The following is a 227388-nucleotide window of genomic DNA, read 5'->3' as shown; positions in this document are numbered from 1 at the left end:
GATTTAGAAGGGGGAAATAATATACTTTAGGTATTTGTGTTTCTCTGTATTTCATTGTTGTATCCTTATGATAAACTTGATCTGTGCAGTTACTTCATTGGTGTGAAATGAGTTCAGGCTCCTCACCTGCACCATACAACTGCAGGAACATTTTGATTTAAGCAGTTTCCCAAGGCTTGAGCAATAAAACTAGCATGGAGCTAGGGGATTAGAGGAGCTATATAGAGAGTAATTTCTTAGGCATTATGATCTTAGAAAAAAAAAATCTTGTTGCTGTAACCTAGAACCTTACAGATATATATCCCTGTAGAAATTCTGATACCACAAGAAAACTCCCAATCCTTAGTTTGTGACAAATCCAGGGATCTGATGTATCTGTGGATTATTGCAAAGATATCACATTGCAAATCTAACCCTGAAACATGGGTTCTAGATTCTGAGATACAAAGCAGAGATGATGTTAGTCACAGGAGGAGGTATGAAAGGAACCCAACATATGGAGCCCTTTTTAGTTATTGTTATCTTTCAGAATTAGTCTTGACAGAATAAAGATTTAAAGTAAACAGTCTATCTGAAGAGAAGTTCTAAAGAAGAAGATCAAAGAAGACTTTCTCAGTTATTACTTGCCCCTCCTCACTATTGGAAGAAGTAGCAGACTTACAAGGTTTTCTCAGTGCAATCCCTATGCCCACTCTCCCTTTAATAATAATGATACTTTTTTAGTTTGGAGTCAGTTACAAGAAACTCAGAACACCAGGCCATCCATCCATCCACTAGGGTTACCTGGGATTTAGTCAGCTCTTACTGCAAACTAAAGATGTTTCCGTACTGTGACTGCAGGATAAACAAAATTTATTTTACATTGCATTACAGCAGTAATCTAAGTCACAACACTGCAATGCTCTGCACAGGCTGCAAAAAACTACCCCCAGGTAAGACAAATTGCTCATATGACCATTTCAGGCATAACTACACTACACAAGCATGTCTAAAATGAGTTAAGATGGAGTACTATAATAATTTTGAATGGCGCTGCAAGACAACTACAGTGATCTCATCTAGTTTAAGCAAAAGTTATTTTTTGTCAAGAACAGAACAAATTAAGTACCTCTGATTGAAAGAAATGTTCTCGTCTGCAATGCCCTCAATCTTCTAGTGGAAATATTATCCACATTAAATAATACTTAAATATTTACAGTGCAGTTGACCCTACATGTAAGACAGTGGAGTGTAGCTGAAGATACACAAGCACAAAGCCTGCAACAAGCACAGTTTGAAACCCATGACTCAGATTTTCCTAAAGGATATGGAGATGAGAACCCTTTTTTAGCCAGTGTGATGGAGTTTTTCCACCCACATCTAAGACTCTTCATTTAGTATCCAGGCCCTAAAACTGCCATAAATGGTATCTCTGCAGTGATAGCCTCCTATAAATTCCCGTAGTGAATGCTCAGAGAAGTTACTCACCTGCAGGAAAATCCAGTGCATTCTAGATATTCTGGAACCCATTGCAGGAAGCCATCTGAATGTGATCTGAGAGCCTAGGGATGGAGGGGTGGGTGGGTGGGGTACTTCCAGGGTGAGGGTTCTCAGCTAGGCACTGCAGTCCTGCCGCAGGGGCCTGTTAATCTGCAGCTGCAGTGTAGTGGGGAAAACTTTAAAAAAAAATAGTGGCAGACTGGACATTTTTTAGAGCATAGGCAGTAAGAAATAGAGAAAATAATTCCTCTTAGGCATTATTCCTCTCAGGCACTGATATACTGGGACATGGGAAATGGGTTTTCAGTTATTTCAGCTTGAGAAATGATTTAGGACAGTGCTGTACCTCTGTATGCTGGAACTGAGGCAAAGTAAGCTGGATTTTTTGGTGAGAGGCAATGCTGATCTTAATGCTATGGAAACTGAAGCTGCAAAGCAATCTCTGCACAACTATTACAATTCTAGTTGCCCTCCTTTGCAATCTTCTCAGGCACTACTCTTAAGGTAACAGAGTACTGAAATAAAAAGGCAGAATTTATTATTTTCAGCCCATGAATTTCAGACTGAATGTGCACTGATTACAGAATCTTCAAGTACAAAATGTAACTTCTCCAACTGTACCAACACATCAGAATTACTGAGCTGAGTTTTCAAACACCAATCTGAGAACTGCTCTTTATGGAGCTGCACATACATTGCTGTCAAGGAAACACACAGCTGTATTTTAACTCAAATATTAGAACAGCCAGGGCAGCCTAGTTTTCTTCGCCTGTATCAAAATATCTCTCAAGCTTCCTAGAAAAATGCCTTAGTCACTGACTAGTTTTAGCATAACCTGAATATTTTAAGCTGTTTCATGTCAGTCACACAGCAATGTTCCTGAGGGCCACAGGTCTGAACTCTCCTGTCTTCCCACCTACAGAGACATTAATCTTGCAGGTTTTAAAAGTACAAAACCAGAATTTTTACTTTTTTTTTTAAGAAATGCAACAGATACTGAATTTTTACCATGTGTTCTGCTATTCAGACTACTGCACAAATCCTTCTGAGTCCCTAACTGCATGGATTAGTACTTTAGCTAATATTTACATGAGTTACTGTAACCTTCTAACATCATAGGTATCTTGAGAAAATTAGCAATTGAAGAAAATACTGGATATCTAGCTAATATTACTCAGTGTTGAAGTGAAGAAAGGAGTAATGGTTTGCTGGATCCAGAGGCACTTTGTCAAAAAAGGCTGCAATTGAGCCTACAGATCATTTCCTCTGCTTGGTGTAAGACTCCCTTCTGCTTCTTGTATCTCACCTCTTTCCTTGATAACAGAGAGTTAGGTCAAACTTCTGCATCACTCCAAGAACATTTTTCCACTTCTGGCTGCAGCTGGGATGAAGTGTTCCTGGAAACATGGAGCAGTGCTGGATACTTGTTTACCCTCCTTGGGATTCAGTAATTTTATCTTGCTGTGACAAGCTGACTTCAGTTGTACAGCACATCACTAAATCTCCATCAGTGTTGTCAGAATCAGTAAATAAGGGACCAGTTACACAAGGTTCTCAGTAAAAATGCTTTTCAATAATGGTTTTACTTTATTTTTCTTAATTTTCCCTGGCTCAGCTCAATGTTGAAAAGAAAATCAATCTCCAGGAAACACATGCTGCATTTCCACATGAGAGTAAAAAGGAGTATGCATAGGGGAACCAATTTCTTCTGCTACCAGAAACAGGACTACTGGGTTACAGCTGGAATTTATTCTAATCAGTGCTCATTATACTCATTAGCTTTCTCCTGAGTTTGCTGCACCTAAATCCCAGACAGCTGCAGTGAGGGGTCTATGAATCTTAACACTTCTACATCTTTTTGTGTGTCTAGAAATATCTCTTTACTGTCTTCCCAGTAAAAGAGACCAATTAAATTAGCATGAAAAATGGGAAATGGCACACAATGATGAGCATGGGGAAATACCCAGTATCGTACTTTTGGCTGTGGCTAAAGAACTGCATTGCATCTATATTTGATACATAAACTGAATAGCATTTTAGTGGGAGCAAAAGAAGTTATTTACATTTAACATACACAGTGATCTGAGGGGTCAGGGGAGCAGTTCGGTTCTTTTCACAACAAACATACTGTTGCATGCTTATCTACAGCCAAATGATTTTTGAGCTCTGCTGTTCCAACTTACAGGTGAACCTAAGAATTTTACTGGCCCGAATTTGATATATTCACTTTATTTTGCAAGGCCTCTTTCCTGTGCCTTCTCCTCCCCAGGTTTGTTTTTCCATCTACTCAGTCTTTCTCCCACACTTCAGGTATCTGCACCCTTTGTCAGTTTTGACAAAACTGACACTCAAGTTTTGCTTCCCTGGAATTGTTCAATACCTCCTATTTTCTACAGATATCCTCTGCAATCTTACTGCTGTTCAACTGGATCTACTCTTTATAAGTAATCTTCAGATGTGAGTTATAAGCACTGCCACACAATTTACTGCCAGGCGAGATCATAGCACATGCAGCCCACAGCCGTGGATGCACTGCTGACTGATGCTATTCCATATGTTAGCCTATGCATTCATGATCCAGAAATGCTGAAAAAACCAAAAAGCAACACCCAGGCCTTTTAACACGGACATATGTTTAGATCTGCTACATTCATCTACTTACTCAGTACATCTGTAACTGAGATAACAGTATTTTTCAACAGAACTGCATCAGAAAATTCATTATTGCAGGGCTTTATGCTAATTATACCAGTCTCTTCTCCAACGAAGAGATAAGTTAAAGTGTGAAAGAATCAAACTTCATTCAAAACAATTTTTAATATTAAACTTATAGTATTTCTCAGTAGGCTTTCATTACAGAAGACTTAATAGGTTCCCATCTGCTAAGTTGGTCCAGAGGAATTATGACTGATCCTAGACTGGGAACTGGAATTTTTAATAAACTGATAACTGAACATGAGCCTGCTGTGACTATGTCAGATTCTGTAGTCATTTGATTCCCCAAGGCCAAACGGTATTAACTTCATTTTTCAGTGGTGCTGACTCTCCAGTCCATGAGAACTGATTATGCAGAGCCCAGAAGCAGAGTGCAGAGTGACTGCCAGCTCCTCTAAAAGCAGGTGGAACTGGGATGCTGACTCTCACGGGAGCCCTAATCCAGCAGTGTCAGTGACAGCAGACTGAGAATGTGACACGGGACTTTGGAAGGAGCACAGTCTCTAACAAAGGTGAGGGAGGAGGGGACGCAGCACAAGAGGAAGGGGCATGCTGGTCCCCCTTGCACACAGTGAGCCTGGGTAACACTTAAACCTTGGTGATGACCTTCTAGTACTGGGGATGGAAAGACTCTCCAACAATGAGGACTACCACAACGTAATTAAATTAGGGTCAGGTTGTGACACTCCAAGTGCCATCTCAATGTTCTGAAGTTCTCTCACTCAGGCTGACACAGCCTGACAGAGGATTTATTAACAAGGCCTGTTAAAAATGTCTATTCCTTTTTTCTTAGGCTTTTGAATTCAAAACAAAAACATTCTATGAAACACCAAAGCACTGATTCAGGGAGGGGAAAGCCCTAAGACAGAAACTTCTGTTACTAGGACATAATTAAACTGGTCCTTTTATGTCCAGGATATTAGATCTCCATGGCAGTAAATACCTACAAACACAGTTATACGCATGCATATCTCTTCCTCAATGCAACTTCAGCAGGTCCAGCATAGCCCAAAACACATGTTTCTTTGGGATTTTTGTGGCCATATATGATTCAGTGGTGCTGCTTGAACCTGCATGTCTCAGAGATGGCAAATTTCCTCAGTTCCCTCTGAAAAACCTCTAGGGAGCGGGAGGAAGACATTGGCAAGGACACCTGAGAAATCTAGACAATGGTAGTGCTTAAACTCGTCTTGGTGATTTAATACCTCACTTGGAGATGGTTTTGTATTTATAAAATTATAAAATGACTTTATTAACCTATTTATGAAAATATACCATAAAGAAAATTTTGAAGTAAGTGCCTGCATAGAAAAAACACTATTTTTTAGCAGCTGAGATCTGATTCATTTTACTGTGAAACGTGAGACTGAAAACTGGGCTGAGGTCCAGATTTTCTTTGTGTATAGAACTCCAGTATGAGTACAGACAGCAGTGGAATTGCTCTTGGGAATGCCACTTCTGCTTTTTACAGTGTATGTGAGTTATTTTTGCTCAGAAAACTTCCTCCATGCTTTACTAAAACCTTCGTGAACACAACAAGTATTTAGGTATGCCACACTAAGGAAGCTTTGCATATATTTGACACTCTAAAAAAAAAAAACAAACAGGCAAACTCAAAGAGAATTAGAGAGGACACTGAATTTATGGGGAGTATGTTCTTTTCTATGAGTTTTTGTGCATAAACAATATATTTGATGAAGAATTTTTAAACTGCTAAGCTTAATTTTTGCAGGAAGTGACTGAAAATAGTCAGAAGCTTTGGCAAACAGATATTATGTATGAAATAAACCTCAAGTGTTTTGTCCATGTTGTGGACAACTCAAGACATTTACAGGAAGTTTAAAGGTTAACTTTAGGAACTTCAGTTTCTATTGGCTCTCACAAAATTATTCTAAATAATCCTTTGATTTCTTCTTTCATCCAAGAGAGTTTTCTTCTCAACCCACACCAAGAATTAAAGGGCTGAGAGAAGATAAGTCTTAAATGAGCTCTCTTGTTCTTTATTTTAAGGTATTTCTACTCTCACAGGCTTGATCTCTTCTAGACAGTTTTAAAAATAAGAGTAGAAAACATAAAATGTGGATAGATTTAACAGCAACTTGCTATCTAGGATTTTCATATTTATCCTTCATTTTCCTTCACATTTCCTTCATTCAAATCCAACAAAACACAAGTAAAGAAATACATTTTTAAACATTGTTATCTTTTTGTCCTGTGAAATTCCATTCAAAATTAGCCTGTTTTAACCTGACTTTCTCTTTTCCATGAGTGCCTTTAGAAAATGATGACAATTTGTCAAAAAACTTTATAAAATCGACACTGTAGTTAGATGTCTTTCAATATTTCTTTATTTTCTTAGTCTCTTCTGTCAAGACCCAGTTTCCCATCTCCCTGCTGGGCTGTTGTCAGGCTGGGGCTGCCTCAGGTCCAAAAGAAAACAAAGCACTTTCCACACTCTGTATAGACAAACCAGAAACCACCAAACACACCTTCTGTGATTTGAGGAGGGAAGAAAGAGATGGTTTGTGTTCCCCCAGTGCCTCTGGCTCACACAGTAGGTGCTGTGAGTTTTGTAGATCACCTGCAGAGTCTGACAGCAGCTGGGGTTCATTTAATGCTGACCCTGTGTCTGGTAGAATACAGTCCCTTGTTTTCAGAAAGGGCAAAAATAAAGCCAGAAGTTACAAATTAAAAATATCAACAAAAGTTATTTAGATCTGTTAATTATAGCAACAACATGGTAAAGTCTAGATTCAAGATCTTCCTTTTAACCTAAACTCCCCATCCTCACAAAGTGTACGTCTGTGTTATAATTTTATGATTACACATTATTTTTTACCACCTGTCTCTGATTTTTTAAAAGCACAGTTGGGATAGGACAGGAGGAAAAACAGCTAAAGACAACTCTAGATGTGGTGCTACTCGGTGTTTCAGAGCTTCAATTAATTATCTAAATATTATTTTAATATGCTTAACATAATTGAAATAGAAACTTAGAAAACAGCAAGAGATTTGCATGGGAAGCAGAGCAAGAATGATTCTTAAAGAAGTGAGGGAAATGTGTGGGGGAAGTGAAAATGAGCAACATCTAAAAATAGATGGCATTAAAATACATGACTTGCCAGTTATCTCAAGAGTAACCACTAGGGTCTTCCTGTGCAGCTAAGACAAGAAAAAAATCTCTTATCATTCTCTGCTTCCTGTAATGTGTCTACTGTGAATCTGAGGTAGTCACAAAAAAAATCACTGAATAGGCAAACAAAGAAAATATTACGTCCATTATTAATCATCATAATGGTTATTTTATTAGTTTAACAACTGACAGCAGACTGAGAAATTAAAGTTGCAAGATAACAAGCGCTCATTTCTGTATGCCAAGATTGTTTCATTTGCAGTTTTGCAGAAATTCTGCCTAAAGCTACAATGGCTGCAGTGTATTAGACACAACAAATACACATCCCTCTATACACAGGCAATGATCTTAAAATGGAGCAGCCTGTCCTGAGTTACTACTGAACTATAACAAAATATTGTCAGTGTGCAGGTTGCATTCTCAGTAGAATATGAACTGTTGCACTGAAGATGTGAACAGCATCTATTGATTAGCCTTACCTAATGCACCTCTCCTCACCCTGAACCCACCAACAAACAAGAGACTATGTGCAATGGAATGTCTGCCAAACCACATCAACATGAACAAGTACATCTGAGATGTTTGATTACCTCATCTGAGAGTGAAATCTTTAAAATTACTTTTCTATCGGTTTGAAAATCTTCCTTTTTGTGCTATTCACCAGGTGATATCAAGGGGGTTTTGAGATTATTTAACTATTTTTCTAATTTTTGAAAGATAGTATTTGTTCTGTTTGGTTTAATCTAATAAGCTTTTAAAATTTAATAATTACCTTGTAAAAGCCATTCTAAAAATGCTTTATAACTGGCACCCACCAATAGAAATTAAAAGTAGAACAGACAAACAAATGCTAAAGACAGTGTAAAATTCAATGGCATTGCAGAGATGGCATTCTTAAGCATATATCCCAGCTGAGTGGAGCTTTTGTAGTTAAAAAGATTAGCAATTTCCTGCAGCAGCAATAAAAATGTGTAATCACGTATTTAATTAGCATGTATTTTTGATATGGCTTAATCATTCTTCAGGGTTTAATTTCCCAGCTCAAAGAGTGATACTAAACCTGTGGTGTTGCATCCATACAGTTGTGAGAGTTAGGACAAATACCAGTTTTGCAGTGTTAAGCCTGCTATAGAGAAAAACCCACCTTATTTAAGGCCCCTTAAACAGGGGGAAGCACAGAAGCAGAATATTTGCATTCAACAGGATAAGATGAGACTCCAATATTAACTCAATGAGATTTTATGGCTTATTCTTGTGACTGCTCTGCTCCAAGAGATCAGTTTGAAATAATGAAAAAGTACCCCTCAAGCACACCAAGTTCCAGTGATAGCTATGCAGAGGCATCAACTTTGAATTTTATTCCACAATAAATACAAATTTTAGTATCTTCTTATGATTACTGTATCTCCCAATTTACTGAGAATAAGGGAAAAGTATAGGAACAAGGGAAGGAGGCAGTGGAGTAAGGGAAAAGTATATTATATTTTAATGTTATCATGCATAAAGAATATATGCCATTCAATTAAAACACATTCAGCCACTCTGAGACAACCTGCAATCCATCCAGAGCTCTGGTAGAATTTTCAGTCTGTCTTAGAATGGATTATATGAAGTTTTCCAATGCTTTGCACAGTAAGTTTCTGCTGACTATGGCGATCTTTCTATCTCTTGCTAATTTGTGTGCTTCTTGTCATCTGCAGTTTTCTGGGTAATGCTTTTATCTCAATAACAAGGTTGGTTTCTATACTGACTTGTAGTAAATGATAATAGATCCCTCTAAGCATAATATGAGGCAGTGCTGGTGTAACAACAGGGAGCCATGTGGCTGGAATCCAACAATGGAACAGACACTGAAGCTGGAGGCAGCTGTGTGAAACTTCCTGAGGTCACAACTGTACACATCCATATTTGCAGAACCTGGCCTTGCATGACTGACACGCAAAACCATTGCCCACTGCAGCTTCTCCAAGTCTAACACAGCACTTTTGTGGTCAAAGTGTTCATAAAAACCAGCCAACTGAAATAAATTTCCTTCTTATCTCTATTTACAGGTATACTTTGTGTTATAGATGGGTAATCTGATGACTGGCTCTTACAATTAAGGGGTGAATATTGTGTGTATGTTAAGAGAAGCTTTGTTGATGGAGAGTTATATTACTGTAGTTTCTTTGGACACCCTCTGCTCTCGCCATAACTCCCTTTCTCCTCCTTGTATTGTTGCCACCAGACAGCTTTGGCTGTCAGGGTGGTCAGGGACTTGTGGAGGGAGGGTGTTCATAACACCTGACCTCCAACCAAGGAGCAAGAAGGTCTCCACCAATGGAGGGCAAAGAAGAGTTAAGTGACAGACTTTGTTAGGGGCCAGGGATGGCTGATGCAACACCAGGGGAATTAAAGGGGACCCATTTTGTGGATGAGCCTCTGGCAGTCAGCCACATTCGCAGTGCTGTTCCTTTTTCCTTATTCAGTACTTTGTTATGTTTGCTGAGTTTTAATAAACCTTTAACATTTTAAAGTGAGTGGCAGTTTCTCACACTTTGGAAAAGATTATTCACTGGAAAACCACTAAATAAAAATCTATGCATTTGGCCCTTAAAGTTAATTTAAGTAGTACTTTACTTTAGGAATAAAACTGATTCCACCTAAAATGTCAATATATGGATTTATTCATTCTTGTCTACAATAATTCAGTGCTTTGAAATTGATTGAACAATGACTGTAAAGTGTATTGTGCAGTCAGAAATGTTTATAAGGATCAGACAAAATCTACTTTGTCTAGAATATGGAAAAAATATTAGTCTGTCATGGCAAATTCCTAGAAAGAGGCTTTTAAGCCACCAGATCTACACAGTGATGGGTGATTTGGGGCTATAGATAGATGAAAGGTGAGGCAGGATTTGGGAACTTCCTCCAAGGTGAGGGTGACAAGAGGTGTAAATTCCAGATTTCAATGATACTAGAGAAAAAAAAATGAAACTGCAATAAAAAGGTCTTCACAGTAAGAAGAAATATAGCATCTTTTGGTTCCTTGAGATTCACTTCCACAAGAATACAAGTCTAAGCTGTAAATGTGACCATTTTCCTTCAGCAGAAGACTCCACTGCTGTGGTTCACACTGGCTGTGATCTGGCACAGCCACGGCACCCAGGTCCAGCCTCCTGAACACACTCAGCTGGACCTGAAATTATTCCTGGCTACAACAAAACCAGGTTCTATTGAACTTGACATGCAGCTGGAAGGAAAAGGAAATTAAATTTAAGCTGTTTAAGCAAGCTTTGCACTCTGTTGCTATCACACAGCTAAAAAAGAACCCAATGGGTGTTGGCTAACTAGGTTTACACACACGCAAGAATAATTTTAGCTCCTCACGAATTCAAAACCTTTAATTTTTAGAACTGTGTGTCAGACACACAAACTCCCACTTGCTGCAGATGGAAGTAAAGCTTCTCTAGCAGGTCATGCATGTTATACAACAAATACACAAGCAAGTATATATATTATAGACATTTATATAAGTATATTATTAATATCTACATAGGTATAAGTAGTAAATCTATAACTTCATCACCTTAAGTTCTCCCTGTCACTAGAAAAAGACTAGAAAACTCTCAAGAAAATTTTGGGGCTATTCTAATATCAAAATAATTTGGAAAGATGAGTTAGCTTATCAAAGAATATTTGAGGAATGCCAAGACAATTATATGGGTTGGGACAATACTTCAAAAAATATAACCTTGCCATTTAAACATCATAATTTAAGTACTTTGAGGATTTATATAATGGAATAAATTTATCCATTAACAATATCAGGTAACTATAAGGCAGAGTTATTTAATTCAACATCACCATTAAATAGACATAATGAAAATGCTGCATTTTGGTCACATCCAGCTCTACCTGAAATACAGCAACCACATATATTCCTGTTAGTTGTGTCTTTGAAATCAGTTTTATCTTGACAGTTTTCAGAAAGCTATGGCTGTTTAAGAATTAGCTCTTCGGGGTGGATGCAAATATACCAGAAGCATTTGTGGCAACCGTTCTTATGATCTTTTTATCTTTCAAAAGATAGGCACAAGGCTTTAAGATCTGTCACTTGTTGCAGATGTATTTCCACACACACAAGGAAACCACACAGACTTGGTGCACCTGAAGTCCACAAAAGATTACTCTCATCAGTACAGCTGTATTCCACTCCCTGTATTCTTTGTTGTGTTCAGAAATGCTGCCAACTCTCATCCTGGCTCAATTTAATATACAAAGAGGCTGCTTTATTATTTTAATACTATAGAATTATGCCTTTTATAAGTTTTTAACTGTTTTGCTTTTACTGCCATCAGCTTTCTTCATTGAAATAAATGTCCTCAGCAAAGTCTGTATTTTAGAGTAACCCTTCGTGCAGAAAGGTGATGTCATATCAAAGTAAAACACAATAGCACTGGAAAAAAGGGGCATTTTAGAATTCCATTATTTTAAAAATTTGTCATTTTTCCATTCAAAAAGAGGAAAAATTCTTAAACTTGATATTTACTTAAAAATACATGGTATACAAGCAATTAATGTTTCAAAAGTTGCTTATTAGTATTTTATACTTTTGTTTGCTGTTTACAAAAAAATGATTCTTTGATTTTTTTTTTCTTTGTGCATCCATTCAGATTTTTAACACAATAAAATTGGAAATGCTTACCACAGGCAATTAATTAATCATTGTGAAATGATCTCATATATGTGCTTCTCCAGCCTTGTGAGTTAAAAAAGAAAAAAAAGAAAAAAAAAGATGGCTTTCCTTCAATAAATACTAATTTCAGGTTAGGTAGAGGTAAATTATGTATACCATTTGAATAATAATGCAGAAGGGAATTATGAAGAATATGTCACCTTAAATAAAACCTGGAGATTCAACAAAACATTTCAAACTGTGCCATTTAAGGCAAACATTTTCAACCCTACTCCAAGAGCAGCCATTCAGTGAATGGCAAGAGGGCTGGAGGAGGGTGGTTGGAATATTGAGACTGGCAATTTAGAAGAGCTGTGGAGGGAGGTCACTGGAAAGGCCTCATTTGTAGAAGAAAATGGAGATGCTTAACTTTCCCATTATTGAGGGTTTAAGTGCTGGGTTAGAGGTTCACACCCAACCATTTGCACTGAAATTTTACAGCTTCTTGATTCTGAGTGCATAATAACTCCTCAAAAAGGTTTCCCTTTATCACTATTGACCTTGAAGTCCTGTGAATGGTTTCAGGGACCCACTTAACCATGGGGGAAAAATGAATTTTTCTTTAAAATGTTACAGGAAAAGACTGACAACATCATTTTAATGAGTCGAACCTCACCCAGAATTAGACTTTTCAGGCATTGACAATTGACATGTTCCTCATTAACACTCTTCCCATTTAATTAGTATAAGAGGATTAAGTTGTATTTTTCTCCTTAATAGAACACTGTGATTTTTAAACTCACAAAAATACTTGCATGCTGGCAGATTTAGTAAATAAGTAAAAAAAAATCTTTTGGAAGAATAAAACAAGGATAAAGACTATTGTGTTAGTTCTTTTCAAGATAAAATAGTCTACCTTTGTTCAGCAGAATTACCAAATTGCAGGGAGACCTTTTTCAAAAATAAGGATTTAAGACAAGTAGTAGATAATGAAGATGATCAGAGATTTTAACTGTGAATTGTATTGTGGGATTTTGCATTTTCCACCTTTGAAAAAATATCTGTAGCTTGCAGCTGGTTGTGTTTCAGGCACACTGCTCCTTAGTAGATGATCAGCTCATTTGAAAAGCGAGATTAGAAAGATTTTTCCTCTCAGTTTCCAAGGCGCAAATTGCACATCAGTAAAATCCTCTCCAACTTATAAAAACTGGGTAGAAGATAAAGACTCTGTCAATCACTGTAGCAGATCCTCAGGATGGCTTGAAACCTTACACCCACCAGCTTTTATTTGTATATATACACCTCATGAAAATGAGACCTTTCCTTCTAAAGAAGTATTTTGAATGCAAAGTTATTTAACTGTGCTCTGAATGACACAGTTACAGCTTAGCAGGTTTACATGTAAATAGTCACTGGAAACAAAGCACTAAGTAAGCCTTAAACTCTTATTTGGTATTAGAGACACAAGAGTGACCTGGCAGGAGAATGCTGTGCTCTGCGCCGTGTGAGCAGTGAAGGATGTGCTCTGAACCAAGTCTGCAATTTAAATGGGTATTGACAAATGGATTATTAGTCCTTCCTGTTGTCTGCTGTTCTCTAAGGCGACTAGGACATGCTGCATAAAGGGAAAACAAATGATGCTTTGGCATCTGCACTTGAATTGATTTTCACTAAGTCACTACAGGTCCAGCAGGGCCACCTATAAGGCCAGTATTAAATCAAATCCCACACTCATTGCTTTCAAACCTGCCCAAGAAGCAGCATGCACAGGCACACTGGTGGATCTGGCAGAACTAAGCCTTGCATCTGTAGGGCACAGCTGACCTGAAAGGCTGTTTCAAATGCTGGACAGCAAAAAAGGTGCAGAATCATTTAACTTTGAGCATGGGAGCAGCTCATTAGTGTGTAGAACCCATATCCCTGTAATATGGAGCCATTGTCTGATTTCATAAATGTGTATTTACCACCCACTGAGGACCCAGACTGAAGTACCTGAACTATGTGAACTGTTCTTTATTTCCTGGTTCCCAAATCAGCACTTTAGCCACAAACACCTTCTTTCTATTAGGTTAGTAAATAACATATAAAAATGCAGATCAGACTTGACCCTGAGGGAGGCAGAGCGTACTTGGTGAGCAACATCTGGCTTCAAATTTCTCTTGGCTAAACCAGGATAAACTTGCATCTTTCTTCCGTACAAGAAGTCTCATTTACTTCTGAGGCTAAGTTAAAGTCTTAAAAATGAAGAATCTGATAGCAGTGTCTCTTTCCTCAGGGAAAAAATAAGTTCTAGGAAAAAACTCTTATATTCAAAAAGACTCCTGACCTCATAGAAATAGGTAGACAGTTTGGGGAAGTCTCATTAGCTATTACTCTGTTCTTGTCTTCCCAAAACATCAGCCTGTGGCCACGTTGGAAGATGGGATACTGGGTCTGATGACTGTTTCTCCTCTAAGCCAGCACAGCATGTCACCTAACTCAAATTCTGCCAGAGAATAGCTACGAGATACTTCCTACCCAAGAAATTAAATGCTTCTCAGGGAGAAGTCCTGCATGTACTACCATAGTTACAGCTAAACCATCTTTTCCTTTTAACTAGGATTGACTACATAACCAGAAAAATGAGCAGTTAATATTTTTTAAAAAGCCAAACTTACTTTTCAAGAGTTTCCCAGAAGTAAAATTTTCCATCTTACAGACCTAATTTCATGCCTGCAGTAATTTCACTGGTATGTAGGAGTGATTAGAAAACTCTGAAAAAAGTTTCTGAAGAAAACCTAGAGACTGTTAGAATGCCACACAATGACCATACAGTTGTCTTGCACCTTAAAACAATTATCTCTGTGCATGAAGACAGCTGTTTAAAAGACAAAGGCTTATTTCGAGTCCTTGTACTAGATCTGCTGTGATTATCTGAGTCTTTCAGACTCCAGGTACTGCCCCAGGAGCCTTCCAAAAGCTCTGCAATTCCATTCCATCAGTAGATGAAACCCGAATCTAAACAAGCTCAGTGCAAATCCTTTCTCATATCCACGATTTCTACTCCGAATTAGTGACTGGAAAAGGGAGTATTTTGATTTCACATTGTAAAGATAAAAAATCAGTGCCACATCTATGCTGGTTTGTTTGTTTGTTTGACTAGAGTATTTGAATCTTCTCCCATCCTTCATTCCATTCCTCTCAATGTCAAATTCATTGTCATGCTATGTAAGTGGGTCTTACTGCAAAATAATTGTACTCTGAATGTTTGGATTGTGAATGTTTGCATTATGAATATTTTATCACACTTTTCTTGCATAAGAGCACCTGCTGATAATCTGTGTTAAGGACTAGATATTTTTCACTTTCAGATTTTAGATTTTCACCTCTTATTCTATCATGTTTTCCTTTTCTCTACTTCTGTTTTTATTATTTCAAAAGTTGTTTAAAGTTATGTCTCTGTCTCTAAACTTATTTCTCCAAAGTAAGGACCTTCTTTTTCTTTTCCTTTTCACACGATTAAGCTATTCAAAACAAGCCTCAAGGCAATGATTTAACATTTGGTAACACAAAGATAATGAGATTTTTCCGGCTCAAAGTAAATCATAGCTGTTGCATATCTTGACAGTTTTGTGCCTGGAAAATTAACTTAGAGATCAAAACCATTGATCTAGAATACATCTATAAATTTATAGAATGTTGTACCAATGGATAAAACTTCCTGACTCACTTAAAAAAATGTGTTTGATTCATGTATATTAAGTAGCAAAGCACCAAATGTATTCAGGGTATGCTGTCTGCTGCTGAGAGAAAGGGATGTGTGAAAGAGATGTTACAATTCACCTTTTACCAAAGAGATGTCTTTATTTTTATCATGTTATTTAGGAGGGTTTCAGTTAAATAAAACCCCCCAGATCTGTGGCTATTACAAGTGCCACCCTGTAAGAATATTGTAACCAAAAAGGATTGACAAAAACTATTCCTCCAGTGTGTTTGGTTTATTTTTGTAGCCTTGGGTCTATTCAATTTCATTATGTTCAAAGCATATGCAATTTCTGCTTGGCCTTTCCTAGAGCTGCTAAGGGGAGTGTCACTAGAGGTGGTGGGGAGGCAGCTAGGTGTTCAAAACTATGTGGTTGACAGAGGAAAGCAGCTCTCAACTTGGTAGTTTTCGGGTTATTTTATTTTTTTAAATTAGCTATCAAGCTTTTCCCTTTTATTGTTTTTTTAAAATATTTTTCGAACATGTATCCAAAATTTTCTAAATATACTTTCAGCAGTGACCTTGTTCAGAATGCCAGTCCTGCTCAGTCAAAACACTACTCTAAACATCTGCTGAGGAAATATTAAAATTTCACTAGCTAAACACAACACATGGAAATACTCCCAAAACAGGGAATCAATGAAATGAAATTAAATGCTGAATGAAATTCACATATGCATCTTAAAAAAGTGGACTAAAAAGAAATTAGAAATACATATAAAATCGGAAATATTTAGTTATGATTCAACCAAATTTCCAGTTTAAAATTTTTGCCACAGAAACAAATCTCCATGTTTTTGGATATATAAGATATCCATAAGCACAGACTACTACTGTGATCCTCCTTGAATTATCACTGAAAAGGCTGGTGAAAAGGAAAATGGACTTGCAATGTAATGTTGTTTTTCAATGTGCATGATGTAAATCCTGCTTGTCCCAGTTTCCCAGTGGTGGTCTCCATGTACAGCAGGTTGGAGACACTCAGGGTGAGTTTTTAGGAGCAGCTCAAGCAGAAGGGCTGTGCTGTGGCAGCACCACAGGGCACAGGGTGTGCCAGCTGTGTCAGGAGCTAATAATGTTAATTTTAAATGGGCAGTCTGCATTTATCTTTTATTTCCTCTAATTTATCCATATCCATATGTACAGACATTTTATTTTTTTAAATATCATGCATAAGATCTTTGAAAGCTCTGGTAGTAGTTGCAGTTAGTAAGTGGTTCAATTGAGGCTTAATTCTGCAATGCCAACCAAGAGACAACACTGACAAGTAGGAAGGAGGCACTTTATTAATCCACGTGTGTTCTAATAGAAGATTCTGACATTGCTCCTGGCCAGTTTTAACCACCTGTAGTCATGACCCTTGGTCTTGCACAAGTTGACTGGCAGCCACAATTATTTCTGAGAGTAGCAGTTGTTTTCATTCTTTAAATTGTGATTATTTGCAAGGGCTTCTTGAAAAGAACATGTGCAAGAAGAATTGGAGATGCATGTTCCCACCATAGGAGGTAGGAGAAAGGACTCATTCTCATCCAGCTCATGAAGTTGCATCTGTGAGATGGCTAATACAAACTACAGAAGTGCGTGCTGACAATCAAGAACTTGTTAAAAGAGAACCTTTGTGCCAAAAAAACCCCTGAAGTTGTTCTTTCCTGTTGTTCTTTTCTATTCTATTTAATGCAGTAGTCCATAAATGTTGGATAGTCCTACTGAGGAAATATTCTTTGGAGGAGAAAAGAGAAAAATATTTTCTGTATTTGTGGGCTGGCATGGTATCACTTCAGTGTTGCAGTCACAAATGGAGCTAAGCACACACTGAATTCTATTTCTATTTCTCCATATCAAAAGAATTTTTTCCTGCTGACACAGAAAACTGACAACATGCTACATTAATCAATGCTGTGTCTTAGACAAACCCAAACAATGTGGGCTTTGAATGCCTGTAGATATGCTGTCAGTAACAAGCTGTCCTGAATAACCTGAGGAATAGCAAACAGAGCATCTCCACATCACCAGCTGCCTGAAAACCTCTGCCATGTCTTTAGGAGGCACGACAGAATGTACTATCATTGACTTCAGACAAGCATCATAAAAACATGCCAAGGAAAAACCTGTCTTTATTGGTTATTCCACGATAATGAAAGCACAAAAGGCCTCCTTATAACATTTTTATCTTCACTAACAATCTGCATGACACAACTTCAGCACTTTGAGCTGAGGTAGGGACACGAGCACATAAGGTGGATCAGGTTATGTGTGAACAACCCCCAGTTTAGTTTCAGGTGCTCACCAGGCTGTCCTGCTAACACAGAACACTGCCAGTGCTTTACTTCTGCTGGCTGCTGTAATTAAAGGAGTCTGTACAAGAAAGGATACTGCACAGGGACTCCCAGAGCATTAAGGAGCCCCAGAACACTGAGGGAAATTAAAAACTGGAAATTAAAGATTCTCCAAGTATTGTCTCATATTAGAAGGGATTTTGCTTCATAGTTGTACTGGATATACTTAAATGTGTATTTTCTCCAAGCTTTTATATGACAGGTCTCATGCAGTTTTGTAACTGCCAGTGTAAATTGCAAGATCCTTTAGAAAAGTGAATACAGTTTCTTTTCTCGGCATTCCTATAACTTCCTATCAATGGGTCAAGGACATATATCCAGACATACTCACATAAATGAACAAACATAGTCTCCATTTAAAAACTTAAGTCCATGCACAGAATTCAACCTTTAAATTTCTTACTCAACTTTTTGTCTACCAATCTCTTTTCCGCTTTTTAAAATAAGAGATTGATAGAATTAATGCAAATAATACCTAGTGGCTCTAAGGAAAAAAATAAAACTTTTTGTTTTGATGCCAGGATATTTTAAATAGTGCTGTAAGAAAATGCCTTCAATTGACACTGGATTCCTTTGCCATCATACTTTTTACTGTCAGATGTCCTCACATACATAGGACCCTTTTTGGATAGTTTCCTGTACGTCCACAGAGGCAAAGTCCCATACACATATATCCAAGCATAATCATAAATAAAAGTGAAAAATGAATGCATGCATTATCCTTTCTTTTTAGATAGTGAGCATATGTTCATTGTTGACAGCTACAGGACATGAAGTTTCAACTTCTGAATAGTTCAGGATTCAACAAAAAGATTAAAAATTTGCTTTCAACCAGCTCAAAGACCACAATTTAAAAAACTTGAGTCTGCAAAATGGAATTCTAGAATGAAAGTCCCTCTTAACTTCAACCTCTTAGGATGTCGTGTTAGATTGTAGCAGAACTAAATTCTGGCCATTTGCAGAGACAAATTGGTTACATTTATTTCAAATCAGAATTATTTTTAAGAACACTTCCTGACATTTTCTGTCAAGCTGATGTTTCTACAGGATATTGGGGCATTTTATTTTTATGCCTGTCCAGATAAAGGAATGATTCTCCCCTGGGTTAGAATAACAAAGGACTTCTGTTTCTTTTCTGATTCCATAAAAAAAGAATCTACTTTGTGGCATCTCCTGCCTCCTTTCATTTAGAAAATTCTCTAGAATGCTGGCAATCCCTTTGATTTCCCCTGTCTCTAGACAGCACTTCATAATCTACATATCTTGATTAGCTTATCCTATATATTTTATACTGTTACAAAAAATTAGTTACTGGCTAGCACAGAGTCAATATCTACACAGTTGTATTTAAAAAAAGCTGCATCCAGTTGACTTGTTGCAAAAGAACCAAGTGAAAATGGTGATCCCTTCCACCCTTTACAGGAACACAAACTGTATTCCAGCAGAAAATTCAGATCCTTCTTCATAAAACTCCAGTACTCTGCCCAGTTTTTTTCTTGTTAAAGCCTCAGCAAACCATATAATATCAATTATATTTTTTCCACTCCATTTTACTGTTTTCTGTACTCTATTGCTAAAGATACCCTGTACTTTCCAGACTACTTGGATGATAGCTGTGCTCCTTGGGCACAAGTCTAACTTTGATGATTCCCCTCTTCTGCACTAAGATTCTTCTGCATCACACAACTACTACACTTAACACTTTCAAGGCCAAGCAAAATATTAAGGGCTAAATTGCTAAACCAAAATAAGACATGGTATGAAGACTAGAAGAGAGTATTTATCTGTATTATTTTCCTTAAGTGCAGGATAAAGGATGGTACAGACTGCATCATTAAATGTCAGGTGGTACCATAACAGTTAATGCTAACACTCATCTCGTGCTGGACACAGCTCCAGCTGGCACAGCCTTGCAGCTGACCAAGGAGGGGACAGAGATGTCTCATGCAGGGAGAAGAACTCAGGGTTTTTATTCTACTGTACACTCAAGACATCCTTTGCTTCTCCCACATAAACACTAGTAAGTGTCACTTGCAGCATTTTTTGTTGTTCTAGGTGATCTTTCACTTGAGCATTATAAATTACTCAATTTTTCTTTCTTAAAAATAGCTGCTCCCTTTTACATTCTCCAGTGAGAATGCATTGATTGGAACAACAGCTGCAGCAGGCACTGGACACACAGACAGCATGTACAGCATCTAGACAGACAAGGGGAATAGAATGCAAGAAAGCCAAGAAAAACATACATGTCTGCAGCCCAATTGCTAGATTTTTAGCAAGTTGTTACCAAAACAAAAGCTTTTCATTCTCCCAATTATTCTTTAAAAATATGTTTTGCATTAAGTACTCTCCCACTGAAACAGTTACTGAAAAATACTTTTTACCAAGAAGTTCAATTTCAGATGTGAGCAGCTTGCTCTGAATTGCGTAGGCAGCACAAGAACACTGCAGAAGTGTTAGTGTAGAAGTAACATATAAGTGCATGAATAACATCTTACTGATTTAACTGTGAAATATGTTCTTTTGGCATTCATAATTAGGGGCAGAACAGATGGTGAAAGCTTAATATGTCCATTAAAATAAATTATGTTGCCAGCGTTTCCTTAAACTTTGATTGGGATGGCTATTTCAGGTTCGTATTTTTTGTTCTCTTTGGAATGGTTCTTCTGCACCTGCTGTAGAATATTTTGTATTGTAACTGCAGCAGAAAGGAAAAAAAAAGAGAAATTTGATGGGGAATTCTGTCTAAGACTAACAACACTTTTAAATGGGAGAATTCTGAATTCATTTTCTCCTCCTTCCTTTACAATCCCATTCTTCCCTAAAAGAAGGCCTAGTTGTATTCTCCTTACTCTCTCACTTTCAGCATGTCAGAAGCTTGGAAACAATGTATGCTTCTTTGTTTCCTCCTTTAAATGATCAGTAAAACCCAAGGTCTCTTTTATGTATTGCTGAGTTGCATTTCTGAAGTACAGCACATGTATTGTCTAGGCTAGTATTTGCAAGATCAGAAATATATTTACTTATTCATTAAGAACCAACAAGGGGTTATATAAAATAAGGATATTCTGTATTATTTAGAGTATTTTTAGATAATATTCTGAAATAAAATGAGAGCAATATCAGAATATGAGGTTGAAACTAGCTCCTTTCTGTATCTGGAAATAACTTTTAAGAGTTTAGAGCACTTTTAGGATATGCAATAAAATATTTTGCGAGTAAGAAACCAGTAGGGAGTGAAAATGGCTTTGAAACCTGAGCCAGTTGGTGCCTGGCAGCTGGAAAGCCACTTAATTGGCAAGCTCAGGGCTCCCCTGAGCAGTGGGATCTAGGGACAGCCGAGTTGCAGTACCTCCTGTTCTGCTGCCCCTGCACCAAACAAGAGAAGGAGAGGTGTTGGAGGAAAGAGACACTGCTACTGCATTTGATTTTATTCTTGATTTTCAAAAGAACCTTTCAGGGAAGAAACGTGGGCAGTCACAGATTAGGACAAACTTCTAAAAGTAAAGTAAAAGTGTGAAAGTCACAAATCAGCATGGCTTCAGCACAGGATCATTAAGACCATTCTTCAGACTGACCCCCATATCTCTGAATAAAATATGTAATTTTATTTTTGGTGGGTTTCAGTTACATGGAATATAAACCGCATTCATGTCTGCGATTTAGAGAAGATGGGGTTCACTTTAAATGCAGAAATGATGTTGGATGTGTCAACTGCCATTCCTACCTTTAAAAACCTTCCTTCAGTCTTTGCCATCTGTACCTCCTTTCCATTGCCTGGAGACCTGCTGCTCCTCTTATCTGTTTGCAGGCCTGTGTTGTGCCTCATAAAAGATTCTGCTTTGTGAAGTGCAGATTAGCTCACTGCTCGCATTAATGGAAGCCATCACTGATAACTACATTCTAAAGTAACCTTTCCCAGAAAAATCAACTAGGGAAAATACTTCTATAGACATCATATAAATATTATACTATAAGATATATTTTAAAAAATGAAATAAATCTCACTGGACTATATTACATATTCAACATTGAAATACCATAGCTAGATATGTAATAAAAAAGAGTAAATAAATAATTTGAAATAAAAACAAATACAAAAAAAGTGGTTGCATTAAGAAAGCAGCAGAAGCATTGGAATAAAATCCTCAAAAGCAGCTATTTGATTGCTGTGAGCAACAACCCTTTTTTGTACTTGTATCTCCATAGAATTTCCCTCATAGTTCCATCACAGCAAAATGAACTCTAGAGAGATTTCTCTGATAGTGGGCAAAAAAGTGACTAACTAGAAACTGTAACATCTTCCAAAACTCTTTATCAAACCTCGTAGTTAAGCCTAATTAAAATTTTCATTCCAAGCTAATTCTTCAATAAGGGGACAACAGGTAGACAGTGTAGACAGGCAGACTTTTACTAGGAGGTTGGAATTTCAAAATTTAAACTAAACTGTTGATTCTGGGAGATAAAGTGACAGTAATGGGGAAATGGGAAAATGAGAGCACATTATTCCTAAGAGTGAGAAGGGGGCATTCAATCCATTAGCACTGCACATGATGAGAGCCTGTGCATCTTCTGGTGTTACTTGAAAGAGTAAGAACATTTTAGTAATTAAGGGCTCTATCTTAGACACCAAGCTGAAAGGGACTCAGTTTTCATCTCCACCTTAGACATCCTTTGCACACTTGACCAAGTCTTGTTTCTATTAATAATCTTCATATATACAGAGGTAGAGCTTCTAAAAAAAATAAAATATAAAAAAATATTACAAATAGCAGCATGCAATTTTATACAAATGTATGTGAAAAAGCATAGGAAGATGGATCTTGATAAAGTTTTTACTATCTCATTGATAAGCCCATTTATTTTTATACTACTGCTAACTGGAGAACTGTAACAGAGAAACCAAGGCAGAAGTTCCACAAACTGAACTCTTTTCACAGAGGCTGAAGGAAAAATGAGCAGTGGGAAGCCAGAGCTATATTTGTATTATACATTATCCCCCAGTTATAAACAACTTCAGCTGAGGTCCTTCAGTAGGATCACTCAGAGGTAAAGACACTTATTCCAAGTGTTACTTTGTAAAAATGTCTGCACAATTAAATTTGAATGAATCTCATAGCTGCAGATCAAAGTATTCAGGCTGCTTTAGCTTTGGTTCTAGGCCGCATTATTATTCTGTGGAAACAAATTTTTGTCAGTATTACAATGTTGCACTGCAAAGACAGTGTAATTCACATCAGTTTGGTAACCCCAAGCAGCCACTACAGCTGAGAAAGCATTACTTAATTAGAGAAAAACATGAGTGCACAAAGCAAGCCAATTAGTGTCGGCAAATTTTAATCTCAGCATATTTCATAAAGGAGCGTTTATTAAGAAGAATACCCCTCCCCTTCTCCATCAACCTCTTAACAAAAGAGTATCTCTAACTGCTTCCATCCTACGGTCATTACGTTTCAGAAAAAGGCAACAGGATATGTGCTTTGGGAAGATGCACTGCAGACAAGCACAAAATGAGACAAGAAAATGTTCTCAGATCCTTCTTTTTGTGTCTGCCTAAGCAGGACCCGAACCATGCAGAAGAGTTATAGATATGCATGATATGGTTTTCCACATCTTTTAATTTCAACAGAAGTGAAATGTTAGCCATAAGTCCTTTAAGGTGAAATGCTTACTTCTCTCTTAAAAAATACCAAAACAAAATAACCAACCAACCAACCACAAAAATCCACAGTTTTAATGTGAATACAACCAATACATGAAAACCAATCAGTCATTTTGAATCAAGTTCAGCTTTTTAGTCCTATGCCTCAAAAATAGTCAGTTCAGTGCTTAAGCTGCTATTGCTTTGTCTGGGGCAGTGAAATCTAATCAGAAAACATGACACCTTCTGTATTGCAGGCCTCTAAGAATCTACAGTATCTGAAAAATGAAAAATTGATGTATTTCAGAAATGTGCTTTGTCACCTGCATGTCCTGTGCATCAGCTTCGGTCCATTGCCTTATCCTAAAGAAAAGGGGTGTATTGGAATAAGCTGGTATAGGGCAAGAGAGTGCAAGAGGATATCAGCATCCTGCTTTTTCACAGGGTTTGTACACTTAGTAGTGGCTCTCTTGTCTATGTATTTGCCTCAGGGCACCTCTTACCGTACGCTTATCAAATCCCTACCTGTAAGATTTTCAAGGCTTTAGTATTATTTTACAGTCATTCTTCAACAGCATTTTCTCATTCTTCAACTTTGTTTTCACAACTCAGCTGAAATTTGTCCAAACAGCTGAGCACAAAATGTACCCAAGAACAAGAAAACACCAAGTACACAGTATTTTCCTTCAAACGTCTCCAAAACTTTACAGGAACCTCAAAAATCACAGAAAAATATAAACTAGGAATACATAATTTGAAATTACAATATACATAGGAAGGGGCCTTAAGTAATTTCTGTTACACTGTTTTTCTACAGCATAGCTCCATTTTAATGTATTGAATCATGGCTGGAAATCTTCTAAGATAATTCTCCATAGTATTATTTCACAAGTGAAAGAAATGTGTATTCATCCATTGGTTCTGAGGCCTTAAGTCCTCCCAGGAGCATCACAAAAAGAACATAATGTTCCAAGAGTTGGATCACTGTTTGAGCTGATGGATGTGAAAATTCTTGTAGTTAGATAGTAAGCTATTGGCTGCAGTTGTAAGAGTGAATAAATTATTTTAAGCTTGGTAGTAATTCATGCTCACAAAATGAGTAAGGGTACCATCTGTTCAACTACAGACAATATAAAATTCTTTTAATTTGATAATAAATTGCTCACTTTTGACATAGCTGTGTCACTGGTGTATAATCCTTACATTGAAGTCCTATAGAAGCAGCAACCTTTCTGAACAATGGCAAGAAATCACTTAGGCCTATAGGCAAGGTAGATGGAAATTTAATAAATAATTTTTGGAGTAATATATGGGGGGAAATTTGAACCCTTAAAAGGGAGAAAAATGAACAAGGAGGAAAGAAACTACTTGGGACTAGTTCCTACTGCTTAAAACTGCTTGGGAGTTTGAATAGTTTCACGTTATCTCGCTGTTCTCCAGTGGTGTTAAACTTTGAATAAGGAGGGTATCCTGCACCAGGAAACACAGGTACTCTCTATGCCCAACTTACTTCCTTTCCATGTGTCTAATAAAAGCCTTAACTAACTCCTGAAGTTCTAATTCATCTCCCTACAGAACTTACAGTCATACCTTCACAGTAATTTAAATAGTTTAAGGCAATGGACATGATGTGCATATAGAAGCTGAAAATTTTAGTAGAAACTAGCTTTAATATTTTTATTTTATAGCCCATTCATGGTATTACCTGAAAGTAATTAATTTGTGCTGCTTCTAGAGAAAGTGGGATCATTTCCTACACTCCATAAATATTTTCACTAATTTCTGTTGGAGAAAGATAAAAATTTAGTTTTAATGATATTATTGCATTGGACAAAAGAAATTATTAGTATAATAAGAACTGAGAAGAATGACCTGAAGTAGATTTGAAAAGCTATATCATACTTCTTCCTCTTATCTCTCATGAGAAGGATGGGGAATCTATGCATTCCTCCTCCCTGTGCTGGTAGTTGGACAAGTCAGAGGAAGTTAGTTGAGTCTACTTCAGTTTACTGTTCATATTACATAGTACAAGACAGAATTGCTGCAGTCAATGGTCAAACACAGAACAGTCAGGTTTTTCAGGGCCAAGCAAGTTCCTGGTTCAGCTCCAAAATAAAAGCCAACAGCCTCTCCTGCAAAGGAGAACATAAAGACACTGATACAAGGTCAGTCACAATGAGCACCAGTATTAGCACTTTAGTTGCCTTTTCCTTTTTCTTTTGGGGGGTGGGCAGGGGGTGGGCAGGTAGTAGGGGAAAATAAAATTTTCTTTATTTATATACAGGGTATAGATAAATCTTTTTCAAGTGTTTCCTAACAACTTCTCCTACATGCAAGAGCCAGCATGGGTAGAGGCCTAACCTGCCTAACTGGATACAATAATAAATGCATGATCAAAGTCCTCTGTCTCTAGTTGGTTGCTGGATAATAAATAAATTAGGAGACTAAGAACTTTTAAGGTTTTCATTTTCAAAATCAGATTTTTAAAATTATTATTATTATTATTATTATTATTATTATTATTATTATTACTACTACTACTGTTAATGGAAGAGGATGCAGTGCTTTGATGGTGTGGTCACACCAGAGGTGTAAGAATATGATCTTTGTAGTGGTAGCCTGAGTGGCTCTAAGAAAAGAGAAACTGCATTCACTAAGATCAGTGAAAACATTACAGAATTTAGATACAACTTAATTAGAACTGTAAAAGAAACCTGGGGTTGTGGGATCCAACAGATTACTTCCTTGGATATGATAAAGTATGTTACATTTAAGAACATATGAAAAGATGCATGCTAACTGCAGGCCTGAAGGACAGGCAAAAAAGTGTTCTTTTCTACAGTGGCTGTAAAAGGAAGTAATAAGTTATAAAGAGGGTATAAAGACTCCCGGTTTAGAGGTGTATTGGTTAGATATTTCTGTTTAGGAGCACTGAGAGAACATCTAAAATCCTGAACAAAGGATGGAATGACTGGAATTGAGGTACAAGTATAAATCATCCATCAACTAAATATGAGATTACTAAATATGAGACAAAGGGTATGGAGGGAAAAAAAGAGCAATGGACACTGTTGCAATGACTTCTACAGGAAAAGAAAGACTCTTTGGGAAGGCATCTTGAAAAAATATTCAGGGCCATAGAAATAAAGTCATGAAAGACTGACAGCAGAGAGCACAATTTCAAGAAGAAAATCACGCTGGCAGTGTCAAAGACCCTTGAGAACAGAACAATGGTTTTGATATTTGACCACCAGAATGAAAAGTCTCAAATCAGAAAGCAGCTCTAAAGCAGTGTCATCTGAAGACTGCATTTTGGTCTCAGAGCTCAAAGAAGAGAGAAATATACCTGGGTTGGAAGAGACCTTAAAGATCATCTTGTTCCAACCCCACTGCCATTGACAAGGTCAACTTGCACTAGAATAGGCTGCTCAAAGCCCTACGATACAAAAATTAAACTAATGTGATAAAGCGTTTTGGCAGATTAAAATAGGTACTTTTATTTGCAATGCTACTTTTAATCTAAGTTTTCCATGTGTGATTCCCATTCTGGTTAGCAGCTTAATATCTTATATCAGGAACTATGTCACAATTTGGATATTTGCCCCCTTCTTTTTTAGAATTTAGTCCAGACTCTTAAAATATCTCTGCTGAAGGGTAGTGGAAGCACTGCAGTTCTGGGGAACACATATAATATTTCTGCACAAGCTGGATAAGATCATGGAGAAATGTCATCTACAGTAAGTGACATCATTCATATTCTAAGTGATTTGTGAATAATCATGCAACTACTACCACGCCTTTGTTTAATAACCTCCCAGTGTAGAGCTCTCCACCGTGACACAAGTGGGTTGTCAGAATCCCAGTTTGACCAGGCCTCCTGCACCACTGTGCTGCTCCAGTACTGCAGGTACAGCAGTGCACAGAGGCATGGGGACCTGAGTGCTTCCAGAGCTTCCTGCTGGGATTCCTCTCAGCCCTGAGGGATGCTGAGCTGAACTGTGTTGAGCTGAACTGAGCTGAACAGTGTTTGGGTGCTGCCTTGCCTGTAGAAGGGACTGAGCACCCTGACTGACAGGGTGGAGCCACAGCCACTTTTCAGGACCTGCAGGTGTGTTTGAACATGTTTGAGATGGCTTGCTGCAAGCTTACGTGGTTGAGATCAAAATTCTCACTAAGGACCAGAAAATTTTACGACTTATTCTGCAGCTCTGTTGACCCTTATTCTCTGCAGGGAAAAAAAAAAAGCCAACAACTTTTTTTTCTTTTTCTTCCCTTGTTAGTCTTGTAAAGAGATAGAACTCAAAAAATGGTGAAATTGGGCTACAAAGGTGTTACATAAGACCAGCAATGTACAATGTTACATGTACAGCAAAATACTTCTCTCTCTTACCACACACTACAAGAAACTTGATGTTAACTGTGAACTTTCTGTAACAAAAATAGCTGAAAATATTGCAGCAGGAAGCAAGGAAAGGAAAGTTATTTGGTTTTCAGTAAGTCTGTTTTTTCTATCTGCAAGTTTTGTAATATTGCTCTCCGTCCTATACTTCTACAATTGCTGCTGCAGTCATGCAAGTAAAGAGTTCTTAAGCAACTAAAATAAGAAAGTAAGGTCTTCTAAAAATTTAAGAAGAGGTGGCTTGGGTTAGACATGAAAGAATTTCTAGTGCTGTGTTAAAAATGGATTTTTTTCAACAGTTAATATTCTATTTAATTATTTTGCTTTAAGATATGCAGTCTTTTATAACATACTCAGCAAATTATCTCCTCAGTTATTAGAAGTCTGTGAAAGAAAGTTACAGCTAATACAGCACATTTCCTAGAAGCTGTACTCAAGATATTAATGACTCCTACTACAGTAATTTAAATAGGCCTCTGAATTCAATCACCTCTAATTGATCTTGTTGTGATAACTTGGTTCTATAACATTCCAGACACATTCTCTCTGCTTATTGAGATGCATTTCTTGTACAAAAATATGTTACAAGCTGCCATTTATACTTCACTGTACATTTTAATATTACTACATTATTTTATTATAATGTCCTTGAGATCTACAGTTAGAGATCAGTTAATTTTCCCAAGTCCTGTACACAGTAGGGCTTAAAAGTACTACAAAACTTGGCTGTGATAAGATTCAACCCTTGGGATTAATGCCAAGAGGTGGCAGTGAGCTGTTGTACCACTGCACCACACTGCAGCAATTTTCCTAGGCTAACCCACAAACCCATGTATGCACTCTGAATGAATAAGCAGCATTCCAACACAAGCATTTACAGAAATACTTCAGGTTTCCCAGCAAGGCTGTTCTGAGGAACAACCCCACAAATTTCAGTCAAGTCAAGCTTTAGCAAGTAAGTATTTTAAAGGTCAAGGAGGGAGTAACTTCCTTTTTGGAATAAGAATGGCCCGTGCCGTACTGTGTTTTGGCAGAACTGTTCATCCTCATGTTGAGGCATGAAGTTACAAAGCAGCCAAAAAACAGAGGACTAATGCTCCAACAAACAGGAGATTAATAGTGGGCAAACAGATGCTGCCATGCTGAGATGATGCACAAAGAACATACTCCTCAAAAAGATTCAAAGAACCTGTGCCTACTGGATGTTAATGCTAATGGGGATGTGGTACTTGTTCTTTAAATAGCATCCAACGCCTTCAGAGGTTGTACAGCAGTCCTGGGTAGCCTGGAACTCATACATGTGCAAATATATCTCAAGTTGATTATGGGTAATAAATTATGAGTTTATTATCCTGATTAATTTGGGGAGCAGAGGGCTTCAGGAAGAGATAACTCATTGCTTAGTTATTCTATAGAAAGAGCAGACATTTCTTTTCTGATCAGTTACTCCACTGAAATTGAAAAATGGCACCCAAAACAAAGTTAAAAGTGACATAGTTGGAACATACAATATTCTTCTAACTCTTTAGGCACCACATTTAGCTAGCAAGTCACACTGCCAGCTTTATTCTACTTTACCTGAGTATTTTTATTTCAAAATCATGGACTCCACCTCCCTAGAGTTAGTGCAGCAGTCTGGTGGACAAAACCTTGTCTGTAACAGAGATCTCCTGATTCATTTTTCCTAGGGCAATTCATCCATCTATTCCTTTATCAACACTTTTAGAACAGAATTGCTGAAAACACACACAAAGTTATACAGAGAAGGATACTTAAAGACACCATATAATTGAGCTTAAATTAAATTTTAAGATAAATTAATTAGTCTTCTTAATATTTTCCAGAAATCAATTATATCATCAGTGATGCTGGGGGTACGGATTCAAAGTGTAGTTCAAGAGAAAGGGATGAGTATGAACACAGAGGGATCTTAGAAATAAACTGAAATAAGAAATAAACGTCCCTATATATCATGCAAGTATCAGTAAGTAAATTATGTCTGTGTACACTAGGTGGAAGAACAGATATTATATTGGAGACTCTCAAATATCTGTAATTGTCATATATCATAAGTTCTTTTTTAGCCTATTAGGATTATGATGAGATGTCTTTCAAAATCCCTTCCAAAGTGTTCTGATTTGCCTCTGATACATATTACTGTGTTCACTGCAAATTTTAAAAAGCTAGAGAAAGATAGTTCAGTTTCATCAGTTCAATTTCAAACCATAGTGACAAACCATCTCTTCTTTTTTTTTTCATTTTCCTATTCAGCTCCAGCTGCAGCCCAAATACATCACCATAAACTGTGAAGCAGAAGTCTCAACAACAAATAGTTCATAGGTCTACACAAAAGGACTAGAGCACCTTATTAAAAATAAATGCTAGTGCTTCAGTAATAAAAAGCCCTTAATTGTATCAATAGTGTCACCTTTACTACATGAGCAATGAAACTTGAAGGCTCTAAAATCGCTCAAAGGGCTGATGATTAGCACCTAGCTAGGTCTTGAACTATCAAACGCAGTGTTTTCTGTTCTTGAATTATTAGTTACCATCATGAGAAAGATTTTCTTTGCATCCAGAAACACAGGTATGGCAAGAAGTTAGAAAAAAATAAACCAGCTGCTGTTCTGCATAGAAAATCGCTGCACATCACAAGTTACAGATAATAAAGGAAACACTGGCAAAAATTTACTGCATGATACCCCAAACCACTACTGTTTACACTCTATGCAGTGTAAAAATAACCAATGACATCAAATCATTGTTGTCCAGGTCTGCAAATCTGCATCCAATTTGATTATAGTACCTGAAAAATAAGAATGCTATTTCCAACTTCAGCCAGCCTGATAGTCTATAACTGCACTCCTGCAACCCCAAGGCAGCATTTTGTTTGTTCAAGACAATCCTGATCTGAGATTTTTTTTTCCTGTACTTTTTCACTTTCATTTAAGCTCAGGTGAGCTTAAGCCTTTTCCTCAAAATAGCAACTGAAATGATAACATGATGGAGAGGAATTCGTTAAATAACCTGGTAAAGGCACTTCTCAACGTGACTGCTGTATTTTACATCTGTCAGAAGTGCTGAAGTCTGGATGAAGTTAAGGAAGGAGACTTAGTGCAATTGAGTAAGGAGAGGCAGAAATGGAGCATATGTATAAAGCAGTGTATCAGGAACAAGCAACAGAGGCAGCTATGTCTTTAAAACAGTTTTGAAACAGATCAATTAAGGAATGAATTATTTTCTTTGTTGTGCAATTAGGAAGCTAATATAGGAGGATGACTGACTAGAAAATTATAGGACACAAAAAGGCAGCAGTACAAAGTACCAAAGTGCAAACCAAATGAAAAAAAAAAAGTTTCAAAGCAGGAGCACATACTACAGGTACCTAGCTCCTATTCTTAGTATAAAATCAAAGTGTACATTAAGGAAATCCATGATTAATAGTGTCTTCTATGAAACTACAGTAAATGAAAGTTATCCAGAAGAGCAGGAAGTGACATACGGTCACATCTCCAAGGATAACATTCCTCTTCCAAAGATATATTAGCTGATTTATTTAAAGGGAGATGCAAAGTCACACAGGAGAATCTAGTCTCCTCTTGTCTCTCTCAGAAGACTTAAAAGTCTCTTTCCATTTAAGTGTAAAGGTGCTTCTGCAGTAACAATACTAAATGCTGCAGAATTACCTTGTCTGAATCCACTGATCAGCACAGTAAATCCTAACTGGTGGAACAATGACAAAACACAACACAACAACTGTGGCATTTTATCCCTTCTGAGATTACAAGGGGCATGCTCAAAGCTGTCTCCTTTCATAAGCACTGATTGTTTCAATAGAGTTACAGTTTAGTACGCCTAAATTGCTGAATCCCTAAATCATTTGACACACTGTTTTTATCACTATTCTTCATCATATTTCTCCCACAGATCGAACTACAAGAATAGTCTTGGCTAAAGATGGTGGCAGTGAAACTGGATTAAAGGACTGTCAGTTTTTTCTGCTATCATCTCCATTAGATCCACGATGTCTGGCAGAGGTTTACAGAATTAACTACTGGCCATGTCCATGCCTCATCCCAAAGCTAAGAGCCAATCCTAAGCCACTGTCTTTCACACAACTGTATGTCTGCTGCAGACATCAATTAAGGATGACACATTTACATCAGGCTATATATAGCCCTGTGACACTGCACAAGAATTCATTAGGAAGGAAAGTCTTATATTTTTAAAATTATGATTGGTTTAAAATCAAATCTAAAACCTAAAATGAGTTTTAAGGCAGAGCGCCAAAGTTTTCATAAACATAACTGGAGATATTCCTGGGGGAGAGATGTTTGAAGCCCAGGTGAAAAGGCTCCAGATCATCCCTTTCTGTGGAGCATATACACACACTCTCGAATAGATTTGCTCATTTGCTTATTTCTTGTCTGTGTGCTGAAAAGGGCACATTCTTGTGTTTATCTAGCCTTCATTTGATAACTACATATCAGGTAATTATTGAAATCCATGAATATTTCCTTATGGTATTTTTTGAAGAAAATTTTTTCTTCCTAGGAGACACAATTATTCTTAAGATGATCACTGAATGCAACTGCTCCTACCAGTCATTCACAGCTATCACAGTATTATTTCAGATGTACTTCCTGGCTGCAGTTACTGGATCTCTTACCTCTTCTTTTTAGTGGAGAATAAATTATAAGTCTGTTTTGTTTTAAATCAGAGTTGGAAACAGCATAATAAGATATGACAGATTATAGCAGAAATCAACTCCTGAGAATTCTCTTATTTCCCCATGCCAAATCTGAAAATGCCATAAACTCAAATCCTCTAAGCCAGTCATAAAATTTTAATTAGCTAAACTAAAAATACTGGTACTACTTACCACTGTTCTTATTTATTTCTTACACTGCTAGACTTAACACTGCTAAAACAGGTTGCCTATTGTAAAGGCTGTCACTAGTGCAATAATAGTCTGTTTCAGCATACACATGAGCATCCTGTTCAGCTTCATTGCAATTAATCAGCCATCTAGTCTCTTGTTTCTCACTGTCAAATGATAAATTAACTACTAACTACATTCATGGATGGAATATTAATTTATACAATGCCCTGGGGTACTTCTGTGTGTACTACAAGATGCCTCATAAATAGATTTCGTTGAAAGCTTTAGTAAAACTATGAAACAAAACAAGAGTAAATCTAGTCAGGATCAGCTGCAACAGTAGAGATCTGTATCAGCAATTGTAATAAACACCACTGAGATATAAAAAATTAAACATGGACATTGCATGGAATAATGAATTATTCTTTTAAATGCAAAAAAGTACATTTCTGTGCAAAGAATACTTTCTGGAGGTTTGTGAAGAACACTGACTTTTGCAAGGTCAAATCGTGTTGTCAGAGTACAGCACTGTATGTGTGTTGTGTACTGGGGAAAATTGCCAGTTCTGGAAAAGAAGTGATTTTTTTCCCCAATTGCTCTGCATTATCTGCTCAAACTTCCAATTACATGCATGAGGACAGCAGATGGATCCAGAGGTTCTGCCTCTGGCCTTGCCTGTTTCAACATTCCTTACATGCTGCAGGCTTTATTTTGCAGGGTTTTTCAGCTTTCTAGTACATGAAAATGACCTTTACACAGCTGCAGAACTGATACACAACTGTTTGCCACTTCCATAGCCTTCTTTCTGGTTTATTTGCACTTCTTCTACTCTTTGAATATCAGAAAAGAAAAAGTATTAATTTTTAAATTATGGAAGGAAGTTCCATAAAATACTTATAATCTGGTGGTAATCTTGGTGGTACCAAAACACACTTAAAATGCATTATATTACAAAATCACAGTATAACAGGATATGCATTTTTTATTTAGTAGCTCTGAAAACATAATAAAACTTCAATGGGGAAATTCTGTCCTCTGTTGGTTTTTCACAGTTCAAAGAAAACTGAATACAGGATGAGCTCTTGGTAAGACTATAGTAGGGCCTTCAGCCCCCTGTAAAATGCTAGACTGCATTTTGAAAGCTCACAGCATCCCAGCTCAGAATTATCAAATCAAGGCATTTGGTCATTTGAGCACAAACTGCTTGAGTTTTGAGCATATCAGCAATTCAGAATGATTCTCTTAGCACAAGAAACACAGCACAGGAAAATGCTTGCCAAGAACAGGATGAAAACCACTGAGAAAGAGGCAGGATTATTTTCAAATTTCTAGCATAGTAATATTAATTATTATGAGCTTTCTCTCATAGGTATTTTTTAAATTCCTCATTCTGAAGTCAATCACTGCACCACATATAAAATAATTTCAAGTTTTAATTATAAAAGAACAGGCAACATATTTGAAAGCAGCATAGAGATTTAGCTAACTCAGGCATTTCACACAAGGCTCACATTCTGATGTCACCTTCTGTTCTCACATTTCAGTGATATGAGCATCCTGCTTTATGAGCAGGTTATCATTTATTGCACAGCAAATGCCCGACAGCTCCTGCTCTCCCTGGACTCGGCAGCTCTGTCCCAGGTACAATGGGATTGGAAACTGGTATAACCTCAAGATCTAGACTTCTACAGGGAATAAAGGATTTATTTATCAAGCAAAGTGCATGGAGCTGCTCCTGCAGGAATATTAATAGCTGGTCTGCATGGAGTGTAAGACTGTATGAGCCACAGCAGACATATTTACAAGCATTTGTCTGAGGTATCATGAGACAAACTTGACACGAGACTCAGCCACATCTTTGTTTACCACCCTTGCAAAGACTTAGGGTCTTATTAGGCACATAGAACACTAGTTTGATGACTTCAGATGCAAAGTTTTTGGAATGAAAAAGCCTTGGATATGGGCTTTTGAGCTTCTGCTGTTGTCCTTTTGGAAAGTTAATCACCAAATTTACCAGTAAAGGACACAGGAAAACAGCATTCTTCATCAAACATGCATCAAAGGGCTCCTAAGGTGATTCCTCAACAACCTACCAGGTTAGCATTACCTATTCTATTTAAATTTAAAAACAAAACCCCAGACCTATCTATATCATGTTGGTTGGATAAACACTTAGCTCATCTGAGATAAAATTCATTAAATTAATAACTTTCAAACATCCAGCAATCTGAAAACCAAAGTCTGAAGATGAGGATTTATAAATTGCAAATGAAAGAACTAGTCCCTCGTGATATCAGGCAAATGAACAGCATGTTGGTAAATGTTAAATCCTAAAGCATAATCTCCTTAAACCTACATCTGTGAAACCCAACAGTGAACTTACAAAAATATCTGTCCTTTATGCTCAACAGAAAATAATTTAAGCAAAGAAAAAAGTGGAAAACAGGGTAGCCGAAATGCTCTTCACTATTGCATTGTTGGATATAGAGGACCTGGGTGGAAATTACCTGATTTGGTTGAAAAAAAAATAGCCTACCATCCTACAACTCGCAATGCAAATTTCAGCACATTATTTAATGCCATTAAAAAGAAGCAATCAGCTATGGATGGATCATCAAGAGTAACCAGTATAATTTAAGTAATGATATCATCATTTATCCTCATTTGGGGTAGGTGAAGTTTTCCATTTAGGATGTTGCAGTTCCTTTGACGTCTGGTTCACTGCAGCTAAGGTTTTTGGTTGTACATACAGACCTTTTGCTTTCCAAAAAAGTACCAAGCACTTACACAGATGTTCAAATCTTCTAGCTGTAACATGCTCTGTATACTGAAAGACTAGGAACTTATAACTCTATCAGAAAGAGTTAATTAGTAAGGTGAATGTTCAGATAAAGACTATTTTCTGTTCTTTCAAGGATCTATTTCCAGATGTTACGGTAGTGTCATGCTAGGAAAGATGCAACTTGGGTTGATCCAGACTGAGTTTTCTGAGATGTAAACCATCTCTTCTATTGTATTATCAATGCAAAGAATAACATTTGCAGAAAGTCTTCTCTCCACCAAGTCAGTGAAAAACAGTTAACATAAAATGTGTAACCTAATTTGCCCATTTCATGTAACAACCTGTATTTGGTTTGTTGTGATTTACGCACTCACATCTTTCTCCCAAATCAATTTCTGTCATTCCATTTTAAAGGAACCAAAGAGGTTATCTGCTTCATATTTACACCAGCATCCACAGATTATGGCATTAAGGGTGGGGGTTTTCTGGTATCAAGTTGAAGAGCAAGAACACCTTCAGGTCCATATTTATGTTCACATAGATCCAGGACTGTAGCTCCATTTATATGCAAAGCAACAAACCCTATCCTTGGTTACTGAGACACTCCAGCAATGACTGCCTATAATTTATGGACAGAAGATGACAAAGTGCCAGTTATGTAAAGAGCTTTCATCAGATAAACAGACTAGTCTAAGCAGATTTCTATCAGTGAAATTGCAATACCAAAGACTTTGGATTTATATATACCAAAGATTTCTTTTATTTTGGAGAACCAAGCTAATTTTTTCCTTCTTTTTCCCCTCAATATCTTCACTGCCTAAGTTTCATTTTTTTTCTGATGCTACATAAACATTCATCTTGGATTAAATAAAACGTGCAATTAGCCCACAGTTAAAGGATTCTTTGAAAAAAAATGCGACTTTAGCTATCTCAACTGTCTACTCTCTAGTTTGAAAAGGTTTTTCAGTAAAGGTAGAAAAACCCTTTTCAAGAAATCCGCAGACAAAGTTCAAGTGAAATCCTTGATTTAAGAGACTTTTCTGTGCTGAAACTGTAGGTATTAACTGTGTTGTTTAAATTGCTCCACTTACAGCTAGGAAGTGAGGCAACACTAGCTGTCTAGGCTCTGATGCATGAGTCTTATCCCATTAGATCCTAATGGCTTGTAAAAGAGAAAAGAGGCATGTGGATATTGTCTAATTGGAGAAGTTGTTGAAAACTGAAGAACAGAGCTTCATCAGACAAAGTGGGAGAACAAAGCAATCCCGTGGTTTACCCCTTAAGTTTATTCCCTGTCTTGAGTGGTCCTGGTAAAAAAAATCAAGGGACTGAGCAGTTCTTAAAGTCTCTGACCATCTTTGGAAAAAAGCATCTTGATTTTAGGTGATTTCTGTAACAATGCAACAGAATCTGTAGGATTCAAGCCTGATGCTGGGAGATGATACTCCATAAATTAATCACTTCTGAGTATAGTTCCTGTTACACATCAACCTACTGAAGGTCTTAGGAAGCATTCATTTGCCTTGGGACCTTCATGATGATAACTGAATGTTCATCTCACTTTTGCCAAGTCATTATAGGGAAGAGCAACTGTTCTAAATGAGATGGTAGAGCCTACTCTCTACAGGTGTCTCTAAAGCTGAAATACTGTCCTTATGAAAATAGGAGAAAAATTATTTTTTTTTAAAAAAGAAATATTCCAGCAGAAATACTAGAACAGATTGACATGAGCCTTTGGCAGCTCATACTATGCTATTTTGAATAATTTGGACTGCGTGCATGTCACTCCTCCATGCTCATTAGCCTCATGAAGGCACAGGAGATGATAGCTGGCTATCTCTTCTTTGTCTTCTCTGCAATCCTGTGCTCTGCCAGAGACAGGAACATTGGCAGTTCTAGTGGTCTGTCTAAATCCTATGTGGAGAGTTTAGCCTGCATTTGGGGCTGATCTTTTTTTCATTTTCTTCACACAAAGGTACATTGACTTAACCTATCAGTAACTGACAGGCTAAGCAGGCAACAGTGCAGCACAGAACAGGAAGAACAGTGAAAACTTACTGTTAGACAGTATTCTAAAAAGTATTAATACAGCTTCAGCCATTCTGCTGGAGGAAGTACGCTCTGTGATTGAATAAGATGCCATGTCAGCAGGGTTAATTAGATCTACAGTTGGCCTAAACAAGAGATTAGGTTTTGACTGCAGCTGGCTTAACTGCAGCATGTAAAATAATGACATTAAACAGAATAACTCTAAGGAGCAGATATGTTGCAGAAAAGGCACTAATCCTGCAGTGCAAGGTTGCTGTACCCCAGGGTTATAGCTGGGCAGCAGTATGGAAGACACTTACGCACAAGAAGCCTCATGCTCCATACCTGACACATTGACTAGCAAAGGACTAGGGGAATATTAATTAAATAATATTAATATTCTAATATCTTAAGAAACAGATATATTAAAAAGCTAATGTGGAACCAAGAATTTCCCCAGCATTATATTTGTTGTAAGATAAAGTTTTGCATAATGTATTTAAATAAGCATGCATTTCCTAGGTTCTCAGTAAATGTATCTACGCACTTGGCTAACACTTTCAAGAATTAGCATTTTTCCTTTAAAGATGAAATTATTGAAAAATCACCGAAGCATCACATTGGTACATTGTGGGTCAGTCTATTTTGCAGTTATCTATGAATTTTCCAATTCAGAACTCTGCATCTCTCATCACTAAACATGCACTAAGTAGTTACTGAGGCAAGAATGTAAATGGCAATATGAGTCTTGCTGATTTATTCAGTAATTTTATTATTTTTTCATAAATAGACTGGTTTGTCTTCAGCTGATGCTCAAGGCAATAGGTATATAAATTTTGATATCTGCTTTAAAGTAAGTAATGCCTACAGTTGCGTAAATATCTAGATATGTGACACAAAGTAATATGGCCGGCAGAATATGATCCTTAGAGACTACTAATTATATAACTGTTGTGCTCATTGGGAAAGTCAAATGTCAACTAATTCCTCTAACAATTAGAACAATTTATATTTTTCTATCAGTAGGTCAACTCTGCTTCACCTTTCGAAGCTTAGTTATTATCAACAACTGAATTAACTGAACAACTACCCTATGGCAGTCTCCTGTTGGTAACCAGAAATTCCTGTGTTGTGGCAACAGGCAGCCATGGTCCTGCTGGGGCTGTGGGACATTCCCAGGGACAGGAGCACTGCAGGGAAGGCTGTAGCTCATAGAAAAAACAGAAGCCTTGAAAGATGCTTGAGCTGCACCCAGTTCAAATCAAAGGTCAGCTTCCAGCCACTTAAAGATATGTCACAGTCCCTTAATAATAGAAATTGCCCACATTGTAAAACAACTACATAAACACCGTGTGCACCTCTCTTGGGCTCTCCCAATGGATTGACAGGCTCCTAGAAGGCTTCCCTGTAGGATCCAACTGTGTACCATCCTATGTAGCCTAGCATTGCAAGGGTATAATCAACTTCTGTGCCTCCAGATATCAGCCCCTTTACCAGATGCACACCCTGAACAGTCACATTATATATTCCTTTTTATTTAATTCTTCACCTCATATTTGCTATAATAACAACTTTCAACTGGGGGCAAATAAATGCTAAATTATGCGTGTTGTGGAAAAGTCCATTAACCAAGATTTCATCATGTTAAATATTCTGCAGACATTCCTACCACAAAGAGCTTAAAAATCTATATGTCTACAGCTTAAAAGTGAATAAAGCAGACTTTGGGGAATTTGTTTAAAAATCAAACATGCCTCCACTCCCACCCCTAGTGGCACAGTACTAATAAAGAAAACAACCATGAAAATTGTATAACTGCAAAACCATCCTTTTATAGTCTCCAGACCAGAGAACTTTTTATCCACATGCTATTCATATTTACTTTGGCAAAATATTTAAATTATTATCTATAAAGGTAATTACTTTTATCTTTATAGTTTTACCCAGTAAGAAATTTAACAGAAAAAGTCAACAAAATAGCAAGACCAAATCAAGAGTTTCCAGTTAGATACATTTAAATTATATTCTCCAATAATTACAGATATACCTATAATTCAGGTTTTCAGTAAATTTTTGGTCCATGTGTTACTGATTAAATCCAGTGTTTCACAATCTTTTGCTACCATAATATGAGGCTATATTGGCCTGGTACTACTTTTTTTACACTATTCTTTTCCTCTGTCATTAATTTAAACAGACACAGATTAATTTAAACAGAAGATACCAAACTGTGAAGTCTATTTAGACAGGTCAGTCTTTTGAGCAAAGACAGTCTACTGCTGTCTTCTAAATGCCTTCCATCAAAGGGTCCTAGACACGTGGTTGGCTCATAGGCTCCACTACAATAGATTTTTATCCTTTTTTTCCATCATCTCCATTTCATTCAGGATGCTACTATGTTGTTTAGTTAAGTTCCATATGTATGGTAAACTTCAAACTGCACTATTTAGGAATTTCTGATTGAATTTCCTGCATTTCTTGTCCTTACGATGCGTGAGGGTCCCTCAGGATGATCCTGTGACAGGGAGCCTGGCATGCAGCTCGGGCACAGGAACCATCCTGCTGAGCCTCCGAGGCTGAAGGAAGGAGGGGAAGGACTGCCACAGGGCCAGCCTGAGGAGCTGACAGTCAGTGTGTCAGTGTGACCCACAGGTGTGACCAGTGTGACCAGCACTGTCAACCAGTCAGTGAGGGTCAGCCTCAGAGGGCAGCCACGGTTAGTCAAAAGTTTATCTGATGAGGACAGAGATAACATCTTGAAGACAATATGGATTTCATCCTGTCAAGAAACAAGGCTTGGGGAGGGTGGGAAACTTGGGGCAGTAATAAACAGCTTTTGTTTCCTAACCTTCCAGTGGGATTCACCATTACTGTAGAAGGTTACTACATTACTTAATTACTACTTTAAATAGGAATATCATTAAATAGAGGAAAGTATGTAACACCATGGACTGTTCACTGATAAAGAGCTGGTTCAGAAACTCTGGATGACATTTGGCTTGTTTATATTTATCATGAGCAGTTATAACAATGTTAAGTACCATCAGAAAGAAAACTGGTAACTCAAGCTTAGTTCATTCAAACAGATGCTGGTTAATATTAAGGAACTTGTTTCTAATAAAATTGCTGTAGCACTGCAAATCACAAGAACTCCAGAATTAAAGGTATCATATTGCCCACAAATGTTTGAAGTACACACTCATAGTTTTTTCATTCCTGGAGCCTAAGCTCAAAGCTGTGATTCTCACACACCAATAGCTGGAGCCTAAACTAAACAATGAAATATCATAAGAGTCCCAACACTAAAACATGTTAACAGATCTAAGTTAAATCAATGTTGGCTCAAGAATAAGACAGGTATTTTACTGAATTGTGACTAAAAACTTTTAAAACAAATACAGATATATGCACAAGAAGGAAAATAATACTGTTGCATAGGTATAGTAGTGCTGTAATATATAATTCCCCTCCATTTTTTCCCCAAATCATTATCTGATAGTTGGTGTATCAGTTACAATGCATGCAAACTGAATAATAAATGGAGGATAAATACCAAATTAAACACATGCTGTACAGATCATTTATTATCACTGCAGATAGATGTGGAATAGATGTGGAAAAACTTTAAGGTTGTCTCTTTCCAGGTACTGAAAACAACCAGTATCACAACAGATACCTTTTACTTGGTGAAAACTGAGACTTCCACCTGCCACTGAAAATATAATGAAAACCCCTTATTTATTAAAAAAAAAAACAAAAACAAAAAACCCCACCAAACAACACACTAAAGCAAATCAACCAAACCAAAAACAAAGCAAACAAAAAAAATCACACCTACACAGGTATTTTCATGGCAGCTGTTCCACCAATAAAAAAGTAGTCAACCAGAAATGAAGAATTCTGCCACCAACAACCTTCATAATCCTGGAATCAGCAATACTAGGAAGCATTCCCTTCCAGTGCTCATTTTATGCCTCTCATGCAGCACTGAGTGTGGAATTTCTAGTCACCAACAGAATTCCTTCCCTTTCATTCATCGAGTTTGCAACAGCTCTTATCTCCTGGGCCATAACATGTCAAATACTTCTACATAATTAAAGCCACACTGATTGACTGGCTAAGAATATCACAGGGATAAATTTCTTTTTAAAGCTGCCTTGTCTCTAATCAGAAGTTGTCTTCCAGTAACACAAGATTTTATGCCTAAAGGATATTTCGTATATATCTACACACACACACACATATATAGAAATAATATTCCTTTCTCCTCCATAATATATCAATAACAAGAATATATCATACTCTGATTTCTCTTTGTTGTGTTAGATTGGAGGGGACAAAAGATGGCAAGAGGCACTTAGTAAGGTGAGCCAAATGCATATTGTTATAAGTATGGAAACTATAATCAATATTCCTCTTTTGATATAAACCTTTATTGCACTCCCAAACAGAACCTTTCCACAATTCATTGGTTCATGCTTATCTTAGATGTGTTGTGATAGTGGAGTCTATTTTAGGAAAGAAAATAAAAAGAAACAGATGCCAAAAAAACATGAACAAATTGGTGATGAGGCTTATGTCTTGTCAGGTTATTTTATATTTTAATGTACTGTTAACAGTTCATTCTTTTTAAATACAAATCTAAGGGCAAATTTAAATATCAAGGCAAACAATCTGGTAGCATGGCAACAACATGCTGCATAGTAAGAATTTGGAACCATGCAAGTCTGCTTCTTTCCTATACTGGATCGTTTTACAAGAGCAGAAATATTTCTGTTCTTTGTATAGCTGCCTTTATGATTATTTATCTATTAGTAGCTGTGGCAGTCTTCAAAACTCAAGAAAGCACAGCAAACCTGGAACCTGATACCAGTCAGAGTGGCCATCTTTACCAGATGCAAAAGCTGCAGGTTAGAACAAAAAAAAAAAAAAAAGGTATATGTTTAGTAACAGTGTTTAATACAAGATTTCATTCCCAGGAGTGAGATTTGGTATGGGTTTGAGGAGCATAGCAGCTCTGAAGCAATCTTGCTTCTGCATGAGAAACAGGCAATTCCGTCTCCGTACTCTCCCCCTGATGTGTTGAAAAGGCACCTCTCAGCTTTCACAGTATGAGTTTTGAGTCCTATTTTAAGATTTTACTAAACAAAAAGGGTGCACTTACCCTTGCACTGAAATAATTTTTTGTGGTAGCTTGTATTAGAGATTCCTAAGAGTAACATCAATTTATTGATACCATTCACTCTTGGTGATTGGGGAAAAAATTAAAATCCTATGTCATTCTAGAATAGAGTCTCATCTGTGCAACCCTCATGCTCTTCAGTTAATCCAGTAACTCAGGCATTTTGCCACGTTGTTGGAGCAGGAAAAGGCAAAGTTAACTAGCACTTCTGATCTTGAAGGCACACTGGGTGACAGAGTCCACCCAAGCACCTTTGTGTCTCAGTAGTGGACGAAAGCAGTAAAGTTGTGGACAGCATTATGGGAATATCATTTTCTTTATTATTCTTCACATAAAGATCAGCTGTGTTTGGCATTCATTGTTCAGGTTCAGGGAAGCACTTTCTGGGAAGTTCTTGCAATACTGCTTCAGTTAGTGCTGTCGCTATTGGAACTTGTGCTTCTCACCACACATTCCCACGTTACACAACAGCCCTTGGCATTTTTGACTCCAGTGGTCAAATCTAGGCCTGCATCCTCACCACACTACTCATGGTCTGTGTTACACAACTATTCTTTGGGTTGTGAGCTGTTTGTTCCTGGTTTTGTACATTTAAGATAGAAAGAAGTAAGTCTGCCTGCTATGAACACATTATGAATTCTTAGATAAATCTAACCTCTGTACTCAGGTGAAAGACTTCTAAATCTGTCTTACACTTAATCTTCATTAAATTAATAAATAAAATAAATCTTACGCTAAATCTTCACGGGTCAGATCCTATGAACTTTTAACACAAAGGTAGAATGCATACACAAGAAAAACTTGCAAGGTCAGGTCTCTCTTGGAGAATATTTCAGAAATAAAAAGGATTTCACTCCTAAAAAATGATCAGGGTTACTGTACAACTGATTTGGGAAGAGGAACTTATGCAAAGGTTGTAGCTGAGAAGTGCATCTGTGAAGAGGATCTCTCAGAAAGTAAAGGGAATGACAGCAACCCGAAAGTAATGCAAAGTGGTGATATGCTCACAAATATTCCCAGTATCAATACACAAAACAAAGTTCAAAAACTCCAATTAATAGAATGGAAATATTCAATCTGCCTTGTAAGTAATAAAGCAATAACAAATTTCTATGTGGCTGAATCGTCATTATTAAGCCTGTAAATAGGAGGGCTATTTTTCTGAAAGAAACTTCGTCTTAACAATTCAAACCAGACAACTATCCCAAGATAATCCTCGTGCAGCTCCCACTGGAAGCCTGTGTTGGTGTCAGTGGATGTCTGCATTGCAGAAGTACTACTATTTGAAAATCCTTATCTAGACTGCGAACCTCAGATTGGTTACAACTGACATATTTTGTACATCTGTTTGCAAACTCTCCTCTTCATTTCCTTCTATTTCAAAAGAAAATTATCCCTTCATGCATGAGTACACTTCAGAATATGTATCTCCAGCAGTATTTCATGTAACCTCCTTATCCAAGAACAATGACATTTTTTTCTTGTCATCCCCACCTACAGGGCTTCTAGTTCTTCCTCTTTAGCTTAGGTAGAAGCACCTATTTAACCCCAGAGTTTTTCATACCAGTCTTTGCTCAGCTCTAACTTACTCCTCTTGAAGTGCAAATCACCTTCCTCTGCTGCAGCATGTGATTGAAGACAGTAAGTACTGCAACAAAAAAGGAAAGGAATGTCATGTACTCAAGTGACAGTGCATTTACCTACCAGTATCAGAAACAAACAGTTCAATCCATACATTTTTTACCATCTGTGCAAGGCCTTCCTTCCAAAAAATAGTACTGTTAGTTAAGATAAGACCTAAGTTCAGACGAAACTGAGAATTCAAATGGAAGTCCTTCTCAGGGATGGCATGACAAAGCTTAAGTGGTGCACGCTCAGCTCCTGCAGGCAGCAAAGGCCCAAAGCAATTCACCAGTCACATGGTGCTGTCTTGAGCTGCTTTTCATGCAGCTCTCAAGGGTCCTCAGGAAAAAAAAAAATCATACATATAATATTCTTCCCAGTAGACTAAAAGCATTTGCAAATACTTATAATGAGCATTTGACTCAGCAACCATAATTTTTTTTGAGCATCTAAAAACCAGTGAATTCTGATTTTGCTTTCAGTTCTTCCCCTTGTGAAGTGCATGTAACTGCATCTTTATTTTTTCTAGAAGTAATGGCTACCATTACATTTCTTGCACAAATGTTGCAGGCCTTTAATTGCTTCATAGTAGTGCCAAAAGATACCTCCTAGTAAAAGCTCTTGCTTGCAAGCAGCATGTATTTCTTTATGTTTATTTCAAGCAAATACCTCTTCCTTGGGAGGCTTATAGTAAGGTACTAGCTTGTATTAATGTAATGTACTGTTTAGCAGGTAATAGAAGTTAATGTATCATACTGATACTGTTCCATCTTTGCTGAGATGAAGAGATTAGTCCTAGAATGGAAACTCCAAATCTTTCTTTTAAAATCTGACTCCTGGAAACATGTCTGCTTTTTGTATCATGTACAGATAGGCACGAACAGGATCATAACACTTCAGGTTGTTAAGTATATCAGAGATCTCTTGTCCAGCATTCTGCTAAACCAAGGTTATCAGTGAGCCCTGACCAGTTTGCTGAGGGAATTATCCAGTCTGGTCTTTAAAACGGTCAAGAACAAAGACCATACAGCCTCTGTGGGCTACCTGTCTCCAGGTATGATTGTCCTTGTAGGACAAGGTATTTTGCTTGTATCCAGTCTGAACCTTTGTTTCACATATGCCTTTTGTCTCTCTCATTCTTTGGTACATGTGTAGAGTCTGGCTCCAGTTCCCTGAGGAACTCTTTATAAGGACTGGAAGGCTGCTGCTAGGTCCCCCCATAGCCTCCATTTCTGCAAGCTGAGCAAGTCCCACTGCCTCACCCTCTGCTCAGCCTCCAGCCACCTCCGGCCAACCACTTCAGTGGCCTCTGCAGAACCCCAGGTCTTTAATAATTTCCTTGAATTGGGGGGACTGAAACTGGACTCAGGGTTATAAACGTGACCTACTGAGTGCTGAGCAGAAGGGAATAATCACTTCCCTTGATGTCCTGGCTGCACTGTTGTTCATACAGACCAGGATGCTCCTGGCTGTCTTTGTTGCCAGGGAATGTGGCTGGTTCCTGTCCAGTTTGCTGTTCACCAGGACCTCTGGGCCTTTTTGGCAGGGCTGTTCCCTCGGCCTCTATCACTGCAATGCTTAAAGCATGAAATAATTGCTTTGTTTATTTCAACACAGATTACAAGGGAAATGGACATAAAAAGCCTGCAGAAGCACCTAAACCCTTGATGTGTTCAAAGGCTACAACCAAGATTTGTTCTGAACAAAACCGGCATCTTCCATATGTCTCTCTGGGAGCTGGTAGCTTAGAACAGGTCACTTCCTCTAATTTCTCCACCCTCAGCACAGGAATATTAACTGAAAGCTGTTTAAACCACATTATTTTCACAAATTACTTCTTAGCAAATATTCTTATCATAACAGCCGGAGAGAGGGTAAAATTATGCTTCTTGAAGTGGTTTTTCATGTTCACAGCCTTAAGCAAAGGTCACTTTTTAAACACCTAGCTTGTTTAAATTCATGTCCAGTCCCCAACCTGAACTGCATTAATCAAGTAATTGCACAAAACATGTTTTTTGAGATTTCGCCTTAGAAGTGTAATATTTTGACCAAAAGATCTGAGCACCTATGGCCTTTGCAAGAGGCCATACTATCACAGGATGAAGAGGGAGCAGTAATGTAGCTGCTGATGCATTTTTAAAAATAGCTTCAGATATTTCCAAGTGCAGATAAGGGCTAAGCTATCAGAGAATTTAGAAACTCTGACAATCAGGGTTTATAAGGACAGTTCTGCAGTATGAAAGCCTATGAGCCCAAAGTGGACTAAGGATACTGGCTTCGACTTTAGCAGTTTAGCACTCGCAAAACATACCAAAAAAAAAAAGCTCTTTCATCTTGTCTGTCCCACACAGAGAAGAACCAATACAATACAGTGATAAATTACCATCTTTAACACAAATGTCAATCTTCTGCTTCTCAAACACATAACCTGCACATACTGTGTTTTTTCTTAAGTGGCAATAAGGACTTAAACTAGAATTCCTCCCCTTTTAAAACTATGCTACATTGGAAACACTGTGGCTTACACAGAACCACAAAAAACTATGACAGTAGCTGTTTCTCTTTTTCAGTTCTACTCATTAACTAATGAAGAATCCTTGGGTAACAAGCATACTACAAAAATACCTCTTCTGCAAACAGATTTCCCAGCCCCTCCTGGGAGATTATAGGGTGGCCTTGGCCAGGTAATGCAACTGAAAACACTACTTGCATTTTTCAAACTGGTCACAGTAATTTCAGACTTTTCTTAAACATCACTGCAACGCACAGTATCTCTGTACTATGCACATTGTATGATCCTTGTCTTTATTTAAATTTCTTTTCTTGTACATCCTCACTAACAGACAACAACCACCAAAACGACACTGAGGATGCAAGTACATAAATCTGAAAGCACGGAATGTCAGTTGAGACAAAATAAGGCAGTCTTTGACTTTCCAAGATGCAGCTCTAAATGCAGTATTCCCTTCCTTTCCCCCACCCCCATCCCTTTTGTTATGGCAATACAAGGCACCACACACACACACACACACACATATTCAAAAAGCTGTTCAATAAGAGGCAAACAGACCATGCTATAATATCTCATGCTATTTAATCCAACAAAAATCTGGTATTCTTAATTGAGCATCCTTTTCCCTCCAGATCTCATGATGAAGGAAAAGGGAAAAGACAGGATCAAAGGCTCCGATCCCTTTGCTACAGTGGAGGCATGAAATAAGAACCAAATATGAACTCCGAACGGTGCTGCAGTACAGAAGGGCTCCTCTCGCATTTCTTCTCACTCTTATTAAGACAAACGGACTTAAGCCTCCCGCCCTCCCACAAAACGCTGACATGATGCGGATGCCGCACGGCCGGTGCCCGCGTTACCCGGAGCCGCCGTCCCGGCACGGCGGGGGCTGAGGCGGCCGGGCCGGGCTCGGAGCTCGCAGCGTCCCGGAGGAGCCGAGCGGAGCCGCAGCCCAGCCCCGGGGGAGCCGAGCGGAGCCGCAGCCTGGCCCGGGGGTCGCCGCCGGTTCTCCCTCGCCCGGCGGGGGCGGTGGCGGCGCCTCCCCGGGCACGGTGGGGACAAGCGGGCGTGCGGCAGCCCCCGGCGCCGGAGCCCCCCGTGCCGGAGCCCCGCACAGCCGATCGCGACAGCGCCGGCCACTCCGCCATGCCGCAGGGGTTCCCCTTCACCTCGGCTCCCCGTCCGCTCGCGGGCAGCTCGGTTGCCAGGGAATGGGGATGGGGATGAGGATGAGGATGAGGCGGAGGCAGCCGCTCGCGGGGAGAGCAGCCCCCAGCCCCGATTCGAGGGGAGCGCCGTCCGTGCTGGCGCGGGGCGGGGGCGCGCCCGGGAGCTCCCCGCTCTCCTGAGGAGACCCGCGGGATGCTGCCGCCCCACCCCCGACGGGCATCGGTCAGTCCCCCGCCCTGCGCCCCCGGTCCTTACCGCGGTGCAGCGGCGGGGCCGGTCCCGGGCAGAGGGAGAGCCGCAGCCGCTCTTTTGTGTGGCTGCCGAGCGCCGCACTCCGCGGCGGGCCCGCCCGGGAACCTGCCTGCGCCAGCGCCCAGGAACCTGCATGGCGCATAGCGCCCGCCCGCCTCACGGCCCCGGGGGGAGCGGGGGGGAGCGCGGGGCGGCCCCGGGCCCCGCACAGCCCGGGGGGCTCGGCGGGACGCGCTCACCTGCCCGCGATTCGCCTCCAGACCGGGAGGCCGGGCGCTGTGCCAGCTCCGCGCGTGCCACGCTCGTCAGTGGTGCCCAGCGACGGGACGAGGTGCAACGGCCATAAACTGAAACACAAGAAGTTGAATCTCAGCGTGAGGGGGAACTTCACACTGAGGGCGGCAGAGCACTGGAAGAGCTGCGCAGGGAGGGTGTGGCGTCTCCCTCTCCGAAGACATTCCGAACCCACCCAGACGTGTTCCCGCGCCACCTGCTCCAGGTGACCGCGCCTCCCAGCCCGAGCAGTTCTGTGGCTCGGTGCTCGTGTCCGGACGCGGGCACTGAGGAGAGCAGGCCTCAGCCCCCGGCCCCAGCTCCCCTCTCGAGCCCCTGGAGCAGCAGCTGCCGACACCGATGTTTGCTGGACGCCCGCATCCCGCTGTGACACTCGGCAAGGCCACTCTGTATCCTCAGGGACCGGCTTTGGCGCCGGGCAGAAGCTGAGGATGTTTTCAGTGAGTCTCCACAGTAGCTCTCTGCGAATTACGTTCCTGAATGCCATGTAATCCTGTTATGTAATGACCTCACCTTTCCCTGTTGCTTGAGGTGCTCCAGTGCAACAAAAACGCAAACACCGCATCCCATCATACGGTCAGATTTATGAGAACAAATCATGATTATTGTGCCTTTCTGCAAATAATACAGAGATCCATCCCTAAAGTTTAAAAATGTATGATTCAATGTGTACTATTTCAAAGCTCACTGAGGAGGGTTCCTCCAATAGTATTTCTTATGGTGAATAAACACATTTTTTATGGTGATAAACACAGTTGGTTCCTCAGGCCTCTTATTAGAAACCTCTTGCTACTTCTAGGGCAGCTAGGTGATAGTGACTACTTTATATATAAAGAATCACATAGGGCAATTATGACAGGCTTTGCTCGTAAATATGCAAATTTGAGATAGTAGCTAATCTTTCTCTCTACAGCAAAAATTAAAAGCTGTCCTAATGTAATTATACTACATCGCAATCAGCTAGGTATCAGTGTTTACTGTAATAGCTCAGTGTTCAGTGTGGTGTGTGCTTATTTTCCCTGAGTTAGCTATACCCCAGGTGTTAGCATCAAGGCACATTCCATGTACATGCAAAGGCCCTTTGTGGAAACACCATTTTGCTGGGGGGGGGGGTGAATGGGTTAGTTTTTAGTTCAGTTGTTAAGATTCTCCATTTGCACTAAGAGGCTATTTTCTGTCATGGTTTTCTATGGTGACTTTTCCCATCAGTCCCTTTCTACATCCCAATTACTTGACTGATTTTGGTTTTCTTTTGAAGATACTAAAAACTCAAAACATTACCCAAACTGTAATGTATGCATGTTTTACACAGAACTGCAACGTATCTGCAGATATACCCTGCAAACAGGTTGTTTAAACACTTGGCAAATGATCTTTTAATTACTATTATTAATTCTCAAAATTGTTACCTCAATGAAACAGTCTCATATACGTAGTTAAGTCTCACTTTATCAACATATGTGTTGCAGTTGTTGAGGTGGGCACAACTGACACCATCACCAGTTCCTTATTAAAAACTTTTCATGCCTTCTTTCAGGCAAGCAGTACTGACTCCTTTCCTCACAGGCAGCTTCACACAGGACTGACTCCTTCCTGAAAGTTTCCTTCTTCATGACTGGCTAACCCCAACCTGGCCCTTACCCGGCCACCTAACCCTGTCTGTCCCTTGCACAACCACATGTCCCTTCCTCCTCACAGCCCAGCCCAGCAGTCTCCATCTCAAACTGCAGCAGACCCTGGTTCTCCAACCCCACCTAACCCTCAGTCAGCTAACCCACCTTTTATAACACCCATCCTCACTGGACAGGCAAGGCTGTCTCCACTCCTCAGCAACCAGTACAGCTGTAATTCATTGAGGAAAACTGCCTTCTGCACTATCCTTACCAACCATCTTCCCACACATACCAAAAAGCAGTATTTCCAGTCCAATAGGTCAGGTATTTTCTTTTTAAAGGTACTGCAGCTGCAAGTATTGTACCATAATTGACCTCTCAAAGATTTCAGAAGTCCCAAAGGGAGTAGAATATTTTTAAAAAACTTTTAAAAATTTAAGTTTCTAACAATCATTCTCCTTCCATGTCATTTTTGGAGATAGTGACTCAGACAGATGGTTATTATGGAAAATTACATACCAAAATGGAAGGTAAAAGTAGGGTGCATGATACCAGTCCATGAATACACCTCTCTTACTCTTCAATTTCTGGAAATAATTATTTCCATAAAAGCCAGCCATGGGTGCAGAGTTGGATATTCCCCTTTTTTAATGCAAATTGTGCATCATCACATATGCCTTCAGGGTACCTGCAACTACAAATCACTTCAGATCTTAAAATAATGTTTGAACCTGTCTTTATTACTGAAAAAAATGTTAAAAATAAGTTAAAATCTTCATTACAGGTCTGAGTCATAGAAGATTTTAGTACCTTCTTGCTATTTTTGTGTTAACAGTTGAAAGGCCACTTTAGACTAGAAAAGTTCATTAAATGCTGCAAAATGTATCATGACTCTAAAATGTATCAGAGAACTCTTCCTCACTTGTGAATGTGTGTCTTAGGTTGCAATGCAAGATGTAACCAGCAGTATGTACTCTATCACCATTGGTTGAAACCAGGTGGAGCAGTGTTCTTTATCTCTTCCATGACCCATCCCTCATCACTCCCGGGGGGATATCCTCTGCTAATGGGCCTGCTGTTAAAACCAGGTGGGGCAATTTTCTTTAGCTCTTCCGTGACCCATTCTTCCTCCAGGGAGATATCTTCTGTTAATGGGCCATTGAGTCTCACCCTATGACTGATAAAATTCCATCATCCCACTGAGATGCTCCAGCCAGGGGGAGGAGCCAAGCATTTCCTACTTAGATAAAATCTAAGATTTGGAATATCAGAGCAGCCTGTTTCCAGTAGTTTCCCAGAGGAAGACCTGGCTCATCTACATTGTCACTGGATCCTTAGAGGAAAACTGCAGCCTTCTACAGAACCGCTGCTTCAAGAACCACATGTGTCACTGCAGGACTACAGCTACCATTTAATTGGACTGTTAACAACACCCTGACTGACTGACGGGGTGTTAGGTTCTGACTCTGACAGTGTTTTTGTCTTTTTTAATTACTGTATTTTTATTTTAATTTAATAACTGTTATTCCTATTCTCATATCTTTGCCTGAGAGCCCTTTAATTTCAAAATTACAATAATGTGGAGGGAGGGGATTGCATTTTCCATTTCAAGAGAGGCTCCTGCCTTCCTTAGCAGACACCTGTCTTTTCAAACCAAGACACTATGCTATGAACTCTGTAGTTAGCAATGCTTTTTAACAATATACAAGACAGTGCAAATGAACATTAAAATTGACAGTTGACATAATTTTATAGATATTTAGGAATTATACAGGATGAAAACATCCCTCCTTTACAATAAGATATTTATTTTATAATTTGTTCAGAGTGCTTTGAAAATGCTTATCAATGGTGACAGATTTTGCATACCTAAGTGGTTGAGGTCTTCCACTGAAAAATGTCAGCCCTAGGTTGATTAATTTATACACTGTTGTTAACTGGTGTTTGCATATAAATTAATTATTTGAATTTGATGATCTTATTCTGTTTGACAGCCTCATAATTTGGCCAACATAGCAACTGCTTTGGTAAAAGAACTGAGTATTGTAATAATTCTGAGATTTTATCTTAATTAAGGGGTTTTATGTCCAACAAATACATGTCATATCACTACAGGAAGAATTTGTTGTAAGGACAGAATCAAATGAAGTGGCAAGGATATCATTCAAAGCTCCTACTGTAAGTACCTCAACCAGAGAATGTAAACATCTCCATGTTTTACAGTCTTTCTATGAGACTTCAGCTTGATATGGTAATAATGAAAGCAACAGAATTCAGAATGAAATTTGGGTACATTAATTGCAGAATAAGCATGACACGAACGGAGTTTTTGCAGAACTGCAAAACTGTAAGGTTAGCTTTTAAAAAAGCATGCAGTTAGTTATTTTCTCAGCTTTTAAAATTTGCTTCTAGGTTTGTCTCATCATAAGGAATGGGATTCATTCTGCAGCCTGTTCACCTCCTCCCACCTAGGAGTGACTTGAGGGCTGCAGAGAGGAAGTAGAAAAAGATATTTTGCATCATTTAATTACAAGCTCTTTAGCTGCTTGAGTAATGTTGATGGAGCCCTGAAAAATGTGTCTTGTCTGCCTTAGGCAGTATAAAATGGGAACACACTTCAGCTCTGAGGGGAAAAAAGGCACATGGAGAGATTGGAACAGGGAACTCGCACTTGACAAATGGTATAAGCATGAGAAAATTTACTGGCAAAATATTAACACTCTGTCTTCTGAGAAGCTTGACATTACCAGAGAAGAAGGTTTTGCTGTTTAAAAAAAAATCTAACAGACAAAAACCAAAAAAGAAGAAACACTATCAAAGCCTCATTCCCTTCCAAGATATTCAGGCTTCAATTATCTGAATCATTGTTATTCTACCCAGAAGCTGTATAATGGTGCAAGAGAGGTGTATTGTTAAATGTCCCTCCACTGAAAGGAGCAAATGACAGTTCTCTCTTTCCCCAGTTTCCATCCCTGAGTTTCCACTGACTTGATATTACTTCCCTCTTATAATCATGTCAGTGACAACCAGTAAGGCCCATGTATGTAAGCCCTGTCCCAACCCCTCGGTAAGTCAGAACGACGACTTGTGAAGGCTGCCTGCCTTAAGGTAAAGGACTACATAGTTTATAGGGGTTGAGTTTGTTCCCACTGAAGTCTAAGGGAGTTAAGCTTACAGGAAACTTCTCGGTTGTAGCTGTCTTCAGATGCTGCAGCTGTCTGGCTCCCTTGGCTGTTCTCCAAGTTTGTAGCTCCAGAAGGAAATTCTCCTGTCCTGTAGTGCATACCCAGACAAGTAAGGGAGTCTGATCCCATCAAATTGTAAGAGCTCGTAAGAACATGATCCTGTTTTGGGTACTGACTAATTTGCAGACCTAAACTCTCTTTTGCAGGGCTGCGGTTGTGTGTGTGTTGGCATTTTCTTGACTTCCACCTTAGTAGTAGTCAGAAGAAAGGTATAAACTGTGAGTGAGATAGAAGCATGACTTAGATATGAGGAAAAAAATACACCAGCTGACTTAGAGCTGGGCAACCCACATCAGTCAGTCAGGAAAAGGGCTAGTTACTAGCTAAAAAATATTACAAGCCTCTTTCTCTCAATAAGACAGGGAGCACAATCAGCCGGTGGAGCAAATGTTGTTTACTTTAAAATCTCTGTTCTCTAGCACTACCTCAAGCTACTCTGAGTGTATTCATAGATGTAATACACAAAAGTCCATCTCCTTCAGACAGGACAATGAAATGGAGAATGAACCATGGGAGGACTGTTTCTGTTGCACCAAACTAAGGGTATTTGGTTTAAAGACTACTGTTTAATTCTCTTAACAAGTAAGGCTTTTAGTATTGGCATTCCTATGCTGGTTTTGCAGAAAAGGTTATCTCCTTGTCTTTGACAGAAAGAAAAAACAAAAGCAGCTTTGCTGACAGAATCACTCCTAGAATGGCTGAGTCATATTTCAGGAATATCAAATCATTCTGCATTTCCATCGTAAGTCTTAGGATTTCTACATTTAAACAGGTTAGAATTTCGATCACAAAATACTCTCTAAACAATGATTTGATGAAATGTAGGAGCCCTGTGGAAGGCTGTGTTTTTCTTAAAATACAACAGAAGGAGTATGTATTTTGAGTACAAAACTCTCTTGCTAAAAAAAAATAATTATGGCTTTGTAGAGATATTTTCAGAAGTAAAATTCATGAGGAAGTGTCAATGTCTTTAAAAACATGTTTAAATCTCAGGTCAACACAATTTGTGTTTTGTTGCTGTCAACATGACACACATTGCCAATAATTCCCTTAAGTAAAAAGTTGCCTAGACTAAAATGATCTTCACATCAAGCTGAAGGTTCCTACTGTATATGCAGAGATGTAGGAAAACTTAAAATTCAGACTGTAGTTAAGCTAGGAAAGTATGACTTTTTAAAGCTTGAGAAAATTCTAGAAATAGCAAGTCTTCTATTTCTACAGCTGAAATGTCAAAACAAACCTATAAACGAAAGTATCAGAGAAAGACTTGGGTAATATACACCAATAAAGTGAACAAATCTGTGCCTGCAGGCCTGTGACATCAGCATGCTGGTGTGGTCTTTGATGTTAAAACCGTGTACAGAAGCAAGACATACATGGTGTGTGTTTGCCACTGATTTTGTAAGTGCTTCTGCAAAGGAAAATTGTATTTGTAAAGTGAATGAAAAGGTTAACCACTGCTTGTTCATCTCTTCAAGATGTCCTTCTATGGAGAAAGCTTGGGAAAAAAAATTTCAAAAACCCTAAAAATGAAAAAAACTAAAATGTCACAAGTGCATTACAGCCTGAAATATATGTTAGGTCAGGCAAATAATTTCCAGGTTCTCTTCTTGCATGGTCTGCATATCCACAAAGTTCATAAAAAAACTAAATTATGATTTATGCATTGTAACTTGCTTGGCAGTAATGGTTATGCCAAGAAAAATTTATTTACTGATTGCAGACACTCATACAACAATATATGGATTTTTTATTGCATGAACCAATCACTGTGAAGCACAGATGATGAATGGCAAAAAGAGAAAGCACAATGTTTATTTCCCTTTATTCTAAAGAAAATGTATAAGCTATATTGTTGTCACTGAGAAGTGGGTCTCTGCTCTGAAATGTAGAGCAAAATAATGCAGCTTGACCTAGAAACTGTACAGTTTCTGTGGCTACAGAGGTAAAATCATACTGCAAACAGGCAACAAAAGTTAAATTACTATGGTACGTATGTAACTTAGCTGATGTATTTGTGTTTAGAGAATTCAAGAAATGTCAGCATATTAATTCTGAAAATCAGATCAGCAACAACAGCAAAGAAAGACCCTAAATCTGCAGCACTATTTCAGCATTTAAAAGCTGTACTTCATCCATGGTAACTACAATGAACTTGTAAAGACTGAATACCACATCAATATTCCCAGCACCAGCTCAGGAACTTCACAATTCTTCTACTCTTTTATTTATGAATATTTCAGCTCAAGCTTGCTCAAGTTCCACAAGGACTCCATGGCAATCTTTAGGGTGAAGAAAAATCACAGGTTTGCCATGTGCACCTATTTTTGGCTCTTCACTCAATATTCGTATCTTTTTTTTCTTCAGTTCTGTCATAGCCACTTTTATGTCATCAACCTAATAAAAAAGATACAGTTCACACAAATTAATATATTGCACTATATTATGCAGAATTTACATTTAGAAATATTTAAAGCATCTAATATTAAAAATAAAAAATACAACAGAAGTTTGCATTTGTTATTTGACGATTATATAAAATATAATTTAAACAGATTGCACTATATTTAAGAAATTAATAAACCAAAAATCACTCATGCATAAAGCCCATTGATTATTTTTGGTCTTACTTTATAAGGACTCTATAGATCATCTAAATTCTGCATTACTTTTACTAGGAAGATTATATTGCTTTCCAGCTCTCAATAACTAAAGAAAAATACCTCCCTTTATAAGTGATGACAGAGCACTGACTCATTAAATGCTGGTGAAAAGCAAGGGCAGTGGGCAGCAGGTAAAAGTCCCTTTTAGATTTATGTATTCTCCTTCTGATTAGGTTATGGTTCATAAAGTTTCCTAAGGAAAAAGCTTGGAATAATCAAAAATATATCCAGACATGGTCTTCCTATTGAACTTAACTACAATAATAACCACTGATAGGGTATTTCAGTACAGTTTCCTACAGAAATATATAATTAGCAAAAACATGCCTATACTATATGCTGTGATCTGAAGTTCTGATGTCATGTCATCCAATTAAATTTGAATTTTCTTAAAACTTAAATGCATTCATTTTTGGAAATAATATTAATACTCTTTTTAGAAAATTCAATAGTCAATAATCAATAAAGACGTAGAATGAAAATAATATCATCACTGTTTTTCAAGACTGAGGTGTCTGGACATAATTTGGTGAATAAACTCTCCCAATGCCATTGTAGGGAAGAAGGAAATTCCTAGCTTTAATCCAGAGGAACAGACATCATCTAATTCCTACTCATTTGCAGCAATTTTGTTCATGAATATTCCAAACTCACTACAGTTCTTCCTACACACAACTAACAGTCTGCAAAACAAAAATGAATGAATGACTGTCAAATTATCTAAACTAGAAAGGCCACACATGCCATGGCCCCCTCCAGATTCTTTCCCTGAGCAGAAAAGCCATAGCAGCTGCTGCTCCTGTCCTGCAGAGATGGCCTGAAGGGGAACTGAGTCTGGGCTCAGCTGGAATGACCTCCTGCATCCCCAAGGCTGAGTGATAGTGAACAGTGGAAAGCCTTTGGGTGTATCCATATTAGGAGAGTACCAGGCTTGGATTGCTCTCTTACTCTACTGTGTCCAGCGTGGTTTTCACTGCGGGTATTCAACTGTAACTGGTCAGGAATAATTCAATTTCTTCTTTAAATACTTAACTTTTTTGAAACAAGTTGCCTATCAAAACATCTGTCTAAATTTTCCTTTGTATAAGAGAGAAGAAATATGTAAGCCTTTTGTGTTAGTTCTTGACACAGGTCAAACCTATTAAAATATGCATACTTGAATGTATCTATCTTATTACATGAAATATTATATTAAAATACCTCAATGCAGATATGATGCATTCCTCCAGTCTTGTTTTTTTGCAGGAAGCTTGCAATGGGACTTTTCTCTCCTAAAGGATGTAGAAGTTCCAGCTTGGTATTTCCCAGCTCCACAAAAATAGTGTAGACACCATGTTCAGGAAGAGCAACAGTCTCACTCACCTGGGCTCCTAACACATCTTTATACAAGGACTGAGCTTTCTCCAAATCAGGCACTGCAATTGCCACATGATTAAGTCGGCCCAGTTTCCACAAACAGCTTGGAATGTTTTGTGAAAAGGACTTTGATGATGATAGAGTTCTTACTGTGGGAGCTAAAGTCTGCAATCTGCTAAGATGCCCTGAAAAAAAAAAAAATGAATAGCACTGACACTGCTTTTGAGAAAGTCTCAGTGCCTGCTCTTTCCCCTATAAAGGCCTGCAGAGCTGCCAAGTCACTGGTACACCCTTGGGCAATGCTCAGGGTAGACTGAGAGCAAGGAAACAGTCTGTTTTCAGATTAAGTAAATATTCAAAAGTATTAAAAAATTAAAAACCCAAAGCAAACTCAAATTTGGTGTAAATCCTTACATATGCCTGTTGAAAAGAGTAAAACAACCAATTGTAAAGGTCAACTGTATAATGCGTTTAAAAGTGACTTGAAATTTTCAGAGTGTCTTACAAAATAGAGAAATAAATAAGGATATGCCTATACATCTCAAAATTATAGCAAACAAACAAAAAGATCACAATGAAAAAGAAAGATATAAAATGGGGGTACTGAAAAATGAATTACATTTTAAATTAATTTGTCAGTACTAGAATCTAGAGGCATTGGGGGTGGGGAGAAATTGTGATAGTATCAGTTGCTTCTGGAACCAAAATTAGAATTAGATTAAAGGATATATTAATAAAAGCCACATTTTAATGCCATGCCAGTTTGCTTTTGGCCAAGTCAGAGCTCCCATTGCCTCAAGGCCAAGCTAGAGGTTCTTTAGCATTTTGGGACTCTTTGAGGCATTCTTTGCTTTAAAGTCACAAATATGTTATTTTGCTAAGAGATTGTGCCAATGATGCACTGAGATTCTGGATGCTTTGCAACACACTGAGGACAGACAGCCTGGCTGGGCTCTTGGTACTCTGAAAGGTCAGTAATAGCTGTAATTAATTAAATCAGCTTTGCTTCACTGTACGTAACTGAGAACTACCATTCCACAGGAATTCAGGATTCTACAGCTACCAGTTAATTTTTCTTCAAAAAGTAACTGATAAATCCTTAAACATAAGCCTTTCTGAGCATGGTGCTGTGATGGAGGAAGAAATGTTTGCACGTATTTGACACTTAAAATTACAACATGCAATGTGCATGTTAGCAAGGACTTAGTATCACATAAGTAAGTCTATTCACAATCTTTTGATGATACTAAATCAACATCCTACATTAAGTATTTCCAGAAGCTTGTCCAGCACTGCAAATAACTGCCCTGCAGTATTTCTTGCCAGGCTTTCACATAGTCCATCCTGTAATCTCCAGCCAGAAGTTCTGGACAATTCTTTCACTTGTTACCTTTAGGCTATCATACTGGTAAAGGACAACAACAGTTTTTCAACTTTTTACTTGTTACTAAAAGCCCCTAGAAACTTTCACACAAAAGAAAAATTCTTGTTTTTCAAATGCAGAAACTATTTTGTAGAAATAAATAAATTCTGTGCAGAAACCATTTTGTAGAAACACTTGCCATGTCAGTGCAGCTGAATCAGGGTGAATCAAGTGAAGTAGCAGTACTGTGCAATGCCTAAAATGTACGAGGCACACACGTGCAGGAACTAGGTGGTGTGATTAAAGGCATGGATAATTAACTAGTGTAAGGTTTTACACTTAACCAGAGTAAATAAATGTGTTGCAAAAAGTAACAACCCTCCCAACATCTCCTATACAGTCTTTCCTGCCCACTTAAGCTTCTACTGAAGTAGCTCCATTTTTTATTGCAATTTCTTAAGACATTATTCAATTATTGCTGAAGCAAGAGATGTTTTTCCACTTGGAGGAAGGAAGTATTCTCTAAATAAAAAAATCCTTTAAAAGAGAAGGATCCCTTACTATGTAATTTATTATGTTTTCCAGAGCCTTTTACTGTTTTATTCATTCTTACAAATATTAACAAACTGTGGTTCAATAGAAATACTAGTAATGTAGACTTTTTTTCAAGCAGTCTTTACTAATGAAAAGGCAAGGATTTTCCCATTCTTTTACTCTGACATCTATAATTCTTGCTGCACTTCACACAGGGCATATAGAATAGTTATTGTAATTTAATTAGTATTTTTTCTATTTCAAGTAAATTTACAAAGACACAGGCTATTTGTTACTCAGCTATTTGTGAAACACAAGAAAAAATAATAGAAAATGCTCTTTCTTCTGGGTTTTGCCCCAGAAATGTCTGATTTCTTGTGGTGTTTCCTGATAAGGGAAAAGATTGAAAAAGTGAAGTCTACTCCTAGGATTCTTGTAAAGTCAAAGATACTTAAATGCTCACTCATATAAGCATCTATTCTATGAAGTATTGTGAATTTATCCTAGCTCTATTCAGATGCATACAGAGTATTAATTTTAAATCCATTATTGAATTGACTGAGATTAAACAAAAAGCATTTGTATTTCTCTTGTCTTACCTAGATTAGTAACTATATAGATTACTTAAAATTCTAATCTTCTTCTAACTCAGTAATCAAAAAATGGCCCTGCAGTGAAAAACAAAGGTTTTCTGCAAACTTCAGATTGAAAACCCATCACTTCCATATTTCCAGGAAAGAAACACTTGTATTTATTTATACATCACAAAACTAGTCTATGGTATATAATCTTCTTCAGCTTCATTTGAAGAATATTTTTAAATGTATCTATTTGGGGATCATTCTATTGATGGTTGACTGCTCTACTAGTAGTATGCACATCAGTTTAAACATGCAGTTGCACCAAGTAACAGGTCTGAAGTACCCCATAAACTGAGATCCTCATCCTTCTAATGTTTATTCATAGGCTTGTTTGTTGCTTCTGATGTGGAGCAGTGTTCATTGACTTAACCAACGAAACTAAGGAATCAAAGACAAATCCAACTGACACAGTCATGTTCTCTATGGGAAAGTTTTACAACAGTAGGTTGCACTAAGAACCTTGCAGTGCTCTATTGTCACTCATTTCAGGTGGAGATGAACTCCCAAATCATGGAGAAGATGCTGTCACCATAGGCAATCTGGCACACAGAGGCTGTGTGTTGTCTCTCTGGACCAAATGGGGAAAGGGCTTAGCGTGGTCATTCTTAAATTCCAGAAATTCCAAGGCGGTGTGAGCATCTTGGGAACTCTGGAAGCCAGCTGGGCTCACAGTGCTTGCTCTGCTCTGTGCTTTTGGGAATCAGATGGGCTCCACAGCTCATTAATCTCCGTGTGCTGCAGCTCTGGTTCCCTCCATCAGAGTACTGTCATACAAAGGTGTTTTCATTCCCAGTATCCTATGATCGATCAGCATTGAGCCTTTTTTCACTTTTCTCTTGGTCTGCGGCTACCAAATAAAATGGTTTGGTTTGCGTATTGTGAGTTTAACCTACCCGACCAGAGTGATCAGTACAGGTTGCTATCATGAACGGGAAATTATTTTGAATTTGACCTCCAAACCACACATCAAAAAAGACAAGCTTTCTCCTTGCACCTTCAGTTTGAAGTTCGCTCTGTAAGTTTACCCTACACCAGGTAACGTCAGTTGTTGACGTGCCCGTCAGTTGGATCGGAGAGCTTGTTTTTATTTACAGAAGCGACAGTTTCGTTCGGCCTGCGAGTCTCTCACGGGGAGATCCGCCAGGCACCGCGCCCCGCGGTCGCCCCGTGCCGGCCCCGCCGCTGCCGCCGCCCGCGTTCCCGCCGCCGTTCCCGCCCCGCGTTCCCGGCCCGCGTTCCCGGCCCGCGTTACCGGCCGCTCCTCGCCACAGCACCGCCGCCATCTCGCCGCCCGCTGGGCCGCGGGGCAGCACCGCCCTCCCGGCCCCGCTCCGTGCGGGCCCGGCGCCGGGGGTGTGTCGCGGCGAGGGGCCGTGCCCGGCAGCACAGCGCGCCATTGGAGCTGCAGCCCGCGCCTGGCTGAGGGGAGGCGGCCGTGCCCGCCCGGGGCCGCGCCGGGCGCTGCGCCGTTCTGCCGGGGAAGGAGCGAATGGGGCCTGCGGTGGAAAGGAGCGTTTATCCCGGACTTTTCTCAGCAAATCCCACAGAATCAGTTAGGTTGGAAAAGACCTCCGAGATCATCGAGTCCAGACTATAAATGAACACAGCCTTGTCAACTAAACCAGAGCTATGAGTGCCACATCCGGACTTCCCTTAACACCTCCTGGAACAGTACCTGCACCAGCTCCCTCGGCAGCCCATTCAAGTATCTAATCACCCTTTCTGTGCAGAAATTTCTTCTGATGTCCAACCTGAATGTCCCCTGCTGTAGCTTGGGGCCATGTCCTCTTGTCCTGTCGCTGTTGCCTGGGAGAAGAGACCAACCCTCACCTGGCTACACCCCCCTGGTGTAGGGAGTTCTAGAGGGCAATAAGGTCACCCCAAGCCTCCTTTACTCCAGGCTGAGGCCACCCAGCTCCCTCAGCCGCTCCTCATCTGACTCGTGCTCCAGTTACTTTTCCAGTTGTGTTGCCATTCTCTGGACTTGCTCTAGCACCTCAATGTCCTTCCTGAATCAAGGGGCTCAGAACTGGGCACAGAACTCAAGGTGTGGCTTTACCAGTGTGCAACACAGGGGAAGAATCACTTCCCTGGTCCTGCTGGCCGTACTGTTCCTGACAGAGGCCAGGATGCCATGAAGCACTGCACCAGACTCAGGACGGCTAGCAGGCTGTCTGCTGATACTGCACTCTTGTTGTTTCAGGCATAGCAATCTGCAAGTTGCTGAGATATAGCCTAAATAGATAAATAACTTGTGCCACTTCAAATATGATTATATGTGATTAGTTAAAAGTGCAGATAAAAATCAGTGGTCAAAATGGGTATTTGAAAGTCCCAATAGATGACACTTTAAATTTTCAGCCCAGGATGTGTATTAGGTGTCTTTCTGATGTTCAGAAAATTGCAGGTACAGATGACAGTTACAGCTCTGCTGGCTGGGCCCTGCTCCACACCATGGTTTTTGGAGTGTGCAAAGGGACAGTGAGGGGACACAGAAGTGGCATTCTTTCCTCTGCACTGAAAAGACCTCATTTGTTGTTAGGAAGGAAACATGAAAGCAGCAGAGGCAGAAGCAGTATTGAAGTTAAGAGATTAGTCACCGTTTTGGATCAAGTTGCAGAAGGGCTGTGTGGGTGGCTGGAAAGGCAAGAGTCTGTGGGTGTAGGGCTAAGTTTGACTTTAAAAATAAAAGGAAACTACATGATGTAAAAGAGGAGCTGAAGAGCACTGGGCAGTGCTGTGCTGATGTAGAAGGGGTGTGCCTGAACTTGTAGACACCAGGTAAGATTATGTGTTTTGCCCACAGAATCAGCTGGAAATGTGTGGTTCCAAAACAGCTTTTGTATCTAGGTCAGAGACTCAAAACCGTGCAGTAAGATGACTGTAGCTTCACTATATTTAGAGCAGGTTTCCCAGTGCTGGTGCAACAGCCTACAGCAACACTGCGCCCCTCCCAGGGTAGGGAGCAACACCAATGCTTGCATGACTGCCATACCCTGCTTGGGGTCCTGGGAGAACGAGGCACTTATAACAGAGGGCTGGGCCAGGAGGAGGGGAGGGAATGCTTCGGTGCAGGAGGCGTGCGGGGCGGGGCAGAGCTGCGCAGGCGGAACCACTGTGTGCGGAACCTCGGCGGCGGCCGTGGGAGCCGCCCGGGCCGGATGCTGGGTCGCGCGGCGGAGGCGGTGCCGGGTACCCACGTGTGCGCTGGGCGATGGCGGCGATGCCGGCGGTGCCGGGAGTCCTGGGGATCCAGACGTGCCTCAGGGTGGCGGGAGCGGCGGCGGCGCGCCCCGAGTGCTTCCTCAGGTACCGCGGGACGGCGGGGGGAGGCGTTGGTAGCACTAAAGAAAAACCTGAAGGAGACTACCCAGGTGTAAAAGTTGAGGAGTGAGGTGGTGGAGAAGGGCAGTTACTTCTTTGAAACCTGGAGTATGGCTCTTGGACGATTGGGGTGTTTAGTGCTGTACTGTTTGCTTCCCCAAAATGTCTGGAGTGCTTAAAGAAGATCAACATATTGTAAGATGCAGCTGTAGAAAGTTGGAATTTTCTGCCCCGCTGCTTCGTCCATACACTAAGTGTAATAAAGCTGAAAACATTAAGAATTTTCTTTTTTTCTGTGAGTGTGTAGCAATACTCCAAGAGATGTGTGGAAAGTTAAGCCACAATAATCGCAGTAATAGCAGTAACTATTGAGAAGTGCTGTTCTGCAGCACCAGAGTACCAAGCAGAAACAAGAGCAGCGGTGTGACTGTGTGATTGACTTGATGGAAAGTGTTAAGCTCTTTTATTTTTCTGCTCTTAGTGTACAGGATGGACTGGCTGCCGACTTTAGAGCAATGACAAAGACTCTCTTCGATTTGAATAAAGGAAGTAACATAGTTCGTGGGGGCCCTCTAAAAGAGCTGGTGATAGAAAATTTTGATGAAGAACAGATTTGGCAGCAACTGGAGCTCCAGAACAATGCAGTTCTTGATTTCTTCAAGAAATCCATTGCAGCGGATGCCGACGATGAAGATCTTTGCCTTCTCTCAGACCAGGAAGAGGATGGTTCTGATGCAGAGACCAGCAGTGACAAGGAATTTGAAGACAACATAATGGAAGCAGAAACTGAACAGATGAATGTTTATACAAAAGATAAAGATAAAACTAAAGCTAAAGAAAAGCAAAGCAAGCTCAAAAGCAAAAGTTTAATGCAGAAATACAGTGATGAGGATTCTGATATTGACTTTGATATTGAAGCACTGGAGCAACAAGCTAAAACAGCCAAGGAAACCACATTGAGAAAAAAGGGAAGAAAATCTGTAGTGGATGACAAGTTTTTCAAGCTGGCTGAGATGGAAACTTTTCTAGAACATGCAGAGAAGGAAGACAAGGAAGAAGAAGAAGAAGATGATATTAATTATTTTGAAGATATTATCTCAGATGATGAGGAAGACTCTGAAGAAGCTAAAGTAATATCAGTAAAATAATTTCATGATATCTCTTTTCCTTTAAATCATAATCTTTTATCTGTTAGGATGACCATAAAGTGTTTAACTCTTTGTAGGAACTGCCAAGTTACATTTGTTTAGGTGACTAATGATTACTTCTGAAGCTTTACTTTAACAATGAATATCTGGTAAGAAAATTTCCTGGTGTAGAAGGACATAGCTTCCTGCTATTCCACTCTCTCCTTACATGGACCTTGGGTTTTTACACAAAGAAAGGGAGAGACAGTGCCTACAGGAAATCAGGGACCTTGAAAAATTGCAGCATAGTTGACCCAGCAGGTGAAAAAGATTCGTCATTCAGCATCTGGCAATTAGAGACTGCTAAGGTGGCTGATGCAAAGCAAAGGGCTTTTTTCCAGGGATATAGCTTTGTAACTCTGGCACAACCTAAATTGATGAGTAATTGATTAAAAAATAAGTATTGTATTATTTAATATTTCCAGACATTCTCACTAGCAAGTAAGAAATATACTAAGGGAATTAGTGTGCATTCCAACAAGTATTTGGAATGAAATACTATTTGGAATTGTATTTTGGATTTTATTTGGCATAAAATCTACAGCTCCTTGACTTCTGTATGTGTAAGTGGTATGGAATTGTCAATACCAGGAAAGAAATCAGTTTTACTATGCTGCCCTACCACAGGTTAATGCATCACTAACCTGAATTACACAAGTAGTGCTGATCCTCAGGCACTAAAGACTTTAAAAGACAGGATACCCTTTGATTCAGTCTTAACAGCTGTGGTTTGTTGTTTGTTTTTTCTCTCCCTGTCACCTTTTTAGCCAATTAAAAGTTCTAGAGATATGACATACAAAGATTTCTATGATTCAGTTGATGATGATGATGGTGATGATGATTTAGTAGCCAATGATGCTGAAGGGGATCAGGAAGAGGAAGCAGACAGTGCCATTGAAGAGCAAAATGAAGAAAGTATGTCTGAGTAAGTAAAATGCAGGTAAAATGCCCTCATAATTTTACACTAAAGGCAAAGCAGAAAACACTGAGCATGCCATGCTCACTTTGGTCATAGATTGCCATTCTTAGTTAACTGTTGTATGTTCATGGTTTGTGTTATCACCTTATGTAAAATCTGCTTATTTAATTTTTAAAAATATTGGTTCTTGATCTTTATTTGAATGAAGCATTTAAGAGTTGTTCAAAGTTATTTCTATTATCCAGAAGTTTCCCTAGTGTCCTCTAGCTTTAGGGGAGGTCTTTGAGACCTGTTGTAAACTGAAAGTTAGGTGTAACACGTAAACATCCAAGGGCTGAAATGCTGTCATGTGAAAAACTGTAAAGGCTTCTCAACTTCTATTTTATATTAAATGTTATTGTTACAGGTTTGAGGATATGGATGAAATGGTGGAGCACATGAGAAGTAAAGAAGCTTCTAAAAAAGTAACTTTTAGTTTGCCAGATGACAGTGAAACAGAACATGTAACTAAAGTGCCATTAGAGAAGGGAATTAATCCCAGTGAAATAAAGTCATCATTTGAGAAGAGACAGGAAAAGGTAATTGTGGTTTGGTTTTCTTTGGGTTTTGTTCATATTTTATTTGGCTCATACTTTGAAACAGTGGCAATTTTTATTTTTTTTACTGGTTGTGTCATTTGTTCAGAGTCCAGCAAATACAAAGAGGCTATTTCAAATTTAAGGAAAATATGTAATTTATCTACATAAATACATCTGCAATCATATATTCCCTCGCATACCTGAAATAAGTATTAATTTCTTGCTGTGAGTTTGAGTGATCTCTGTTTTAAACTTCCTAGGAAATTGTATTTTTCAGATGAGCAAAAAAATAAAAAGCTTGGAAGAAGCATTGTTAGAGGAGAAACCTTGGCAGCTTAAAGGAGAAGTGACTGGACAGAAACGCCCTGAGAACAGCCTTTTGGAAGAAACAGTGCTTTTTGACCATGCAGTCCGAATGGGTAAGGAGGGGGACAGGGCTGTGCTTTACAGCATGTTGCAGACCATGTTGGGTGTTCTGCCCTTTGACATTGCTGAAAACAAACACCTCTGACTCAAGAGCAGGGTAGCAAGGACAACAGGTTAAACAACTTGATGTGGTTTTGAGGCTGTGCATTTTCACAGTGGAAGCTACAGGAAATTATAATTTTTAAATTTTTTTTGTTAGTTTTTGATTTACCTGAAAGGTCATAATGTTGGTGACAGACCTGGTAATTTATCAGCCTTACATAATATGACTTATATTTACTTATATTTATTTACTTCACCTTCAGCTGCTGTATTTCTGTGAAATTTTGCATTCTTTTCCTGTAGTTTATTCTTTACAGAACAAGAACTATTTTTTGCTGGAGAAACATTAGTCTTAAAATTCTCTGCTTTTTCCTTTCAGCACCTGTGATCACAGAAGAAACTACTTTTCAGCTTGAAGATATAATTAAACAGAGAATATTGGATGAGGTCAATATTATCTTATATTATTATCAATATTATCTCTGTTCCTCCTTATATTGTTCATAGACTTGATTCACAGGGAAAATTCCAAGGATGAGTTTGAAGCATTTCCAATGTTAGGTGTAGAATTGTCTTCATTTCTGCAACTGGTTATTTTATTCTTTTGTCTTGATGAATGTGTCTTTAGATTTCTAAGGAGTCCTGTTTTTATATCCCTGTTATACACCAAGTTTTGGTGCACTTCAGAACATGAGTGTATGCAGATAAAACTGTAAGGAGTTTATTTGGAATATAAAGCCAGCCTCTAAGTATTGGCTGTTACCATAACTAGTGCTCTGAGCATTCTGAACACTGACCAAAACTCAGTTGTTTGCTTCATTTTGCTTCAAAGTCACTGATAGAAAATTTGTGTCTCACAAGTTGTTGAGCCTTACTGTTCATTGAATTTAAAAAAGGTGGAGAAGAGTTTGTAACTTGTTAGTTTTTGCCTTCATTCAGTAAAACCAAGGACACAAGTGCAGCTATAACTTTGATTACTTTTTTTTTTTTTAATGAAAGTGTGAAACTTGATGAGTCCTGGGAAGCTACATGCATAAACTAGTTAATGTGCCAGATAAATAATGAAAAAATGTTCTAAATAAGATGTAGCTTGTACTTGACTGTAGTTGCATTTGGTCATTACTTTATTACTTTCTCAGGCATGGGATGACGTAGTACCAAAAGAAAAACCCAAAGAGGAAGCTTTTGAGTACAAGAAACGGATCAGTTTGGATCATGAAAAGAGTAAGCTGAGTCTGGCTGAAATCTATGAGCAAGAATACATGAAACTTCACCAGGTAACATCAACAGTGCCTTTCCTTTGGGTTTGAAGTTCACACCATGTACTCTTGTGTGTTCATTTATACACTTTCAAAGTGGAAGTAATTTAGTCTTTCTCTGAGTGTTCACCAGTGAAAGGGCTCTGAACTGTAAGTTGTGTTGTTACCAGTCTTGCTAAAGTAAAATAGCCTTATGAATGGTGTTTCAGTTACATTGCATTTTTAATGCAGCAAAAGACTGAAGAGGAAGAAAATCCTGAACACAAAGAAATTCAGGAAATGATGGATTCACTCTTCCAGAAGCTGGATGCACTTTGTAATTTCCACTTCACACCCAAACCAGTGAGTGCCTAAGTTTCATAAAGTTGAGGACTTTCTCCCTTTTTTTTTTTCAACTGGATACTTTAAAATATATAACAGAAATGGAAAGCAAAGTAAACATGGGTATTTACTGAGCTCATTCTTATTTCATATTACATGCACTGTGATTGCCTCTAAAACAAACCTAAATACTTGTGACCTTCAGTTGTCTGTCAGCTGCTGAGATGCTGTGCTCAGTCCTGTATGTCTCCTTATTTCTAGCCGGTGCCAGAAGTTAAAATTGTTTCGAACCTTCCAGCTATAAGTATGGAAGAAGTAGCACCAGTTGCTGTTAGTGATGCTGCTCTCTTAGCACCAGAGGAGATCATGGTAAATATAAAATGGCATAAAGATCGGGAATGGATCTCTGTGGTTTATAGAAGGATGTGTCTGTCAGATCAGTGGGAATTCTGCCCTTTCCATCCTGGTGGGTGGTTCCTCACCTTAGGCTTTTTTTTGCCTAGAATTTTAGCATTGGTCGTTGTTGGGAGGTTTTGGGGGCTGAGGTGTTATTTTCGGTCTGGGTTTTGTTTTTGGTAACTGGGGAAACAGTAAATTTTATTTGGCTCCAGTAGGTCATAATGTTATGCTTTGTTTTTGATCTTGACTGTTACATGATGGTCATTGTTGTCCCAACATTTATATGGGTAGTGAGAGGGGGAAAGCTAAATGACAGTGGAGCAGAGCAATTGGCATGTCCTGGATCAGTTGTATAAATCTCATTTCCCAGCTTTTGTCAGTTTTTGGCCTTTGCCTTATCCTGAGCTGGCACTTGAAATAATGGGAACACTGAGACGGATTTGAGTTCTGTGAAGTGAGTCTTGTCTTTTGCACTGTTATGGATCTATTTAGAAAAAGAACAAAGCCGGTGATGTAAAAACAGATGCAGAAAAGACTCCCACAGACAAAAAACGAGAACTAAGAAGGAAAAAGCTCCGTAAACGTATGAGGCAAAGGGAAAAGGAGAAACGTCAAAAGCTTCTTGAAAAGATGAAACCTGAGCAAGGCTCGAAGCTTAGCAAAAAAGCTGCTGCAGCAAAGTTAAAAAGGCTTACCAAAGAAGGCAAAGCATCTCTGCTCAAGGTAAGACTAAAATCCCAAGAATAGGTAATTTTTTGCTGGAGGAACGGAAACTTTATCCCAAAGAATTACAAGTATAAGGTTGGAAAAATATAAAATGCTGTATGATACAATTACTTTATATAAAAGTATGTTCATCAGGCAGAAATATTTTGTGAGGTGCTACTTTTCTGTTTATTTCCAAGTTTACAAGGTGATGTGCCTGCAAATACTAAGACATGTTCTTTATTTCCTGCATTTAAGCCGTTCCACTTAATCAAGTAGGACTAGTTGAATGCACATTGAGGTTTCTGTGTTCTGTATAAACTTTGGGTAACTTATTCCTATTTAATTTTGTTCTTATTGGGGAGCCTTCCCTGTAATCTCATCAGACTGATGGTTTTGAATACTACAAAAACTTGTGAACTTGTGCACCACTTATGACTCCTTTTATTTAAAACTCTCAAAATCTCTGAAATTTTTAAATATTAGAAACTAATAGGAAAAATAACTTAATTACTTCCAGATGTTTGTACTCACCTTTAAAGAAGGCAAGTAGAACCACAAAATGCTACAACTGCGCAGTTGTAGTTTATGATGTGCAAGGATCTGTTCTTGATGCCTGCTCTTACCTATCATGCTAATTCCTACTTAGGAAGAGAATGTAATCTTTATTTCTTTAGATAGCAGGAGTGGAATAAAAATGTGAACAATATCTTTTGAAAATCAGTTACCAGATCTTTTTGAAGTCAAATACCATCATGCTTGAGTAACTAGTAAGTAATATAATGGTACTGTTTGTATGTTTCTTGGTTATAATAAATGTTTTGTCCAATGACAGGATGAAGGCAAAGATAAGGCCTTGAAATCATCCCAGGCCTTCTTTTCTCAGCTACAAGATCAAGTGAGAATGCAAATCAAAGATGCCAGCAAATTAAAGAAGAAACAGAAGAAGGAGAAAGCAATCTCTGTTCATAAACTGAAGTTGTAATTTACCTTTTTTATATGTTGCCTCTTGTATATATTAGGGTTTTTTTCTAAATTTGAGTGGGTTTTATTCTCTGATGATCTTTAAAATACTATGTGAACTTCTGAGGTTCAGACAGTTTTTTTGTAGATTTTACTCTTATTTTCTACCACCGAACTCTGATTTATTCCAAAAAGAAAGATTCGTGGTGTGGGCAGATACATAACAGTAAAAAATACTTGACACGTAGTGTGACTGTAGAGTCTCTTTATAGCCCAGTCTGTATCTGCTGTTGTAATAGCTCTGGATGTACAGGCATTTGAATTTTATTTTGAAATTGTGATTGGCAAAGAGGGAGGACACAAAAAATTTTAAGCCTCTAGTAACCTAGAGCCAGGAACTGGCATCTTTTGACTTAGACTAAGACTGGTGTGGTCTGGAAGGGACCTCAGTCAGGTCCTCTGCTGCAACCTCCCTGCTCAAGCAGGGTCAGCACAGAGCCTATAGCACAGGAATGTTGTGGGATAGGTCCAGGGAGAGACACTCCACACCCTCCACCGTCTCTGGGCAGCCTGAGCGAGCGCTCAGTGCCGTGTTCAGTGAAGTTCTTCCTCCTGCTCAGCTGGAACTTGTCTTGTTTCCTGCCCTTTGCCTCCATGGTGTCCCATTGCTGGGCGGCACGGAGCCGAGCCTGGTTCCCCCTCTGGCCCTCCCTGCGCACGCTGACAGGCACGGAAGAGGTCCCTTCTCTTCATGCTTATTTTTATCAGCCAGAGCTATTTTCAGAGTCCATACAAACAATAATTCTCAGAGTGAAATATTTTCAACATTTGCTCTTTCCTTGGCTGAACGACGGTTAAAAAAACCAACCTTGCCACCAACAGAAGAAACCTCAGCTCGCTGCTTCTGTGCCCCTCAACTGTTTCCCACGCGTTGTTGCGAAAGGAGATTTTAAATCTGCGGAGGGCGCGGTGTTTGCATCAGCCGCCGCAGTGCCTGAGGGAGGCGGTAGGGCGCGGTGCCCGCCATCGGCGCTGCATTGCTCAGGCCTGGCGGCGGGCGGGAGCGGCTCTGGCCCCGGCCCGGCCCGGCCCGGCCCTCGCGGCGCGGCCTGGCCCCGCACGGCCCCGGAACGAGGCGCGGCTGCGGTGCCGGTGCGTGGGGAAGGGCCGGAGGCCGGGCGGGTTGCGGGGGGCTCCGGCCGGGCCGCTTTTCTCGGGGGCACGGGCGGCCGAGGGGGCTCCCAGCGCCGAGAGGGGCTGCGGCTGCAGCGGGGCGGGTGAGTCAGGATGGCAGCGCCGGGAGTCGCTCGGCATTCTGGGCCCCGCCATCCAGAGCACCCGGACAGCGATCCGGAGCCCCCGCTGGGCTCAGCCCCGGCCCTGGCAGAGCTCGGGCCGGGCGCACCGCGGGCAGGCACGGCAGCCGTGAGGGTGAGGGCTGCAGGGCAGCCCGGTGGGTGCTCTGGAAACGGGTGCTTGGCACCGAAAATAGTCTGTCAGTAGCAAAACGGGGAAAATGTTACTAGCGACAGGACGAGGAGCAGTGGCCATAAACTAAAACACGAGAAGTTTCACCTCAGCATGAGGGGGAACTTCTTCGCATTGAGGGTAGCAGAGCACTGGAAGAGCTGCCCGGGGGTGGTCATGGAGTCTCCTCTCTAGAGACATTCCAAACGCACCTGGGCGTGTTCCTGTGTCACCTGCTCCTGGTGACCCTGCCTGGGCCAGGGGGTTGGGCTGGATGATCTCCAGAGGTGCCTCTCAACTCTGACTATTCTGTGAAAATTGGAGGATTTGCCTGTTTGAATTTCAGGTTTACTTGCTAATGTAAATGCAAACTTGAGATTAATTTCCCATTTATTAAGGCATTTAAAGGTAGCTGCAGTGCTCAGCTTGCCTGTGGAGTGGTTCCCTGCCTGCTGAGGCAAGCTAAAGGACAGCAGCATTGTAAGTTAAGGATTGCTTGACTTCTCTGCTTGTCTTCTGTTCATCTTGATTGCACCTGGTACCTTAGACGACCACTCATTCAATGTATTTTATTTTTTTCAAAGCATGCCAGAGGATTACAAATGGAAAAGGAAAAGCCAAGAAAAGTTGTTTTAAATACTGCAATAAAGAAATATGGCCTGAATGGAGTTGTCTGTGCCATGTAATCTCTGTGAAGTTTAGTAATGGCAGAAGCTAGGTCTTCAGGAATCAAAAGATCCCAAATAAGTTTGTCACTCAGTAAAAATAAGAAGAAAAAAGAAACAACAAAAAAAGTGGAAGTTAAAGGAACACCATCTCCACCTTCACCATCATCCTCTATTACTTCCTTTTTTAACAATGTACCCCCTGCCAAAATTAACTGTCCCATGTGTGGGCAATTGGTCCCAAGATATGGAATAAATAAGCACATTGATGAAACATGTCAGAGAAACCATAGTGAGATTGGTGCCACTGATGCTACACTGAATTATTTTAGGAATAAGGGCCCCCCAGCTGCAAATCTGAGCAATAATTCCAGCTCATATTTTTCAAAAAACCTCTTAAATCTAGAAACAAGTCCTTCCAAAAGTAATTTATTGAGAGCAGGAGTGAATGCAGCACAACAGACTAGTCCTTACTTTAGCAGTAATAGTTCAGTCTTTAGTGTTAACAATGAATCCCAGGCTCGAATAGTTAGAACAGTCTCTTTGGGAAGCTTGTCTTCAAAACTGTCCAGAAGACGCTGTCTGCAGAGAGAAAAACAGGTCTTGTATGAAGAGATCAACTCTTCACCTCCAGCTGTTCACAGTGCTTGTGGAAGTGCTGCAGCGCCAGATGATGATGATGGTGATGAGATTGATGCTGGGCAGAGTTCTCAGAAAGAAAATCAGCCTTCTCAGAGAGAGCACCAGGAACAAAATTTTTCAAAGAGGGAACCTGAATTTCAAAATGAAATAAACAAATGTAATCGAGAAGACCTTGTAGATACTGTTCAAGTACCCTTACTGGCTGATAACAGTAATGACAAAATGTTCCCACTTGGTACAAGGAGCACCAAAGCAGAAAGCAGGTCTGAAGGTGGGATACTTAGTCCTGATAAATTTGAAATATCTCTAGCCATCTGTACTGCAGCAGAGCTGACCAGTAATTTGGAAGTTGAGACTCGGCGTCACACTGAGGTTACTCCTTCTTCAAAGACAGAAGTGAACTGTGGGACAGAAAATTGCTTTATCAGGGATGAGGCAGAGGTACTTCCTGTGGAAGTTCTTGAAGACTTTAAGAATGACATGGACCATGCTTCATTAGAAAGTGTGGAAAAGGCAGAGTCTCAGGATTCCACTGCGGACATTCTAGGCAAAATAGATGAGGTCCTCTCTGTGCCCAGCTCTCCTGGCCACCCATACTACCTCCAGAATTTTTTAGTAGTGCTGCGAGCAGTGTTGGAGAATGAAGATGATGTCAGACTATTTAATGAACAAGATTTGAACATTATAACCAAGTTCTACAAATTATCAGGTATCTTCGTTTAAAATATTTATTTCCATATTCCCCCTTAGAACATTGTTACATAGTTTTATGTGAGAAGTGCTATATCAATTGACAATTTAACTTGATGAGTTTTTTTAAGGGAAGAAGCTCCTTTTTCTGAGGAGATGTACCCCTCAGTGGCTTTTTGTAAATAAACTCTTCTAATGTTGTTAGGTGCAGCTCCTGAGAGAATGGGGGGGCAGGGACGACAGCCTCACACAGCCATCCCAGCAGCCTGGCTTGCATCCTAATGGATCTGAGCTGGCCATGGACACAAGCAGCCAAAGCTGGGGGGGAGGGGGCAGGGTGTGCAGAGCCCATTGGTGCACTCCAGACCATAAGAATATTACAGTACTAACATCTTGGAGCTTGGTAATGCCTTCTTTATCCTGAGATAGTTGAAGGGGAATATAGAAAGAAAGAAAGCAACAAAACTCTTGTTAGTGGCCTTCTGAGGCAAGCAGTAGATGCACATCAATCGCATCCAAAGATCCAGGAATAAACTCACAGTTAGGCCAGTAGTATATGCAGGCATTGGCTACTTTGACATACACTAAAAGAGAAGTTCAGGAAACACCTTCCCCATTTCCACACTGTTCCCTGGATGTGAAGAACACTGATCAGTAACAGGAGCTTGTTCTGTTATATAAAATGTTTCTCCTCTCACGTGAGTTGGGAATACAGAAAGAATTACTGCAAAGTGGTGCTGATAAATCCATGTCTGCACTGGATGTGAGGGTCATGGATGAAACAATCTCTCTTTACAGGGTAGGAAAGATGCAGCAGTTGAGGTGTGAGAAGTGAAGGATAGCGCTAAGTCAATAGATAACAAATCCTGGACAGCTGACAGATGGATGTCGTTGCCTTCAAGAAATACCAGGCAGGATACTCTTTTACTATCTGTCCCACATAAGACGTTTCAACCCAAGTGTCATTTTTCAGTTATCATAACACAAAAAAGCCCACACACCTCCTTAGTACTATGAAGTTGCTTGAATATAGGTATTTTCCAGTATTTAATTATTTTCTGCTGAAATGTCTACCATTCTTCAGGAGTTTTCTCTGACTTAATGTAAATTTATGAAACTTACTGTGAATTTATTCTTGCAGCACTAGTTTGTTCTATTCCATGGTGTGGAGAAAAAATGTCCATGTGTTAACCTTTTTCCTTTCTCCAGAATGATAAAAACTGGGGACAGACTTTAAAGGAGTTATAACCCCACAGAGAAAATGACAACCTTTTATGTCTGAATGTAGTTGTCCCAGTGAACTGATCCTGGAAAGATTCTATTAAGAAATAGGCTGAAAAAGTCTTATAAGAATAGGAGAATTATTAAATAAATATTTAGTGTTTATCTGCCATTTCTTAAGTATGTCTAGGTCTGCTAGTGTTTCAGTGTTCTTTTGTTAATGATCAATTCCAGTTAGGCAGCAGCAGAAAGGGGTAAAAAATTTACAAGTTAATGGGGGTTGAATTAAATATTCAAAAGGTTGTTGAATGTAGTAATAATAGCTAGACTATTTTCAGCTAAAATTTAATAAGCTATTTTGTTGAATTTCAGCATTGTATTTAAAAAGTCTTTTTAAAAGATACTTTAAAGGAATACTTCCCTGATAAAAATCAAATTAATAGGAGTTTCTTTTCCTTGTTGTCTTCAGTAGATATGTTAGTATAATTTGGCTTATCTTTGGAAAAATAAGAATCTGAAGAATGCTGCACAGAGAGGTATTGTGTGATTATGAAATTATTCTGTCAGACTGCAGCTTCTTTTGTTCCCTAGCATGAAATATTTGGTTATTGAATGACTGTGTATGAAAGCAAAAATACCTATTTAACAACACAGAATGCAGGGTTGAAAAATGAAGTTCATTTTCTATAAAACTAAATATTTCTTGAAGGGTAAGCATGTCAAAATGCATTTTGGTAATGTACATTGCTTACAAAATATGTTGTAATACTTTTCCACCTACAAAAACTTAAAGATTCTAATAAACATTAATTACTTGGAAAGGTAAGACTGGTATTTTACCAAGTCTGCTTGTAGAACACAGGGATATTTAAAATGTGTTTTAGAGAATACTTACATCAAAGTAATTTTTCTTACATCAAAGTACAGTGTTTAGAATTTACTCTTCTTTTTGTCCTTCCCCGCTTTAAATAAAATTTGCAGTTGGTGGGCAGAAGTTGTACGTGAGACTTTTTCAACGCAAGCTGAACTGGTTAAAGGTGAACAAAATAGAGTATGGGGAGATAAGCATGGATTTGTCACCAATAATTGAAGAACTGGCTGAGGCCAGATTTCTACAAACAGGTAAGGCCAGCATTAATAAACCTTTAAAATACTACAAATAGAATCTGAAGTTGTGGCATGGTAGAGTTCAATGCACTACATGTTTGTCTGTGCCTAGGAAAGAGAATAGAGGAACAGAGCAAAAGCTTCAGGTAGATGAGTGGTCTTGTGAAAATATAAATAAATTAGGTAATAGAGAAGAACAGTTTTTCTGGACAGCATATTTTTTATAAGTCAACAGAATTTTTCCATCTTTGCCGTTGTTTTGAAGTTGTAAAGGGTGTCCTTTTTCTCGTTATTCCATTCCTTCAAAGCAGACATGTGAATCCAGAAGAAGGTCCAGAAGAATTTCAGGGTGAACCAGATTGTATTTGTTGATACATTTTTTAAGAACCTGATGCCTATATAACTTAAAGTTACAAGGTGCTTATATAACTTGAATTATAAGATATCAATGTAATCTGATATAGCTATATAACCTGATATCAGTATAACCTAAATCACAACCTTTTTTATATCTATATAACCTGATACCAATATAACCTAAATCCTAACTTTTATACCTATACAAACTAATATAAATAACTTTCTATATAATGTAATGGAGTGTTTGGTTACCTAGCTGCTTAATGCTGAATAGACAAAAAAAGAAGAAAAAAACTCAGCAGGTGGATAGTTTCAGAGATAGGTAAGTACAGTACTAATGAGGAATTGGCAAATGTAAAACCAGTTAGCCACAAAATAAAGAATTTAGACTGGTTATGACGAAGGAGCACCATAGCTGTGCATGCTCCATAAACAAAGTTGAAAAGTTCAGATGAGAAGAAGACTTTGGAAGCCTTCATCAAAGACCCCTGATGCTCCCCAGATTGGGGAGGTGCAAGCACAGTGCAAAAGAACTATTTAATAATCATCAGGTCATACCATGTAAATTAGTTCTGGTGTATATATGATAATGCTATAATGACAGAGTGCCACTAAACAATACTTACTGTATGAATATACCACAGCACTTAACAAAGGTGGGTGAGTTAGGAGGAGCAATCCCCATCACCTGCAGTGCTGCAATCAACAAATACCTGCTCTGTAGACACCAGTCTATGGGGGTTTTATTTCCAGCCTGTCTTTCAGGCATCAAACCAGAATCATTAGATTAGTACTAGGTTGTATGAATGTAGTCTGAGCTGTTGCTTGAATGTGTGTGTATAACACAATGGATATGTGTGGATAATTTTACTTTTAGAATCTGAATTGGAAGACCTGTGTGAAGGGTTGGATTTGCTTTCAGCCCCTGAGCTAAGAACACTGGCAAAAGTCTTTCACTTGCCAAACCCAAATGGTCAGAAACAGCAACTTGTGGATGATTTTCTGAAGTTGTCAAAACAGCGTTCGATCTTCAGCAGGAGTCAGGCTGGTATTGGGACAGTGATTTTAAAAAGGTAAATATTCACAGCTAAATTTTTCAGGTGAATGGAAGTTATGCTTCCAGTGACTGAAATCTAGATGCCATGTCAAGAGAGGAATGCATTAAGTAAATTTCTTAATAAAAAAGGTGGCACGACATTTCAATTCACAGTCAGTCAAAGGAAAGGGTAAATACTAAACTGCGTAGTCTCCCCGCTTCTTTCAAGGAAGATCAAGTTTATGCATTAATTGGCTTGAAAAAAAATTGTTCTCAAACTTCATTCAGTATATTTTAGTTTTTACAAGTCATGGTAAAAACCATGTTATAATATTTTTATTTATCCTTCCAGGGTGAAGAACCTGGCTGGAAAATGTGTCAGGGTCTGCAAAGGTGCTCGGGCTGTCTTTTCTCGAATCCTGCTGCTGTTTTCACTGCCTGAGTCGCTAGAGGAGGAAGAATCCAGCAGTGCTGGGCAAGGCCTGCTCTCCACAGTCCTTAGGGCAAACATGGGGCTTATGGTGTTCCCCAGTTACACAGTGAACAGGAAAACACAGGTCTTTCAGGACAGAGAGGATCTCATCAGGTGGGGAGAGTTTTGGCAACTTGGAACTCTGTCCATTTCTAGAAAAGCTTTACTGCAAGATTTGTGCAGGCAAATAAGAATTCAAGTGTAGAATTCCAGATGTAAATGTGTAGGACTGCTAATTTTGCAATTAATTTAAAGTATATTTTTGTATCGAGGTAGGACTTGTAATTCATGATGGTTTACACTTTGAAACAAAATACCTTATTTATTTGCTTCATGATCATGTGACGGAAGTTGTTTCTTCATTTGTTGTGCTGATTCTGAGCTAAACAAAAATTGTATTCTCTAAATTTAAACATAATGTGCCCTGCTAGTTTAAACTCTGCTAATTCTACAAGCTTAGGAATAAAGATGGCTGCTTGTCTTTGGATGGTTCAACGCCTTTGGAGACTGGAAGGGAAAGAATTTCTTTCTTTCAGTTATAGATGCTTTTTAAGCATAATAAAGTTGTAGTTTTTTTTACCACAGATATGCAACTGCTGTTCATCTGTCAAATGATATAGCCAGCTCTATGGTAAATGGGAACTGGGAAGAAGCTAGTCATCTCTATTTGTGTGCTAAAGAAACCTGGAGTGAACTGAAGAATCACCCCTCTTTGAGGTAGAGGACTGGATACTTAAGTGTATTGTCTTACCTTGGGTACTTTTCCTTTGGAGAGAGGCTTATCAGCTGGGGATGTTATTTAACCCTGATAAAGCAAGAGACTTCAATGTTCCTGAAAGCTTGGAACTTGCTGATTGTTTAGCATTTAAGTTACAATATGAAAAGATCTTTTTTTATAAAATCATGGGAAAGAGTTGCTAGGCATGGATATAGCACTAAAACAGTTCTGTTCGATGTGCCAGTGCAGGAGAACAAGAGCCTTATTTTTCCCTTGTCATAGTTTTTTTTTTTTTTTTAATGGCTTTCAAACAAATGGCAATAAGCAGAAATTAAATTTGACTGTGAACAAAAGTATGTTGCAAATGTTATGGGAAAACATGCTGGGTTATTCATGTCTTTAGATTTCCAAGTGGGTGTTGTTCAGGAAATGTTACGGGATATCTGAGAACTGAAATAACATGTATTGGGTTTGAAGTGTCCTTCATCACTTTTTCTTGTATTTTGATTTCTGGCTTAATGATACACCACAAGTTAAAGCCTTATGTTTGGCATTATATTCAATTCCATGGCAACTGATTTAAAATAGTATTCATAGAGGTTAATCTGGAGGTCTGTTCCATTTTACACTGTAGACAGTAGAAAAATCTATTTTGATTTTAATAAAACATTCAGGACAAAAGACTTTGTCCTGAAACACAGAGGTGCCTACTGAAAAGGTGTTAGTCTTCTTTTATGGCAGGAAATTCCTGTTTGAGACTTTCTCTTTTGTTCAGCTTTCTTTTCTGAAGTTAAATTCCTGATTTATGAGAATGAGTTGGTAACAAAATACGATGTAGTAAGTTACTGCTTTGCATCTGTTGTAAAACTGATTAACTGATACTTTGACTGGTGTTGAAATTAAAATATGCTCTGCAAGTGCAGCTTGTACCTGCTCCCTAAGCCAAACTATTGCCTTACCTTTGGGTTCTTGACTTTGCAGTTGGGATAGTAATTTCTGATCAGTTTGGATATATAAGGCATTTAATTTGGTAAATGCTTTAGGTATAAGTATTCTTACTAAAACTGACAAAAGGAAATTGATCTGAACTGCTCTTACTTTTCAGCTATCACAAACTTTTACCTGATTACCTGCGACGTTTCACAGTTGGCTGGGTGTACACAAGAATTCTTTCTCAAGGAGTTGAAATTCTGCAGAGACTTCACAAGTATAAGGTAAAATGGTGAGGTGAATAGAAATATGTGCTTAATTTTTGTACATCAATATACATTTCTGATGTGGCTGGACAGTGGTGGTGATGTTTGCCAGGGCTTGCTACAGTTCTAGTTACTTTTAAGGGAAAAGAGGCCTTTTTTGTGCTGCTTTAGAAAGCTTTAAATTGTTTTGATTTCTGCTTATGCTTTGAAGATCAGCCATACGTAATACCTCGTAAAACTATGGCTGAGATGTGCTTGTTTCATTATTTAAAGATACCTGTGTTTCACTAGATTTGGCTATTGCTTTTAAATAAGAAAAATCTTGGAAGAGAAGTCTTCTAGAAATCCTTGCCTCTTCCTTAGGGAATTCACATCTCCAAAAGACTCTGACTTACATGTTATCAGATTATTTTGAAAAAGACTTCACCTCTGCAAAAAAGCAACAAGTAATACTTAAAGATACTTTTCATATACAATAAGGGACACAGAAAGGATAAAAATACTGTATATTTGGTAGCTAACCTTTAAATTTACATAAAAATATCTCTATTCTAGAGTTTTTAAGATACACATATGGATCTGAAATGGGTATATTTGGTAGTGGAGTAAAAAGGAGGTTTGGATTGTCCAGAGACAAAGTTTCTGTAGTATTCATTAGTTAGAAGGGAAAGTGACAAGCTAAGTGAACTTGGTTTTCTAATCGAACTAATAAAGGTACATTCCCATTGCTACAGGAAGCAGTGCAGCAGCTGCAGAGCCTCCTGGCCCAGGATGTGTATTGTGCTGACAGCAGAGGGAGATGGTGGGATCGGCTGGCTCTGAATTTACATCAGCACTTGAAAAACACTAAGAAGGTATCTTCACAGCTGCTGCTGGAAAGCTGGAAACACTGCAGGCATTGTCTGAAAACATTTTTTAAAGTCTTCTTATGGAAAGAACAGTGGAGTAGAGTCTCCTAAAAATGCATTTTTAGATTTTGTTAGGGATCCTAAGGTCAGACAACCAGTTTCAACTGAGAAAATGAATCCACTTTCTTAATCTTATACCGATCAGTACAAATTGAGAGGAATTTTTTTACTCTACTGGTATAAATTTGAATCCAGAAGCCTCCCTGTGCAAAAAATTACTCGTTGGTTAGAACTTCACCGCATCAGTTAGCAAGGTGGCCCTGTCCTGTACGCTCACATGTTTGTGCTTAAATCAATTGCTCTTGTACAGAGGGGTGTGCAGAGGTGTCGGTGAGTTGTTGTTTGTCCCCTTGCTGTTTGCCAGGCCATTGGCTGCATCCGGAGAGGGCTGGCAGACCCAGCTGTGCGCACCGGGCACCGCCTGTCCCTGTGCCAGCGCGCCCTTCGCATCAGGGACTCCCCCAGCTGCAAGCAGTTCCAGGGCCTGCTGCAGGACCTGCCCATCCTTACCGTGCAGGATGTGACACATGTAAGCAAGGGAGCAGCAACTCGTGAGCTCTTTTCACTTCTGACAAGGAAAAGTGATCTGGGAGACTTGCTACGTGCTGTCAGCCTCTGACTGACATGGTGCAGCAAAAGGAATGCAAATGTGTTTCTAAAACAAAAGCTTCTTGTAATCAAATACTTCTAGTCTGTCAGCTTATCTGAAGTTAGTCAGCTGTACTGATTAGATCATTACTGATCTAATTTGCATTGCTTTATATTTGTTATGGGTGTGATCAGCCATAAACTCCACTAATTTATCAGTAATGCCCTCAGAGCCTTTCTGGCTGAAGAGTCTGATCAGATCAGTGCATTACCTCTGGTGGCTACAGGCCAAGCATTCTGTGTGCTAGAAAAAGTAATAGCAACCTTAACATGTTGTCAGCATTAGATTAAGGGCCTAAAATAATGCCACTGTCCTTTAGGAACCTTTGAAAGTTATGCATTCTAAATTTGTGTTATGCAAATATTCAGCGTGGGGCACTTGCATCATGTTAGAATGGATTTTTAAAAAAAATCTATCTTTTCCATACCATTGTAAGGATAATTCTGTCTGGGAAAAATCAGAGCAGAGCCTCACTTTCTCTCTCAGCCTCCTCATGACATGTCTCCCTGCAGCCCTTCTTTGTCTCAGCCTGGAGTCTGTCTCCTCAGTCTTCTGCATTTTTGCTCCTAGTCCTGCATATACAAAGTCTACTTTCCCATCTGCTCAGAATTTTTGCAAGACATTTGTTTTCTTAAAAATGTGAGGGTTTATAAAAGATAAACATGATGATTACACGGGAATAACGGGTTAAATTTTATTCAATTGATTTTTGGAAACAAATCTAGTTCTGATTTTAAGAAAACTGAAAGGGGGATTTTGGGCTAAAGCTTTTTAAATGTGATGCTGGAAAGTAACCAAATGTTTTAATATTTCAGGTTACAATCAGTGGAAAGATGTGTCCTCAGACGGGAATGGGAAAATCAGTGTTTCTCATGGAGGATATTGGTGATGGAGGAGGTGAAGACTGCAGGGTGTCCACAGTCATGTGCTCAGTTGAGGAGCTGGCATTAACCCATTACAGGAGGAATGGTTTCGATCAGGGTAACAGTTCTATTGGTTTGGGGATATTTTGCTGTAAAATAACTGTGGGAGTAAGTAAAGAAACTATATACTAATCAGTTTAGTTAATAGACCAGTTTTAGCTGATTTCATTGGACCAGATTTTAGGCTGTTTCCTTCCCAAACACCTCTAATACATCACTTCCTTACCAAAGTGCTCTAATATGTATTTTCAAGCTGACCTGCTTCCTGGCCTTTAATAATTTGCTGCCTTCAGTTACTAGAGATGGTTTTGAAATGCATTAGGAAAAACCTCAGTGTTTTTTCTTCATCTCCAAAGAAAATTGCTTACTTTGCCTTCCTTACCATTGAATAGCTAAGGGTAAAACAGCATAATCAGTTAAGGGAGTGTCACTAAGGAAATTTAAACCTGCACTGATTTTTGGTACTAGACGGCCATGAAAACAGTATATACCAATAGCACAACACTGCAGGATTTTTCAAAAGGCTCTTTTAGTAGTTTTTCATGTATTTTTACAATTTAGGATCTACGAAAAGCCATCAGCTACTAAGAATATATAGGTGTGTTTTACAGGAAAAAAGCAAAATTCAGAAAGTTAGGCAGATTATTTTTAAAGATAAAATTTTTATGTTTTTACAAAATATATATATTAATAGAGTTTTATTTTATTGATAATACTGTTGTAGCAAAAGTGGCCATATCAGAAAAAGGTAAATAGGAAGGGAACAATATTTAGAATTTGGGAGAATTGTGCAGAAATCCCCACTCAGTTCCTCACTCCCACCCACTCATCACTGGTCTTCTTGGCTCAGTACAGTTTTTAGCACACAGTGGCCATGTGTGATTTAGTGATGATCCAGAATGCCTGTGCCAGCTCCATGCACACACCCCAGCACACACACACACACTCTCTCACATGTATCATGCATGTGTAATGTACATATTGTGGGAACCATATGTGTGACATGTAACATTATGTATACTCCTGTAGATAATATATTGTACTAACAGACTAATAACAAGCACACATCACAGAGTGACTGAGGTTGACAGGGAGCTCTGGGGGTCACCTTGTCCAGCCCTCAGCTCAAGAGCCAACTCTCCCAGACCACATCCAGCTTTAGAGTATCCCCAAGGAGTGTGAGTCCACAGCCTCTCTGGGCAGCCTGTGCCAGTGCTTCATCACCTTCACAGAGAAAAAGTGTTTCCTTGTGTTTGTATATATATATATATATGTACATAAATCTATTCATGCATATATATGTCTCCCTATGTTCATACATATATCTAGAAATGTTCACAGAATCACAGAACCACTGAATGGTTTGCTTTGGAAGGGCTTACTGTCAGGTCATCTGGTCCAACCTCCCTGCTCAAGCAGAGTCATTCTGGAGCACATGGTACAGCATTGTTGGGGAATAGCTCCACTGAGGGAGACTCCACAGCATCTCTGGCAGCCTGTCCATGTGCACAGCACTTCACTGTAGAAGGCAGTCAGGTTCATCAGGCATTATTTAGCTGTAGTGAATCCATGCTGACCACTCATGATCACTTTGTTGTCATCCTTGTGGACAGAGATGGCCCCCAAAGTGAGGCACTCCATCACCTTTCCAGGGATTGAAGTGAGGCTGACTGACCAGGACTTCCCTGGGTCCTCTTTTCCCTTTCTGCAGAGTGGGTGACATTTGCTTTCTTCTGGCACCTCTCCTGATGGCCACCACCATCTAAAGATGATGTGAGTGGGCTCGCCGTGATGTCTGCCCACTCTCAGCACATCTGGGTGAATCCCCTCAGGGCCATGGACTCGTGGATGTCAAGTTTGCCTTGGTGTTGTCTAAGCCTCCTGAACCAAGGGAAGGTTTTCCAACATTCCTTTCCCCACATCTCCTGGGTCAGAGGTCCCTGAGAGCTGGTCTTGGCAGTGAAGACCAATGTAAGGAAGGTGGTGCAGAGCCCTGCTCTCTGTGTCCCCAGGGCCCCCTTCCATTTAGCAGCAGGCCCCCATTAGCCTGAGTTTTCCTTTTGGTGTTGAGGTATTCAAAGAAGCCCTCCATGGTGTCCTTGACGTGTTGTTTTCACATGCTCATATGTGTACATGAACGTATAAACATGCATAGGAGCACATGTATGCATGCATGAACACATAAAACACACTATACATAAAGAATATGTATACATATAAAATGCATGATATATAATATTTACAATAAAACAGAACAGGTATATAGAATTATATTTTATACCAGATCTAATTATATACTATAAATATTTGTCATGTTTTTAATATATTATTATTATCATCATCATCATCATCTATATTCTATCTTTTTTATTGTTATAAAGGTTGTGTATTTAAAAATTGTCAGAGTTAGCCCAATAAACTTTGTGGGGGCCAGGCAGGGATGGAAGCTGTGCTGCAGCTGAAGTCCCTTGGCCTGGGAGCAGCAGGCTTGGGGAATAGGGCAGAATGAACTGCATTTGCAGCTGCAGTGGGAATGTGTGCTGACATGAACCTGAACGTGGCATATTTCTACTTTGGGTCGTGATGGCTCAGTACCTCTTCATGTGACATGGCTGTAGAAATTAATGTTTCCATTTTTATTAAATTCTGCCATTTAGGTATTCATGGGGAAGGCTCAACATTTATTACACTGTATGGGATTCTAATGTGGGATATCGTTTTCATGGATGGCATACCTGACGTGTTCAGAACTTCCTATCAGGTAATTTTGAAAGGCTTTCTTTAATTAATTTATTTGCCCGTTGCTGTAGACTCAGTAACCATATTAAAATCTTATTTGGGATTAGATTAACATTTTATTCTGAGGGATTTTCTAGACAGATCTTGGTGTTTCCTTCATTTAATTATTTGTTATATTTGGCTTATTGCCAAGGACCTCCTCAGTGACCAGTTGCTGTGTCAGACTGGTTTCACAGTCAGGGAGGGTGGGATTGGTCTGGTTAAATGCTTGTGTCCTGTAGCTGAGCTCACAGGGCAAGGTGCTCTTGAGAGCCAGTGGAGAAACTCTGCTAAGCCCCAGCCTAGTTCCTCTCGTTAGAAGATGACACATTCCATTGTGAAAAATAAGTCTGTTTCTTTTCAATAGCCTTATTTTTGAACTCAGGTTTGTTAACATCCCCACCCGCCCCACCATTTTTTGGGATCATCCCTCCTTTTTGACAAATACAGAAGCAAGCAAACAACATTACACAGCCCCCTCCAACAGCTCCCTGTAACACCCTAAGGTGAATGATTCCAGGTGAACTCGTGGGTTTCTTTTTCTTCACCATCTGAAGCAGAAGTCCCTGTGGCTGAGCTGAATACCACCAGGCTCACAAGTAGGACAGGAAGGGGACAGCTGTAACTCCAAAGACCATACAAAACTGTGAAATGGAATTCATACAAATAGCTCCTCTTATCCTTATTAATGCAGAGCAAGGCTATCATGATCCTCAGGCATCAACAGTGATGAGTTGACAGCTCACACCTGATTCTCTCTGTCCCTCCTAGGCTGTGTTTTGTGTTTGTGTAAGGCCGTTTCCTAAGCACTCCGTATATGCTTTTGAAAAGCTGGTGGCTCTGGGCCCTGCCTGTTCAGCAGTGTCAAAGCTGAATTGCTGCAGGGGCTTTTTACAAGCTCAGCGTTTAGCGCTGTCCCGGGACTCTTCCTGTGGGCGCTGGAGGATCCGCCCCAGCTTCATCACGGCTTTGTTCTTTCGCCTCAAACTGCTCACCGTGCCTGAGCAGTTTTGATCCCGATTCCAGATCCCGCCTGGAAAGCTACTGCTCCGAGTGCTGGGAATGCACAGAATTCTTTGTCTGCGTTCTAAACAGCAGAGCAGAGGCCGAGATGTGGCCGGTGCTTGTTGCACTGGCGCTGGGTGTTAAAACGTGCAAATTTTCCACCATTTAATAAATATTTATGTGGTGGGCACGTTCAAGATAAATCAGCCCAATGTTTGAGTGACTTTGTAGTTAACAAAAATATGAAGTAGAACATTGTCATTCTGGGAATAGCTGCTGCGGTGGCAGCTCCTGAGATCTGTATTTACCTTTTCATCCAGACATCCCCCCTGGATTTATACACTGACAGCTTCTATGAGAACAGGAGGGCTGTCATCGAGGCCAGACTCCAGCAGCTTCACACAGCTTCCTCAGAGACACTGGCACAGCTGATTGCTGATGTCTGGACCACTCAGGAGGGAAAAGCAACAGCCCTGGTTAACTGGGGACTTTTTATTTCCCTCCAGCAAGTCCAGGTAAGCAACTGTTGCCCAGCATGGACACTCCAATTAGGCTCGACATTCAATTACACATGGCCCTTATGTGCTCACGGGTTCTATTGAGGCACTGAACCATGGCAGATGGAGAATGGTGGGAGGGAGGAATTGGCATTCGGCATTATTGCTGCTGAAGTCCCTGCACCTGAAAGGTAGTGTTACAATTTTTGCATATGGCCAATTTTCCTGCAACAGTAGCTGGGAACACAGCAGGGAAATCGATGTAAAAAACATCTATTTAAGTGTCTTGTTACACCGGACTAAACAAAGAGCTGAGCCGGGCCCTCCAGTATTCTTGTGAGGGAGGGGAAATGGTTCTGTAGGAAATTAAAACCAACCAGCAAACCTTCTCTTGCAGAGCCTGGTCTCTTGCCTTGGAGGGATGTTCCTGAGCGGTGTTTTCCGGCGGCTCTCTAGGGACCTGCGGCACTGCCGGGCGGGGCTGCCCGACCTGCTGGTGTGGCGCTCGCACAGCCAGCACTTCAAGGTGTGCGGGAAGCATGGGAATACTCAGTGCTCGGCTGCCTTCCCTCGTGTAAAGCCTTGCACTTGTCAGCCCGCACAAATTGCAATTTCCTGTGGTGGTGGAGTCAGATCGGCAGCTCGGCTGCCCTGCCCCCACGGAGCAGTGGGTGATTATCGGTTCCTCCAGCGGCTGTGCTGGAGCTTCCATGGGCCTAGGGAGCAGCAACGATCCACACTGGCTAAGGCTGGTGAAGAAAAGGTCTTTGATCAATCGTAATGTAAAGCACCTGCCACCAATCAGCCCCACACTGACTGTTGTTAGGATGTTCTATGGCACCACTTAGAAAATGTCTGGACTACTTGAGTCTACAGCAGCTGTGTCTGCTACAGAAACTGAGTAAACAGTCATGGATGGTGCCTTGCATAGTGGTGGAATAGCTACTCGAAGACATCTCAGCTCATCTGTTGGAGCAGCTTGTTATGTGTTTGTGATACAGAGCTGAAATTAGTTCTCTAGAAGACCTGAATAAGTTGCTCTCAGTATCAGATGGAATAGTTGAGGGTGCAGACAATTGATTTTTCAGTATGAGAGATCTTAATTCAACAGGACTTCTGTCTGTGTTTTGGTGGATATTTACTATATAAAATTTCATTCTCTTACCGTTAAATTTTGAAATATGGGGTAATAATTCGGCACCCACTGGACCTTCCATTGTGCTAAAATCTCTGTTATTTTTGTTGCAACTAACACTTGTAAAAAAAATACTTCTTGTGTGGGAGCTAATGATCTTCCAGTTTCTCCAGGAGCACACTTCTAACCATCCCCCTTTCCTTGCAGCTGGTGGAGGTGAAGGGCCCGCACGACCGCCTGTCTCCGAAGCAGATGCTGTGGCTGAGTGAGCTGCATAAGCTGGGGGCTGCTGTGGAGGTTTGTCATGTGCAGGACGTTGGAGGCAAGAGCAAACACCTCAGCTGACAGAGGTTGGAGCATGTGGAGAACTCGGGTGTTCTTGGAGGAATGGGCAACACACACCAATGGCTGCTGTTGCTTATTAAAAATAATTTGTTCTAAAATCCTGGTTTCTTGGAACATTACTGTAGTCCTTTTTAACACAAAACATTCTAAAATGTAATTTGAGAAAACGGTCAGTATGACCTACTGCATGTCACTTTGTGTTTAGAGGAGCAGAGCCCTTTCCTTCTCTCCACAATTCCAAACTTATTCTCTGAGGTAATCTGGTGTTTGCCCACTGAAGAGGAAGAGCTTCCTTCAGACTGGTATGCCCTGAGAACATCTCTACAGAAACTGGGCCATCAGGTTCCTGCTCATTTCCATGGTGCCCTTGTGGCCTGAATTCATTATGGGCAAGTCTCCTTGCAAGGTAAGTTCAGCCCCTTGCCAGGATTGTCAGGTCCAGTGTGGTTCTCTGCCTGTCCCCACTTACCATTAGGTATTTGAATTTTGCACTTGTACATAAACAGATACAGGTGTTCAAGAATGGCAGAGAGTAGGGTATAAAGCATTAATGATGTTCTAATGTGCTGCTGTGTATGAAAGGCTAATTTATTTAACAGCCCCTTCTGTTGTATCTGGATTACCTGTATAAAGAGAAATATTTCTGGTAGCAGACAGGAGTTGGTCAGTGCCAAAATGACCACACTCAGTACAGTCAGTTCTGCCCCAGTAAAATTGATGTGTTTGCTCATTCAGAAGTATGTCAGTCAATTGGAACTAAAAGGATTAATTCCCTTCTAAGACACCAAAATCCCATGGGTTTCTCTTAATTTTTACACACAGCCAACATACTTTCTCTGGAGTCTTCATTCTCATACTGAGTAAGTTCCCTACTATCAGAAATTCTGATTACCATGCAAACTGCAGACACTATAGCAAGAGAATATAGCAAGAGACAAGATAATTTGCACATCATTTTTATTAATCATCTTTCTGTAGCACAGAGTCCACGCTATTCTTGGAAAAAAACACGCACACACACACGATTTATTTTTTGTTAGGGGAAGGGAAAGAAAACCACCTGAAAGTGTGGAAAGGTACAAACTTTTATGGACTCTAATTTACTTCACATTCACAACTCAGCATCAGGCTCTTATAATCTTTCTGCCACTGCTGCTTTACTCAGTAAATAATTATCAGGCACAAAGGTTTTAGTTTCAATTGAAATGGTGAACTCTAAACCATCACAGCAACAGCATTAGAAACCTACTGGCTAGAGCAATTTGAGGTACAGATTTCTGTCTCTTGGTTAGAGGCAAATTTAAGATTTTGTCCTTTACTTAAATACATGTTAGAAGTTTTTTGGTTTTAATATCTTTCCATCTGAGAATAAGCTGAAAGGTTTGCCCAGCTTGCTACATTTTCATTAAAACACAAGGCAATTAATTGATCAGAGTGGTATTGCAGGCAAGTGCACATGAAGCACGGGTGCAGGCCTGGGCAGACACACACAAACACAGTTCTCAGTGCATTTCTGGAGGCAGGACACGTGTGACACAGGGCAGTGCCCCGAGGCTGAGGTGCCACTGCAGCCCCAGCCCTGCACTCAGCCCAGCTGCTGCACTGGGGCTCAGCAACCACAGCAGCAGCCAGAGAGCTCCCCCTGTGTGGTACACACTCACGACTCAGGAACAGCTGCAGTAATGCACATTTTCTACAGACACAAAAGGATGAGCTGCTTGGTAGCTTTTCTACTCTTCCAACACAACAATGGCATTTAACAGTATCTTGTTGTAAATGGCAAACAGAAATGAAAATTTGAAAATACGTGTACATATATATACACAGACATATATATATACAGCTTGCATGTCAGTATTCTGTACACAGAAGTTAGATACATACTCACACCCCAAAATTGCTTTTGAAAGTTATTAGAGATACTCAGAACAGTCCCTACTGACTTGATAAGGCAACTATGCAGAGTGGAGAATATTTCAAAATCAACACTTGGTACCTGTCTTTCCAAAGTGAATCAGAAAGTATTGAGCTGTTTAACTCCAAGGAAGCAGCAGCATCCACAGGCACACGCTCACTCCCAGACACAGCAGCTGCTCAGACTCCTCAGTAAGGCCAGGTGACACAAGCAAGAGCTTTGCCTTCAAGTCCAGGGAAAGGCAGATCCCTTCCTCTCTGCAGGAGGTGCCCCCTCTCAGCCTCTGCTTACCTAACTCCCTTTCTGGAATGGTATAAAGTTTCTTTTTAAGTCCAACTGGCAAATAGATATTTCGACAGGTTTTGTTTCTTTTAAAGGCATATTATTTTTAACCCTCTCCTATACTATATATATAAAATACAAAGACCCTGTGCAGCATCTGTACACATCTTAGAAATGAAATGCAAAAATGTCTGAAATCTTATAAAAGACAATTCTGTTTAAATATAGTACCCATTTTTTTTCCTCAAGGGGTGCTAGCCTAAACATTTTTTAATTTCATCAGCTGCTTTTGTGGACTAATTTATTTACACATTTTTGGTACCTTTAAACCAAAGAAGTTATACTTTTAAGGAAACAAACAAACAAACAAAAAAAAGAGACGCTATAGTTTTAACTGTCATTCTGAAAGAAAAAAAAAATTGGTACCAAAGACACTAAGCACACAGGTTGAGGTCTTTATGTCAAGTATCAGGCCAGGGAAAGCAGTAAGCTAACAGAAAAAGAGGAATGGCAAAAGCAAGCTAATACAAACATGTGAGATGACTGCTCCAGCAAGCTTGAAAATAAACACAACTGGTTTGTGGCCCATTTAACATGCTCAGCTCATCTTACAGCATAATTAGGCAATTGAGGTGAATACACGGTTTTTCCTCACAAACAGTTGCCCAGAAGCACCTGGCATTGTGTCGCAACAGCCTGTGCCTGCTTCTTTGCATAGAACAGGGTTTGGAAGTTTGATAAGGTAGAAAAGGAAAGGCCCTCCCCTGACATTGTTCACCTTTGCATTTGGCCCTGCCTTACTTCCCTCTCCAACCCCAGCAGTGCAAGCTCAGCACTGCCTTGGAGGTCAGGGAACAGCCAAACCCCACTTTGTGATTTAGGCTGTGCTGAAGATCACTTGGAGTTTACAAACAAACCAACATCTCCAATTCCTGTCCCCTCCCCTTTTTTTAAACTCGAATACACTGGGTGTTCCCATCCTGCAGTGTCTTTTCTCCCCACTGAGAAAACTGAGAATACTCTGAGTCCATCGTGTAAGGCCTTTGGTGCCTTAACTGGTGAGGCAACACCTGGATAGAGGCTCAGTGTATAAACAGTGTTGCTGTTTATACAGAAATCATTTAATACAGCCTTGCTGTTCAGAGAAGGCAGCTGAAAATGACACGGCACTATTTCTCCAACCTCCTGGAATTCTTCACACTCCTGCCTTTCTCCATGTGAGTCCTTTTCTGGCACAGCATCCAGGGAGATGCATAATTTTAAAAAGTTTCAGAACAGCAAGGAGGCTGCTGCATTAAGCAGAGGGAGGCTGTTGGATGGAATTCCTTCAGGCAGGGCAAAAAGAAGGCAGCACTCACTGCTCTTCTTGCAGCACCTGCCTACCAGTGACTGCAGCAACTGCACCCCTTGTGGAACTGCAAATGAGGAGCCAGTGCTCCTTTCTGGAATCCAGCAGGGCTCGGGTATGGGTTCTGCTGAAAGCCACTTCATCCTACAAAAAAACGAGGGTTGGCAGGGATTGGGATCTGTGCGGGGATATAATGCTGCGTAGTTGAGGTGCTCTTATAAAAAGGTGAGGATCTTGTGGGACTTACAAACAAGCTAAACCTTAAAGAGGGAACACCCACTGTTTCTTCTGGATGCCTGCTGTTTCCAGAAATGGAGAGGGGGAAGCAGGGGATAGAACAAGAACTTGCCACAACAATCTATTTTAAAAAGTTGGGGGGGGGGGGGTGTCAGCTGCATTAGAGTAATCCTGCTACTGTTTCCTCCCAATTAAAGGCACTTCTAAAGCTACTGCAATACCATATCTACAGTAAATGTTTTAAGGTTAACAGTGCATTGTCCTGATGTGGATTTCTACAGTCTGAAGTCAAGCTCATGACAACGAGCACAAATCTGACTAATTGTTAATGAATGCATTTTGGGGAGAGAAAGAAAAGGGAGCAACCCCTTCCATGGATACACTGCATTAGCACAATGTAGGGTGATCAGTCATGGAACATAAATATGTTTGATTCTATGCAAGTAAGTATTACTCCTGATGAGACAGTCTGATAAAGTAGTGTATTCCCAGATTTCAGCTGTCAGTTCATCTTTGCCTTTCCAAGCTATTTTATCAAAGGGTCACTTTCAGTCACTACCTGGGAGAACAAAGGTATTTCAAGCAGAACCCTCACCAACAACCACACCAAACCTTTCAGTTTGCTAATGAAACTCTATAACTTGTAATGAGCCAAGCTCCCAAAAACATGAGGAACGGGGGAGCAGAAGCCCCAGCAGATGAGAACTACTGAAGACAAAATTGTGCGATTTGAAGCATGACTTGCCTTGCTTTTAAATATTTGTGCAAATCTTACATAATGTTCGTATATAAAAATTATTACAGCTTTCAATGCCGCATTTAGCAGTGTTAAGTTAGAAAAGACAAAATGATACGCTGTATTCTCCCCAAGCCTTTAAACCTCCACATCACCTCAGTCTTCATTTGCAAGCGTCTCGGTGGATAGCCAGATTTTGGCACCACTTAAAAATTTGCTTAAAGGTGTTCCCAAAATGCTCCGTCTGCATAGGTTCCCTACAGGAGAAAATGGGAATGAGGAGGAGAGAAAGTCTGGGGTTCCTGAGGTGTCATTTAAACCATTTGCTCTGAAGTACATCCTGCTTTGATCCAGTTCTGAGCAGTGGCCTTGCCAGGAGGAATTGCTCTTGCACTGCCGCAGGCTGCGGTTTAACATGTCCACCTCGTCCGCCAGCAAGGAAACTCGGTGGAAAGCGGTGATGGAGCCCCCGTGGTTGATCTGGGCCTCAGGAACCCAGCGGAAGTAGCAGAGTTTCCACAGTTTTATTTGTGTTCCAGAGAGATGGGGCAGAATGATGCCGTGCAAATCAACGGGCTTTGCAAACCAGTCTCTGAAGTACTGCTCCATACTGTGGCTCTGCCCCTCCGCTGGCTGGAAGAAGTCCGGCTTCAGTTTTAGTATCAGAGAGTTTCTCCTTGGAAGGAACTCCTGCTCACTGATGATTCCGTTTTTTAGTGCTAGGGGCGCACCTCGCAATGTGGAGCTGTAGTTTTTCTGCAGAAAATAAATACTTGTAGTTCTACGTTCATTGGAATAGCAAATTTCTCTGAACTGCCAGGGTGCACCATCCAGAGAAATTCTGTGACCTTTAAAGTTCTGAGCTCGTGAGTCACTACTGCAGGGCTCACAGGGCAAACTGTGGCCTTTAAAAAGAAATTAATATTTTTTTTTTGCATCAATAAATGATTGACTTATAACAGTATTTACTGAAAATACTGACTGAAATATATTATTTCAGTAATACCGAAAATACCCTGGGAGAAAACGTGGCCTGTCATTACTTTTCCAAAGGTGAAATAACGCAAATGTTGGCAGTGACTCAGCCACATCAGAAAATGTCCTAAAACACAAGGCTCGACAATTTGCATCTTCCATGGGAAATAATTTCTTTAGGCTGGGAAGCCAAGACAGTGAAGGCTCCTACTGCTAATCCGAGGGCACCTGCAGCCTCGCCAGCACGACCCCCGAGTGTGAGCACAGCCTCTCAGAGCCCCCCGTTACCTTGGAGCGCTTGAAGGTCCAGAGGGCCCCGTTGTGCACGCTGGGCGCGCTCTTCCCGATGTACAGCGGGTTGTGGAACAGCAGCCGCTCCCGGCTCGCAAACTGAAGAGACCAGTCCCAAACACACGGAAACCTGAGGCCCTTCTCATCACCCAGCTGAATATTTTTGCTTATAGCAAATTCCTGCAAGAAGTTAACATTCATGCAGATTAAAATCAAAGAAAACGGGCTTCTTCATGAATCTTAAAACCAGCATGTAACTATTAGGCAAAGAGGAGCAGGGGAACACAACAGAGCAGCAAGACAGCTGAAGAAAGCAGCTGCTCTGCATTTGTGCAGCTACTTTTCAATTCTATTAAGTCGTTTGTTGGCTTACTCTTAACCCCCAAACTGGCCTTTTGAGAATTCACCAACAGTCCCTCAATATTCTACTTCTTTGTAAAGTTGCTATCTACAACTTTAAAGGGAGAATATTTAATTAAATAATTAAGTTTCACTTTTATTAGCCATCAAATGTTTTCTACACACAGTTCTGATAAGCTCCAGTTTACAAAAACAAATTTAAGTGTTCAGTTTTCTAAATGCTTCCATTGTGCATAACTATTGGAACTTTACGCAGCATCTCCAACTTTTTCGACTATTTAAACAATTATGTCAAGAGATTTCAAAGTTTGCCTGAAGCATGAAATTTTATTTATTGCCTACATTCTACTTTCTGAGTTCCAGATACAGATTTGCTTCCCAGAGGAGTACAAATAACAATGTAGAGCAGCAACATTTTCCTAGGAAAAAAACAACAAAATTCAAGACTTTCTTCTTGAATAGTTAGTCACTGTCTCTGCACAGATCACCTGAAAGTCATTATGATTGTATTCACTGGGGAGCTAGTGTTTTGCCCCAAACAGAGCATGACAATTTGAAGGACACACAGAAGCTTTAGCTGGGCTGCAGCTGGGCTGCAGTCTCCTGCTGGACAAGCAGGTGCAGCCCCTCCTACTCACAGTGCTTTCCTTGACTCGCTGGTGAGGGCAGTTGAAGAGGAAGGTGCCGAACAAGGAGATGCGGGCGCTGTCATGCAGGATGGTCAGGTACACTTCAGAGAACTCAAAGGCTGCTGGGTATTGTTCCAGCAGCTGCCAAATGCAGTCAAGGAACATCAAGAACAAAGGAGACTGGGAAAAGAAACAAGGAATGATCAGATTCAACGTAAGCTTTTCCTAAATCGTACCAATTCCACTGCAGTTATGGTATTTGGCTGTACATTACTCAACCATAGGGTAAACTATTTGGAGTCTTGCATTTTTCATGATTCTGTGCAACTGTTACACTCTGATTCCTGTTTAGCCACTTCTTTCTCAGCACTACCTTTGCACAGCTTTCCCTTCTGTGTAAAAACACAGTCACTTCTTTCCTGGGAACCCCTCATACTCAAGCAGCTGCAAAAATCCTTTCTTCCATCTATATGTTCCTCATAATTCCCAAATTAGTGCTTGTATGAGCCTTCCTTGGCATTTGGGCTTGTTTTTACAATGTATTTCCTTCCTTGTTTGAAATTACTGGAAAGCTTATGCTTCAGCCATGTTAATTTCTCACCACATTTTCTAGCTCTTTTCTACAGCAGCCCACGAATGGCAAAATTATAAACATCGTTTATGTAAAGCTTCAGAAATATTTTCCCCTTCCCATTTTTGCTCTTCAGTATATCCTTTCCTAGGGCCAAAATAGCTGTTCATTATTTCCTTCTTGGCATCTAATTTCTTTACTCCTTCATGCATTTTCTCCACTTGGTGCTCAGTGCCCTTGGTTTATCTGTGGGTTCCATGCTCTGGGGATGTTCCTGTTCTGTGACTCTGGGCACTATCCCTGAAAAAGGTTCCTAACCTGGATCCTTTATGCTTCCACCTGCAGTTAGCAGCCCCTCTTTTGCCATGAAGAGGCCAAACAAGATGAGCTGGCAGTGCTGGAAGCTGAGCCCTGTGCTCATCTCCTTCCATCCCCTGGCAGCCATGTCAGCTCATGCAGCTGCAGGGCTTCTCCAGCAGCTCCCTGCTCTGAAAGCACTGCAGAGTGATAACACCACAGGGATGGAAACAAGGATTGGTAAAACTCACAGCAAAACTACCCCCTCCAACCCCACTCCTCACCTCCTTTGGTTTCAATTTGAAACGTGAGCTGTGCTAGTGTTTGTAGCAGTGAGATGCTTTCTCACTGTGTAACCCTGAAGCAACATAAAATCCCATTGGACTGCACCTGGGATTTCAATGATTCTCACCTGGCTACAGAAGGCAAAGAAAAGATATCTCTACCCTGGAAAAAGACTTACTTCCTCTGATACTACTGTAATGAGATTTGAAAATATTAAACCATTTTTACTTTTAGATTTCTGTATGAATAAATGTTCAGGATGATATTAAGCAGATACTGTGACCACATGCAAATATAATTAATTTTTACCTCTTTGTCAGATCTCTTTAAGTGGTTACACCTATCTAAAAATTGATATCCTGCCATGACCCATTCCTTCTGTATTAAGCTTTGAAATCCAACAATTGTTCGAAAGTAAGGATCCAGCATGACTTGAATGAGAGAAGCAGCAAGACAACTCAGGTCCCGTCCCTCTTCCTCTGCAAATAACATACAGAACGTACAGAATATACAAGGTAAAGGCACATGTACAGAATTAGATTTCAAAGAGCAAAAAGGGGCAACTACGTCCCATGTTTTCCTTGGAATTTCCTTTAAAATATACTTTCAGTTGTTTTAATTGTTCTCATAATTAAAAAAAAAAAAACAACAAACTAGAAGAAAATCACACTTCTTTTCTTCTTAAACTGAGACTCCTATTATAGAAAAGGGTTCCTGCAGTATCCAGCATCCAGCACAGCATTGCATTCAGCAAGAACAAAATACCCACCCAACTGCTTAGTACTTAAACCAAAATGTGCTGAGAAGGAAGGCTGGATATTTTGGATATTCATGCTGCTGGATATTTTTGACATTTTTCCACCCTGAAGCAATTTTTGGAAGGCCATTACATGGGGACATTGGGATGTATCAGTTAAACAGGTCTCATAATAATTACAGAAATTACAGAATTACAGGTATGAGCAAGTTTTTCAGCGTCTTTTCCTCTGAAATACCTGTTTGCACAGACACAGGGAGTGGGCACTAAGTGAACACTTTTCTATACAGAACCTCTGAATTAAACTGATATTGCTTATGCAGGGGCTATTAGCCAAATTAACACAGTACAAAGGTTCACCCTAAGGTTTTGATTCTATCACCATTATCAGAACAAAACCCACAAAGACTGAGAGCAGAATATTCCTCTGATGCTAAGGACTGTACTATAGTTCAGATACATAACAAAATTATTTTCCCTTCTGGTTCCCCAAATGCCTTAGATATTCAGAAGCCACGGGGTTTATGTATGAAGATTACAGTTGATTTTATCTGAATCTCTTTATCAATATTATCACAGTAATGCAAATAATTACAGCATGCTCTGTGTTTTATTACCTTGTAGAACTACAGAAACGTGCTTACACTCCATCATATAGACAAGCTCAGCAGAATGCTTAAGAAAGGCTCTAGACAGGAAAAGAAGATGATTTAACAGTTAACAGAAATTCACACTCTACAAGAAAAATATTTGAGTTATCTGTATTTACATAACTTATATATTAAGGAATCCTTCAACTGATGCACTGCTCATTTACAGTGCTGAAAGCTTTGCATATTCCACTGAACATCATTTTATTAATGGTACCAACCTAATGTACTCTAACCAGCGAGTGTTTTCCAGTGAGGACAGCCACTTCTCTTCAGTTTCATCAAAAGGGTCTGCAACAGGGACAGTAATTACATCGCAGAACAACTTCCAGTAATAGTCCCTGTCAGTCAGGTTGACTGGAATTCACTGCATGTCAGGAAAGCAACCCCCATAAAAGAAGGAAAGCCCAGCCTACCATTGACACAGAGCTGTTTGAGTTTGTTGTGTGCAGCCTGGATTTCCTGGATGTTGGGGAGACACTTGTCCAGGTCAGATTTGTAGACATCACTTCTCAGGGGATGGCTTCGAGTTATGGCATTACAAATCCTGCAGAAGAATCAGCAGATTTATTGCTGGAGAGGAAAGAAACAGTCTAGCACGAAACATGCCACTGTTTAACTGGGAACAATTAAACCCACATAAAACATGCACCTCATTCTAAAAAAAATATTCTACTGGTTCATATTCAGGAGATACATTGCTCCTGCCATAAAGCTGCTGACCCTCACATTTTTGGTGTCTGCTAATTACAAAAGAGAAAAACGGAAATGCTGGATCATTAAAACATCACGTTTGAGAAATGAAATCTGAGGCTGACTGGCAGTTAAATAACCCTATTCAGTTTTTAGCTAATGAAGAAAACATATATAAAGTTTAAGAAGTCAGGAAATCTGAGGGTTTCAATCAAAACTCAGCTCCAGCCTAACACACAATGCAGGTATTTGCACTACTACAATAAGTCACACTACAAATTACACCAAAAAAAACTATTAAACCTGCAAACCACCTACACAAGGCACTAAATGCCTTCAGTGTTTCATTAAGGATGGCGCATGACAGGCATTTCACAGAAACACCATGTGCACTGTGACACTAAAACTATTGAATTGTCATAAATGAAGGAGTTTTTTTTACTGTCTTGCTGAAGGAGGTAAGCAAATCTCCACCAATGTAAGCTGTATTACAGTAAATCTGATCCTTTTATCAATACATTCTGTCATTTGAGTAATTAGTCCCCTAAAAAATAAGCATACCTTAAAACCTGAAAATTTATTCAGTATTTGAAACTGGAACAGCCTCGAATAAAAATTGTGCCAGAACAAGATCCAGAGGACAGTCTCTCCAAAGTTCCGTGCTACAACACTGCTGTGTACACAGGGCCACCTCCACTGGCACCCACAGCTGTGTCACACAGTCCCCACTGGTGTTATCCTAACCCTCTGGCTGAAGAGTGACACAACAAACCATTTACCTTTGATCAATTCTTCGCTGCTGCAATACATCTTTAATGTTGGCCATTCTCACAAGGGCACTCCCGTTAGGGTGATTCCAGGACCATAACTAACATGGGGAAAAAACACAAGGAACAACAAAATCAGGCAGGTTAGAGCTATGCTGTACAAGTTTTTTCCTTAATGCTATGCACAGAACTCTGTTAATAGGCACACACAGCCCCAAGCTGAATACTGTGCAATGACCAGGAGCAGTACCAGAACAACGAGGACACTTACGGGCATTCGCCTCCCAATGAAGGAGTAGGAATACAGCTTCAGGTCTTGATCTGCTAAGGAAGACGGAACCACAAAATATTCTGGAAGGCTTGTGGAAAAAACACGATAAAACCCGGTTACTTTTCTCTGTGTTTTTTACCATCTTCCTCCTTGCTGCAGTGCGGTGGCACCAGCTCAGGGAGGCTGTCCCAGAGCAGCCCCTGGGCGTGGCTGCCGCTGTCGCTGTCCTGTGTGAGGGCTCAGCCACAGCACCAACACAGCCCCGAGGACCCTGGTGAGAAACTGCACGTCCCACGTGGAAGTACAGGCGCGCCAAAGCAACGGATGCCAAACCATGACATCTCCTTTAGGGACATGACATTTCCTTTAGGGACAAGACTTGCAGCATCTTTCAACTGCAGGCCTCTCCAGAGAGCAGCACAATTAAGAGGTGCAGAGCACAGCTGGGTGCAACAGAGGCTGTGGGGCACACAGGACAAGACAGCCCAATTCCCTCCTGCTGGTGTCCCAAGAGACTTACCAAGTGGAGATCATATAACCTTCATTGACTGAGCACACTCTCCACTCAGATGCACCTGTCCTTTTGATTTCTCTATCCCAATCTGAGTAAGTTTCAAACAAAGGAGTCTGCTGACCGCTGGCATTGCCGATGCCACCGCCACCACCTCCTGGGTCTATGCCATTCACCTTCTTGGCTAGGAAAAGGAAAGTCATCGATGCCCATTAAAAAATAAATGAAAATCAAACTCTTCACCTTCCTAATTACAAAAATAAGCCATTAGCATCAGGACTAGTATTATCTGTATTACCTACTCTTGTATGACAAGAAAGTGGTGATTTGATGGCAGCTTGATGATACATTAAGATGTCACTGTATTCCTTCCCTTGCAATTTCATTAGAAAGGCAGCATAAAATTGGCCTGCTGTGCTGCTTGACGGAAGCCAAGGCATACTAACATCCAGGAACAAACGTTATCTCCAGTCACAGGCCTTCTTTCTTCAATATGCCAAAGTTTGCAATGCTTTAAAAACATGAACCCTTTATAGGCTACCCATTAAGAGCTACCATGTCAAGAAAGCAAAAAAAGCCCCTTACATAATTTCAGCAACTTTAATGACTGCTGTATTAAGAGCAAATAAAAGAAATGGAAGGCCACGTTAAAATATTTGGGTTTCCATATAGATTTATATCCACACAAAAATATGTGTTTAGGGACCAGGAGCTTAGAGAGGCTGTTACTATACAGAAGGATCTTCTTTGCTGGTCATTCTTTAGATACCAAGGGGACAGTCAGCTGTGTCAAAAACAAATTACATTTTGTTTCTTGACACTTGGAAGTACATTTTTAGATGGAAGTGGAATAAACTGAAATTCAGCCCTGTTACCTCCCCCGTGTAAGCTCTGAGCCTTAGCAAGAGCCTGCCCAGAGGGAGCAGAACTGCATCACAGCTCTGCTGATATCCCATAACCTCTGTGGTTTCTGCTTTCAACTATCATTGAAGTATCTATCAACTTCATTCTTGCACTGGCACTCTGACTACTTAGGATTTTCAGAAGAAAACAGGACTAAAATCAGACTGAAGTAGTCCTTCAAAGATGGTAAAAAGAGAAATACAATAATTACAAAAGGAGTCAATTTTCCTGTTTAATGGCAAGATATATAACTATCAAATATAACCTGGGAAAAAAAACAGTGTATACATACACCAGAGCAGTGCAGGCTTTTTATGCTCCCCAAGAAGCACAAAGACAGCATTTCACCTTTTACTTTACTGGGAGCAGCAGGGATAGAGAATCATTAAACAGCACTGGAATTGCAAGAGCTAAGTCAGAGATCTATAGGACAAACACTAGGGTTCACAACAATAAGAACACCCCAACTCAACCCAAATTAATTTCAAATTCTCTTAGGAACTGCAGTATTGCAGAACAACTCTCCTTTGCCATTGGTTTGCTGCTCCAGAGGAACATTTTTACCCACCTTATGTAATTCTTCCACTAGGTATTTTTCCATATAGCAAGTGGTATTTTAAGGGTAAAGGCAACTTTGTGACAGCCTAACATTTTATTGCAATTTTATCTGCAAATTGCCTTCCTCCCTAGTACTTTATAACATGAAAATACATGGACCTTAATAATTGCCCAAGCTTTATGAGGTAAGAAATTCCACGTGTAATTACATGTGCAACATAATCACATGCACACTTACTCTTGTGCATGCAGAGGGCAGTCATAGAGGCACCTGGATGAAAACCATGCACTGTTTTACAAATTTGAAGGCCTGATCTCATAATTCCACGAGGTTCATGTTTTGTAACAGATAGATCAGTGGCTTCTAGTGCCAGCTGCTGAGTTCAGCTCTCAGTACCACAGCTCTGCTGCAGCAGCAGCAGGCTCTGTGGGGAGGCTTGTGACCCTACAACTGATGGCTCTCAGCTGTGACTTGGCTGGGGAACACTCAGCAGTGACCGCACAGCATTACACTAGAAATCAAGTTCCAAAGGCATCTTTGCAGGCTTACCTAACTGACAAGGTTCAGTTGGAGATTGGCCTTGAGCAGAGAGGGTGTGCTCCAACTCAGCAGGGGTGGTGGAGGTTTTGAGTGGTAAGAACTGCCTAGTAAGCCTCTAGGAAAGAAGGTATGGAGTCCCAAGTTGCACAAATCCTCCTGCAATACCACCAGAAGAGAAACTTATTCCCAAAAGAAGGGCAGGTGAGCAAGCCTGCCTGATGGGACATTCACTGGGTACCCAGAGTACCAACAGAGACATACAACAGGAGGATGGAAGCCTGAACTGAGAAATAGAAGTATTCATGCTGGCACAGTTTGGCTTTGTTTTAGACAGGAAAGACATTTCTTTGGATTTTGCTAATTAATGTCTATCCCAAGGAATAACTTATAACCATAAGTACGAGGTTGGGTGCAGAACAGCCGATTTTGTTACCCTTGGAGAAAGCCTCAAATGCTTTTTGCCACTGCTTCTGGACAGAAGTCTTACTAAAAATACCTATTACAAAACAGGAAAAAAAGCACAATCCAAGTACTTTCATCCTTACCTGGATTATGATATATTTCCCCAACATACTCAAATGCAAAGAGAAGCTGAAGATCTGTTGGCTGAGAATAATGAGCTATTGCAAGGCACACCTAGGAAAGAGACATTTATTATTGTTATTTATATATCTATATAGACAAAAGAATTATTGCCCTTAATCGTAACAGTGTCAAATATGCAGAGTTGTGAAAAAGCTAAAAGTGAGTCTTTTGATATTTTCTTTAATGAAAAGAGTACTCATCAATCCAGCAGAAGAACCTACGAGCATGCAGGGTCAGTTCAAGAGGTCCAACCTAGCACTGTTCTGAGAGCAGCCAGCAATCAGTGCTGAGAGGAGGGGAGAAACACAGAAATAACATAATGGAATTTTTCCAGGACAATTTTTAACAATTAACAGTTCAGGCATGTCCTGAAGTAAAATCTGGTATCAGTATTTAACAGAATTTGACAGGTACTTTAGCTACAAAGTTGTCAGTTGGGCCAGGAGGTTTTTCATGTGTGACTTCCTTTTAAGAAAACCTTATTGGTTCTTTCCCTAAGATTGTTAAAATTGAGTGCAGCACATAATTTAGGATTAGATCCTAGACTTAAAATTTTATCAACCGTTTCTAGTCTCTCTCTCTCTTTGAATGTAGATATTCACTAATAAATACAAAAGATTTGACAAAAACCCTAATGCCTAGAAGAATCAAATTCAGGAAGCAAAAAAAAAAAAAAAAAAGTCACATAGAGATTGGGCCTGTTATTCTTCAAATTTCAGGACATGAATGGAGGCTTTAGCTTTGTTCTGTTCCCTTAGTATTTGCTTCTGCATTTTACTAAATTGTACCTTTTAACCAGGGACAAAGACATAGAGTAAGCCCACATTCTTACCAACCAATTTTTTTTCTTTTTATTTTCTTTCTTCCCTTCAACTTTTCCTGACTTTTTATATTTAGAAACACATTTCCAAAAATTTATTCAGAGTTTAGCAGTTTTGAATATTATTTTTGAAAAAAATCCTATGCATCCAAGAAATTGTCTTCTGTTAGTGAAGGAAAGTGTCCTTATTGTGATAAACATAACAGAAAGATTTGCATCACAGAACTGAAAGAGTAACAGTGCTGGCAGCAATGGGCAATGAGAACAAAGCTCGAGAGCTCAGTTATGCTGATATCTGCATGGAGAAAACACTGTATTTTTATTGTTTGTATGCAACATACATGGTGCTATGGAACCTTTACTGTATTTTTATATTTTATAATTTGGCTTTTGATGGGGACAATCCTAATTATTTATAAAATCATTAATGACAGTAGACTAACTTGAGCTGAAAATGTTATTTCACAAACACTTGACAAAAAAATGCCAGTGGAGTCTTTAACTGTTCTCCCCACACTTTCAGTTCTACAATGAAACTGAAAAGGAAAACAGAGGACAGAACTTTCCAGAGTGACAAACCCCCAAAAAACTAACAGTACAAGCATCCCTGGAGAACAGTATAGCAGGACTTCCCTGATGAACATTTACAAGCTAATTTCTAGGATTTGATAACATTTTTAATGACACAACTGGAAGCCATGCACATTTTACTAAATGTTGTGATTTCAGTGTACAAATCAAAGCAGAAGAAGCCAGCTATTTAACAACATTTGACCACTTCTAACAGATTACTTTTGGCTATCATTCACAATGAAGCAAAATGGAAGTATGTGCACATGCACATTTTGACTTCCATTTTTCTACATAACTTTTCACTACAGTAACTGATTCTAGCAGAGCTGCTCCTCATCTTCATTTATGGAATGAGAGTTGACAGCCTTTTATTATGCTCATTTACTCTCAAGGCTTCAAGACAAACTGCAGGAAAAAAAAATCCTATGTGCTGCCAAATAACACAACAAACACAGTAAAACCTATTTTTAAATAGGCAGTAGCTGAAATCTGTCATTTGCTTGCCATATTTGAAAAAGGGAGTATGTGTGCACTGTGTGAAGAGGGATAAAATGGTGGGGGGGGAGACAGTAACCACCCAGATCTAGTTCCCCACAAAAAATATGAGACCATAATTGGGCTTTTAAATAAAACAGAAAGTGGAAAATGTTCTGGGTGTTCCACAGAATAGATCTAACTCACACCATGTATTGCATGGGTGAAACAGTTCACCCACAGGTTCAGTACCTCTATTTATCTTATTTTAAAAAGTAATAGACTCATCCTGCTACTGTCTCTATTTCTACATTTTAGAAGAATTCCACTCACAGATACACCAAGCAAGTACTAATGACATACTAATTTTCTGTTTATTCCTCACTAAATCCCTATAATAGCTTTATTGTCTCAAGGATTCAGAAGACAAGCACATTCCACAGATTTCAGCAGATTATGGCCATAAGTAGAACGCTCTAAATTGGAAGCCAACCATGTTTTACAGGAAGCGTTCTCATATCAAACTCAAAAATGTTTGGTATTCTTGCCAATTTACAATTGTGTAAAGCTGAAGATATTTAGGCTCAGACAAATAACAAGAGAATAGGCTGCTTGTTGGAAAGTTCATTTATTAAAAGCAGTAAACACAATGGCTGTAGTTATTTCATAGTACAAAAGCCATTTCCTTATGTCAGTGTCCCCTGTTCAACCCGAATCTGAGAAAAATAAATGGTGGTACTTTCAGGACACATTCTCTTCTTCAATAGGAATTTTACCAAGGGCAAGAGCTTCAAAGTATTGCTAATGCTCTTGCAGAAGAGTTGTGAACAGCAGCATTTCAGATGTGCTAAGTTAGCATAGCCCTGCATTTTCCCTCCTTCCTTAAGCCAGCTTACCTGGCTTATGAACTCTCTGGAAAAATACTGTTTTCCATTGCTACTGCAATTCCTTTCCCAGGCAAACACCTGGTAGAAAGTCACACAAGCAGGACTAGATTATCAAGTCCCACAAACAGGTTTTGTTCATATTCCTAGGCTGGAAAACCTATTGGGAAAATAAGCATTCAGCGTTCAGAAAATTATTAAAATTCATCTGTATTTTTAAAAATACCTTTTACCTTTTCCCAGGGAAGTTGTGGCTGTACCATCCCTGCAGTGTTCAAGACCAGGACAGGGCTTTATAAAACCTGGTGTAGTGGAAGGTGTCCCTACCTATGGCAGGGGGTTGGAATGAGATAAGCTTTAAGGGCCCTTCCAACCCAAACCATTCTGATTCTGTACATTTACTTCTAAAAAAAGTTTTCTTCACCCCTCCAAAGACAGGATCTTATGCATTCCCAGTACCTTGAAACAGTACCAATTTTGTGATCTGTATAAACAATTAGAACAAGGTAAAACCATTGGGGAGGCAGGAGGAATACATTAAAAGGGGTCAGGACTGTTTGTCCAAAACTCTTAAGAGTTTCATATTATTGTTCATAACAATTAGGGAAAAAAGTGCTCCCCTTCATTCCAAGTGTTATGACGTAGGAAAGGCTACTTTTGATTGCACAGGAAACAAGATTTGAGATTAAAAAAATTTCCTTCTGTTTTGATTGAGCATGTGATTCTGAAACAGCTCTCATTCAAAAAAGCTTCCTGAAGGAAAAGAACTGAGGGAATTGCAGAAGAGAAAGGGATGAGAAAATGGAGATATACTCCTGGAGCACAGGGTGTGTGCCATTCTGGGGCACTGCCAAGATCCACGTGCACGGTGAGGCAACACAGTGGCCATCACCTAACAGTCAGAAGATCTGCAGCATCACCTTTTCATACATTTTATTTTTTCAGTCTAACTGAAAAAATACCGCAGTGCCTTAAAAATAGCAGGAGTTTTCAACTGGACTGTTTGCTGTCATTTTTGGAACAAAATAATTCCTCTAAGGAATATGAAATGCTTCTTTTTTTTGCACCACCTAATTTAAGATTTCCCCAACTTGCTTACCCTTGCTTCCCCATCCTCCACTTCCTCCCACACCCATCTGGCTTTCCTTCCTTTGGAGTCTCTATCTCTATTTATTTTAGAGACAAAACAAAATGAAACTGCTAAACAGTGGTGAATCCAAATTTCCATTCCTTCCATTTTTCCTTAACGCTTGTTTCCCAAACATCCACTATTAAAAATAAGGGAGAAAACATTTACCTGGCTGACTAATGCTGAGACAGTATTTTAGGAGCATGTATTGGCTGCAACAAGTACTGAGGGCATTTTTCTAACAGAACTGATTTTTAAGCTTCTCCATAATAATTTACCTGAAAATAAATGAATGTGTTCTCACAGTGTTTCTGCTCAAAGGCAAAGAAAAACATCTCTGAAAGTTCTGCCAACATTACCCATATACCTATGTGTACTCAAGTCTTGTCAGACTGTCTTCATCAGAAGCCTGCTTTCAAACTTGGATCCTTCTTTTCACAGCATCCAAAGAGATACTTAGAAAGAGGATCTTTCCAAGATGCTCAGAGAGAGACTTGGAATAATCTCTTTTCTAGTAAGGCAACTTAATTAGTTATTCTCCCTTATACCTTGTTCAGCAAATAGAGACACTTCCTTAGGAACAGATTACACTCTCTTTGCCAACACCAATTTATGTCACTGGATGCTGCTGAGTATTTCCAGTATGTGCAAAGAACTCTGCTTGAAACAAATTACTTAACTGCACAAAGTTAGCATCTGTTGTCCTTCTAACTCTTCCATATATTTAAAGCTCATTTTTAAACATTAATTGCCATGGGCATTGTTTTTATGTAACTATTGCTCTAAACAGAACATTTGCAATCATCTGGCAACAAGCAGAGACATTTATACTCCTGTATTTTGAAATGCATATTTTAGTAGGTAGATATTTTGTTTTGACATACCAGGGCTTATTTATAGAGTGCTACTCCTGTGTATTATTAAGATGACATTTAATTACAGCCTGATCTAATCTTGGCAAGTCTGAAAAGAAAGGTGGACCAGGTGATGATGTCCACAGGCCCCTCCATCCAGAGCCCCAGTGCCATGGTCAGTCCTCTCCTACAGCATTCCCCCAGTCAGATGGCAATGCACCTCACATCAGAACTCAGTTACACTTTAAGTCCTGGTCCTCCCTACAAAAGTTATGAACACACAGTTATTTCCAAGTAGACAGCTACCAAATTTTTCCTGTACAAACAGCTGGATGCAAATATAGGTTAAAGAGGCCCTTCAGAACTTTAAAGAAGCCTGATCACTGTCTTCCGTTTTTAAGCATCAGGACAACCTTGCTAACATGTACTACCTGAAGGGCAGGAACAGAAACCAGATAAAATCTTTCCATACTGTGGTGTCAGCATGGTATCTAAATGTCAGAAAGAACAAAACAACTCCATTCAGTATACTGTGTAAGACCACTCTAGATGTATTCACCAGCATCCCAAAATAATTTAAGCAAAATCCTGATGATACAGGAAAATTGATCTAAGGATGTCATGGCTCTCTATGTTTATATTTTAACGTTAACAGAATAATGCTATTAAGGAAACATTAGATCAGATTAGATTAGCTGAAGCTGATCTCCCTTAAGTATAAATGCTTCTGTGCTACACCCACACAAAGCTGCAGTAACCTACCTGCATCGAAACTGCAACAGTAACCACACAGCTGACACTTGCACAACTTTTCTTCAGCACATACTGGTATTTGAAAAAGGCAGTTGTTACACTTTTGGTCACCACCCTCACAAGCTCTATAACCAAACAGGCTGCGGTTCTCTAGACCTAGCTGTTCTTCCTATCAAAAGAAACCACCTAAGACCATGTAATTATAAATGCCCAATGTAAAAGCCTCCGTAAAAGGGTTTCAGTGTCTGCTCCTGCACAGGAAAATTCAGCACAAAGAAGGAGATGCTGAATTTACTCTCTTCTCCTCCAGGCTAATCACTCTCTTTTGCTGTGATAGCCAATTAAAAACAGTTGCTGTAAAGATATTGCAGGAGACAGCAGCTCCGGGGGATTTTGGAGAAGCTGCGCAAGGGAATGACCGCTGCAAGACTGCCAGCGTGGAAGGTTCCACGGAGCGCAGGCAGCAGGCAGGGGGGCAGCCAGAACAGGGGCAGGGCCGGGGCAGGGGGGTTCATGACGGGCTCTCTCGGGGAGGTAAAGGGGCAGAGCCGCTCCAGCAGCTCCCGGTCAGTAACTGCGCACACACTTATGCCTGGCCAGATGGTCCTTGGGACTTAGAGGGCTAAACTCAAACCCGATCCTACTGAGAAGGGGAACTGTTAAGCCGCGAGAGCAAAGTGGGTCACTCCTTAGGAAACGCCGGCTGTGCGGGGAGCCGGAGCCGCGGGACAGCGCCGGGACCTGCGGCGAGGAGCGGCGCTCTGGGAGTGACCAGACACAAGCAATTCCTCCTGTCACGAGCTGTACAGGCCTCTGCTAACCAAATATTGATAGACAGCCCAGCTTCATGTGAATTGCCCAGATTGGTGATTCCAAGAGCTTGCTGGAGACCTCGCTGTGTGATGCCATTAAGGGCATCTTTAAGGCGGTACGCTCAACCCTGGGTAAATCGAGCTTATGACTTTCAGAAAATGTATCAAAGCTTGAAACATTTTCCATAAAAATCCAAACATCTGTTGTACAGCTGCAATGCAACATTCTGATTCCAGTCCTTGAAAAGATTTATTTAACAAATTAATAACTTTTAAAAGTACAACAGATACGACAAGAAATACTGGTTTGTTTTATACTAAACAGTTAGTACATTACATTAAATATTTTCCCTGACAGATTTGACTCTAAATGTCTAGATATTCTCCCGTAACGGAATGTGAATAATTTGCAATTCTTCCCCCCATTTCTCTATCAAAACATAATATTACGAACTGTTTCTTATCAGCACAGCTGTTGCTACATGTAATGACTACAAGGCAGGAAATCATAACAAGATAATAATACCTTTTTTGCACTTTCAGGACCTGCTTCATCAAAACGAAATCTGACAATACGGAAGTCTTTGCAATAAATTATTAATTCAGTTGGATTAAATTTAAGTTTTTGGTTGGGACCAAGGACCTTCTGTTTCCTCTTGGTGTCATTCACTGGAAAGAAGAGACAAAGTTATTTGACTGTGTTCTGTAAGGAAACACAGGATTGGCTCAAACAGATACAGATACAAACAGATACAGTAGTGTTGCTACCAGAAGTTTTTTATTTATTGGCACATTTTGATTCACTAGAAGTTTATGTTTCACTAAACTTAGGGTAAACCTCATGTTTTATCAAAGGGGTAACAAATGTGGGCCAATGCAAGACAATATAACAAGTCAATAGCACCTCTCTGTTGTAAAAAAAAAAAATAGCATTTCTTCATCATGTTTTTCCTCAGAAACACATTAACCTTTTCACAGTGATCACAACCAAGTTTGGGCATTGAAAACTTAAAAACAATAATTTAGACTACCTGAAGTCAGAAAACCAAGTATTTAACAGCCCATGCCATAAACAAAATTTTAAAAATTATAACTTGTATTAAATTTTACAGTTACAAGATGAAAAACATTCTTAACAAATAGGTTAGTCTACAGAATCCAAAAGATCAAAACCTGGTTCTTCACAAGAAGTATTTTGTTTCTTCACATTTTGATGCCGATTACCATTTGCAGATTTTTGGAGATCACCAGCTATTAACTTGCTAAGAATTAGAGAGGATTGAAAACTACAGCATTTCTCTTGTCAGAAATCCCAACTATGTCTAACTGTAGAAGCTATGTGCTTTTTGCAATCTAGTGTATTTCAATAGCAGAAATTCAGATGATTCAATGTAAAAATGCTGCTAACAAAATTTTCTACTGCTATAACGTGTCTCTCCTACAACACCTGTTGATTCAGTATGGTAGTTATAAAGTCTGTAATATAAAGACCCAGTTAAGTCTCCTGTATGGCACCTCAAGATTTATTCAGCATTTGAGGCTTCTATCCTACTTTTAAACAAACCAAATACTTAAATCAGGGAAGATTAATGACATAAAATCTCAAGTGTCAACAATTCTGCAGAATTTAACAGGCAGGTAACAGTTCTGTACTGAGTAAGAATAAAGCCTGTCATTATACTTAACTATTTTTGACATACCTGTGACAATCTGCTCAATGCATGTGAGTGGAACATCATGTTCACCAAGGAGGAGGTTTTTATAATGGAATTTCTGAAACACATGAACTCACAGCCATTAATTGCAGTTCTGCAGTTTGCAACCAGATATACAGCACAACTTTGAAGAAACTATGATAAAAATCAGGCATTTTCTGACAGATATCACCCTTGCTTATTCCCAGGTAATTAGAGGCTGCTGAACTGCAATGCAGCAATTTAGAAACCCCAGTGGAATATGCAGAATAACCTCCCTATTTGCACTGAATTTACTGAATTACTTTCCAAATTACTGCTAGAAATTCAATACAATTTGAAGTATAAAACGTGTGTGTGTGTATATATCTAGCTATATGGAATATAAGAAATCTCCAATTATTATTACTTTTGTAAGCATAGAAAGAAAAGAAATATTAATTCAACTTTTAGGGACATGTTTTGATAACTACTTCATGCCAAAAATCAACTTTCTGAAGTAGCTTTGGTCAATCTTCCTAACCATTACGGAATAAGCATCTATCTACTTTCAGAGCTTTACATACATTTAGTTAAAAACATTTAAAACATTTTCCTTCCCAAATGGAAGTGCAAACTCTACTGAAAATAACATGCAGCTCACTACTTGGATTTACAGTGTTGTGTGCTGTGCTGTTCAAACACTGATCATGGTTTTGAATGTCATGAGTTCTGCTTTGACAAAGCAGAAGAATTCTTCCCTGTTCTTGTTGCTTCATCTACAATGAAAACTTATTTCATGGTTACTTTGCCCTCCATCAGTAACACCAGTAAAACTCCATCATATGCAGAGCTGTGGTGATCTGACACTTGTCTAGTCTAAGAGACATTTGCAAACAGCTCCTTTGGGGAGGAACACATCTGTGTATAATTCCTGCTTTGCCTTGGTAAAACCACTTCCCAGGGAAGCCTCCACACACGGAGGTGAATGGAGCTGGATGTGCCCCTATACAAATTTTCTCTTCTTCTGCTACGAATGGATGGAATAGCAACATATCCAGAACAGGACAGTGGAACCTCATCCTGTAGCCTGCTTAGAAGATACCCCTTTTTATCAGGTGTGAGACAGACTGACTGTATGAATCACTTCACTTATCACATTCATGATACACCCATGTGAGCAATAACCAACCTGCAGTGGCATCGGGTCATCCGTAATAAAGGAAATCTTGAAGTTAGTGCAAACCAACTTGCCCCACAGATCATACTGGCTTGTGTCTGTTGCAATGCACTTTCTTACAAAATTTACTTCGTTCACCACAATTTCACCTAAAACAGAAGAAAGGGGGGGGGAAAGGAGAAGCCTATATAAATCCTGTAGGTACAACATTTCTAAGTCTGTAGTACCAAGGAACCCCTAACTCTTTATTGGTTTCAAGTTAACCACCTCTTCTGGGTAAACATGGAGTTTAACTAACACAACTCCAGGGAAAAGAGAAAACCAACGTTCCAAAACGGACAATATTGTGCAGTAGTTAAAATAAAACAAAACCCAAAACCAACAAAAACAACCAACCAACTTAAAACAAAAAACAAAACAAACCTCAAACAACAAAACCCAAAAGAAGCCCCACAAGAAACTCAACCCACAGTCAAACCCAACAAAACCGCAACACACCACTGAGATCAAGATGTGCAATTCTCCACTATTAAAAATTAATTGGTTTGAACAACATTTTCCTTTAAGCAAGCATATATTCCTGTACTTCAGCTAGTATTTATTTTAAAAACTGAAATTAGCTGGCTATTGTTAAGTACTTCAGAGTGTTTTATAAACTTTCTGAATTCACATTTTGCCACATCACATTTTGCATTTATAAAGACATTTTCAGGTGATTTCAATAAAACAGAAGACAAAAACATTTCCAACTTTTTCCTGTGACTGTCTAATGAAGGAGACATTTTCTTGGTTTCCTTCATAAAAGAGAAGATCCAAATGAAGAAAAAAAATTATGCTAATTGGTCTGGCATAAGCTATAAAATAAAAAAAGCATATATGCAAATGAGACTGTGGACCATTAAAAAGCAAATCACTACACAAAATGACACTTTTCAGTCCCACAGCCAACATTTCCAAAAGCTAAATAGTAACTCTTCCTTCAGTAATCTAATTTGGTAATTCCTTTTACTCCTGTACAGGGCTTTCACTTCTGTCATCAGATCAACCACCTCCCTGCTGCTGCTGTCTACCATAAATAGCGTGGGAGTACAAGCGTGTTCCAAGAAAAGTGTAATTTCATATTGTCTCTGAGAATTTGCTGAGAAGAAACTAAGAACTAAAGATTGCTGAAGCCTAATTTGCTTGTAATAGGTTTGGCATGTTCAGTCCCAGTTGCCCAAAAAGCCATCTCAGCCATGTTTGGCATGGAAACAGCTCTTCAGGTAACTGTGCTGGCAGGAGTGAGTTACTGTATGTCCAAGGAGTATAACCATGGCCTGGAATAAAGTCCCCAGTTATATCCTGCTGTAGAGCAGGTCTTTTCCTCAGCTGGTTAGCATTGCAGCCAAGTAACCACACCCTGAAAGGACTGCCTTTAGTGCCCCAGACACTTGAGAGAAATGCACCTTTTGCTGTCTCAAGGCCCAGTCCCTGCACATGCTCCTCACCCTAAGCTACTTCACTCAGCTGTGCTGCTGGAGCTCTTGCCCCTGATATAATGAGGGATCTGCCTGAAAGTCACCAAGAGCAGCAGCAGCATCTCTGCTTTTGGCTCAGCTGTAAAAATATCTTGGTCTAAGTCTGTAGCCTTGAGCTGCCAAAATTATGATCTGTGTTCTGGGACAGTTTGAAGATGTCAGGAGACAAGTTTCATTGACCTGTGTTATCATACACATGAATATTCCCTGTCAGAAGTGGCAGGAACTGTGAAAATGTCTATAAACAGATCTCCTGGAGCTTTAAAGTTTTTCCTCAAACAGTGCTAAAATGTGCTTAAATAAGCTTTTGAATATGAAAATAAAAAAATCTGATTCTGACAGCTTCAGTACAAATAAAAGTTCACCCATGTCCACAGCAGCTGAAAACAATGTCTTATAATGGGGCACATGAGAACAACAAGCCCTATTTCTGTTAAATATTGTAATGAAAATGTTTCAATATTTAGCATGGTCTGGCCTGAAACTTCTTAATACCCAGCATTTCTTCAAAGAATCTATTTACTTAAATAACTGCAGAAGCCCAAATCACTTATTGAAGCAATTTCTCCTCAGTGTTGGTATTATGTCTTCAACCATTCAACGTGAAGTTCCAAGTCCTCCTGTGTATGAAGAAAAACAACCTCCTCACAAACGGAGTTCTAAGTAATTTTTATTCTTCTCTCTCCATATTGCCAGTGTATCACTGTATTTTTAATAAAAAAATCTGGAGCGCTAAATACACCATGAAATGAAATGCAACTTCCATAGCTTTTTTTTTTGGTCACATTCACTTACTGTTACCAAGTATAATATTTTTTACTGTCACAGAGGAGACACTTCTAAAAGCAAATTACTATTATCAAACTATTTCAGTACTTCATTACTTTGATGTAACCAAACAATAATGAAATAGATTCACACATCTTCAGTTTGAATTTACTACAGTTTAAAACATGCCTGCTACATAATTCATTTTCCAAAGCCAGTCCTTTTTACTTTCTTCCTCTGTTCCTCATAATTATTTGGCTGCACTGCAACATGTTAATTCGAATCCTATTTTAGTGCCACTGCATTTAGTTTCATTTCATCCAACTGAAATACATTCTGGACTTTCTGGCCTAGCTTATCTTCTGCTCTCAGGTTTACAGCCCTAACACAGAACTGCCCATTTTGAACCTAAGGATTAAGGTATGACAGGACAGAGAATGTGTGCACACCAACTTCAGCACGAGAAAGCCTGCAAATTTAATAGATGTGGTTTTCAAACACCTCTAGAAATTGATTTTTTTTTTCCCCCAAGATGCAGGTGTGGAATTTTACATGACCCGCCTTTTATCCCTCATTTGAACATCTATAATGAGCAACATAAGAAGGAGAAAACCATTCAAATTAAAATGCAGGAAAGTAGATAAACAACACGAGTAGTAAGTACAGGACCTGCACAATGAACCCTTCTTGTGTTTGTAGTTGAGTAGGTGATTTCTCCTATACAAGACAACAACAGAGCTATTCAGAGATATTACACTGCACATTTCTACAATGTAGCTGCTGCTTTTTTCCAGTAAACAGTCACAAGCTGTTCCAGACAGGGAACAGTGGTCAACACTTCCATGTGACTCCAAGAGTCAAAGAATGATCTCAGGAGACAAGAGCAGTTTGTTTAAACTTTGACAGGAAACCAGCAGAGAAATTACAGGTTGCCACCATTACATAGAAAGCCTAATCATGTTTAATAAAAATATTTCTACACTGAATACATAAATTGCAAGAGTAACAGGAGATACTGAAGGATCTATCTAGCTAGTACACCCAACACCCAGCCTCAAAAACAGGTGAACTTCAGAAAAATTCTGCTAAATCTTCCAAAAGCACATGCAATCTGACTGGTTCATACTGCGGATGTTAAGAATTCACGGTATGTATCTAATCCACCATAACTCATTACCCAGTGCAACCAAACCAGAAAGCAGAGAGCAGAGCCTGGGAACACGTGGGAGCTGGGAGAGGCAGGACTAACCCTGCTGAGCACAGGGATCAGCAGGAGGGAGCACTGGAAGCACAGCTGTGCTCTCCCCCAGCCTGCAGCCACACCACTCTGCACCAGCTTCTGCGGCAATTTGGTTCCTCAGAATTTGAAACACAATCCTTAATCTCTGACCTCCTAAAATAAAGAATGTTCTACACCATTTTCAGGGCAATATTTTTAGAACTTTCGGTGCCCTGCCTCACAGGATCAAGTTTAATTTTTTTTGTCTATCTTATAAAGGTAGCAATTTGTAACTTTTCAGGGAGGAAGGCTGATATGAGTAACATCAAGGACCTTATTAATGCAGGAGGTGACACAGACTGAGCAGTTTTCAACAATTCTAACAATACTGACTGAACACAACAATGCTGTACAATTAAAGGAACTGAGCAGTATTTTATACATAGAGACACATATAAAACCTGATACTTGTTAGAGTCAATGAAAGGCTGAAATCATTCCCCATAAATTAATAATGCAAATCTTACAAGCTCAATAAGTTTGCAGGTACCCGACCTGCTGCTAAGGGAAATTTTCCAATGCTGTACTAGAAGAATGAGAATAGATTTATCAGTATAAACTTTCTTTAATGAGCACTGAAGTTCTAGGGATATGTTTAATGTGTAATAGATATAAGCATAACAGAGGTTATTAAGTACTTTATGCAGTCATGTAATTTCTACCTAAATCCATAAAAAAATCCCTCTTGAATGCACTTAGGAAACTGAACTGTTTCCCATTTACAATGCTGATAGTGATTATACCCAAGTAAGACAACAGAAAACCAGCCTGTTTATGTGAAAGATAGTCTTACAAGTTCACAATAGAAAAGCTCAAGTTAATTCAAGTAGCCATTTAACCATTAAGAATGCACAATAATGAGTTCACTTGTAAAATCTTTGGCAAATAATTAACTTTCAGAAATTCACAAGTAAGAATTTCCAATAAAAACTTCATTAATAAGTAACTGAAACCTACAACATTTTTGTTCCTTTATCAGCACTCCTGTGGAGACAATACCCAGATTGTATGAGTTTGTTAGTAGGCACCAAGCATTTAGATGTAAATGTCTCTAATCCACTTCTAAATGAATCTTCTGTTCAGTGTGGTCAGGCACTTCCAAACTTAAGAAAAAAAAGTTTTTACTAGCTCATTAAATAATTGCATTTCATCTACTTTCTGATTTTCATGAGCTCTTACAAGGTTATTTCAAAAGGACAGCTCAATTCTGTGATTACTGGGGAATGAAAAACAATTTGCATTAATTTTTAATAGGAGAACCTGACATTTCTACCAAAGAACAGTTCTGACCACTGCTTGGAGAGTGGTGTGTTATAAATGCACAGTACAGAGCTTGCTTTTCCAGTCTTACTAGCAAATTGTTATTAAAATATCACATATTTTAGTTTCTCTAGTGTGCTAGGAGAAAAGTGCTTAGATAAATTTTTATATGCTCAGCAAAGGAAAAAGTAGCAAAAAAATAAAGGCTTCCTGGTAAGCCTTCAAAGATCATCTCTGTGTTTCCCATGCACAATAACAAGACTAAAATCAGTATTTGCCCAGTAATGGCTAATCTTTATGAACATTGGAAAAAACCCACCCCACCCCCCAAAAAAAACCAAGAAAACCAAACACAAAAACCCAAAACAAACAAACCCACATCTGGGACCTGAGAAGATAATTGCTTTTCTGAACTAGGATGGGATGCTCCACAAAAGCTTTCCCCAGATCTCAGAACTGCAGTGAAGGACACAAGAATGTAGAGTATGTAACAAACAACAGAAGTTCAAATGGCAAGAAGGGAAAATCCATCAGGAGTAAAGCTCTCATTATCAAACAGATCTAAAACAAAGTATTGCAGCAAACTAAACAACTGCTTACAGAGTTAATCCAGGAACTTGTATTACTGCTAAAATAGAAACAATTCCATATTTAACATCCACTTCTACCTCAAGCCCTGTGCTGGCACTGTCATTTATGACAGACCTTGTTAGTCACATCAGAGAACTGATCCAGTTAAAAATGGATTTTTTTCTTCTTTTTTTTGTCTGTTCAAATTTCACCTGAATTAGCTCTAATCTGTCTTGTTCTTTGGCTGTACAAAAAAGCAGTAGTTAATAAGAATGCACCTGTGTGTGAGAAAAATAGAATAATAAACAGCTCCTGTTGGCATCTGTGTGTACAATTGGGCCAAATTAAAACAAACTCTTATCACCAAAACCCCTCCACAGGAGTTTTTAGCGAAGGTCATTGTTCTGTAATGTGAACAACTGACAAGCCAGTGAGAAGGGAGTGTGGTTGGTGTTTGCATATTTTTAAGTCTGGCTACATAAACTACAGATTCCCAAACCTTGACTTTGCCTAAACAATATAATCAGCAACAATTTCAGAAGACTGAGGTTTTCAGCTTGTTATTTTATAACTAGGTTACCAATACAAGTTACAGATGCTGAACTTCTAATGCACTACTGAGTCTTTGTTAAATTACACAGGTTTAGCTTAATAAATTAATACGGAAACATTTGTTCAGAAATTAGTTTGGAATAAGTTCACTGTAGACTTGCTTCATTGGAAGAAAATATAATTGCCAAGAGATAAAACCCCCAGTAACTTGGACAGATGATAATTCAGGATCTACTGGATTTTAAAGGCCTGTAGCATTAAACACACATGGGGCAGAGTGGGCAGAAACCAATTACTTTGCAACTTCTTTGCAAAATGCACACCTAAAAACATTAAAATACTTAACTTTAAAGTAGGCTCATCCTTCTAGCCTCAAGGAATTATTCCTATATTGGCTGATGGGTAATTTGTTGCATATAGGAGATTATTTTTGCAGATACTTAAAAATACTAAAATATATTACTAGTCAGAAGCTTTAAGAAATGCCTTTTATAACAAAAGGCAGGACAAAATTTCTCCATCCAGTAAAATCTACTTCTAAGATTCTATCTGGTACTTAGATTCTACATGCAGACTGCCTTTGTTGTACTTATGTCCTGCCAATCCTTAAAAAAATTCAAACCCAAACACAGAACAAGCAGTTAAGTGAACTCAGACCACGCCTGAAAATTTATTTTGAGCCAAACAAACAAAAAAGCTGTAACAGAAAAGAGCACTTAGCATACACTTACTGTGACATCTCATTTTAAATCCAAGTCAAATGTTTGGTTCATTTTTAAACTTCTTGCAGTATGAAAAACTAGTTTGCAGAAACCTGTTGCTTCAAATTTCAAGTTCTGAATTTGAAACTCTCATAACTCATATAAAACTTCTGGCAGTCTCTGTATAGACAACAACAAAAAAATTGGAACATCTACTTTAAAAAAGCTTTAGGGAACTGCATTATTATCCAAATTGCCATTCTGATCTTCTAATCTGACTATTCTTAAAATGTTGAAAATAATTTCATGCTCTTGTATAACAATGATTCCTGAAAACATGCTGCAGCTCACAAAGCTTTTGTGCTTCCTTTTTTATATCACATATTAATTTTAAAAACAAACAGATGAATTTTCACAGTAACATTTCAGTTTCAAATAAAAAAACTTGATGCAGGGGAAAAAACCCAACCCTGCAATGATGTCTTCTTAGTCAGCTGCACACAAGGAGGCAGCGAGCCTTGGCGAGCACTCCACAACGCTGGAAATGAGAATCAACAGCTCCGAGGGTTCGGAACAGCGAGGAGCAGCCTTCGGGCAAGTTCTGCTCGGGTGCTAGCAGCACTGAGCTGAGCGCCTCTGGTGCTCACCAGCAGCACCCGCACATCCTTAACGATGCCTTCCTGAACAGCAACACCTCGCTCCAGAAACACCCACAGGAAAAGGCTCCGACAGTGACAGCACGGCGCTTGAACCAACTCAACAAGCCCAGTTTTCCCTTGGAGGAATTAAGGCAAAATGATTCCTAACAGGCAAGCAGGGCAGACCCGACAGATCTCGGGGGTTACTCATTAACCCCATTAACCCCATTAAGCTGGGCCCCGGCTCACACAATCCCCACCCTGCCCCCGGCCCGAGCACTCACTGCACTCTCGGCCTCTGCTCTCCAGCTCTGGGACACCACAGCCCGAGCGAAAATGCCGAGCAAGAGGTGCAGGGGTCCAAAGCGGTGAGAAAAGAACGTACCTGGGGCACTAATGCACAAGGGTGCCTCAAAGAACAGTGGATTTCCCTCTCCTATCACATGATGTGTTGCAGCTGCTCTGGAACACATGACTCAATGTAATAAGGAATTGCAGAAAGCAGAAAAAAACAAAAAGCTGGGAGCTAACTTGCAAGAGAAACAGACTCTTCTCAAAGACTAAATCTTTCCATAATAAGTCTTAAAAGCCTCACAACATTAAATTTCTACAGTCACTTGCCTTTCTAAAGGCACATATATATATATATATATAAGCCAACAAAAATCATAAAAGTAGGTAGCAAAGTCAATCAGCATTATTAAATAAAAGCCAAATATATCCACTGGCAAAAATCTTGAACATGATACATAATTCCACCTCAGCAAAAAACAGGGACTCAACACAACGAAAAAAATGTTCATAAATAATCAAAAAGGTGATTACAGGTATGGGAAACTTAATTTTTAGGACCAACTAAGACAATTAAGCTAAAGCAAAGCAAAACAAAGTGCATATGTAACACAGGTCTGATAACCACAACTTGCATGAGATGGAGGAACATGACTTCGTGTTTTCTGTGTCTTACAAGAACTAGGATTTATCCAAAGGAATTGGATGGTGGCAGTTTCAGTAAAAAACAATCAAAAGGAGTTGCAACAGCATAAAATTAAACCGTGGAACTTGAAGCTGTGGGTGATAAACGTTTACACAGCTACAGAGAGGAACTACATAAATTCGAGTAAGACAAATCCAGCAAAAGGAATCGAACATGACAGCATTGTTTCTATGATATTCTGTGACTCCTCACCTGGGTGTCCCCATCAGGCTCGAGAGGGAAGTGCCCACGCCGCACTCTGCAGGGCGGCGGGAGCAGCCGGCAGTGCCGCCCTCTGCCCGGGCACGGGAGCCGAGCTCGGCCCCCTGTACCGTCCTTGTGCCCGGCTGCTACCCACCGCGGCTGTCACACACCGGGGCTGGCTCTAAGGCTCACTTCTGCCATCTGACCACGAAACGGGGCACACACGGCAGCCTGTGCATAACTGCTTCAAACAGCTTCACCACCGCTGCCTCTTGAACTTACCTTAGCGCGAGCAACCCTTAAAGACAAAAACTACTATTCTAATTCAGTTTAGTCTGTAATCTTAGAACCATTCCTAGCCTACTTGTAAAAACTTACAAGTAGCAACTCCTATCTTAATCTATTAGCAAATTAGGATACTGAGCAACAATTCAACCAATTCAAGTGGGCATTAAGATTCGGGAGGCACAATCCTTTCCTCAAACTCAATCAGATGTTCCACGGTTACATAATGTGCTGCAGAATGCCCGGTGGGAGCAACAGGGAGGATCTCATTGCCTGGTCGTGCCTAAACCACACTGTGGCACTGGTTCCAGTACAGACACCGGACTGGTCCATCGTCCACCCCTGTATTGCACTCCTGCACTCTTCTTTGCCATTCACATTATGGAGACACGCTCTGCATTCGCAGTCCACTTGTGCTGGACAGATTTTTTGAATGTTCAGGCTAATGACTTGAAAACGCCACAGACACAGTTATGGAAAATAGGCTGCAGCTGATCCCCAGAACAAAACACCCCTTGAGGTTTAACAACTTGAACTCTGCACTCCCCTAAGGTACACAGACTACTTTCCTACCAGCCAGGCAAGGTGCTTTAACAGCCTGACTGGTAGACTACCTGCTGGTTTTGTAATTTTCCACGTTGACATGCTTATAAAATCAGCAACGCACACAAACAAAGGGGAAAAAAGTGAAACTGTTACAGAGGCCAACTCAACTAATTCTGCACAAACTCTCATTAACAGATCTAACACTAGGAAAACAGAGGTGCAGAAAGAAAAAGAAAATATTTTTATAACTCCATCTCAAACCTATATCATGTTTTGCAATGAAATTACACCAAATCCTATAAAATTATTTGCTTTTCCCTACTGTAGTATCAATGTTGTCCCTTACAACCAAGGTTTTTACTTGTTTTAAATGATACTTGTTCTTTTTCCCAATAAACACCTTCCTCAGGGCATACAGTTCCACAAGAATACAGGCTTTTGCTCCAAATTTTGATGAGATGCAGGCTCTGGGCTCCAGAGGAAACTTTCAAAACAAACTCTACAGGTTGAGAGTTGATTCCAATGAATTTATTTTTTTTTTAGGTAAAAACCCCTTCATTTTCTAACCAGATGTATTATTTCCTAGCCTGTAACTCCTTGTCCTAACCTGCACTGCACAGAAATACAAGTTAGACAGCAGGGTATTTAGCTACTTTGGAATTAGTAAGCAAGCCACTCCCTCAGAGTCACTACATTTAGGAGCCAAAAGCTTAATACAGCCATTTGCAGGTTTTGAAGATTACTAGAGCCAGTACCAGCTTGTGCTAATGTAACTTAATTCCAAAAGAACTCCTTAAAAAACTCCTCTACTTAAAAAGGCATAACAAACATTCTGCCATTCAGGTTTATCTCTGTTCCTGAGACCAAAAGCAATTTCACACAACTGTTAAGGATAGGATGTTATGAATGCCATACTGAAACTGTATTTACAAGGAAGTGCAAGTCAGTCTTAATATAATTAAATGAGTTGGAATTTGGCCAGTAACTTGGGCTATGACAAATCCAAAAGCCAGTCTATCCAACAGTACAATGTGTACTTGTTTATGCACTTTTCTACAGCACGGCTGACGACAGAACAAAAAAAAAAAAAAAGTGTTTAGGCTGGTGCTGAACTTCAAACAGGAAGAGCTGCATTTAAGTAATTTTAAAAAAGTCACTCCTAACACCCTCCCAGTTTTCACACAGACTCATGAACAGATTTTGTCAGAGCTATTCTGTGGCTATGTAGAGAAGTGAATTTTGTCATGAAATAATTCAAAATAATACCTTAGAATGATATGGAGGTGGAAATTTTAAATTTGTGGTACATCATACTGTAGCTTCTATGTAACTTGGGGCAACTTACTACAAATGTCATAAAAGCCATCAAATGCTGACCTCAAAGAGAGTGCAGACAAGGAAAACAATGCAAGAGGGAATAAATACAAACCAGTTGAAAAAAACAAACCCAGTCAGCACCATTTTAAGAGTACTTGGTAGTTTCACAAATAGAGAATGAACCACATTGCAAAGAGTGGCAGCACAGAAGTTAATTCTTGTAACTGCTCATGACCAGGCCCCAGACCAAAGGCAAGATGTGCTGCATTTTGAGCAAAGCACTCTTGTACTGCCTTGCATTTGCTGTGGAATGTCTCAGAGAAGAACAAGCAGTCACTTCCTTGTGAGTCAAAGGCCTTGGATGAATATCAACTGCAACATAATCAGTGAGATGCCAAGTGGTAAGCAGAAGTTTTGCAAGCATAAAAGCATAACTATTTCAAATATCAAGCAATCTCAGCAATGCATTTGAAGACATTTATGCCTCAAGCAAACTCTACATTCTTTTGTTTCATGAAGAATGTCAGGCAGTTTTATTTACTCCTTCAGTTGAACCTCTTCCACAGTATTTCAGTCTCCTAGGTAGCTCACTGGTCCATATCACATAGCAATTGCTACTGCTTAATTAGCAGCAGGCCCATGAAAAGCAGTGACAGAAATAACTCTTAGGAGTTGTTTATAGCTACATCAGTGTGTGTGTAAATTCGTATTTTTCAATATGCATTCTGAATGCTAAGAAAAAACTGTAGTATGGCACTGGTTTAAGCTCAAAATTATCCTTAGAAGCTGCAAGCCAAATTTATTACTGCAATGTACAGTTTGCAATGGAAATATTCTTGAGAACAGTAGATTGTTCCTTCCATATCTGAAAAAAGGCTTTTTGAAATCCTCATAGATCAGTCATTTACCAGAGATTATTTCTTATTTAAAATATGGATGTCCTACATACATCCATCCTACATTTTTATAAATACATAATGATGAACAGTAATAAAAGCATCACTTTAGTTCACCCACACCCCAAAAAGATTATTCTGTAGAGGTCGAAGACACAAATTCCAAACTTACCTAACAGCACCACATTCAATAAGAGTAAATGAATAAAGATGGCATTAGAAGTTTTCCAATACAGAAGTCAATCATTCCCACATACTGGAAATTCTATGATTATTTTCCTTTAAAATAAAGGAAGACCCTGACACAGGCTTTGGTATGGAGTTCTGCACACAGGTAAATATCTGACTATGTAATGGAAGTATAATTACCAGTAGTCTTCCAAAAGGTGTCAGGAATGTAAAAACACCTAACAGTGGTTTAATTTCCAATACTCACAATAAAACCAAGACATTATTCTATATGTAGTAAAGCATCACACAGGCAAAGTTCCCTAAGCACTTACTTAGCATTTCAGGTGGGTTAGAATAACTTTCTACAGACATGAATATCATTACCTTTTCCTGCTCAAAAGCTATATTCCCTTCATGAGCAATGCTAAGATTAAAATGTACCAAAATCACTATCAACAGAAGTATTTGTCAAATTCCTGATTCATGCCTACCTGGTAAAAGTACTGGTTCCAGTTTTTTAATCCTTGGTTCTGACGCGATATTGTCATCAGCCTGAAGAAAAAAAAAATTACTTAAGGCTCAGAACTCTACTGTCAGAAACAAGCCTGATTTGCTTGCACAGAAGAGAAAGTTGTTTTAACTTTAAGAGTTCATCTTAAGTAGCTAGAATCCAATAATAGCAAGAGTTTTAAACAATTTTGAGGGCATTTAGATTTGTACCAAAAGAACAATAAAATGTATTGAATAGTCATATTTAACAAACTGGGTAACCCAACTATCACACGACACAGGGTGAACAAAAACCAACTTGACTTGACATTTCATAATGGCTCGAGATCTTCAATAAGTTTTACAGATACAGACACTCAAGCTCAAAAAAACTCTCTACTAACTTATAACACGCACAACTTTCCAACACAGGAAAGATTTCAAAAAAACCCAAGGCCTAGAACACACATATGCTTACTTGCACTTCAGTTTCAAACCTTAAAAATTAAAATCTTCTACAAAAAGACTGGAACCTTTGGTGAAATAACCCACGGTTCCTACAACGACAGCAACATAACCATTTCCCAGGACAAGGAATATCCAGAGCTGTGTTACTTCGACAGCTCACTTTTACTAAGAAATGGTGAGAAAACAAAAATCAGTCAACATGTCAAACATATTGCTAGAAGAGGTAGGTCCTGTCTTATCTACAGTAAATATCACTTTCTGTCAAGTGCATATCCAGATGACACAAAACACCCTGGTGGTTCTCAACATACTCAGTACTATACGTGCTATATATAATTGACAGATATACTTAGTTGTCTTATTTATGCCATCAGGCGCGTTCTAAACGTGAAACGATGGCTACAAGTGAGTTTCATTATCTGCCCAGCAGAGTAGTGCCCGCTGCTTTCTCCTCGTCCCCCTTAATCCTGCGAGCAAAGCGAGCCCGAACACCTGAAGCATACATCAAAACTTTCCAAAATAATTTCGCACGGGCCGATTTTAATGAACGCAAGACTTCGTTTTGATACAAGTCCTGCCTCCCCACCACAGCGCGGGCTCTGTCCGTGTGCGAGGCGGAGACCGGAGGCCGAGGGGCTGCAGCCCGAACCGGCCGCTCAGCTTTTGTTTCCCGGCGCCACGGAGGGCTCGGGGCTCCGGCAGCCCCTTCACAGGTGCTGTTCGCCACTCCTCGGGCCAGCAGGCACAGCCCCGGGGCGGCACCTCGGCCACGGACAGGGACGGCTCGGGGCAGGTAGGGTAGGGCAGGTCAGTAATGGCAGTAAAAGGCGGTTACCTGAGGCAGAAGGTACGACTTGAAGGTGGGTTTGAGCTGCTTGAGGGAGAACATTGTGGCCGCCGACGGGCCGGGCGGGGCGCGCCGGGCCGGGGCGGGCCGGGCCCCGGAGGTGGTGCCGACACCCGCCGGCTCAGGCCCGGCGCCCGCGGCCGCTCGGGCTGCGCTCCCCGTCACACCGCGGGGGCGGCCCCGGCGCACCCTCCTTCCCCAGGGGAGGAGCCAGCGGCCTGGGCAGGCCCGGGCTGGGGCCGCCGCCGCCCCTCATGGAGCCCCCGCGGCTCCGTCCGCCTCCCTGGGCCGGCTCCTTGGACGGGCGGTGGCCCCAGCGGGCCGGGCCGTGAGGGGCGGGAGCGGCCGCGTACGGCGGCGCGGAGGGAACAAGCGGCCTGGCGGTGGCGGCCGGCCCGCGGCACCGCGCAGCCCCGGCTCGGCCGCACTACCGGGGGCGGGTCAGCGGCCGCCGGCCCCATCCTGCCCGCCCGGGCCTGCCCCAGGGACCGGCCGAAAGCGGGGCCTGCGCGCAGCATTGTCAGAGCCCTGTGGGGGCTGAAACTCCCGTTCGGGTGCCTGCATGACTCACTGCTAACCGGGGCTGTCTCGTAAGGTAGCGGTAAAATCTAGCTCTAGCATGGTAGGGAGAGCGGGCGGTGAGACACTGGCACAGGCTGCCCAAGGAGGTAGTGGCCGCTCCATCGCTGGTAGTGTTCACAGGTTCTGTGAGGCCTTGAGCCATGTTCTAATGCAAGGTGCTCCTGCCCGTGGCAAGGTTTTGGACTGGAAGATCTAACTCCATCCCAACCCCTTGACGTTCTGTGATTCTGTGAATCACTTGAAGTTCTTCCGGTTTCACCTTTACACAAGGTGTGCATGTTACAGCTGTGGGGTGTATGCATCTGTCTCCTCTCTCACGTGCGTGAGGGATGGTTCTGTGCAGTGCCTAAAGCTGGGCTCCATGATCCTTGTGGGTCCCTTCCAACCCAGCATATTCTCTGTGATTCTGTGGTGGCTGGATGATGCCCAGGCAGGTGCTGCCCTCACCCTCCCACTCTGCAGCCCTGCTGATTGTGGGAGCTGGATGTTGATCCAACATCTGTGTAACTCCCTTTAAACTTTCCAGGCATTCATGTGTTGCTCACCTGAGCTTCTCCAGGACATGAAAATAACACAGGTACCTACCTAAACTGCCAAAATCCATCACTGTTATCTCTTTTAAGTAGGAAACTCTAACTGCTCATGTTTGCTTAGTGGCCTATGGCACCCATAAATGTCCATACTGCAGGTGATTATATGACTGCTCTGAACTTGGCCTCCACAGTGGATATACCTTCTACACGAAGCAACAGTTTGGGTGGAAATGTGGTTTAATGGAGAACCCTAGATCAGGAATGCATGGTCAGAAAGCTATGAGATCTAAAGGAGGAGGAGAGTCTGGTTCTTCTGCTGATGATCCAGTCACAAGGAACCAGGTCAAACCGCCAGGTCTGATGTAAGGTAGGGTAAGAAGTGCTGGCCCCTGGCTACTGGTGCACCACAGTCATGGTTCCAGCTATGAGCCAAGCAGAGTTCACAGCAAGGACCATGCTTTAGGGGTGGGAGTTGAAGGACCTGACAAACTGCTGGTGTTTTGCAGCCTCACCATATTGAAAAGCATTTAATATGATTTTGGTCAGCATACTGTCATGAAACTGGAACAGCTCACATACAATATAGCATTAGTAGAAGCCTGCTGCTGCATAGTGGTGAACACTCCAGAAAAATGGACGCATATTTAGACACAAAATGACGCATGCAGCACTCAACATCAGCTGCAAGGTCAAGATCTTCCCTCACGTGAAGTCTGAGGGCGTGTGTTCAATGAAAGAACAGACTTTAGGGCACAATTTGGATTTCGCAATTCAGATTATGTGCCCCACTGATTGCAGCAGAAAGGTTTGATTGAACAGGGAGGGGGGAAACAATTCACTTGGCACCTGCCTAGACTGAGGAAATCTCAGGTGCATACATTTAATGCTATTCAGCAGCCCAGGAGGGAGCACCCTGCTCTTGGACTTCTAGATAGAGAAGATAAAACCAATCCCAGTGTACTTTTCAAAACAAGTGCATATCCTTGCATAAAGGTCCCATCTTTTTGATATTGGCAGACAATGCCCTTGACTTTATTATCTATTTTCACATATACCACTTTTATTTTATGCTGCAAATATCATTGTCTAAGTGGGATTATTCAGCCTGGCATGATCTCATGCCCCAGTCCATTTTAGAGAATGCATTGTGCCACTGATGGTGTAAAGCTGAGTGCTGTGAGAGGAAACCACAGCTCCTCTCATCCTCCTTCATAAAATAAATCCTTTGGATATTTGGTGAGGAATACAGTGGGACTAGCCCTTATGTTTATCCTCCTTTAAAGTGTTTGTTCCTATTCAGAACACTGGTGGAAGGGAATTCAACTTAAAAAGGGGATAAGAGAAAGTGAGGGACTGAGGAAGGCAGAAATTGCCCAGACTTGAAGTTGCACATAATGAATTTGCCAGTGATATTAAAAATTATGATTATTTACACCACATCAAAATTACAAGAGTGTTTCTGCATCAGCCCAGAGACTTTTTAGGAGTAGCTGCAAAAGCAATCTTATTCATGAGAGGATGACCACAGGACAGCAAGATTTTCCATTAAGGACCACACTAACACATTGACATTGCAGTGCTGTTCTGAAAAGGAGCAAACAAAATCAAAACTAAGCTCTCACAAAATTTGTGAGGATTGTTACTGGAACTGGTTATAAGTTTCCACTGAAAGAGTTCTATGCCAGTAGGAGAAGAAGGCTGATTTGGCAGAATTGAGTGTTTTGGAGAAGCAAGTTAATTGTCACAACTTGCAGTGAGATGCAGACAGGCAGAGCAGGACAGGCAAGCAGAGCAGGGTAGGCAGGCAGGGCAGGGCAGACAAGGTGAAAGGGCAGGCAGGACAAGCAGGGAAATCCTCTGGCTCCTTTTTGGCAATGAACTCAACTGCCTGCCCATCTCTGGCCATCCCAGCTCTGCCTCACTCGTTCACTTTCTTCAAACAGTTCCGCTAAGCCAGAGATTTTTGAGAATTCCTTTGTTCTATGAAAGCAGTCTTGAAATAATGGTGGGAAGACAGCTGTGCAACAAAGCCAGCTGAACTGAAAAGACTGCAGATGTCTGGTGTTATTATTTCTTTTTTTTTTTAACTCGTCACAGTTATTCTTGCCTCTACCTTGTTATTCAGTGCACTAGCCTGACCAGGACCCTTTCACTTGGCCACTCTGTCTGAGAAGCAGCCTGGCCTGCTCTCCCAGTGGTGCCACCCCCAACACTGGTTGTCCCCGGGAATCTTTTTACATACAGTGCCACTGTTTGTGACAGATAATTGTCTGTTAGTGCAGATAATTGTCTGTTAGCTATGGCTGGGTGCATAACCTGCTGTGTTCAGTGCACAGTCAGATAAGACACCTTCCTTAAAATTCTGGTACAACCTCCCAAGGCAGCTCAGTGGCTGGGAAAGTGCCTTGGCTTGTGCAATGCATTAGGGCTGGGGTTAAATCAGAACAGATTTTCACAATGGTCCCTTTTGATCTCTCAGCAGATTAGAGAATGGCTTTCATCAGACATGTTCAAGAACAGGTTAGACTACCATCTGCCACTGATGCTATTGACATAGCTGAACTTACCTAGTGAAGATGATCTCTTCCAGGCCTGTATTTCTGTGGCAACTTACATGTTTTCATAGCTCTCTGAAAACTTATTATTCGTTTGAACTCCAAGACAAAAAGACACAAGTGTTGTCTGATTTCACAGCTGAGCTATGTGCCCAGAGTTATAGCAAGTGTGCAGCAAGTCTGCAAACTGACATTCACTGATGCAAGTCAGTTCTATTTTTCACTGAAAGTGGTACACTTTATTACTTTACCTGAACACCTCTCTACTTGTGCACTCAACAGTTTGTGCACCCAAGTTGCCTCAGCCTGCACTCAGAAGTGTGGGACTCTGACTGGGGACTTGTGAGGGAGCTAGCCCTACAGATCTGTATTGCCTCTTACAGAACAGAAATATAATGCCTTAAATTTATTAAGCAGTTGGTAAAAAACCCAGTCATTCCTGAATGTCCTTGATGAAGATCTAGGAGAAGAATATTTAAAATCTGTTTACTTACATAAAACAGCAACTGACAGTCTTGGCCAAATATATACAAAGGACATAAAAACTATGCAGAGGTTTTAGTTTCTTGAGGTATTTGAGGGAAGAAGCCTGCTTTGCAGGGCACATTGTGAAGTGGAGGCTGTCTTCTCTGTTTGGAGGTTGAACCATATGGAACTTTGCTATGTCACATAAGGGTACTTTCCTTGTTAATCACTGTGTAGGTATTACTTGCCTAGAGTTATTGGGTGCTATTCATGACACAGTGTTCTACCTTGGCCTGGACTATTTCACACTGGTATTGTGATAGTGACTATTGGATTGCTGGTGCTTCTGAACTAGAATCTAGTCTTTTCCATGGCCCTTTTTGAAGACTGTTGGTTTGCTCATGTTATAACTTGCTGAGCACAGCAGTCCAGTTAGGGCAAGCAGAGAGAGATGCTTGCACCTAGAGTCATGAAGGATGAAGCACTGTGGTTTTATTGAGGGTTTCATGTTGCAGAGACAGAAGAGGAGCAGGCACATGACATTATGCACCCTCTTTTTCATTAGTCCAACACCAAGCACTAGGTGGATACCAGCATTTAAATATTTCAGCTGAACATCTGCGAAGGATAATTTAAAGCCTGTTATGAAGACATACCTTACATCCGTTATAAAGATTGGGGGCATCAACCACAAAGCACCACTTTGCATATCAAATCCTGCAGGTAAGGTTGAAAGTTGAAAAATACAAAATAAAATTACAGTTTTAAGAAAATCTGTAGTCTTTGTCTCACTTCTCCCAAGGCTTGTGGTTTGTCAGCCTACAGTGCAAAGTACTGCTGGGTACTGTTTTATGACTACTCTAAACCACTGTGCCTGGAACCATTTATTAAATGGCCAGATCAACCAGGTCCTTACCTCACTTTTGCCTTCCTGTCCAATGCTGGATCACAACAAGGGACCAAAATCCACAATTAGGCTGAATTTTCAGCTTAGGTGACTGCTGCAAGTGGTAGAATATTTATCTGCAATGGTTGCAGTGAGAAGAAAACACCCCTAGGGCTAATGTAGCCTCATAACCCAGCAAACAGAGGCTAATTGTCACTGCTAGTAACAGGCCACAGGTTTTATGTTGACTTTGTAATGCCTCAGGATTGAGGCCTGTCAGGACTGCTTTGTCTGAACTTGCCTTAACCTGCCTTGAGCTGTCCCTCGTTTGTGTAGCTGTGAAAGCAGTTTTTCTAATGATGAGAAAATTCATGTTTATCTGTAGGATTTAAAGGCCAGTGATGAAAAACAAGATATAACTTTGTAGCTCAAGTAAAAATGCCCCTAAAGTAGCAAAAAAATAAGGACAAAGAAACAACATGAACACCATGCTCACCTTACAAAGGACCTGGGATGCTGACAGCATGTCCTTACTATCCTCACTGTTAGCCACTGACCATTAGACCCAGAGGATCAGAGCAGATGTCAATAAACAAAATCAAAATAAGGGGTAGACAGTAGGAAGTGTGCATCGAATAACTTTAGCTTTTTTGTTTTTCCATTAGTAACATAGTAATATTCTTTTCTGTTCTCTCTTCTTGTCTCTAATTAGATAGATCTAAACTAATTATTACACTAAAAATAAATTCTCAGTTTTACATCCAAGGCTCCCAACAGCTTTTGAGTGCAACGCTAATTCAGGCAGAAGTGACCTGCTGGATAGGACAGTGCTGCAGAAGCATCTGTGGGACCCCAGCACCATGTTCAAGGGCTGCTGTCATTTGGAAAAACTCACCTGCTTCATATGAAGGGCTCCAGCAGCACACTTGGCTTTGTGTCAGCCCAGAACACCTGTAACAGGGCACAGTCCTCTTACTCATCTTGCAGAGCTAATGAAATGATCCTATTAACATCCTTGGTCATGCACCTTCCTCATGTTCCTGTTTCCTGACATGGCATTGCAGATGTGTTTCTTTTTTCTTTTTATTTAGAAGAACAGAGAAATATTTTGCTGAGGATGGGATTCAAGCACAGAACCTTGGAAAGCATCCAAATAAGCAGCACGGAGAAACCAGAGTTGGAAGGTTTCAATGGCTGCTTTAATGAATTAGTAAATTGGAAAATGGACTTCCTTGATTCTCAGGTATTGAACTCCAGCTTCTAAAACGGACAGAGTGACTGCAACAGGAGAGGCTTGTGAGGGCACAGTTAAGCTAGTCCCTGAATGATGCTATGTAAAAAGGGATAATTCATGGAATCAGGTGGTAGGGTCATGAACCTGCCTTTGCAAATATGACAATTAGTCACTGTGTTGAAAACATTTGCCTTGAGGGAAAGGGAAATGTCTGTATTGCGAGATACTATAAGATGAACAAATTTAAATTACCTCAGAGTAGTATCTCTGAACAGACATAGCCCTAGAATACACACCCGTTCAGCTTGACCTGCTTCACTATAGGTCAAGTACATAATAAATCATGGCAATGGAATTCAAAGTGACATTGCTGTGAAGTCACCACGTACTTAGCAGTGAAGGGGGACACATCGTCCTGAGAAACAGTATTAAACATGCCTCTTCAGAAATGCAAATTCTCTGCCTGCATCCTTTCAGCCAGTATTCAAGCAAGCATGGAAGCAGGCATGCAAATGTGTTGGTCATTATTCTGCTTAGTGAGCTCCAAATCCATTACTGGTCTTCTATGCACATACAAAACCATATTTAAATCTTATTTAAATGGCTGTATGTCTAAAATGACTCTGCCAAAGCCAGTGTGGTTACTTCGCATGTAATGGCAGTGAGGTTGTCATTCAGTTCGTGCTGTGCACAGCTGAGCACAGACAATATCCAAACCTCTTAAAATGATCCCTGTACAGAAAATTTTACTGGCAAGTGTTAAGAAAGAAACTTTACTTGCAAAATGTTTGGCCCATGCACTGCATAAGAAGAAACAGATTAGTGAAGTGTTTTGACGTTATAGAGAAAATATTGGTATATTGAAGTAATTTGCCATATTTTTCATGTGTTTCTTTATAAATATTTTTGCACAAAGGAAGTATATAAATACAAAGGTAAAATATTTTCGTTTGAAATCTACATGCTATCAGATAAATCTTCAATGCAAATGCTAAAAAATTAAGTGGTCAAAAGCATGATTAGCACACATTTTATAAAGACAATGTAACAAGAGGTATGCAACACACAGTATTCCATTCCACAGTGCATACTGCTTGTGTAGCACAGTGCTGAAAAGCTGCATCCCTTTGTGTTTGTTAATGAATCCATTTCTGGTGAATGTGCAGGCAAACAATAAAAAGGCATTGGCAAACTGGAGGCTATTTTAACCACATATACACAATGGCTATGTAGTTGCACAGAATGGTAACACAAGTAAACATGGAAGTGAAACAATTTCAAGTGTCATTCTGTTTTTACAAAATATCAAGTTCCCTAAAGTTGAAGAAAATAGAAGCCCACATAAAAAGCAAAATGTCAACACTGTTCAAACAGCAGTGGAATCAGTAAACATGCTGGTAAGAACCAAGACAGCAAAAATCCAACAGAAATTATGACTAAACTTTGTGAAATGTCTATGCACTTTCCCTGATCATTCAGTTTGGTAACTTCAGTTCACTACTTCAGGGTATAAGTACAGATGGAGCATGAAAATATAATGCAAACAATACAAATCAGATACCATTACTGCATTTGTAGAGTCTTCCATCAATCTCTGCATTTGAAAAAACTGTAAGTATCATTGCCAAGAAGGACACTGAGACCTGCACTGTGGGGCTGATGATGAGTGAAAAAAAAGAAATTACGTCTTTTCAAAATAGCATATGAATGAGTCCTCATAGGTCATGAGTTAAGCATAAACCTTTGACCAGTATTCTGTGAACAAGTAACATGCTTTTAACTCATTTTCAAAACTGGCTGCTCAGTGGTAAGCATCCCCAGCAAAAATAGTTGCTGAATATTTGGGAAATCGAAGTTCCTAAATCTTAACAGGGAGGAATGATGCATATAACAGCTATTATGAAGAAAATTATCAAAACCTATTACTTAGAATGCCACGGCAGAGACAAGTACTCTGGATACATCTAACTACAAGTGTTGATTTCCACTCTTATTCCTTAAAACACTTTGGCTGTAGAGACTCTTTTCTCCTTTGACATTTGTTTTTGAAATTTACTCAAAAAAACGTACAGAATTTCTATTCTCATCTGGAGAAAAATATATTTTTTTCGACAGACTCCTAGAAACTGTTCCTTGTTCTTCATGTGTCATAATGAAACTGCAAAACGGAAGATGCATTTGTCACAGTAGATTTGCTTCAAGCAAAGATCAGCTGTATTTTGATCTCACTTCATCAGAACACCTTTCCTGTTCTGTTTTGATTTATTTTCCCTTGCAGGCATCTAAGAAAAGCCAAAATCTTATTCTAAGTCTACATGGACTTCTGTTGTAATCCTCATTTATACAAAACACTAATGCAGATCTTGGATTTTTGTTATTAAAATCTCCATGTACTTGATATTCTTAGAATATTCCTAAACATTTTGAAACAATTATCACTGTTTTTCAACAGTTTAAGGCTGTCAGCATGCTTGGGTTGGGGACAGATGTGATCCTGAAAGCAAGATTATGCCACTGAAGTTCAAGGTCAGATTAAGGATATGTCTACACGTGGTTTTCCAGGTCAGATTTCTCTAAACACAACTGTATTTTGCCACTGACCTATTTTAGTGGATGAAAACTGCTATGTCGTGCCATTCTGAAAGAGCAGCTAAACAGCATGAATGAAATCAGAAGTGAAAGAGGCGACTGCATAATTTTTCTTTGCCTCCAACAATTTTGTTTTGATCTGAAAAAGCACCACATGGCCACAAAGAAACCAGCTGCATAAGTAAGGATAGAACTAAGGCTGGTTAAAAAATTGTTCAGTTCAAGAAATCTTCTGATAAAATTATTGCATTATAATATTACTCTTCCTCTAAGAGCTTTTATAAAGAGCTTGTCAGTAAATGAGCTTATGTGGGAGGCTGAAATGGAACAAAGGAAGATCTATATAGTTGGCATCTGTGGACTGTACCTACTTTTTATCTGCCCCTGAGGGAACATCTCCCTTTAGTCCAACCCAGCAAGCATTTATTTAAGAACAGAACATGTATCTGTTAAGTTTAAAAGAGAAGAAATACATATACTAAAAATTCTTATTTAGAATTTAATTTTAAAATTGCTGATTTGTTCAATTAGTCATGCTGCTTTCTTGACTGTTGGTAAAACAGGGGGCATAAGCCACTTCAACATTCAGTTTCTGTGGATGCATTTTCTTGCCTGGTTTTCTGTTCCGCTGCACTGCCAAATGCTACCACCAAATTAGTTACACTGCTGGCATGTCCTGGTCTATTTAATTTGTCCTTTACAGACTTGGCTTTCCGGGAATGGCTGTGCAAACTCTTGGAACGCACTGATGGGAACCCAGAAGTCCTTTCTGGCTTTACTGAGAGTAAATTCTCCTTCTCAGCCTTGACAGTAGCAGGCATAGAGGTGTAAGAGGCACTCATACCTGCTTCACCAACATTACTATCATCATCTGTGTCCATCTGCTTCTCCTCTGCTTGCCTTTCTGCTTCAGAGATCAACCCAGGGTACTCTGGAGGACGCTCTTGAGAAAGCTGCTGCTCAACTTCATATTTCCACTCCGTGGCCCACTGTTCAATTGTAGAAGGGCACACCTGATCCATAATGGTACTATACTCTGAGGTCCAGTTGTTAACTCCTCCAACTAGCTTTCCACCTTGTGCAAATATAAAGCTCCTTGACTTCATCATAGTGGTTTGACAAGCACTGAAAGTTTCATGAGGAAAATAGCGCATTGCTTTGGATTTGTCCAAGGGATAAGAGACAGTCGCTTCTAACTTGGTACGTTCTACTTTTAGCTGAGTGTTCTGAAAATCCAGTCCTGCAACTGACTGACTGTTCGTAACAGCATTCATCTGGTTTACACTTTTAGGAATCATTCCATCGGTACTGAAAACCCCCCACTTTTCACTCCCCAAACCACCTGAACCAGAATGGGGTCTGGAAACATTCTGTGCAATTTCTAGTGTAGATTTACCGTGATCTCCTGTAGTGATTGCATTAGCACTAGAGCTATGGAGTCCAGTTTGGTGTTCTGGAACCAGCGTCCTTGGATCCGCTCCATCTTCTTTGGTACCAATAGAGTGGGCTTTTTTACGCATGGCTGGTGACATAGGTGTGGTGCTGTCATCATAGGTCAGCTCATCACCACTGATGTGGTATCTGTACATGCTGTAGCCATCCGAGCTGTTCACACTGCTCTGCCTCAGGAGATAAGCAGCATCACACTCCGACGAAGCCCGCGAGCGCGTGTACGTCAGCTCGGATTTGTCGATGCCCGCCAGCTTCTCCAGAGCATTCACCATCCGACCAGAGAGCTCTTCCAGCTGAGAGAGCCGCAGGTCGACTGTCTGGAGAGAAGCTTTCATAAAATGCTCTCTCTCATTCACTTCTTCCAGCCTCATAGACATATTTTCAACTCTGTGGAGTATAAAAAAGGAAGCAGAGAACAGAACCTGTAGAATGGTGCAGTAACCCATTATAAACACTCAGCTCCTGATTTCTTCCTAAGGCAGAATTTTGTGGTATGTATCCTGCCTTGTTCTTTTTTCCTATGGGTAGCAACACAAGCATGAGCATTTTCTTGTTATCTATGCTTTCTGTACACTATATTAGAGGGGTATTTGAACTTTTCCCTTATATTCATGGCAGGAGAGCCCCTAGGGACAGAGTACTATTAACATTTCTGCGTGTGCCACCCACTGTGTGCTCAGTTGTTCTCTTTCACTGTGAAGCATCAAATTAATTATGTGAAAAGTACTTTCTAACGATATGCTCAGAGGGTGACTTAAAATAGAGTCAAAGCATGTTGTACAGTAGGTTCTCCAGCTGTATGAGAGAGAAACATATACTGGTGTTGATGGGATTGCTTTAGCTCTTGAAATACCTTTCTATTTTATATTAGTTGAAGGGAGTGGAACTATTGTCTAGTTCAATTAAAATAATACTTTTCCACATTTTCTTCTTATCATTTATATCATAATGGATATGATGGTACTAGAAAAATGCTTATAAAAGTAATTAATTGGAATGTGGCTTAGAGATCATATACTAGTACATCTACTTTGGAAATTAAATTAATGTTTTCTTGCTCCCATACACAAAAGATGATGAAGCATCTGGAGCAAGGAGCCACGAGAAATAAGAAAATCTGCTTTGTGGCCATAGACCATAGTGAATCAGTGAGGCTTTTCAGCCCTGCTTTATTCACTGCCACAATACCTAGGATTCTGACAAAGTGCCATGGATAACCAGTATGATAGAAACTACTCAAATTATGTAGCAGATTTAATTTACTTCTCTATTCTCAAATTTCAAATATAATAATGCAAGATGTTCAGGGCCTCTCTCAAGAGAAAAGTTTATCTATTAAAGAATTGTATGTCTCACACAACTAATTAATAACAAATGTAAAAATGACAGTACATACAGACAGATAAATATGTATTTGGTGTACTTTCTCAACAGAATACTGTGAGGTAGATTAAGGTGAAAGAGTGTTTAAAATGCATATAATTTTCATTACAGGGGGAATTTTTCTTCATTTCAAGGAGGTGACAAAAGATGTCTTGACTTACTTAGATCTACTGACAGAATAAGCAGAACCTTGGGGAACAGTCCTGCCAAGTGACCTGGTAAAAAAGGCTGCTGCCTTTAGCACTGTGTGCTTACACAGCAAATGCAAACATTACCTAGTCCTCAGAACAAGCATAATGATTTACATGTGAATATTCTCCATCTTTTAAGTGGGGAAGTTCATACTGAAAAGCTAAATACCTTATTCAAAGCCTGCAAGAGAATCTATGGCAGAAATTAAAATTCAGCAGTTGTGAGTGCCAGACCCTAACGTAAACCACAGGTCCAAGGGAAGAACCCTCGGTGCTTTTGTCATTAAACTCCCATGTTTCTCATGGTTGGGTGCATGGAGGAAATTCAACAAGCAGCAATTTTCTCAAATTGACAAAAAAGCTTAACTGTGATCCTCAGATGTATAAAAGGTATAAAATTCATCATAAGCAAAGATGTTCTCATAACAAAACTACCCAAACCAGCAGATTTAGTGACACAACAGAAGGAATAACAAGAAGTTTGCTCTTCTGAGAGATGCATCTGCTCAGATAGTTATTTGGGATTCAGATCAGCTTTTGAGTTGGTGGTGGTTTTCTTCAAGATCAAAATCTTTTGTATTTTTACTCAACCAGGGTATAAAGAAGATATTAAAAAGACAGATCCCGACAAATGGTGTGGATTTTTTTGTTACAATAGGTACCTTTCAGAGGTAACTCTGATGCGTTCATCATTAGATGACTGCTGCTCATCCTCCTTCTCCTGGAAGTATTCTTCTACACACTGCTCTTCAAATTCATACAGCTTTTTTAGCTCTTCATCACTCAGAAATAACTCTGTGAAAAACAGAAGAATGAAAGAGGAGTTTCCCATTTCCAAACTTCTGGCAGACAATTTAAATCCAAATTAGCAGCTTATTTTGGACATGGACATACCGCAGATTCTATTTCCGCACTAAATGAACAGATGATTTTTTAAAATAGGCTGTGGGGACTTATCTAAGGATGGGCAGAGCTGTGAAGGCAATGGAATGCATTATAACCATCATCTGCTTCCATGGCCATCCACAGGGGCCTCGGTGTTCTGAATTACTTTGGCACTGTTTAACAGCTGTGCATTGAACAAACTGACCAGATTTTGCAAGATAAAGACTTGGGCAATCTCTGCCAGTTAGACTGTTCCTTCATTCAAGTGTTATTCTTAACAGGATGCCAGTTACAGGCAACAGATAAACTTCATAGATTGTTCACAGATATTCTTTGGATGAGATGTTAAGAAATTTCTAATCACATAAGAAAACTCCAAGAGGAATATAAGCTTTTGGGAACAGTTCATCCTTTATCTGGATTTATCTCTTTGCATTTGGAATGAGCATTACATTTTCCTTTTCCTTTTTCCTATTGTACAAAAATGTTTCCTGTGAAATGTAGAAATGGAGGGATGTTGTGAGCCTCTGATTATTTCCACGAGGATGTAATGAAAATATTAATTAACAGAGTATGCTAGGAGAAGAATCCTCAGTTTCCCTGTGAAATGACAGATAAATCTCTAAATGATGGTGGGGATACTCACAATCACAGATTGCTCACAACCACAGAGCTGACAATATAGCTGACATTTGAAACTGTGATCCCTTCTTCTGAAATTCCTATTTGCCCTTCTCAACAGACAGGCTTCGCCAGAATTTGGTAAACCCCTGGATTGAGTAGATACCATCTCACTGTTTTAAGAAAGCACGTTAAAGGAGGACTTTATTAGCATCAGAGAGATGCAAATTCTCAGGTACCCACAGAGCCCAAGAACTGTTAACTGGATACAAATATTGGCCCATACTGTATCCTGTGAATACACTTGATGGTCAAGGTGAACAAAACAGTTCAGTGTTCTAAAAGCTGCTGCTTTCTGCTAATATGGTGCAAAGAGCTCAATTTAGAGATTTCTTGCATACTCAGTCCCCTGTCACGCTCGTCCTGGTCTCCATCACCCTTCTTGCAGCGGCAGCAGATCCGCTTGATGATTATGTAGATGTGGCTGAAGATAATCATCGGTGGTGGCAGGACAGGTCTGTCATGGAATGTCATGATCAGCTGGTACCGCTGGAACTTCCAGACTTGGTTGGATATTGATTTTACCTCAAAGAAGGTATTGCTGAAAGGAAACATAGGTACAGTTTCTATGAGGTCCCTAATTTTACTTATCATTGAGCAAGTACTATGTTGAAAAAAGCAGCAGCTAAATAACCTCATGGAGCCACACGATTTGCTGGGTTCAGCTCTTTGTTGGTGCTACTGAAATAAGGAGAAAATTGAATTCATGATTTCACTACTCCTTTTGAAGGTAGCAAACAGAAGGTGCACTGCATCCCTCAGGCACCACTCAGAACAGTCCTCTCAGACCATTTGCTCCTCCTGTACAAATCCCTTAGGTGCCAGTGAAAAGAAACTCACACAATTTATGCATCACATAATTGGTGTTTTGGGGCTTGGTTATAAACTATTTCTTTTAACACAAGCCAGTATTTGATGCTACACAAAGTATTAAATCCATGAGAAGTATTTTGTATGCTAAACTCAAAAGCTTCACATAGTCTGCCTTTAATATGCTAATCAGCTTGACCTACATAGAAGACTTTACAAGTTTTCATAGAATTTCCTAAATTCAAACTTTACTCCCTCAAACTTCTGATTTGAAAACATGGTGCATATTCTTGTAAAGGAATTTATTCTTGGAAGCTGCATCATTTTTACAGCAAAGTAAAGATGTGTTTTAAAGATGTTTAATTTTGAAATTCAGTTGATATGAAGTGACAGTAGTCAATCCAGAGGTAACAATAGTCACAGTTATGAAATACAACTAAGAGAAAATAGACTTGATATTCTGTCTTAGAAAAGGCTTTTCAAGCTATTTTAAAGTATCTTCAGACAGCTCACTCCACTTCTATGATGGTGATGATACTGGTACTTCCTTTTTGTTTTCTGTACACGTATTTCCTAACTTTATGGGCTTTAGAATATCTACATTCATAAAAACAGTTAAAACATCTCTTCTAAACCAAAGAATTCCTGTGTAGACATAGCTTTTGCTTTCTTTGGGTTAAGTATGCATGAGACTATGATCAATGACAAATAAAAATCTGCCTTTGTTCCATGTCTCCTTTATAACAGGAATTCCCCAGCTAGATCCCAACCCTGTGCAAGCAGGCTGGGATGGCAGGAGTTAACAGCATGACCTACTTCCAAAACTGCTGATTCTTCGGTCGCTCAGCCAATAATAGCTACCATTGTAAGATTCTTCCCCTTCTGCCCAGCTATGTGACTGGCATTTGAGTACTTTAAATTCATGACCTTTTAAGCTACGTGGATCAAACGAAAGACAGGCTTTGTGAACTGCAGATTTCGGGGCACAAAGCACTCTTTTTGTGTTTGTGACACAAGTGACCTAAGCCAACAAGCCCTCCAACACTACGTGTTAGAAGGCGACAAAAATGGATCACCTGCTCTTCTCAGGTGCCTCTGTTCAGAAAGTATTGCCAGCCAGTAATGAGTCTTTTTTTGTTAATCCCTACATAATGAGAGGAAAAGCATGCAACCTAAGTGCAGGTAGGAAGAACAAGCATCAGAAATTTATTTTGTTTTACTCCAGATAAGTCCAAATCAAGATATGTGCATACTGCACGCTGCTTGGATTGGCCACAGACCTTGGCAACACACAGCCATCCTTCCTGTTTGTTCAAGGCAATACAGATGACTTTTTTTTTTTTTTTGGTCATGGAAGGACTCTGCAAGGCCCTAATTTCTTTTCCTAAATGGAAAACAAAACAAGACAAAAAAAATCCAGATGGTGTAGTGGAAATGCCTTGAGCTTTTGATGTTCAGAGTTTTGTTCTGCTATTCTCCCACAGAGCTGTGACTGCCAGTGACTACATGGGTTTCTGTCAGGTGTGTGCCAGGTTTCATGGATCCTATTTGTCATCTTTCCAGAGCAACCTTGAGGCCTGTCACTATCCATTAGAAGAGGCAGTGAAGTACTTCCATTGGAAGTAGCTAGGTTCTCTCACATGCATCACTGCAATCACTGGCAAATTCAAAGCCACCTTTCCTCACTCTTCTCCAGGGTACTACACCCTGTTGCCAGTATTTGCCAGTCACATGCATGGACTAGTGAGATTCTGAGAATGAATGCAAACCCTTGCAGAATCAATTGATGGGCTCAAACAGAAACTTTATCTAGACAATAAGACTAAGATGTATGATTATTTACGTACTTGAAGACAGCAATCAGCAGGTTTACCAACAGGATATTTGCTACCAAAAGGTAACAGGCCATAATAGCAGGAGTGAGCCAGGCCCCTGGGATGCAGGGAGGGAGGCGTTTACCATCATCATCATAAAGATTGTCCCCACAAGGAGCTGAAGGAAAAACAGGAAAATTATCTTTCACAAATTGCCTGATACTTAAAATTACTATTCACATTTATTTAATGATGCTGCATGCATAAACACTGCCAAATTTTGTCAGTGTATTTCCAGGAGCAAGTATATAAAATTTCTACTTCGTATTCTGCTTCTAACATTTCCCATATTAGTGAACAGAGAGCCAACTCCTTACTGTACAGTGTGACTTTCTATTCACATTCCCATGGATTTTCTTTTTCCCACAGTAATAGAGACCAGATCTTAATGTGTATACATATATATATATTAGTAGTGTAATTACAAACAGATCATTAAACCTAGCTTGTGAGCATACCTTGCCAAAGAGATAAAAGCATTGCCTTAGTGGTATCAGATTACTGAGCATAAATTCAACATTTATGGGCACCCAGTGTATTGAAAAGGCCTTTAATGGGCCTGACCAGCTTCACTGGATATTTACAGCTATGCCCCCTCTGCACACCTGTCCTTGCCTGAGCTATGTCTCACCCCTGCCTCCAGGATGGACCTTGGACCAGTGTTAGTCCCCTGGATGGACCATTCTGTCTCTGGCCCTGTCTCTTTTTGCCCCTTACTGGATTCCCTAGATGGATCCCAGACTACTACTTGTCTTGTCTGGGGCTGTTAATGTTACCAGCTGGTTAATGCTACCAAAAAGATCAAATTTGAAAATGAAAATTATATAGTAATAGCAAAATAAGATTACTAAGAATGGTACAAAAATGGAGAATATTGATCAAACCAATATAAAATAATTGCCTGAAGTAATTCTAAGATTCCATAGGTTATCTTGGGTACGAGCTGTATTAGAGTTGGGTAAATTCAACAAGTTTATTCTGTCTGTAAGTGCAATGCCAACATATCTGATTTCAAACACAAGGCTAACTTTTGGAACTATTTAGTAGCAGGGAAAGTTTTTGTCAGCCACAGGTTCTTTAGCTGTAATCTAAGCAAATGAGAAGTCTGACAGTTCATAACAGAGTTAGTTTATGTGAATAGAAAACCCAGTATTTTAAAACATTTTGCAAAAAACCCCAGTGCTTCAATCGCACTTGAAAAATACTTCAAAATATTTGAAAACAAACTAAGCTTATTTACTGAGATCTCAAAGAGCTATTTGAACTGTAATTAATAACACTTATTTACTTGCTTTTCAAACATCAGACCTACATTTTTTCCTCGTTTTCCTAAGAAAAATATAGCAGGAAAATTAAAGCGAATCCTAATTTTATTCAAACGGACCAATGGAAATGCTGCCAAAACCACAGTAATATTGTATCTGGGTAACCAAAGGGAGCTAATTATACAATAACACTTATGCATCATAATTTAAAAAAACCCGATTATTTTAGTGTTGGTGTACTAGAAACAAGTCTTAGCAACAACTTCAGTTAAAACTTCTGATCTGCATTTTGTTTTAGAATATTTTTCCTCTGTTTATTTTCAAATGAAACTATTACAGTAGAAAAACAACATTCACACCTGAATATTGGATGAGTGCTGCAATTAAAATGAGTAACTAATCAAGAAAAATATTAATGAACATATTCAGCTAAATGAGCTAATCATCTCTCCACAGAGACTTACGATTGATTTCCATGGCATAGACTGAACACAATTCCAAAGGAATGCAATAGAAAAGGAGGCAGGGAGAGAAAAAAAAACCAGTAGAACAATAAAGAAACAGAAGCCAAAAAATATGGTTGGAAATACAGTTCTGCTGCCAAGAAAAGATAAGCAACTCAAATGTCAAAACAGTAGAGACATACGCTGAGAAAAAATGTCTTTGTTAAAAATGCATTGCATTCTGCAATTTCCTTTTCATGCTGTTTTCCCCAAATGTTACATATGGCAGCAAATTAATGATAATAATATATCACAAAATGCTTCTGGCAGATGATCATTTAAATATACATGATATTTCTGGCAAGTAAACAAAACTGGCCGTCAACATGAAGCAACTCAAAATTATCACACAAAAATCATTCTTTTAGCTCTTATAGAAACATTTTCTCCTTTTTTTTATTATTTCTTTTTTTTTTTTTTAACCACCGTGGCTTTTGAATAGCTATATTTATATTATTAGGCATGCTGTTGTACACTGTGATAACATCAGTATCATTAATGCCCATTTTGACTACCAGTATGGATACTTGCTTGCCAATTCCTAAATGCTGGTAAGAAAAGTCACACTTTATTGAAAGAAACTCAACCAGGCTTCTCTGTTATTTAAGAATATGATGCTGTTGAGCACAACATGCAGATAACTTCTTGCTTGGGCACTGTTACGTTAGGTCACTGGTTGGAGGCAGACACACAATTCAATTACACACAGGGATCTTGCAACAAACAGCCTGGTTTATTGTTCCTCACCTTGTTTTATAGGGGGTTCTAAACTCCTGTGCCTGAGTGCATGACTGGTTAAGATTTCTGTACTGCCCAGCTCCCTGGCCAATGGTATGTCTGCATTCAGGATGGAATTGGATTGGCAAAAGGTCTCCTGTTTGAGTTTGAATCCAGCCTATCATTGCTTTACCTGGGGACTTATTTGCTTCTGTAACGAACGAGGCCAGCCAAATTAGGTTTTCTGTTATGGCCACATTTATTTGTCCAGATACAGTCCAGCTGTCCTGTGACAGTGCAACATCATCTAAAGAGAGTGAACCACACAACAGCTTCCTGAGGTGCATTAGGAAACGTGTCACCAGCAAATTAAGAGAGGTAGCTATTCTCTACTCAGCTTTGGTGAAACCATATCTGTACTTGGGTGTCTGGTTCTGGGCTCCCTCAGAGAAATCAGAGAATTCTATATCGGAATAGACCATACCAGAATAGTCAGGTCATGGGCCACAGAGATTGTTAAGGTGATTGGAATATCTGACAAATGAGGCAAGACTGAGAAAGCTGGGATAATTTAGTCTGGAAAAGGTCAAGATCTTACCAATGTTATAAATACCTGATGATGTGTGGGAGAAAAGAACACAGGACCAGACTCTTCTGAGTGAAAGGAGAAGTAGCAGTGGGCAAGGTTAGAAAGATGGGCAATTCAATTTAAATTCCATGATCCAGGGAGGCTGCACAGTCTTCATCCTTCAAGATACTGTAAACAATACTGGATAGTCCTTAAAAACTCTGGGATAAATCTAATTTACCCCATTTGAACAGGAAAATTTAACTGGATGACCTCCAAAGGTGCCTTCCAAGTCCAGCAAATTCTGTGACTTGTGATCTCCAGGTGACACCCTGTCCTCAGAGAAGCTACTGACAAGCTACAACTCCCTTCTTTCAGAGGGAAAATTTGATGCAATACTTCTTCGATAAATTGTTTACACTCCTGGGCCTTGCCAAAACCAGTGATTAGCACTTGAGTCAGAGTCATATTAGACTGTCCATAGCCATTACTCCCCAATGACTTCTGAGGCTGCTTTTGTGGTGTGTTTACAGTGAACCACAGATTAGAATGAAAATTTCTTATTGAAAGCAAGAAGTCAGTCCACAGGAGTCAGTCCACAGGAGAAACTGTAGAGAGCAATTATAAGGCATTGTAGAAGACCAGAATTATTTTAATATTAAAACAACACAAACCCACAGATTTCCAAGTTAGTTTATGCTTAGGCTACTGGCACAGCAAAGCTTTTGACCTGGGAAGGACCAAGTAGCTGAACTTGTACAACCAGAAAGCCCAAACCTTTTGTCCTCTAAATCTTATGCACTGCTGAAGAAAGATTTCCAATTGATTCGAAGCATGAGTGAAGCCTGGGACACCTCTTACATTAAAGAGGTGGCTGGCAAGGTGTGAGTTTTGATTTATAAGGAAATCAAACTGTCTACACTGGCAAACTGAGATAAGGGATAGCCCACTACAGTCACTTCCTCTCCATGGCAGAACTGTCCCACTTGTGAACCAGGATAAGGTCAGGATCTCTCATGTGCACCAAAACCAGTATCAGACAGCAGATGACTGGCTTGACCTTTCACTTGTCAGGAGTAATTTACTGTACCGTAAGTTACATTAATGAAACAAGCATTCATTAAGACAACAAAGTTGATCTGATTGTACACTGTTCAGAAACAGACTAATGACACTTTATTCCTTTCTAAACAGTTAGAGTACACTTTTATGACATTTAGAATAAAAGCTTCTCATGATGATGAATCTTAATGGTTTTTGAACCTAGACCTTCAAGTTCTTCAGCCTTCCACTTCCCTACCTGTCAGTATATGCAGGTGACTGAGGGAACATATACACAAAGCTGAAACAACAGTTTATATTATTTCAGATAAAATGCAAACTACATGATACACACTAGAGGAGGCCAGCTGTACATTGGACTGTCATAAAAATTTCAAATATTAACACAAAATTAGCAGTAACAGGACAGCTTACATCTCCTTTAAAATACTGGCGCCTATTTTTTTAAAGTGTGCAGGTTTCCTGTAAGAAAGGCTATTTCCACATCCCAAGCTAATCAAGTGGAATTTACTTTTTTTGTTTTGTTTTCCCACAGGTGTAGAGAAGAACAACATGAGTGATTCATTACATGGAAACGTTTCTGAAAGTAGACAGATGTGTGACTGGTAGTAAAAATGTATGAGCTCATTGCATGTGAGTTGGAGATGAAAGGATATGTGTATTTTAACCTCCTGCACAAGGGATTTATTTATTTTCTTCTTCTGTTGGAACTGACTCTTAGTAAACCTTTGAATGAAAAGAACATTTCAGAATGATCTCTGTTAATCCCTGCAAGTAAACAGAACACTTAACACTACCACACTCTTGGACAGGAGAATATTCTGGACTAGATCACTTTCTGTGTTAACTGAATTTGCATATAAACCAAGAGAGCAGACATGCAAATGGGGAACAGAAACCTATTCGGTCTCAGGTCTGCCACAAGAAAACAACAACAATATCATCATAAAGCAAAGACACTCTTTCCAAATTAAAAGCAGTCTTTAATTTGGATCTGATCATCTGCCTCAGAAACAGGAAACAGACTCTTACTATGAATTCTACTCTTACGGTCTATCTGGTCAGCGAACACCTCTCCATAGATCATCCAGTAGGGCATGTAGAAGATGTTGCGGGCCAGTCTCCAGGAGGGCTCCTCATCTGGGTGCAGGATAGCCTGACGAGCTACTCCAAAGCTCATCAGAACCACAAGCATGATGACCACAAAGTACAGCATGTCAATCATCTGTGTGGAGAGACCACAGAGAGGCTCTCAGCACCACCAGGGAGCACAGTGGCAGCAGCAGGTTCTGTCTGCCAGCATGTATTACAGCAAACAAGGAAATAGCATGAGAATCTTCTTGAAATCATTCTTTAAGTGCTACTCAGGTATTAAGCACACAAACAAATGCAGAGAAAGCAGTTACTCAAAGGAATACCAGATTATATTTTAAAATACTTAAAATGCTAAAATCTTTGCTATCCCTGTCCTCCTTTGCATCAAATGTACTATGCTGTGCTTGCTGCACAGACCTCCTGGGTGGCTGCAGAGAGATGATATAATCATTGCTGTACCATCTCCTGTGCACAGCTGATGGTTTTCTGGATGATCCTAGTGTACCTGCAGTCTGTTATGGCATGAGTATAACATCTTGTGTGTGTGCATGTGAAATTCATATGGCAACTTTTCATAGGCTGTATTCAGTCCTACTCAATAGAAAACCTCCTTTTAAAGCAGAATGGAATTTAGTTTGGCACGGAGTTCTTAAAGACATAATTTACAGCAATTAAGGCACTAACCATCTTTCCAATCATCATGACGTAAGGTCCCAGGTATTTGTTCACACCAAAGATATCTAGTACTCTAATGTACCAGAAGATGATATCTACACAGTAAATCACTCTTCCATAACCCATGTAAGGCTGGTTTTGCAGGCGAAGAATTGCTCCTATGATGAATACTGAAATAGCCACCAGGTCAGTAATATTCCAGTATTCTTGGAGCCAAACTTTGATTTTTTGGCTCAGCTTGCCAGGCTCTGACATCAGAATCTGAAATACAAACAATTACAAAAAACTACAAGTTACATTTTTTTAAGTAATGGTCATGAAAAAGACTAATCTTTTCATATTCAACAGGTGTCTGAGGCCCCCTCCATTGTCAGCAAAATTTGTTTCAAGCAAGAATATTTTTAGTTATTAGTATATTTTAGAATATGAGACTCTTTTCTCTCCTGTATGACCTCTCAACCCATCCTGTGCACAAGTCCATGCCGTTATAATCTCTAAAAGTGAGCTTCATTCTAAGGATTATGAGATGTTGGTATGGCCAGACTTTACCTCTCTGACTTTCTCCAAAGCCAATGTCACAATGTAGGAGATGACAATCCATTCCTGGACTGATGGCCACCGTTCCATCCGCACCAAGATGATGTAATTAAATAACATCAAGTAACCAAGGTATGATATCTGCCAAAAAAGAGAAAATCCTTTATGGACTCTAGATGATGTATCCTAGGATCCTTCCAAATTAGGCAGTATTCAATTACTCAAGATGACTTACACACACACACACAAACCCACAGTCTCTACTGATTTCCATTACAAAGTCCTGGATTATTAGTGTAAACCAGAAGAGCTAACACTCAGTTTTCTACAACCACTCATGTAAATGTCAAACTGGTGGTGCTGGTGTTTCCAAGCTGCACACCAGCCTTCGGTGACCAGACAAACCAAAAAATTCTGAGACCTTGGAAATCCAGAGTTAAGAAATCAAAAAACATTCAATGAGTTTACAGGGAAAAAAAAATATGGAAACAAAATATTTACAAACCGAAAGATATATCAGGGAGAAAATAGAGTTTTCTAAAGAATGGAATTTTCAGTGTGAAATGTTTACCCACCACCTCAAGGCAGATATCAGGCAGAACAGAGAGTAAAGCTGTGAGCAGCAGCTGCCTGGAGGGGTAGGGAAAAATAAAGAGCCATACAGCCTACTTGCTTCCTCCACTTTGTAATGATGTGGTTATGCCCATCTGGGCAGAATACACTCTTCAGCTGAAGCCAGAGGCATACAAACTTTGTTTATCAGTCCTTCTTCCTACCCTTGTTACTTAAACCCATCTACATGGTAGGTTTGCAGGTGTTTTGGGTACTTTAGGTAGCTCCCAGTCTCAGTGGCAAGTTTCTTGCGGAAGCCTAATTCAGTAAGAGCAGAGAAAGCTGCATCAGCAAAGAAACACAAGACTGCAGGCAGTCAAATCCTCTTAGCTGAGGGGTCTGACATTGCAAGAAAGCAAAGCCCCGTTTTCTCAGCACCCCAATGTGCTGGTTATGCATTGAAGGCACCTGGGGGGGAGGGCATACTCTGAAGTTTTTCTCCCTGAGAACTTCCTCTGTGAATTGATGGGACCAGTTGGAGGCTGGTTTAGTTGTTGACAGCCTTAGGAGCCAACTGGAGGAGTTAGCGCCCGTCTGTGAATCCACATTTTTGAAGCAAATAAACGCGGGGAAAAGCTCTCTTTCACTTCTGGCCCTTCACAAGGTAACACCGACCCGGCCCAGCCCCTCCCCATGCGGCCCGGGCCAGGCAGGGGTGGGCTCGGGAGGCTGCTGGGCCCCGTTCCCAAGCAGGAGCCCCAACAGCCAAAAGAAGAAAAGGCCATGGCTAAGATCCTGGCCCTCCAGGTGTGGGCAGCGTGCCCTCACCTCGCCCCAGGGCGGCCCGAGTGTCCTGAGAGCCCAATACAGCTCCCTGCATCTTCTGTGTAAGATTTTAACCCTTCCAGTGCTCAGCTAAGACTTGCAAACCTTCAATGCTCCCTTGAATGAGAGGAAAAAGGAACAGAGAGAATACACCAAAGTCAGTGAAGCAGAAGCCAAATTCTAGATGGAATGAGAATGAGGAGATGCTGTGAAGGTTGGCTGAAAAATCCTTTTTGTAAGCTGCAGAGGTGGACTGTACTACACTAAAAGTTCCTATAAACCGTGGAAAAAGACATGGGGGGCGTGGAAGTGTTTGGAAGATCCTTTGCCCTGAGAGAAAAAGGGCATCTCTGTTCCTGGGAATGAAGTATGAACAGAGAAAAGAGAGAGAAGAGAACTCTCGCTTTTGAACAGTTCATTCTTAAAAGTAAACACCCCATGAGTTTAACATGACCCATAAACACAGTTTGGGAAAACTGTGAAGATGGGAGGAGTGGAAAATAAAGCCACGAGATAACTGGTTTTTTTCTTCCTGTGGAAAAAAATCCCTATAGCTGAACAAGAGAGACTCCTCTCCCTAAAGTGAACTGAAAAACATTAAGTTAGGAACTGACTGAAGTGTTTCTCTATGTTGTTGTTAAAAAGGTCTAGGAAGGGGGAGGAGGGAGTGCTCTGAAGATCTTACTCTGAATTTATTATTTTCTTTGTGCTGTTAATAAAGTTTGTCTTTATACCCCTTTTAAGTTTTAATCCTGCCTTGTTTTTGCTCCTAATTCTATCTCACAGCAAAAAATAAGTATATATTAAAATTGGCAAACCTAAACTATAACACCTAATAACTTTGCTAATAAGGACATTCATATGAACCTGTGTGTTGAGGCCAAGTGTGAAATATTCAGCTGCTGAAGACCCTTACTTGCACAAGAAAAAATATTTCCCCTGCAGGAAGCAGGCCTTCTGCTAAGCCTTCCACACTGGCACAGCTATGAGCCTCCAGCAGCTAAAGGAATCACGGAGGCTGTGGAATACATGATCCAGATAGCTGAATTACCTAATTTGTTGAAAGAAGAAAAACAGCAATTCTAAAGCACTCTAAACCAGGTCCTTTATGCCTGGGGCTTTTTTAGTCTACTAAAGTGTGATTTTTTTTCACTGTAAAACCCTGTTGAATACTTTGACATTAAATAGGAATTTGGCTTTTACATTATTAACACAGGCAGCAGAAAGGATCAGTGTAGTGTTTTGTGACTAAAATGTGCTAAAACTAAAAACCTGCATAATACTATGATCTGTCAGATATCAGGCATCCTAATCTTGCATACGTAAGAGATCAGTATCCCTTTTACTGGGCACACACAAAATTTATGAGCGGTAGCAGGAATAGATATTCTAACAGTTTAACACCAGATTAATTCTTGATGCAATAAATAGAAAATTAGATGCTTGTCAAAAAAAAGTATTTTAATTTAGATTAGTTTTAATTGTTTTAATAAAAATACCTATGAAGTCTTAACAGCCTGGGATCTGTGCTCCCATCCAGGCTGCACCCATCTGAGCAACTGGGCAATTGGCAACGATACTATGGGGTGACATTTTGGGTCCTAAAGGACATTTCAATGCAGAACAGGAACCAGGTCCTTTAAAAAGCAAGAGAATCCAGCCTAGTTTGGATTTAGTAACTGGATTGTGGAGCTTGCACTTAGTTTGGTGTATTCTACACAGAGCTTCCTTCACAACATGTAGGAGCTTTAGAGGCTGACAACATAAGCTTCAGTCATTCATTCTGTTTCACTCTGTGCATTTTCCTCTGAATAAAGGGAGTGCTTTACTCATCAGATTTCACACAAGTCAGTAAAATATTTATTACATGATTATTGCTTTTTCATGGGAATCCTTTCAGTTTCACAGGCATGAGAAAAATGAACACTATCAGTTTAATCATCATGACTTACTGTGTAGAACCAAAATTTGACAATAGGTGCATTATAGAATTCATAGATCTTTGTTCCAATTGGAAGGCTCTGTTGTTTTTTCTTTCCATTCTCTTCATCCCCTTTTCGAGAGCCTGTATCTGCATTTGCATCCTGGAAGACCAAAGTTGTCAGATTTCATCAGTAGACATGAGTAAAAATAGTAGTTTTTCTCAACCACAGCCCCAGCCAGCTGTTTACTATGCAGGGATTCCCTTGAGCAACAGATATTTTTTTTTAAGTATATAAATAGAATTCTGTAAATCTGTGGAACTACACAGACACTTCCTGCGCCCTGAGAATTCGGTCTGTACACTCCCATAACTCTTCACTGGTTTTATCCCCAAGAGGCAGCTGAGATTTTAACCTGAGAGAGCTACAGCATAATCAGAAAAGCCAGAAAAATGAGCACTCCTGAGATATTAGAACTTTCTAAAAATCTCCATTACTGACCGCATTTTCCTCCTCTTTTTCTTTGCCTTCCTCATTTTCTTTTGATGTCTGGTAGGAATAGTCATCGTAACTCCGATACTCTAGGAAAAGGATGGTGGGAGGGAAGAGAATTCCCATTATAACCTGTAAACAATAAAGAATTCAACTCAATATTTGTTTATATTATGGATTTTGTAACAAGGTAGGTCCCAACCCAAAATTTTTCTTTATATAGTATTCAAGATATTCTGCCATCCTCAAGCCTGTAGAAACGAGTAAGAACTTAAGAAGAATTGGCAATAAGGTATTGCATGAAATGTGGCACTCTGGAAAGCCTACCATCTCCACAAATACCCTGCAATTCTTAATTGTGCTCCAAAATTAGTGTGCAGAGAAATATCACAGAATGGACACAGGGGTGGTTAGAAGAGGCCTTCAGGTTTGTTACTGGAGTTTATAGTTACTTCAGTCACCTACTATAATTAGTTTTAATAATTAAAAAAAAGGTAAAAGAAAGGTATGAAAGGTAAAAGAATGTTCACAGATAACCCTGGGAAAATTCTCTTACTGTATGAGATTGCTTAGATACAGAAACACAATCCAAAGTACAGAAAAGGAGCAGAGAAAAGAAGGCAGGTAATGAAACTAGAACAAACATCAGGAGGTTGTTTAGTTCTTTGGAGAAAAGAAAGGAAAATAATACACAGGTTTGGGAAGTACCATGATGCAATGTGAAAGGCAGGACAGCGGCCTGAAGATTTTAAACAGATTTAAGAGGAAGATATGGGAAAGTGGAAATAAACTGAGAATGGCAAGAGACAGTGCAATGTGTATGTCAGCAAACTTGGGAATCTGACCTGGGAAGACATATTTTATCAGCAGGGGGGTTTAAGGAAATAAGGAGGTGAGCAGGATGGGCCTCCATATGGGTGACAGCAACTGTATAACTCAACAAAGAAAGAATTACATTCACATGAAAACACACAAGCAAACACTGCTCTGCTTCCTTAGCGTTGATTCAGTCATGTTCCTCTTCTGTGAGAGCCCACTCACATTACTTAGTTGATTTTTTTTGTAAATCAAACAATTAGGAAATATTAACATCAGTAAGAGAGACTGCACCATCAAATCACAGAAGCAGGAAATAAAAATCACACGGTTTCACACAATGCAATTGCACAGATTTCACTCTTTTCAACACTGAGTCTCAACTGGTATGATGTTAAGCAACATAAGAAACATGTGTCCACATATGGTTTATTTTATCTCTATTCCCATTACATGGACCCCTAGTGGAGATACTTTGGCTGGTTTCCAACTAATTTTTAATAGAAGGAATATGTTCTCAATCAACAAATCTCATGCTTTATTGGAAGCCACAATTTCTCTCTCAGATTCCAATCATGTTAAGTGTTTTATGGAGTTATATTTTCCTTTGTCATGGCATAATATTCCTTAGATATCCTGAAATTGGAAACAAAAGAAATTAGCTTTAAAACAGATACATTCCTAAATTTCTGAGTAAGCCATTTTTGCTAGGCAAACATTATGTATAACAAAGTGCTCCACCCACCAAACTCTCTTTGGAATGAAGAACAGAAATACCTTAAGGCCGGGGTTTTTCCGCATGCGCAGTCGCCCCATCCACATATCTGTTAGCAGCATCTGGCTGCAGGTATGAGCAATGAAGTCCCTGTGTTTAGCTGCCACGGCCAACTTCAGGCAGGTAGAATTACTCCAGTTTTTCAGTTCATATGTCAGCAGTTTCATGGCAATCTGCTCATCATGTTTATAGGACTGATCCAAGAGTTCAACAGCCAACTGGCCAAAATCTCTGGAACATACAAGATAAAATCAGTAAAGTTTGACTTAAAAATAAATGTGCTTTGGGGTTTTAGCTCTGTTCACTGGGCATCATATTTATCAACACACATGTATAGTGACAAGAACAACTAATCTCAAGCTTGATTTGGAGCAGTCTACCAAAATTCCAAACAAACTGTTAGTGAACAGAGCGAATTTGCTTAGATCAATAACTTAGATCTAATGCTTAGATCTTAAAGGCAGTTTAGATATATCATCAGATACTTCTTAATTTATGGGAGTAAATTCTGAAAATAACTTTGTGAAATAATATTGGCTAGTTTTACAGAGAGGAGCTGAAGAAGGAACCCATTCTGTCAGAAAAGAATGCAAGTCTTCTCCTTGCTAGTGTTGCCTTGAGATACTGAGACCACGTCTTGCCTTTGCTTTGCCTTGTTGATAAACTGGCTCCAAATGGTATTCTGTGAAACTACATTTAGAAATTAATTGTACTGAACTACAAGTAAAGCTTCTCAGCCAGCTTATAGCAAGCGGATATAAAATCTGCTCTGCATCTACTAACTTTGAGTTGTTGTCCAGATCCTGAGAGATGTCATCCACCAGCTCACTCTCTGAAGACTCATGGGCCATAGACTTGTACAGTTTACAAGCCACAAGTGCCTTGGCCATGGATTCCTCTCCTCGTTGCCAAAGGAACAAGGCCATCTTCTGCCGTTTCATGAGCACAGCCCACACCATCAGCTCATGAAAGGGGTACTGAAAGCGGCTGACTTCTGGGTCATCCACATCAATATCAATCTCCTCCTCCTTTTTTTTCTTTTTTTTCTTCCCTTTGGTGGGAGGCTCATCATCCTGGGAAGAAAAACTGTTCCCATCAGCTTTTAACAGCTCACCTGACAACATCACCATGCATGGAACAAGTACTGAGAGAACACGTTAATACTCAAAGTTCTAATTTGGTTTTGCTGTTTGCTACCATGAATGCAATAGGACAGAGCATGCACTGGGCAAGCACACACACAGATTTGATTCAGGGTGCTGTTTCTTGTACACATAATTACAAGTCGCCCATCCTGGAAAAGTGCAGTAGAACCCTTTGGTACTGAAGGCATACCTTCACGCTGCATTGTACAGAGATCTCTATTTCATGTGGAACTGCACAGGCTGGTCTGCAACAAATTAATATTTAATGAATTCCTCTGCAGTGTCACTGGGACTTTAACAAAGCTGAATTCCCTACAGACGGGGTCCAATTCCGTGTGTCTGTGTCTGTCCCTGCAGAGCTGTGCTGTACATCTTCCAGGTACCAGAGCACTTTTCTGACTGATGTGCAGGCCATGGCAACATGCAAAAGGCAGACAGGCACAGAGCACCCTTAAGAACAGCAAGATACCAAAGGAAGTCTTCACCTTGGAATAAGCAATCTCCTCTTATGTATGCAGTGCACATGGAAGGTATTAAGTATCCCATTTCTTAAAGGGATGGGGAGGATAGGCCATTACTACAGGAACCAACATGGAAGTAACTGAAGGGAAGTAGTGACAATGAAGCAGGATCCTGAAGGGAGAAAAGCCATGATTGGGAAAATTAGGGTTTAAAAAATATAGGAAGAACATTGCATATATAAGCGTAGGCAGATCTCATCATCACTGTATATCTGGAGTCCAATCTCAGAAGTGGATTGCAAATAAAAGAAATTACTATTCTACAAAATCAGTTCTCGTTCAAGCAAGCTCAGCATAATGCACTATTTTTCAACAAAATGTGAATTTTAATCCAAATTCAGAATTCAGCCTCTCACACCATTTCCAAAGATGACTCTTTAGCTCAGCAACTGAGCACGTACTTCTCCTTCAGCAGGTTTAAGAACTGCAAGGGGTGACCTTTGTCTTCTGTGGAAAATTCAGGGGTTATCAATTGCACAAAGTATTTACCATCTCTAAAGCACAGGACATAAAATCTCAAATGGAGGACATAAAATTAGGTCCTCTATACCCTAGGAAAATCAAATAAAAACAAAAAACCATGCAAGATAGAAAGTGTTGATGAGTCTAAACTTCCTGTGTTAGAGCTGCTAACACTGGAAATTAATAAAAACAAAACCAACCACACGGAGTCACAGCAATTTACTTATCACTTCAGCAAAAGAAATGTAATTGTTATTTTAACTTTTTCTTTTTCTTGGAAGAAGGAGAGGGCTCTATCTGCTGTGAAGTGGAAAGAACACTTCAGTTTGTGCCACATAAAATATTTCTCACTGAAAGAAATATGAAGATCAAAATGTGTTTTTTGAGAAGCGCTGTGATCAATGCTGATAAAAAAAGGGCTGCACCTCTAAGGAGCTGAGCTCTTGGCCTTGATCCAGTAGAAAATAGGAAGCTGATCAGAGGGATTAAACACAACCTCTTTCAGAGGCTCTCTACAAATTTTCTCTGTTGAGAAAAGGGCTACTTATCTGCCTGGAGAAATAGGGGCATTTGTGTGAGGGTATGGTTCACATCAAGTGTAACACAAGCTGAATAAATACCTACTGTGCTTGAGCACTATCACAGCATTATTAAAATCCTACTTCCTAGAGAAATGCACCTGTCTCTCGATGTCAATGCTTTCCTGGTCTATACTGGTATTTTTATTTTTATTTTCAGAAACAAAAGCAACTACCTCCAAAACAGAGTGAGGTTTTAGGTATCATCCCAAACTAAGTTTCTGCTCAACTACACATTTCTGCAGACACACAAGCAATTGATGTAGGGGCTGGACCCAAAATTCTGGATCAGCATCACTGAGTAGCAAGGAGGTTTTATAGTGGAGGGCAGCATCTGACCACCTTGGTTTTCAGTCAAGTTAAATGCTTTCTCTATGGTAAAACATCATGAATCACAGAAACTGTTATTTCATGATTAAAGGAGATTTTCCCATAAGCAGCACTGCTCGATTGTATTATCTTTTCAATGTCATTAATGTATACACATGAATAATTAAATCCACAGTATGTTCCACCATGAAGCATGTTATTACATAATAGTGCTTAAACTGCCTGAAGACCATTAAGCAGAGCTTTAGGCAGCTCGAAAAATGCAACCCTTAAAAAAATCTGATCAGAAGTATTTAATACAATGTTAGCAAAATTGAATATCCTGTCTAGTTGAATTTTTCTGTAAATCACTGTAAAAATGAAAAAATTAAGAGCAAGAACAGAACTGTACCAAGAAATGCTTCGATAAAGCCAGTATTTAAAAAAAAATCCAACTTACCTCCATCCCCAGTAGTTTAAGAGCTTTTGGCTGAATATTTAAAAAAGAGAAAACAAAATCAGTTAGATGGGAGGAAAATTTGAAAGACCAAACAATACCAAGCAAACCTATTTTTATTGACAAATGCACAGCATTTATTATGAAACTTACTGTTATAAATGATTGTACAAATAATGCTGCAATTAATTACTCTTCATTTCAATTGTATTTGCAGGAATGAAACAGGTTAGGAAATATTTATCCTGCACTCAAAGGAAAGATTTTAATTCAAACTGAAGAATTAAATGAATAATTTGATAAATAATGCTTTGAGAATTAAAATCACCAAAGGGGCACAAAAGCTAATTAAAAAAAAAAAAAAGTGCTTCTAACCATACCACAGTTAGGAATACTTGGATTGTAAACTACTGGACTAGGAGGAAATTCACCTCCAGATCAATGTATTCACCACCACTCATGTCTTTACATCCTTTAACAGAGATGTCTTACATCTTTCTTATATAACTTCACTCTTGGGGTTTCAACATCTACCTTGCAGCCTCATTTTAGAATTTAATATGCGGTGCTTCACAAAAACCAAGGAACAGAGTAATACTTATTTTTTACCATCAGCACAATGACCACATCAAGAGTGAACTCATTCTTACCCTCTTTGGTCCAAATAAATTATTATAAAGAGTCCGAAAACTTTTCCGAGTATAGTTGCAGCGATAGGCTCCACCCATGAGATATTCCAGGACAAGACCAATATCTATTAGGCTGATATGATAATCTGGTGGAAGATTTCCCTACAAAAAATGCCCCCAAAACTTAATGAGGATTTAGGATAAGAAAACATGACATACATTGAGTTGCCTGGCTAGGCATACATCACAATTAAATTGGCACACAGGTATTATTTACAGCCACTGGGTTCAGTCTTTGAACATTTGTATGAAATTAGCTGATTTACATAATGAAAATTTTTGGGGTCATAGCTTTTTGGTTTTGTTGTTAACAGAATTCACATGTCTGAACAAATTTTCGTTTGATTTACCCATACATCAGCGTCCATATAAGTTTATGTTGTTTACAAGGGTTATATTCATGAATTTGAGAAACTCTGTACTGATTATCATTAATCCAATGTAAAAGCGTGACAATTTCATGGTGAAGACCTCTGATAATCATACTTTACATACTTTTAAAATGGAAACTTACGTTCCATATTATCTACAGTTGAGACAACAATGCAGACCATGTTTAATGTGCAGCCCAGAATCAAAAAGCAAAAGGCAAACTCTAATTTCGGCAGTTACAGCTAAAACTAGATAACTATGCTGACTTCACTGGAAAAAAATTGGTGCTTCTTTGTCCAAGATACATCCTACAGCAATGACTGATTCTACATCACCACTGAGCAGCTGCTATGATGAAACAACTACAGCCTAAGGAAGCACATCACCTCCAGGTTAACCCAACTGAATCCCCGGGATTGCCGCTGAGGGAGGGAGCATGGAAATGCAATGGAAAACAGGAGAGACAGACAGACACACAGCAGAATGCAGAGAACATTAGTGACCCTCATAGTGACAACACTGAATGAGAAAAGTGTTGTCAGATGAAGCAGATGAATATTAATTATACATTAACACAGTACTGCATAATCCCCACATCTGAACCTCCTGGGATAACTGGGAGCTTTCCTTGCAGAAATGAATAAAGGCAATTTCATGTAGTTGAATTTTACTGAATAAAAGTTTCAATACCTCTAAGAGAGAAAATACATCAAACCTCACAATGACCCTCCCTATTCACATATAATGAACAAATTTTCATGAAATGAAAACAAATAAAAAACAAATTTAGGACAGAAGAGATTTTCTCTCAGGTAAAAGTTTAAATAGTGGGAGAAAAGTAACTGGAAAACACACAAGCAAACAAACAAAAGGGGACAATTATGCAGTCAGGAGTGGGGCTTCCAGTTAACCTAGCAGGCCTTTCTTTCCACTCCCTTGTAATGCTGCTTTGAGAGCTTCTTGTAGAGAACAAACAGTATCAATCTAAATTTCAAATGCCATATTACACTTTAGGAGCTTAATTTAGTCAAGTCCTTAGTTTTTAAATTACCAGCAATGCTGTATCTGGTTTAGACTGACGTCATTGTTTGCCACAGGGAGACATTTAACTTCTTAACAGCTGCCATCTAATTTCAAATGCCTGCTTGGCCCCATGCTATGCTTGCTTTTACTGTTGATTCACATGGCTAATGCAATCACATAAATGTAACACTGCTTACCTTTTTCACATCTCTGACTAGCAAATGCAGCGTATTTGGTGGACCCAGTCTCTGAAACAAAAATAATTCATGGTCCATTAGAGCTTCAGTTCTTCTGATGTTTTGCAAACACAAACACAATTAATGATCTGGCACTTTAAGCAGAACTTTAGCTAACAACCATGTGCCATCACATCCCAGAGGGGTGAAAAGAAGGAACTGGGCTACAGTGACAAACACTCTTCTATCAAGACCTGTGTAATATCCCTTTTTTATAAACCTTTCTGTGGGGATTTGAGTCACATACAATACAGTGGCAAAATATCACAGGGCTTTTTAGTATTTTTGCTCACTCACAGTATTATAAAGCTCCTCCAGGCGAGGAATAGTCAGGAAGTGCTGCATGTTCACTCCATTCTCAATCAGCAGTTTCACAAAGTCCACTCGATCCAGGACCAGTGCATCCAGCATAGCCTGCTCCAGGGAGTTCACCTGAATTGCAGGATGGAGAATGTGAGACCACAGGAGTACAAATTGGTTGGGTAGCAACCACAGCCATTTTTACTACTTAGGCTATGGACTGAGTCCCTGCATATGTTGATTAGTCTGTAAGTAAAAAGGAATTTAGAAAGTAACATTTTAACAAGATGAACAGAATAGAGATAGCTGAGCTTTCCAAACTTTTAGCAGTACAACAGTAGCTACAGTCTTTCAGCATGTAGCTTTCAATCATCTTGTTCAGTATTTTTAACTAAACCAGGCATACTATGCTTGACACATTATGTGAAAAAGGGATTTACTTGCTCTGCATGATAGGAGCAAGTTAAACTAACACATTCACAGAAGGAAGATGTTCAGTGGTGGTCTTACTTTCTTCTGACAAGTGCAGAGAAGAAGATGCTGCAGCTCAGTACTGACTTGTACTGTTGAGTTATGACTGCATGTGGTGCACATGGAATGAGAGAGGGATTCCTGGCTCAAATACTACAGAGCATTCCTGCAAAATCTACAACTGATCTTGTGGGAATGTGAAAAAGAGCATTCTACAGAATCAAAGTGTGTATCTTCCTTCTGTCCTTGTACCTCAAAATGAAAAAAAACAAAAAAACAAAACCTTCAGGTTTTTTATACAAATACTTTCATCTCACCCAGTTCAGGAGTTCAAGTTTTCTTGGGTCTGTTTCTTCTTCTGGTTCTTCTTTTGCTTTTCCTCCCTTTTTCTTCCCTTTTCCTTTCCCTCTGCCTGCTTTAGTCTGAGGTGCTGGAGATTTCTTTTCCTTCTCAGGAGCTGTACCATCAGGAGCTGTAAGGCTTCCTAAAGGCTGTATTTATAATGCACTAAATATTAGAAATCAAATTCACCTTACAGTAACTATTTAATTGACTTCTACCAATCTCATCCCCCATTCACTACTTCTCACATTGAGTCAACTAAAAATGATAATTTCTCTAAGTTTAAGGACCTTTCTGCATAGTCACAGTTTTACCCTTTTTAAAAAGCTGTTATGTGTAACTTAGTAACATTGAAAGTAAAAGCAGTGAAGGAGATTGACTGGAGAGGATTTCTCTCAAAAAATAAAATCCACGTCAGAGGACTGGGACACTTCAGTTCCTTTGCTCTTTCAGAAAGCAATATTGGCAAAATAAATGGCAACAAGTGCTGGACAGAAAGAGCTTAACAAGAATGCTGCATGATGCCAAACAGCATCCATACAGCAAAGCAGAGAGGAGAGGAGATAGAGCCACTCACTGGTTCATTTCTGTTCTGCAGACTGTATTTCTGTTTATACATCTCAAGACACATGTATTCTTCAAGCTAAAGTCCTTCCCCTTTTCAACCTATCTTCCCAGGGCAGAGGCATACATGCACCACACTATCTGCCCATGATTTGGAGGCTTAACTTGCTCCAGATAATGCTTAGGTTACATAAACTCCATAGAGAAGAAAACTGGATTATAATTACCTGTGCTCTGCACTGACAACTACAGGACCAAGCCTGCAACAAGACTTCTTTCCTGGGGTTTTATTAGTCCTAAAAAACTCTTCTCTGCCCAGACAGAACAAATCCATTCAAAAGCCTGGACAAAACTGCAACTGCCAAGTGGCAGAACAGGCCAGTCTGAAAGCAATTTCTATGAACCTGAATTGACAGTGAATACCAGCTGGCTGGCACTGCTTTCACAAACTGCACTGCAGGGGAAGTATGAACCAGGCCAAAGCAGTAACAGGCTTCAGTTCTTGGTGGGATCTCTAAATCTAACCACAATAACATGAAGATTGGGACATTCCATCCAATTAAGTATTTAAAAGTAGTCATACTACATAATCTTTAGTATTATTGAATCCTCTCTGAATAAGCATTTTAATGAACCTTGAATATTGAAATCATCACATTACTAGAAGTGAAGGAATAAAACTGCATGTGCAGCAACACGTGTTTAAATTTAATGATTTGGGCTTCCAAATGAAATAAGTCTCTCCATTATGCACAGCATGCACATGAGTGCATTCTTTTGAGTGTAATTTTATTGCATAGTTACAAGAAAGACAACTAAGCAAAAAAATGACCAAAATTATTTCCCTTCATTCTTATAGCCTCTTTCAGGCTGCTCTCTGCATGACACCTTGGAGTAATTCAGCATCAGATGGTTCACACAGTAAAGCAAAAAGCATCAATACAGTGAGATGTGAAAATAGCTTAAATAAAGGACTTTAGTTACACAGGTGAACTGCAGTGTTTCACCATTGCTGCTAGTGCAGCATCAAAATCCAAGGTGCAAATATTACACAACTTTAAAATTTAAACTACTGACAGACAAAATGACAAAGGAAACTTTGTCTTACTGGCCAGTGGTGTCCAAAGACAAAGATTTGGCTGCGTGCAATATCTACACGATTCCAGGCCAAAGCCAGGCTGAGCTGGTCTGGAGCAGATGCATTGGTACCTAAAGGGAAACACACAGATGTTTCATATTTCACGAATGATGAAACAAGACTGGACAACCTTCTGTAACAGCTAGAAAACTGCAAGCCTGGGTCCATATCATATTGCTATTAGAATTAATTCTGACACAAAGCAGTGGATTCATCCAATCAATCTTCCATTTAACCTCATAATCCTAATTTCCAAAGGATTAATGAGACTGTCTCCCTTCTATTTTTAAACTTCCATGTTGACTTTGATGCTGGACAGACATTTAACTCTTCTTAAAGATCACTCTCAGCTCCTCTGGCTGATGCTGTACATAAAAGTGTAAAAATTCCCCTCTTTATTCCTCAGCTTTGGGGACTCCAGAGATCCCATATAGAGCCTGTATCAGACCCTGTATATAACTACTGTATACCCACAGACAGAAAACAGACGTTTCAGCAAACATAACAAACCCCAATTAGATATGGAACTGATCCTATTGCTCAAAGGTTTAAATGGCACAATCTGAGATCTGGAAAAATCCAGACAGCCTTTCATCTTCCCACTTTTTTTTTTCTAACATTATTAATGTATGCTAGAACTGCAATAAAATGACCTGCAATATCAGCAGTACAGTTGTTGCAGCACTCCCATCCCATGCTTTCAGAGGAGGAAAGCCATACAAAACTTTCAATCTAGATTTTATGCTTCATGCTAATCTGAACATTAACCAAAGATGTTCAGGTACTTGTTAGAATCCAAGTAAAGAATTCAAAGACATAAACACAAAGAGTGAAAGTCAGAGTGCACAGGAATGTCCTCTTGGGATTCTGCTGTGCAGCCTTCCTAAGTGCCTGGAAAACTTACCTTTGAGGAGAGCAGTTAGGATGGACATCTCAATGTCATGCTGTCCTTCTGAGCCCATGCGGAACACGGTGATCTAAAGGGCAGCACAAAACCAAACACACAAAATTACAACACAGGGAACAGAGACACTAAACATGTGGATAGGAAATAGAGCAGAATGGTGCAGCTTTATAATTTCCTACAACTTAAGATTTTTCAAAAAGTATAGTTCCACTAAATTTTTGTTTGAAATTTAATTTTCATAGAAGTGTTTGATTAAATTCTTTCAGTGAAGTTATCCTAAAATACCCCTGCATTGGTGAACATTACAAACTTGAATGAAAAATCTTCACCTAATCCATGAATTCTGGAAAGTGGCGACAAAACTCCCATGCAAAACTGATTGTTTTCTGATGGTTCTATTACTTCCCAGTGGTAATAGAAATGGGAATGCTAGTTACCCAAGATAATCGCATCCATTTTATTGATGATAACACTCAAATACTTTTTAGCAGCAGGATGTGTTACATATGACAATCACAAAGGAAGAACCAAGTGAAAAAAGCAATTATTTCTAGTCACATTTGCTTAGTTCCGTCCACTGTAATTCAATGAATTTAAAAATAGTAATTAATGTAAAGCTTAGCCATTTAACAAAATATTAGAAGACTAATAATTAAAAAGCAAAATAACCAAATATTCTATGTTAACAAACTTAATACCAAATGCAGACCAAAAAAAACCAAAATTCTTCATTTTCCAAAAGCAACTATTCACCTTAAGTACTGAGAATAGCAATTTTCTCAACAGTTAGAATATATTTTGCAGGAATGCAGAGGCATGACATTAGAAAAAGAAGAACCACAGAAAAAATATTACTAATTTCTTCAATCATCTTTCCTCTACTTTCAGCCTTGGATCCTGGGTTTAATGCATTTCTCTTGGTGTCTTACTCTGCCTTGCTGAAGTCTGTGGAAAAAGATTCCTATCCATTTACACAGGAGAAGAATCTTTGTTTTTGGGGCTTTCCTGAAGATGTAATCTCTTCTCAGCCTATGCTTAGGAATGAATGTGTACATTTAATGCAGCTATATGGGGGAAAAAAATGTTTAAACTACAACCCTGGGAAAATGCCACTTGGAAGTACTCTATAAAGTCTGGTCACAGAAATTACCTTTGTGAACTACTTTTAGGATACTTACAAGTTCTTTTTTTTTCATGCACTCCATAAGAATGACGAATAGCTGATGAGCTTGATTTCTGTTGTAGTTAAAGGTTTTCTGGATGGTAACTAGAAGTTGGTCCCTAAGGGATTCATTTATTATCCTGAATGGCCAATGAGACATAAAAGAAGACATTGCCAGAATTAATATATATTCAGAAGGCCTGCTGTTTAAGAAACTATAATATCCAGGTATTCCTCTTATATATATCATAGATACAACTTCTGTTAACAAGTTCAGTGTTCAGGATTTTATTGCTAGGCCTTACAGGACCCCTACCTTTGCCTCTAAATGTTCCAAGTCCCTTTGCATATAGCTAAAAACCCCAAAATACTTCACATTTCTGATATGTTACCTTGGTTATGGTCTTAAACAGAGGAATGAACTTGCTAATGGATCTGAAACCTCATAATACCCAACTGAGAAACAAATGAATAATTGAAAAGATAATTAAAGAAATTAGATTGAAAACATTCTAGAAAGGTCAGAAATGTTTGATCTCCCAAAGCAATACAAAACAGCCCTCAATCTTCATCCATTTCCCAATAAAACACATGTATTTTCAGATTATGGTAAACATTACCAGCAGGTACCTGAGAGACGAAGCAAAATTCAAAGTTCACTGTGAGAAAATGATTGGACTGGCAAAAAATTCTCATTATAGATCTGTCTTACTAGATGAACACATTTATCATAATCATTGGAGAAGAAAATTGGACACTGCATCATATACATTGTCACTGGGAGGGAAAGTCATGCAGTGAGCACATCTCAGAGAGACTGATCCCGATAAGCTCTTTCAAATACCTATGAGCTGATAGGAAGAATGAGTAAGTAAGAAAAAAAAAAAAAGGCAAGCCAAATTTCATCTAAACTAAGGAAGCTTGTTAGACAGAAAGGAAAGTTGCTGAATCATAAATACTGTTGGTGCAATTAAATATGTGCTATGTCTAAGCACCAACAAAATCGAGCATAAAAGCTGCTCTTCTAATTCAGCAAATAATATCCATTCTGCTTGCAACACTAGCTGTCTGCTTAATATTTAATCCAAGCTAAGCTTCAACTTCAGTCAAGAAAACAGGTTCTATCTTCAGCACAAGACAGTTAATTAAGACAATATACAAGGTGTTTGGCTGGAAGGCAAAGGCAAGAGAATGAAGGAAGCCCAAAATTTCCACAGCTGGTCTGGCACTCTTGAGCAGTAAAGTTCATTCAAGCAACACAGCAGTATCAGGCAGTACAAATTTTGCAAATCCATGCATTAACATCAGCCCTGGTCTGAAGAAAAGAGTTACTCCTGGGAATTTATCCTTGCTTCTACCATGCCCAACCCAACACCAAGTATAGTGCAGCAAACCTTGATGGAGCTTGTAAAACAGTGTGCTGTACTGAAAGCAAGCTCATTTCAAAGGACCATAACATGCATTCAACTTCTGCTCATTAACTTCAGGGCTAAGACCAAACAGGCAACAAAAGCTGACTGACAGCAGAATGCCTCTGTCAGCAGCATTTTGTCCTTGAGGTTTTTTTTGTGGCTGGTTGTTTTTTTTTTTTAAATGAAGCTCTATGAAAGCAAAGTGTATAGTCCTACACAGCTTTGTTAAAGATCTTGAAACCTTACCCTCCTTCTTCTGAATACTTGTGTGCAAATGACAGAATGTCAGACGCTCGCCCGCTGCCATCACAGATTACAACTGGGAGAGGAGGGTCTTCCCGCAGACACTCCAAGACAATGGATATCACATTGGGACCTCCTTCCACTATAAGCCCAACTACAGGAACACCTTGCCCCAGTCCTGCAAAAACCATAAGAACAGAAAAAGGAAAAAAAGGAGTGTAATTGAAACTTAGTTTAAGAAATTGAGATAAGTGGATGTGATTTCTGTGTTAGAGTACCGCTTCCAACCACAGCCCTTAGGAAAAATGATGGCCATTTCACCGCCAATGCGAGCAAAAATGTCCATATGCTCTTCCCCAAGCCAAAAGGAAAAGAGTAAAATATCTCTCTGCCCTTGCTTTTGCATCAGCTCCATATTGATAACTTATCCACTCGGTGTTGGTGGATGTTTGTAACCTCATTTGACAGACACCAGGCACAGATAAAAGCAGCTAACATGACTGTCCTATTGCTTCATCAGCTTCACTGTTACTTGGATGGCTCTCAGCCTTTGATGCTTTACCTCTTCATTGGTTACCTATGGGAAGTCTTCAGTAAGGTGACATACCTATGCTTATTCCTAAGATAATAACATGAAATCAGTGTTTTTATCATGAGGCTGAAATGGCTGGCCGATGGAAGAGACGACAGCTGAGCATCCCTTTGCTGTCCCTGCCTCACTGTGATCTCCAGGCATAGGATGACAAAGGGAAGCCCACAGGTCACATGGTCTCAGTAGCCTTGGTCACAAAAAACTTAGGGAAATGAAGGACAGAACATTACCTGAATGCTGACTAATTCCACTCTCATAAGCATTTGAATGCAGTTCTTAATCTGTGAAATGACCAGCGCTTTATAAAGATGCACTTTTTTTGTTTGGCTGAGAACACATGAAAGAGTTAATATTTTCAACCTTGATTCCTCTCTGAAGAACAGGAACACCATGCACAGTAACAGTAGAAGCTTCCTGACATCCTCCTGTCAGTACACCCCAGCTCTGATAAGGAGGAGTCAGAGTATGGGCTGGCCTGTGTGTCCATGAAATCTTTAATGATTCCTCCTGAGGTTTCCAGCAGAGGTGCCTGTGCTTGGAGTGATTAAGAAGAAACAAAACAACTCCCTGTATGTTGTAACTAGCAGGTGTACTGCAGCCCTTCACAGAACAAGCTTCTATGTACGTTCCCAACTTTTATCAAATACTACCTCGATTAGAGTTGATATCCCCAAGCCCCAGTGGTATTAAAAATTACAAGGAATCACACAGAACATCTTGTCTCTGGGCCCTGAATTCCTGATCTTCCAAGCCAATGCTCCCTTTTACAACCTTACAACTCTGCCAGCCGTTCTGCAGAAGACAAAAATGACAAAAGCAGGCTGAGCTGCTCCCATCTGCAGGCAGCAGTACCTGGCACTGCCTCCATGCTCAAAGGCAAGGGACAGCATTTTCCTGAGCTGTGTTTTAGGCTCACCATAGGCACAGGGCAGTACTTAGAGACTTCCCAGAACATCTGGATACCTCACAGCTGACCTCTAATTGTGCCTTTTGGCTTTACCTGGCACTCTACTTGATTTTTCTGATCTACCTGCAGGAGCGCTTAGATCCTACAACAAACTTCTGTGGAGTTCAATGCAATTGCCATTCTGGATGTTTCCTTTTCTTTTATTTTTACAGGCCTACACAGTTTATAGGGGCACCACTAAGAGGCAAGAAAAGCAACTGGTAGAACTGATGTAGATTCTCCAGTAGATCTTACCTGATGTGTGAATTCAAACAATAGTAACTTTTTTTTGACAATTTTTAATTAGGGTTGTGGGGTTATTTTTAAATAGTTTATATAGTTTTTACTTCACCTTTTAAAATGTTTTACATGTTAATGAAAATATGTCTTTTAAAATAATTTTTTTCTAAATAATGATGACAAAAGTTCTAGAAAATTATTTTAGTGAGGCCATAATAACTGGAAGAAATTTTAAAACTGCACAAAACTAAATATAAAAGCATTGAGGTGAAATGTCTTAATTGTTATTAAAAATCAAAACGCTTGCTAAATTTACCACTAAGATCAATGAATTTTGAGTGTGATATTTCAAATTGAACACATCTATATGTAAAAGAGCAAATAAAACGCTCGTGTGAACATTCGGAATCAGAAATCACTAAGTTTCACAGGATTCCTGTAAACACATTCTGGGTGTTTACTGATGCCTATGAATTCTAGCCTAGAAGTGCACAAATTCATTGCATTTCCTTTTCTTTAGATTCTCACTGTTTTGAAGCTTCTCCTCACTATTATCTGTCAATTTTTCTTCATCCCTTTATGCAATCCTTACTCCATGTTTTTTCTGCCTGGTGCTATGTGGGCTCTTTCACAACTTACCAGACAGCACATGTTCTAGTCCAGTCACACAGTCCTGACCACATTTCCACTGGAAAGAGCTGGAAGAAGCCTTTAATTTCCATACTTTCAAGTACTTCAAGCCCTCCTTGCCCCCCCTTCAAGATGTTATAGTTACAGTTTTCCCCACTCATACTCACGTGTGTTAATTTTCTGAAGGGAAATGTGTTTTTCCAACTGACGCCGTAATTTTACTTCAGCTCCATATTTACCTAATGTGCCATTGTCTGCCAGAATGAAGTGGGTGTGGGAACTGTTGAGCACAGAGAGCTTACTTAGAGGGTTTGACATTGTTTGATAAACTCGTGTTACCTGTGTGTCAAGAGGAGAGATGCACATAGATTAGAACTAAGACTCAAATGGGAAAATGTCCCACACCTCCCAACAGAGGCACACTCAGGAGGATTCTGAGGAAACAAACCAAGTAAACCTTGATAACCAAAACCAGAGGAAAATTAGAAATGAAGCTTGCTTTTACATTTCAAATCTGTACTCCTGACAGCCCTGTTTTCTTTGGAGGATGACAGTCAGATTGTGCACTCCTCTGCATGTTCCCCTAAGCTTATTACCATGCTCTCCTTGTTCACACACTGTGTTGTTACATAATCCTCTTAGTCCATTAGAAAATACATTCTCATTTGGAGCTTCTAGCAATTCATATGCCATTCCAGAGTACCCACCTATAATAAATGCCAGTCTTGCACACATGAAATGCCATCACATGATTTATAGAAGGTTCAGTGTGCCACACTGAGGTCAGGACATAAAACTGTCACGACGGAGAGGTCTTTACTAATGACAGCAATGGAAACCTCACTAATTCCATATTTACTTTGAGGTCATATACGACAACCTGAGAAATATACTTAAAAATGGGGTTTTTTCAAGAAATTAAATTAAAGTTAAATTTCATCTCCTAAGCATGCTTTAGAAATGGAAAAAAGTAATGCTTCAGAAATACTAACAATCTGTTTTTTACACAGCTGTTTCCTTAAACACTTACATCTCTTCCTATTAGATCTTCCTTGTTTTCTACAATGCCCCATGGTGCAATTCCTACAGCACATATTCGTCCTCTGGATTTGGAAGAATGATCTTTCAAGGCATCTCCCACATGACGAATGACACCTATAGGTACAATTAATTTAATTCATTTGTGGCACTTTAGATTGATCACTTAACAACAGAATTTTCTTCTTGCCTCTCATGGACCTACTGCGTTGATTTCACTACTAAACTAGTACTGGAACTTTATAGTAGAACATGCAATGTAACCATGGTTTTATTTTGTAATTGTTGTGTGCAAGTCCCACTGTCTTCTCACATTATTGTCCTGAATTCACTGAAGTCTGAGCAAGACTTTCCCCATTACTAACTTGCCACAGTATCATCTGTACCCTTGTCCATCTCAATGTATGTTATTCATTGGACACAAACCATGACAGCAGGAAATACACTCTAAGTAATAAAAAAGATCTTGGTACAAAGAAAACACGCCAAAGCTAAAGCTTGGCAAATTTGGAGTAGGAAACAAGGATAACCACACACTAAAAGAAGTGTATTAGAACTAGAGGTAGATTCCTTGCTACTGAAACCAAGGCTGAAATTTGTTTTCAGGGGAAACACTGAGTAATCCAAATCAGTACTGACCCAGGAAAATCTTATGGTCTGGGTAGGAGATTAACATAAATGATTACAGTGCTTCCTTTTTGGTCTAGTGGGTAATGACTCATTCACGTAGACTTAAATCTTCTGCCTGTGGGAAAGATTAGTGAATGAACATCACTGAATTCTTAAGTAAACTAAAAGAGATGGCAATTGCTTACCTGTACTAACACCACCAGTGAAAATCCAAGCTCCTGTGGTCATGGCAGCCTTTATCAGACCTTTTCCAAACACTTGCTTTAATTTTGGTTGCATTTCAAAGTTCTGGAGGCCTCCATGGACAGAGATTAAGAGTTTGGGCAGTTCCAGTTGCCAGTCTTTCACCATGAGATGCAGCAGAGAATCTGGTTTAGTGTCATACGACACACGGATGTACTGCAAAGAGCAATGTGTAATGTTATCACTCAACCTGCCCTGTAAATTGTCTGAGCAAAGAATGGTTACTGTTTGCCTTTCATCCTGAAGAAAGAGTTTTACAATTTTCAATCAAAGAAACAAATCTAAGTTTGGATTTCTTCAAAAGAGAGGAAAAACAAATAGAATTTTTGCAGAAGTTTGAATTGCTATTACTTTTACTGCTAAGAAAGCTCAAGAGTCTGTTGAGCACCAGACGAAAAAATACCTTGGAGTACCCTATGCCCCTTACCATAGCCTTATTTGAATGTCCTCCTCCCTGGAATTCCAGGTTTCCATAGGCATCAGTTGGGTATGCTTGGGTGTGTTTATTGACAGACCATTTCTCTGGCTGAGCTTCCACTTGCTTTGTTTCTTCTTCATTTTTATTAGCTGTTATACTTGGAGGAGGTGGAATATGTTGGTTAATGAGCTGGCCACAGCAGCACCTGGAAGTTAAAATTTGAAGGGACTTTGATTACAGTATCTTCAAAATAATAGTAAGAAAACAATCAGAAATTAGATTTTCAACTGTCCAAGTCTTGCTGTACATTTATCACAGAAACACCTCTCACATACACATCTAGACCTGAATTAGCAGGCTTAGGTGTTTCTTAACATGCAAAGATAAAAAAGTTCATTTCATTTGTGATATGCACTGGAAAGCTACTCTAGGTAAAAGTCCAGGCAAGGAGGAAGAATGTAGAACAGGAGCACTGACTACCTGTTCCTTATTTAAGAGGTGACAGCTGCATATGACATCAACTGTTCTGTTATCCACACAAGCTGGACCACAAAATACAGCTAGCCCATGCAGTAATATTAATATTAATATTTATACTAAGAAATCAAATCCCTCCATCTGCTATTGTCATTGGTAATATCATACCAGCTGTGAAGGATGGCACCGCATTACTGCACCCTTGCTTTCAGAATTCAGTATTCATGGTTTGCAAAGGTAGGAGCTAACAACTCAAAGTCTCTTCTGCTCCCAGCCTTCTCATCTCTGTGTAACACGTCCCATGGCTCTGTGCAGACTGGAGTGCAAGCATGACTTGTGCTTTTGTTCCCCTGTCATCTCCCTTTAGGGGCAGTGACTAAACTGGGTTTCACACATCTAAACCCAAATCGAGTTTCTCTGGTATTACGCTTTTCTGTTGAAACAAACATTTCAAATGTTACCTGGTAGCGTCTTTGTTGTTGGGAATTACATAGATGCATTCTCTTTTAGAAAAGGTCTTCTCTATCCAAGCCTTCTGACCCTTAAAAGAGAGAATAGGAAAAAAAAAAAAAGAAATGTACTGATATATTTCTGTCTGGTGTGTGGCAGATACAGTAATATTCACATTCTATTTTCAGCTACTAAATGCATTACATCACTTTTAAACACCAGATATACCTACTCATGAAGTGATATGTATTTTCATGACTTTGATAAAATTCAAGCCTCAAAAGTGTGTAAAAGCCAATATGTAGAAAGATGACGGTCTTGAAGTTTCAAGCTCTACCAAAAAATGCACCTGCTCCTTCCTACTGCAGTAAACAGTAAATGGACTCAATGTAGTGCAGAAAATCAGCATAAATTGTGAAATAAAATGATAATAATATTTACTCCAAATAATGCTTTAATATCATTCTCTGTAGGCAGAAAGTGCTCCTCAGTAACTTCCCCTTCATAATTGACTATCTTCTCAAATAATTTTTTCCTACTGTAAATCAAGTTCCAGTCTTTCCTAAGGCATCTTACTCTGGACAAGACGTGTCTCAGAAGGAGCCGTTTTAGAATTGAAAGACCATGTGACAGTAAAAGCACAAACTCTTCAGGTGTCTGTGAAACACGAGGAAGGAAATGACCTTCAAATTGTGTTGGCCTGTCATACTGCTTGCCAACTAATTTTAAAAAGTGAATTCAAAGGAACCTTTTAATTTTAAAGAAACAAAAAATGTTTAAAAACACTCACAATTTGACGACACTGATACCTTTGCCTTGCTAATAGAAGTTGCCTCTTCTGAGTTTGAATTATGAAACTTATGAAATTATACAAGCGAATGTTGTACGTTTTGCTTTAGTTTCTGCTGCGGAAGTGAAATTAAATTTTTTTCAGACACAGAAGCTAGAAACTTTCAGGCACAGGAACTTTCAGGCTGACTTTTAAAAAAGGAAGAGGACTTTTCCTAGAGAAAGAACTAAAAACCATGCTGATTTTGACTTAAGAAAGCCAGCTGCAGATTCCTGTCAGCCTACCTGTCAGCAGCTTCGAGACCAGCCAAGCTCCCTGAGCGCTGTGCAGGCTGCAGTGTTGATGAACAGAGGGTTCATAGTTCATCTTTCTTTCTGCTGCAAGGCAAGAGCTGTCTCTGAAGCTCCTTTGTCTGTTGACTTATTACTTGCCATCTGGCTTCTTCATTTACTCCATTATGTCTAAAATTATAGGGGATTACTTGAAGTTCCCTCATTGCAAGTAAGTTGCAAGGAAGCTGCCAAACCAAGCTTTTACTTCATTAAAAAGGTCTCCATAATCACTCAGGTACACAAACATTCACATCTCTCAGGTGCCTCTGAGCCAGTTTGGGCAGTCAGTGGCCTGGGACTTCCTGCTCTCCACTCCCATATTGGTGATTTACCAAGGCAGAACCATCTTGTGTCATTTTAGGAGTTGTTTGGGACCTCACAGCACTACAGTGAGGAAGAGCTAACAATTCATAGACAAAACTGTAGCTTACAACTTTACTTGCTTTCTGAATGACAGGGTGTGTCTCAGGCATTTAGCATAAAAAGCTTGGTCATGTAGCAAAATAAAAAGGAAAAGAATATTAAATTTAATATTGAAAGGCTTTGAGACTTCATCAGCTTTTATGTCTTGACTCCACAGATTCCTTCTTCAAAGGAAACTAAAGAGCCTTTCTTCCAAAATTATTGAAAAGATTCTTTCTATGCACCTTCTGGCAAGGCTTTTAAAACACAACAAATTTTAGCAATAGTGTTATTTGAAGTGGAGCTTAGAAAATGCTTTTTTTCTATAACATCAGGGTCCAGTTACAGAAAAATCCAGAGAAAACACCCCTGACAGTGACATCCATGAGTCTCTGCGGTACGTGGAGATGGGTGATTAAATCAAAGAAATGCTGTTTACCTGCTCAGAATGAGATTTTGCTACTTCAGAGGTATTCAAGTAGTTCAGAATATTCAGAGATCCAAAATTAGTCCATTTGATCTGAATCACAGTACTTTTTCAAAATTAATCCAAAACCACACAAATGTACAAAATGTACAAATTCACTGCTGTTTAATAACTATGTCCAGTGTTGTTACTTCTCATATATACCATATTAGTTAATAAACTATAACATTATAAAATGAGCTTAACAGGAAGCTGTTACATAGCTTACATAATTTCTGTACTTCTGAAATTTTATATATTTAATTTTTAAATTAAATTGGTTTTATTGTTTTATATATTCTAATCACATTCACTTTCTCCCCCTGATTTAAATGTCCAGCTTCCATGCAGTCTCTGATAACTCCTTCACAAAAGCCCAAATCAATCCAACAGTGCAGGAAACTCTCTTTGAAATAAAAACCATCAACAGATGCTGCACACTTAACTGTTAACATAGAGAATACTAGAAAATGCAACCTAGAAATATCAAATCAGTTTGGATTGTTACACCATGCCAGTGAATACTGCTTTACCTTATTCCTTGCAGTTTACCAAAGCACATAGGTTTTTTTTTTGCTGTTTTGAGCATGTAAAAATAGTTAATTAACCACTGGATTAAGTCACACACTTAACATCTGTGTTTGGAAGGAAGCTTTTGCATATTGGTATCTAAAAGGAGCTCTACAAACAGCTGAACTCTCAGCTGTGCAGTTGCTCTTAAAACCCCTCTATTAGGAGGTCTATTATCTACTGCTACACTGGAAAAAGCCTTCAATACTCACCCCTAGAACCCCGTTAGGAATCACTTGCTGCAGGCACTACAGAGGGACAACACATTATGCTCTACTGGCTTATTTTTCTGTGTTAATGAGAGGAAGGCAAAAGCAGGCATTACAGACTGAGGAAATAAAAACCTCAGCACATTTGGTCAGCCTTTGAAGTTTCACTGCTTTTGTCTGTGTAATCTGCTTAACCAAAGCTTCATTATAATCCAGTGCAAATACTTGAGCAGAAACATTTACTGTCAGAAAATGGGCACTTTCTCCACTTACTTTGTACAGATTCTGTACATTTCTCTCTCTGGATTGAAAAGCTCTTGGTCTTTCAAGGAAAAATATAAGTACATACACTGTCTCTTGTGAGTTTGAAAACAAATAAGCACCTTTTAACAGTCTCGGAATGGATGAATTGTTAAAGGACTATTATAGATCAGCTACAGTTTTCAGACCAACAGCCTGTGGGGGTTTTCCATACACTTCTGAAGAAAACAAAAAAAACAACCAGATCCCAACTTGTAAACAGTAGTGAAGTTCAAACCTGCTTGTTATTGCAAATCTTGAATGTATTAATTAGAACCTAGTTTTGAAAAAAACATATTTCAGATGTTCAGTGTGTATTTGTTCTCCTTTACATAAGCTGGCAACAGGTCTTCTAAACTATGATAAAAACAAAAGCAAACCACTGCTAATTCTTGTACTTTAGACTAGAAACCAATATGTTGCTGAGAAACAGCATGAATCAGTAGTGGATTTATATTATTCCACTATAGGGTTTTACTATTTGTCTTTAGCATTGAAAAGGTATCCTCCTGCAGAAACGAAAGGAAATCAGTATAACTGGTTTGTAAATCACAGAGTAACAAAATCAAGACCCTAAACAACTAGTCACCTTGCTAATATAGGACCTAATAAACACAAGAACTAGCTCTACAAAGACCAGTTATCCTTTGACTACTGCAAATGAATGACACTATTTGCTGAGACAAAAGCAGGTCTATGGCTGCAGCAACTGAAGAGAATTTTCTCTCACTCCAACACATAGATAATTTCAGTTTTCTACTAAATCAACCTTAAATTTTATGCATTTCACTTCATCTATAACCAAGCATTCAATGAACAAATACTGTGCCTGAATTTCAGGCCGTACCAAAACAAACCTGCAGCCCTGTTTCACTGCAGCTTCATGCAAGAGCAACAGGTGGGCTATGGACCAATAAATATGTCCTTGGTGAATCTCCAAGGTGGGAATCCAGACAGGAGAAGAAAGCCACTGGAAATGTCATGATAAAAACCCTTACACAACACTGTGTCACCAGAAGCTGTGAATTTCAGTAAAGATACACCCCTGTAGGATGGCACAGTATTTAGTGATTGTGATGAATGAAATGACCAGCAAAGGAAGTGAAAGAATCTGGGGAGTGAAAGGGGGGCAGGGATGAGAGTCAGTTCTGTCACTGGAGCACATCCAAAACCCACACTTAAGCAGATCTAAAAGCAGGAGTGAGCTCTCTGAACTCCAATGACCCCCAGAGTGCTGCTCCTTGGAACAGGGACTTGTGTCCTTGCTTGATGGCTTGACTCGCTTGTCTTGGGGACCGGACGGGACAAAGCTTTGGTCTCAGCCTGTAGCTGCAGAGCATTCACTGTCACACAGCTCGCAGGCACCTGGGGCCCCAGGAAGGGGCACGTAGTCCACAGCTGCTGCACTCCAGAGATGCTTTGCCTGGACCAGGCACAGCTGGTCAGTAGGCAAGCAGGCATGTGAACAGCAGGGCTTGGTGCACGATGCAGCAACGGGGACTGCACACAGCAGACAGTGCCTGGTGCACAAATGGACTGAGGGAGGAGGCAGGGAACTAAACAAATGCATGTCATGAATAATACAGGGTTTGACTGAGCTGCTCAGGCTAAATCAAGCACAGAATAATACAAAAATGGATCCGGCTGGGCAGCAGAGCTTACATCTGTGGACTAATACAAACTACTTTGACCAACATCTTGTTAAAATGTGGACTGATTGTTGTAATTTTTTGAAACATTCATCTGTAGCCCAGTTAACACCATCTGACTAACTTTTCAGGTAGTTCTGCTATGGCTTGCAGTATGCTGCAGAAAAGGTGGCATTACCAGGGAAATCAAATCTCAACCTAATTATAAAATTAGAATGCTCTGCAGAATTAAACTGGGATATTTATGCTAGATTTGAGCACAGGAGTAGGAGTGCAAGAAAGAAGTAATCTGAATGTGAAATTATATTTATATCAAGAGCATGTGCACTCTTTCTTAAAAGGAAGTAGATACAAACAATACACAGTTGGGAGAAAAAAGAAATCATTATATTAGCAGAATCTCTGTTACCTGGAACTTAAATCCTGGCATGAGAACAACTTCTATTTTGCACTGCCTTCAAATGCAACATCCCAACTACACTATCCATCATTCTTCACTTTGAAGGAACAGTTTTTCTAGGTGCCCAACTAATTAATCTTTCAGGTGATTAGTTCTACTTAGAAATTACTTTCCTCCTAATAACAGGGTCTTGCTTGGAGAAAAGTCCTCCAAACCAATTCTCCAGTCATTTGCAAACTGGTAAGATTTTACTGAAAAGTTCTTCATTGCTAAATATGTACAAGGCAAGAACTACCATGCCCTATTTGATACTATCTGCCCTATTAATGCCATTTTAAATTTGTGTTATGTCACGAAGAAGTCAGAGCCATGAACAATGTCCCCAACTACAGAACACAGCAACAGCCTATAAATCACTAAATTTCCAAAACTCTCATTAGCATGAGTTCTATCAAAAACCTATTTGTAGAAAGAAGAATAGCTTTAGTAAGTATCAGAATATGAAGTACCAAACAACACCCAATAGAAAGAAGAACTCTTATATTTTTCGCCAATAAGGAGAGCATCAAGAAGGGATTTGGAACAGTTTTAAGATTCTTTAAAATAAAATCCTATTTGCTCAAGACAATTCTTATTCTTAGTGATAGAGTTCTATCAAATCTTATATATGATGTAGAGACAGCCCATTGTATTTTTCGTATTGTTCAATTTGAACCCACGCTCTTGCAGCAATTTTGTCAGGGAACCACTTCTGTCATAGAGACACCAGGCAGGATGGCAGCATCTGTAAGCAAGGCAAGCAATGTTGTTATTTCAAATTGAGGCCAGAAGAGCCTCCTGCTGCTGGTATGCAAACCAGAAAATGGTGCTACACTGCACGGAGAGCTGTAAGGAGCTTTCACGGCTTCATTATGCTCTGTGTTCCTGGAGAGGCATGGGAAACATCTGCTGAAACAAGAAAATTATTCCATTTTGTCTCCATGTTCATTAACTGAGGGACACAGTTTGAAAAGCATGCAAATAAGAAGTAACAAGCTCTTTTTTCAGAGCTAAGATGATTCTGCTGCATCTCTGAGAGATACACAGCACTTCCCCAGAGGTTTTGCAATGTGAAAAACAGCTACAGCCTCAATACCACAGCTCACTGGCTTACTCTGAAATGGTGGAGATGCTCAGTTCCAGCATAAAGTCCATGGAGGCACAGGAGCAAAGTGTGTTGGATGAGCTCCTACAGAGAGGCAGGCACAGCTGCCAGGGCACAGCCCAGCACTAATGTAACTATACAGCTAATAAAACTATAATAAAGCAACTTAAAGAACCATTTGGAGTGTACTGCAGCACAGACTGGCTCAGTGCATGCCTGGGGAAACATACCTTGTGTAGTTTTGCAATATGGAATTTTTCTGTGTGGAATACAGAAAATTCACTGACAACCTTGCATACCTCATCTACCACATTCTAAGGAAGCAAAAGGCATTCCTGCAACAGTTTGTCCTTTCCCTTACTGCACCAAATTTCAGGGGAGACATGCTAATAATAATTTTAATTTCCATCTGTTACTTATTTTGGTTCTGTTAATACCTTGCCAAATCCTCCTCTTGCCTTTAGCCCTTCTGTTTGGATGCTTGGGAGATGGGGAACACAAACACCAACCTGTACTGAGCCTTTGCACTTCTCCCCAAAGAACCTTCAGCCTGTAGACACGCCATAGGCCAGTTTTACACATAAAGCAAGACATTGAGATGGGAAGGGGTGAGCACCTTTACCTATGTATAGTGGAGTCCATTCTCAAGAGGTCTGATACAGCAGAATGGATGAGCAGGGAGAGACAGTGAGTGGACTCTAACATTGTATTAGCCAAAGTAGCCTGGTAATTACTAGCTTCTACTGTAATATAATTTTATTGATAATTCTTATTTAAAGATTTAAGATGACCCTTGTATCTAGTTCTGACAAGGATCAGGAATGTTTTTTGTACTATAACTAATACTTGTCTTGACAAATGTAAAGACTCTGCTAGATAATGGTTTTAAAGGAAGTCGTGGTGCTTCCAGATTATTTGCATGTGGGCTATTTCTCTCAAATTATTCTAAACTATGAGCCTTTAGTACAGGTCATTCTAACCTAAAATATAAAACTGCTTTTATAATGAAACACCCTCAGCAGCAAACCTTCCTTTGTGCAATTCATCAACACTTATGAAAACATGATCAAAATGACAAAGTACTTCTCTCAATAGAAAACGAAACCTGTAAATAGTTCTCACTAAAGCTACCCACATACTTAATTCTCCTGGTTGTTTGTGGTTTAGAAAATTGTGTCAATAGATGTTAATCATGCCTGCAGAAAAGACTAGCCCACACTTACACGCAGATGCAAAATAACATTGATTTGGACTAGAATATTCCCTCCACCAGAGAGATCTGGGTCATTCAAGTCCACATTATTAAGAATAATGACTATTAGAGTAGAAATAATCTAAAATGTGCTTGCTGTTTGGAAAGGGGGCTAAAAGTTTAAGCACTTCTTTGATGTACAAGATTACAAGCTCCTAGTTCAGAGAGAGCTATACAGCTTCTGACAAGTCAGCCTGTCATGCTGATTTTTAATACATGACATAATAGTATAGTTTGAGACCTTTTTCTTCTGAAATAGGGCAAACCACAAATGCAGAACATCGGAAGGAAATGACTACATGTTGTATGGAATATTACTCATCTATGAAAGTTTGTTCTAAATGCACAGTTCTAATTAGTACTACTTGAAGTGCAAAGCACACTAAACAGCTGGTCTTGAAGAATTCATTACACTGAAATTTTCAAAATGCCAGTACTTAAGGTATACCAAGATGCACATTAATAAAACACACTTTAAAAGTGCTGCGAAATAACATTACTATATTCACAATGTAAAGAATACATGCATATCTCAGAAGTCTCTAAATTCTGGAGATGTTGAATAAATGCACATTTTGAGAAAAGATACTATAAACATTTAGTTCTCCTGTGTACTGTAGGTATGCACCCTTTTTGCAAATATGTACGTAATATACCAGTTAGTCAATCTGTCTCTGAAGAAATTAAAATTAGTTTGCAGCACAGAGTTTTCCTGACAGCAAGATTCTTCATGTAGAATTCTGTTAAAAACTTTGAGCTGTTGAAAATTTGTGGCTTTTTGCGGTAATTTCACACTCAGTAGAGCAATTCTTTTCTGGACATTAGCTAAGACCTAACACTTTGCATAGATTATGCCACAATCAGATGCATTTTATTCCCTGCTGCTTTCTGTAATTTCCAAAAAAGAATTTCCAGCTATTTAAACTCTTGGGCTGCAGAGTTTGGACAAAATTATTTTTCACAATCTTTCAGAAATCCTTAAAAAAAGCATTGGAATTCAAGGTTTAAATTATTTCCTGCAGACTCTAAATACTTAAGTTTGAAATACCGCATTATGTACACCAGACAGTTGGCAACATCCATTGGGAACTTCCAGAAAACTTAAGAGTATTTCAGGGCTGAAATAATTACAAAGGGTCAAGGCAATGGGAGGTTGCAGAGCTTAAAGATAAAACAGTTTTCAAAAAATTTGGTCATTCTTTTCAGTCCTTATGTATCCAAAACCCATGAAGAAGTGAGTGAAGACAATTAACAGGTGCCATAGAACAAAAAACCAGTATGGCTAGTGATGTTCCTGGACTTTTTTACCACAGTGTGCAGCACACTGTTCCTTCTCTTTAAAATGCTGGCCACAGCCTAGCCATGATTTGAATTAAAGTGATAGTGGGGGAAAAACTATAATAAAAGTTTCCATTTTCTGTATTTAATCCGTTATTGAAAATGGAAAAGAAAACTTTTAAATCCGGCATTAGAGATAAGGAGACTGGAACAAACCAGAAACTGTTTCCATGGCTGTTTCTGGCTCGGTAGGTGCCTGCTCAGGGCCCCAGTGAGAGCACAGGAAAGGGCAGGAAGGACACAGCAGTGGATGGGAACTTCTCTGGAGCTGTGATTCAAAGAGCTGGGTGTTTGTTAAACATCTTTCACTGGGGTGGGGAAACCCACCATAAAGCAGACTTTTCCCATTCTAAGACTTCTATGATACCTGACCTACCATCAACCTTTGACAAACTCTCCTGGAAACAAAATACACACAGAAAGAAGCTCGCTTATCAGAAAGTGTACTGCCACAAGAGAGCTCCAGAAAGCAGTATTACTGACTAATTTTGAAAACTCAAAACAGCCTCCCAAAAAAAGAAAAATCACAACCTACAAAACAAAGAAAATCCCAGAAGTCCATGGCCATTTTCTGCAGAGGTAGCTCGAAATTAGCATTGAAAATATTGAAATATGTAAGGTACATCATCTTTCTTTGCCAGCATTTCTATATTGCATTACAGTGGCACCCAAGCAATTTTTTACTTTTAAAGTGTTGAGATACCATTTTGGGACGCGAAAACTCATTTTGTCTTCTTGCAGTTAGTACTTCATGTTTTGCACCCTTCAAAAGGAGAAATCTAAGAAGTCTAATCAGAACAATGTCATTTCAACAGAATTATCTTTCTCCCATCAACTTCAGGTCACTATGCAGCTCTTCAGCGCACATTTCAGTTGTGCATATCGCTGTTACAAAAGGTAGAAGACTATCAGGAATGAAATGTAAAATGATTTAAAATCATGTCCTACCTGCTTGTCCCTGGAAGTATTTCAGAGTTTGGAAAGATGAATTACAACTAGAAAAAAATGAAGTGCATTTAACTCTGCGCTTCTGTCCAATCTTTCTGTTTATTGTTCAGACTTTTCATTCATCTTACTGTTAGGACTTCCAGTCTTTCTGAAGTTCATGAGAATTCCCAAGGACATGGGTTTCCACCACTTTAAGAAGAGAATCTCATATGATAAGCATGTGAGCAGCTTCTTTGTTCAAACCAATCTCATGACTCCCTTTGAAGGTAATCCTTTAGAAGTCTCATGACCCATTCTCTCTGCCCAGAGGGTATTTTCATCTCATAGTGGAACAAGGCACAACAAATCTACTTTGATAGTGCCCAAATCTCCAATTTGTTAAACCTCCTTTCCTCTCTTCAAACAGTGGATGTACTTGCTGTAAAAATGCCGGCACTGCAGAAAGGCTAAAGCAGGAGCTGAAACTTTTAATTTGAAGTATCCCCCCCCTTCTGCTAAAATATCAACGCTATTTGCATAATTGAGACAATTGGACATAATAGTCCTTTCAGGAGTCCTCATTAGATGTACAGCTCTACATTCTTTGAAAAGAAGGAAAAAAGGAGGTCATACAGCATTAATTCTATCTAATCCTTTTTAGAACAATTTGAAGTTGGGCAAAAAGCTGTACTAAAACAGCTGAAGTTGTAAATAAGCCATTAATTTTGTAACTTTACATATGACATGTGTTTTCATACCCTGTTGCCTTTGTCAATATAATGAATTCCTTTGCTGAAAAGGGCTTTTTTGCATCTTCCAATACTTTAAAGCCACCAGTAGCACAGGACACTTTGTGTTGCAGGTAGCTCTTTGCTCCAACTTTCAACATTTGCCTTGCTGAGCCAGGAGCCAAAATAATTGCCTTAACACAACAGATAAGGGTGAGATCTGAAATCACATCTAAAGTTCCTGCAGTCTGGAGCTAAAGGCTGCCTACCTGCTCCTGCTGCACTGCACTCTTAGACTCTAAACTTACTTCCCTGTTCCTCTATCTTATCTCCGATGTACTGAACACATACCCTGTGGCTGGCAACAAAATATTTTACAGATATAATTTCAACTACTGTCTGCCCTAAATGGCAAAGTGTGCAGCTGAAACAGCTTTGGTTTAGAACCAGACCCTGGGCTTCCTAGTGAGACAAAGTTCCTGCTGGCTTCATGAGAAAAAAAAAGGGTGGAGTATGGAACATTCTTGAAAGGTCAGCACAGAAAGGGAGGGAGGACACAGAATGAAGTCCACAGATGTTTCTTTTACCAGTGGAAATCAAATCTGAGAGGCCTTTATGGATGCCTCTGTTATCTAGAATGTGGGGTTCTCTGTGAGCTAGAAAAAAATGGCCTACTGGACAAGAAATAATATCAAAGATATAAGCCAAAAACTTAATACAGAAAGGTGATTTGGGCACTTAACTCCCTTCTGAAAATGGAATGTGGACATGGAATGTGGCATGTTTCTTTGTCTAGGTACTCTATAGCAATGGAAGTTAAAAAGGAATTAATTCCTCTCTGCTCTTGAACAGGTTCTCCTTGGCCAGCCATTATGTAAGAATGGGAGCTGTACCTACAGCACCTGCATTTGGAAGACACGACACACTTTAAGAACAAATATTGGAAACATCAGCCCTGTGTGCTTTGTTCTTCCATTTGTTAGCCTAAACTGCAATGACAGAAATGCACACCTGAGAAAGCACAGCATTCATAAAAATCAAACACAAGTTTTGCAGACTCTTTCCTTATCAGAAATTTGATGGACATGCAGTCTGCCAGCATTTCCCTTTGGCAACACCATAACTGCTCTGGCACCTCAGTTTAAGTATAAGACTCAAGAAAGACAATAAAGACATGCATCTACCCAAAATGAACAAAACTGTCACTATTAAAGACTTCAGTTTAAGGGGACTGAGATCATAGCCCCTCTACAGGCAATAGGAACATTTTCCTCACTTGTTATTGCAAATAAAGAACTAATTTTGATAATGCTGAAAATGACACTTTTCAAACTTAGCATTTGAAGTAACGCCACAGTTTGTCAGAATGTCTACATTGAATGCTCTGAACAGGACTTCAGATAACACATAATTCTCTCTAAAAATATAATGATAACAACACAATAGTTATAGAATACAATAGGAAATAGCCAGTATGTTCCAGGGGTGGGTTGGGGAACAGCCCTGTAAAAGCAAAAGGGCCTTATACACAATGCGTGTAAAATAAACTGCAACCAAATTGGCTAAAAATCTAATAAACGTGCACTTCTGTTGTAAAGGGCAAACAGCCCACTGTCTGCTGTGCTTACTGTCTGAAAAGCCTATGACAAAATTCTGCATGCTAAGAGGAAGAAACTGCTGGCATTTAATTCCAAATGTAAAATTCTGCCAAGTTCAGCCAAAGTGCTCATCCAGAGTTCAAAGGAATAACTAACACACATGAGTGAAAAAAATTACATTCTCAGAGAAAAGGCCACTAGACAAAGGATAGTTTTCATGGATGCCTGCACTCATACTATGGGAAGGCTCACAGCACTTGGAGTTTGTTTAGTGACATGGCTTGATAGAAATGCACTGTGAAGGAAAGGGATAAAGATATGCATCTCTGCTGCCCTCACTGTGACTGTCTCAGAAAAAAATTTCCTTGGTTTCTAACAGTACCCATATGCTTAGAGGGAGTAAGCAGCAAGGAAGAACCCATTAATTTGGTTTTATTGATTTAAACAGTATTCTCACATAATAAAGATTCCACACCAAAAAAAGCTTTAATTACATCCTTCACTGTCAAACCACACCCTTACTACTCCCACCACCAAAATAAAAATATTCTTGCTTCACTAATAGCAAACAACTTAGTTATTTTCAAAAAGTAACAGGTTTTACTACAAGTGCTACAAATTCAATACCTGGGTAAGCAGTTATATTTATGTAGAAATAATGGACAGCTCGCATAACTTTTCCCAAGTGGTAAGTTTTGTTTGGCATGTTTGATAGCTCACTCACTGAATACAGCTAATGTTAGCCTTTCTAACAAAAAGATAAAACACATGACACTTCTCTGATATGATGCATTTGCTGGTCTCTCCTAAATGTGTGTCTATCAATGAAATCAACACAATGTATCATTTTTTATCAGATACTTATTGAAACTACTTGAAACTACTCCCCTAATAAGAGCAAATTAATTCAAATAGCATGAAGGGAATTCTTCCCCCCTGAATTTCTTCTACAGCAGTGTTTATGTAGCATTCTCTGAGAGCTTTCAAGCCATATCATACAGACACTCATGCATACACAGATCAAAAGTAAAATTTATGGACAGCAAATGTGGGAGCTGAACTTTGAAACACCAAAATGCACTGTAAGATGCAATGTGGTTTTTGGGTTTTTTTGGTGGTTATTTTTGTTGTTGGTTTTTTTTTTTTTTTTTGTAAAACTATACACAGTTGTTTTTGTTTTTTTATTTTTAACAAAGAGCAGGAACTAAGACTACATGAAAAACACCCAAGGTATATATTGTAATCTTCCATTCCACAGTCATTATCAGAGCAAATCCGAACTTGAAATGCCCCAATAAACTACAAATGCAAAAGGCACAAAGAAGTGAGCAGAAATTACAATGGGACATAATTAAGAAAATGTTGAAGAAGGGGAGAGGGTGGTAAATCCACAAAACCCACCATCAAAATCCCCTTGGATGCAAGTTTCATCATTTGAGAGGAACCAAATGCTACTTACAATCCAAACCTCTTTTTATAACAGAGAAAAACTGCAGCTCAAGGAAGTCTCTATTTCTTTTATAGCTGAATTAAAGCTTGAACCAATGACCAGGATTTCACAGAATAAAACACTACTAACTAGTGAGAATTGTGATGAGGATTAATACAAGTGTCCCAGTTATAGATGCCAGAACAGACGAGAAACCATGAGATAATCATGTCACTGCAACTGTTGGTGAGGTGGCTGTGGTACAGACAAGACAGGGCTGGCACCTCCCTTACTGCACTGTGGGCTTAAGCACAGCACTGTCTGTAGCTTCTAGAACTCCAATAAAACCTGAATTAATTCATAAGTCAAAATGTAACCCCAAAGAAGAAACAGTTTGATAGCAAAATGATCATAAACCCTCTTCCTACCAGCAGGCATTCTGAGTAGAATGAGCAGAAGAGCTGATACAAACAACCCAATAGCCTTGAAGTGTAATCAATTAACAGTATAATCCATGAACAGAAATGGTGAGAAATGGCTGAATTACCAATCTGATTCCTATGACCCAACAATCTCGGCACAAAATGGGTTTGGATGGAATGGAATTACCTGTCTAGTTTGAAGTACAGGCTATCATCCCCAGAAAATGTATTATGACCTTAAGTAGGATCTGATGAAACCACACAGTGCAGCAGCAATAAAAAATGCGTTCCCCTTATTCTCTCCTTTATACAATCCACTCCCTCCCTCCCAATCTACAATCCATTGAAAACACCTAGTTCCTGGAAAATATATACTGCTTACTTATGTAGGGAATAAGTGCTTTTAGGTGGACAGGACTATAAAAAGGACTGCTCCTTTCAGCTTTGTGATACAATCCCTGTAATTCTTCTCAGGATGATAGAGATGTATAATTAAGTTAAATAATTGCCTTCTTTACTTCCCAGGTTCAACTCTGAATTCATCTACAGCACTCCTGTTATGTCAAGTGATTGGAACTGGAAAGAGTATTTGTAAAGCAGAACCGACAAGAATTGACACAGCTTTTTTTATCTGGTGCTAACAGAAGAAATGCTGTTCAATCCTGTGAGAAGTGTGAGGGAAATTAGTTATTTTTGGCAAGATTTCACCCACTGATATGTGTTTCTATAATACAATCAAGTGCCATAAACACTATTCCTCCCTAAAGGAAAGCTTTTAAACTTCACATAGCAACAGTGGCAATTGCATGCTTTCACAATTCTCCTTCCCCCATCCCCTTTTTTTGGTGTTTGAAGAGGTTTTGTACAGAAAAAACAGTAACGAACTGTGTGTTCTTCTTAAGCAGAACTGACATCAAAGATGAGCTGTGACAAAGAAGAAAAAAGTGCTGATCACTCAGGGCAGCAACACACCAGTGCCATCCATGCCAGCAGCTCCATGGGAGACTGAGCACTTGGGTTCCTCTCCTACCTGGACTGTTTACATCCAGCTTTTAACACAAAGGCGTTTGCTTAACTCTTGATTCTGTAAATGCTTACACACATGCTTAATTTACAGCTATGATGAACCACAGATTGCCACAAAATTATGCCATACCCAGAAAGCTGTTCACAGTCAGATATGTCTACATATGCACAAACCAGTGTCTTTACAATAAGAGAACACTTGTGTTTCACCAGCTGTGTTCATCTGAAGAGTTTAATGTACAAACTCCCACTTAGCCTTACACAGTAGGCAGCTATTTATCTGCTGATCAAAGTTTGTGAAGTTAGTGTTAGTCCCATGCCAAACAGCTTGGAGGCATTCTGGAATCATGGGGCATTTGACTGGAAATCTGCTGTCATAAATTCAGGTCCCACTGATCAATATGGGTTAAGATAAATTAAAACCACAGTATGCTGCTGAAACAGTATGAGGCATTGCAGCTTTCGGCTTTGTCAAACACATTATGTTCCCCCCAGTAATTAAAACTGAAATACCAGCAAGCAGCAAATGCTCTTGTTAGAGAGATTCTGAAGTCAATAATTATTCTAAGAATTACTGGGAAGGAGAGGAAATCTCTAAATCTTATTTAGTTTCAGTAATCTTCAGCTGTATAACTGCTAGAAAAGAATTTAGGAATTTTCTCCCTTGTGTATTTAGTTTCACATTTTTAAGAAAGTATTTTCTTTGCTACCAAACGTAGTAGAGGCTGAAAAAATTGAAGTTTTTCTGAGTAAATGCTCAATTTCAATAGATGCCATGAGACATGCATAATTTACCCTTTAAACTTGCATTTCCAATTTTCTCCTCAGAGCTAGCACTTAGAGAAAAGAAACACATGAGTTACAACACCATCATTTCACCTTGAAATGCCATAGTGTGTGCCAGTCAGCAGGTAAATTGATATAGACAATCGTCTATCTTTCTATTAAAAATAATCTTCAAGTTCTTTCTGATTAAGGATAGCATGTTCAAATATGGCAGCTCCAAGATTTATTATATCCCTCTATAAAGACTGTGGTAATTTAAATGACTTGGTGATTCTGTACAGCAGCATCAGGCACAAAAGCAGAGTGGACAGCACACGTAAGCTTAACACTAAATGTCATTCTACAGATGCATTAATTTGCTGAGTTTAAGATTTATTACCAGTCCACCTGAGAGCTGTGCAGGACACACATCCAGCCCCTTGCACCATCACAGAAACAGCTGGAGAGGAACTGTCACCGGTGGCCAACAGAGCAGCATAAAGCACAAGTTGTTTCAGCATAGAAGTTTAATAGCAAAATATTTATAGAAGTTAGAGTCCAACAGTTGATGTTTGTTGGAACAATAACCGAGAGTGATACTTGATACTGAACAAATGTACACTTTGCAATAAATTAATTTATTTTCAATGGAAGGCTGTCAAATTAATTGTTAGATATGTTTCTCATAAAAAAAGAAAAAAAAAGTGAGTTCAAAGACAAGATGTTGCTGTTCATTCGCCTACCCTGTGCTACTGCTGTACTTATCACAAGACTGCTTTACTGACTTGTCAGTGGGAGGAAAGTTCATCAAACATAGAACACAGTTTTAGAGCAAAGCAGAAATCTTGAAATTTGAAATAAACTTATAACAAGTAAACAGAGTTTCTAATGAAACTCAGTAACAGGCTTTATATGGAAAGACTTGACCATGTCTCTATGCCTTTTTCCATGCTGACTCATCTGAACAGATTATAAGGAATACAAACTCACTACAAAAGGTCTGGTACCCTCCTGGATGCAATGTGAGATGTGAATACTGGAGATGTGGAAATACAGAATACATGATCAAAAACATCTAAGCTTCCAATCATGCCCTGCTAGTGAGACAGAGAGCTTGCTAAGTCTGACAGAGATTTTTTTTGTTTGCAAAGTGCAAAACATAAATACAAACCTCATATATATGGATTAAAGTATACGTGCAATATATTATTATACACACCTTTGAAAACATGTAGCAATCCTCTGATAATCTAGCTGTAGCAATCACATCTATGCTGCTTTCATGTGGCAGACTGAAATCTGGGGCATTATCTCCTTTCCAAGACCTGTTCTGTAATAATCCTGCTGGAATGCACAATGTGTATCAACCTCCTTAACCTGCCCTTTGAGAGTGAATTTCTCTTGTATTTCATCAAAGCTATACCATAACAAGTTACACTTGCTGTGTATATGTGCAGTGCTCTGGTTAATCAAGATATTTGCAGTACTTTTCTTTCAGATATTCTTTGGCTGGAAGCCATGAAAATTTTTCTTAGATGGTTTTCCTGCTTGCCTTTCCATTCATTTCGGAAGGGGACCATAACTAATATTGTGGGTGCACTCTGTCTGGACCATACACTTACCAGTTAATATAGTTATGTTTACTCTCATGGTATTTACTCATTCAGCAAAATGGTAGCATTCAGGGAGGGTGACAGGGAATAAAAAAGGAGAGAGGGAAGGAGGGGAGAGGGGGAGAAACACCTATTTCTGGTCTAAACTTCTTGCGACCTGGGCCTACTTAGGACCTTCTTCTCTATTATGACACTGTGTCTCTTTAACTGAAAGTCATACAAAGTTTTGCATATTGGCTTCTTGATAAATTCCACTAGGCCTGAACAGAGTTCTCTTATCCTACAGCTCTAAAAGCCCAGATTTAAAAGAGTACTTCCACAGATGCCACTGCATTTATCTCAAGGTCCTTGGGAGTGCCTGCCAATCTCTTACTAGCTAAGTTGGTAGTAAGGCTGTGGTTTGACAGATAAAGCTCAAGGCTTCTCTTGTCTTGAATCCTCTTCTGTCCCCAAACTATCACATTTCTGAAAAATCCTGTAATGATGTACTCCCTTTCTTCTTGAATGGCTTCCTGAACAAGTCCAAGAGAGTACTACATCCTTGTCAAGGGGCATTCAGCCTCACTGAAGGGCTTAAGAAAAGTCACTATAAAAGTACTGACCATGTACTATTCACTACGCAGATTAATTTGGATTCTTCCTCTGTGTATATAACTCTCTTTACTACGTTCATTATTGTTCACACTTCTGATAGAGCCATCTATCCAAATTATATAGGTATACTTCAATTATGCCTGAAGCCAAAAGAAAGCCTTTTCAGGGAATGACAGAAAGCATCAGTGTGCTTATTTTATTGGCTTTGCAGGCTGGAAGTTCCCATGAAAGATTAGGTAAGATGATTTGTGCTTTTCAGTTGCAAAGCTCAGGATAAGCTGGATGTTCTCAGGACATGTTCTCAGCACTGTTCAACTTTGCTGAATGTGCAGTTCCATTCAACTCTGATTACTACAGAGTTACAGCTCACTGGCATAAAGCACTAGCATGATATTTTACTTTTTCCCCATTAGCCATTCAACACTGGTACAGGGGAAAGAAAACAGCATTCTGAAACAAGTATCACAGAGGAAATAGGCACCTTATTTAAAGTACTGCCAACAATCTTAAATTTATCAAAATGCTATTTCAAGACTATCAGTGAGCAAATCTGTGCACAACAGTATGGATTTGTTTTGTCTGGGAAAAGACCCATGAAACAGACAGTACTTGGCATTTTTTATGAACAAGAAAGCAATAACCTTGATTTACAGTTACAGGCTGCAGGTTAAAGCAGTACTTCCAAAGGCAAAGGCGTATGGTCAATGCTTTCAAGCACTGAAACGCACAACTGAATTAAACAGATGCAGAACCCAAAGCTACAAGCAGGAGTTTACGAAAGCACATTGTAATTCCACATGCTCTGCTGCACAGCCAAATTACACAGACCAAACACCTCCCCACTTTTCCAGCTTCCAGAAAGGTAGGATTTGGAACATGGCTTTTCAGACTGGTCTAATGAAGAACTTGAAATGTTATTGTGTGCTTCTCCAAGAAGGAATTGTTTTGTATGAGAAAGTGAATAGTGTGAAAATGTCACCTGAGAACTTCTTGAGTAAATGCATCTTTTTATCGCTGTAAATGAATCTGAGCAGGAGCCAAGAGTCAAGCAACTCAACCATCAAACAGATTTACATTGAGCAGACACATCCACACACAGAATAAGGTTTAGAGTACCTTGTAATACACTTACTGGACATGTTAGAAGTCATTAGCATTCTTCATAATTCATCCCATCTATTTATTACTTTTAAGTGTAAAAATGGTAATTCTTACAAATACTCATGTTAGTCCTTCAGAGAACAGAGGCTGCTGATGACAACTACTGCAGAAATGGCTGATGTGCTGCTTTTACCTTCACGGAGCAATCATCACCCCTATTTAAAAAGGCATTAGGTTTCCTTTAATGTCTCTAACAGACTACTGCTGGTGAAGGGACATAGTCCCAGAGCCAGGATTCTGCCAGCACCAGCACTCACTGAACAGAATGAAGCTATGGACAGAGAACTCTAAAATGGATCTGCCCACCTCAACCATTTCCATAGCTGTCTACAATTACCTGTAACAACAGTACCATGACTGAAAAATCTCCAAATAAAAATGGTGCATTTACATGTTCTGATGGCTGAGGTGCAATTACTTGCTAAGTTGGGGTTGCTTTCATTCTTCAGTCATGTTTTTTACATGGGGAGCAAAATAACATTTGATTCATTAAACACTGACCAGTGCTGTGCCAAATCTGTACAAAACCATCAGACATGGAGGGCTGAAGCAGTTACAGTATTTTAAAATGTGATATGAAATCAAATCCTTCCCTAAATTCATTATTACAAATTTCTTATTCAGACAAAAATGAACCTTGAAATGACAAAAAATCAAACAAATTCTACGATGCTGGGCATGCTTTTTGATAGAAGAAAGTCATAAGCATCTGAATAAACATGCCTTAGTCTTGAGATCCTTCCAAAGCTTTTAAAAATACTACTCACTCCCTCCCACACAGTGGGAGATATGAAGAATTCATAGATTCACAAACCAAGGTTAATTTTAACAGGTTCCTCCACATGTATTTAAAAGCCTACATACATGAATCTGAAGGAATTAAGTATTAATGAATTTGTCTCTACCTTCTACAGCAGATATAAAAGGGAATGAACTGAGCAGGATTTCTAAAGTTGCAAGAGAAACAAAACCTGAATATATGCCTCTACTTCAGTCTCCTATCCTGAATGCTGTGTACTGCTGTGTGGAAAGGCATCTGGCATGAGTTAAACACAGCAGGGCTTGCTGGGTTAAACCTCAACAGCCAGCTCAAAGGGCAAGTTTTAGCTTTTACTCTGGTTGGTCTCACCTTTTGCAGAGGGGAAGGGGGGTCAGCTTGTAACCACGGGAGACAGTAAAAAACAAAACAACCCCACAACAAAACTTTCAATATTTAACAGTTTATTTTAAGATACTCAGAAACTCTGATAGTTTAATATTTATACCATCATGTAGAGAGCTACCTCCTCTGCAACGTAATGAAAGGTGGACATGGAACAGGAGTATTGAACTGCAGTAAAGTATTACATTACAGCTCTGGCCGCTATGATGTGGCTCTCTAGATGAAAAAAGCTTTATCAGACAGAAGTGTCATGAATTCTACCTCCCAAGAACTTGTACACCAGTGCATACCATCCTCAGGGTAAGACCATTGGCATTTTAGACCAGCAGCTTCACTCACTACTGAGTTAGACTCCTCAAACAAGAACATTCCTTGTTAAACTAAAGAAAGAACATCTCTTTAAATTCACCTTTAAGTGAAGAGTCATTTGGTCAATGCCTGTTTGCTTAGTCTCATTAACATACAGTTTGATAAAGGATGAAGTTTACTACTGTACAAGATGAAATCCCAAGAAAAGGCAAAGGAAAAGAGGCAGGATTTATTGTGTGGACATTAAAAATAAAAAAAAGTGCCCAAACTACTTGGCATGAGAAACACGCCAGCTGCACTCCACCAATCCACAGCTGGTCCTTGGAAAGAATCACAAATCCACTCAACCATCAGACTGAGTTCCATTTTATTGGCAAGAATTGAGAACAAAACGGAATCAAATAAAATTCATAATACTGGCTATTTAAAAATTTGTTTTGCATTTGATAAAGTATGTATTATGGACTCTGTTTAAGTCAACTATGGAATATGAAAAATTGAAACTAGAAATATTAACTGTACAAATTTGCTAGAAAACTCTTTCATTGTTATGGCCTCATGGCTGCAAGACATTCACCCACTGAACTGGCCACAAGTCCTTTGGAAGTGTTCCAACGAGGGCCAAGTACTGAATGTGCCACTTAGAAACACCCAGAGGTATTCCCTTCTGTTCATGGCTGAGGCCCAGTGCCAGAACACACATGGAATAATCTGTACAATGTCTGTGCCTGTGCCTGCTCAAGCTATGGGATGCCACTGGTAGTTTTTGCTGAAGGGAGGTTGTTTTTATCCTGTTCCTACAGCAGTACTTGCTGCCAGCAGAAGCTGTCAAATCTACACATTTTCAACTGTCATACAACTTCTGCAAATCTTTCAGTATGACTTATACTGTATTCTGCAGCCTCAAGCACACAGTGTAGTTTAGTACCAGTTCAAAACAAATTTGGTAAATAACATCTTAAACACAGTCAGGACTAAAATTATCACTACTTGTTTTGCTAATGATCTTTTATAATAAACACATCTCAGAAGTTTAGCACCATAAATTACATAAATTAGAATGAAAATATATAAATTATTAAATAAAGCAATCTTGTTCTGAGTTTCATTAGGTAATATTACAAGTAGTTCCTTTTTCTCATGTTTATGGCCCTTTGATCAATATGTGAGCATTTCTCAGCACTAGAGAGGAGAGGAAGGAAGAAGGGTAATATGGAAAATGAAAAATCAAAAAGGTAGTACAAACTTTGCTTTCAAGGCTCCTGTCCACAGTCATGATAAAAACAGCTCTATGATGACTGCTTGATTAAAAATTAATTGCTGGGCTAATTTAAACATATGTCTTACTTAATAATTAATGTATAGGAATTAAATTGGACTATTCACTGAAGTCTTATTATAAGGTACACTTGGAAAAGATCCATGATCTTATTGTATAATTAGGGATGGAGGGAGAATCTACTGCATCTTGGAAAAAGAATGCTTCTTGTCAGATCTGATATCTGTCCTGTGCAACATCTGATCAATGTTTTTGGCTCATTACTAGGGAATACCAAATTTTACTCTAATTCTGCAGAGTGAGGTTCTTTCTACATAACACAGCTCTATCTAGTGGCTGATTAACCCAAGTGCATCTGGCTTTTGAAAGAACACTAAAGCATTAAGGTGATGAAGGCCAGAAAAGCCTTAGGAAGGTGACACTTTGTTATTCTGGGCTACTGTTACTCAGCTTGCATAAGCCTGGAAGCACACCAGTAAAGGTTGTACTGGCACCTAAATCCTGCCTTTCCATACACTGATATATAAATGTGATTTGGTGGAGAGTTCTCTTGGTACTGAACGTTTCTTCCAATACAGTTTGCAGGAACAAACCAAGGGCTGGCTCAAATACCTATTCAGGCAGGGTACTAAATACTGGCCTGACAGATAACCCCAGTGAAGCTGGACAGACAGTGCCTGTGCTTCATTATATGCCTGTTACATGCATGTGCTTGCCCCCTGTATGGGGAATATGCCAGAATGGCTGTCTGAGCAATGTCAGAGACGGCTGGGAAGCCTCTGATTGCTTGATTGCTGCTGTGGGAGACAGGAAGGTTTGGAGCCCTTCCCCAGGCTCAGCACTGGATGGCCCAGAGATAAATACTGTGGGGTAACACACACTCCTTAGCAGGCAGAACTGGGTGCCTGTCCCTGTGAACATGATACATTCAACCCAAAAAGCTCTGAAGCTCAGTGCAGAAAATGCAAGTGGCTGCTGCATTTTTTCCCAATCTCATTATCCATCTAGGGGATATATTGGACATTAACCTGTGTCAGCTTCTAATTGAACAGAGCAGAAGGGGAGCTGCTAACTTCTATCCTGTGTAACTGAGTAATGGATTCCATCAGCACGGAGGAAAGGTCACTGCTTTTTGCTGGTAATTACAAAAGCTTCACAAAAGTGTGCCTACATTTTTCCCAAGTTTGTCAGGCCACTTATCCAGTGGAGGCGTAAGGAAATAATGGGTATTCAGAAATCAGTTATTTGAATAACGCTCTAATGATAATTCTAGTTAGTAACTGCATAAATAAGTATAGTTTTGTTTAAACTAAAACAATCCTGCTACAGATACCAGTGTAGCAAAATTAAAATAGCAATGTAAAAACACTGCAGCTGGGCAAAAGGACTCATACCTGCTGCATATAGCCAACAACAAAATATAATGTGAATTTTAAACACCAATTAAGGTTAAGGCCACACAACAGTTCTAGTAAATCAGCTTTGAATGTTGTGTAACTCTACCATAAAGCCTGGAAATAACCCCTCCTTTAGAACAATTAGAATACATGAACCGTGGGCCTGTCAATACTCCTGGAACTGGGGTTAGGTAATTCTGACCACTGAAAGCTTCAACTGCAAACTCATCTCATTCAAGCTGCATCTGTTTCTCTACATCCTGTTCCAGAAAGCAATTTCAACACAGCTTCCTTATTTTGTATACAGGAATTAAATAGGTTTGCAGCCCAGTTTTCATGTCCTTTTCAACTCACATTTTATTTAGCATTTCTGCAACCATAACACAGGTTGACATAGAAAGTTTTACTAGTATATTTTCTTTCTAAATTACTCAAATCTGCTCTAAACTAAATAGTATTCTAGCAAAACAGTAAAATGCATTTGATGTCTTGTGTGCCTGTGCACAGAAATCAAAAGCACTTACCCATTTCAACATTTTGAAGAGCAGTAGAGTCATATTAACATATATAAACTAGTGAAAACTTAGTATCAGTAGAATATTTTGCCTTCTTAACATGACAATTATTTGAAAATCAAAGCAATCTGACCAAGTTGGATACCCCATATCCATACCACTCCCCATATCTTCACCTCATGAAATTTTCATAGCTTCTGTTTCTTTTCAGAGAGGGAAAAAAAATTTAAAAATCAGGCAGTTTGCTAATGAACTACACCCATAAGGTTAACAGGGCTTTGTGGGGACCAGTTCACATTATTTTCTAACAAAAAAAGTTCTAAATGCTTAGTCAGGTGCCTGAACCTACACACCTGGCACCAGTTCAAGCTCCTGGTGTCTCAAAGGCATCCTCCCAGGGCTAGTATCCCAAAGGGCCTAATGGGGATCTCCTCAGCAGGTAGAGGGCAGAGAGGATAGAAAATGGGACTAACAGTTTAAATTCAAGTAGTTTCAAGTAAATTCAAGTGCCCCTGTGCCTTTCTCCTAGTATGCTGTTACACAAAATAAAGGCAACAAGGCTCTCCCCTAGTGCCTAAAAAAGATTACTTCAGAACATCTGCAATTCAAATGAAAAAACATTTAGAAATCCTACTGAGTGACACAGGTGAATGTCAGGAAGATCACAGATTGCATTAGTGGGTTTATTTATTCCAACTACTAAAGCTTTATCAACAGCAAAACGTTAATACCATAGGATTTATTATGGGAGAGAGAAGTAATGATTAAAATTAACTAGGCCACAGACTGGAGTGGGACAGTAATGACAAATGCTCTTGGCCAGCCATGTCCAACAAGGCAGTTATTTCCCTTCTGCTATTTCCTGAACAAAATACACAAATGCAACAGTAATCCTGAGCTCCTGGAGCACAGCCCCTTGGGACGGCTATCAGGAGGTGTCTGTATTTCCAAAAGCCCTACAGGAGCAGGATCCATACACTCTCAAGGCTCATCTCCCTCAAGGCCAAGCTGCCTCAGCAGCTCGCACCCCCCGGCATCGAGCAGGTAACGAGAGGCAAGAACAGCACGGAGATGATGACAAGCAGCAGAGACCTGGCATTATGGGCCTTGGGGTCATGGTTGTGGTGCCTGCGGGGAGGGAACCATAGCCAAAAAATGATTTTAGATGAGATCGGTGTGGTCCTGTGCCTGCCCCTGGGGCCCACGATGATCCTCTTTCTCCCAGCTTTTTGGTTTACCAAAGATCTATTTGGTAAGCACTATTTACCAGGAGAACTATCATTAAAACAGAACAAAAATTAGTATTACTTGATGTCAAGATCCTTCTGAGAAGGTGGAGGCACTACTCTGTTCTGAAGACAGAAGGCTGATACAACAGTTTGGGACTCTCTAAGGATGAAAGATACTGCTAAACTGCCAGAGTTACTCTGATGAGGTACTACTACTTCATACTACTGATGAAGGCATGTCAAGTTATCTCGTGTCAATATTTCCATGCTCAGAGCTAGTGATGCAGGAAAACTGACTTTTCACCTTTCAACTGTTCTGTTCGAACCTAAGTCTGACAAATACAAAAATACAAAAAAAAAAAAAAAAAGTCTGATCTGCTTCTGGGAATGAGAAGGATCAGCCATTTTAAGGATGGCTCAACAGAATTGTGAAGTGAAATCAGAACTATATACAAAAGCATGTACAAAACTCAACAACAAAATTAAAATATTCTCAATTTGGGATACTAAGTGTCAGGCTAAAAAAATCATAAAATATACGAAAACTATTTTCAGAAACTAATGAGCTCAACCAGATTTGCACACTTCTGTACAATTTGCAGCTAAGCTCTAGAACATCTTGGTGAAGGATGCTGTGCTGACTAAAAAGCACCAACACAGTTTCACCTAAATTCTCCCGTTATTACCTCTGATGTACACAGTCCCTACCCGAAGTACCGCTGTCTAGGAACAAACTCTTAGGGATAGGAACTACATCTTTCCCTGTTCTGCAGCACTCCCTTGACAGTGCTGCTCTAGCTCTGGGCAGCACAGATTCAGAACAGCCTCACACCTGACCTCTGAATTTAATAGACATTAAATGGAAAAAAATTTGCCAGCTCATGAGCAGTGCACCTGATTCCCACTTGGATTTGCAATCTTCAGTTTCATAAGCAAATCCATGTCTACAATCAAAAATATTTAGGAGACTCACTTCAATAAAACGTAAGTAAATTATTAAGTGATTAAGAAGTAATTTCTAAACAGCAAACCCTAGGTTCTGAGCACTGATCCAACTAATCATACACTGAATAAATCTTTTAAAAAGCTCTGGAATTCACCCTGTACTCTTCAGTTCCAAACAAGAAAAGATTTTACATTTGCAAAAATACAACATAAAAATCACCACCAGCAATGTAGAACTGGAAAAAGATATTTATTACTTATTGTGAACATCAAGCCTAAAACCAAATGCATTTCTCTTTACCTGTCAGCCTCTGTAAAATACATTAAGAAATAAACCAACATAGAAGATAATGATTGCATTGTATTAGGAATAGTCTTGGGTACTGTGTATCAGAAACAATAGAGGATGAACCCCTGAACAACTCATAGCTCCCTTTTTTCATGTAAGAAAATTTTTAATACATGACCTGCAACAGGAAAATTGGGGAGGAAAGAAATTAAATTCAGCTAAAACCACCGGAAATAAAAAATGGAAAACATTTAAATGCCTATTCTGTTAAAAAAAATTACAAACAGTACATTTAATGAAGCTTAGTAACCACCGCTTGCTTTCCACTGGTAGGGACTTAAAGAGCTATTAATCACATGAAAGTACATATTAAGGAATATTAATCCATACCAGCTGTTACATCTTTTACTGTGCTATTATTAGAGGTTAATCTTTCTTAAACAAGGCTGCCTTTTCATGTTATTTCCAAGAGGACATCATACAAGCTGATATTGTTTTACAGCACACCTTCACAAAGAGTTGAAGCAAGCAGGTGCCAATGATGACATGGTGAAATTTTATTCCATTTCATCCTCAAAATCTAAGCCATTTATGCTTAGAGACATTCATTGTAATCAGTTGATTAGTTAATTTTTATTGTGATTGCAAAAAATTGCTTTTATAGCTTCCTATTTACATCAAAAGAACCAGGATATTCTCCTAGTGATATTGAATCTTCTCTTTTGGAAAGTTCAAGACCATGCAATTTTCTATTTCAGTACCTAGGAATTGATACAGTTTAAAACTTCTAACATGATCTAGCTGATGGAGCCTTAACGTGGAACATCTAGGATTTTAATAGATTTTTAACAAAACAGAATCAACACTTCGAGCACAAAATTCTCTAATGAAACATAAACCCCTGTCAGGTGAGCCAGGTTGTTGGAAGAGGAATTGCTTCAATTATTGGATACATTTCACAGGTGAGTACATCTGTGCACTCCAGAGAAACTCCTATTGGATCACATATTGATGGAAGGCTATTACAATCACAAAAAGCATCACACTCCTTCATAAAAGTAAAATTACGGGCAGAAAAGGCCAGCATTATCCATTAAAGATTATGAGATTAGCATGAAATATAAGTTTATAATCAGTTTCTTGAGCTTTGGATAAGATACTACCAGCTGCACTAAGGAAATCAGTTGTCATAGTTACAGAAAAAAAAATCTACATTCTCTATACCTGCAATCTCCTCATTTTCTTACATGCAAGACTCTAATTATGTCACAATTAATCATCAGGGTATCTCTGGTTTTTTACTCATTTCACGTTAGACTGATGTTCCAGACTGAATGCGTGGTGGTTTTCTAGCACACCCTAAATGGTGAGGAAGCAGTTCTGTAGTCTGGGATGGGCTGAGTCACTGCTCTCCCACTCTTCCCTGCAATTCTCTCAGTATCTGCTCAGCAACCACTGCCCTGTCACCCTGCCCAGATTTGCTCAAGTCTGCAGAGGTTCCCTTTTCTCACTGCCCATGTTCTGCCTGGACAAGCTGATCTGCTTCAGCTGCTGCCTCTGCCTCCAGCCTGGGCAATCTGACATGTACAGCTGCCTTTCACAGCCCCTGCTACCTGTCTTTAATCCCCTCCACTCTCCTTTTCATCTGCTGATGAACCAGCTGTTGGTTACGTAACATTGGTTTCCAGGCCTTTTCCACTCTTCACAAATAAATACATTCAAATTTTGCTATTTCCTCTCAGCTTCATGACACTTCCCAAGACAGCTGGCTTTCTGGTTCTACCCTGCTACAGGACTTCTCCCATCTCTAAATTGGATTAAATGCTAACCCTACAATGACACTTCTGCTGCTTAATATCAATATTTTGCCTGCTAACAGCTAGCAAAAGCACAGGGCAGAAAAAAGTACTGACAACACAAAAAATAACATATACTAGGAGGTAAAACTGGGGCCCAAATGTAAGCCCTTAAGCAGGTTATCTCATGGCTTACCTTTTATTTAAAAAGAGGCTTAAAGCAGGGGGAACATTAATCTGTTTTAACCAACTATAGCTTTTCTAACTTTTCCATTAACACAGATCACAGAAGTTGCACTAGAGATTGGGACCCACATACAACAGAGAACTATTTCTGTGAACAAGACACATAAAAAAAAACAAAGGAAAAGGGAGTTTCCCAATTTCACCAAGTAGCAGTAAAACAGTGAAGTTCACCTGCTGATATAATCTACCACACTGCCTATGAAACAGCCCTTTTTCAATGCTGAGTCTTGCTTTACCCTGCTGCCTATGTTTTTAATTTCATTTTTAATTCCTTAGATTAAAAGAATCTCAATGACTTGTAGAAGTGATTCTAGTAATGCAGAGTCCAAAATGAAAAAGCACCAGAAAGTTCTTGCTCTCTAAGGCAGTTTCTGATTCTTCAAACTTAGGACTGGAAAGCAGTCCAATCCACATCCTTCATTGCAAGATCAACTAATCTACTATTGCTACATGAGACATGAACTAATACCACCTTCTGGGAAAATGGCTTTGTCCTTTGTTTATCCCCACTCTAGGTCTCTTACAGTCACATTCTGCATCTCCTGCTACTGTAAAATGACCCACCTCAGAAGCACTCTAACATGCATTTGTTGTTCTTCATGTTTGGAAATCAGACAGATTTTCAGTATTCATGAGCATTGGTTTCAGTTTGTAGTAAGTATCCACCCTTGACAGATTCCTTTAACAAAGTACACTCAAAAGTGAAAACTGCTCAAGGCTTTCTGCTCTGATTCTTCTCTATTCAGAGCTGCATTAGGCTTATTTGAGTCTGCCACTGAATAGATGCTGTAAGCAAGAACTAGCAAGAGGAGCAGCATGACAATCAACTACGGCAGATTTTTGTGTGAGACTAGGTGGAATTCACATTGGGAAACTGGCAGCAAAGCACAGCTGGGAAAGACACAAATGCATGCAAGTCCCACAGTTGCCAGAAGTGAATATAATCTGCTGAACAGAACAGCATTAAATTGCTGAAAAGTAAAAAAGCATTACCCCATAACTCTCAAGGTGACTGACACTCAGCCCATGCCATGAGCCCTGCACAGAAGTCATGTCACATATGTATCCAGCTGGGGGACAGGCTGCACTGGCTGTAAACTCTGGGGTTTATGCAGTACTTGCCCAGACATACAGCTGTTCTGTGAGATGCCCCTTGTAAGTAACAGCTACCATCAGTTTTATGAATTTGCCAAACATTTGGGCTTAAACTAAAAAAAGGTCCCACAAAACTCATGACATTTACCTTGCTGAAAGCCACCATGACTTAGCAGTTGCATTTAGGCAGCACCTTGGGTAGAAGTACATGAGGCTTTAACAGCAACATAGTGCAAGAGGTCTTGTCATTGATTCCATGCTTCTGTGCTATCTGGAGCAGCGAGTTTCCACGCCTTTGTGGTAACCTTTCCTTCGTGCTACAGATCAGATATTAGTCAGTGAATGCACAGCAGCTGCTTCTGTTGGATGTCTGCAATGCACTGACTTGTAGGGACAGGGTTTACTGCATTGCCACGTGCCTGACTATGCTGGATGAGTCATTCCTGCAGAACAGACTCCAGTCCTTAGGAACAATTCCTGACAACAGAGATTCCTAAAAGCCATACCTTGCAGTGCCTGTCTTGAGAGGAAACAGGATGTCAAGAAAAAGGTCATGGATGTGCCAGTGAGAACCTTTTGGTTCTGCACCTCAAATTGGACAAATCCTCTCCTATACTGATATTCTTCCTTTGGAGGGTATATCACAGCAAAACAAAAGCCTTATAACTCATCTGGCCAATTGCATATCCTGCTTAGGGTGTTAAAGTATTTATTTCCAATTCCTATTCAGATCAGCTGGTGCTAATACATACTCTATTATAGATGTTTCTCACAATGCTCTTTTCCAGGCTGTTGGAAGACATTGTGATAGCCAATCAACACTGAAGTGCCTTGGTATTGATCCAGCAGGGCAAGGAAGTGATAGAGCCTGCACAATGCTCTCCGAAGAAAAGATCTGTCAAAACTGGACAGTTATACACCCAACTGTAACATATTATAGTTTCTCTTAAGAAAACAGCTACTCTGATAGAAATTATTCCAATCTTACATTTCCTTTTGTCATTACAGAGGTGAGCACAGGCTGTGTTGCTGTGTTTGGAAGGTTGACAGATTGCTAAGTACAGTCTTTGTTCATTTGAAAAGGGACAACTTATAACCTGCTAGCATGCTCTTCAGACATGAGTCTGCTTCTATTTCCCCTTACGGCCATGAAAGTCTACCTGTGATGATAGTTTAATTATTGCCCTGTTATTTTTCTGGACATTAAGATATAGAACCTATTCTGACATGCTCAGAAATGAAGTTTATTATGTCCAAGTGATTTTCTCTCTTTCATCACTCAACTGACTGCCCAAAATGTAAAAATTACAGCACTTGTATCTCTTGAGCCCTTGACTGAAATATTGGCACATCTTAATCACAACAGAAATTCAGGGGGAAAAATTTGAAACTCTCAAAAAGAATGAATATGAAAAGTACTTCACTGTTATGAAAGGATCTGTTTAACCATAACTGCAATATTAACTAACTGCATAAAACTTCCAAGTATTACCTATGACCACCCTAAACCTAAACATTGATACCTTGCATCAAAAGGTATGCAATTTGAAGGAATCACAGCTGCTTGACTAATAGTTTAGGAGCAGAAAGTGAATTCATCCTGTCAGTCCTTTTTTTCCTAGTTGAAGTTTAATATTATGATAAGAAAGCACACGAAACATACAATTTAATAGTAACAACTGCAACTCAGTTCAAGAGATTTCACACCAATTTTCAAGCTTCACTAACAAATGGTAAGACAGATCAAAAGAGTGACTTAAAGAGGAGATAAAATTTCTGCCAAGAAGCTACATTGTCTCTCATCTAAGTGAATGTATTCATCACTGGTTTGTCTGGTCATTTACAAAACATAGGACAAGTTCTTTGACTTAGTCTGAAGGTTTCTCCTTTATAATTCATGGAAATTTTTCCAATAAACCACTGGGTAATACTGCACTACCTTAAAGATATTATGAAGATCCATTATACTTTCTATAGTAATGCTGTTGAGATTTTTAAAGTTTTCTATCACATTTAAATAAAATATTCTTTAAATTTTTTGTTAGGCATTACTGTAATTTCTTTTACTACATTTGGTGGCCAGAAAGAAGACAGTGATAAAATACATTAGTGGCTCTATAAAAGCTTAAATCTGAGCATCTGGAAGGCTTGTACTGGATATACCTTAATACAGATAATCACAGAGAATTTACAAGCGTGGAAGAATTATAGGCAAAGAGAAATAAATGCAGAGTAAGGCTATTTCAATAAAATGGTTTTCTCTTCAGAGGAACAGAAAATGAGTCATAGTAGGTACATCTTAAAAGACATTTAGATCAAGTCAAAGGAGATAGCAAGCAGAGATTAAAGCATTGTTTAGTACTAGGAAACTAATTTGAAGTAATTCCCATTAGTGGGAAAGACAGATCAGTGATCTGCATCCAGATAAACTGCTTCTTTTGTTAATAAACTGAGATGTTTACAAGACACAAAACCAAAGCAGAGACACACAAGGACACTCCGTTCTTAAACATTACGGGTTTCACATTTCATTTAGAGCATTCTCTGTTGAGGTAGAGAATTACACCCTTAATTGCATAGCAGGTAGCAACAGCTGATTTTGTAAAACACTGTTCAGGAAATACAATTTTATCTTCCTCTACAGCACTGTTGTCAAAATTAGGGGGCTACACAGGAAAGCTAAGCAGAGTAAAGAGCTAAGCAAGATACATTTTTAGTAGTCCTTGTACCCAGTACTTCTGTAGTAAAAACTGCAAGTGAAACTATAAAAGTAAGTTAAAAAATGCTGTAAAAACAGCATTACTGCAGTAAAATCATGGGCCAGGACCACACACTGTTACACATTCCTCAGAAAAAAGCAAGAGTGAGAGTGGAAAAAAGGAAAAAGATTAGAGCAGCAGGTGAAATTTTCATTATAAACCTCAATGCTTGGCTACATCACATGTCTTTAACAATTTCCTACATAGGTTTTCCAGACATATCCCAAAGCACTACAACCCTACAAGGCACACACATTCAAAACCAGTTTTAATTCCTGTTTTCAGCTGTATCATTAGCAAAAATTAACATTCAACACAAAACACTCTCAAGCACAACAGTGCCCAGTTTCCTGCCAAGAGATGTCCCGACTCCCAGATATGAACACTTCACCTGCATGGATTAATTACAGTGTGCCATTGACATCATTTCTGGCAGAAGTAATACAGCCTATTAAATAAGCATAAAAATCTAGTTTTTTACTCAACTCTAATAACTTTTTCCATGAAAGATAAAGTGTCTGTTTCTGAAATGAACGTTAAAGCAAATAAACACCAAAAGAATTAGGAAAACTAAAATAAGCAAGCCATGAAAGGAATTTTCAGCATTTGAAAGACAACGTTTTCTTATAGTAAGAAGTCAAGGAAAACAAAATCTGAACTGTATTCCTTCTACCTTCACTTGACTACTCTTTCCCATGGGAATAGTGGGACAAAATCAAGCAAGTTTTGCCTGGGTATTTTGCTCTGACTTTATTCCATTAGAGAAGTAAAATGCTGTATGCTTTGCAATATCAAAGCAGACTTGGAGACATTTTAAAGAGGAAATGCTTTTCAACTTTGTCATTATTTCTTTGTATTATTCAATAAATAAACTTAATACTACCAGCCCATGGAGCTGGAAGTTATCTGGGGGACAAAGCAATACACAGTTATTGACGAAACTCAAGATTCTTGAAGGACAGCCTGGTCATGAGGTACCTAGGACACAACTATGCAATGGGCAAAGTTACCCAAAGTAACACTTCCTAAGCATTAGCCCACATTTATTTTGCCACTTCACCTTACATCCATCAGAGGAGGAAAAAAATGAACCCACCACAAACAACTTCTGTTTTGATTCCAAATATTTAGGCTTGGCCCTGGTGCCAAGAAAATTAGAGCTGAAGCATTTATTACTTTTTTTTTTTCCATCTAGCACTCATTGTCTGTAATTGGGCCTGTAATACAGGCATTACATGCAGCCTGACAATCTCTAGCAGAGAGAAGGGCCAGAGTCCCCAGTCAGTACATAAAGACCATCACTGTAAATCTGCAAATTGCTCTATACTGAGATGGAATCCCCTGGTAGTGGCCCATGATCACCCATCTCTGCTGAAGAAGTCCCCCAAACACAGATGTATTCTCTCTTGCTATCACAGATGACTATGACCAATATTGCACACAGTCTTGAACCATCTTCTTCGAGAAGGAAACATTTTATACATACTTAGTTGACTGTGTGGCATTTTTCTCTCAGTTTATATTCCTGCAAACTTCCTTCCACCCTATAGCTGGAATCTGACTCTAACACTGTGATGACAATCAGCAGAAATTAGAGGTAAGAGGGTTGCAGGGGTTCAAAAGGGAAAATAAAAACTATTATTTGAGTGGAATCAATTTGAAAAAGGCCAGCTGAGCTGGAATCTAAGTAGTCCTGAGCTGAAGTTAGTCTATATTTCTTGTAAAAAGAATCTATCAATGGACAAAATATGTACATAAATTCTCTTAATATCTTGGAAACAGTTAAGAAACTAATTCTTACTATTCATTTACTACATACAAGTTTATGGTAACAACAGTGAGCTCACACATAATAAAGCAGTCAATCATGTCTTCTTTTCCCTGCCTCGTTTTTTCATTCATAATCTACACAGATTCTCATAGAATCTGCCATCTGTAGTTCAGTGAATCACATCAAAATCCTGTATATATCCTACCAGTCTTCACATTTACTGCATCTAAATTGGTGACAAACACTGACTATCAACAGTCATCAAAATGTGATTTTGAGTATGGATAGGAATAATTACAGGCTAGCCCTGTACAGTGATGTTTAACCCAAAGATCCTTAAGACAGGAACTTGTGGAAGAACTTCTGTAACAGGAATAAGATTAATTGCCAGAACCAGTGCAATGAACATGACTGATACCTCTGAAACTTAAACAAGCACAAAGGGAGTAGTTCTCATTTTTAACAGTACCAACTGTTAAAAGCAAGAGAGCCAAATAGTGCCTCGAGCCATCTCCCTCTGGCTGTACCATTTGGGTAATTGCAGACTTACCTTCTGTGATCCAGATGCTGAACCTTTAAATGAAGTGCGTTTGAAGGAGCCACTCATCCTCCGTAAGGAACCTGTGAACTTTCCTTTCTTAATCCCCTCCATAATGGAACTAGGACCCCAGTATCAAAAAAACCCTGATTTCAGTCATGTAGTATGAGCAAGTTTTTTCCTGAAGCCATCATTAAGTTACAGCTTAAATAAAAAGACAAATGCATAGAACAAAATCAAAACCAAATGATGAAACTCCTGTTCCAATATAGACCCTGTCACAAGTGTTACCAGCAGCCAGCCAAGCAGAAAAACGAGGCAATCCACTGTTAGCAACTGCTGGCCCCCTCCCTCTTCTCTACTGGCTCTATAATCAGGCTTAATGCACACAGCTTCTGCAAGCTATGGTTTTTAATGGACAGAGATTTAATAAATGGTGATTGAAGGTAAATCTACTTTAGAAGCAGCAGCCTGAAAGGTTTTTATTTGTGCAAAGCACAGGGCAGTCAGATGGAAATTGTTTTGGTATCAGTAGTAAGGCACACGAAAAGAGCAGATGGTCCTCAGCAGACCATGGGTTAGAGGCCTTAAAGGATAACTGCTGACAGCAAGTGTACCTACACCAGGCCCCAGGATGAGAGTGACAAGGTTTTAAAGCAAACAACCCATAAGATTACCAGTTAGATTCTAACTAATTAGGGAATGAGGGTAGATAAGGTGTGGTGTGCATTACCTTCATGAATTCACACTAATATCTCAATGCATATGCTCTGTACTATTCTGCCTAAAATGTGCAGTGAAATCAAAAGGAGGTAGTTAGGAGAAGGCAAACAAGAAATGAGGACAAGAAAAGGTGATTTAAAAGAACAAAGTAATTATCAACTAGGATATATCTTCTTGGCTCCAGAAGACACCAGCCAGTCTAGCTGAGATGTTAGGGCATGGCTTGGACTCAATCATCTTGAAGGTCTCTTCCAACCTAGTGATTCTGAGATTCTGTGAATTTGTTACAGTCTGGTTTAGAAAATGGATGAGAGTGCTGAGAAAACAGAGATTCATTCCAGAAAAATATGCAGGAACAGCAGATTTGTAACTGTGAGGTTAAGTCAGAACCACTAACTTAGAGGATTTAGTTAGAGATTCACACTTTTTTTCTTATTATATTTTTTAGGTTCATCCTTTGTGCCTCAGTAAAGTTGGCAGAGGTGCCCGCTTGCAGCTGGTTAGAGAAGGCACAAAAAACTGCTGGAAAGCTGAAACAAAACAGCGTGGAAGAGACTGATACACAGAGATGCACCAAATTTGTTCTTGTCAGCAAAGAACAAAAATAAGGACATAACCTTCAGAAAGCAAAAATTTAGAAAACAAATCTATTCTTCAAAACACAGAGTAGAATGTGAGTAAAGAAAGAATTAACTCAATTAACTCAGTCCCTTTGGATCTGTGATTCTAAGACATCTGAGCTCCCTATGACTGTTCTTGGTGCATTTTAAGGACGACTCTGGATTTTTACAAGTCATTTACCAAAGGGACATTTGCATTTAAGAGCCAGATGAAAGCAATCAGTGCAACAGAAGCTGCTGACTACTAACCCCAGCTGAAAAATCAGGCAACCAAGATGATGTTCTTGCCTCTACTGTGTTTTTATAACACTTCATGGGCCACTTCCACTGGATTGGAAAACGGAGACACACACCATGCTGGCACTTTCAACAGCTCTGTGATTGAGAAGCACAAGTTTAATAGATTTTCCAAAAGAGCTGGTGGTTTTAAAAGTGTAGTCTCACATCAGGAAACCTTTTAAACAAATGTTACTTTGAAGGTTCCTGTCTCATGTTGGAGTTTTCTGCTTCATCAGTTGAGCTGATTCAATGGTTTATGAGGCCTGGATTAGACCTGTGTAACCACGTGGTCTAAATCAACACAGATGCAGGAAAGCACAGTAATCTCTTGCAACAGGATATTGTTGGATGACAAACGAGTATTTGGCACAGTATGGAAATGAAAGACCCTTAAAATGGTTGTGAAATGGAATAATTCATGACATGAAATGACACACCTGTCCATCATCCTCCATGTTTTGTAATAAAATCAAATTGGTCAACCTCTGATTATGAAAAAAGACAAGAATACACACCTCCATAAAGGAGCGAGCAGAGTGCAGGCAACACTCTATTTGCAAGATTCCCATCAAGGTCCTTGACAGCCTGCTCTCTGGGAAAAGCAGGATGCACCCATTTCAAAGTGTACAGAAGTAACACACTAAGATATAAATAGCTGTACATCTTATTGATACCACACCATGGGAATTGAATGTCTGCAGCCATGAACAGATCCATGTCCCAAAGGACCTACCATAATGTGTTTTTAAAAAGTGAATAGTTTGGTTAGAGACTACTGTAATTGCTTCAGCCCATAGGAAAAAAACCCAACATTGCTCTTGCTGTTCATAGAGCTGTATTGTATGACATCACATCAGAGAGGTTTGATGTTAGTTTAAAACAAAAAGCAATAAAGCAATAGATTTAAAGCTTTGATCTGTAGTCCATCATGTCAGCTAAAATGTTCCCACTCATTGTAGTAGTCAAACTAAATATGGAAAGCAGCAGTCCATAATCCAATGAACTTTATTTACACTGACAGGAAGGAGTAAGATAGGCTTAAACCTTTGTAATGACCTACAGGTACAAGACACGTAGAATTAGGCCTTCCTTCACTTTGCATTTAATATGAGTAGTAGACTAAACACTAGACTAAACACTTTCTTTTATAGGCAATGAACTATTAAAAAAGCCTCAACTTAATGCACTTTTTAAAAATCAGATGTCTTAAAAGAATGTTTTCTGGGAAAAAAGCATGCTGGTTTGATGTCCTTTGGCATTTGTGATACAATATAAAAATTTCAGGAGTCATGTGTTTAACTGAAAAACCAGCCTAGGATCCATTATACACTTCACAGTTCTTGGCTCTTCTTTTTGCCTCCCTGAAGCAAAGCACAGAATATTGCTCAGTGCTGGTTTGGTTACCTACCATGAGAATGAGCCCTCTGGAGATCACTAGGGACGGCTGGGTGAAGAGTCAACTTCTTCTGTAAACTACATATCCTCAAAGCACTGCTGCAGCAACCTAGGCAAGAGCACATTTGGATTAAAAACGTAACAATTTACACAAAAACTCAGCAAGTGACTGGCAGGTGACAGCTAGAGGGAAGAAGTTCCATGTAGTCAATTCTACACCCAAACTCAGGAAGACTGTGAGCCACTTTGTGGTACTTTTACTTCAGCATTGTCTGTTTCTCCATTCTAAAGCCTTTCTTATTTAGCAACTGTTTGCCCCTTCTCTTTCTCTTGTAAGGAAAACAGCGAGTTTAAAGAAAAATTAAAATAGTTCATGAGATGTGGACAGAAAAGATAAACAAATAACCTCTGTTTGTGCCAGTGGGCCTGTGAATTGGTGACTATGTGAGCACTCTCACATATGAGAGATAATCTGCACTGATCATATTGAACAAACCCTATGCTAGTAAATAAGAAAACATATGCAAGTAATCTTATATCAATAACCTGCCAAGGGAGCAGAAACCCACCAGGTCACACTGTCACCTCAGCCCTGGAGGTGACCATCAGCTTCCCTATATTTGTAGAATCATAGAAAAAAATAAGTTGGAGCAACTTGTGAAACTCATTTAGTTTGACCTCCCATTCAAAGGAGAGACAACCTGGAAGTTGGATCAAGTGATCTTGGGCTTTGCCCAGCTGAATGCTGAAAGCCTCAAAGGACAGTGTTTCCAGCCCTCTGGGTAAGCTGATACAGTACTCCATCATTCTCCTATGGAGAGGATCATTTTTCATTATGTCCCTGGAATTTCCCTTCTACACTGGTTCTTCCTTCTGCACTTATGAGAAGAATCTAGCTCCGTCTTTCCTATAACACTGCTTTACTTAGCGGAAGACTGCAACTTAATTCTTCCTTAGCGCCCTTCTCCCCAGGCTGAACAAGCTTTTCCAGTCTATCTTTACATCTGGGGCTTCCATACTTCAGCCACTCTCATCCTGAGGGCCCCTACAAAGATATTTGTCAATCCTCTACTAAGGGACTCCCAAAATAAAGACAGTGCCCCAAATGCAAACTCACAAGTGCCAATCAGAGGGAACAAATGTTTCCCTTTCACTAACACAACCTTCAACACTGCAAGGGCACGCTGTTGACTCACCTTCAATTTGCTGATCACTAGGATTCCAGGTCCTCCTAACACAGAGGCTTTGCATTTGCCTTATTAAGTTTGTGTTGGTTGATTCCTCTGGCTTATTGGAGAAACAGCCTTCAGCAGTGTTCTCCTTAGTATAGCTGCAAATTTCCTACACGTGCACTTTAACCCATTTTCCACAGTATCAACGATGTTGCACTATATTGGCCCATTGTTTATCACATTTTACTGACAAAGACATTAAAAAAAAACCCCACAAAAATTAAAAACAAAAAAACCTTCTTCATCTTAGCAGTTTAGAATGTTCTGATTTGAAGCACAGACAGATAACTTCAAGAGTCTGAATTTGTGATAGAGGGTGCTCCTTAGATCCTGCTTTATTACAACATCCTCAAAGACATCAGAAGAACAGTTTTACGGCAGGCTGAAGCTCACTGAACAACAGGCTGAGCCAGCTGACAACTTCTTGCATACACAGGGCTAGCTGCCAGCTATTTAACCATTTTCCATGTGGTTACATGATCACTGGTACTAACTTTTGACCACAGAATACAATGGTGAGTTCTTCCCTTGGAGCTGTGTGGCTCCTTTCCCCTTCCTGAGTACATTAAAGGCAGCACACAGCAATTTAAACCACAATCAGCTTCCATCTCGGTGAGTAGGTGTTACATTAGAAATGGAAATGAAGACCTCACATCATGGAAAATAGTGCTGGCAGAGCATTTTTACAGGAAAATTTGTCCAGCACTGCACTTTTGACATTCCTGTGTTTTCAAAAAGTATCACAAGAAGTTCTGGCTACTATTAGCAGGGACTTCATCTCTGATTAATAAAATTGAGTTACTTGGTTTCAAAAAAAGATGGTTAAGAACAGCACAAAATGCTATGTGCATTCACCTGTCTCTGCCCATAATAGACAGTATATTATACTTAAGATTACACTGCCTATAACTCGGTAGCTATTTCTGCAGCCCTTGTCTCATCCTAGGAGGCTGCAAATGGATAGTTCTTCCAAACTAAGAAAAGAAAATTGATTTGTTGACTTACGGTTCTTTAAACATGGGGGAGGTAAAACCTGAATTCTGAAAAACAGGACTGTGGATATACTAAGAAGAAAAGATTGTATGGAGACTGAACTTCATAACTGTTTTAGGTACACTAAAACAGAATAAGCAAAATGTTACTCTGGATACAAAGCTAAGCCTCTAAAAACATTCTATGACTTCTGTTTTAAGGATAATGACAACAAATTAATTACAATGATGTTCAGTCTCAGCACACTCAGAAGTGACTTTCCTTTTAGACAGATAAAAACCATAACTCTTTCCAGTCCTCATAGCAGTAATTTATTTGTAAATAAATTCCTCGTAGTAATAAATTAGACGACAAAGGATTACACTGCACTTTATATTATTATTTTACAAACCAGCTTTGCTGTATCTTTTTCCATTTTCTGTGCATCATCAGCCCTGAGAAAGGACTTCTCACTGGTCTCATACTTGTCTGTGTGACAAGGCACTTCCTTGCCCTAAAGTAAAACACCTGTTAGCCTAGACTGACAAATGATATAGTGACAGACTATTCACATCACATGACCACTATGATAAATTTATCTGAATACTCAGGTCAAGACGTTTTCTTCATTTCCCCCTATATTTTCATTATTTTCCAAGCACTCTGTTTCTATTCAAACAACTAGATGTCATAAATAAGATGCTTTTAAATATTCTCTGTTAAATATGGTTTGGAATGTTTTTTCCTATGTCTAAAACAGTTTGAAACTGTCTGTACATCCATACAGTTACTTTTGCTCTGTAATAAAAATGTAATTTTAGGTCTGCTATTGGAACCACAAACTGGAGCTAGGGAGAAGCACCAATGGGCTGGGCAGACTGGAAAGATGCTAGGGGCCTTCTGGTGGGAGCATGGTCTAAACCTAGACTCAAAATGCAAACCAGACTGATTTCAGAGGTAGAACAATTGTCATTGATGGTAGCCCCCCACTGAAGATGGGATTCAGGCTGGGTGACTTTAATGTATACTGCATAACCACAGGCAGAAATCAGCTTCAGCCTGACAATACTAAAAGAAAGTGGGGTTTTGATATAGATTTCAATGAGAACAGGATCTCAGAAGAATTACACAAGGTTTTGTTTTCATTACATTTTGAGTAAAATCATTGTTTCCATATTCAATACACCACTCGCGTCACTGCATTACCATATCTCAAACAAAGCTAGTTAAATAAATCCAGAACATTTTCATATCTATGAGTAACTAAAGGCTGCAAGAAAGAATGTTTCTTACTTAGCTAATAACAGAGGACTTGAAAGGGTAGTGAAGAGAGAGCCAAAAAATTAGACCATAAGCAAAATGAATAATTTAATGATAAGTAAGCATGGAAGCCTTGAACTGCCCCACTGGATACCAACCCACAAAAATCCACTGATCTGAGAACAAAATGAATGAGATTGTAGCTCTGGAAGTTGCTTATTTCTGCTTCCCGCCACAAGCCAGTATCTGCAACTGGTGACGAAAAAACTGCTCCTTGCTTGGGTAACCAAGGAATGCCTGAAAAGCAGGTGTGCTGAAAGCTCTGCTAATATTCAACATACTAAATGATGCAACAAAGCTTCCTACTGTGCTTCATCATTCCCGAAGCAGAAGCAGCAATTGGTTCTTACTAGGAAATAACTGAATTGCTATCAATTCTAGAAACAGAGAAGGACAGACTTCCCTGAGATACTTTGGTAATGTATCAATTCTCCAATTCATAGCAGTGAGTTCGGCTGCAATGTTCCAAGCACAGAATGCCCAGTCCTGCATCCACCGTGTGGGATCCCTGGGATAGTGCTCCCACTCCCCAGAACTCGGCACTTCCCACTCACTGCCTTTCGGCTGCCTCCAGTGCCACCTGGTGCTGCTTTGCAGTACGTGTTTCCTTGGGATAGTACAACCACGGCTAATATTTAATATATTGGCATGTGGGAAAGGTCGAATATGCTCCTCTTTATGCACAAATAATTGTCCAGAAGAGGTTTAAAATCCTCTCTGTATGAAAAGGAATTTAATCCGCCAGTGACCTTTCCTAAACCCTGACGTACTGGTATTGTACACCATGATGTTGGTTCTGCTTGTAAAAAATACTTTTCTAATGAAAAAATGTAAATGAAATAGAGAAGATAAATTTGGAAGTAATGGCGACTGAAACCTGGAGTAGACCTAGAAACATGCACTTGAATACATTTTGGTGCCAGAGGAACAAGACAGAATGAAAGATGAGTTAGTTGCAAGATAACTGTAAAGATAAGATGCAGAACAGGTTTCAATGTAAAGTAAGGGACTGAGAATCAGACATTCTCTTCCTGTCCCTGATTTTCCATGGGACCACATGCAAGTCACCCCATATCTTGAATGTCTTGGTTTCTCTACCTGAATAAAAGCAGCAATCATACACACCTATGCAAAGACACTGAATTTCCTTATATTTGTAAAATCAGTTGGAGTTCTTTGACAGATACAAGTATGATTATGGTTTGAAAACTGCTTGAGCAAACAAATCCTACATTTTAAAGAACATTCTCAGCTGTACTGACAGTCTGTCACACAGAACTGTCCACAGTTCTTTATGGTAATGGTTTCAAAGTTTTGCAAGATGTTTTAAGTACTTTCCCAACAGAGAAGAGGGAAGAGGGGAAGAGGGAGAGGGGAAGAGGGGAAGAGGGGAAGAGGGGAAGAGGGGAAGAGGGGAAGAGGGGAAGAGGGGAAGAGGGGAAGAGGGGAAGAGGGGAAGAGGGGAAGAGGGGAAGAGGGGAAGAGGGGAAGAGGGGAAGAGGGGAAGAGGGGAAGAGGGGAAGAGGGGAAGAGGGGAAGAGGGGAAGAGGGGAAGAGGGGAAGAGGGGAAGAGGGGAAGAGGGGAAGAGGGGAAGAGGGGAAGAGGGGAAGAGGGGAAGAGGGGAAGAGGGGAAGAGGGGAAGAGGGGAAGAGGGGAAGAGGGGAAGAGGGAAACCTCATCTGAACTCCAAAGAATGCTAATTTAAAAGGGATGGCTACAAAACCCTAACATCTCATTTCAGAGCCATCACCAGAAGAAAGGGAGGAGAAATACAAATATACTATGAACCCCTTCTCTGCATTATAAGTCTACAACTTAGAAGGTTCTTTATTTCAGTTAAATTTACCCATGACAGATGATGCAGTTCAGAAACAACTCTAACATACCTCAGCAAGCAGTGAATCAGCATGTTCTAGGTGGCCTTGTCTGACAGAGCTTAGCACCTGGCAATGTACTGCCGTCCCTGTTTATTGTCACTGAATAACTCATGGAGTTCTGTGACATTCCAGTGACTTTTACCATTGTGCTGGATGTTTTCTGACTGTAGTGTTTTACCTTCTGTTGACCAATATTTGTTAAGAAAGGTGCATGAAACCAGTGAAACCTAATTAAATTGGAGGAGATTTGAAAACACCGATGAGGAGAAAAATACATTGCTGCCTATCAGGCACTAGATAATAAAGCAACTGTGCGTTTTGCTGCCAATCTCTGTACAAGAAGGGGACATCCCCTTTAAGTTTTCACCAATTTCCTTGTGATTGCCAACAGGAGCTGCTGTAGTGCTTATGCCAGAAAAAGACTCCACTACATACTCTCACGGGCTGTCAGGAGCACCTCATCCCTCTTATCTGTTGATCATGACATCAGCTGCAGTTCATGCCCAGTGGTGAGTTGTGCCAAGTTAATCACTGGAAACAAACAGCTTCTGGGCAGCCATAGATCAATCCTCTACAGCAGCAACACCCAGACCTGAGAGCCAGCAGCCTGCCGTGCTGAGTGGCAAAGGGAAGTTAGCTGTGACATACCCATTAGCCAGGTGTTGGTCCAGGGGCAATTTTAGAATTCCCACCTTTACCAGCTCCATCAGTGGCAAGCTCTCCATTTCTGCTAGGAACATTTATCACAGCAATTCCTTCTAGATGACCAACCCCTGCCACACAGATCTTCAGAGATCTGACAAATTATGGTGTATTGCCTTTGCTGAGACTTAAATTTCAAAAAGTAATGCTGATGAGAGGATACACCATGAGACAAGAACCCTTCTTTTCCCTCCTTCACAATCTCCTAACCTTTGCAAAGTTGGGATTGCATGAGTCAGCTATCTCTCTCCTGACTACAAAGTCTCACAGATACCAATAAAGACAAAAACTGCTCCATACCACAAATGCTGGAATCAAATGAGCAAAGCAAGACAATCAAACACTACAATCCCAGCTGACCTTTCCATAATAGGATCACACCAAGATTAGTCTATGTCATAGATTAAGCCCACTGAAGTAATCTTTTTGCAGCCAGCTAAGACTATATGTTTACTCCCTAAGATGGGAAAAACTCAGGAGTGTAAAATGTGTATTAGCTGGAACAGACAATCTAGACTGCAGCTACACCCATGTTTAGCACAATTATTGCTGCAACACTGACTTTAAGGTGCCTTCAGAAAGGAAAAACTCTTGATGCCTAAAGAGGATACCTGGAACAGAGCCTGGACAGTGTTAAAGGAATAAGGTAGGCATTTATTAAAAGGCCTTCAAAGGATACACCTTGGGTAGTACAAGAGCCTGGCCGTGGCTCCACCCAAGATGGAGCCAAGATGGACCCTGTGTCACGAGTTTTCACGCTTTTATAAATTTTGGTCCATTTACATATGGGGGTTTATTGTCCAATTACAGCTTCAGGTTATGAAGTCCCATCCTCCCAAATTGCTCTCCTCAATTCACCGTTGTTTACACTTTTTGGGCCCAACGCTGCAATGGTGTCCTTGGTTCTTAGGCTAGAAAAGGATTGTTTTGTCTAACTAAACTGAAGAAAACTTGCTAACACTTTATATAAAGTTTAGAGTTATATACTAATAATCTGGAAAATATGGAAGCTAAAACTTAAGGCATCACTTTAAACAGGTTTTTAAACCTGTTTTATTTGACTTATTAAACTTTTAGACTCTACCACTTCACATTTTGACAGTCAACTTTTTGTCTGAGCAAAGCAGTGCAGAGAGCTTCCAGAAGAGACATCCTGCACACTGCCAAGAAGATGCCTTGCAGGCAGCAGGACAGCCCTCCTTTGGCTGGCAGAGCAATATTCCATTCTGACTGGAAACAACAGGAAGCTCTGTGCTGTGGCAGCTCTCAGAAGGAGCAGCAGAAACACTGTGCTTCCCTGCCGACGAGCACAGTGGCTGGTGACTGCTTCACTGCACAGTTCCAGAGCATCAGCCCCCAAGCACTGCAATCACAGCTCACTGCTGTGAGATGAATGTTTGGGGTTTGGGGTTTGTTTCCTGCCAAGCACCACTGAAGCATGACTTGTCCATCCAGTAAGTAATGGCATTTGTCCATCTGTGCCCAGGGACTGAGGTAGAGCTGGGGGCATTTTCTTCCTCACAGGAAGCCCCTTTCTGGTGCACACATCATAGTTCTCTAGAAAACATGTTTATGAATCTGTGCATCTTTAGGAATTACCCATGCTGCCATCTCAGTCCAAGCTGCTCACACTCATTTTTGCAGACTTCTCTCCTCCACCTCTCTTAATTAAAATGGATTCCAGGGTATCTAGTTTGAATTTGCATCAAAATTATCAACATATGACTGAAAGAAGGGAACTGGGGGAATTACACAGAAATAAACCATGTTTTGGCAGGGTTACCTCACATCCCTTTGTTTTTCTACTCATGGTAACAATCACATCTTAGTATCCCCTGATAACATGGCTGTCAGTCGTACCTGGGAAAACTGGGTAACCCAAATGCTGAGCTGACAGACACTGTTTTACTGAAGGCATAGTGTAAGCACCACCAAAACCAGGCTGTGCAAAACCCTGGACAGTCACCACTGCAGAAGCACCAGAGTAGCAATGTCCCTGCCAGCTCAGCGGAGTTCCGCATGTCACCACCATACACTGCTATTGCTGCTGAATTGACCAAGCTGAAAGTGCAAAATTTCAAATTAACACATCCACTTAGTTGCAAACATACATACACATATATCCAGTGAATATATACCTGATTATTAGTGCACCCAAAGTAGCTGTCCCCACATGTCCTCAAAAAATTTCATCTTCATGTGCTCCAGAACAACAGAACTACAATAAGATGAAGGCTTCATGAAATGTTCTCTAAGTTGGTCTTGAGACAAAATTTGAAAATAATGAAATCCAAGACTAGTTTGACAGAAGATGAAATTCTTGACTATGAAAACAAATTCTAGTTCATCAAGAAGTACTTTTTTGTGCTGTGCAATAGAACAGAATAGAATTTCAGATTTTTTTTTTCCCCCCTTAAGCACTACTACAGCTTTCGGGGCCCAATCCTTTCAGGTGTTAAATTCTCCACATAAAATTTACCACAGTTCAGAAACAAAAGGAGTGCATATTTTAGGACTTAGAGAGAGTTAAGGATAGACTGGCTTTATGCCAGCCCTCAGCAGTAGGCTGAATTCCACCTTTAATGAAGTTGATATGAACTAGGCTTTTCCAGGATCTGTAAGTTTGGGCCTACTGTTAAATTAGAAATCTGTTGTTATATTGTTTCACTGCAGCCAAATAATTCTCAGCATACACACATTTGAATCAGAATTTTGACATTTGTTTTTGGAGGCAATAAGCAGATTAAACAGAAATCAGTGAACACTGAAGACATATTTTATCAGGACACATCTAGTTGTAATTGTGAATGAAAAAAATTTCTAAACTGAACAAGGAAGAAACATGGCGATAAGGCAACTCGAACCACTGCCTGGCCTCAGCTTGATGCAAAAGGTTTTAAATTAGTTGTGATGGCAAGTAGTTTCAAGCACATCTGACAAGTGGCTTCAATGGAGAAAAGACTGAAAGAAAGCATTTATAGCTTTGAACACATACATATGCAATTAGTCCCGATGACTACATCCCAAATTGACTCCATTTGCAGTCACTTTCCTGGATAATGCATTACTCTTGCTTAGCTTAACCCATATTTTATCCAAGTTGTCCTTGGATACATGAGGGATTACTGGGAGAACTGTTTGCCCACAATTTACTTCTGAACTTTTAATTTCCAAACTTGTGTGGTCTGATGAAAGGGTGAAGGCACATGTTGGTATCATTCAGTTTGGTATTACTAGCAGCAAACTGTACATCAGGCAAGACCTCTGCAGTAAAATTAATAAAAAATTTCCAACAGAAAGGTGCTTTGAAGAATTTCCCATTGACATCCCTGAAACTGGCAGCTAGGGCTGTAAAGAGAATGTCTGAACTGTAGTTTATATTTATGGCACACACGGTTGCATGAATAATCAGCAAAACAGTGAGGCCTTACAAACAAAAGCAGATGACCATAAGACCATTTTACTGCTGACACTGAGCACTCCTTGGAGTTGCTACATCCATTTTCACCAGTGCTTCCCAGCTGCTGTGTCCTATGCCCCTGCAAAACTCCCATGCTCTCATCCCAGGAACAATCAGGGACAGGCAATTTCTCACCTCAGCCACTCAAGGCCCAACCCAACTGATGACCAAGTCAACAAGCTGCATTTCAGCAGCCACATAATCAATACAGATATGAAGAAAGATACTCTATTGATCTAGTTTGATTTTCTGTTATTTATTCATCTCAAAGTAACTGTGACCATAAAAGATACCACTGTGGTTAGTAAAGTAAGATGAACTGCAAATGTTCAGAGCTCTATCCTTTTGTTTCAGCTCAAGGAACATTAAAGAGATCATGACAGTGAAATGAAAATAACAGCAGTTAATCAGTTAATTTGGAATCTTTCCCTTGCATCATGCTTACAGCATCAAGCATTTTTCATTCATCATCTATTTCTTCCACTGTCCTGTGTATCAGCAATGTTTTGTCCTCCAAGTATAATGAGTACTATGAGTACCCTGAAATTCAATAAAGCATTTAACAAGTACCTAACAAAACATATACATACCTCTGTACTTCCCTCCTCAAGCATCTGTCAGATGGCTAGAAATTTACTTTTATCATTAATTTTGAAGAAAAAGACTCCCTCTCTTCCATTACAGACAAGATACAGAACGTCTTGACATATAAAAATATTCTTGTTTTAAAAAAAGCACTTAGATTTAAACTCCTTAGGATGAAGGAATATTAGCAGACACAACAGAAGAGACCTCTCTTTGACCTCTCTAACCACCTCTTGGGAGAAAAACACAGGCAGCTCTCATCTCCCTGAAGGCAGAACGACCTTTATTCAGCTTTCTGCTTTGCAAAAGATCTTTGACCTAAGCAAATGGCCACTAGAACAGTGGTAGAAAAGACAACCACATTTATTTTCTCACCTGCACCCATTTATCTCACTTGTTTCCTTAACACAGAAAAATGAGAAGCACATACCTTGTCAGACTTGAAGAAAGCACCACATCCTTGGGGTGTGTGTTAGTTAGACATAGAAAGATAATGTTCTGTCTAAAATCAAAGTATTCCCCATAGCCTCTAGCATGTAGAGGTTCTTTTAGCTCTGGTAGAGGATGTGCAAATGTCTGCTCAGGGTATTACTAAAGGCTAATTCCTAATTCCCTTGAGTAAGCCTGCTTGCTGCTACGGACTACTACAGGCTTTATTCCTATTAGAGACTTACTGGTTGCCAAAGGTGACAGTGCTGTGCCACAGATAATCATTAAAGTGATATGGTAAAGGGTTTCTGAAAGTTTAGCTTTGAGTAAAAAGATCCAAGTTTTAAGTCTGTAGCTGTTTAAGCTGCAGAACCAAACACATATTTAGGTTTCACTTTTCCAGTACTAGCTGATAGGCAATAATGTCATGTGCCCCTTCCACTCACAAGCCAAACTACCACTCAAAGAATCAATGACAGCAGATGGGAGCAGGCTGATACCACTCCCTACATGGCAGCCGTTATGAGAAGGTCAAGTCATGTCAGAAAAAGCAGTGCTTTTATTCAGTGTTCAATTTTGGTTGTAGTCTATCTCATCTTTTCTAACCAAGTAACTTAAGAGCCAAGGCCGGTTACCGACCAGCAGAACAAATGCCAGGGAGGGGCAACACCTGTAACTCCACCCACAGCAGGAACAAGAACAGTGGTAGTGACTGGAGACATTGTTTGATGTTCCTGCTACTTTAAAAGAGACCAGTACCTCGCAACCCAGCTGTAACCAATATGAAATGCTCACCAGCTACCTGGAAATGCCACAACTCAGTAAGGTATTGTCAAAGGCATGTGTGAGCACAAGCATGAATTTATTGACATTCTGCATGACAACCTGTGTTTCTGTAAGGGAAATTCTGTATTTTATATAAATTTTGAAAAAAACCTAAAAGAGGTGTTTTTGGTGTAGGCTGACTTCTCTCATAGTGAAGTATGTTCTACTATTTTGTGACATTTCACTATTTTTTTTTTAATTTGTAAGAAAAAAAAGATTAATGCGGTGGGCAGGTGCGTTTCCAAAGAGGTGAGAAGAGAGCCATAGAAGTTCTCAAAGTCTATTGGTAGCCACTGAATTCTTACCTAAAATGCACAAAGTAACACACTTGTAATAACTGAAATTAATCTGTGGCCTGTTGCTTTTGTAACAATGCCTCAGTTCCCATAACTAGCAAACCATTTTAAATTAATTCACTAAGTAATTTATCTTATTTAGCTGTCACTAAACTACCTTCAAAGTCCTGTTTTCTGCACAGCAGCACATGCCATAAAAGACAGTATTATACAGGTTTGTAAACTGTTCTAAATATAACTTGGCTTCAGTAGTTTTGTGTGTCCTAAAAACAACCAGAAAGATCATAATGAATGCAACCACAAACAAACCTTCAATTGTTCTTTACGTTTTCTCCATCCTGGACGGTTCCCAGCTGGTTTCTCACAGCCCGATGACACACACCGAGTCCTCCTAGGGCAGGCACGTTCCCTTTTTCCCCCACCCTGCCTTGTGCGCAGCCGAGCTTCCCCGCAGCATTCCCAGCAGGAGGCTCCGGCAGATGGCGTGAGCAAGCCGCCTCCGAGCAAGGAAAGGCGGATCTGCAGAGGGCTGGCGAGCTGCCCCTGCACACCGCTAGGGTTTTCTTTTCACCGTCACAGTTTGCCTAGGCTATGTATGAATTCCCTACTTAAGTATTTACCAGTCCCAGATGTTACTGAACTGCAAAAACATGGATCTATCTCCATCAAAAGGAAGGTGAAGTGACACATTTCACTGAGGCCAGCCTGGTAGCGACTCCCAGAGTCAAAACTACAGGTCAGAATGCATCTGATTTGCACCCCAGAATAAGACTCAAGGACATAAGGATTGTGGGAGAGAGAAGAGGATCAACAACCCGACCTTCCAGAGGATCCTGAACTTTTTATTGCAGAATGAAACACAGCTGCCAACAACGAAGAAGAAATAATACGTTCTCTGAAAGTTTTAATTCCTTGTTTGCATCCTCAGCTACAGTGATCCTTTTCTTATGATGCTGGATTAATAGTGCAGTATGTGCTAAATGCAATCATAATTTCTAACCCACTTTTCATCAGTATCTTTAATAAAGATCACAAAATGAAAAAAATTCTTCCTGGAACGTTGGCCTTTCAAGTGAGTCTCTGAAAACTGGCCCAAAAGATGTATTCTCATCTCCCTACACAGAACTGACTATAGTCTGCTCTTCATACTGCTTAATTTTACTTCACTTTTAGACCTGTAGGGCCATGCACCCAGAGAGTGACTGCCCAAGAGCAACTGTGAAGGCTGGAAGGTCACCAGCAAGACGTGGCCAACAGACTATACATTACTTGCTTCAAAAACTCTTATGACTGAAGGCAGATTCTAACACATCTATTTATTTTTTTACAGAAGCAGATAGCAGACTCTTGGAGATAGTATTCCAAATTAATTTTCAGGCAATGTAATGTTTTGAGAATTTTATATATTTTAAATACAATCAAAATTCTTTTGATACAGTCAAAATTCTACCAGTGGGCGAGGGAAATGCTGTACTCACTGAAATTATGAGTAACGTAATTAAAACCAGTTGAGACATTTTGTGGACACTGATCTATTTGAACTATAATGTAAAAGTAATTGATGTAGCAAAATCTAGACAATAATAAATAAAGCAGATAAAAATTATTAAGAACAAGCTACTGTTAAAACAAAACTACATTTGACAGGACCAAAACAAGAGCTCTGGCTAAGAATCTACTGCCCATCTAAGGGGCCCTCATGCAAACAAAACTGCTGAAGCCAGAGTAATAAAATTAGCAGCATCTTGTTAGAAAATCAGACTTACAGCTAGTAAAAAGAGAGCCTTAAAACTGTTATTATTACATTAACTTCTGGAAAATAAGGAGATGTATAGTTACTATAAAACACAATTGCTTCACAGCTATTGCAAGGAGTATCAAGCCCAGGCATTAATGTTAAACTACAAGTAACCTGGAAAATACAAGATTTTAATGGAGGCTGGAGGATTTGCTTTTAATTAGTACAACTAAAAAAACCAACTAAAAAAAAAAAAAAGAGAATGAGATGAACATTCATTTTTGTGTTTGGTTAGTGCTCACATACTCAGAGAATGCCCAGCCACTGCTTAGGATGCTGGGCAAAAGGTAATTAAATACATTAATATATTTAGGCCCTCAAAGTCCCAGAGCATTTGGCAACTCCCAGCAAGTCTGTAGAATGTTCTAGCTCCCACTCTGGCCCATCAACCTCCCCTCAACTATTCTTCCTCCTTACCAGAAGGGAAGCAGGTGCTTCACTGCATCAGGCAATTCCTAAGCCAGAGCCATCTCTGTGAGCAAACCCTACTGACACAACCACATGATCTTACTCCTGAAACCCAGGGCTACCTTCTAGGCAGCCAGCCCACATACCAGCTCTCCTGCTCAGTGCTTTTGTTCTTAAGCTTGATTAGGGGAAAAGAATTTTTAAGTCCCCGTCTTCCTCTTTTGCTGTGAACAGACCCTGCAAAGGTTCAGGGTGTTCTAAGCATTAAGGGAGCCAGAGCACACCATGTTCATAACACCTCCAGTGGGGCACATGTCACAGCACAGTCTGGCAGATACGCTGGCACAGAGCCACCATCTTTTCTAAAAGTGTCCAAGGAACAATCAGATAAAGGCAAATAAATGCTTTCCTTCTGTAAAGGGTCTTCCTAAGGGACTATTTCCACTTGTCTATCCTTTTATGCTGCCAACATGGTACAGAGGGAGAATGTATAAAAGGAAAGCTGATCTCACAGTCACTTTCTGTGATGCCTTTGTTGGAAATGGGGTGGGGAAAGGATTCTGAGATGTCCTGAGAGGTTTTGGGGAGCTTGGACAACAACTGATGTGTTTTTCATAAGCATTGAGTCGATTTCTTAACACTGAACTTGAATAGGGTGGGCTTCTCCTGCAGTGTGGCCGCTATCTCACATGGCTGACACAGGAAACAGAGACACAGGCAATGAATTGTTTGCTCCTTTTCCTCCCTATAAGATCCCTCCCAGCTACCACGTGTAGCACTGCTGCAGGACAGCTTTCCCTGCCATCCTGAGCACAGCCCAGTGATACAGGTAAGCCATGTATAGGTTCTATGGTGTGATGCTCGTCCTCATCTCCTCTAGTAGCTCATGATTTAGCTCAAAAGTAGTAGTGTAAACCAGAAAGGGAAAAATATCTCTGCCTCCTACACATTAATCAGCTTTCAAATATCTGCAGTGTCTCTCTTTGGACAACTCCAGATGTCTTAATCTATGTTATGAACTAACTGAAGTCATGAGGAAAGATTCTCACCCACTTACCCAAGGAAAAGGTGCATGAGAAGAATGAAGTCAAGTAATGCACAATACATTGGTGGCTTCTGAGCATTCCAGTGACAGTTCAGGTGCCAGAGGATTGCCAGGGACAGTACACCAGGACACTGCGTTGTTATCTATGTCACACATGAGATATTCTCTATGTACTGTAAATCTCCCTAGCTGCTGAAGCTGTCTAGAATCATAGAAGCAGAAAAGGATAATTTAAATAATCTTCTCCCTTGCTGGATTGTGGGTCTTGTGCTCTGCCTCTTTACCACTATATCACAGTATGGGCCAAAACTGCCATTCTAAAGAACATGACCATCAATTAAAAGGCAAAGAGAATAGAGAAAGGAATCCCACTGACAATGTTTTTTTTCCTAAGATGATACATTTTTTTTAGCAGTGCTAATCAGAAGTTTCTGCAATAAAGAAGTTTTACTATGATTAGTACTAGAATTAGAAGAAGGAAAAAAGTATCCTCATTTGAAGTGGTTAGACTCATTGTTTTATGTATTCAGCTATACAACTAACTATTTCAGTCATGAGCAGTGGCTGAAACGGGGTAATTATGAATGCTGGCAGGCCTACTTACATAGAGGAAACAGACTTCTGCACCTTTCTCTATATACTTTGTAATCCAGAAATGAACAGACTACTGTGTGCAAAGTCTGGTTCTCCTGATCTCACACTGATGTCAGTTCCAAAAACAACATTTCCTTCATTCAAATTCCTTGAACACAGGCCTACTTTCCATATTTGTATTCAGAACAAAAAACACTGGAGCAAACATAAGAATACTGTACAGCAGGTGTTGTGCAGCTCAAGATATTTGTTCCTACTGGGATAGGTGGGGTTTTGTACTTCAGTTGTGCTGTTAAGAAGTTTACATGAGTCACTGCCTCACCTCTTTCCTGCCTTATACTACACCAACAGGCATGTGGGGGTTGGACCATGTGTGCAGTTAGAAGAAACTTGAAGAGTCTCTGCAGAGATACAAGTATAGCTGAAGACATTGCTAATATTGATTTTGAATTGCAATAGAAAGGGAGAAAAACAGCTAACACTAATGAACCCCAGAAAAGCCAAATGAGGAACTAACCAAAAGTACTCTAGCTACTCTGAGTGCTGGCACTCCCACAGTTATTTGATAGCCAAGGCAGAATAAATAATCAGCCAATTTTTTTTACATTTATCTCCTGGGAGGGGGAAACAGGAAGGGAATGTAAGTTGTCTTCGTGGAATGTTGTCAGATGAGAATTAAAATTCCAGTCTTTACTGAGGCCTCTGCTGGAATGTGCAAAACACTGGGTACATTCCCCCATGCACATACACACTTAATGTTTCATTTTTCCATGGCATGCTGCTTTAAAGGCTCACAGCTGCATTCTTACTTGGTTTCTTAGTCATCTGGGTACATAAACACAGTGATACCCAAATCTGCCCTCCTCACCCTGGTGCTTTGACAGAAATAGAAGCTGTTTCACCCAGGAGTGAGAAACATCTCACACGAAAGTCCATGTTGGGACTAGGAAGAAGTTGGATGTATAGAGTCTTCTTGAGGTTTGGTCTGCTGCCTCCACTGAAAGTTTCTCAAACCTTTAGCAGTCAGCAGTAGAACAGTATGAGGCCTGACAGCTCTAATTTCATTTTCAAATAGTTAGAACTTGGTTTATGCACTAAACCACCACTGATAATATTAACCATCTATCACACGGTTGATTGCAGCTGCTACCCAAAGCACTTACCTTTCACAAACAATAGGATATTCTTTTCAGGGAGAGGAAAGGAGAAGAAGGAAAGAGGGGAGAGATGCACTTTTTACTGCCATGGCAATTTCCCAGAAAATGTCTGAACATCACAGAGAAGGCAGGCCTGTAGAGGGGACAAGCACATCCCCTCAGAAGAGGAGAGTTCATAACAGAATTATACAGATATTTTTCCTAATACCAAATAAACTATACAGGCCAGTCACTGTAGGCAACTATTCAATAAATCATAAAACCACACTGTGATAATGAAGTCAGATGCCAATTACTTAAGTCTTTTTACAATCCTTTCCCACTCAAGTCAGAGGCAAATTTCTAAGACAATTATAAATGGACATTTGGAGCTGGATTTGGTCCAGGTTTTTGTTTTTCAATAGATGCCTCATGATGCAGACAATACTTTAAAAAAATATTACTGTATACCTTAATTCCATTTGCTTTGCAGTAGACATTTGAGATGTGCAACTCTGAAAATCCCACTAAATATTATCTGAAGTTCTAGGAGCTAAAATAGCTTTGAAGAAATGCATTCCTGCATGAAATTCACCCTGTGCTACGGCCAGAAGAGGATTTTGCCATCTCTGTTGAGAGCTAAGGTACACCAAGGTCTTGTGATGTACTGAGCAATGAATCTCTGATTACTCTATTTGAAGTTGCACATGCCACGCTCTCAATTAGTGCTAAACTCAGATCACAGAGTATAACAGAGATCACAGAGAATAACTTCTGTATGTGAGAGGAACAGAACAGCTCACAGTACAGAGCCAGGCTTTACATAAAAAACCAGTAGCTCCTCCTCATGACACTGTCAAATATTATGCTCCTGGAAGCCCCACAGGGACAAAAGAGACTCCCCTTGCATGGAAACTTTCCAGACACCTCAAGTAAGGTCCAGTTAGCAAGGGCTGGTGACACAGAGTCCTGCCCATGTACCTTATCACTGGCTGGAATGAGTCCTTAGCCTCCACCTGCAGTTTCTGTTGGACTCACTGATGGCAATTAGGCCAACAGATGAGTTTAAATTTTAACTCACAAGTAAAAATTCTTAGAGCAGTTCAAGTACAGTCCAAATTCCATATGAAAATCTCTATTTTTCAGTGGCAGAAGAGCTTCTTGGGTTGGGCAGCACTAAGCACGTTCAAGACAGCACTGTGTTCCACATGGCTGTCACCAAATCACATCAATCAATGAACCCCATGAGCACAGACACTGACAAAGTTAGCTTTCTTGGACCTCAGTGCTGCATAGCTCGTGATACAGTCTCCCTGTCACAGAATTATTTGGTCTCCTCCAGCCTATGACACTATTCAGCCCAGTTTCAGATGCTGTTAAAGCCAGACAAAGTTAGCCAGGGAAATCCACATTACTCAGACAAGCAGCAAAATTGCACTGGGTCACTCCCGGATTTAGGAATCTAGGCTAAAAATAATCTATCCTCTGCACAACTATGGTTAAATTACTGTTAGGAAAGATCAGGAAGAGAAAATTCTTAGCATTTTGAGCATGTTTACTCTTACTTTCTGAATACAGAAATCAGAGTGAATTCTTTTCTGGAGGCCAAATTCCAGTCAGCCTAGGAAAATATAGGATTCCCCAGACCTAATACTGCCTAGTTAGCAGAACAGTGCTTGAGTCACAGGCCTACCCACGTATTTCAAAAGTTAATTTTTAACAGTTCTGACCTCATTTACCAGGACGGCCTGTATTACTTCACAGGGAGAAAATCAACTTGCTTCATTGGAAGACACAGTGGAGCGACGAGCCCTCTGTGTTCACAAAATTCACCCAGGTTCCCTTTGTCTATGTTTCCATCCAGGCCTTAAAAAAAACATAACCAGAAAGAGGATAAGCTTCAAATGTTAAAAAGAACATATAGTCAGTTGTCCAAGACATGTCCACTAACAAAGCAGTACCACTACTAAGTTACTTTAGACCTGAGTAAAATCATGTTTCCATCAATTTTTGCTTGTTAAATGAGACAATGGTACACATCATTCCTTACTGCAATATATTTTTTAAAGATTTTGTGTTATCTATAGAATTTTGAACATGCAACTGGCCAGAGTGAAATGAACATTACTGTATCTTCAAGAGAAGGAAAATGAGCATATTTGACAGATATTTTTTTCTAAGGGTCTCAACAAAATTACATTTTTCTCAAACAAGTATGATATTTTAAAAGCCATTTGTTCACAAAATTGTCCAAATCTAATTGCAGTCTCAAATATACTAAAAAAAAATTTTAAAAAAATCCACAGTATGAAGTCAACCTTTTCTAACTGGCTTAACCAGCTTTAAAAAA

General features: G+C 39.6%; 5 protein-coding genes across 5 annotated transcripts; 2 read left to right on the top strand and 3 right to left on the bottom strand.

Annotated features, from left to right (window-relative positions):
• Positions 1–55537: 55537 nt before the first annotated feature.
• Positions 55538–61558, bottom strand: MCEE (methylmalonyl-CoA epimerase). Its single transcript, XM_062501489.1, has 3 exons — positions 61495–61558; positions 57549–57889; positions 55538–56082 (listed from the first exon to the last, which is right to left on the bottom strand). Exons 1-3 carry the CDS (start codon positions 61523–61525, stop codon positions 55930–55932), a joined length of 525 nt encoding a protein of 174 aa, XP_062357473.1. The 5' UTR covers positions 61526–61558; the 3' UTR covers positions 55538–55929.
• Positions 61559–63447: 1889 nt separating this feature from the next.
• On the top strand, positions 63448–70387 carry MPHOSPH10 (M-phase phosphoprotein 10). Its single transcript, XM_062501452.1, has 11 exons — positions 63448–63551; positions 64048–64696; positions 65521–65678; positions 66079–66250; positions 66528–66669; positions 67098–67165; positions 67858–67995; positions 68209–68319; positions 68560–68667; positions 69190–69420; positions 70238–70387. The coding sequence occupies exons 1-11, from the start codon at positions 63457–63459 to the stop codon at positions 70385–70387; spliced, it is 2022 nt and encodes a 673-aa protein (XP_062357436.1). The 5' UTR covers positions 63448–63456.
• Positions 70388–72503: 2116 nt separating this feature from the next.
• On the top strand, positions 72504–88204 carry FAN1 (FANCD2 and FANCI associated nuclease 1). Its single transcript, XM_062501356.1, has 13 exons — positions 72504–73848; positions 76032–76172; positions 77395–77590; positions 77906–78139; positions 78611–78742; positions 79849–79957; positions 80674–80793; positions 81212–81376; positions 82312–82477; positions 85077–85180; positions 86523–86717; positions 87097–87225; positions 88042–88204. The coding sequence occupies exons 1-13, from the start codon at positions 72537–72539 to the stop codon at positions 88177–88179; spliced, it is 3141 nt and encodes a 1046-aa protein (XP_062357340.1). The 5' UTR covers positions 72504–72536; the 3' UTR covers positions 88180–88204.
• Positions 88205–89125: 921 nt separating this feature from the next.
• Positions 89126–125046, bottom strand: MTMR10 (myotubularin related protein 10). The gene is made up of 16 exons (XM_062501213.1): positions 124966–125046; positions 123665–123725; positions 111506–111642; positions 110341–110413; positions 109167–109309; positions 102302–102392; positions 99764–99938; positions 99244–99331; positions 98985–99073; positions 97929–98059; positions 97734–97803; positions 97480–97550; positions 96415–96584; positions 94962–95132; positions 93961–94143; positions 89126–93453 (listed from the first exon to the last, which is right to left on the bottom strand). The coding sequence occupies exons 1-16, from the start codon at positions 125017–125019 to the stop codon at positions 92854–92856; spliced, it is 2307 nt and encodes a 768-aa protein (XP_062357197.1). The 5' UTR covers positions 125020–125046; the 3' UTR covers positions 89126–92853.
• Positions 125047–134399: 9353 nt separating this feature from the next.
• Positions 134400–205455, bottom strand: TRPM1 (transient receptor potential cation channel subfamily M member 1). The gene is made up of 28 exons (XM_062501750.1): positions 205354–205455; positions 170908–170987; positions 169979–170174; positions 169494–169707; positions 168671–168795; positions 167808–167979; positions 165236–165410; positions 163594–163717; positions 162413–162485; positions 161479–161579; positions 159782–159955; positions 158991–159125; positions 158655–158705; positions 157821–157856; positions 157024–157164; positions 156377–156406; positions 153685–153974; positions 152904–153132; positions 151320–151442; positions 150849–150980; positions 147532–147660; positions 146992–147243; positions 146245–146437; positions 142827–142847; positions 141071–141215; positions 138755–138954; positions 137510–137642; positions 134400–135660 (listed from the first exon to the last, which is right to left on the bottom strand). The coding sequence occupies exons 1-28, from the start codon at positions 205453–205455 to the stop codon at positions 134400–134402; spliced, it is 5037 nt and encodes a 1678-aa protein (XP_062357734.1).
• Positions 205456–227388: the final 21933 nt, after the last annotated feature.

The sequence above is a fragment of the Cinclus cinclus genome, chromosome 13 (genome assembly GCF_963662255.1).
Source record: "Cinclus cinclus chromosome 13, bCinCin1.1, whole genome shotgun sequence".
NCBI classification, from domain to species: Eukaryota; Metazoa; Chordata; class Aves; order Passeriformes; family Cinclidae; genus Cinclus; species Cinclus cinclus.
This window is presented reverse-complemented; position numbering and strand designations above follow the sequence as displayed.

Coding starts and splice junctions, on each gene's coding strand:
- MTMR10 (XM_062501213.1), bottom strand. CDS start 125,019: ATGTTCTCCCTCAAGCAGCTCAAACCCACCTTCAAGTCGTACCTTCTG. Junction 97,804..97,928: donor CAAACAGCTCTGTGTCAATG/GTAGGCTGGGCT, acceptor TCCCTGTTGCAG/ACCCTTTTGATGAAACTGAA. Junction 94,144..94,961: donor AGCGAGTCAAGGAAAGCACT/GTGAGTAGGAGG, acceptor AACTTCTTGCAG/GAATTTGCTATAAGCAAAAA.
- MPHOSPH10 (XM_062501452.1), top strand. CDS start 63,457: ATGGCGGCGATGCCGGCGGTGCCGGGAGTCCTGGGGATCCAGACGTGC. Junction 65,679..66,078: donor AATGAAGAAAGTATGTCTGA/GTAAGTAAAATG, acceptor TTATTGTTACAG/GTTTGAGGATATGGATGAAA. Junction 67,996..68,208: donor AATACATGAAACTTCACCAG/GTAACATCAACA, acceptor TTTTTAATGCAG/CAAAAGACTGAAGAGGAAGA.
- FAN1 (XM_062501356.1), top strand. CDS start 72,537: ATGGCAGAAGCTAGGTCTTCAGGAATCAAAAGATCCCAAATAAGTTTG. Junction 85,181..86,522: donor TGTTCAGAACTTCCTATCAG/GTAATTTTGAAA, acceptor CTTTTCATCCAG/ACATCCCCCCTGGATTTATA. Junction 86,718..87,096: donor TTTCCCTCCAGCAAGTCCAG/GTAAGCAACTGT, acceptor CTTCTCTTGCAG/AGCCTGGTCTCTTGCCTTGG.
- MCEE (XM_062501489.1), bottom strand. CDS start 61,525: ATGGCGGCGGTGCTGTGGCGAGGAGCGGCCG. Junction 57,890..61,494: donor GCTGTGGCGAGGAGCGGCCG/GTAACGCGGGCC, acceptor TTTTTTTTTCAG/GGCATCTTAGCAGATTGCAG. Junction 56,083..57,548: donor TGCATCATATCTGCATTGAG/GTATTTTAATAT, acceptor CTTTTTTATTAG/GTTGATGACATAAAAGTGGC.
- TRPM1 (XM_062501750.1), bottom strand. CDS start 205,455: ATGGAGGGGATTAAGAAAGGAAAGTTCACAGGTTCCTTACGGAGGATG. Junction 157,165..157,820: donor TCAGTTGGGTTAACCTGGAG/GTGATGTGCTTC, acceptor CATTTTTTGTAG/GGAAATCTTCCACCAGATTA. Junction 146,438..146,991: donor TCATGATGATTGGAAAGATG/GTTAGTGCCTTA, acceptor CTCTCCACACAG/ATGATTGACATGCTGTACTT.